Source organism: Dromaius novaehollandiae, chromosome 3 (assembly GCF_036370855.1).
Source record: "Dromaius novaehollandiae isolate bDroNov1 chromosome 3, bDroNov1.hap1, whole genome shotgun sequence".
In the NCBI taxonomy this organism is placed as follows: domain Eukaryota; kingdom Metazoa; phylum Chordata; class Aves; order Casuariiformes; family Dromaiidae; genus Dromaius; species Dromaius novaehollandiae.
Genome location: NC_088100.1, coordinates 42,625,476 through 42,913,833, shown reverse-complemented (window position 1 = coordinate 42,913,833; position 288,358 = coordinate 42,625,476).

Genomic DNA, 288,358 nt, shown 5'->3' with positions numbered 1-288,358 from the left:
AGGGTGGAGAGATCAAAACCCAAGATTCCTTGTGAGTTTCCAGGATTAACAGTCCCTGAAGTACCAGAAATCTAAATGAGCAAATCTAAGTGAGCACAGGGCGAATCCAGATAATTTGGCAGGTTTGAGACAAGCTTGCAGCAGGAAATATTGCAACACAAGAAGAACATTTATGTCCTGCTTTCAAATACGACTGTGAAAAATGTTCATTCTTCTGCAGTGCTTTCTATCCACCTTTATTGAGCAGAGAGCCAGTTGACTCTGCATCGCTGCTGTTGTGTTGCGGCGTCCATAGGAATGCTCCTTGGCAGCATTCCTTTGACCACCACTGACATTTTTGCCATAAAGAATACTCAGTCCCACCCTTCTGTTGCTAAGCTAATTCATGCAGCACGGATAAGGCTGAGATTTATCCTCTGCCTCATTTCCCTCATATCTGACTGCCGAGCTTTCAGCCTGTCTTGTCAGTATCTCAAATTGACTGCATGACTGAGTTGTTACCTTACAATTTCTTCTGTGAGGAAGAAAGTATACATTGATATTACTTTAGAATTTGCATTCAGATGGACAAGTGCTTGTTTAATTTTCAGGTCTTCAGATATGGCTGATTTAGTGCAGAATGTTTAAAAAGGTGATTCACAGAGCCTTTTTTTTTTTTTTAATTTAAACTCTTGAAGGCCTCATGCCTGTAATTAAGCTGTAACATACATATAGAGACAGATCCCAGTCCAATAACTAAAGAAGAAATCCTGGTTACATGTGTGTTTGGAGAGAAGGATCAACACAGTATGTTTGTAGAGCTGAGTTCCGGTTCCCTGCAACTACTGAAGACATTTTAAATACAACCAGTGTGAAAGGAGGAAAAAAAAAATACATGTAGCCTGTCTTGTTTTAGATAATTGCCATATAGGCTGATGCAATGGAAGAACAAATGGCAAGAATTGACTTCATATTTGAAAACAAAATGTTTTAAAGAGGTAACAGAGACAGCATTTTGAAAAGTAGTCCTGCTTTAATAGGCACATATAAGATAGTAGGCACCTTCCTGTATATACAACCACAGTCATATCAGACTCTGCTCAAGTACTTGAAACATGCCTGAATTTAACTGCAGACCAACACGTTGAAAAAAAAAAAAAAAAAAAAAACCACACACACACAAGGTCAAATGCTTCAGTTGAGGAACTTCTAATAAATCAAGGCCAGGATGTTTAAATCTTCAAGTATGCTCTGTTAGTGGTTTGCAATCTTAATCGGTCTTTCTTTTAAAAAACTTTTAAAAATTTTGAACAATGGCATAAAATTAGGGCTGTGGTGAGCAGTTCCCCAGAGTTTTGAGTTTTGTTCAGAAAGTCCTTCAAAACTTGCAATCTAATTAGAGCTCTTATGGAAGGAGCATTCTTCTGTGGATAGAAATTGGAATAGCAGTCACAAAAGCAGGGGTAATATGTTGTAAGCATACCCAAGTCAGCTTTAAACAAAGTCGTGCAGGCATCTCTATAAGATTAACCACAGCAATAAGGACCCTATTATGAGCTTACAATCATGATTTATAGGCAGTTTCGAAGTCTACACTTTGGGTTGATGTAACTTCTAATGCTTTAACCAGCTTTAAATTAGTTAGTGATTATGGATTTGATACTACTGTGGCCAGCACTTCAAACATATTCTTGAAAGTTTTCTTATTTCTATCAGTTGGACTGGAGAAATAATTGCTTTTCTCTGTGCCTCAGTTTTCCCATCTGTAGACTGCAAATAATAATATCTCTTATATATCCTTTAAAGACTATGGATAGAAAATATGATAGAATATTCTCAGAGCCATCCATGGGAAAATACAATTTTGTAACATGTGAAACAAACAAAATTGGTTCTGACCTATGTTCTCTCCATAAATTTCAACCACTGACTAGTTACTATTCCATCTATTCTGCCTTCTTGCTTTAATTAGGCCTTGTTGCAAATAATGTAAAATGCTCTGCAAACGTTAAAAAGATTTTAACTGGTTTAATTTCTCCAGTGTATGGCAGGCTTCTGGTACACAAAGCAATCACATTTAAGCCAAGAGATATTAACTGTGATTAGGAAAAACCTGTATTAGTGAAATGAGTTCTGAATCAGTCTTGTTAAACCGCATGTTAACAAAACATTAGATCATATGTACCCTGCTTTTTGTTTACATATATGTTATGGATTTGAGAAATGAGTCACAAAAGGCAAATACAGAACTTGTCAAGCAAGAATCTTACTAATTTTCATTGGCTTAATATCCAAGATTTCCATTTCTTCTCTCATCTGCCCTCAACCAACACAAACAAAAGGACAGACTTTTATGTTCCTCAGCCCTCTCAAACAGACCAAACAAAACCCCCCAACCACCCCTGTGCAGACATTTTATAGAGCACAGCAGATGTCCGAAACAGCTGACAAGACAGGAAAATGTTAACAGTAACACTGTAACAACAAGTCGAGCACAATTTTGCTGGTCGCAGACTGCTCAGCAAGCAAGTTCAGGGAGTTAACTGCAAAACTGCTGCATATATTTAAACTTTGCGCTATGGGTCATGTAAACATTCCTTTCATGGAAACTGTGCTGGGAATGCAGAATCTCTCTGACCCTGCTGTGTCTTCCCTATAAGGTTTATCATAATGCAGTGACATAACTACATATTGTATCTGTCAAAAAGATGGCACCTCGCTATTTAAGAAAACCAGCTTGTGTTTATCAGTGGAAACTGAAGAAAAGCAACAGAGCAATCTTGTGCCATTGGAAACATTTTCATTTATCCTGACATTTTTTAAAACAAATTTTCATTAGAAAACGAGTGTAAACTACAAGACTGTAACTATTCTTTTCTAATAATAATAAAAAAAATTATCAAACTGAATAGGCATACATGATCATGAGGAGAAAAAAATCTCATTTAGCCTTCTCAGAGGGAATACTAACAGTTCCCCAGATAACCAAGAAAAGAAATGGTAATGTTTAATTGCATGTATCACTTCTTAGCCTTTTTCTTATATTTAGAGGCAGAGAAGTTGGAGATTATAGTTTAGCATTCTAGTCATTTCACTGCAGTCCTAAAGCAATATGTCATTGTCAGGCACTTTATCTGTCACTTGCACTCTTGCCCGTAGACAGCAGTGGCCTTCTGGGAGATTTCATGGTGACTTTTTTTTTTTTTTTTTGCCAAGCTGCAGCAGGTGTGAAGTCACCACAACTCTATTAGCTCCACTGTGGCAATGAAAGCACATTATTATAATAGAATTGGATGTCTACCCATTACTAGGGAAGCGACTTGCTCCAGGACTTGCCCTTTTTCTATGTAAGGCCACACTTTCCTGCCAGTTCTTTTTCAGAAGAGGCCTCAAAAATGAAGACATCAAACACTCAGCTGGAATCCAACTGCATTCCACCCCGCCATCCTTACAGACCAGACCTGAAAAGCCTGTCTTCTCTTATTTCAGTCTTGACAAAAGCAGGACAATGGGTGGCTATTGGTAAAGTCTTTTTTTTGCAGTTAAGAGCCATAAGCATTATCCCAGGAATCTCCATTCACATGAAGATAATGCACAGTCACTCTCTCCTTGTTTAGACTACAGCTCAGCCTATCTCAGACCACCTTTTATTTTCTTTCTCGCTTTTTAATCCATGGCTTTACCTACCGAGCTATCCAACAACTGAACAAACTAAATAGGAAAATAAGTGTGGTAAGTCTAAGTGCATCGAAGCCTTAGACAAAGATGCCGTGCCTTTTCCCCCTCAGCTCCTAAGCTATATTCGTGGGAAGGAACTTCCAAACAGACATATTTAAGACTGCTGAATGAGCTTCTGGAGACTGGAAGGGGTCAATGTATTCTGCGGAGATTCATCTATGCTTCAGGGGTAAATGGAGTCGATCGCAAATCTTCTTAGCACTCAGCTTCTTAATGGGCTTTTTGCACACTAGTCTGCATTTACACATGAGGTTATTACTATAAAAACTCCTTTTGTGTTAAGAATTTCAGCTTCTGTGTGTTTCTTTCTTGCTTGCTTTTTTTTTTAATGAGGATAAAGAATATGTTAAGTGATTCAGAAGTAAACTTTTCCTTGGCTAAGGCTTTCTTTAAAAGGGTGACAGAGGAGGAATAGTTATGTCTAAGGCAAGCTTAGGTGAAGAAAAGATTTCCTCTTTAGCAAAGATATAAACTACCTATAGTGTATATAGGAAAGAATTCTCTTTTAGTCATATTTTCACAACTTCAAATTAAACAAATAGCTAGTAATGTTGTCCTTTACTGATTCTTCTGCTTCTTCCAGTCTCTATCCTGTCACCAGTAACTGCGATAAAAAAGAAATGAAAGACTTGGAAGTTTCATTTCATGTAATAGTTTGGCTCATAATCCAAGGAGTAAACCCTGCAGTGGTTTATTTCCTTTCTCTACTCCATTCCCTAATTTTCTGTTCCTTATACCACTGCTTTGCCTGACTTCTGTTTCCCTGCCACCAGGATCTGACTAAGCTACATCCTCTTATTCACACCTGAAATGATCCGAGAACCTACAAATTTTCCAAGGCATCTACAGGATTCAGTAGTTACGGAAATGATTTACTTTCTAAAAGGTTACCCTACCTCTTCTCTGATCCTAACTCCAAAATGTTGTCAGGCCCATTCAGGGAGTTATTTCTGTATGTCCTTACATCTGGCTATAAGCAGATACATTTACCAGATAGGTTGTGTTCAGAAATAGATCACGTTCTTACTGTTCAGTCTGGATAACTGATTTATTAGAGTTGCTCTATTCTGCTCAGGCTCTTTTGCAGACATGCAGTCATCTGAGCACCTTCCACTAGTGCATTAAGTTAGAAATTCTTTGCTTCACTATCTGTCTCTCAAGGAAGAAACTGCATGGAAATATTTTCCCCATTTATTATTATATTATACTACATATATATAATTATATTATAAGTATACTGTGTTAGGTATTTAGGTTAGGGTAGATGAGGTTGAAAAAGTGGGTTTTCAGTCCTGTGGGAAGTTGGACTAGTAAACACCTTTTGAAGAATAATTACAGAAATTAAAATGATCAGCTTCATTAAAGCTATGTCTCTCTAGGAGAGGAGAGTTTTTTCCTTGGAGATTTTTGTCTGGATGTGAGGATTAGGGTTGCTAGCAGTGACCTGACTCTTGAAGTACACCTGTCCAGGATACAGTCCATTTAGGTATCTTCAAGGTATGAATTGAGTGTGAGATGCAAACCATGATTTAGACCTCTAAGTCACTACTTAGCCTGTTCAGGGAACATATTTTTGCCTCACGAATTGCTCAGGCACTTAAGATTCTGCTATAAATCAGGCTCTGGAGCATTTGCCTCTTATCTGCTTTGAGTGTCCAGGTGCTCATCATCTGCCTAAGCAGACCTGAGAGCTACACAGCCCTGTGCCCAACACACTCTCTGGGCCAGCTGATCGGCGAAACTCAGGTGTGACTAACACACTCCGGCAACGGCAAGTGCTGTAGTCACAAACTCATCAAAAAGAGAAGACCATAGAGGAAGTTTCATGTGAATATATGAGCTCTGTGTAATAGTTCAGTAGCTGGCACGCTCGTCCTGGAAGGAGGACGAGGTTAGTTCCCTTTCTGGCACATGGGGTTACAAATTCTCAACTTCCACTCCCTAGAAACATAAACTAATCCACGGGCTGTAGGATAGCCCAGCTGGAAGCACTATTAGCCTTTGCTATTTAAGCTGAACCACTTTACAGCCAAAACCAAGAAGGGACAAGCAAAAGGGATCTGTAGGTAAACACACTCAGCTGGCTTTAGAAAGCAGGGCTGCAGTCTCGTATCATGTCATCAGGAACAGGGACCAGAATAAACTTAGCGGCATTCCAAGTCCAGATGGTCCAGCCTGCGTGATGTTTGTTGGCTGTTTCACTTAAAGCACCTAACCCAAATGTGCTTGCTCTCAGGGCGCCGTGGGCTGGGGTCTCCCTGGGGCTGGTGCTGGGGTTGGGGTGGGAGGTGCTGCTGGCAGGGCAAGGTTGGTCCTGGCCATCTGAGGCCGTCCCCCTGTCCCAAGGCAGCAGGGCCCCAGGGGCAGCGGGGTGGGGGGGGACCATGGCTAGGCAGGAGCATGACTGTGGTGGGGCTGGAGCCGGCACTGCTGCAGCGTCATGGGGCAGCGACTGGTGGCCCCAGACTGGGCTGAGATGGGGCCAGGGCTGGGGGGGGGGAGGCCTGGGGGGGGGGGCAGGGAAAGGGACAGGGACAGAGAGGTCCTTCGGGGCCCTGACACCTCACAGTATCTACAATACAATGCATGCACAGGCCAGACACGGCTTGTAATCCCAGGTTTCTCTGGTAAGCAGTACTCCTGACAAGCCGGAGAGGTGTCCCCCATCTGAAGCGAGTGTCCTGATTACCAGGATACCTGGCTGACTTCTTTCTCACTGGTCCCATGGCTCTTTCTTCCTCGGCTACTGAGCTATAGTAGGAGGCAGACAAGGTATGTTCAGCTCGGTAGCAAATACTAACTCCTTCTTCTGTGAGGTGGGAACTGTGTGATCACACACTGTCTGGCCAAGCAGTGTGCAGTTTCCTGCTCGCAGAACCAGTTTTCTCTGTAATAATCTATGACACAATAGCTGTTACTCAACCACCTTCTCCTTTCTTTTCCTATCTTATTTTTCTATAAAAAGAAAGTGTTGCTCAACACTGTCCGCTGGCAAGATTTGGTGTCTAAGATGAGATTTATAGTTTCACAAGGGATTTTCAGTTTCACACAGGTGCCTTACTGAAGGCTACAGCTAAGAAAGGGTCCAGCAAAGAGAGAGAGAAGTTTAGATGTGTCCTTATTGTCTCGCCCAGACATTTCTCTCCTTGATGCACCATCCGCTGTAAATTTAATTCCCAGGTATCTGATAGTAATCCTATAAAATATAAGTATCTTGGGTGCCTATCTTATTGCTATGAATTCTAGCCAACCAGGTATCTGTTAGGTGTTGTGACTCTCCGCAATATCCCAATCTATTTTTAATCTGGTTGTCAACATTCAGATCTACCAACAGATGGGATATGTTTTGCTGTTTGCATACCTGTTCTTCCATGTTTTATTAAAATCCTATGCTTACCTTTAACAGAAAATAACAACAGAAAGGGAATAATGCTACTTATTTAGAATAGGCCAAAATAGATTTATATTCCCAGTTAGTTTGGAATTCGTAAAGTCCCCTGAAATTTAACTGAGAAAAAGCAAAAGAATGTCTCTGATATCACATGGATTACAAATAGACTGTACCTATGTCAATAAGGGGGAAGAAAAAGAGAGAGAGAGAGAGAGAGAGAGAGAGAGAGAGAGAGAGAGGAGGGGGGAGGAAACATAATACAGGACTCAAAACTGCTATTCTGACTTCCAAAGTGTCCATGCAATGGTTTATCAGCTTAATCTACCAACTGTACAATACCTCTGGCTTATGTCACTAATCCAGATGTTTATCAGAAGAATATCTTATAGAAGTTTTAGTGCTGTCTTTAGAAAATTAAAACAAAACACCACATAGCTCTGGACAAATTTTGCAAGATATTTTCACAGATGCTTGAATATTTCAAATTACTCCCCTTCATTTTGTACTTTCTCATTTTCAAAATATATTAGATCCAGTAATTAATAAACTTTTCAAGTGAATACTGTAAAAAAATTTCTACAAATCTGTAACCATGTGTATTCAGACCGTAATTCCTAAAACTAGATTTATATCAACCAGTCAGAAACCTGACATGTGACCAATGTAGTGAGCAGAACTGTAAGATACCAATTATTTCCAAGTGAATTAATTCATGCTTGGTAGAGATGGTCAATTTTTTAAGTGTCAGTAATCTGTAAAATAAATTTTAAAATATGAAGGAGAAAACACATAGGAAAATCTTGAAAAAATTCACATGCATTCAATCTCTCTTTTTTCTTCAGATATAGAAAAGATGGGAATTCTTCAAGAGATTTGAAACAGAAAACCAAGTTCGGATTAACTGTAGTTGGTATTAGACCTGAGAGAATAATGGAAATATTTAATGGAATATTTTCTTTAAATTATGAAATTCTGCATATGAAATATCTAACAAGCATATTCGTGAAGGATCTATGATTACGGATAACTTCAGAAGGTTTGTGTTTTGCTTCCTAAACGGTGTTCATTGTACTTCTCTGTCTCAGTAAAGTCATATGGAAATGATTCGAAGATCTTCATCCACCAATATATGCCAGAGACATTGGAAGAAAAGGTGCTGATCCTTTCCACTTCAATTCCTTGATCTGGGGTGATCTGGGGTTTATTTCGTTTGAATGGCATGAACTAGATAGGTACTGAATGTGCAAAACCTACTGCTTCTTACTGCATTCCTAAATAGTGGAAAGGCCTGTTGCTAAATACACTCTTCCACATTCAACATACTCTGGAAATGGTAGAATGCTTTATAGTATCGCATCCCTTTGAATAGGGCAGGCAGTTGCAGTTAAGCAATGCATCTTCAAAAACTAGCAGTAGTTGGAATTAGAGTTGCATGCTACAGTAGTCTCTGGTAGAATATTTCTATAAAATGGAATCTTCAGGAATCTTCCTTTCCTTCTCATGAAATTTTTCATCTTAACTATTACTCATTTATCTACTTTCTTTTTCCTGCTTATGATACTTCAGTGGTATAGCTTTGGTATTAAATATTGGAGCAATAATGGCCAAATAATGGTCAAAATAATTCTGTTCAGTCCCATGTTTTCTTTTTCCTTTTTTTTTTTTTAATTAGTTCTTAGATCATTTTCTCTGGGTTTAGGGCACAACAGGCATTTACAAAAGTCTCCCTGGTTTTCTAAAATTCTGATGTTGAATATTCTTACTTACTCTTATTAAAAGACATAAGAGTTGAAAAAGAGAAAGAAAGATTTCAAAGCAATAAAACAAGCAGTAGAAGTGTTTTACTTCTCCAAAGAAAAGACAACCTGCTGTTTACTAATATAGCCCATCTAATTGGACACCACATCTAAAAATAAGAAAAATTTCATTTTCATGAAATTACATGAAAATTACAAAAAATTGACATGTTAACATCCTCTTAACTTTTAGTACTTTTAATGGCCATTTCATTTCACCTGAGTAATGGCTGACATTTGGATCTCAAAGCCATCAAGCATAATCATGAAGCAAATATATCAGACAAGAAATTAAAGCTTCATTAAAGAACCTGTTTAATTAACCTGCATGTCTACAGAAGTCCTATAGGCATTTTCAGAAGGCTCCAGCAGAGACAGTTTTGTCCTAGGCAAAGAATGGTTCAGTGTTCCAGTAGGTCTGGGCCAACTTTTGCAATTTCCAATTTGCCCTCCTTCAGATCAGTGGCTGCCATGGTACATCTAATTACCTATTTAATTCAGTGAAGTCAAGTAACAATGGCAGGATGACTGAGTTACGTTAATTTGCATGTGTAAAGGAAGAAAATTCTGACTTTTTATATTAAGATTTCCTAATGCCTTTGTGCTTTTAGTAAGTGTTCACATGTCCCCATCATGTTAGTCTGTGAAGACTTACTAAAATGATATGTCTTTTAAAAATCCCATTGTTTGAAAGTGATTATTTCTTTGTAGCTATGGCTATTAAAAATAGGGTTATGTCTATATCTACGGGTCAAATGAAATGCAGTGTAGAATAAAGGATATTTTTGAATTAAAAATCTTGAGGAAAAATGCAATATTACTTGCAAAGTATTCCTTTAGTAACAGAACATTAATAACTGTCGCCTTCTGATGCGACACTCTCCCGTTCGCCTGAGACGGCACGGAGGCTCCCCCAGCCTCCGGGCCAATGAGCACTGACACCAATATGAGGATGCTGCAAATGGCGTTTATTGTACGCATGTATTTGCTTATATACCTACAAGCATACTGCTATCTCTACGTCATATCCTTCCTCTTCCTTCCTCTTTCCGTGCCATCGCGAGATCTTCCGATCGCCGTTCCCTACATCTCCCCCTCCCCATGCTTTGACTATGCTATTTGCTTTAAATTGCCGTGTCGCGGGTTAAGCGTTCATAGTGTGGGTGTGGGTGGGACCACCCCTTTTCTAGCAGTTGTCTTACCAAGCATCTAAACACTAGTCTACATACTAATATACCTAGCACGAGCATCAGTAGCAGGTGCAACTCTTCTATTAGTAATTGCCTGGCCCATGGTCCTAGCCCAAGCCAATTACCACTACTGAACCCAGAAGGTCAAGCTCTTGCGGGTCCCAGGGCAATGACGCATTCAGCGTGTCAATGCTCTCTCAGCTTTGGTAGGTCTACGGTCAAATTCAATGGGACCCCTATTAAGCATGTCTTAAAAGGGCTGCCCCGCACCCACCAACATCAGGCAAAATTGCTTATTTCCTGTCCGTTTTGTCAGGTGAGCCATAGATTGTTACTACCCCATTTCGCTAACATTGGTTCGCCTTTCACCCCTTGGAGTTCCAGTCCCAGCATCGCTACGAGGAGAGCTACTTGGGTTGCTCCCCCTGCCATCTTCTAGGGTTTTCTGGTTATGCGTTCTTCTTGCGGTTTCACGCGCCTTTTCTCATCTGTTCTTCTTCTCCTGTCTGCTGTCTTTGCTGCTAGAAGGGATCATCGGCTTTTCAGGGTGGCCCTCCCCTGCAATAAAACTCAGACATTCATTAATTCACCTGACTCTCTGCTTCCTGTCTTGTCCTTGCCCTGAGGTCTGGGCGTACCCACTTCATAGGGACCCATCTTACCATTTCTCCCTGCCTGACCGCTGCATACCCTCGTCCTTGGGTTACCAGCTGCCACCCCTCTTCCCATTCCCCTTTTTCCGGGATTCGAACCTTTACGTCTGGTCCCTCGTGCATCGCTCGGACCACCCAATGCTTTTCCGCTGGCGTCTTGTTCTCCTCCCCCCTGATGAACTGATTCAGACCGAATAAGGCGCGCATAATTATTTCTGATTGTTTGTGCGCGGGGATTCTTTGTGTATATCCTTCCCCCTCCCCAAGAATCTCGATCCTTTGCTTTAAAGTGCGGTTTGCTCGCTCGACAATGGCTTGACCTGTGCTATTATAGGCAATACCGTGCACTAGCTTAATTCCCCACCGTACGGCCCATTCTCTCGTGCTTTGCGCTGTGAAACACGTGCCGTTGTCTGTTTTAATAGTTTCTGGGGCACCCAGCCAGGCCATTGCCGTGTGCCAATGCAACTGTGCCGCCCGCGCTGTGACTCATTTATGTTGGGTCGCAACGATGATACCGCTGTGTGTGTCTACTGTGACAGCCAGCCAGGGCCGTGGTCGAAGTCGCTGGCACATTGTGAAGTCCGTTTGCCATATTTGGTTTCCTTTCAGCCCCCTGGGGTTGATGCCGGCGCCCCACAGGGGGTTTTTTTGGCAATACGGGCAAGCCGCAACCACTTCACGAGCCGTGGTGAGGGGGATGTTGCAGCTTTTTGCCAGTGCTTTTGCACCAACATGGAGAAGGTCGTGCACCTGCCTTGCTTCTGCGACTGTCCACACACCTTTGGCCGCTTGATCGGCTTTATTGTTGCGTTCTTGGTACACTCCTTGGATTGCCTCATGACTCCTAACATGAATAACAGAGGCAGTGGCCCGCCGTTGTTGTAGGGCTTCTTCTAGCATTAGCGCAATGGGCGATCCGGCCCATCCGGGTAATGACATGTTGTGTAACAATTTAAAGACGAACATGGAGTCTGTCACTACATTCAAATGCTCTTCTGGCCACATTTGTAATGCCTGCGCCACAGCTCGGGCCTCTAGATGCTGTACGCTACTGTCCGGCTCGCTGATCTTCACTCGGTGCCATTGGGCCTTTTGATCTTGCCACACAACAACCGCTGCCCTGGTCACCGATGACGCGTCGGTGAACACTGTGCGCCCTGGTGCAGGTCGCTGTAGCACTCGGGCTTTCAGATGGGGCCGAAGGACGGTGAGGTGTGTATACATCTCCAGCACAGGTGATAATCTGATTGTTCCTGGGAATCCTTCTAAAGCTATTGCTATACTATCTTGTTTCTGGACCACGCTGTCCCATTGACTCCTTTTTACCGGCAGGTAAATGGACTCAGGCTCCTTCGCGAAGTGCCGAACGGTGGCGGTTCGTCCCTTCTGTATCATCTGTGCCAACGCTGTTACGATTGTGACGTATGCCGTACTTATTTGGTTTGACACTATCCACCATACGACTTCCGGACGCTCCGGTGTCCCTTGTCCTAGAACGCCTATGGCTCCTGTTCTTGTAACTGCCACGTACAGATTGATAGGTCTGGCCGGGTCGTATCTCGTTACTCCGCCGTTTGCCATGAGATCTTCTATTTTTCGGAGGGCTTCTAACGCGTTCGGTGTCATCTGCCTCGGTTCCCATGGTTTGTGGCCCTTGAGCAACTCGAACAGTGGCTCCATCCACTCCTTGGGAATACCTATCAGCCCTCGCAGCCATTGGAGAGCTCCAACCAATTGCTGTACATCATGCAACGTCCGTATCTCTCTATTGAGCTTTATCAGCTGTGGGACCACAGCTCTGGGGAGGATGGTGATTCCCAGATAGTCGACAGATTCTCCCCTTTGCGTCTTTGCTTTCTGGACGTACAATCCCGCTTCATTTAGGCAGTTAATTACTGCCTGTTCTGCCTGATCAGTTTCTTGCTGGGTCTCTGCAGCTATTAGGAGGTCGTCCATGTAATGGATGATAAGCGCGCGCGGGAGCTGCGCTCTTACCGGCTGCAATACCTTAGCTACTACCGCCTGACAAATCGTAGGTGAATTTTTTATGCCCTGCGGGAGGACTGTCCATTGATATCGCGCTGCTGGCTCCTGCAGATTCTCTGAGGGCAGTGTGAAGGCAAATCGAGCTTTGTCCTGAGGGGCTAATGGTATAGAGAAAAAGCAATCTTGGATATCCATCACCACCACTGGCCAATTCTTTGGTATTGCTGATGGTAGTGGCAACCCTGGCTGGAGGGCACCCATCGCTTCCATCTGCTGATTTACCGCTCGTAGGTCGTGCAGTAATCGAAATTTAGACTTATCCTTTTTGTGTATCACAAATATAGGAGTGTTCCAGGGACTGTGGCTTTCCTCCAGGTGTCCCTGCTCTAATTCTCTACTTACTATTTGTCGGGCAGCCGCCAATTTGTCCGCTGTCAATGGCCACTGCTCTACCCACACAGGCTCATTGGAGCACCATGTCAACGGGACAGCGAAATGAGCCCCGAGGAGGTAGGCAGTGGCCCTTACCCTAAATTTGTCAGGTGAAAGCCACTTTGCAATAAGGCATCTCGCCCTAACAATGGTTCCCCTATGGCAGTTATGTACGGCCGCACACGGATGATCTGAGCAGGCCTATCCGGGTCCTCCAATTCAATTGTGATATCGGTTTCAGAAATCATAGCCTCCGCCCTGCCTCCCACTCCATCTAACAAGCTTGCCACTTTTGCTGGCCAACTCGATGGCCACAACCACGAGGGCACACATGTAACATCTGCCCCCGTATCTAGCATCATTATTAAGGGGATGCTAGGAGGACCCGCCCCTGGTGGGCCTATCAGATGCGCTTTCACTCGGGGTCTCTTCTCACACCCTAAGACCAGGGCCACGCGGGGTTTCCCTTCGGAGTTTGGTCGCTGGAGCTGTCCATCAGCGGTATGTTGTTGTTGACAGGGGCTACTTGAAGCCGGCTCACCGGGGAGGGGTGGCCCCCTAGTTGCCCTCCCCGCTTCTCGTTTCCCGACCGCCGACAATCTCGTACTCTGTGTCCTGGTTTTCCACAGGCCCAGCATGTAAGGCTCCCCATACCCCTTGTTGGGCGCGCGTAACTTCCCTTATTCGTGCACTGTGCTCTCAAATGGCCCATTCGCCCGCAGCCAAAGCATGGGCCTCCTTTTGGACCTCCTCTAGCTCTAACCTCCGGCATTGCCATAACTGCTGCAGCAATCTGTAAGGCTGTGGTCTTGTCCCGGTGTTCTAATACGTACTTGATCGTCTGCCCTAGACTTGCTCCCTTAGGCACTGTTCTTAGGATTTCTTTTGTCAACTCGTTGCCCTGTTGTTTGATACATTCCAACATCACCGCTCCTTTTGCAGCGTCTGGTAAAGATGCAAGTTCTACTGCTGCCTGTAGCCTGTCACAAAACTTGTCAAACGGCTCTCCCACTCTCTGCTTCACAGTCGTCCATGGCTCTGCCTGCTGCACCAGTGGCCCAATATCATCAAAGGCCTTTCGAGATGCTTCTGTTGCCACCAGTATCTCCCGAGGTCTCAGGCCCGCTGCCTGCTGCTGGGGTGTAGCCATGGCCGCATCATTTCCTCTTAACCGCGGTAGGGTGGATTGGCCCAGTGGGTTCTGCGGGTCTGCCTGTGCGGCCATCAACGCCTGCTGCAAGCGCGAGGTCCACGCTTCTTTCCACATAAGGACCATCGTGGGCGATAAAACCAGTCGCGCGAGGGCGCGACAATCCCACGGTATTAGGCCTCCCGCGTGCGCCGCGTCCAGCAACGTCTGTGTCACCGGGTGTCGCAGGCCCTGTTCTTGCACTGCTTTCAATAGCTGTTGTACCGTCTTTGGATCGAGGGGCATCCATTCCACTGCCCCCCCCCCGGGGCAACTCGTACTGGGAAGGCCCCTATTGGCGCACGAAACTTGAGGCCACTCAGGGCACATTCCGTCGCTATCAGTTTCCAGTCTGTTAGGGGAATTTCTTTTCCCCCTCCCGCTTGGGCAGAACCTGCTGTCTCTGATGGCCCTCTTTGTTTAGCTGTTGCCTCTAATAGCCCTCTTTGTTTAGCTATTGCCTCTGATAGCCCTCTTTGTTTAGCTGTTTCTTGTTCCAGAGCTGTAAGCAGCATAAACATCTGCTCCATATCTCTTGTGACTTTCCTCCCTTTTTTTTTTTTCTTTTTTTTTTCTTTTTTTTTTTTCTTTTTTTTTTTTTTTCTTCGCCTCTGACTGCGGCGGGGGAACTCCGCCCTAGTTGCTGCACCTGAGTCTTCAGTCTCCTCCTTCCGCAATGCTGGTCGACGCCCACTCCTCTCTCGGCCAGCGCCATCTTTTCCCGGGTGCGGCACCCTCGGTTTTTCCCCTGCTTCTGGTCTTTCCCCTGCTTCTTCTCTTCTTTCGTCTTCCCACTGCACCCGAATCATGGCCCCCAGTAGCCAGTCTCGGGGATCATCCACTATAAGCGGTCTTTCCTTTTCTTCTGCCTCCTTCACTTTCACCTTGCTTTCTTTTCCTCTACCCGCCTCTGGCTTTTTCATATCTGGGTCTCCACAAAGGTCTCCTGGTTCTCCTAGTTCTCCCCCTTCCATCGCCCTCATTTCTTTCCACGGATACCGCGGCGGAGGTGGAGAAGAGGGCGTTATTGGGTAAGCCTCTGGAGTTTTTGCCTCCCCCTCTCCCCGCTCTGGATCTTGATTAACCGCCTCCTCCTTTATGTCTGTTTCCACACTCTCCGTTTTCACTTCATCCCCTACTATCGCCTCTCCCTCTATCGCCTCCGTTCGCTCCTCTGTGTTCGCTGCTGTCTGTGTTGCCATTTCCGCGGACATGTGCAGCGCCGCGCGGGCAGCCTGCCAGGTCTCAAGCTCCTCCCTAGTCCTTTCTAAAATGATCGTTATATCTCCCCACGTCTTAAGCTCTGCGGCCTTCTTAGTGGCCATAGCTCTCTGAGCAAGTGCTCGAGTGCACTTCTCCCAGATAGAAGGGGAAAAAATGTCCCCTGTTCTAACTATCGCTCCATCTTTCAGGAGCCGCCCGACGCAGTTCGCAACTGCATTCGCTCTCATAGAGAGCACCCATTCCCGGGCACCCACGCGTACAACCTTAAGTACCGCGTCCATGATCCGGATCCTCTCGACCGCCTGCGGTCCGCCGTCTCAGCTATCACGTCGGGGTCACCACTTGTCGCCTTCTGATGCGACACTCTCCCGTTCGCCTGAGACGGCACGGAGGCTCCCCCAGCCTCCGGGCCAATGAGCACTGACACCAATATGAGGATGCTGCAAATGGCGTTTATTGTACGCATGTATTTGCTTATATACCTACAAGCATACTGCTATCTCTACGTCATATCCTTCCTCTTCCTTCCTCTTTCCGTGCCATCGCGAGATCTTCCGATCGCCGTTCCCTACAAATAACAATCCATTTGAAAAGTTTACTTTGAATTTGTTTGCATTGGATTAGAAATCCATTTCCTCTTAGTCTTTTTTGAATGAAAACCTTGGCTTAATTTAAAAACAGGAAAGAATTATAACAACATTAACACTCAGAGTCCTAAAGTACCCATGAGAAATATATACTTGTTTAAGCAGTTGGAATTAAAATTGTGTGAAAAATCAAAAGTATCCCTTTTTCTGTTCATTCCCACCCCTCTTATAAATGCAAATGCAATATTTCCTTCACCAAAAAATCTGTTTCAGAACCAAATTATTGCCTTTCATTAATGTTTGCATGGGAACGGGCAAAAAGGTAAAAGGAATACCCTGCAAGTCATTTTTGAATGTTGCTCCATGAAGGATATGGTCTACTTCAGCATCGGACATCTTTTGCTAATAATTTCAGTAATACGTTTTAGATGTAGTTTTCCATTGTTTGATTAATTACAAAAATATGTGCTGCAGTTTGCAGAACTTTGCCATTATCATAATTTTTCTTGAAGCTCAGCCATCTTGTGATAGTAAAGCTTTCATGAGGCCAGAGGGGGCCACAATTCACTGTTCCTGGCAATTATTCGTAATACGCAGAACTCAAATGAGTATGTAGAATTATCTGTTATCTATTTATTTATTTGCATTTTAGACTTTAGACATCTGCCTTTGCAGCAACAAAGAGAATGAGGCACACCTGTATTTTTTCCACTAGTATTTGCCTTCTAAATGCTTATCTTAACAAACGAATGTTTGTCTTAACAAACATTTAGTCTTAAAGGCTAAAGAGGTATTTATTTTATTTTATTTTGTTTTGTTTTATTTTAGACAACATGGATCAAATGCTTCCCAGTGCTATTGCAGTGTCTTCCATCATAATTCTGTTGCTAGGAGTAGGATAACCCATCTGAAATTCAGTTTTAAAAGAGAACAAAATTGCCTCAGATATTTAGCAACAGAGCCTTTCAGATTGTGCATGATCATGTAGAGCATCTCCTATCTAAGACACATTTATCTATCTCTTTTAACTTCTTAATTCACTATGATTTAGAAAAAATGCACAAGCACAAAACCTAGCGACATGAGTCTTCCGGACAGGAGCACCTGCCCTTCCCTTATGATTTCCAGTAACACGGGGAAATGATGACTTTGCAAAATCTCAGTAAACCAGCTACCAACAGAAACTCCTTTCCACTCTTTCATCTGCTAGTATCATGAGTCATCTCTGATACTCTTTCCAAATGTTACCAAAAGGTCGTCAAGGTCACTGCCTGAGTCTGGGTTCCTGCTTGTTCTAAATTGACACAATCAGACATTCAGAATTAGTTAATTTCATGAAAATGGTATTTATGTTAATTTTACATGCATGCATACACACATAGATAATACCTAGGCAGCCAGTTTGCTGGTACGCATCACTGCTTATCATGCTGATTATAATCATCTCATTGCTACCTTATTCTTCCTCCATCTGTTTGTTGCATCCATCTGTTGTCTATTGTCTTATAATGAGATCACAAGTTCTTTGTGGCTAGCAGATTTTCCTCGTTACTTGTCTGCATGCAGTTGGGAAGACTGGCTTGATCCCATTCAAGGTGTTACTGTGCTTTAGATGATGGTAATAAGAATGATCTGAATAATATATATATATTTTTTTTTTCTCAAAACAGTTTGCAGGAAAAGTCCATAGAATGCTGCTAACTTATAAAGGTGGTAACATGACTATTGGTGAATTGTTTTTAGGAAAGCTTGTTTTTAAAAAGTTGCATGCTCAAAATAATTTTCTCATCTTCTCAAGTTCATTACATGCACTTTCCAGGAAACAGTAAAATTTGGCATGCAAATATGTAGAACTTTTGAATATTCTTTGACTTCAATTTTATGCAAAAAATGTCCACTCAGATGTTACAAAGAGAATATTTGTTATTTTTCTATAGTGATAGAAAGTGGAGAGGAAAAGGAAAAAAAACATTTATTATGCTGGTTCAACCCAATTTCCCCATTTGGGGTTCTATTTTATTTCATTTTATTCATTTAAGCAGGTCTATGATGGAAAAGTGGGTTTTGACTTAAGGGCATCTTGAGATAAAAAAGTATCTGAGTTCATTGGAAATTTTTATTTCTTCATTTAAATATTCACTTTCATTTTTTTTACATTTTTAACTGAAAATGTGAAAGTTGCTGTAGGGAAGAGAAACTCAGATGAGTTGTACTATTACTCTCTAGCACTCCCAAATTCCCTGCTCTTCTCCTGCTTCAAGCACAGAACACAGTAAGTGAGAATCAAGCTCAGACAGAATCACTATTCCTCTGAACACACCTTTAAAACATGGAGAAGACAGGTAAATTACAAATTCCATGCAGCTGCTTGAGCTGGCCTGGAGGTAATACTTACTTGCTCAGCTGTCAGCCCCAAACTGACATACAAGTTATTTCCCCTTTAACGTTTCTTTCCCTGCTCCAGTTGCTATATGGGGATTAAATAGCAACAGTATGTAAATGCCAGCAAGGCTATGTCTTAATTACTTATTAGAGCACCCAGCAAATTTAAACCTTGTATGTTATCAAGTAACAAGGAAAGAAGGTAACTTTTAAATATCATTATGATCAACCAGTTACAGACTTAACAAACTTTTTGTTTTATTTTAAGAGTAATTATTCACTGGAAAAAGGCCATTCTTCTCATGTTAAAGTTGCTGCCTACTGCTGATACTGATGAATTTTATAAGGAACTTGAAAATCCTGAGTAATTACTTAATGAGAAATTATTAACTGACATTCATATCGCATTAATTAGCCCATGAACTAAAAAGTGGATTTTTACTTCTTATCTATTATTATTTATTTGAGATTTGTTTAAGAGGTGCAGCTCAAAAAATATGAAAGGGAAAATAGCATGAACCAACGTTGTAAGTAAAAATTACAGACTTTATACCTGATTCCTTGTTTTTCAGAAACTGAAATTTGTCTTAAGGGGGTGGATAGATAGATATATAGAGAAATAGGTAGACAGATACGTTTCCAGACTTTTTTGCTGTTACGTAGATCTGAACCTGTCTGTAATATATTGATTGCTGAAAAAACCCACTATGTTAAACGTTATTATCTCACGAAAGAAAATGTGGATAATTGTGAAATGTGTGCAATAGGACATACCCTCCACTGATATAGTACCAATACCGATGAGCAAATTCTCCCCAGAGAATGGACTTTGTTATTGCCTTCCCACTTAGCTGTCATGCTGATCTGGCCTGTACTAAGCTAAGACAAAAACAACTGGTCCAGTCTGTGGTTGACTGGTCCAGTCTGTGGTTGGGGAACCTCTGGAGCCCGAATGGTGAATGCATGTTCGAGTGCAAGTTGCTTTAAGTTAAGGAGAAACTATCATGCATGAAAGTGTAACAGAATTAGAGTAACATGAAAGATTTGAGGGTGCTGCAGGTAGCCTCAGGTGGGTGCTATGGATGGAGCTTTTCCCTCTTCTCAACTCTCCAATTAATTTCTTGGGTTTTTTTTAAAATATTTTTTTCTTATGCTGAAAAAAGACAGAAAGCTTACATGAATATGCTTATTTTTGTTTGTTTTATAAGTGAAGCTTGAGTATATGGTATATTTTAACCCTTATATCCTGCCTTTGACCTGCTAGAGAGGCTACAAAAGTAATTAAATATTCATTAGTCAATGGGATGTATAGTTAAAATATGTGCATGTATGTGTGAAGAGGTACACTGTCTTGGCATCAGTCTCCTTTATAGTTTCTGTCCCTTTTATGTAGGAATGATAGAGAAGATTAAAAAAATATCAGAAAGATATATAACTGCATGCTGTACCTAGGCAAATACATAGATCCAATCAATATTCGATTCTCCTGCTAGCACTGATGACTCCTGGAAGAAGATCCCTCTGCATTCCTGAGAGGAAATGCACCCGTAGTTTCTGCAATTGTCTGTATGTATACAGACACCTCACACTGACATTTGCTGCTAATCCTAAAATGGGACATGTCCTATGGCTAGAGGTACATTATTAGATTTCATAAACCTAGAGTTAATGATGGTCTTGAAATTTGACCACTTGTTGACTCATCAAGCCATAGTTACATTAAAGAACCAAAGTTTATTTTTACTTTCAAATCCAAAACATTGCTTGACCAGAACGAGAAAAGTGTACACAAAAGCTAAGCTTGCATCTCAAATCCAAGCATCATAGAACCTAACTTTTAATGTATGTGTTGGCTAATACTACCAAGTTGGTTGGTTCAAGGCACTAAAAAAAAATGAGCACAGGTTTGTGAGATTTAACAGGGTATCCAGACAGGAGAGCTGAAGCTGGAAATGAAGATTGCTGACAGACACTTAAATGCAGGCAAGTCATTACAGAAACATGTTACAACTCTACCGTTAAGATCCCATAACTGTATATGTAATTTATTGCTGTTGATAAAGGATGACTGGGAATGAAGAGAGAAAACTGTTGCAATTTATCACTACAATGACCAAGGTAGCTGATAAACAAGAACCTAATTTACACTGAAAGGGAATATTTTTAATTTGCAAATTCATAATCATTATTTGCTTGATACTTATGAATATTGTGTTTAATCATACATTTTGCTAAACAGTGAGCATTATTCATGGAAAGTGGAAAACCGTATGAAACAAAAAGTAGGATAAATCGATAGAGTTGTAAAATCTCAACTGAATTTTTCTTGTGCATGTTTTCAATCACTAAGAGCAAAAGTCTTGATGGAAAAAATTGTTGGGCTAATAATATGGAAAGCCTTGACTTTCACTGGCATTTTGATGTGCATTTTCACATGACCTTTTTAAGGTAGAGCTAAAGCCTAAGAAGTTTTACAAACAAGGCAAACTAAAGAGAGATGTGTAGGAGTAAAGGAGAAGTATAAACAAGGGTGCAAATGGGGGGAAGATATTTAAATCTGAATGGTCAGTTAATGATTCAATTAGTTTTTCACTTTGTTAAACTATGATAATCCTTCTTTACTAGCTCTCCATACTGAAACCTGTTGAAAGAGAGAATGCACAGGATCTTAAGAAAACTCTGAAGAAAAAGTAAAGCCTTTTGTAAACCATTGCTGCTTCCCAACAAAAAGCTGCTTATTAACAATATTGTGGATGCAAGGCAGATATTTTACTGAGTCTAAGATTCTGAACAGGCTTGGTCTGAATACAAGCTATCAGTCTGAAGGGATTCCTTAAGTTATTCAGTGTGATTTAAGTGCAAGGCTGGCATTAGGACTGGTGAGAACCTAGCAAGTCATACTTAGCCTGACTTACTTCTTTAACCTTTCCTTTTCTCATTGCGCCACACACTTTAACTTCTTTTTCTCTCTTCCTTTTTTTTTTAATCTCAGTGGAAAGCTTTCTTAATATATGTTAGATGATACCTTCTCCAAAGAGCAGAAATATGGAAATAGAGCTTGCAAAAATATACATAAACACAAATATGTATATATATACACATGTGCATATAGGGGCATACTGTATGCACATGAACACTCTGCAAAGATGGCATTGTATTTCGTGCTTCTAAAAGGTGGCTGTGCAGATATGTGACTGTTTATTATGTTTGGTGCTAGTATGTAAAAGGTACTGATTAAAATATACAACAATGACTGACATCTGGCACTGAGACAGCATAGCACTTGCCATCCTTTAAGTGTTGTGCTGAAATTAAGTAATGGTTACATGGAGTCAAATGACTGTTAAGTAATGGCTTACATTAATGGATTACTTAATCCTGAGAAGTTATCCGATTACTTTACAGGCCAACAAATAATGCTATTTACTTAACTACTTTTCTTGGCAATCCTGTCAGTCCTGGCCAGCGCATGAATGATTATTAATGATATCATGGTAATCATGGTATTCGGTATGGCCTCAGTCTCACTACATAATTTGAATGCCTCATGCAAACAGCATTAGACACTTGTGATCTATTACTTCTATGAGAAAGTAATCATGAGCAGACAATTGATTACCATTTTTGGATCCAGTAATTTATCTTAACTACTTTCAGCAAGATACAAGGTGATATCTACGCATAAACTTTCAGCAAGAGTAGGTGTTTACGCTGTTTTAGAGTAAGGGTCTTGTAGGTTGTTGCGTGGGTTCCTCAAACTACATTGAAATAAACTATTCTTAGAGTAGAATGAGAAGATCTGAATCAGTATTTGCATTGCCTTCTTTGTACTAATGACCTTCAGTGCTATAGAAACCAGAGCTGGAAAAGAAAAGGAGAAAATTTCCTCGTGCAGGGAGTGGGCTGAGCAGGAGAGCAGGAGAAGATATGGGAGCTTTACTCCCTCTTGCCTCCCTTGGCCTGCCTCCATTAGACCTTGCCTGGGCACACAGGCATAGGCTTCCACTTCACATCATTTCATGTGACCCAGTCATGTTAGTTGCCGCGTGGACCAATCTTCCGTCCTTCCTTTCAGGGTTGGCCAGGGCTATAACAACAAAATCTGACTCTTCTTCAGACTGTAGAGTCACTAAGCTGAACAAAGTACCAGGCCATAATGACAGTATTTTCCGTACATTTTTCACTTACTGAGTGAATTTCCCCCTGTGTATAGGTAGGGCTTGGAAAGGGAACCAGAACAAGAACTTTATAAATAAATTAGGATGAAACTAACACTGGAACAAAGCATTATACAATCTCCTTTTTAACACTTAAAACATATTAAAAGATGTGTGTGGGTGTTCTACATCAGCTTGAAGTTCACATTTAAAGAATTCCGAATGTCGGTAAAGTTATAATTATGTTCCAAAACACTTTTTTTGACAGGATGCTTTGTGTGTTTTTAATACAATGTATCAAATATTCTTAATTAAATAACTAATGTGTTATGCAATTGGTGTAATTATGAATTATGATAGGTACGTTCTACTACTTCTCTCAGCAAAAGCACTTCTCTTTAAAACAATAAGCAAAACTCATCATTTCTCTCAACTTCAGAAGTAAATGGGATGCTTTTTTTCTTAGCAGATTAAACTTTCATTTTTAACCACTGAAGGAGACATTAGTATTTAATCTGGCAATTCGATAAATGCAACGCATTTCATTATTGAAACATTACTAACATTTCAAAATAAGATTGATCATACTTTTTGTTTATCTTTACAGTCCAATTCATTACAATATTTTTTTTTAATTGTGAATTTAGTAACTTCTTGCTTCCTTTAAACTAAAGTGAACATCTCTGATGTGAGAATGTTGCAAGGCCTTAACTTGATTCTGAAGAGATGAATACATTCTTTACATTTGCCAGTGAAGGCAGGGACTTGAAGAGCAAGACCTCAGTTCCTCTCCTTCTTGTCTTGATTTGTGTACATATTAGTGTTAGTACAAGTATACAATTAATACAAGTACTAGTACAGAAGATCATAGATGCATATGCACTCATGTGTGCATGTATACATCTGAAAGCTCCATTTCCATATGCCTACTTAAAAGGAAAAGTACCTAGCTGTACATTGAAGAAGAAGATAACAGGAAGAAATACATATTTGTGAGATAAAATGGTTAAAAAAAGGATAAAAAGTCAAGGGAATGCTAAATAGGAAGGACACTGGAAAATACAGCTGTAGCCCCACTTGCCTAAGTTCAGGGGGCCTGACTTTGGAAAGCCACTAGAAATCTGTCACACAAGTAGCCTTTTTCATACACTAATTTCTCCACAAATTTTCTTAATAATTTTTTAATAATCTTAGTGCCTTGATTCTTCAAATATTAATGTACAGTAATATTATTCATGCACATGGACCCAGTGACTTCAAAAGTGAAATAGAAAAAGAATTATCTCATCAGTGACAACATTTTAGCATTTAAAACCTCTGTTCTGTGTTGATAACAAGTTCAGTCAATTGCCTATCACACGTGTGAGCTATTACTCAATATAATAGCAACTACAACAACAAAAGGGAATATAGGAAATCACGAACTAGTCATTTCAGAAGGCTGTCTGTGGTGATGTTTCAGCCTAAATTAAAAATACCCATGTGAGATCACAAGAACCCAAGTATTCTTCTCCATCCTGTTCTTTCTTAATTCTGCATGTCTGATATTTTTCAAAGCAAATTTACATGCAATTTGCAGATTTAAAATGTTAGAGAATAAAACTAAATGCTTCTGACCCATTTTTAAAATGCCTTTTGGTGCAGTGCAGCATAGATAATTTAGAATCAAGCTGTTCTATGTGCATACAATTAGATTTGATTTAGGTCAGTCACCCTACTCTAGGCCAACTAATATTTTCGCTTTAAATCAAAGTGGAATTCTTTTGGTGCTAATACTTTCAGAATGGGTAGAATATAGCCCTTATGCTTATGATGTGTAAAGATCTGGGATGTACCAATTCCCCCAGCACTTGCCAAAATTCAGTATTTACTGCAGAAATGCTCCTATGACTAAGGTTTTTTCTTTCTTTTTTTCTTTCCTTTTCTTATAATCTTCCAGTTATATCCTCAGAATCCTTGTCACTACTAAACTGGATTAAGGTCTTGTTTCCAGATGAGATTAAAAACTAAGAAGCTTGAAAATGTAAAGGTAACCAGCAAAGATATTTTCTTTTTAGATGATGAAGCTTAAGCATGCAGAAAAGTGGGACAAAGAGAATTTGATAACAGTTGCAGACTTGTATTATATGTGAGTGTAAAGGAGTCACAGAGTCCCAATAAAGGAAATAAGTCTTTAAACTAGTGTCTTGGGCCATTTATGTAAAGTCGCTGGATTTTTATCTTTTCCACTTCCACAGGGATAGCGAATTGAATTCATGAGATTCCATGGAACAGGTAATTCAATTTATCCATTGCCATTAGTAGAGGCCAAGGAATGAATAGAGTCCTGACTCACTGGAAAAACAGTCCCTGGTTTAACCCGGAAAGCAATTGAGAAGTGTGGTCCAAGGACAGTATGAGTGAAGCCAAGAGGGCTGATTTGTTTTTAGATCCAAAAAAGATAGTTTCATCTGCTAAGATTTTCAGGTCAGATGTTTTCCCCTTCTTTCTTTTTCAGCAGTCCTCCAAAATGCTCAACAGCTAAGTAAATACAGACACTGTATTAACTATACTAGATGGACAAACTTTGACTTCATTCTTTACCTAAAAATGCTCACAGGTTCACAATGATTTTATACACACACACATATACACACACACACACACACATATATAAATAAATATATATATATATAAATACACACGCACATATACACACACATATATATATATAATATAAAAATAACTTTATCTTATAATGTAATAATGCCCACATGGAAAATAATTGACCAAGAGCTCACGGTGATCACTCATTTTATCTCCTCATGGTTAAACTGCTATTTCCTTTCATCTGGAAAGAGGCAAAACTAAGAACGATATCTTAAAAGCTGCCTTATTACACTACAGACTCACGGTCAGTGAAGGAAAAAGTCAACAAAACCAAAAAAATTCTGGGAAAGATGGTAGGAGAAGAAAACTGTCTTTCTTCCTGGAACCTATCATTGCAAACTTGAGGAAAATTTTTATAGCATGTTGTAAATAAAAAATTATCCATCTATAATACCTGCCCTGAATTTTCACAGTATCTGAATACTTCACAGCTATTAACCTATAGACCCTTGAAACTCCTAATGATATAAGAAGAATTATTTACTTGAAATAAAATGAAAAATACTGGATTTTCACACTAGCATTCAGCCACTGGATTATATTTATTTCTTAATCAAAACCTTTACCTCATTTTCCTGAAAGTATATACTTCAAATTTAGTTTAAAAAATATTTATATCACCATTTAGTGGTGGTGGCCAGAGGGATAACTGCGTCAGGGATAATGTTGGAGGTGAAAGAATACACTGTCTGAAGCACTATGTAGTAGTAAGAAACCTAGAAGTAGCCATTAAGATGACAAACATTATAAAAAAGGTTAAAAATAACAAAAAAAGGTGCTGTGTGCAAGAAAAATGGTATGCATGGGGAAAAAGAAGTGAAAAACACTGAAGTTCTCAAAAAAATAATAAAGCCTTAGGTGTAGAAATACAGTAAAAAAGGAAACATCTATAACTATCTTGTATAAAATTCATTTTGTAATAAATTTTGGGGTTGGCATTATAGATCCACAGTGGTGACAGTTTTATTAGTAAACAAAATAGTGCCAAAATCTGTTGTTGCAGCTCTGAAATCTACTAGCATAGCCTTACCATATTTACATTTTTAGGCTTGAAAAGAGAGTATACACTTGCAAAACTGTCTGCTGCGAATTGTCCTCAGTCCTAATTTTTGAAACATGCCTGGAAACACTTTCAGAGAGCTGGTTTTCCAGGAACAAAAGCATACTAGGGATCACTCCAGAAATGTAACAAGGTAGATGGCAGATATTAGTATGATTCAAGTGCCTGGGAATGTTTCCTGGTATAATTTAATTTACTAACAAGATTTAGCCAGAATGAAACCACTGAGGGATTGATGAACTCAAAATCAGGGTGTATGACTTTTCCTACAGCTTCCTGCTATGTTTTTCTGGCCCCCTCTTTTCCTCTTCTACTATATATGATATCCATTCACCATCTCTGTCAGTGTAATCAGTATAAATCCTCTACTGAATGGGAGATTACATAGGATTAATGTACTACCTATTCAGCAGGCTGTAGCCTCAGTTTCTTTCATTGTGCTTTTATTTTTCCTCAGCGCGCTATTGAAAATAATAATAAAAAGATTGTTCTCTGGCTTACATGTAAGATGTCTGATATGGATTTGATCATAGATAATTTTGATGCTTTATAAAAAGAGGACTCCTCTCACTATATATATTTTAAGAGATGAATTACTGAAGCGAGGAGGTTCCAGCTACTTCTGGAGAATGTCTTTTTTATGTCAGTGAGACAACAGATATTTGGTTTCCTAAGGGTGGGTGCCAACACCTTTTTTTCAGACTTTTTGCAAAACTTCATGACTGGTGAGCAAAGCACTTAATCCCTTTGGCCTCAGTCTTTGGTCATTAAAGTGGGAATTTGTTTGAAAAGCACTAAATATCAAAAACTTATTCCAGGGTTATAGACAAAAAAGTTAAAGTCATATTTTGTTTCAAAGTAAATTACTGCTTTCTATTCTGATGGATAAAAATGTGGGTTTATCACAGGAAGATACTCTGAAAAGATGTGTGAATAAATTGGGCAAGTTTCTGCAAAATGAAATGAAGTGAGAATCCTACTGAACTGTAGCCTGCATCTATAACAAATAAATATTTGACAAAAAAGTAACATAAGATACAATATCTTAAGTTAAACCCAGGTTCAATAAAACTTAAGGCTATGGCTTGAATTCATCACATTGTTGGGCTCATTCTTTGTGCTTAACAACTAAAGGAATTTAAGGAAAGGAACTTAAGCACATTATCAAAACTAAACATGTTCTGTAGTACTTTGTTTTGGGTACTAAGAGCAATGGTCACAACTCCACTTCTAGGAAATGCTTCAAAAGAACAGCTGAGTGCAAAAGCAAAGCTTAACAAAAAGAAAGAAATATCATGTAACAATTCCTTGCTTATATAAACTCAAATACATAATTTTGGATTGTCCTGATTTAGTAATACTTCATAACAGTCCTTATTTTACTAAATTCTCTTGGCATATATTGGAGAAACACAACGGTGTTCAAGCTGCTGAGAATACTTTAATCTGTCCATTTTTGAACTCCATTCATGGTAAGTGCTGCTCCTGTGCTGACGGTTTCAAATGCTATTAAATGGAGGCTTAATATTTTTATTTTTTAAGTCTTAAAACATTGACATCCTACATTTAGGAGACTACATTTCTTAATAGAAAAGGAAAGGGAAAAAGGCCAGTCAAAAGACAGCATATTTCATCCATGTGGAATTCATCTGAATACTCTTTCTCTTACCAAAATGTTTCATTGATAGAGAGGAATATTATTTTTTCCTTAAGTCTTATTTCCTGAGACTTATCCTCTCTTCCCCTCCACCCACAAGAAGTGACTAGCAATTATTTTGCCGCAAGAGTTGCCTTGCTGACTTTCCTAATCTAAAGCAATTATTACCATGCATATGGTGAAAATCCTGCTTCTTTACACACAACGGGAGTGTATTTTTGTTATCACACATACACTATTTTTTCCCCTGAGCAATATCATCCAAATTAATGGAATAGCTAAAAGTCAACTGAAATAATTTCACTTACATATTTCAGTGGACAGTGGCTCAGTCTTAAGTTATGTGCATGTGCCAATGCTGGCAGAACCAGTACAGAATAAACTAATGTAGGTATGAAAATGTTTAGTGTAATTAATAAATAATTTCCATCATCAATATTAGTATTTGTGCAAACTTTTCACCAATGGCCAAAGGCCTAGATCTTGGGAAGAACTGAAATGGTCTGTCTTGTTCTTAACATAAGAAGATACATTCTGAGGGTAAATACTGTTTTTAAATGAATATGTTTCCATAGATTTGCAATATAAGTGTACATAATAATTGACGCTGTTAAAATGTGAATAACATTTCAAGCCAGATATTTCAGGTATAAATTAAATTTCTACCTACTACATAAAATGTTTATGGTAGTGAATGCCTTTGTAACAGGCTGTTTTTTTCTTTTTATTTATTTAGATGCCTAATAATCAGTTTTCAGCAGGAAAATTCTTATATTCCCATTTAGGGAATTTTTATGTAGTTACACAGGGATAAAAGTTTTAATGCATTTAATAACCTCTCTGAAAGATTTTTCTTTAAATAAGGCACTCTACTTATAATATTCAAAACAATAGAGGAAAAAATTACAGTATATATAGCTAGGATAATGATGCAACAACCTCCCAGATTTTCAAATCTAAAGCTGACTTACAGGGAAAGGCTTTTTGATTAATGTATACCTTTCAGCTCATAATTCTTCTAAAGTTTTCTGGGTTTATATCCCTTCATCTTCATCTCACAGCATAGAAAAAAAGAACAAAAGGCATAGGAGAAGGAATGTGAGTCCTCCCTTTCTTTTGTTTTAAAATGTTACAGAACAGAGCACAGAATCCCTTAGATACAAACATCATCAGCAGTACACAAAAGCTATTTATATCTGCTGTAAATCTGGCCCCAAGAGGCATGTCTACCTCACATGGTGGAGTGTTGTGCAAGAACCTTTGTGCTGCCTCTGAGCAAGCTGCTACATCCACCCAGCGAGAGCAGCTCAGGGCTTGCCAGCAGGTGCTGTGTCATCAGGACATTGCTCCGTGCAGACATGCCCTGTGTTTGCTGTGATATTCTCCTTTAGTTCATGCATCTCTGTGCAAACACATCCACCCACCTGCACTTATTTTCAGAACAAAAGGCATCAAGCTGACAGTAAACCCGAATCAAAGGCTCAAGTTCACCTACCCTCAGAGTTTGGGAAGTCGCAATTCAGATCTGGGATTTGCGTCTGACTCAACTCTCTCTCTCTGTGACCAGAGCAAAACCTTGGATCTGGACATATGCAGATGGCACAAATGGATCAGGATCTAGATCTTAATAATTCTGATAGTTAGTGACACCATCCACAGGCTTAGTACAATTCAAAGGCTTGTGAGTTGAACTGATATGGCTAAATCAGATTAAGTGATTGACGCGGTGATTAATGCTTTACCTCCTGAAGTAAAGCTGATCCTCAGTCATAAGCTTTTCCATTAAAAGTGTATACCAGCCATTTCTCTAAAATACTGTTGTATACGTAATATCAAGTTTGGTTTGAATACAGCATTATTTTTGTGTACATTCAGAAAAAATATTGCCTTTGGTATGACAAGAATGATGCTCAGAGTGATCTTACATCTCGTCACTGCTGTTGAACACATGGGTAGATTCAGCGCCTAAAGTAGCTGATTTTGACAACAAAACTTACAGAAGTAGAAGTATCTAATTGTACTGGGAACTGGGGCCCATATTTAATACCCAACTCTGTTATGATGTGAACACATAAGAGTAACCACATAATCAGTAACTGACATTACAGCCTATCGTCAAGCTAAGCGCTACTTTTACACCCATTATAATAAGCTTATCTGCTCACGTGGGCTTTTCCTCTTTTCTTGCTGTATGTTGTAAAACTAGCAGAAGCTGAAATTTTTTGAAACAATTTAATACTGAAGAGTTGGGCTCTAAGTTTATAAATGCTTTGGACTATCTGTTTGGCATGTTTATCCAGCACCTTACACAATCATGGACCCAGCACTGGACCCTCAGGCCAGGTTAAGGCCTCTGGACAACAAAAATAAGAGAGTACTGCAAAGAAACAGCTCCTGTGTTGTCAGGTCCAATTCACTGTTGAAACAGAAATTATATAAATATTCTCTTTCACAGTTGATCAAATTGATCTTTCATCAGTTGATCAAGATGAATCTTGAAGGAATTTAGAGTTAAAGCAAGAGTAAGACACTACGGGCAGGGTTCAATACAAAGCTAAATTTAGACGTACCTATATAGGTTTACATATATATATGATATATGTCTAAATTCTCAGCAGAGGTTTGGTCACTATAATGCGTTTGAGAGATATTTGGACCAGCTGAGCTGGAGGTTGTCTAGTTGCCCACACATGGGCATCTAGTGCCATTCAGGATGCCTACAGCTATATTTCCAGGAGGTCTTTAGTTTCTCACAGGTTTTATGTCATATCTGTCACTTCTGTGCAGATTTGTCTCAGATATCCTGGGACATGTCAAATGGTGCTAGATATCTATGTATGGTCATCATAGACATCTGAATCATGGCCTAAGTGTCTACAGTGAACACCTATCACACCTGTATACATCTACATGGACAAAATTTAGTTCAAGATTAAAATACCAAAATTTAGGTGTTCACACACAGGTACCTCAAATTACCATAAGTATCTATATGTAGACAACTCAGCCAAACCTTAGCTGTTTTTCTGTCTATTATTTCCGTGGGAAAGCCGATCTAGATTCTCAGTGTCCTGAAAGTTAAAATTGGTACTTTAAATTTTCAGCCTAAACTTTCAAGGAATACAAGGATAATAATTTCTGTAAAATGTAATTCAAGATATTTTCTTCCTCTTGTGAAATAACTATTCTCAGTCCCACTCACTTCTTTGTTGAGATGAAATATGACCTGAGTATTCAAGCAGACTTTCCTTTTTCAGAAAGAGTGTGTGAATATATGTGTAGGTGTTTAGGAAGGAGGGGGCAAGCAGAAGAGAGATGAAACACAACTTCATTAAGACAAAATGCTGATGAAATAGCCAGTTCCACTCCAAACCATTCTTAAAACTGAAGATTAAAAAAGAATCCCAATGCTAGAATAAATAGAACAGAAGCCTTCACCTGGCTTTGTGTAAGTAAATAAACCAAATGCATAACTGACAGTCCAAATTCCACAAAGTGTCAGCTGGAAGCTTCTGAGAAACTGGAACTAGTTTTTGGGGTTTGTTTTTTATATTTATTTTTTATCTTTCAAGATTTGGATTTTTGTCTTGTTTAGATAAACAACATATAATACCAGTAAATAAGTCATTGTGCAACTGAAAGCACATGCAGTACAAATGTGCTATGTATTTTGTTGATGCATTTCTGTGATCTCAGTAAATAAAATAATAAACCAAAGAAACAGCTCAATTTGTAACAAGCTTGAACTATACCCTCATAAAGTTAATCAATGGGGACGTTTGAAATGGGCATCAATGAGCTCTGCCAAGCCCTGTGGGATATATGTATTCTTTAATTAGGTGGTTTTACTGTCTTTCTCCATTTTTGGCTGTGCTTCTGTAGAAACCACTCCTTGTGGAAGGTAAGCACAGCAGCCAAAGAACTCAGATGAGGTTCTTAAGGAGCAGATGATGACATGGTGACAAGGTTGTGCCCCTAGCAATTAGAGAAGTCAGTCTGTGACTGCATCGCAGAGGGAATGCTGCAGTGATCCCTGATTCCAGGTTTCTGCCTCCTTTGCACTCCCCGGTGCAAATGGGGATCAGCCCAACGTGAGTATTTTTAGCTTGAGTTTACTCTTGGATCAGCAGATGCCTCCATTTTTTCCCTCCATTTAAACATTTCTGTCTGAATAGGACTTTCAATCCTTTGAATCCCTTTGGATCATTTTCAGGGTTATTATCCACAATTTTTCTATACATGTTCCCTCCTCTTGTATTTTTAATTACATCAAGTCCTATTGCTTGTAAAATTGAAAGAGAACATGTGCAATCTAATCTATACGCTATTTAAAAAATAGTTACCCAGAAGATTTTCTTTTCCAGCTTAAAAAATGAACTTGAACTTTCCTTTCCAGGTTGAAAAATGGAATATAAGGGTCAGAACAGCGGCTTTTTCCAAGCCTTGGTCTGGTGCACTTCTCAGTAGAGCTCAGGGTAATGACCTCCTATAGTCCTAATTAATTGAAAGTGAGTTACTTGGTCTCCACTCCACTGTCAACAGCTGAAGTTCTCTGGGACCAGTGGAGGAACCTGACAGAATATTATTCCTGGTGAAAAAGCTCCAGATGCTAAATATGGTGCCCTCACTTACTGATTCTTCAGAACTCCAGTTTGTTAACTTTTCTAATTCATTATGGAGATCCTTTCTTCTTTACTGTGTATTTTATTTTGAGTCATCTGGCTGAATTTGAAAGGGGACGGAACTGTGAACTTACATTTTGAAGTAATGCAAGATTATAACTCAGTATTGTGGTACAAAGAATTACAGGAATGAGAAGTACTCATCACCATAAATTCTAAGTTGCATTATAGGCAACCCAGATTGCTGAACAGGTATTATTTAAAATAAATCATATCTGGGATTTACTAGTTAGCATCTTCTGCACTGATGGTTTGTGCATTCAAAGGATATCCTTCTCCAAATATTGTTTTTTGCTATGTTAAATGATTTAATATGAGCAGACACTGGGAGCCAGATTTTTAAGCAATATGGTAATCGATGTAAGTTTGCCTTGAAGGAGAATCTGACCTGAAGGTTATTATCACCTCCAGTCAGTGCATTCTTCATGTGTTTCCATAAGGTGGTGCTTGTCAGATGCTTGTCCCTAGTGAAAGTAATCAGAGATTATCTAGAGGAGAGACACATGGACTCTCAGCAGCTGATCTAGGGAGGAAAGAAAACGGAGGAAAGAAAACGGCTGTGTGTGGAGGGGCAGGGCGCATGACCAGGAAAATGGTAGGGCAGCTGCTTGGTTCTGAGCTTTCTTTAACCTTAAAACACCTTCCTGCTTTTTAAAGCTCAGCCCATTTTGAAGGAACAATGCTAATCATTCAGATAATAGGTTAATGTTAAGGATCAGGTGGGAAATATTGAGACAGAGTAACATGGCGAACAGCTTGAACTTTGACTATCTTCTTCCACTTTTGCCCCCTACCCAGACTGCTAATGAAAGACAGTGTTTACTGTCAAAAGCTGCTTTTGATCACAGGTAAGTCATGGAAAGACACATGGAAATTTCTTTTCATTTCTTCTCCCTCCATTCTTTAGATGTCAAAAAATAAATGTCACCGGTTTCAATTTACAGGAGGAAATTTTTCACACAGCTCTCAAACTTCTGTGAACAAGGGTTTTGTTCATTGAATGCTACACATACATATAACATAGATTTTGAAGCCTTAGAGGATTACTGTGGTGGCCAATCTGATATCTGGATTTCAGCATATTTTTTAGAAAGACATAAAATCTCATGTTAAGGACCTCAAGCCATGGTGGATCTGTTCCTTTGCTAGAAAGATGTTCCTGTATTTAAATGCCCTAGTTAAAGGTCTTATTTCATCTTTAACTTTTGTCTAATTTCTATTGCTAGTAATCTAATGCTGTTGTGTCTTCATCAGCTTTATTGTTGAGTATCTAACCAGTGGGCATGATTTTTATCTTACCAAGCCTTAGTGATTCCTGCTGATATCTCTTCACTAACAATATTCTTTGGAAGCCAATCAGTATGAACTACTAACTTCCTGTAATTTCTGTAACACTTTTTTTAAATCACATTTTAAAATCATTTACATTTTTAAATTGAAATGTCATGTAAGAAAAAAATGGGGAAATCAGGTATCCGTCAGCAATGTTGACTTCATCAGTGTGGAGTATAAACTTATTTTCGGTGTTTTGTCTGAATTAAATCTTAATCTTATTTTATCTCTTCATTTCCATACAGCTTTGCACTGCATTTAGAAGAATCAGAATAAAATGGGATTTCTGAAAAATGTCATATATCTCTGTCCGTAAATGGTATTTTATTTTAAAATAAAAATGCCTAGAGTTTAAGAAGAGAGAAGGAAATGGAACTGATTAAAGCACTCCCATTTCTGAGTTACACATTAGCAATTTTTTTGAGGAATGATATCTAATGGGACATCAGAATTCAACAAGTGTGAATTGTGAGCATTAATTTACTTAGGACATGCAATTCACAGGAATCATTAATGCTGAGCTGGAAAGCTTACTCAGGGAGTTCTTTCTGAAATGAAACCACATGTGCACTTTTGCAAGGCAGTGCTGGAAGGTTGCATCCTGAAAATGACAAATAAATCACAATCATTCAGAATTTCCTATGTCTTATCGGTTCTCCAGATGCACTCTGCTCAAGTTCCCCAACAGCAAAGTCTGAATGGCAGTACACATCAGATGCTTCGTATCAGGCATGCCAGTTTCTCTCTGTATCAAACACTTTTTTCTCCTCCAGGTTTTTCTATTTGTTTCTTTGTTTGTTTAAAGCTGGAGAAAATTAACCATATTTTTGTTAGAAGCTCTGAGTTGTGTATGAATAGGACAATTAGCTGACCAACATACAATTGCGTTTAGAAAGGAGACTAAATTTCAGAGGTAACGTGCATCTGAGTATAACTATTATGACAAAGATAATAGGTGCATTCCACTACATAAAATTTGCAAAACGTATATATGGTGTTGACATGCATGGTGCACACTTGAGTGTCCTGTGGAAGATTTCATATATTATGCAGCTTTGATCACCTCGTATGTTTTAGCACCCTACCTTGTCCTTGTTTTATTACTTCTGTGATGGATGATTGCAGCTGCTCGGTGGAGGGGAATGTTAAAAGTCTCAACAAACAAAGAAATGTGGAGCTGCCTGAAATATAGGGCCCAAACACTGCGTTTTAAGTAAATGGTACAAACAGTTGTGACTGGCTAAAAGTTAGATTTTCGTTTGAAAGCTGGGAATCTCTACTACAGTGGAATAAGGCATTTCCTACTAAATGCATATTCTAAAATGTTCTCACCTTTGACATTCAACTTTATTAAAAGGAAGAAATATTTTTGCATTATTCAGAATTTCCTATCTCCATTCAAAAGCTGGCAAACAGTACTCAATAAACTGCAGTAAACTGCTTTTTTTCAGCTGCAGGATATAAAAATATAACATCAACATAAAAAAAAAATTGCCTCTGCAAATGTCAGGAAGGTTTTATAGATACATGTTTCAGATAAGCTGTATTTTAAATATGTTCCCAACAAGTTGGAAAGAGCTCACCAGAATCTTATATTAGGACAATTCAAAATGTGAAAAACTCATATTACAGTGAGAGAAACTGCCTACTTTGCTCATTCAAGGCAAGTCCATAAGGTGATTCAGCATGTTCAATACACACCTATGTGGAGAACAGATTCCCTTTCACACTTATTCTCTATGACTGCTAGTTTTATTGCAGAAGAAAAGTAAAATTCTGTGGTAGGAAACTGGTGATAGAGTTTGGGGTTTTGTTTGGTTGATTTTCTAGACACATCTAGGATGCAGTATTTTTTTATTTTGTAATTAAATAAGCATTTGAAGACCTTATTCAGGGATGTAGAGAATTCTCTATTCCTAACTTAGCTGAAGAGCAGATAATTCTCATGTTTGACATGGGTGAAATCTAGGGCCTGAGTTAAGTGGAAGGTCATACTAAATGACTATAAATCCTTTCTGTCCTTAAAATGTTTATATTTATGAATCCATGAGTGATATGGATTCACCAATAATTTGGTCATATCAAATGTATGATAATAACATAATTTTACCACATCATCCCATCAAATATATGAATTTTACTCTGTGTATATGTAAAAGACATATGCTCTATCATGCACCAATATATGCAAATATATCAGTATGACACATTGTTATTATGCCAAAACTCAGTTCTGAAAATCTCTCTTATAGACCTTAATATGATTATTCAAAGAAGAGCTGTATGACATCCAAATGGTCATCAAGATCCCAGTCTGAAATCAATGGGAAGCTTTCCCACTAACTTCAACAGATACTACTAGTAATCTTAACTTTAAATTTTACATGTGCTCATCAAAGTCAACTAAAAACCATGAGAAAATATTCTTCTGTCATAAATCATTAACATTAAAAATGAATTTTCCAAATGTATATGAATCTTCTACAGTCAGGCTATTAAAGAAAAAAGTTTATTTTCTTCTTACAGATTCAAAGATTATAGAAATTCACAGAAAGAATGGTTTTTATCAAGTGATACTTTTGGTTTCCTGTCAGAAAATATTGTCCTGCTTTATTCTGTACAAGTAAAATAACAATGTTTCACATAAAAAGCTCTCAACTCTGTGGTACAACCTTTGTCTGAGACACTTTCAGTAATTACTTAATATCTGATTAAGAAGAGGAACAGACATCTTGCTGATGCACTTAGACAAAGTCATTTTTGTTATGGCATTAGCCTTACTTAATTCAGAGCAATTGTGAAGTGGTCAGAGTTACTAAATCTATATAAAATTAAAGTAAATGTATAGAAAGGTCTTTTTTGTTGTTTTTAAATTCCAATTCATAGTATTGGATAATTTTATTTTTATTATTAGATATAAAGTATTATGAAGACAGTCATAAAATACATTAAATTATTTTCAGAGGTTTATGTTTGAATATAATTCTGGTCCACCTATGTAGCTTTCATTTGTAAATATATATATATATATATATATATATATATATATATATATATATATACACATATAAAATCATTAGAATTTTAGAGCTGTAGATATCATCATTAAATACTCCAATATATATGCAAATATATACAGTAGAGTTAAGTGCAAGTATATGCACTTAACTGCTCCTATGCTGCTAGACATAGACTATGTCTAAAGCAATGAATAACATAAATATATGGACTATTCTCTGTCCATGAAGGTAACTTTCATGGAACTAATAAAATATTAAGATTAATTCTAAAAATTTCTAACAAATTTTAAGAGTCCAGTTCTCTTAGACTTTAAAAAATAGTGGCTTCATGCCAGCTGCCTACTGGGAGTGCTTCTCAGCTCATACAGACTGCTGAAACTGCTTGGGGATTTTCTGATGGAGATTTAACCTGGGCAAGGCCAAAGTAGGCTAAGGTCTAGTCTAAGTTAATAGAGCAGCTGATAGTGTTCCAGTGGCAAGGAGTATGCAGCACTGCTTAATTTACTAGTTTAAACTTAACAGTAGTGTAAGAACCTGAGCAGAATATGATGTTTACCAAACAGTGGCTTAGATATTTAAGAAACAATTATTTATTTTTGAACTCTTTATAAAATGTGACAGGAGTAAACATTCTGCAAGAATTTTTAAGCTGTGTGTGTGTGTGTGTGTGTGCGCGCGTGTGCGGGTGTGTTACAGAAAGCGAAAAAAGCAAATCAGAGCATTGTAGGACACATGATAGTACTTTGGTGGCACTCATACTGCACTTTTCTTTAACTCTGTGCTTAGAAGCTGCATGTGGAGAGCTACCCAAGACAGCTGTAAAAAGTATATTCAGTATATTGAGGGTATATTGAGTATATTAAGGGTAAATGTATACTCAAAGGCATATGCCTGTTAACAATTTATTGGAAAAAGGTGTGAGAAGACACATAATGAAACTCAGGGGAGACCTTTCCAGCATAATCTCACTGTTAGAACTCTAAATCATCACAAATTCAGGAGGTGATGTGGAGCAGCAGAAGTTTGCTGTAACCAAGTAGGTTGGAAAAGGAAGGAAAGATGTAAGCTGTTACTCTGGAAGTTCTGTCTGAATGGTTTTAATACTCAACCATCTTGACACCAGAGGTTAAAAATTTTGAAGAATATTACCATAATAACAAGAGAGAAAGGTTGGGAATTTTTTTTATTAAGATCATAGGAAAAATCTATATCTTTAGAAAGGCTTTTCTTTTTTTCTTTTTTTCTTTTTTCTTTCTTTTTTTCTTTTCTTTTCTTTTCTTTTCTTTTTCTTTTTTTTTTTTTTTTTTGTGGAAGAGGGAGGGCAAGAGAAAAGCTGATTTATTTATGCTAAAATTATTATCTGGGGTTTTCAACACTCCTATTACATTTCCACTAAGTATTGTGAAATCAGAGACATATATATCCCCATCCCAAAGACTTACAGTCCATGGCCTTATCCTTTACTTGCAGAAAAACCTGCTGGCTGCTAGGGACAAAAGATCAGAACAGATAAGCTAGCATATAAGAAACAGGGGAATAGAAATGTGATTAGATATATGTACTTTTCGTACTATATGGCCATGCACAGTTAAAGTGATAATTGAACTGAGTGATGACTATGTCTTTGTGCTATTGGCTATTTTATTCATGTAGTCTTTAATACATTTATTTCTAAATAAACACCACAGCAAAATAACTATTTCCAGAAAAGCAAAACAAAACAAAGCAACACAAAAGCTCAAGGTAGCTGTTTCACTTGTACTTATGATTATTTTATATGTTGTAAACTCAAAGTTTAAAATCAAACTAATTGTGTTTTAATATCAATTGAAAATACCTTCTTTCTAGCAGCACATGTGGCAATGGAAAACTAAAGTAACAAAGGAATGAGCACATGAAAGGTTATTTCTGTGAATAAAACTGAGTTGTATTTTCTTGTTTTACTTCTCAGAGAAAGTTTTGATGAATACAGTGGCGATCAGCATCCCAGTGAACTGAGTCATACATTTAAGATACCAAAGTCACTAGGATAACAGAACAGTGGAAATCCTGGGGAGCTGTCTTCATTTCTACCTCCTCTCCACCTCTTTCTCAGGAGTGACAAGCATTAGGTCATTATTATGCTTCCTGGAGAATCTTGTCATAAAGGCTATTAATATATTTGGGCAAAATATTCAAAACCAAAAATTTTTCTAATAATAAATCAGGCCAAGTATCCAAATCAAGAAAATATTCAACAACTGACCACACAAAGTAACACCATTTGGTCTATCAAAATGTTGAAAATATTTTATTAAAAAAACAGTTTAATTAGCTTACAGATTGGAAAAAAACCTATTCAAACTGAAATAAATATTATTTTGCTTTGAAATTACTAAGATATATTGGCAATTAAAAAAATTGATAGTAATGAATTTGTCATAACTAACCCTTCTTGAAGACAATTTTGCTTTCAATAGATAGGCATTGTCTGCCAACAAATACTAGACCTTGTGCAAATGTTTTGATTATTTGGATTAAAATTTAAATTTCAGTGGTAAATGATCATGAGAAATATTGTCATTAGTCTGTGTAACTAACAAGCTGTAGAATTAAACTTAATATTTTCTAAATGAAGAGTTCACACACTTAAGCTTCGGCTGTGTGCGATTGGTAGCAGAGCTTAAACAGAAGCAAGATGGAAGGATTGGAAAAGGTTTGTAAGTCCTTATTATGAGTTATTATGAGTAGGACCAAATGCCAATGGCAAGGATTCCTAATGCCAAAAAGCAACCTTAAGCAATTACCTTCTGCAGTTTTATGATGGAACTGAACAAAATCAGAAGCAGATTAAGTACCTGCTTAATATGTCTGATATATATTACTTTTCTTTTAGGACAAAGGAGACCAAAGACCCAGAGCCAGAACTGTGTTGTCTGCACTCAGTAACAGCTAAATTTTCAATATCCAGTTAAAAAGCTTTTAAAACCTAGACCCAATTTTGTCATCACAGATAGCAGCATAGTGGGACACTGCATGGAAAAGGAGTATGTTAAGAAAGGTCATAAATGTAAGTATAGAGACAGGAAATACACCTAGAATTGCTAAATATCACAGTTTGACCTATATGGTTTGTGTTTCAGAACATTTGTCAGATGTTCAGTGTAGAATACATCCCATGAAAAGCTAAGTATGTCTCTCTTATAGTAGCTGTAGCACAGTTCATGTTTAACAGGACTACACTTCCCTGTCAGATGCCAGGTCTGGGGCTCAGTTTGAGACTAACATACCTAGATTTAGGTGTCTACATGTAAATTATACTGGGATCTCATTACATTCAATATAATCAGTGGAGCCTAAAGAACACCTGGCCTCTATGTGCTGCTGCAGGAGGGCATGAGACTCTCATAGATTGTGTGTCGTATTTTCCAGCCTTTTGTAAATATCTCAAACTCTGTGGCATTTTAGTAGCATGTGACACTGACATGTGGGCAACTGAACTGTGTCCATAGCATACCTACAATCACTTAAATTTAGTTATCTAAAGTGGAAGCTGAGTTCAACCCTAAACGTTATACCAAGTCTGCTGGTACATCTAGCTTAACTAGGTGCAGGATAGCTTTTGGTCAGTGGTCTGCTATCACCTTGATCACTGCCAGACTCCTTACAGAGGTATGTAAATATCTGGCAGCAAAGTGGTTGAGCAATCCCTTATGTCTTGATAAATCTAGAATCCATCATCCTTTCTATGGCACATGTTCACGGGCACTCACAGCGCTGAAAGATTGTAGCTGGCTGAAATGCTGACAGCTTAGGTCCAGACTTGGCATAGGTGGGAGATTGCACAGCTATAGCATAAACAAAGACTGAACTAGGCAGCTCTCCTTAAAAAAAGAGGGTCTTGGAAATCCCAGATGATTCAAAGCTCAAAAATTGTAGCGCCTTTTGATCCGGTCACCTCAACCTGCGAGTGTCATGTACTGACAAGGAGGAGGGAAAAGAGATAGTTGAGAAGGACATTTTGTTATGTCCCAGGCTGGTAGGGAAATAGTGGAAAAAGACATAGTGGAAATGTCTGAATTACTGTATGTATAAACATAGAGATGCTTAACTATATGTTCTCTTAAACCAATCCTTTCCCCCTTTCCCCCTTTCCCCCTTTCCCCCTTTCCCTTCTCCCTTTCCCCTTTCCCTTCTCCCTTTTCTTTTCCCTTTCCAGTTGTGCCTTTCCCTTCCCCTTTTTTTCCATTTCTATTTTTGTTTCCCTTTCTCTTTCTCTTTTCCTTTGTTTACTTTTCCTTTTCCTTTTTCTTTCTTTTCCATTTGCAAAAGTAAAAAAAAATGTCCTCAAGGAGAAAATACTGTTATCTGATGTTCCTGGAAAGCTGGAATAACAGATAACTTGCAAGTATTTCAGCTTGACTCCCATTGCTGCTGAAAACAGAAGTGACAAACAAGTAAGCAAAAATAGATAGAAAGAGGGAAGAAAGAGAAAAGGGGAAAGTGATCAGAACACAGATATAGTTCTCAGTTTCCTCATCACTATCTCTATATCACTATATCACTATATCACACATCCTCATCTGTCCCTGAACATGGGTGGCTAACAGAAGGCAAGCAAAACAAACAAACAAAGAAACAACCCCCCCCACCACCACCAAACAAGGTGCATGAAAATAGAAGGGACTGTAATAACTGTCCTCTTGCGTACACTCAATTGCGTGTTTATTGCTAAAGATGGAATAGAGGTGGAACAGGTTTATGATTTTAATAGAGAAAGTGAGAATACAAGTTAATAACACTTAACTGTAGAAAACATAAGCACTAAAATATTCTGGATTTTAACCATTCAAGATTTCCTAGCTTCCATTTGCAAACCACAAGAGGACTTAGGTATTCCTCACTGTTTCAGTAGATTTGGTCCAGATCCTTTAGTGCTGAAATATTAATATTAAATCTGCAGATTGCTGTTTAATTTGATTTCATAGATCAGTTAGGTAACCAAGGGAGCAGATAATTGGATAGCTGCAGCCTGCTCTTCTCTGTAGAGGGTCTTTTACAAATCTGACAGTCCACTTATTTTTTGGATTTAGTGGTTGAGTAATTCACAGGGCTGAAAATGTAGAGAATTATTTTCAGATCTTGTTGTAATAACTTCTCAGAGCTCTTTGAACAGAGCAAGCTGATAACAGAGAAAAGGAGCTATGGTCTAATTTCATTTCTAATGCAATTCTAGGTGTTGATGACCATATAAAAGCTCCAGGTGGCACTGACCAGACTATCTCAGGTGTCATTTATCTCGTCTGATATATGCTATTATAACTGGCTTCAATAATCTGGTTATCTCTCCCTCCAGCTGATTTCTTGGAAGTTGGGCTATTGAAGTAGGATCATAGGATCATTGTCTTTGGGATTCACTCCCTCTTGTGGCAATAAGCCACTGACAGGCTTTGCAAACTTTGCATAATTTTATCTCATCTGTTTTTTTGTTTGTGACCTGAGACAATGGTTAGACAGGTACTTGGGACAGCATTTGTAAAGACAAATGAACCACTGTTCTCACTTTCAGTATTTATTACTATATGTTCACATATAATATATATGCACTGTTAGCGCATATTGCAATAAATAGTCACACTACAAACATCACATCACTAAGTTGGGGTAAAAAATTCCTTTCCTGAAGTATCTCATGATTATTTTTCTCATAAACTTACTTTTGAGGCTTTCTTACCACTGCTAAACTACCTTAGGATTTTAGTGACAGTCTGCTGCAGATTAGGAACATATGGGACTTGATAATACTGGATGTGTTTCCCAAAGGTAGTGCATACATTGCTGAATAATGAGGTAGTTAATATTCTTCAGAATGTCAAGCCTTTTGATTTATGACACCCAGGTTGCTTCACATAGTGGATAAAGTGTTATTCTTAAGTAACCTGAAATTAAAAATAGGATCATACTTTTAAATCACTGTATATTAAAAATGTTTTTGATGGAACTGTGAGAGTATCTGGAACATCCATAGGAATGGCCAGGCGAGTGGCCATGTGCTAATGCAGATGTGAGCACGTGGCTGGGGCAAGCGTATATACAGTTACTGTTTTGTAGGCACAAAGGGAAATGACTTACAAGATTAGATGGGTAGTGGTTAGTGTGCCATTTGGGCCTGAATTAATGTAGCAAAACTAAGCAAAAATAGCTTAGTCTGAGAACTTTAGATTCATGTAGAGAGACCAGACCACAAACTGGGTTCAGAGGCTAAAGGAGACAAGGGAATTTCACCTGTCCTTTCTTCCTACACCATCCCCAGCCCTCTCCATATAGGAATGCAGCACAACTGTGGTCACATTACATAACTTCCAACAGAGGTGCTGAGATCAGAGAAACAGATTATGCATATAAAAGAGAATTTACGGATTATGAACTATATACATGAAATGCAGTACACAGCTAAAAAAGATGAACTATAACAATTTTGAAGAAGGTCCTTAAATCTTCTATGTTCTTCGTACACAGGAAGTGAGACAAAATATAGTTGTTTTCTTTTTCTTTTACAGTGTGCCATCTCTCATGAAAGAAAATTCTGAATTTAAATATTTTAGAGGACCTTCCTGACAATGGCATAAAAATGTGGAGTAAATATGAAATTTTAGGGACTCTGTAAAATGTTATTCATTGCCTTTTTTTTGTCCTCTCCTGTGAGCTTAAACCTTGCAGACAGACTAACAGTTCAAAAGGCTGGACGCCTAAGAATGAAACATACATATCTGAAACATTATATCTGGCAGTGGTGTGAGGGAGAAAAAAAAAGAAAGGTCTACTGCTTCTCTTGAGGTGGAAATTAACCTGCTGCCTTCTTTTTTTTCCCAACTTTATGAAAAGAAGTGGCTAAGAAGAGAGGATTCTGCATGACATCCTTTAAAAGATTATGGTAAATGGTTATTAACAATATTTTTAACATAAAGATTAGAGTCTCTGCCAGAACTGTTTAGTTTAAAAGACCAGCAGCACAAAAACTTCCCCCCCAAAATAACACTGCCCCCAAATAAAAAAAAAAGTGACAGATTTCTTTTCTAGAGACAAATCTGAGCACAAACTAGTGCCATTTAAACAAATGCACTGCAATTGAGCTGCAAACTAGAACCATGAGAATAATTGAATGTTGTGAGATCCATAAGAACACTAAAGACATTTATTAGTAGTTTTACAATGAATGCTGAATAAATTGATAACAATAAAGCCCTCAAATTTTCCTAGTAAATGGTTTCCACATGTTCATTGTTCTCATTACTATAGGAAATCCAAAGATCCATGGACACATATGAGAGAAGATTATTATTCTTGCAGACCTTTCTAAATTAAAACTACTTTATAAATAGTGTAGATGGTAGGGTTTTTCTTTTTTCCCCTTGATATTTTTGTTCATCTAAGGAACACTGTAGGGATATTTAAGAGTCTAAAGACACAATTAGGTGTCGTCATTGGTTTTAAAATATGGCTGAATGTACATTTTTTAAAACTCTCAGGCTACCTGTCTGCACTGCAGATATCTAACACAATTTACAAATCTGGACAAGAGGTATTACTGACTTGTACGCAACACAACCTTTATATACGTGAGAAGTAGGAAGGATCTCAGACCTGTTGGATCTTGTTTGTAGCCAATGTCCTTATGAAATCTTGTTGGATTCATTACTATGAAGCAATGTATTCTTCAAGTGATAGATTTGTATTTAGTAATTGATTAAGTCTGAGATTGCTTTTATGTAAATTTGGCCATCAAAAATGAAATGTCTTGTCTAAGCTTTCTGTGTAGACAATGGAGAGACAGGTTCTTCCAGAGGGTGTTTCTGTCTATCCCAGAACAGATATAAAAGATATCAGTGATAAATTGCCTTTTGGGAATTTGTAATTTGCCTTTAGAGGGCCCTAGCTTCAGTGACTACAAAGTGACCGTAGACTATTAGCTTAGGCTTGACACATAGCTCTAATGATTAACATTATACAAAAGGAGTTCTACCCTTAAAATATTGCAAACATTACAGTGTGAGGGGCCATAATCCATCTACTTGATTCAATATCTGGTCTTTGACAGGAGCTTAAGAGATACTTGAGAGGAAGATGCAAGAATCAAGCAGTGAACAGCTAAGGAACAATTTTTCTGTATGGAACTTTTCAAGATAATTAATCAGACCTTGGTTTATGTCTTCCAGTAACTAGATGAATATGAATCCCTGTCTTTAGATTTTAAACATATTAATTTCCCCTGAAGATAAAGAACATAAACCTTGAGAATAGAATTTCAGCACTTTGTTTAAGTGTAGTTAAAGAACTGTGCCTCTTCTTTGTTAAATAGAGAACTTCTATTGCTCTGACCTCTACCACAGAATAGCTCCTAGTGATGAATGAACCCTGTTGGGGCAGGTAGTTCAGTGTTGCATTCTGCCTTGGAAATGTAATGTGACCACACTGGTCCTAAGGCAAATATTATTCCCTCAGAATACTCTGCTGCAAGTTATAATTTGCACATTCCAACCAGTCATGCAGTGAAAAGCTAAAGGGAACCTTGTACAGGAAATCAAGCATAATGGGTTATGTTTTGTGCTACACTGTTCAGTATTAAGCACTGGAAAATAAGATGTATATGATAAGAAGAGAGATCCCATGTGCATTTGAATACTTCTTACACATGAAAGCTTTTCTGTAGTAAATTAGAATGACATAAAAGTAGGGCTGGACTATTTAAATGTCAGGAATTTTTGCACATTATAAATTACTGTCTAAACATAGGTACAGTGGTTGCACTAAAACTATGATATAATTACATTAGTTTCATAACAGTTATGTACAATGTACATAACCTTGGTCAATGTTAAATAACTAAGAAAGGCTCTAACCTATGTACTGACACATTACGTTCCACTGAAATACAAAAGTATATTAAATACTTGGTCTGTTTGCCATTATTGTTAGGCCTATTATTAATTTAAGGTGGCATTTATAATTAATACTATTAGACGTTATGCCTTGAAATAATGCACGCCACTGTTCAGGTAAACAATCTCTCTATAATGTACTTACAGGAGAAGTAAGGAAGCTGTAAACTGTTTTATAGAATGAATAGAGGGCTAACCTATGCTTTACTTGCAAGAAGTCCTTTGCATTAGATTTCAGATATTCACTTAAGAAGTAGGTGACCATACAATTACTCTAACTTTCTATATTCAGAAGTTCACAAGATGGGCACCCAACAATTTTTTCTCTTCCTTTATTTTGTGTTCTTTCCATTCAGGATTATAAACAATATGCTAGAGTCTCCCAGAGGAATCTTGCACAGAAGTTTCAAATTCATGTCCTTAAGACACTGCATAGCATGAAAAACATGGACTTTCATTGACTTCCTCTAGATATAAGGATACGTGACACTTGTAATAGTCAAGCTGATTTCTATTTAAGTGCCTAAATATAGTATAGTATTCTTATTCTAGACACCAATTTTGAATTTTTCTCCTTTTTCAACAATGCTGTGGTGATCTCTGGAATGTGCTTCTAGCCTCTATTTTTTGAATTAACACTATCACTACAACCACCCAAAGAATCTGTTTCTAAACTTTACCAATCTCACATTGCATTGCAGGAAATGGCTGTTACCCTCGAATGCAACAAGTGGGTGTGGGTAACTGAACTTCAAGTGGAAATTGCCAGGCTTGTTTTCATAGACAAGGCCACATGGCAACTGCAAAGACAGTTTGACATCCCACCTCTCCATGTAGGTCTTTATTCAGACCTGAACTGTTCTGACCACAACTGCTGTTATTACTCATTCCTGGGTATTGGAATGCCTCACTGCTAACACTAAAGATGAGGAAAAGGCAGCAATGAAGTTTAGGTAGCACCTCTTGAAGACATCCAAATGTTGTAATGTGTCTTTCTCACAGCTCCTGCTAAAGCTTTGTGGCTCTGAGCTGCCTGCAGTGCCATACAGTGTCTGCAGTTCACACTCACACAGATCTTTCAAAGGCTAAAATCCAGTTTGAATTGATAGTTCAGTTCCAGGGATTTAATACAATTTTACCTCTTGTTAGCCAGAAAAATGAAATGCACTGATCATATATCTCAAGCTTATCACTTAACATGAAAATTAAGTGTCCTTGAAAGAGCAATTAACAAGGGAAATTTACATTATTCACTTCCAAATATGTTTTATGGTAACACAGGTAGGTTTTTCTTTTCTTTTCTTTTCTTTTCTTTTCTTTTCTTTTCTTTTCTTTTCTTTTCTTTTCTTTTCTTTTCTTTTCTTTTCTTTTCTTTTTTTTTTTTCCAGGTAGAATCGTGATAGTGGTTTATATGCATCTGGAATTAGTTAGGCTCAAAAGACTGTGTCTATATTAACAAATTAAACCAGACTAGTGCATAGAATTAAGCATGGGCAAGTCATCCTGTTTGATTGTTGGCATGTTCCCTGGCCTGAATTTGTCTTAAGTCACCAGCGCTCTCCCAGATAGTGCCCAGGAACTATTTTTGTAATAATATGGCCAGAAAGTGTTCCTGGTAGGCAGTATGAATAAGGCTACACTAATTTTGGAGGATCAAAGTTTTGCCATATGGACTGAATCATGCCTTCTCAGTTATTTTCAGGGACAGAGACTTGGTCTTAGGCCACTTAATTTACTAGCAGTGATATAGTTAAATATTCTACAGTATACTTTCATATATCTGTATTCAAAAAAAAAAAAAAAAAGCAAACACAGAAGGCATCTCTTGAAAAAGTGGATTTTTATCACTAAAAATTTATAGCGAGTTTGAAGTTGGGCCAAGCACCATTTTTAAATTATAGAGGTTGCATTTTGTTAATTGGTGTGCTCACATTAACTATTTAAGATGATAATTAATTATTTTCTATACTCTTAATTGAAATGTTACAACATACTTGTTTATTATTTAATTAGAAAACACATTAATTATATATTGAGGTCTTCATTGTTTATATACTCAAGTCTGCTCTTTGAAGGCAATTTAGTGGTAAACAAACTAAGGCTCAGTAGAACATTCTGGCATAAAGCTGCAACAACATCAGTGTTTCTGTGACTTCTTGTGATTTGCATGGGTTAAGCCCTCAGCATGGATCAGTGAACAACTTTATAGCAATTTAGACTGTCATATTCACATGAGTCACAAGAACAGGCAGCTCTCACAATATTCAGAACATGTTATGTGTACTTGCCCAGACACAGGCAATGTGTAATGATACAGAAGGATGCTGTATTAGTAATTACCATGGAACCTCCTTACTACATAATAAAGCTAAGGAACTCAATTGGAAAACAAACAAATTATCTGTCATTATTTTCTTCTGGTATAATCTATTCCAGCTTCCTGAAAGTTACTAAAATATAATTTTAAATGCATAATAATAGCTTATTCAGACACTTTTAAAATATATTGCCTTTCTAGGAGGTATTAATTTTGGCCAATTGTTCTCCAGCTATAGATTGAATACTTGTGTAAAGCTGGAATTAAGTGTAAGTAGCTTGGAACTGACTACCCAAGAAAATCTCTACGCTAATAATCTGAAAAAAAGGAAAAGAAAAAAAATACAAATGAAACAAACCCAAACTGACAACAACCAAGCCGACAGAAATCTCTTGTCAAGGTGCAATCTTTATGAAGGCTGCAATTTAGAAATACCCTAAGAGAAAGAAATATATAGTTCAAATTGTCAGCCATAAAGGTATCGCAGCAGCAAATTATTTTTCCTGATTATGCCAGGCTCTTATTCAAGAGTGTGTCACATTGCTTTTCATCTTCATATCATGCTTGAGTCAATGGAAGACTATATAAGGGAAAAAAGGATATATCCAAACCCAGTTCTACTTCTGAATCTTTTTTTTTTCAATGCGTTCGAAGTCCTGCTTTGTTTTTCTATTTTCATTCCTATATTTTCTGAACTCTTGTCAAATATAACAAGATATTAATCCTAGACTAAACATATTATGATTCCTTTTCCCTCTGAGATCCCTCTAGTTCTGCTGATATTCTTCTGTGTGTTTGGATCTCAGCATTTTTGTCATCTCTGCCAGGAGATAGGGGAGTGGGTGGAACTGGAAGACGTGTTAACTAGACAAGATCTGACTGAATTCCAGAGCAGTGCCAATTCCCTGCTTCTTCCTAGGGCTGGAAAAGAATGATATATTAACTGATATTACTATGACATATATACATTAACCCTTAAAAGCTTGCCTCAAACACTTGACAGAAGTAGTTCCCCAAATCATCTAAAGACGAACAAAAATAGAAAATCAGGAGGAAAAGGTACCAAACAAACAAACAGAAAAGGAAAGTCTTTTTAAACTTTAATTCACACAATAGGTTCAAAACTGACAATATGTGTGAAATCCAGGCTTCCCTGAAGTCAAGAGTTGTTTCGTTACTGACGTCATTAAGATCAGGATTACTTCTTTCAGTCCTGACTGAAAAGAAATTTTAGAGTCTTAGTTATATTTTCCACTGAAATGGAAGAAATATTCACCTATGTCTGGATAGTTTTCCCTCTGTTGTATTTAACTAATTTGTGCCAGAAATCTGAACACATTTCCAAGTATTTCGATACAGCTTTTATATAAGAAAAAATGTGCTATGTAACTGGTAAATCTGGAACAGAGATTCAAAGACTGTGATATCCAAAAGCACACTGATGCTCCACCACTTTGACTTCTTGCAGCTCTCTCTGCCGGAATGTCTGAAAGTTGGCCTCTGGAGCAGACGTGTACTTTTTGCACTTCCATACCCATATTAATGACTGTATTTGAGAACCTCATATGATAGGGAGGCAGGCAGGCAGGAAGAAGCAGGTAATAATATTTTATGAATAACATAAGATCTTGGGCCATTTCTACTGTGCTGAAATTATATACTATGGGTCGGGTTGACTAAAGTTGCTATCATGATCTAACTGGCTAAATAATGATATGCGCCTTTATACTAAAATTATACCTGGCAATGTAGAGATGCTTCTATTAACTTCAAGGTCTGTCTGTCCACACAGTCTATAGTATGGTAAGTGTGGATTCACTGCATGCTAGCTATTCTGCAATAATATCCCATATACATCCTTTTCACCCCATGGCAAAGGTGAAGTCCAAAGCCCATCAGCACAAGGAGAATAAATTACTGTATGTCACATTTGCTGTGAGAAAATGAACCAGAAAGGTAGTTATTTTGCAGCAGATAGACTGATACAAATTCACAACTTTTCTTACTCACAGTAACTTTCCTTGTACTTATTCCTGTGAGACTGTGATTATTATTATTATTATTTTTAATATCTACTTTACTATAGGGATTTATATTTTGAATTATTATGGTTACATTTCAGAAGATTCCAACAGATTCTATGTCAGCTACATAGGATAACCTGGAGTTAACTGAGTTAAGAGTAAAATTCAATCACCACTGTATATAAAGCAATGAAAATGATAAATATTAAACTACCAGGGAATTACTGTTGTAGTACTATTGTACTAGAGAATATGTCTCAATCTCATTATACAGTGGATTTAAGCTGGCATTAGATACAACATTCTTCACAAATGTTTAGAAATAGGTAAAGTTGATTTCTTTTAGAACTTAAGTGAAATGAACTGTAGACAGAACCTTAAATATATTAATGTGAATTCCAATTACACGAATGTGTCAGGTGCCTTGCTTTTCATTAGGACGTTTCTATAATCACAGATGACTTGTATTCCAGGGAGCAAATATTTTCCTACCTGGAGCTTTGTAGACATGTTAGTGATATGAGTCACTTTGCCTCTTCTTTAGCTGATTTAATAAAAGCCTGTAGCAAATAAAGTTCTGACACTGAAACTGTCCCAAAAGACTCATGGAGACTGGCTGTTTCATGACCAAATCATTTTTTCTTCAAACTCCCAGGTTCAAATATGAATAGATAAACCTGTTTGACTACATGAATCCAAATATTTCCCTATTTTACTATATGGATATATGAATTATGACATAAAAAATCATGTTTCAGAGCAGTAATGCTTACAATGTCAATTTAGTTTAAGTGAAATTAAAAAAAAAAGTTCAAGAGACATACATTTTTGCCTCTAGATAAAATGGAGCAAACTCTACCTTCTTGAAATCAGTGTGAATAAAGAAAACTTATTATCTTTACATGTTGCAATATATATGGTAGTTCTCATGCTCAAAATGCAAACAACATTAGTTTTGTAAGTAAAGGGGATCACTTGAGACTAATCTGAGAAAGTTCACTGTCCAAAATATGCCATGATAATAAGTATCTAATGATGAAAAGAAAAGAAAAGAAAAGAAAAAAGTATATATAATGTGGAACATAGTTTCCAGTGCGCTACTTCAGGGTCACATGTTCATTTTAAAATTGTATTCACAATGTCACTTGATACTATCTACATACTGGTTTTGTACTTCACAATCATCACTGCTGAATCAAAAACACATTATTTTATTCATATCATCTCCCTGTATAGTCTTCAGGAGAGATGGGAAAAGATATAGCCAAAGAACTAGCAAGATGATGACATCTATCGCATTGTGTATTAAGACAGGTATCTCTAAGTAACATAGATTAGAAAACAAATATTCTTTAATCAGGTTTGTCTGAAGCTGATATAAGGCTGTGGGTTGGATGTCAGTTTTGCTGAACTGCTTTGGGCCATCAGTTGGAAATACAGTTCAGTGATAATGGCTGTGCTATTCCCCGAGGTTATGTGATAGCAAGCCCCGCTGCGGATGGGCACAACCCCCGATCACGAGGCCGCCTACATTATCCCACCAAGGTGCACTGCAAGGCCTATTGCATTTGGGCTTCTCGTGCTGCCAGTAACAACCCTGTCACTTCACTGCTACTTTCAGCTGTGAGGCCATAGGGAAGAAAGGGTGCAGAATGGAATTTGTCTGCAAATTGGCTTCCAGGTCACAGGCTGCCAGACTCCTCTGAATCAGATAGTCCAACATTTCTAGTCTTAACATTTACAGCGAGACGTGGTCAGTTTATTTAAGAGATAATATTGTTAATACTCAGTAATTTCAGCAAGAGTGATTACAGTGGACTACATATATATAAACAGGATATAATATTAATCTGAATTTACAAAATAGATGTCTGTATCACATGCATAATCACAGAGGAAACGAAGATAGAGGAATATTTACTGTCTAAGAGAGAGAAAGTTATAAAAAATAAAAGCCAGCTGCCAAATAAACTCTTTAGGGCTGTAAATATATGTCTTTGCCAAATTTACAGCTGTTCATAGAGAAAAAGCATGAAGAGCAAAAATCATCAGCAAACAGAAATTTTAGAGATTACATTAGTAATCCATAGACTCTCTTGATGTATAAACGTAGTTATAAGCAGAAACTAAAGTAAACTTAAGTTTTCCAAGCAAAACCTGATATATGAAATATATATATTTTATACTACATTTTAAATACTTATAATGAGGTCCTTTTTAGCTATCCAGGTCATGCAGAGTATCCCCAGTGGTCGTCAGCTACCTGAAAATGTCTAGGATTGAATTTTAGTGCAGGTAACAGATCAGGATATGTCAAGGACACTAGTAAGACTCTAGACTGTTATTATTTTCCTTACAAAGTTAAGGGAAGCAGAATATAGAGGAACTGTGAAGCTGCTGACATATGTATAGGCAACTGGCTCTTGAAAAGCCTTATAAAGCCCCAAAGATGCTTGAAGGCAACTGTGTTTTCTTTCTTGACACCCTTGATCCAATCAAAAGAACAGTGTCAAAATAAGGCCATTTGTTCCCTGAGTAAAAACGTGTATACAATTTTGTTATCAGTTACTCAGTACATTCACTGTATCTCTGCAATATTGTACAGAAAAGTATCTCCATTTCTCTGGTTCTCAGTACTCAAAGATGTTTCATACAATTTATGATGACAGATTATTAGTTCTATCTTCTACATTTTTTTCTTGACAAAGGGGTTTCTCCCCACATATAAATGAAGCAATTTCAAAGTGTCCTTTTTTGTCCATCCTGCATTCTATGTAGGAAATTTAAAATAAGCTTACTATTGCATTTACTACAAAGTTACACCTCTTTACACTGACAACAGGGCTTATTGTAAATGAGAATCATCTGGGATGGCTGCACAGGATGAATGCAATGTGGGGTAGGCTCTAGAAATAATAATAAGAAACTTAGTTTTAGCTGGAAAAAAAAAAGCATGATTATCTGCTCCACCAAATTACAGTTATGCAAGAATATTTAGTTTATTTCTATTTGCTGACCATTTTGTTACTCTGGATTTAACCCTTTCAATTATTTACAACTGAACTTCTTCAACATTTCTTAAATTGAGTGCCACCATTTTATTGCAGGTCAGTTCGAAGTCCAAATAACTTCTTAAGACTGCTTTGTCAACTGTTATTTATATATCTGTATATATATGTTTGTATTGTTCATTATTGTTTATAGCATCTTCTAAAAAGCTTCAGACCACAATGTTTTTATTTTTGATTTTATGTTTTCTATTTACTGTAGCAAACTGAAATTCCCTCTCTGCTCCCTATTTTTATTATACAGTGGAAACCTCTTAGTGCTTGCAGTGGGAAGATAGCTCTGGAAAAGATATATCTATCAGTCAACTGTTTTAATACACCAATACCCATGAGGAGATCTTTGCAGTTTCAAGAATTTTACACTTAACTATTTTTATGCTGTAAAATTCCAAAACATCATGTATTCATTTAGAAGTATAAATAGTGATGCCTACAGAGACTGAAGCATTGACTTGAAGTTGAGCAGTTATAAGCTTATACAGCTCCTACTTGCAACACAAATATCACAAGCATCTGCTTCATCCTATGGAAAGAAACAACAGAGAACAAAAGAAGAGGAAGTAGCATCAGTGTCTGCCAGAAACATCAGCTCTGTATATCTCCTTAAGCCTCCAGAGTTCACTAACCAAACTGCAGCTGAATGAATATAGTTTATACAGATGCAGAGAGGAAACCTTCACTGATGATAACTAGCAGTGATCCTGGGATATATAAAATGTTGCCTGTATGCTGCATCACAAAGAGAATTTTAAGGAATTACAGAGTGCAAGAACTAGGAGATATCCAATCAAACTGTCAAGTGGCAGGGTTTAAAATATATAAATGTGCAAAGGAACTGTTTGTGCATCTACATGGACTTTTTGAATCACCTGCTGTTCTGTTGTAGGCTGTTCCTGGCCTATCTTTGGTGAGGAACAACAAGGTCTCTCCCCAGGCAAAGGCTGGCAGTGGTCTGGTAGTTAGATTAATTTATTGACCAGTTCACATGCCTTTATGCCCCTTCAAGTCTATCTGTACTCATATCTTTCTTGTCCTATCACAGTACAAAAATGCAGGTATGCTGACAATATTGCTCACTGATATCTTTTTCATAATATGCCAAACATATTTTAAAAACACCTAAATATCGTAACATTTTGCAGGTCCAAAGCTGTACTACGAGGGATATGAGGAGCCTTGGCATTTGACAGCATGTCCCTCCAGCTATTTCAGCTCATACAGGGAAGAATGACCATGTTTCCAAGAAGGTCCCTGGCCAAGTTCAGGATGGCGGGTAGCAGCTTTTTAATCGAAGATTTTCAGCACAGCCCCAAGAATTGCCATATGGAGTAAAATAAAATTCTAAGAGTGACCTACATAAGGTCATGCTGGATATTGGTGGGATCACACAACCTGCATGGAACAAAACAGTGTTCTATGTGTGTCAGAGAGATTAAACAGGATTAGGACAAAGAACTGGGCTTTGCAGGGCAGTCATTCACACTCTGAAATTCATAAATTCTTAAATTCTAGCACAATTTTGGTGTGTGCCCTCTTGTAGTTTCCCAACCGTGCTTAGGAGCTAGCTCAGGCCAAGGACCATTCTCCCAAAGACACATGGACCTGACCACCGTTTTAGGGGGGAATAATAAGTTTAACTGTACAAACACAAGGTTTGCCATGACTGTTGACCAGAGGGCCAGGGAAAGGTTCCTGACTGGTTTAATTTACTGGTAAAGCTTTAGTCTCGTTGCTACCAGTGCTGTGCTGGATTAAGTCTGAAAGAACAACACTTTCGTGGTAGTGTTCATACTGAGAACTGTAAAAAATTTATCCCACTGATGGCCACAGCTGCTTGAAATTGGTAGCAACAGAAAAACATTGTTTCTAGGATAACAGAGGTTTCCAACAAGGTCCTCTTTGGAAACTCAGACTGTGCTGCTAATACTTTAAAGTCTGTAGTGCTTTCAGATTACTGCATCACAGGAGAAGACTAGAATTTTGTTTTAAGGAGACATGCAGGTGATGAGTATTTGTAAGAAAGAAGAGAGCTAGTGTTATAGGATTTCTGGTACTTAGAATACAGAGAAAAATTCCTTTCTGTAGGCCACATTTTTGGCCTAAAACTGTCCCTCTTTAAACACAGTTTATTATATTCTATAATTCAACTTGTAACATTACCCAGCAAAAGCAAACTCTTTATAGATCAGATTGATATGAATTTGTAAAAGATTTTTTCTGTTAAGTAATTTCTCTTAATAAAAATGCCACAAAGTAACAAAATAAAATAAATCCCTGTAACTTTTTCAGCAGTTACATATGGAAATTCATTTGCACTTTTATATGTCAGGAAATAAGTAAATGTTATGTTTTCCATTTAATATTAGTTTCATATATTGATATATACACAAAAAAGAAAAAAAATCCTTTTACTACACATCCTAACCCTTGTTTTCCACACTGACTTAACAGGTCAGAAGCAGAAAAAGACACTGGAAGAATAGGTCACAGTACTACAGATCATCTCCAAACTACCCTGTAGTTTACCTGGGAGTCTGAGATGATCTGGTCCTCTGAAAACACACAAAGAACTGTAACATAAGAAGCAGGAAAAAGAAAATAATAGGGAAGAACATGGAAAAGATCAGATCTATATTTCTTAGGAGTTAAAAGATGGCACTGCTACACATAGCTTAGTCAATAATATTTTCTTAGTACTTATACATTTTTAATCTTGGAAGGAAATGGTCTGCTGTAGCTGAATCTCTACTGTTTATTTCTGATTAAAATCTAGAGACTCTGTTCTCTTTCTTACTCTTAATCAGTCGGTTGTTAAAGCAAAGCTGCTCCCAGAATGTGAGGATTTTTGCTGGGGCTGAGATTTCTGACGGAAAGAATTTGTATGTTCTGCTTACGACGTGCTGTGTTCCAGGTCTGATGGATAAATATAAGTAAAACAAATTTTGTTATGAATGTACTCAGATGTTCTGGTCTAATCTTTGATGGCCAAGTGACCCGTAAGCTCCTGATACCTATGAAAATTCATCAGCATAATTATTCAGTACATCTTGAAGGGTTTGAGATACTAACTGTGAGAAGCAAATTGAATTTAAGCTAAGCAGTTTTGAACTAAGATTTGAAAAATAATAAATACCTTTAAAATACTTTTTTTGTTGTTGTTGGCATGTAATGTGGGCAGGAGGGACAGGCATACCTATCTCACCCAATATAAAATGTACTATTCCTTAATTTGCCCAAATCTTTTAGATTGGTTAGATCAAATATGGTTAAAAGTAGCTTTTCAAGTACATTTGAATCCATGCAGATTTTACCTTTACTATGATGTTTATTTAAAATGAAAGGGAAACATTTTTTTTAATTCTTCCATAGAATTTAATTCTGTAATAAAAAGAGATGGAAAATGATCTTGAGAAAGTCCTCGTTTCTGACATATATAGCAAGACACATATACTTTTCCTATCACTGCAAAGTGAGAGCATAATACTTGTAACATAAAAATGACCAACGGGAGGGCATTACTTTGTGTAATGAGATTTTCCTTGTTTTTCTTTGTCTGATAACTTCAGATGTGGTTTCTAGTATCAATCAAACTCTGTTTCTAAGGTTATAAAATAACTGGCAGACAAGCAATTCAATGGATTTTAAGATTTTTTTGTAAAGATCTGGTCCTATAAAGATCTTTCTGCAAACATGGAAAAGGGGAAGAGGAGCTCATGGTTAATGCATTTTACCAGCTCTCAGGAGCCACCAGGGTTCAGTACTCAACTTTGCTACAGCCATCTGGATGACTTTTGGAAAGTCATATAGGTTTGGACAAATCCACAAATGTATGTTTTGCTTTCATTCTGTTAACAAGGCTTCTCAGATGTGTAAAGGTTAGCATGTACTTAAGTGCTTCACTACTTCATGATTTTCATCCCCCCCTGTGATTCAGATCCTCATCTGCGAAAGAGAGGTAACTACTTCCCATCATGACTTTGAGAATAAGTCCATTAATGTTTGCTCTGTTACTATGGTGACAGAGCACTGGAGAGGACAGGAAGAAATGGTGGCTACTTTTGTTGGGTTTGGTCAGATGCTTGACAGGGATTAAGGTCATGATTATGTATTCCCAAGAGCCTTGTGGTTCCTAATGTGACTGAAGGATTCAGCACATCAAATCCCTTTCCTGTTTCGTAGGTCCACGTTCGCCTTGCTCGAGGCAACAATGTAGTGGAATTCCCTGAATGCAGACATACAGAAGACTGTCTTTAGTTCAGAAAGACACAACACAATTTTAAAGAACAAATTTAATGAAAATGGTGAAGAACTGTGTCTAAAATCAGCAATATTGAGGACACTGCAGTGTTCATTAGGCCTTTTTATTTTCTTTTTTCATTCCAGAGGGCCAAGAGCTCTTAGTACAGCATTTGCTTTGAATTCATATTCAGAGGAGGGCAGTATCTCCACCATCTTGAGTTCAACTTTATTCTCAGTTTAATGTACTGGTGATCCAAAATTAGCTAGGATTTTTGTTTTGTTTTCTTTTTCTTCTTTGAATTGTTTGCCAGCAGCAAGAATGGCTCAGATGCATTACAATTCATATACATCCCAAGCATGTATGCATTATGCACCTGGAAGCTGGTTGCTCTTGTGTGCATGCTCTACACATTTGGGCCAAGACAACTTGAAATTTATTTTATAAAGGAAAGAAATAGCATGTGAAAATCAGATATACCATGTTTTGAGTTTTTATATTTATTTTGTGGTTTGAAGTTCATGTCATTATTCTAGTACACTTATTTCCCATTTATACTATACAGAATTGCTAATACAAAAATCCAAGAACTAACTATAGTTGACTGGGCCCAAAAGACCATTAAATATGTGTATATGATGGACCTGGGAGAAAATTACTTTGGGGAGTTTTTCAATTGTATATTTCTCGCAAAGAAAACACAGCACATTTGTATTTCTTTCTGAGATCTGACAGATACATTTATTTACTGTGAATGATGCTTTTAAAATTGCAAGCTAGATTGCTCAGTATTAAAGGGAATGGCATTGTATAGAGCAATCAAGCATAAAGAAAACAAGTATAATGAAAATAAAAAAGCTAGCCATTGCTGCTTTGCACATCTCCCCTAAAGAGGACAAATAGTTTTTAGAACACTGGAAGACTTTGCAGGGCCCACTAAACACAGTAATCTTGACAATCCAATTCCTTTACTTTTCATAGAGTTAAAACTGGGAGGTCTGTTCCTCTGTAGTCTACTGTGTTCTTATTTACCTATATCGATCCAAAACTTTTTCAATTTTAGTGCTAGAATCCTTTCAGCTGTGACTTAAAATTGACTCACCGCTGCCAATATTAACAGCTGACTAGGCTGCTATATTTCATCTAAGCACACTTTATCACATTTTTCTATTGCCTATATGACAGAAACTCCAAGAGCTTACTGCAGCAATGCTACTATGGTCTGATACTATGAAGTACTAGGCATCCCTTGCAAAGATGCTCAGCATCCACAACAACCGGTGACCTGAAAAAAATTTAATGACATTCAGCATCTATCAGAATCAAGTCCTTTACCCCTAAATTTGTAGCATTTCAGCAAAATGAAGACATATTTTCTGATAGCTACGACTTTGCTTTATAAAGGAAACCTTGGAAAGGTGTTCTTGAAATTTGAAATCATGACAACATTAATGACCTTTACACCATTATTCACTGCACCTGTTTGCACTGAAATGAGGTGTGTAGTCTGTGTTTGGCTTAGCATAACCCTCTATTGCTGCTGATGTACCTTACATAAGAGCACTATGTTTTGATCTCTTCTACTTCAAATTGGAACGAAAGCAATAGAATTCTCATCTAAGGAAGTATGGCAGTACTGATGACCAGGAAAAAAGAAAAAGCGAAAGGAAAATAAATGCTAAAAGCAAATGCATCAAAGTATAAGTTGCCGAAAAATTCGAAGTGGAAGATAATGGAAAACTGATATTCTGTACATAAACTACACTTTGAAGATTCAGAGAAGTGAAGAGAAGAAAGGGTGAGACTCAAGAAGAAATCATATTTCAGTACTATTCACCACAATATCTGCTGATTGTATTTTGGCTTGATCAGAGGGTTGTGATGTTGGCAAGGGTAATATTATAAATTTTAAATGGCAAATTTGCTCTCCTGTGGCAGAAACTCAAATTCCTTATGAGGAATGTGTTCAGTTTCACAGGGTATTTTGCCCACACAAATAATTTCATATCAGGCCTCATGTGAGATTGCCCTCATGCAGCCAACCTTCCCATTCTGGATTCCACCTCAGATGCCGCAGAACTTCTCCAGACTGTGACCAGAAATTTCTTCTAGTCCCAGTAATGCTGTCTGCAAGGAATTCTCAGATCATTTCTCAGACTGTTCATTTGGCTGTTGATACAAAAGGTTCCTGCACAGATCATGAGCTATTCACAGAAAATGAATTTTTAAGGCACTGAAGAAATCCGAATAGCCAGCTGAAATTTGGAGCCCTACATGTTATTGTTGGCAAAATGTGTCTGCAAGTGTCTGGATCCTCAGTTAATACTGCCTTCTCCCTATCTATATAGCACGCAGTAATCTGCTACAGGAAATCATCGTTTAGTGTGGCCAACCTAAATGATCTTGTGATTTTTGGTGTCTAATCTATTTTGACCAAGGTTGGAAAAAAGTCCAAAAACAGCTTATCAACTACTCATGATATCTGCCTTTCTTTTTATTATTATTATCTCTACTAAATTTTAGAACTTAAATTTTGAACAGACATACTTCTGGATCATGGTATGAGGTGACTTCTGTGTGGCAATGGCTATTGCATAAAACCCTACAAACATGGTACGGTATTCCTCAGCCCTATCATATAATTGTGCCTCACACAGGAGGAAGGAGACAGAGAAACTTTTCTGAGCTGAAGCAAATGCAGGTGTCTGGAAGATCACATCGGGTAACTCTTGCTGTGTTTCTGGAGGAGCAATACACAAGGTTTTCTCAATGCATTTGCCACACTTCTACCATAAGTATGACAATTTTTTCAAAGGTTCAGTGTGACAGTACTCCATATGTGAAACTGCCTCCCCTCTTACATTCACATCAAGTTCAATGTTACACTTTTAATCTTCAAAGCTCTGTTAGTACAGCCTCAGGCTACTTCAGTGATTGTCTACCACAGAATGATGTGACTTTTCCAGGCAGCAGTTTAGGAAATATGGAATTTTAAAGCACAAGGATGAATCTCAGGAGGATAGAAACAGAATTCAGAATTCCCTCTATGCACCTGGAACTCTTTTAAAGAAGGAGTGAAAATGACCTCTACAATCTCCAGAACTAAATGCCAAGACTCAGACCTTTACCCTCTCCTTTTCAGTGTTTAGATATTATTTGGGCAGGAGTTGTCTAGAATGTTCCAGCAACAATGTTGCTGTAGGAAATATATTTTTGTTGTGTATTTCTGAATTTTAAGATTTTTAAGACTTATTGTTTCTTTTAAATTCGTATTGTTATCCAAATACATGGGCACCTAGGAATGGAAGTTACGGAATCCAACACTTATAATTAGCAAGAAAGCTGAGATGGATTTCTGGGATGGCTTATATCTACAGATCTAATCCTGACAGAATAATAATAATAATAATAATAAATCAGCTAAGGATTGTGTTAGCATTAAAGAAAGCTGGGCAGATCACACTTCAAATGCATATTATCTTTGTAAAGGCAACAGTATTAAACTGTCATTCATACAAAGCTATTCTGAGCAATCATATTAAATACATTTTTGAATGTTTGAGAGCCTTGCTTAATAATTTACTTTGGGGCTAAAGAAATTAGTAACTATATAAAGATGAGTGGGCTAGAAAATTAAAATTGGCACATATCATACATTTTGTGGCTTTCCAGAAAACATGTAGTATTAACATAGTTTAAAAAGTTTAGAAGAGTACCTGGTATAAAATGAAAATATTCTTTGCAAGACTTTTAAGTTACACTAGGAGAAATAAGTTGAGCATGATGTGGTGCAGTTGATGCAGGGATAGTTTTCATAAAATTTTAGCAAAAGGTGAATATCACCAAATTTTTTGGAGTGATCTATTACAAAATGATCCCCAGTTTTCTTTAATGGCCAGTGGAAGAACTGGAGAGTAGACTCAACCATTGGAAAATATTATTGCTATGTTCCTCTTTCAATAGAGGTTGCACAGACTTTTTGCACTTCTTTGTTGCTTATTGCACTGGGATTAAAGGTAACATACAGCTTTGCTTCAGCAGCTGGGTTCAAATAAAGCTTTGCTGGACATCTAAACTTTGGCTGCTTAGTTAACAAGTCAACAAGTATCAGCTGACAATACTAATACCTCCACGGCTTAAAGAGGTCTCAAACAGGCTTAGGCAGACAGTGAGTTAAGGCATTGAGGACAAGGACTCATTTTGTGGGTGATAAATTATACTCAGTGGGTGCCTGCCGCACAACTCAGCTTTGGGTTTGGAGTAGCCAAATTTAGACCATGAAAGAGGTCAGAACTGCCTCTCCCAGCAAAACACCTCCAAGGGCATACCAATGATCATTTGCAGTCAGACAATTAGCTTTGCTGGTAGTGTTTATGTAGTACAAAAAAGAGCAGTTAGCATAAAAAATTATTTCCTCAGAAATTATTGAAGAGGGAAAATGACTTTAAAATAAATGAATGAATACTGTTGTGTTAATCTATGCTTTTTTTTGTTTTGTTTCTTTTAACTACAAATTGGCAATGTGATTAAAGAAATTAGAGTTAATTAAATGTAAAATGTTTCTCCTGTAAATCATTTCATGCATCTGATAATGTGAGATATGCCACTCAGGGAATGTGTTTCACCCATAAAACCTACATGTTTATAGCCTGTGTATAACATTTGTAATCATCCGTCTAATATGTTTGGATATTATTAAACATAACTCATTGGAAGGGTTACTTTTACTTGAATAACTGTCTCTTGATTTTGTAAACTGCCTGTTTTTAAACTCTGACCCTGGCTGATGAATGCCAGGCCAGTTATTCCTAAAACTAGCACTATTACTACACTAGTCTTCTGTTTGTATCACGGCAAGTTCATCTGATCACTGCAGCACTGAGTCAGATCAAACCGGCTGTTATTCTTTTCCAGCTGGTTAGGTGGTGTTGAATGAGTCTAGGCAAGGTAATAAGGAGACGCAATGAATTTTTTAGAACATATTTAACAACAAAGTAAAAGTCAGTTAATAGAATTTACTTTGCATATATTAAACCAGCATATGAGCCCCTGGGTAAAGTCAGTGTGTGCATCTTTCTGGTATATTTTGTCTTTTACTGCTCCATAGACTTTCTGATACAGAAGGTTAAGAAAACAGAATCACTGTCTTGGGTCAAGTATAATACAAATGTGAAAGGCTCCCCCCAGCCCCGGCCCCTGACAATGGTTTCTGGTTTCACATGGTTCTACTCTCTATTCACGCTTGAGGAAACATATGAACACATATTTGGGAAATTAGAAATCTTTCTCTGTAGTGACCCACATCATCCACAGAAATAAGATAAAAGAAAATAAAAATCCAAAAGAAAACAGTCTGGAAGAAACTGATACAGTCATTTAGCACATCATCCTGTGCCAAAGCAGGATCATCTGTTCCTCTGTGCAGTATATCTCCAGGCACATGGTAGCAATGTCTGGGTTCAAAATTTAGGAATCATGACCATGCTGTTGTCTTAAGTTTCTATCTAGAAATCTGACAAAATTTGGGAGGGGAAAAAAAAAAAGGTGTGTTATTCAATAAAACAATCTTACCTACCTCCAAGCAATATATTAACTGGCTTAATGAAGAAATACCTAGGGAAAAAAAGACAACTGACAACAGAAAAATAAACAGGATAATATTCAATAGCTAACTGTCTTTTCCCAAAATGTAACCACAACTATTAACAATCCTAGTCTCTGATCTGTTGGTAAGAAATCATGCTACCTGGTTGATTTCTGTCTCCTACAGCTAAGTTCTGTTCATATTTTGTGATTGTCAAGTCTTAACCATGTTTTTAACTCTGTCAGCATAGCAAGACCATGGTACAACTGCCCCATTGATGTGTTTCATGGTCGCTCTTGTCCATTCTGACATACAGCTGCTCTGCTAAGAGCTGTTATTTTCGGTTATTGCTGCTCTTCTACAATAAATGCCTTTAATAAAAGATGGGCTTACACAGCAAGCAATTTCTTTTTCTTCAGTTTAAAAATAAATCTGCATATGCTATTCCAAGGCAGTTTCATCAGCGTATATGCTATTAAGTATTAAAATGTTTAATTGTGTGTTATTAAACAGAAGTGAAAATAAAGAATTTAGATATCAAATTGCACCAAATATACGTTAATAGATCGTAAATGCACAAAATACAAGGTTGTCAGGGCACCGCAGGGCCGGGCGGCTCCGAGGGCCGGTGCTTTGTGGGAGCTGCCAGGGAGGCAGGGCTGCTCCTGGAGGCCCAGGCCGGTCCCCCCACCCCGAGGGAGCAGGAAGGGGGCGAGCCCTCAGGGCCTGGCAGCAGCCTCCTGTCCCAGCAAGGTGCCCTCACTTCCCCAGATCTGGTCTCAGGAGAGACTTGCTGCAGAGGGCTTTAATCACTGTGGGTTGTCAGTGGGCTATTTCAGAGGGCGTGGAGCCAGGACAGTGACTGGGAACTGGAAAAGGGATTTGGCACGGAGGACTTGGGGCTGCTTGGGAGGGTTCAAGCTTCCCCTGGGGAGCCTGGAGGCCGGGTGGGCCCAGAGGGAAAGGGGGAATGATGAAGCCACCTTGCGGACCCCTGGAGACTGAGCACCGAAGGGTCTGAGCTGCACCAGGGCTGCCTTCCCCCTGCCAAGCCTGCTTGGCCTCAGGCACCCAGGGCACAGGCGAAGGTATCGTTTACTTTGTAATTGTAGGCTCCTGTTATATCACACTTCATGATATTCTTACAAGTTCTTCTTTTTTAAGTAAATATTCTGTGGATATTCACTTTAGTGTAGAGGAATGATGCGAGTACTGATGCAAAGTGTTGACTGCAGCTAACCTTATCCTGAGCTGAATAAGCAAAAGCCTGTACCACTGGACAAGGAAAGGTATTATACCCCTGTAGTCAGCATTTTGGAGGCCACATCTGGAATACTGTGTCCCTCTTTGGGCTTCCCGGTGCAAGAGAGATATCAACAAACTGAAGGGAGTGCAGGGGAGGGTGGCTAAGATGATTAAGAGGCTGATGCACATGATGTGGAGAGAGGCTGGGGGAACCATATCTGTTTAGCCTGGAAAAGGCAAGGACCAAGGAGACATCACTGTAGTTATCTACTACCTAAAGGGGAAGTTATACAGAAGAAAGACTCTTAGTGAGGCTCAACAAAAGGACACATGGCAATGATTAAAAGCTTCAGCAAAAGAGATTCCAGTTGGCTATGAAGAAAAAAAAAATCACATATACTATTCTTAAATTCTGTAGCAGGTTGCCCAGAGAGTCTGTAGCATTTCCATTCTTGGAGATATTCAAAATCTGACTGGGCACGGCCCTGAGTAACCTGAGCTAACTTTGAAATTTTCACTATTTTGGGCAGGAAATTCAACTAGATGCAGACATCCATTCCAGCTTAAATTGTGCTATATCTTTAAGAGAAGTGCATTCATTCTTTGATTTAGGGTTTGCTTTTGTAAATTCTTGTGATACAGGAGTTCCCAGTTTATTTGGGAACTTCTTCTTTTCAAAGAAATTACTGCTGTTGATCTTACATTTATGAAAGGAAAGGATGCCAGATACATATTTTAGATCTTTACTGGTTCAAGACTAAAAGGCAAGTTAAATAAATTATCATGTTTATAACTAAACTCCGTGGCACTAATTTCTATTTCATCTGGAGCCTGGGAGGGTTCTTTTAATATTTTTATGAAGCAAGCCCTCATCGTGCTATCCACCACATAAATTCGGAAGGTAAATTGTTTCCTACACAGAGTGCTTGAGTCGGGATAGGACCAATGTTCATTACGTTCAAAGTACCATTGTTTCCCCTAGGATGATTTTGCTCCCTACTGAAAAAATTCTGTCTGCATGGATAACTGCCATAAAGACTACAACTATGATATTTTTTCTACTGCAAAAAGAAACATTCAGCTACACCTGATATGTTTAGGATTTTTAGCTATTCATGGTTGTCATGGTTGACTTACATAGAAGGTCAGGTTTGGATTTAAACTGAAAAAACTTAATTGAATAGATTTATATAAAAAGTACAGGCCTGAACTAGATACATTTGGTCTTGTCTCTGGTATTTTGAATGTGACCCAATATATAGCTTTTCTTTTGTGAAACACCAGATTCAATAAAGTGACAATTTAGAAGACATAAGTAATATTCTGTCCCGCCTGCTATGTACACCACAGTTAACCTGATTCATGGGACTTGAGTCATGAAATACATTGTTTGACAAGTACCCTAATTACTTATGTTAAAAGCAAATCTGAAGGCTGCAGTTCAGACAAATCTGTTTGCCATATATTGTAAAGTTTGCTATAGTTTTTTTCACGTAGTTTGCCTATTTTTAGACAATAAAGACTTTCTGTGGAAAAGTCCCCCCCCCCCTTTTGTTTTTTAATCTAATGAAGTAGCTGAATTTGAGATTATATATTTATACATAGCTGTGTCTGGAATGGGAAGCGTAACTTTGGATTTCAGATATGATATTGAGACAGGTGTCTCAGAAAAGAGTCAAGTTATTATTTTTAAAAAGTTATAGTTTCTAATCTTCAGCTATTTACAAAACTGATTGCCACAGACATTGAATTTTCTTTGTAGGTCATCAAAGTCAATACAACACTCATTTTTCAACTGTCATCATAATCATAGACACTGGGTTATTTAAGTTGCAGCTTCTTCCCATACTTTTTTGTTCCCTAATGCTTTCTAGACTAAAGAATTTTGTGGTGCCAGAATGAAAGATAATAAGAAAAATAGCAGAGATACCATAAACTCTTTGTCTTTTTAAAAGGGATTTCATCATCAGGGACATTTTTATTTGAAAGATCCTAACTTCCCTAATGCTGTACAGTTTTAAAACATCTTCTCAATTGGGGGCTGACTGGAGAGAAAGCAGAAGGCTCTGTCATCTGCTAGGTGTTCTGTGATCCATGGGAACAGTTTTGTGGTTTAAGTCCACTTCTGCTTTCACAAATATCTTCATCATCAAAAAAATGATAATAATTGAATTTAGTTCCCAAGAATGGGACTGAATTAGCCCTCAGAATACACTACAGTCAATTATGATTGTTTATTATTTATGTTATAATGCACCCAAAATGTGATAGAAAGGCAATTTGCTGACTTTTAAAGGAAAATAGAGTCAATGTTTCAAAGAAATGACAGACTTTTGAGCAAGAAATAAATCACATTCCCAAAGCTGTTTGGGTGAAAGAGTTGCAATAAAATATGTTCTATGATGATCAGTAGAGAGGTTAGATAAAGGAAATAATTTATTCATAAAAATTAATTATTTTACCATTTTAATCTTTATTATTGTGATCATATATAATTACATAGAAATTATCTAATTATTGAAATTTAACCAATTATAGTACTTATTTTCAGAGCTAGGATTATATATTGATAAATTAAAAATAATTAAAATAAGAAAACTAGAAGACATAATCTATAAGGAAGAAATTGAAGGGTTTAATCTGTATAACAGTCTAAGTAGGAGGAAAAAAAGGAAAAGAAAAAAAGTCTATGAACATTTGTAACATGCAGAAACCAAACCTGAAGAGTAATTGTTTAGAGTAGGATTTAGAGGTTATTATAAAAAATACTGGACTGAAACTAAGGAAAGAAAAAAATGGATTTAATATGAATGAAAACTTTCTAAAAATAAACTCTAGGAAGGTGAACAGTCACTTCCCAGAGGAAAACTGAAGCTTTATTCCCTAGAAGGTTTTGATTTATAGGGACCAACATGTTTAAAGATTGATTGTAAGAAGCAGGAGCCTCAAAGAAACAATGCCAAATTTTCAAAAGCAAATATACCTGTGTTTAAAGATCTAACTAATTCAATGTATACCAACGTTAGTTTTACTAGAAATCTAAGATGAGTATGGCTCTGAGTATCGGAGGCTAAGATAAGACCCTCTGACGAATTCAACATGTTGTTGTCTTGTATGTCTTACTTCCACAGTTCTGTGAAATGTTTTTTGTCTGAAAATGTATCATGGCTATCTCAGAGCCCCTCACAGTTTTTAATGCATTTGTTCTTACAACTACTCTGCAAAGTAAGGAGTTATTATTTTTGTTTTACAGGTAAAGAACTGAGTTTCGGAGAAGCTGGTATGTTGCTCAGGGTAAAGACAAAAACTGCGGAAGAGCTGGAAACTGCAAGCAGATAGCTGAAAACCTGGGTTAGTATTCCACTATCTGCTGGTGTCCCATCTACTCTTTTCTATCTCGTTGTTTAAAAAAAAAAATGTTTTTGTTCAGTTTCATTGGTAACATTCATTCTCTTCTAGTGTTTTTCATGCATCTTACCACAGACTATGGATTTTTAGGAGAGAATGAAGAAAAGTTGCAATAAAACCTCTGTAATTTATGGTCAAAACCACTGTTTAGACTTAATTTTACATGAATACCTTGATTATTCAGGTCTCTGTTCTTTTGAGACCAATAAATATCATTAACTGTGGTCAGCTACAGAAGTAACCACACTGCAGGTGCTTCAGTTGTGGCAAATAGTAGTAACATTTCCCAAAAGACTGAGCTTCCAGTGGAATGAAGGGATGACTCGGATAAACACATTTTCCATCATCCCAAAGTGAACTCAGAAAATCAACATGCTGAATCTACATAATGTTTATACTTACCTATGTGAGAGCCATGGTGAATTGTTCTGGAAAGAGGATTCAAATTGCCCATTCATGTCATGCACACACAGTACAGTTACGGCAAGGAGCCATCAGTGGGTTAATTTGAGGTACCTTAATTTTGAGAAAACTAAGATAGCTACTTCAGACAGATAAGCTAAAAATGAAGGTTTTAAGTTGGATAAAGTAAAACCTAAAAAGGAAAAAATAAACTCTAGATAGTGAGGGTATGCAGTGGGAAGCTAGTCCTCAGGCAACAAAACATTGAATGCTTTCTTTTTCTTGCAGCCTATATCTCTGTCCATTAGTGTTAATCTATCCATTAGTGTTAATCTTTGCATCGGCTTTGATGCATAGTACGTCTGGCAGAGTAATGGCAGAACCAGACATACACCTGCAGGTAATTTACTGACATATATTAGACCTATAGATGACATTCCTGGAGCCCCCTTTTTTCCCTTTTTTTGGAGGTTCATGTTTCCAAGAAGGCAGGGCACATTCTAAACACGTTATAGCACTTCCATTGCCTGTCTTTTTATAAAAGAAGGTTTAAGATTTTTATGCAAAGATTCAGGCTCTATCTCCAAAGCATTTTTGAGGATTTCCTCCTGAAAAAGACCCAAACAAATTTCCTAAACCTCAGCCCAAAACTTGTGATACCAAAAGGTTCCATGGTTAAAATATCCGGTTGATTTTTAAAGTATTTACTTTATTTTTTTACTATTTATTTTTTAAAGTATGCAATTGCATACATTGTCACATACAAATATTTTCTTATATATTAACAGTCAAACAATCAGTTTTGGACCTGTTCTTGAGACTTGGGAAGCTTATCAAATGCATTGTAAGCCCTCAAGGCTATTGTAAGGCATCATGCAAAGCTACAGAGCCAATGCAGCTTGTGCATTGTCATGTGGTCTGAAGTTCCTACCCATTGAATTTATTCATATTAGACTCAGAAGGGAATTAGCAGGTTGTATCCATAAGCAGGTATCCCAAATTCAACTTTTGCTTAACACTGTGATGACACTTTGATGAGATACCTTGAAGTATAAACCAAGGAATCAAGGGGCACACTGAAGAATTTATGCCACTGTTGATGGCTTAGCAGCTTCACAGATATTGAAGTGCTGGATCTTTCTGGAGTAGATATTGCTGATCAGGAGGATTATACTAAAATGAATGCATGTAACTCTTTCATTGGCATAATCATTTCATTTTGGAAAGTGAAATTTGAACCCAAATCAACAAAAACAAAATGTTACAACAAAATTGTGGCCTACCCTTTGCTGTGCATACATCTATGTCATTTACTCATATTCCAGTATTACAGTAAAAGTGATTGCAGAAGACAGACAGAATTTATTCAAGAGTCACCACACAGTGGTACCTTAGAAAATTGTTGTTCTTGCAGTTTCAAGGAGAGAATAAAATTAAGAAGTTATTTGTATTGGCACCTGTCCCGATCCAATATCGGGGGGGGGGGGGGGGTTCGTTACGATCCCAAGGACGAGATTAAGACGCTAAAACCAGTCAAATATCGTACAACCTTTTAACTTTATTTTCCACGGAGTGGGGAGAAGAGGTGGGGAAAGGCGAAGGGGAGGAGAGAGAGAAAAAGAGAGAGAGAGAGAGAGTGAGAGAGAGAGAAAGGGATATCACCACCCGTGGATCCAGCGGCGTCCCGTTGGTCCTCTTCACCCTGGGTGTAAATTTTAGTGAAGCGCGTGCAGTAATTACAACTCGAGCAGGGTCCAACCCTAGGTTCCTGCTGAAAAGTTCGGAGCCAAATCAAGGCAAATTAAATAAATAAATTGTAATGACACGCGTGCAGTAGTTATAGCTCAGGCTGGGTGCCTCCGAAGAGGGACCCCGAACAAAGAAATCCCTGAGCAATTATACTTTCCAATCTTAAGCTCTCCGCCCTTCACGCAGTAGTTTGGACCAGTAGTAATATTTAGGTCTGGGGTCTCCTGCTCCTTACTGGGTCCCTAGGTAGGTTGTTTACTGTTGTGGTTTCTGCTGACAGATGCGTTTTCATTCTTCGGGTCCTGCCCTTATCTCTCAAGGTCCTGACAAATTATTACTTCCCCAGCAGCGACAGTAGGTGTTATTTCCCAAGGTCCAGACAAAGGGAATATGATCTGGACCCCAAGATAGCCCAGACCCCCCAATCGGCATTGTTTCTGCAGCAAGAGGAGGCCCTGCTCCCCAGGGTCCCAGCGCCCAAGCAGGCCTCACTTCAATGCCTTGACATCCTTCCTCCCGGAGCGTTAAGCATGGGAATGCAAACTGCTGGTAACCCCCTTGTCTTTCCTGCCTGCACCAGCTCTGGGGCCCTTTCTCACTGAACTAGGGAGTGCGGCCTAAGGCTTCAGCAAATTTAGCTACTCATGCTAAGCAAGTTTTATAGAAGTTGTGCTAAGCGGCAGTAATTTACAGTCCAGGTCCCAAAGTCTCTGCCTGATTGTGGTCTGGTTCAGCACAGGCTTGGTGTGTCCTGAATGGTTGCAGGAAGACCATTTCGGGGGTCGCAGCAGTTCAGTCCTGTTCCCGCCGGGAACAGATGGCTTGTTCGGGGTTATGGTTTGCTTGCACCTTATGTACCAAGAAATGTCTAAGGCAAAAGTTCACTCATCTGTCCGCCACAGCACCTTCTTCAATTTCAAAACTTTTCCAATTAGCTTAGGTGCATGACTTTCTTAGAACAAGCCATCACAATTTCTGCTAGCCAGTTTTCTTTAATATTGAAATTTAACCAGTAAAAATGTAATTAAAATTTCTTTTTACTCTAGACTTTCCTTTTAAACAATTCTATTTTTACAGTTTTGTTATTTAAGAATATACAAAGCTGGGAATGGTTCCAACTCACAATGAAGAAATTATTGTACTTCCATTGAAAAAAATATTTGAAGCTATGAGCACTGTCACATGGAGAATAAATGAGCCCAATTAATTCTGTTTTATTTTTTCTAAAAATGAAAATACTTTAGAACATGAAAAACATCGATTTAACTAATTGATTTACACTCTGGAGAAACACTATTGGCCACACACACTGATCATGAGGTAATGTGTGAAATGTCACCCATTGCATGTGCATGCAAGAAGCCACTTTTTATTAATAATTATACCATTTTTTGTTAAGGATAAACAAAAGCGCATGAAAATGTACCACTGCCTATAATGAATCAGACCAAAGGCTCATTTATCCAAGTATCCTTCTGCCAGCAGTGGTAAAAAGCTGATGCCAAGAACAAATTACAGCTTATATAAAAACAAAGCAAGTAAATAGTAACAGTTCTTCAGAATATTCTCCCAGCATCCAACAACTGACATTTCAGTTACTTCCTCAAATACTGGCAATATCTTCGAATTAAACAGCCTTTCCTGTCTTCCATGCATTTTTTTCCAGTTGCCCCTTGATTTCCTGGAGACTTTTAGCACTTACACATCTTGGGCTAGCAAGTTCTGCAGCTTAACTACACAGTGTCAAGAAATATTTTCTTTGCTTTGCTTTGCTTTCTTCTGAACTTGCCACCCACTTGCCACCCATTTAATGTTAGCTCTTAATTTGTAAGGATCGATGAGCAACTGATCCCACACCACAGGTCCATACCACTAATTTTTTTCTCTAGCCCACTCTTTTTTCTTTTAAGAACCCTGACAAAATGAGTGTGTGTTCAATGACTTACATTAAGATACGTTTGTCTATGAACATGTAGTTTCCTTTTGGAAATGTAGATAGCAATCTTCTGCAGAGAATAGATCCCATCTCTTTTCTCTTCCAACTATTTTGTGGTCTCCAGGATGTAGAAAATGCAAAGGTCCTCAGAGAATATACCTTAGGGAGGTAAGCTCTTTACTGGCTTTCACCTAGCATGGCCAGTCTCTGTGCTACCCTCTGATCCTTCTGCTATAGAGGGCAGGAGGCATGTTGTCTCTCTGGAGGCCATGAAATAAACCAGAACCTGGTTAAGGTATATTTTCCAACTCTGCTTCTAGGAAAACCGTGGCACCCAGGGTCCATTACCAGCTTTTGCTGGGGAGTTGTTATGATTAGTTACACTTGTAGGAGAACTGACTTTGTTTCTTTGGGGCCTGTGTGTGTGCTCATTTACTACTTTTGCAGCAAAATTGTCAGTTTTAGCATTTTTTTCCCCAATTTCCTATATATGAACAATGATATTTAAATTTTGTACAACTAAAAATGCAATAGAAGGAGTGATAAAATTTAAAATATTTTTTTCTCTAAAACAGAGAAGTAGAGAAAATAAACAGGAAGTTGCCAAATAGCAGGCAAAACAGGACAAACAATAAATCACAACATTTTATTTAAAATAGCTATATTTATGGACTCCTATAAAATCATACACTATGAAAGAAAGAACAGATAAAGAATTTAAGTTCAAATAGTTAAAACAGCCACCTTTAGGTGACTATGGGGATATGACAAGACTCAAGTTTCTTCTGAATGGAGATGGTTAATCTCAGTTAGGATCACCCCTCCTTTCCTTTCCTGGAATGGACCAGGGTCTCACTCCCACAGAGACTGAGCAGTGGAGATACCAGTAATCTTGCTATAAAGAATTCAGGTCTGAGCTCTGAAACAGAACTTGTACACAACATAAAATCTTGCTGGCTAACTTCCAACATTTAAAGAGCCTCAAAAGCCTTTGATAGGAACAGCAAAAAACTGACTTGTAGACAGCTAATGATTTGGTTTCCAGACAAACAAATCCATTTGGGAAATGGCAAACCAACTGTCTTTAAAAGGCTTCCAGCAGTGTAGGTCACTATGCCATATCTAATGGAAAGGTCATCTCTTAGGAAAGGTTAGAAAACAGTGAGAGCTCTCTACTTTTTGACTTCAGCTCATTCCATTGAAATAGACCACAAAATGCATGGAAGGAGGTGGTTCAGCTACATTGCTGCATGTACCGACTCCCTGGCTTGTCAAGAGTGTGGCGCACACAGTTTCACAGATTGGGACAAAGGAGATATAAATACTAATATTGAATGTATATTTTACTGTTGCTGAAAAAAAAGCAGCTGAGGCTGACTGGCTGACTAGTGCTTGCACATGGTCAGCAAAATGTTTTCTTTAAATTAGCTCTATGGGAATTATTTTAAAAAAATCAGTAGGGTTTCTACTAAGGACATTCTAAGCATTCCTGTTTTAACTGGCACCCAGCCCAAACTTTATCCCATACATGTCCCCACCATTTGCCCTCTCCCCCAAAAGTCAGAAAAGCTGTGTCTTTGCCAAGGCTGAAAGATAAAAATTAAAAATAAAAAAAGATGAATACTACATTGTTCCTGTTTACTCTAAAGCAATATTCATCTTCTAGCAGCTATGAAATTAAAATGTAAGTATATATTTCAGGTGCAGAAAACTTTTAAATATATGGCTTCTAGTCAGATGGTAGAACAAAAAAAGGACAATATCCCTGCAAACACCTTCACTTAAAACCCTGCCACTGAACCCTTAAGGATCTCAGCTTGTATTGCTTTGCCAGTGTTCCTATCCTGTACCACAGATCATTTATGTTATGCAAGTCTGGCCTCCAAATAGTAAGGGTCATTTCCAGTTCACAGACAGTCAGTTTCTTCACTTGTAGTGGCATTGCTTGGCTTTGGCTTTTTTTTTAGAGAGAGCATTCTGGAAGTTTTGGCATGCATGGCTCTCATTTTTCCTATGATTCGTAAGTCATGAACTGTTTTTGCTCAGTGTTTCACATTTTTGTCTCTTTATCTGCAAAGTTCCTTTATCTCCGAAGACACTAATCTGGTGCAAGTTTTTTCCTGTTCCAGACTAGAAAAGTAAAAAAGAGGACCTTCTTTTAGTGAGAGTATTAAATTATGCTTTTTCTCATTCTTCACAATGGAGGAGTTTATGTCTGATTTTTAGCTGTGAAAGGCAAGAACAAGCCAAAAGTGCAAATATTGCAATTCACAGGGCTGACATTTTCTTCAATATCTGAAATTCTAATGAGATCTCCAAATGTTTTCTCTCACTTGTTACCCATTTATACTACAGTGTATATTTTGATGAAGAATGACAGAATGAAGAATGATTTTAATGACAATTTTTGAAAAAAAGAAAAAAACAAAAACAGGATTGTTTTAATATCTTACTTTCTGTCAAGTCTTAGTCCTGGAAAGATGATGCATCTTGCACCTAGAAGATTCTTCAGGGATGGTATGGGCTGGTAGTCAACATTACTTTGACTTGTGTCAAAACCAAAAGCATTTTTAAATTCATTACCACAAAATGGCAAGACCGTATTCTTCATTTTTCAGAATACATCACCTGGAGAACTACTGACTGAGAAAACTTTTGACTTAAACATGGTATTTTTCTGCTTTTGTCATTTTATTCTCTAAATTATTATGAATGTTTCAGATAAACTGTAAAAGCTTTTTTTTCATTATATAATATTGTTAGTGGGAAGGGTGTCAACAGAGAAAATATATGGTTAATTTGCATAATTTAATTTTTGTTCTGGCGGTCATTTGTACTGAGTGAATAATTTCCTAGCAATAACTGTTAAAACTTTCTGTTATTTAATCCTTTCATAACACTCAGCAGGTATGAAAGTATTCAAAATTCACATTTTCCAGAAAGAATTTTTGTGGCTGAAAGTTATTTTAATTATGAAAATTACTTTTGAATTTATAATGGCCAGTTCTCATGTAATGTATCTAATGGTATTAGGTAAATAAAGTATGTGTCATTATTTGTATTCCATATAATTATATATATGCAATTTCATTATTGAAGTAACAAGTATACTTTGAATTTCAAATTACATTCTGACTATAACAGTCACAGTTTCTGTTATGCTAGTTATGTTATTTATACATGAGAAGTGTGGATTGCAGTGAGAAATAACAGACTGCAAAATCTCTCCATTGGAAGTACAGGCATACAAAATATACTAATATTTATGAATATTCACACTAGCATACATTAGACACATAAATGTCTAGGGAAACTACACCTGAAAGAGCTCTGTAATTTGCACCTAATTCTCCTAGATTTGTGCCCATTGTTCAAGCAATACTTGTCTCTGCACTCTTCAAGCCAGGGCATTTTCCTGAAGTGGTGTAGAAATACTTCGTATACATTTTCGTCTCTTCAAAGCCAAGCACTTCGAGGAATAAGTAACTGTCTACATTCTTTAGATTCATAGACTTTACTTCCCACCCCTTTGGATTAGGTATAATGCTTTATTTCAGCTGTTAGAGCCAAAGTATAAGATCCATCTCTTTCAGTTTTCTCCTCCTCCAGATCATTTCCCAAGGAGATGCCAATGGTGGTTCTCCAGTGTCTTCCTGGAGAAATCCATCTCCTTTAAGTTGTTATTCAAACCTCTCTTTGCGCTAAGTTTTCTTGAAATATTAATATTATTCATGAGTCGTGCTCTCTCCATGGGTCTATGCAATCCTGTGTTGTATTGGTTTGAACTGTAACTGGCGAAAAAGGGAGGAAAGGGAGAAATACATATCTTTCATGTCAAATATTTGTACTGTTACTTACATATTCCATATTCCTTTTGACATAGTTGAGTATTATTGGCAGTGATAGCAAATGGATTATGAAATAGGTATATCAGCGTAATAAGACTGTATTTACTCATTGCTTCAGCTGTAACTGTGAGCATTAACTGTTGGTTAGTTTAACAGTGTCATTGTTTTAGCAGCTTTTTGCGTTTAGTTGCTTGGCCACTATTGACTTTTTCCCTTCTTGCCAGCGCTATAGATTAAGTCTTTATGCTTCATTATTCTTTAAGGATCAATATGTAACCTTCTCTATGGAACTATTTAAATATTTGGTTTAAGTTTTATGATCTATGCTGTGGACATGGCTTTATGTAATGAAACAATTTGTCTTTTCTTCAGTAGTTTTTAGTATAGATTGTTGCTGTTATGACTATGCCGTGACACTAGAGTACTGAATACCAGAAGCTTACAGTCTTTTGTTATGCCTGAAAGTTTTTACCTCTGTACTTTGAATGAGTTAATGCACACTAAAAAAGAGGCCTTCAGTATTTAATTTTATTTTTGTTTGTTTTTTTCTTTTTTTGATGCCAAGAATATGCCAAACATTTGAGTGGCTTGCCTTTTAAACAAGATAATAAAATGGTATTTTGTGTCTTTGTAAAAAGATGACTGGACATATGAAATAGAATATATAGTATATTGAAAACAAACAGCAAACAGCTTACATAAAAACATAGCCCTCTGCCCTGCCCTGTGTTTGGCTTCCTTACAAAAAAATGGAAAAAAAGCTTCTTATTTTCCTAAAGTATTTTTTTTTCTCTCTCTCGCTCTCTCCCTCTCCCTTTGTCTGTCCTGTACTACAGCAGTAATCTTTCTTTGTCCTGTTTTGGCCTGAGCAGGACCCACTGGTTTTTGACCTGTGCATGTCCTCTTGATGGGTTATGCCATCAGTGGCCTGAGGAGTACGGCAGGAAAGTAGCACCAATCAACACGACACTGGGACACACAGGAGACTAGAAGCTCTCATCTCCTTGACTGGAGCAGTGCTTGTGGTTTAGGCTTTCCCACACTGCTCCTCCACTACTGTACCTCAAAACTGATCGATAGATCAATGGGCTTGAAGCTCAGTTTCATGCCCAGTGGATCCTTATCTGCCTGTAGGTGAGCACTCCTCCTCCATTGCACGGCTGCACAAAACAGGCCGGTTTGTATCCATGCTAACCTTCAGTTTGGCTTAAATTAATCTGCTTTATTCAACATTGCAATGGCTTAGATGTATGCATGGAGTATGGATCAGCTGCTAATTCTCAGCTGAAGGTATAGTCACTTCTGAAACCTCTCTGAAATAATCACAAGCAGCTGCAGAGGCACATCTCAAGATAATTACACCTCCAAACAGCAACAAATAGTCATGTCACACGCAGTAGTGTTACAAGCCTCTCCAGTCCTCTGCAGATGAAAAGCTTCATGTTCTTTCTCTACACTCCAGATAATCCTTCTTATTTCTCTATGAATACTCTATATAAACTATGTGACTCTCCACACCAAGACGTCAAATATAGGAGTACCACCATACTTTCAGAGAACATCTGAACACAAATGAACTACCATTTCAAGGGTGTGAAGTGTTGTTTTTGGAAGACTTCCTTTCAGAGATTGCATAAGAAATTTCACACTCCTGTAAAGTTATTCAGTCAGAAACTACTAAAAGAACTAGAGTTTTAAGATGGGCGTGATATGACGTTAAGTACGAAGAATTAGCGGGATAGACTTTCTAAGATTAAAAAAAGAAACAGAAGTAGTTCAATAGTAGGTACATACACTGTAAAAACTGTACATGCAATTAACAAAACTATGAACTTAACAATGAAAGTAAAGCAAACCATGAGTCTGCAAGTGCAAGAAGTTGTAATTTAATTTTTTGTTCTTCCAGTATGTGAACAGAGTAACATTTTGGAGAACAATAGGAAGACCATGATGTGCTGATTATTAACCAGATCATTTGGTAATATCCCAAATGATGATTAGTAGAACATTTTGCCAGTGTGGAAGTCCAGCAGATAGTGAGAGCAAAAATGTGTCACTTGTGTTTTACAAAGAAGGGAAGCACCATTATCTCAGGTTACAAATGGGGAAAAAGAAGCTCACACAGAAATGGCTAAAGCACAGTCATTCAGCAATGGATGCAAGGCTAGAGGTCAGGTCTTGCAGTTCTGCCTCTATTCTCCTATACACAAGAGCTTACTCTAGCTTGGACAAGCTGCCCACCTGGACCTTATGTAATACAGGTTCAATAACCTCTCCTTCAAAGATCCTCTGGCAAGCTTGGGCAAGTTTCTCAGTCAACAAGGGTAGTTAGAGATTTCATTCATATTTAGACATCCACGTCCCATTATCGATCTTTGAAACTCAGATTCAGAGACTCTCACGGCTCAGTTTCCCATTGAGAAAAGATGCCTTTCCCAACCTCACAAAGGTATTAGAAAAAATTATATTTGAAAATTGATCAGGAACTCAGTAATACTGTAATGATAACGACATTATATATCTGAGATCTTCAGTGGAGCTGATCAAAAATGACATTTTTTTCCTCATGAAATTTCCACTTTTTGGTAAAAATCCAATTATTTTGATTCGGAAATTTAACATGATGTTTATGGTAACTATGAGAGCAAGTCTGGGAGTCTCGTAGTTCTTGTACTCCCAATATCTTCTGCATGTTGTGTTTACTGATGGTACAGTATTTTCTATACGGCACCATAGTTTGTCCCATCAAGGAGGACTATCTATGAATCATAGAAGTCTGATACATGTTTCTACATTGTTACCAATGAAAGCAAATGGGGATGAAAGACCCATGAATAATAGTTCCTATGATGTATTTCTGGGAAATGCCTAAATCAGAATATTTTTATCAGAATGTTCACATCCACCTCTGATTTTTCCTCAGTTATGTGTATGGAATAGATACTTGCTTTTACTCTTTAATGTTTAGAAAATCCTCCTGTGTCTATCTAGCAGATGCAAAAATTATTTAAGTAAATTAAATTTTACCCACTTTTTTAAAAAACATAACTCTTTCTTCCTAAGATTTTTCCATCAGATATATGCCACTGTTTGTGTCAGTGTCTATTGTAGCATAGTTTAAGGCAGTCGTCCTTCTATGGGTTCAACTTAACCACAGACGTAACAAGAGGTTATTCTCAGCTGCTGAATGAGATACTGCTCTTTCTACAGCTTGCACTTTTCTCTCACTAATGCTGAGGAATTCCTTTTTTGATGTATCAGTGACTGCCATTTTATATTTCAGATTAGATTTTCTTTCTGATGTGACTATTAAATTGATATTATATTTTACATTATAAAAGAAAATATTGTTTCTGTAGATCAAAGATTTTTTAAAAAAACATTTTTAATTATCATCTACATATACTACAAAGAGTGGAAGTCCACACTTCTTGTGATGCTTTTATTCTTTTATTGGCATATGAAAAGTTAGGATTAGCATTGCAATATCTGTCCTATTCTGCTTGTAGTGTGTGAACTGTAGGTCAAACTCAGAAATGCAGTTCAGAGAAAGAGAATGGAAGAAAGTCAGGATCTGTTCTAAACATAGAAAAAAATGATTTTTAATTTTAGATCATCCGCAAATCTTTGAAATTTAATTTATGGAATTGCACTTGGACCTCAGTGTGAAACATGTTTTCCTCTTTATTTACCTTTACTTTCCTTAAGGACAAGAAGGCTCCTAAATGAACTGTGCCAGGACTGTAGTAAACTATAGCCACTTTTATTTGGTCTATGCTCCTGGCCCGTGACGAGCTTATGAATTACACTAAAGCCCTAAACTATAGACATATCTATTCCACATTTCCAAGCTAAATTAAGATTCTGGACTGCATTAGAATTGCAACTTAGAACTGCACACAGAGCTGAGAGGTCTCTCAGTACCAAGTCTGCTAAACTGGCCTAAAGTTTATTTCCAAACTGGAACAAGTCCCTTAAGCTTGGAGCAGGCTGTGTAGCACCTTGTATGGACTGGCCCTCAACTTCCCTGAAAAAAATATGAACTTCACACTAGGGCTTTACCTAGCTACCAATTTCTTCCTGTTGAATAAAAAAGAAAAAAGGAAAAAAAAAAAAGAAATTAAAAGAACATATCATCCCCAAAACTCCATATCCATTATGTCAGAACATGAAAAATTACAAAGAAAGGAAAAATCAACACCCTAATAGCATCTCACCTCTTAATCTTCTGTTACTCACATAACTCACAAACTAACGTATCTCCCAAGGCTCCACAGCTCAGGCTTGGAAAATCATCATCACTTTAAGAATCACTTTTTTTACAAGACAAATTATACAATTTGCTGTGAAGTGGTGGGTAGCTGCTGATGTCTTCAGGCCTGGAACAGGTGTTGACATGGTGATACCAGAGTGCTTGATGGTATTGATGGTGCTGATGCCACCCAGGCATTCCCTTGACGGCAAGGGAGAACATCTGCCCTGCTCCTTGCAGTCCTCCTTCCATGGACACAAGCCCAACTTTGATGATCTGGTAAGAGCAACAGATTGCTTTACTGTCCCACTCCTGCTGCCATTTCTCACGTAACTCCCCTCTTAACCATCTATGAGATCCGGCTGCGCTTCACAGCACTATCTGTAAGTTTTGTCAGATTCTTACATTGCTCTCTGTCACCTGCAGCAATTTCTTATGTCGTGTCCAGTAGTTTTCCACATCCTTTTCAGTTCTCTTAACCTCAGGCCAGGTCAACAGCCTCGCCATTTGCCTGCAGCCCTGACATAATTATGTCAAACTTGGAATGAAACCAAGCTTATATATTGAAAAGTGTCCACTGCCTGTGTTTATGTCAGCTTAGCTAAACTGGCTTAGAAACTGATGTAGTTAAACAGGTACAAATTCTGTGTGCAAAGATGCTCTGAGAAAAAGATACATAGTTATTGTCTAAAGAGATTTTCTTTACTGCACCAATACTAATTTCTACACAGCTGTTTCTTAGAATAATCTCTTTATACAACCTTATCCTATATAACCTATCTATGGAACCAATAATTATTAGTAACTATTAATCTATGACATAAATCTAAAAGATATATGCAATATAGCTTAAACTCATATTTTTTATTTTATGCAATAACTTGAAGAGGAAATGTCCAGAGTGTTCTTTTTTCCTTGATCCTCTACATTGAAAAGCCACGTGTAAAAAGCATCTATACTGCTATCAGTAAATACCTTAATAGTTCACGAATTAATTTTATTGAAAGATGAAATGGTGGAAAATATTTTATTCCTACTCTTATCAGTAGCTAATCTTTGCATGTAAGACTGTAAGCCCTTTGCAGGCTTTTGTGGGGAGATGCAGTGTTTAAATAGCTTTAAAACTATACTTGAACTAGCAAACTGTATCTGGTTGGAAGAAGACTGCTGACTGTACATTAAAAAAAAGATAACTCTTTTCGAAGGCTGTGCGTTTGTACCGTACATGCACCTTCTCATGTTCTTGCTAGTACAGTCATCTCCTGAGAATGCTTTTCAATTGTTTTCATAGAGATACAAAGATGCTAAATTAAAACATGGTCCCTCTTCGGAGGCACCCAACTCGAGCTGTAACTACTGCACGCGTGTCATTACAATTTATTTATTTAATTTGCCTTGATTTGGCTCCGAACTTTTCAGCAGGAACCTAGGGTCGGACCCTGCTCGAGTTGTAATTACTGCACGCGCTTCACTAAAATTTACACCCAGGGTGAAGAGGACCAACGGGACGCCGCTGGATCCACGGGTGGTGATATCCCTTTCTCTCTCTCTCACTCTCTTTTTCTCTCTCTCCTCCCCTTCGCCTTTCCCCACCTCTTCTCCCCACTCCGTGGAAAATAAAGTTAAAAGGTTGTACGATATTTGACTGGTTTTAGCGTCTTAATCTCATCCTTGGGATCGTAACGAAAACCCCCCAATATTGGATCGGGACACTGTACATTAAAAAAAGATAACTCTTTTCGAAGGCCATGCATTTGTACCGTACATGCACCTTCTCATGTTCTTGCTGGTACAGTCATCTCCTGAGAATGCTTTTCAATTGTTTTCATAGAGATACAAAGATGCTAAATTAAAACGTGGTAACAAGAGAGCAGAGAGCCTGCTTCCAGCCTTCATTACGTAGATTATGACTTACCTTTTATTTATATAAATTGCTTCATTATAAGAGATCATCTAATTATTTCCAAATTCATGAAAGGGTATTCAAATAGCCCTGAGGGAGATTTAAATTTCAGACTTTACTGGAAAGAGATGGACATCTGAGACAGCTGTCAGGGAGCCTCTTATAGTCAATAACCTGAAAATTTTGACAGATCTGAAATTAAAACTCACTAGATTGACAAAAAGAAACAACAACAACAAAAAAAAAGATGGGAGGGAAGATTCAAGCAAGATATATGTGTAAAACTTTGTGTTAGATAATCATTACGCTTAGAATTGCATTCATCTAACCATCAGGGGTTTGTAACAGAGTTATAAATATTTCATTGGATTTTTAATAATAAAAAAATCCTTAATGGATGTGATATAGGGTGAACACACTACTTCTTGAAAGCTCTGATGTATGGAAACTCCAGCAGCTCTGAGCTGGATCAATAAATCTCATGACTTTGTGTTATGATGCTTTAGTATCTTCTTGTCATCTACCATCCATTTCCAAAAACAGAAAAACTATAATAAAAGCATTAGGCTGCATTTTTGTTCAGAAACTGAAATACTTGAAGAACTCGTGAGTAGGACTGTGTAAATAAATGATTTTTTGATTCACTACAGAGCCAAATAATTTATATAATTTTTGGATCGAATGAAATTACTTCTTTTTTTTTCAGATGTAAAAGGAAAACAAAACAAAAGAAAACAAGCACCATAAGGACTGTGTTCTAAAGAAAATGAAAAAAATATATATGCTTTTAAAACTAGTGGATGAGTATCCTCCCCTCTAACACTGTTATCCAGACAATGGAGCACTAGCATGCTGGAAACTGGAGCACCGCATGGGTAAGATAAAAATTCGTGTTTTTTTTTTTTTTTATGCATAAGGAATTTAAACTCAATCCTTCCACATGGAATCCCTGATCACTGAGTTAAAAAGTACCTGAGACATGTGCCTTCTCTCTCTTTGACTGACACTATTTGTTTTTTGATTCAAAGCAAGGCATGTATACAGTAAGACTGGCACTCAGTCATTCCTTTTCTCCCTCTAAAATAAACTCCCTAGCCGTCAAGCCAGGAACTTATTCTCATTTGCTTGCATGCTCTCTTTAGTGACTATATCAATATTTAAACACAAAGCAGAATATCCCCAAACAAAAATTCTGCAGAAGCTCTGATTAGGAGCAGTGGGTGGCCTGGCCTTTCAACTAAATGGGAGATGAAAATCTCCATCCTGAAATGAGTTGAGTGGGTTTGAACTTTGACAGCCTGTGGAGGGTGTTCTCACCTTGGAATTATTAGACAAAAAGAGAACATCCACTTCACTTCATCCAGCAGTTTCAGCTGATACTACTGGGCAAATTTGAGCTACGTTTGCAGATAATTTCAGAAAAATAAAATGCATCTTCTCAATGACTTTACTATACATTACCTTTATTATCACCCCCTCCTCTCCAACATTTGTCTCCAGTGCTGTCTGGTGATACTGTACCACATCTAAAAATTAATATCTGTACATTTATCCACTTTTCTTTATAAATTATTAAAAAGACATAGTGTTTCCGTTTGAAAAGAACAGAAAAGAAAGAGAAAATATAATCTGAATAAAAGTATCACTGAAGAAGGTAAAAATAACTTGTAATAGTAACTACAGAAAACCTTAGTTCCTTTTGTTTTTGTAACTCTGTTTCTATTTAGCACTTAAACTGCAATTTGTCATTGAACAGAAATTTAAGAAGTATGTTAGAAGGCTTGAAGATCTTGCAGCATCACATATTAGAAATAGGAGAAAGCTGGGTTGGGAAGAGCAACAGTATATAAATTAAGAATTAAGCAATTGAGGGTTGGCCGGATTTTTATATCTAATTACTCAATGCTTTTCTAGTTTCCTGGAATTGACTGGGTCCATTTCTCAGTCTTTAGGAATAGCCTTGATGTACAATATTTTCTTTAAAAGACTCCTTAACTTGGTAAAATATTGCTTTCATTGGTAGGATTCACATTTGTAATTTGGCAAGAGAAACAACTACATTATATACTTGGAGCTTGAAGAAAGTTTTTTTTTCTTTTTTCTTTAAATAAAGACAGACTGTTTCAGGGAATTTGCAGACCCATGGGTGGAATCCCAGTGCAGCTAAAGCTATAGGAATTCTGCAGCTAACATCAATGAAATTATGGTTTAATTTCTGATTTTCAGTTTGGTTCTTTGCAAGCATCTGTGTGTGCTTAATTATGTGTAAAAATACTCAGACTGTATGAGAAAATCAGATTTTTGCATGGGCACATATCCAGTTAATACAAGGTTCTTTATCACTGTCACCTGATATTAATGACAAGTAACTTCAGTGCAATGGATCTTGCCTTACTTTATTGATTTCAGAGTATGTTTCAAGTGATTAAGGGCTGCAGACTGGGCTCAGAAAGCTGATGGTTTCTTCATCTTCTTTGTATATAAAGAGTGTGGACTTTGAATATCACACCTTTGAGGCTGCCAGTTTTTCCAGCAGTTTCTACAACCCAGATCTAAAGATTTTGAGAAACACTGGTCTGTTTACTTTAAATCTAATAAATTTAAGAATAAAGAAAACATAATATTAAAATGGTGCTTTCTAATGCTTTTTCTGCATCATTATATGAAGAAGCTTAAGCCATTTAATAAAGTTTTGTTTACTGCATAACACTACGAAGAGAGATCTTTTTCTGGGTCCAGCTGGGCCTTTAAGATTTCAACACCAATTCCTTATCACTGTGGAGTCTGTGGAAGTTTAGTCTGAGAGGTCTGTGGGAAGTTACCACCCTGACAGTCCCACCACCACACTTCTCAGGTAATTATGACTTAAAATGTTCAGAACAAATCATCTGGGTTACTTAAAACACATTAATTAGTGGTTTGAGCCGCCCTGCTTACTTTTGCTTGACATGGACCACCAAGTCCTCCTTCCATGCCTGAACTTGTGAGAGCAATAACCTCCAGCAGAGGGACTAATAAGAAGCTGTTAGGTGTAGTAACATCTTAGACTGCAGCTGCTGTTCTTAAGTGAACATCTGTCTACAGACTACATATTTTATGTTCAAGGAGCTCTAATCAGTAAATAAGTTTTTTTACTGCTGTTGGGTTTTTCATTTATTCTAGAAAGCTGATCAGTTTGGCTCATGAGTCAGTTTACTGAAATGCCAATGCACCAGACTCAGGCAAAGTTCACAGTTCAAAATTCCACATCCAGCTATTTTCTTCATTCTTTTTTATGTAAACTGATCCTGAACAAGACAATTTTTTTTTCTCCTTAAAAGTTCTTCTTGACTCATACTCTGCTTCTGCTTTTCAGAAGAAAGTCCTGTAGGTAACGACTGAGTTATTAGCACTAGTCCTGCCTCTGCACTTTATCCTATAGAGAAATCCAGTCCAGCATTTATAATCAGAACCCTCGCCCCTCCTGAGTACCAGCAGTACTATCATTCTGCCTCAGCAATCACTACTTGTAAGGATATTACCTCTGTTTTTAAAATTTGTCTGGCTTTTCCACAGCATCTTTTTTTTTTTTTTTTTCATTTTATTTAACATTTCACCTCTCTGTTTTTCACTATCAGTTTCACAGAAGTCAAATAATTCAGTGGTTGATCTTTTTTTTTTCACTGTATGATGGACTTCTTGCAGCATTATTTAATTCCAAGAATACAGGACATAAGTGGAATTTGTCATGTTTTTAAATTGTGACTTCTCAAAGATAATATTCTTTTCAGATTTGTATGTTAAGGGACTATTCCCTCCAGGATAACAGTAAATAGAAAACAGTAAAATAATAAAAACAAAAATAATTAAACTTCAAAAATTAATTTGATGTATTCAATGTATACATACTTAACTGTGTGTGTGAGAGAGAGAGAGAGACAAAAGACTTAACTAGCCCAGTATCCTTTTACTGGAAATGGCTCATACTAGACTCTTAGGGGAAAAAAAATGATATACAGAACAAGCATTTCCCTAGTAGGTCTCCTGGCTTCCAATAATCTGTAGTTTAAGGAAAATGTCTGATAAGAAATACATCTGGACCATCATGTCCAAAAGCTAATGAAGAATTTGTCCTTCATGAACCTGCCCACCTGTGGACATATTTTACCTTCCCAACAGCCTGAGGCACTAAGTCCCACAATTTCATTATGCATATTTTGAAAAACAGTTACATTTTTAATGTAATTGTTTATATGTAAATGGATTATCTTGCTCTAATTTCTATAAAAGTTACAGAAAAGAAGAAATGAACCTAGAACATGGAGAGTATCTAAAATCTGAAACAAAATTGCATAATTCACTGAGCTAAACCAAAAGTCCTGAACTAATTTATCCCCAGCCTCAGGCTTTTCAAAGATGGAAGTAGACTTTGAAGCGGTGGCTGTGGTTACAGATACATTTTTTTGAAGAAAGAAACTGCTGTCAAGCTGAACCTACTTCTTCCATGAAAATGTCACTAATGCCAAATGCTGAATAAACAGAAATTACTTCTGTTGTTGCTTTTGCTATAACAATTTGCAATTTCCCTAGGGAACATTCTTTCTCTGGAAGATCAGGTTATCTTTTCAAGTTCTAGGAAATCACATTAACAGTGAATTGTTTGTTCTTCAGTGTGTGGGAAGGAAAGAGAACAATGAATAGAACCAAGCATCTAATGTCAAGTCATACTCATATCTGTTCTTCACAAATGACATAGAAATGCACAGATTACCTGCAGAAGGCACCACAAAACCTTTGAGGGTCTGAGCCTGTGTTAATTTTAAGCAGTCATGTGTTTTTATTAATTTATTGAAAGCTGAAAATTTCCTGTCTATTTCAAAGTAATGATATAGGCAAAGAAGTGGAGTAGAAGCTGATATCAGCATAGGGAAGCATGCAACATTTGCCCAGTAGATCACTTTAACCTAAAAGAGGGGAAATGTTGGGAGTACCCTATTGAGTATGGCAATTTCTGATATGCAGATCCTATTTGATCAGCTGTGTAAACATACTTAAATTAGACTTTCTTAGAGACTTCTATGTAGAAATTTAACTATCAGCATTCAAACTTCTTGATGATGGAAGTTATAAATTTAGATGGACAGATAGGCAGATTGGATTTAATTCGAACAAGGAACCTTATGAAGACAATGAACACACCAACCAACTGTAAGATATTTGGGACCACTGATGCACAGACAAAATATTTCAATACAAAAGTTTTTTCTTTGCTCACCAAACTTTTGAAACGAGAGACTTACATCAAGCGACTGAAATCCATTTACACTCTTCTGTCCCCAGCTTCTCTTTCACTTCTATGTGCTTATTGCTCCTTATCAGCCAAGATTTATGTAGTTCTTGCTGACTTACCTCCCTCTGTTTTATTCTAATGCAATTGTTGTTTCATCCTCCTAATACACAGACCTTTCAGGTCTCATGTGTTAAATAACAGATTCATAAAACTGGTTCTTGCTTCACACTGTATCACAGGGCTATATTTTGCACATTTATTCACTGCAATTTGAAAACCTCTCTCTATATGTGTATCTCCTGTGACTGCAAGGCAGGCAAGAGAGAGTCAGATACCAGTGGAGAGAGACACTCAGAGTTCATGAGGGGTTAAACAGGATAGGTCTAGTAAAAGACTCATCATCAAGCTGCATGGGATGCCCCAGGAGCTGCGCGGAGGGGTCACCGGGAGGAGGCTGCTGGAGTCATGTGTTGGACACCCAGGTAGGACTCGACTCGTAGTATCCTAAGGGCCCCTTAAATCTATTAGAACTATTTCCTCATCTCAGCTGTGCTAACCCTGAGAAACTACTGTCCGGGAAGCAGCTAGACATTATTGAAAAATCGGAATATGCATGCCTGGCCTGATGGGAATTTGGTCAGTGTGTAGTGTCACATGCTGGGCTGCCACCACGTACTCTGTCAGTCACCGACTCCTCACTAGATCTTCTGCAGGTGTTCCCACTACATCTCCACATAGCAAACACTACCAATTGGAGAATGGTTGAATTCACACAGCAGGGGAAAGCTTCTGTGCCATGCTGTAGCTAAAGGTCTTGACATGCACTATTTGTGCTACAAGACACAAATCCCAGCTGCATATCAGCACGGTTGAACCCTTCCTCAATTTATATCTTCTGCCATACACCAGACTCTGCTATTTCACATACCGGAAAAACATTTAGCTTAAAAGGCCTGGTTCACATAAAGGAATCCACTCAGTCTAAATCACATCTAATTGGAGACTAAGTCCCAGAGAGCAATCCATTCCTTGTATTCCTCAGGTGCTTGTTTGCACTCCTATTTTAGCTTGGAAGTTTTGTGAGTACTTAATCTTTAGACACCTCCTGAAACACACATCATTACTGGTTATGGGACATCCTCTTTTCAGATGAATTCTCACTCTTCCTCAGGCTAAGGAGGCTTCCTGCTCCCTGCGTGACCAATCTAGCCGTTAAACAGGAAAGCTAAGCATTACCATCACCTTTTTCCATTAAGTGACCATATTTTCTTCTACTGGATAGAGATGCCTAGTGATTTCTGTTTCTTCCTTCAATTTTCTAGGGTAGATACCTAACTCACCCTCTGATGCTGCTTGAATTCCCAGTACTTATGGAGAGAAGATGTACCTGTGTTAGGCAGAACAGCATTATTTGCTAAGGGTTTACAGAGCATCTCACCTCTCTCCGTTGCCAGTATGAAAAACTTAGATGGTAGAGCTAGGTAGGTTAGATACTTTCTTTAGGGATAAATGCCTAAAATTTTGTTGAGGTATTGCCAATGCTGGAAAGATATTTTTTTTTTTTGATCTGTACCTAGCACAATGGGATTCAGATACATAGTTTGTTGCTGTTATTGCAATGTAAATGATATTAAATAATATTAGAGATTGTTCAGAGTGAAATGAGTAGTATTTCTTAATATTGATTCTTTTTTCCCTGTTTTAAATGCATTGAAATTCAGTGAAAATATTTACAATATTTACAGTGAGGAACAATGGCATACAGGTTACACCTGTGCTGCTGACTGCTATGTGTTGGTTACACCTATGCTGCTGACTGTGGAGTAAAGATGAATTATGTTTAAATGCACTTACTGGTTCCAGAAGTCATCAAGATAAAGATACATGGAGCTTGGTAAATGTTAATTTACCTCAAATTTGAGCAGAATATATTGGCCTGGACAGATTTCAGTGCTGCTTTGACTAGAGAGCATCTAGTATACTATCAGTGTATTGCTACCTGAAATTGGGTGCTTTCTGAAGTGAACATATTCCTCTCACCTGAGTTATTGTTTTGCTTTCTCGTAAGCTGAGGGAAGTATTGTTGCCTCAGTTATGGTTTCAGGCTTTCTTCAAAGTCATAAAAGGTAGAAATATATTCACTTAAAAAAGAAAAAAAAAAGTTATCCTAGGCAATTTTTAATCCTGTATGCAAATTCTAGCTACTTCGTCCTAGGTTCTTGAAAGCACATTTGGAGCCAACGATGGAAAACAGTGGCCCCACACAACATGATATCCAGTAGATCCTCCAGCTTGGTTACACAAGATTATGAAGTTCTAACTGAGACTAATGGCCAAAATTTTAGGTTGCCTGTGACCATTTTTTTCAGTATTACAGCTTATGCTTACAGTATCTATTTGAAACCACTATGTTTTCCTCATTGAAAAAGTCTGCTTAGACTACCCAAACTAAGAAGAGCCTTTGTGTACTCCCAAAACATTACATTTTCAAATGCAACCAAAAAGTATATTGGATAGATTCATTCCCGCTAGCTTTGGTGGTAGAGTCATTAAAACCATCCGAGCTAAGACTGAAAAGGTGTTTATGTTGAAGTGGAAAAAAAACCTTTGACTAATTATAATTATTTTCTTAGTGGCTCTCACTAACCAAAATGACAACTTGGTTGTACAAAGCTGATTAGCAAGTTGCTGAATTCTAGAGCATCAGGATAGTTTATAAACTGTGGTATGAGTCTGATTAAATATATGAAAATATCAGAGTTGCTAAACATTGCCAGGATGAAAGTCTCGATTAAACCTTTAGCACCATCAATATTTCTGATTTCCCATCTGGATGATTACGCTTATAATGTAGGGTAATATTCATATATTATTAACTAATTAATTAGTTTCTACCATATGTTAAAACCTTTGGCATGAAACATCTCTCTAGCTATTAAAGGTGACTAAAAGTGCAGATAAAGGACAAAGGGTAAGAGTGCTCAAAGTGAGAATCACACTCTCCCTTACCTTTGTCATAATTATAGCTCATATAAAGTTCAATTTTCATGAGTCGTGTGCAACGAGACATCTATATAGTACAATGAGGAGAATTTCCTGCAGGCTTAAATTTACTGTTACCTTTTACATTCACTTTTAAAAGGAGAAGTGAAGCATAAAGTTTACTCACGTATGTCCCTCTGCACCCATAATAGGCACAAGACGAAATTTAGCTCTTGGTTTCCCACATGCAACATCTCTGACTTCAGCAGAATTTCATATGTTAATACGAAATATGTCTCAGAATTTATTCACTTTCTCTGCCTGTGGAGGAGGAAAGAAAGCAGGCATACAGAGCCATTTTTTGCATTTGTGTTACAGAAAAAAAGATTGACACAGCATGAAAAGATGAACAGCAATTGGTCATCTGTATGAAGAAAAACTAAAACAGCAAATATTAAGTTTCAACTCTCCCTCTTTCAAAATTAATATGTGAAGGGAAGTGTATTGATAACTTGTAATACCGTGTGGTATTTTTCAGTAGTACATTAACACTTTTCACCTTATAAAAATATTTCTAAAACCTTTCAAATTCTTTGAAATCCTGGTTTAGGTCACTGGTCCTATTTTAATAGGACAGCTATATCTCAAGAGTAACTGGAATGACAAATATCTATATATCACTGTATGTAAAAATTATATATTGCAAATGACATTGCAAATGTTGCAAATTTGTGAAAAGTATTGAGATAGATTGTAATTGCATGCTTACACAGAGAAATATGGCTGTATATCTATGCTCAAACAATTAGGCAGGATTAGTATCCTCATTACAGACTCCCTGGAGCAGGTGCTCTGTGCAAGGCACTGAGTAAATTGAAGCTTGATTCCTTCCTAACACAAAAAAACCAATATACTGAAGTGATAACTGAGTCATACTATTCTGTGTTGATGCAATTTATTCATGAAGCTGTATTAGAAGCTATATCTGAAACCACAATCTAACATGGAGACTACTAATGTAGAAAAAATGTGGACAAATATGAGTGCTGTAGGTAAAAATGAAGACCAAGCTGAAGTCTTTGAAAATTAAATCTTATTAAGTTTCACTCTTAGTAGGTAAGTCTTAGTAAGAATTGGCAAGTCTTACTTAGTAAGTTTTTCAGGTTTTAAGTAAACTTAAGTTACTCTTACTCTACCAACACATTCTCTCATTGCTCTACTAAAATAAAAATAACTCCTAATCAGTGGTGAGTACAATGTAGACAATTGGAAAACTTCATTTAAAACTTCTGTTTGTCAATAAATGGCTTTTCATCACAAACGAGATACTTCATAAAAAGCTATTGATTTTTTCCAGCATATTTTTTCCTCAAGAAAAAGCTAACAGAAACGCAAAATAACCTTTCTTAAAATATTGATAAATATTAGAGTCATCTTTGGAATGGGGAAGTTCAAAGTCAATTGTGGTAAAGTAAATCCTGAAGATATCAGAAAAAAAATAGAATTCATTCAAGTATGTAATTCACAAAATGAAAAAAGTTGACATTTTGAATTTTTTAATGAAAGAGATTTTCAGTTTGTTCAGACAGCTTTACTATTTTTCCAAAAATCACAAAATACATTGGCATTAAAAATAACTGATCTATATAAACTTTGCTTCTTGATTATTAAAAGAACCACAGACCACATTGGAAAAACCATAGCAAAGCAGGAAAATCTATCACTTCCCATATGTTTTAAAGAGCCTCCAGGGGTTTATTGCCCTTTCTGAAACCAGTATAATCAAGAATAACCTGATAACTAAACTCCTGTTTGGATAACATTATCTTAAAATCTATTAAGTCAGTTTGCAGACCTGGTACCCTGTAGGGCTCAAATTTATAGGACTTTTTCTCTATAAAGTTATAAACATTTACAATATTACATTGCAATATATTTGTCCAAATAATTGTTGAATTAACAGTATAGAAAACAAGAAGCAGGGTGTCATAGATCTGACAGAGAAAGAAAAACCATGTTGATGTTTTTCTTGCTTTAGGTAAGGTATGAAAAACTTACAATGGGAATGTTTTGGTTTTACTGATACTGAATATGTCTGTGAAGCATGTGTAGCATTTTTTTCATATAGAACCAAAATAATGTTTTTTTTGGTACATATGTACGATATGTACATGTGTATGGTTTCAGCACGATAAAACCAATACATTACCTCTACATAGAGTTGAGTGTTGCTAATATGTTCAAACTCAAGTCCTTTAGCCTGAGGTGCTGTGAACTCCTTAAATCCACATAAACAGGGATATTTCAGAGGCATAAATTGAAGTAGATATCTAACTCTCACTAAATCTTGCTGGCAGTTAGATTTCTAGGTGTCATTTGAGGTTTTAAAAAAGGTCCCCTGAGGCTCTTGAATTAAAGCAATCGGATTTTTAACCAGGCTGAGAACTTAGAGCTCTCACTGAAGTAAACCAAAGTCTCATTAAACCATCTGTGCAACACCTTTTTTGCATATTTTCCCTCTATGACACAATCTTCTACATTTATTCCCATTTATATCATGAAAACTGTTTCCACTGAGGAATCAGTGTTCTGAGGTCCCAACATTTAAAAAAACCCTGAAGTTAAATAAGAATTTAGATAGAAAAGGGAAAAAGTACAAAGTCTTCAAAACAGTCGAGGAACAGGCCCTCTATTTAATTATTCAGGTAGTGCTCATATAATACTTAAAGAACCAGATGTTGTCTTTTTCTTCTTCCCTTTTTTTTTTTTTTTTTTTTTTTTTTGAGATAGCTAGGCAAACTTATTAGTCAGAATAACCTTTCTGAAATGTGTTCTTCCTTTTGCCCTTCAGAAATAACAAGAGGAACAGACTCCAGTCGGTTACTCCTCCTCCAGCTCCTGCGTTGGAACTGAGCAAATAATTTCAGGAAAGAAAACTTGAGTCTTCAGGTAAGGACTGCAGGACACCACTAGCTTCTGAAACAAGGAAAAGGAGACTCCTCTGCATGTGAGGTCGTAATGAATTTTTTAAGTGAATGTGTTGTTTACAAAAGGTAAATACCCACTTTTAAACCTAGATTGGCAGTATTGAAATTCTCATCTGGAGGTGTTGTGCATGGCTTATCTATTGCATGGTTTATCCACAGGCTCACAAAAAATTCCACGTGGGTACAAGCATCAAACCCTGCTCATCTCTCCATCTGTCAACAGCATCCAGGCTACTCCTGGGGCACTTTTAAATTAGCTTGCTCTTCAAATTAGTGGCACCAATGAACAGCAGTGAGAGTTCCTTCTCCTTTTCAGTGGTTACAGAGAAAGCAAGGAAGATTTTTATCCTAGCCTTAAATTAAAAATTGAAAGAAGAAAAAAACCCACCCTTCTCATACTGCTCTATGACAATAAATGTCAGACCGCATGTGGACATGCACTTTGCAGACATAAAAACTAAAAATAATTCAATCATCTTTTAAATTAAAATAAATGCACAAACAGTAGGTAAGTTTATAGCCTACACTGGGGATATCAGAAAACAAATGAGATAATAGGTCATATCTACCAAAGAGTAAATATTTAGTTCCACCCATATTTGAAACAATATTCTCTTCTACTCTATTCTCTACTTCTACTTGTTGGGAGCAAAAAGCAAATAACAATTTCTTTTGTATTTGAATTTTGTTTTTTTCCCCTGAGCTGGCATAAAGCTTAATTTATGACTTCCCACAAAAATTCCATACCATAAAATGCAATTAAAACTGTTTTTTTGTACATAAGAAATAACATATCCAGAATAATCTCTTTTCATCTTAGTTCATTTTAAAGCTGTCTGGAGAATGGACTTTAATTTGTGTGGAAAATACCAAAAAGCTAAAAATTCCTCTTCTCCCTCCCCCCCCAACTGAAATTCTACAATTTCATTTTGAAAAAATCAAGCAAGTATTGTTCTGTATAAATAAGGAGGAATCCCTCCCTCAAGCCCATGGATCTCTCTGAGATCCTCAGACCACTGGCTCTGTAAATTGACCTGCAAGATTTGTCTAAATCTTTCCCTGAAGGTTTTCATTTTAAAGACAGTTGTATTTCCTGAATGAAAGAAATTCTAACAGAAAGATTCTGAACAATTTAGTTTTGAAGGCTGACAGACTTCTATTGATTAGTGCAAAAGATGAAGCAAGCACAACATAGGTAATGAATTTCAACGTAGGCAATTAATTCCATTGTAATCCAATTTAGATAAGAAAGAATCACACGTAATGTTGTAATAGCAGTTTATTTTTCATGTGTGCTTGGCAGTGCGGCTGATACTACCCATTCTGGTTAACAATAGAGAGAGAAGGTGGATAGGAGAGGGGGATTCGTGCACAAATCCTGGTTTATTCACTATTCTAAAACCAGATGATTTCTTTTAGACAACTCAATAGTCCTAACACAGCAATAAATCAAAACTGGCTGTCTTTCTCCAATATTTTAATTCTAACAGCTCTTAAGTGCTTGATGTAGAAAATACTGGGTGAAATTCTATGCTTTGTGTCATGTAGGAGGTTTGGTTAAAAATGTAATGGTTATTCTGGCCTGGAAATCTATGAATCTTTAAAAATTGGATTAGATGCAAACCAGTGACCTAGAGCTAAAAGATTCTATTTCCCACTAATAATCTTCAAAAAGAACTGGCCCACTAAATCAATTTTTTCCCTCTATTTTATTTCTCTCTGGTATTAATCATACCAGAAAAATAAACTTTCAAAAGTTCTAACATTCAGTTCAGTCAATACAGACAGCTAAGTGCTCAGACGGTTATCTAAAGTTTTTATGATTCTGAACCCTTTGAGATATATTTTCTTATCACCTCAGTTTTATACAATATTTCATGAAATACTTCAACTTCACTGAGTTTGTTTTTGTCTCATGATTTTCAGTCCCATATTATCATAATTTGTCAAAAAATAAGCAGTTTGGGAGAGTAATGAGAGCTGGCAGACAAAGAACTGAATGCTCCTGACTAAAATTTTAATTCTGCAAAGTGTTTAAACACTTGCTTAACTTAAGTGTGTGCTTGACTCCCTGTGGCAACAGTGAGACTTCAGCACATATTTATGTGATGAGTTGAACAGCAAGATATGTGCTTACCTACACAATGATAGTCTTGTACATATCTAGCAGGACCTCTCAAAAAACAAGAACTAGCTGATAGGATATGATATGAGAAAAGAAAAGAAATATGGAAATGAAACTAATGGAGGCAAAATTCAGGTTTTCCAAGAGGACAGCTGCATGCTGTTGTCACAATGCAAACAATCCTCTTCTGAGACTTTCTGAAGCAAGACTGCACACAGACAACTCTCTTCTGTCTGAGCAGTGGTGGCCCAGAATAACCAGAGTGAGTAATTTTTTATTAAAGATAACAAAACTAACTGGATTTTGGCTTGAGCCAAAGAAACATCCCAGCAGTTTTGTATCCTGAGTATTCATAGCAATCAAGTCTAAGCAGCCTTTCTGGTTGTCCTGGTCTGAGCCTTGGGAAAATCTAGAACAGGGGAAACAAATATACTACTTCCATCCTTACATTATGCCTTCCTGATCATGAAGCTTGGAAAAGAAAAGAGAGGAATGTCATCACTAAAAGCTTCTTTAAAGTACATTAGTGATAATTAAATAAAAGCTCTCAGTAAAATCCTGTTTTGATAATGCACTGTAAAACATTCTCTTTCCTCTACGTCTCTAACTTTTAGGATACGAAATAATGTAGTTAACAATGTATGTGCTAAAAAGCACTACCCCTTCATGAGACAAAGTTATGGTTCTGTCTATGCCTCTATTTCAAGAAGGTAAAAAAATAAATAAATAAAATAAAAAAAATCACAGTATATTGCAAAAGTTCCACAAGGAAGATGTGAAAACCCAGAAAATATAGTATTCATATTTCATTTAAGTTCTGTGGAGTTACAAAATATGTGTATGTGTGTGCATACGTGTGTGTGTACACACACACGCATGCACACGCACACACGTGTGTGTGTATATATATACACATATATATACATGTATAGTGTTTCCACATGAATGAGTAACATGACAAGACCCATAGAAAAGTGAAACAAAATTCACACGACAAACGAAATGGGTTGAAACCTGGAAAACTGACAGCCCTACAAACATAATTGCAAATTATGAAATCATCACGAGCAACCACGTTCCAGTGGAATCCTCCAGAAATTGATTTCTGGCCTGAGACTGCTTGACCATTTTATCAGTGATCAGGAAGAAGACACCTGATGGAGTTTTCAGAAGAACGGCAAACAATATAAAGAATCAGCCAATGACATGGTGTAGTTTGGGCCAATTGGTAAATTGGGGCTTAGGCAAGCAGTACACAAATACAGCCCACTACAACAACAGTTGCAGGAGCAAAGAATGTTGGAAATGTGGCCAGTATGGACCAGTCTATTCAAGGTCTTCTCCCTTAGAAGGGAGTTTAGAAAGAGTTTGATGCTCATAGTGGATTATCCATTGGACACTATGAAGCACAGTGTTGCAGCTATACCTACAGGTGAATTCTTTGTCACTTTTGCAAAGTTTGCATCAAAAAGAAAAGTCTTTCTAAACAGTATAACTATTACTGATCTTGCAGTTGTTATATTGCTAGTATTTACAGCAGAGCTAGCTGTTATTTTTAACCCCCTTCCTCCAACATTATTTATTTTCTTAATTTAACACAGTTTTCTGCTTGAGAATTTCCTAAGATTTTTATTTTTTTTAAATCATAAAAGAGCACAAAATAAAGACACCTAAAAATTATGCTATTTGTTTTTAATAACACTAATTAATATGATATTAAACTATAAAGATTCTATTTTTAATTTTAAAACTCAATTGAGTTACAAAATAAAGAAATACAGATTTATTTGCTACAGGTATACAAAATCTGAACACAAAGAAAGGTTATAAAAAGAACAACAAAAATGTGATGTCATTTTCATGACTTTTTCTCCAGAAATCTCAAAAGTGCTTTCTAACACAAGAAATGCATTTCTTTTGATGTCTTTTGTCCAGCAAATACGATATCATACATTCACCACAAGTTAGATGACTTCCCTTCATTGAAGGCCCATAATCCTGCTAACTCACATTTCTTCATAGCTATAATGGAAAAAGAAAAAGATAATGAAATGCAATTTACAGGCAATCAGTCAGTCAGTGATACTTCACTTTGTTCATACAGAACCAACAGACTCTGGTTCAATTAAACTCAACAGTTCACAGGTGTTCACAGAAGGGCTTTTTTTTCTTTTCTTTTTTTTTTCTTCTTGAGGAGGCTAGCACATTCTTAATGTGATTAGTTCAGTTCAAGGACTTATTTTGGTGGTCTCAGATAAAGGAACAATATCTAATAACATAAGAAGACAACTACATTTTGGGTATATTAGTTTCTGGGTAGGGAAGAGGGGGATGTTGGATTAAATGACCTCTAAAATACCTTCCAAGCCTACCGTATATGATTTATATTTTTCAATAACATTCTGTAACAGTTATATAATCTTCAAAAAGAAACATAGCAACATTTATCTGTGGCAAAACTAACTAAGCCAAAGCTTTCAGAATAAACACATTGTTTATAAGGTAGGAATTTTAACCTGCCTAGTGAGCATAGCCAGTGGTAACAAAATACAATTTAGAGATTCATTTCATTAATCTTTGGGTTTTGCATATTAAATGAAGTCTTGGGGATTCCTTCAAAAATAAAAGAAATATAAAAAGACTGTATTTGTGTATAAGCAGGGGGGGAAAATATCATTATTCTTTGCTTCTTGATGCTTTAAACACATCATTTCCATTTACATTTTGCATTATAGATAAAAAGGCCACATTTTGGCATGTGGAAGCTCATGCGGGGACTGTTTCTTTCGGTCTCTGTAATTTAGATGAGTTTTACTGAGTGAAGATGTTCATCGCAAATCAGGCCTCCTAGTCCCCTGTGGCTGCCCAGACGGAGTTCAGGAGAGGGCTGCTGTGTGTGGGTATTTATACCTCTGTTCACAAAAGAGCTGCCGTTCCTGAGTGATTTGTGACATGAGCATCTAAAAAGAAGTTGTAATTACCCAGGGGATGACTGTGCTGTATTCACACCACAATGGATAGTCCCCTCTGATTGATGAGCATGATAAGGTGTTTTGGCTGCTGATGATAACATGCTTCTTAGGATTTCAACTCTGATATCAGGGAGTTAGAAAAGTCACTGCTAGAGCAGAAATCCTGAGAGTGTATTTACAGTATTGAGTTTTAAGAAAGCACCATGGAAATGGTGGGTCTTTACATTTTCACAGGTATTAATACAGTATATTTGGTATTTTCCATTCTATCAGAAGACTTACAATAAGTCCATCAAGAATCATGTGAGTGAATAGAAACAGCTGATACATTGTATCATCACTGTTTTAACCAGACAGTGATTATTTATGATCTTTTCTTTGCACTTTACTTTTATTTGAAAAATTAATTGCCCTACAGGTGTTTCAGTATGAAGCAACACCCGCAACCTGAAGACTACATGTATGAGTTGAGCAATGTCTTCTTTTCTTTTAGAAGTGTTGACATTGATTTTTTACATAGGTGATGGAAACCACTCATTATTGCCACCATTTATAAGCTACTGCTCAGAAACTGCAGAGGCAGCATTCCATAAAACCCATTATGCAGCTACTGCAATGCCCCACTGATCTGAAGGTTACATTCATCTGCAAAACAGCTAGGATATATCTAGCTTTTCAGATCTTCAGAAGTTTAAAAACAAACCTTCTCTGTAGAGAAAGTCACAGGTAACTGCCGTCTTAAGTTTTAACCTTGGAGAACCTTTTAAATATTATTCTGTTAACAGCTGAAAGTGACATTTCAACATAGTCAGTAGGTAGTTGAGACATACTAAATGCCACTAAATATGAAAGTTTTCGTTCTCCAGTGCATCCATGCTTTGCTTATATGTAAAGTGCAAACAGAGACTTTGCATATTCCACATTACATACTGTCCAGCACAGCAAAAGCTAGAGAACTATGTTACCAACAAGAGATAAGTCTGAGATACCCCTGCATCAGCCTATCCCTGAATTGCTTCCCTCCATTTCCTGTGCCAGAAAAAGGTGAAAACTATAATTAGTTCCTGAGATGGATCTACTGGCTTATGTTAATAGGAAGGGTTATCATCTTCTGTCAGAATACAGTAAGAATTTGTTCCCTTAGTCTTTCCCGGCACACCACAAAAAAATAGCCTTGTATATATAAAACTAGTGCTAATAGGTGTGCCATTCACATGAATAGGAAAGTTCATTAGAGACAAAGGATTAATCTTATTCAGCTTTTGCTAGGTAAATTAGGCATGTTCTCTAAGGTAGTCTTCTAACCTTCTTACCAAGTAGAGAGGTTAGACACCACAGAGATGATTCATCCCACTTGCCGTTGGCATCTGTAACAACGGAAGGGAACTTCCATGATACCTTAGACCTGATGGATAACTGAAGGTGGTTTAGACAAATCCCAGCAAGACATTATAATGATTAAACTGATGTTGTGTTTATGTTTCAGCACAGCAATAAAGTCTCAGACGTGCTGGCACACACATAGATAGGGTGAAAGTCAGCCAGCCTTCTTCAAGGCAGTCGTTGTTATACATTCTTATACATTCTTTGTACATTACAAGCTGTTGAATTCCAGTTACCTGAACACAGAAATGAGAGTTTTTTAGTCAACCTTTTGCTGAAGAAAAGAGACAGAAAGAAATGCATGTAAATGGAGAATGAATTATTCCTATTGCACTTTACCTTAATGGTGACTTCTAAAGACATCTTAAAGAAGGTAAAATCGTTGAGAAAAAAGGTATTTTGGAAGGAATAGTCATTTAATATTTTTCAGGAAAGGATTTAGGTCCCAGCTATACATACCACTGAAGTTAAGATATTTCATATTCTTCAAATTCAAGATTTGATCATGTAAACTGCTAAACCAGGATTGTAAATAGCAAAGCTTTTTAGTGTACTAATATTGTGGCAACACTGAATATTTACAATGCCATGGGGACCTTTTTATGCTGCTGTCACACTGCCACATGTCCTGGAAACGTTGTTCTGGTCTTAAGTGTGTGTTTCCAGTATTTCTGCCAAACTTTTAGGAACTTTGTGAATCCAGTAGGCCAAATTTACAGGTACAAGCTATAAGCTCAACTTTACATTACTCACATTTTATTCTCACTGGAGAAGAAGTTATGCAGATTTTAATACAGAAAACTATTCATTTATTATTTTCTGATATAATTTTAGACTGCTTGATCATCAATGCTGACACAGGGGAGGTGGTAAGAACATATGGCAACACATTCTTAGTTTGGATTAAACTGATCACAAAACCACAACTCGCAGCTGTATTTCCAATCAACACGATGAGGTAATCCAAGCGTTCACCACCACTGAAACGGGGAAGTTCAAGTCCCTATCACTCACAGGTGCATGTTCTCACTGTTAACCCTGTGCCAACTTCAGCTTTTTTCACACCACCCATGAACTAATGCAACTCACTAACCTTGTAGAAAATGAATCAAAACCAAACAAACCCTAGAGAGTTTCCTACTTTAAGCTAGTGAGCTGAAAGATCCTCACATGAGAGTGTGACTGTGCTACTAGAAGCAGCAGCAAGGTTGGGTAGGCAGAGGAGGAAGAAGTAGAGGGAGCACATCTTTTTTTTACAGCAGCAGGTTTAGGTAAGGTGAACTGCTTAAGAAACCACAGCCTGTATACAGGAACTCCTAAATTCATGTGAATGAGTTAGGCTTATTCATGCTTCACTATGAAATTTACTGTAGTATTATCTCTGTCTTCTTCCCTGATCCCCAAGATGCTAGCTGGAAGATTTCTTGCTTGAGGAATGCAAGTAGAAAAATATCCTCTGGTATCCAGTGCTGCCTATATACAGTGGGAAAAAAGAAGGAAATTTTTAAAACAGCTTAAAGAAAGAATAATGATTAACAGTGAAGTAATTCAAAGACAGCCACAGGAGACACTCAGTGGATCTCTCCTAAAGTTTATCTTGAGGAATCTAGGGTTACAGCAGTTTCTATTCTTTCTTTCTTTCTTTCTTATCAGCATTTTCTGATCAAATGTGAAGTATGCTTTAATATAGATGTCTACCTGATGCCTACAACATCCATGTCTGTAGAGGAGAATAATTCCTAATTAGCTCTGGGGCTGCTAGCACATCTCATAAAGCCCTGCATATGCTTGAAGTGGGGAAGGTTTAATCTCATCTAACTTTATCTATTTAAACACTTAGTCTAAGATAGTAATTTTTGCTCCACATGTAGGCAATGAAGGGAGGTGGATATCTTCAGAGAGTGATGTATCCCATTTCTCTTGTACAGGTATTCTAAGATGGAATAAATTCCTCTTAGGAGGTACCTGTGTCTTCATATTCCTATAGACAAAACTTATATTATTTGCTTAGATCATACGCAATTTTTAATATAAAAGAATAAACAAGACGATTCCGGAGGAGGGATTTGTCAGCACTTTGCAGACACTAATCTTTTGCTAGCACACCCAGTAAATGTGATACAAATTAAATTTTTTACACTATGCAAGACACAAATAAGTTATATGAATATACAACTCTCAGAAATATTGCAGAATTCACAACATCCCATTTAATATACATTACTTGAACAACTTCTTGTCAAAAAAAGCAAGCTGAAGCATGACTAAAAAAATAATTTTGTGTCACATTAGTTCCATGTAATATGTTACTTCGAATAAAATGTAGTCCAGCATCACAGTAGGGAATCCTCATGCATGTTTTTTGTGTCTTTTTTGATCACTGCATGGTCTGGGTTTGATAACACTCTGTTTTTGATTTAACATTCCAGTGAAACCTCTTGAATTCTATGTGATGCCCTTCCATAGTTAAGATAATGATCAGGAATTGTTGATTAGAAATTACCTACACAAATCAAAGTACACACTTTAAATATGATGAGGGGTATTAGAAATGCTATATGTAAAAATACTACAAAACATTATCTCTTTTTAGGAGCTAGGAAACATTATATTATAAAGACTCAAGCAGTGCCTTTAGAAAATATCTCCTATGTTAGTGTATTCTGTGAATATAATTACCTCTATAATATTGAACTATGTATCTTCAAACTATATTTTATATTAAAATGCAGATAGACTTTTGCAGTTTTAAATATTAAGCTCTACACCTCACTCGTAAGAAGAGTGTGGCAAATGGACGCTGTTCTTAATGTCTGTTTTCAGTGAGGCTTTCTGGATGGTTGATATCTTACCACATAGTTTCTGTCCCATCATAGCAGTTGCCCTACATTTTATTGATTAAGGTTTATAAAAAATAATAACAAATTCAGTCTCTGGAATTGCAGAAGTTTGGTACTAGTTATCAAATATATTTAAAATCTTTATTTTGAAATACTGGCTTTTACAAATTGGACTTTGGAGGAAAAAATATTTTGTCATTTACTCTCTTACACTTATTTGTCTTTCTTCTGTACTCAGCAGTTTCCAGTAAGCCACTCTCTTTTCAGCCCCCCCACCCCCTCTTTTTCCTCCTGTACCCTGATTTGGCAATTTCATGCTTATGGATGGATGTTTGGAAGCTAGCTGAAAACAATTGAGGACAAAAAATCACAGTTTTTAGCTCTAGCCCCTTAGTTTATGTGTTCTTTTCAGTTAAACACTAATGAGTGCAAATTCACTCTGTGGAGACAACCACATGCATCCTGATAGACCACTTCAAATTAATATGGCCTCAGGCAGGTATAGCAAAAGTTTCAGTTTGAAGATGCAAGCAATTAGATTGTAAGCATTTGAAGTGATGATCATCTCATGTGTACCTTGAAGGTAACCAGGATTGTCTTAGCACTGTAAAGAAATCAGAATATACTACTCAATTTTTCAACACTTTCCTGTATATCTTTCCTCAGCTTTTTCATTTTAAAAAGGTGCTTTGGGGCATTTTCTGAGCAAACAGATAGCATCCAATTGATGACCTTGATTTTCTTGCATCATTCTTCTTCTTAAAAATCCCATGTTTTTATTCTTTATAAGACTTTTGCTCCCTTACAAAAGTAAGAAGTCTTTACTTTTGTACAAAACAAGACAAAAAATTATCATCTGATCTCTAAAAAAACAACAAAGAAATAAATCAGATACTATTAGGTCAAACAAGCATTGCTAAGAAATTATGGAATCCCTAATAAGATATCAGATCAATATTGTGCAGTAGCACATTCCTTTTAAGTTACTGAACATCTTATCAGATTAATGAGTTGGACTAAAAGTGTATGATAAACAAACTCTTAATATATCATGAAATTAATTTGCAAAAATGAAACAGAAAATTACTTCTTCAACAAGGTTGTCAAATTTTATTATCAATTTTTGTTTTTAATAATGTGAAATAAAATTTGGCAGTTTAACAGCATATACTGAAATATGCCTATTCTTTCTCAGAAACATATGATGTGACTACTGGAGCTGTCATTAAGATGATAGAATTATCATATTAGTGATACAGGAATATATTAAAAGTGATCATTAATTTTTTTCCCTCACAATCTGAAAGCTAAAATAAGGCTTGCTATAATATTTTTCATTGAAAGATTATTTTTTTTACAGAATATTGTTTTTCAGTAAATGTTTCTTTCTTTTGGGGGGGGGGGGAGAAAAATCATTCTTTGGCCCAAAACCTCAATATTATGAAATGAAATTTTCCCTCATCTCTTTCCTCTCATCTTTCAGTCAAAACAATATAAATACACTATTTATTTCCTTTTCCCCCCTTTTTTTTTTCAGGGAAAACTATCCCATCCCTTGACCATTGCTAGAGACATACATTTCTTTCTGTTTTCAGATTTCCTAAGATAGTAAAATTCCTGTGGGGTCTAAGCTGATTCTCCCCAGGAGAAACATTCAAAGAAGTTCCAAAGGAACACAGTCAATGAAACAGTACCAATGTGATTCCTCCCATTCCATTTCCAATGAGCTTTAAAAAAAAAAAAATTGTAATGAATCATGGGCACACTTTAGTTATTCACAATTCCACCTCTGGAATGTGCAACACCATGCAGTGTGATTCTATGTGCTTACCAGATATTGTAGCACACCTCCTAAGAAACAGTAGTTATTTGTTACATCCCTTCCCTGCCCAATATATCGCTCTAATCAGAATATCAAGTTAAGTTCAAGGTCTCTGACATAACCTTTAAGGCACTCCACAGGTGGGGCCAAGCTGGTCTAAAAGTAAAGCTAAAATGTTTAGGTGTTGTTGGCGTGTTTAGTCTTCTGGAATAATGGGCCTTGTTTTCTTGTTTTTTTAAAAAAACTTACATGCTGATGTAAGTAGGAGAAAAATATTTTTCTGGAGCATGTCCAGACATTTGGGATGAACTTTCACAACAAATCAGAACAAATGGACAAAAGCTCACTGTAAATAAAAATTATACTTACTGGAAAAAAAAAGAATTTTAAAATTCTTTGTGGTTTGATATGGAAGAAAACCAAAATCTTTTATTTCTTCAGAAAGCCCTGTATTTCAATTGCTCAGAAGGACAGAAAGCTCAGGTAGAACACTCTAGAGTGTATTCTCATACCATATTTGGATGATCTATGCTCCCTACAAACTGAATTAATAATGGCTCAAGATTTTAACATGTATTTGCCTCAGGTGTGGAAACCAAAGGTAGTGGCTGATAGTTGTTAACACTTTTTGAAGGTGATATGAGTGATATAAATGATAATATGATAGCTGACTATGTGGAATGCAAAGAGTAAGTATATTGCTATGCGATCATGTGTAATATCTGAGCAGAATACAGAGATGTCAGATACACTGGGTTGAAATGTCATAGAATGACAAAATTTGTGATTGCTACCTAATTCCTAAAGCTCTCATATATTGCTCAATGCTTTTGTTTGTATGTTTGTTTTCCTTTTCATCCAGAATATCACAGACAATAGAAATGAACTTAAAGGAGACAGTTAACTGGTCTGTTTACCACCACTTTTTATTGGAGTTCTACAAGACACTGTCTGAAAACTAGAGAAATATGGTATGGATTAAAATACCAACAGGCAGATTCACATCAGGTTGAAATCATCAAGCTTAAATAGCAGTTATCAACAATTTTCTGTCAAGAAACTAAGAAGATGCTTGATGTGGGTGGCCCTGAATAGATCTATCACATGTCCAGTGTAATTTAATGGTTCCATTAACAACTTAGATGACTTATCAACCTTGACACCCAACAGTAAGGGCTGCAAGCTCTTCAGAGAACAAGTTGTGAATTTAAAATGATCCTGATAAATTGATAAAATGGTCAGAAAACATTAAGATGAAATTCAACACATTAAAGAACAAAAACTTCATGCATAAAGGAAAAAAAAAAACAAATCAAAATATATAGTGGCAGTAGCAACCAGGCTACACAAAAAAAAAAAGGGGTGGGGGGCAGGCTATGGTGGTGTGGAAGTGACTCCCAATAAGAAACTAGTGCTGTTGAAAAAAACAAATGGCATTTTCTGACATGGTAGGAAGAGGGCTGCAAGCAGAAATTGAAGTGAGAGATAATTATTCGTCTCCAAATAATGCAGCTAGGGAAATGTTTCCATTTTCAGATATAAGAAAGCTGAGGGAAAATCAGGCAGAGTAAAGGTTCAATAGAGCACACAGGACCAGTTAAGAAAGAGTGGAAAAGTTTGGAGAAGTTTGTTTGTTTTATTTAAAAATAGAAGACTGTGTGTGGAGGAAAAGGAGAAATAGGTCCCACAAACTTTATAACGGTCTCCCAAGTTGACATAGTTTCTTGCAAGAAGGATAGTGATTTTTCACCATGTTCAATGTTCTGAATAGCAGAATAAGAAGAGATTAGTTTTATTTTCAGAAAGGATAGTTTAATTTAAATGTTAGGAAAATTTTTAAACTTGTTAGAGGTATATTAGGTGTGTCTGTCTTTTCTGAGAGTAAAGGGTTGGCCCAGATGTGATGTGAAGGCCCTGTTTATTTCTATATTTCTAGGGATGTTTCAGATGAACTTATTTTTCAGTATGTCTATGTATCATTAAAAAAATACTATATAGTCAAAATATACATATCTTTATTTACATATACCATCAGAAGGGTGAGGTATGCATATGCACATATTCTCAGCAGTACTTAATAAATGAGCTGCTAAAATGGATAGAATTTTAAAATTTTTCTAATAAGTCTTATAAAGCTCACCACAGTATCAAGCTGTTCAACACTTTTCATGAGGTTTTACCCCAAGATATATTTCCAGGAGAAAACAGAGAAGGAATGCATTTAAAAATGTCAAGTTAAGTTTGTAATTACCTCTTTTATGCCTATTATTTCAGATTTTAGAATTTTCTAATAGTTGCTTCCATCTTAGCAGTGCATGAAACTGCAGTAAAACGTGTCAAAATAATGATTGTTAAAAGAAATTCATCTCCATAAAAATTTTGTGTCAAAAAGAAAAGGTTTTAAAAAGCTCAAAGGAGGAGAGGTCACAAAAGTTTTTCTTGTATTACAGACTCTAAGCAATTCAAGCACAAAGCAATTCAAAATTGGCATCAGGACAAAAGGAAAAAAAGAAAAAAAGAACGGTGCAGAACTTAGTTAAAAAATAAAAAGATTACAGGCTGAAATAAGGTATTTAGTTCTGCTCAAAGCTTCGCTAGGCTTAAATTAAAACCAACAAGCAAACAGAAGTGATGGAACTGGAAGTACTCAAAATGGTCTATTGCAAGACTTTCGTAGACTATTCTCTGTTTTTTATTGCTCCTTGAACCCAGAGTTTGTTATAAGGCTCAAAGGAAACAATGCCTTAGGCAGAAGTTTCTTTTCAAGGAGCTTGGGATGGCAAGAAGAGTATCATTATGCTAAAATTGGACAGAACAGGTACAATTATGATATCTCAAGGCACTAGTGTATGATTCCTAATTCATTTTTGCTTAAGGGGGAAGACATCTGCAGCTGTGCCTATCTGCCAAAGACATCTGCATATCTCGGCTCCCGGCTCCCTTTCCCTTAGAGTACAGTACCTGCCCGTACTGCCCCCTGACGCCCCTGCTCAGAGCAAGGCTGGTCTTGAAGTTAGAGCAGGTTGCTCAGTAATGTGTCCAGTCAAGTTATGAATATCTTCAAGGATGGAGATTCCCCAGCTTCTCTTGGAAACCTGCTAAGGTGCTTAACAACCCTCTGTGTGATTTTTTTCCCCCTATATCTGATTGGAATTTCCCTTGCTGCAACTTGTTGGCCCTTGTTGTTTGGTTGTGTGACCGTGGGGGATGCTGCGTGAGGAACTTTCCCCAAAGCCTTGCAGCCACACTTGATTCATTTAAGAGCTTTTACTTCAATTTGTACTAACTGTGTGCCTTAGAGCTGAAGTCAAAAGCTTACTTATCTCACTTATCTACCCACCATTCCTTTTTCCATTTTAATAGAGACGCATAGCTGTATCCAGGAACTGGATAGGCCTAAGAAGAGCCAGAGACTTTAGGAGAGATGAACTGATATTTAATTTTTGGTTTTATGTAGAATCTGATGCCACATTTCCCGGCTAAATCACAGCAAGTCATACTTTCCCTGAGGGAAGAATAGGGTTTGGAAGCTGAACTGGGAGTGGGTGACTGCCTGATAGGTGAATGAAAAACTTGGTCCTCCCTCAGGCTTATATGCTAGGTAAATTTACTTGAATGGGCTTGCCAAAAGCCAGTTTTCTTCATGTGCTCTGGTTTTCAAGTCTTTACAGCAAATTTCAGTATGAATTTCTCTTTTATTTGCCAAGTATATTTATAAAATAACACCTTGTTCTCAGTCTCAGAAATGCTTACATACCACTTCACAAGTTGTCAAAAGCCTAATCAAGCACTAAGAAAGCCCAAACTTACATAATTAAGTTAAACTCAGAACAAGCGTTGTCAAACTGCATTTAGATTGAAGTTCACTACCTCTAATTCAGATAAAAAGTACTATTTTTGCAATTATATTGGTTGGTCTAATAATAAAGTATGCATGTGTGTGTGTGTGTGCGCGTGCGCGTGTGTGTATTCCTCTTATGAATCTTGCCTCAACAAAGAAAATTAAGTCTTTGTAGATCTTGAAATTATCCAAAGTGCCAAAAAGCTGAAAATTATCAGCAGAACCTTTTGACATCCAAAAGTAGCAAAAATGAACACTGGCTAAAAGTTTTGCAGGTTGCTGTCCCATTCCTTTTTCCATGATCCACCCTTTTATCCAAGGCCTCTAGTCAACTAACTACATTTCTGTAGTACTTGATATAGCTATAATAATTTACAATGGCTTCATGTTTGGATGTCTCTGTTTAAATGCAGAGGACTCAATCAAAATGCATCTGACACTAGTCCAGTTCAGATAAAATCCCATTCAACTCTTTTTCTAAACTTTTTCCTAAAAATCCCTCAGTATTAGAAGAACCGGGTTTCTGGCTCATATTCATGTGCTGTATGAGTTTGCTATGTCACAGCGACTGGAGCCAAATTTCCAATTTATGGAATAGAGAAGCACGTGTTTCATGTGAGCACAGGATGTCAGCTCCAGTACTTGTTGCATTTCATTGGTGGTTGGAAGCTAAAAGCACCAGAAAACTAGGAAGAATTGTTCTGTTTTTCTTCCCCAGCCTGACAGACATGATAGGGAAATGATTCTCCCCTTCGCTGTTGGATTGTTTTTCAGCCAGCTCTAATTCACCCTGCAAACACACAAATACTTCTACTGCACACCAGAAGAGGCGGACAGGTGCAGAGAGGTCCTGGGGAGGACCAATTGCCAGGACACTGCTGTGGAAGAGTGCTTCAACTAGCTAAATGTCTAAACTACAGACTTATTTGAAATTAGAGGAGCTCTTCTAGTTTTTTACCTGCTGACATTGACTCAGTTTTCTAGAAGTCTTTGGGTTGACTTTTTGCTTTTAGAAATTAAGGATAAATGTAAGTGAAAATATCAAGAGTATTGCCTAAACATGGTTTAATTATTAGTTGGTAAGTAAAAGTAGATCTAGGACTATAACTCATTTCAGTTATATTCCTACCAGAAAGATTACGCTTTTCTAAATATAGAAAATTTCCAACTATGTGAGCAGGAGAACAGAAACTACCTCAGCAGCTGTAGTTCCACAGTACATAACCAATAGATTATCTGCATATTCCAAGTATTGTATCATAAAGCTATGGTGTAAGACTCCAAAAACATTTGGAAATGAACTTGCGCATACTGTGGTGGCCTGAACTTCCTGGCCTGCTTTATGTGGAGCTGAACAGCTCTCAGAAAGTGTACTCTGAAGTCACCAACACTTCTTTGCCAACACTGCCATAAAATTTCATTTCACAGGACAAGCAAGCTGTACATGGTGACATCTCCCAGGTCTTAAAAAGCTCTCTGTAGCAGGCACTAAGTCTCCTAATATTTCTGTTTCTTCATCATGACATCAGTCACTCAGATTTATAGAGTATTATTTGGTTAGTAACAGAAGAGTCTTATAATTAAAAAGTGCCCCATTACTTTCTTGATATTTAATTGATATAGCAGTGATTCTGATGAACTCCTATGCAGCCCATGTTTTTCAGTGTTTTCCACTAATATTTTTCATAACTTAATCCCTATATACATGATAGTTTTGCCCCCATTATTTATAAACTGTTGTTGTGACTCATATCACCGCTTTATGCAGGGATTTGTACCCTCAGTTCTGCAAAAGGAAAGCTATGAAAAGCTGCAAATTTAGGAGAAGTAATTAAAACAAAATAATACTTAAATACAGGAGAAGAAAAAAAAATCAGGGCTTTTTTTTTTTCCATTTTATTAGTTCATAAGCAACCAGCAGTTTTACAGATAAACCTATTAGTACTACTGTTACTACATTTTTTTTTCCATTGTCATCACTTATTGCACCACCAGTTGCTACAGTATTTTCTTTTCTGAGCACTGGAGCCTCAGCTTGCAACGGGACACTTCCCATTACAGCAGGAATATACACCAGGACAAACAGTCGTTTCATTCAGTTTCAAAATGGATGAATTAGCAAATCACTAGTGACATATCAGCCTCTCTTCTAGCTTGGCAACTAAACTACAGAGGTTGTATTTAATACAAAATCCCAAACTCCACAACTGGATATAAAGACTGAGGTAGTTGGAATGTTCGTCATGATCCATGGAATTATTTGTAACAGTTACTATAAGACATACCTATAAACTGTTCTTAAAAAAAATACATGCCTCTTATAATGTTACTTTAGTAGCACTCTGACTAGGTATAATGTTGCACTGCAAAGCTTCTGGGAATGCCAAGAAATTTCACTTTATTAATATGGGGCATATAGGGCTCTCACTATATGGAATTTCTTGACTCTCCGGGGGTGAGGAAGGATCAAGGTAATTCCCAGTTGTAAACCAGAGGTATTAATCATTTATTAAATTTTATGTTACATCATATTAAGATTAGCATTATTTACATATTTTAATGATGTATCATGAATTCTGTACTGGTGATATTCTGTCAATGTTACAAATCCATGAGAACCTAAAAGTAAAACATCCAATATAAAGATATGTTTGAGTAATGGGCACAGACAGCCATTTTATTAAATACAGTGTAGGATGATGGAGTGTGAGAATCCAGAAACAAATCCAGAGATTTGTTTGTGTTGCCTTAATTAATATACCAGTTTTAATGACAGAAAAGTTAAGCAGAAGCTTTTATTGCTATTCAGAGAGGGTTTTATACTCTTATCTATCTAAAAATTATCATCTGCTTAGACTGTAAAATGTTCAGGTCAAGGGCTATCTCTTTGCTTTTTTTCAGTTCCTATTGAAGCATCTTGACCTCCCTAATGATCTCTAGCAACTTTGGAAATATTCTGGTGAGAATTTTTTTTTTTTTTTTGGGCTGCTTCTGCCAGTGGTCTCCAAACTAGATCATGACCCACACTGACAGTTATGAATCAGCCTAAACAAAACACAGCTCCTTGTGTCAGCATTTGGGTTCACGGCTTATCAGAAGCTAGACTCAGCAACCACATCTGGGGTCACAACCTTAAAAATGTTGGTCACCTGCCTACGTGCCCATAACTTAGTGGGATAACTGTTGTCACCATGATAGCACCATGGCCTTTACGTAGCAATGAAGCTATGTTTCTTGTCCCTCTGCTGGTGTGGGCTAATCGATTCTTAGTAGTCTGGGTATAGTGGAAATAATGTGGATACTTTTTTTTTTTTTTCTTTTTTTTCCCCTGAATCACAATGTTTCCAGCAATATCTTTGGAAGAAGCTGGTGTGCTTCCCTATGAAAAAACTGCAGCTAGCACTATGCTGCATTGTCAGTCTCAATAGAAATTAGATGCACATCTCATTTCAATTTTACAGCAGGCTAAATCAGGAGCAGCTTTTCTAAATAAATAAAGCCTTTGACCCATGTCAAACCCAGTGAGCAAGTCCTAGTGTAAATGCCATCAAGCTCTTGCAAAGTTTGATTGGTAAACAGTATGTGAACCACAGCCTACCATCTTTTTTTCTGGGGTTTAAAAGAGAGACAGGCAGTGAAATTGCTGCCTCATTTGCATCGTACCTCCTGCATAGTGCCATAAATTCAAAAGACTTGCTTTTAAAACTTCATTTCTTATGTACAGTTATTATTTCTGTTTCATTTCTTGGTTAAAGTTTCTACCACCTTCCATATATTGCACCAGATGCAGCAAACGTGAAGTTATTGCTAATATTTGACTTGAAAGATATCCCATATCCTCACACGCTATAGGGGTTCTGGTGCTACTGGTATCCTGTAGCCTTCAAAAAAAAAAAAAAAAAAAAAAAAAAACTGCATTACTCATCAGACAGTCTTTCAATGCCAAAAAAGTGCAGATACTGATCTGCACATATTCCAAGGAACACTGCTTAGCAGAAACCCTCCTTGAAATGTAAGTAGCAGCATGAAACAAAGCGTATACACTATTTCATAATAAGTGAAAACAACCAGATCCCAGTGGAAAGATGTCATAATTTTCTGATGGATTTTTAAATGACTTTGATGGTTGCCAATTTTTATGATTTAATTCATTGTTTGAGAAGAGGTCCTGAAAATGAAAACATATTGTGAATATTTCTTGCAATTTAAGTTACTAAATAAACACATTTATTGCAAGAAATATGAATTCTAAATGAAATATTTGCATTGCTTTTATTAAATAAGGTAAATTCCCAGACTTGCTTCATTTTTCACATCTACTTTTTTTTTGTTGAAGAGTGATATAAAGAAAACGTCAATAAATATAATATTCTCCCTTTTAAATCTTTCTTGCCTGCTCTGATTTAAAACATTCCATGACTTCATCAGCTACAACCGTCATATGGAGTACATGACTGCCTGAATACAGTAATTAAGAGGGGTAGGCTACTTTCAAATTAAAAGAAACAAGGACCTCTTTGCGACATGTTCACCAAAACATTTATTAAAGGAGAAAACTGTTTCATTTACACTGATACAAATTATGTAGGCATTCAGTATGGCTATATCTATTGGCTTTTGTAGATCATAAAATCTTCTCTTCCTCATGTTTTTTGTAAGACTTTTTTCTCAGCTCTATAAATTCATGTGAGTTGCTTCACACATTTTGAAAATTCCAATTATTTTTAATTATAACTTTTATTTCTGCAATTCTTTAGACACTCACTCTGGAACCAATGAACTGTCTGTACACAAAACTCCTGAAAACAGACACAGTCTTAAAGGTCTTAAAATAAAAGGTGTCAATCTTGCAAAGACTTATGCACGCTTTTAGCTTTATGTATCATGAATAAAGCCAGGTCTATACTATAATGTTCTGTGAACACAACTATGTCATCTAGGAATGGGAGAAAAAAAAAATCTCACTCGCAGCTAACACTGATGCCAGAATAACTCATGCTGTAGACTCAACCCTCCTGACAGAGCTCAACATATATCATGGGAGAACGTGTCACAGTTATGCATATAGAAAAACTCCTCTGTCAGTTGCTGCTGAATTTCCATTTGAAAATGTTGGCAACATGCTGTTAACAATTTCATTTCACATTTACTTTCAATTAATAAAAATGCAAACAATATAATAAAATTAACATTTTATTGTAAAATGTTTTTTTCTTTTTTTGAGTTTGATTTTACATCTGATGTTCACTGTATGAGAATAAATACACTTAAAAATAACTTGACATTTATGAAAAGTGTATAATTTTAACAATTTGCAGTATATTTGACAATTTTCAATGTAATTTTCACACATTGATCAACATAGTGTGACTATAATCATGAACTAGATATTGCAATTTCACATATGTCTGTGCAATATAAATGTGATTTTTTTCTTTTTTTTTTTAATGGAAACTCATCAATGCCAGGTTTTTTGTTTGTAGATAGTCCCTTTAAAATATTATGAACACCTATCACTGCCTGCAAATATATAGCAATTAAAAATATATATATATTATTTTCTCAGAAGTGGTTTAGAAATACTATGCAGATAAAAATAATACTTGATGAATAGGAAATAACTGCAATAAGACAACCCCCCCCCGACTAAAGTAAATATTGGATTTGTAATGTTACCAGGCAAGAGTGTCTTTTGTGCAAAGAGCTCTTCAGAATTTCCATCTGACCTAACTCCTCCAGGAAAATGGTGTACATCCAGAGGTACATCAGTGTCTTTATTTTCCTGGTTAGTTGATTAGTGGCTGGTCTCTCTGTTAGTATTTGAGTTTATCCTATTTTGTTCTAAATATGTTCCTATTCTCATACAATCATAGATTCTGGGGAACTTACTGGGAATGTTCTCCAGGGGATATATTAGAAAACACCCAAATATTTGTCAGGAATGTTTCTCTCTTCTCTCCCTTCCCCTCTCCTCTCCTCTCCTCCTATGTGAAAGAGACAGGTTTTTATTTATTTATTTCAATATACGTATGCATATATGTTTATTTATTTATTTATCCACAGTCTTATATGAGAAATAATTTATATAACAATGTGCCTTATGTGCATGAAGATTTAGTAGGAAGACTGTTAAAGCCACAAAACCATGTAGAATTTTGCTCCAGTTTTGGAATGCTCTGGAATAAACTGTCTTCCACATAGATATTTCTGATATTTTAGTGCGTGTCTCTTTTTATGGTACTTACAACTTTGTGTTCATGGACAACTGTCACAGAAGTTATAGACAGAATATCTTTATCAATTAAATGCACTCAATAATACTGAACTAGTAAGACACACAAGTGTGTTTTCTTGTGGAACTAGACCATATGGGTTCTGGGAGTTCTTCACAATCCAAATTCTGTCAAAGATGACAACATTAGCAGGAGCTGTCAAGCTCCTGTTTGGCTTAGCAAATCATCAGCTGAGTAAAAGGTTTTTGGTCAAATTTTCTTGGAATACGTATTCAGTTTTCCAGAAATGTCCTAAATGCAGGCATATAGGGGATGATGGATTAGAAAAAATGCAGAGGCAGGAACACAAATTTCTCATAAGGACTTGCCCTAAAAGACATATTTATCTACATATGCATATACTTGCAAGAGCAAGTTCTTGGATTTTTGCTTCAGAATATTTCTTTGTTTTCCTTTCTACTTATTTGCATTGCAGATATCTGTGTATCTATGTATTGATCTATCATTTCATCCTTTCACTAAAAGTTTTTAAATATTTGAATTGCAAACAAAAATGAACAACCCCCCCCCCCCAACTCTCAATATCTCACTAGTACAGGCCAGCCACAATCTGAAGCATTCAAGCTTCTTAAAAACTCCCAGCAAGCAAAAATTGAAGCACTTTTCTGAGATATCTCAACCCCTATCTTGATCTTGCTGCTACCAGTGTATACCCTGAAGAACTTTGTAACACTCGCTTATGTGAGGTGTGCCATAATAGTCTGTTCCCTGCTGTTTTTTGTTTTTTGTTTTTTGGTTTTTTTTTGTAATGGTTTCATGATAGTCCCTGTTTTAAGCAGCTCTACTACAGAGATAGGGTGCCACACTGGAACCCAAGAGAGAGATTTTCATTGTCAATAATTGAAACAAATAATAGCAACCTGCTAAGCATCTGCTCACTCATTGATCTGAGCAGTATAGTAGCTGTCCTGAAATTGTCTTGGCTGGTTGCAGTCCAACAGCATTGCTTGCAATTGCTGTTGTTACTACTGCCATTATTACTATAGGGTGAACTTCACTCTGATGCAGAGGACAACAGAAGGTCAATTTGTCTCAGAAATCCTAGATCAGCTCTTTTTGACAATGTTAAGGGAGACTTAAATTGTGCACTACTTTTGTGCTTTTTGCTTGCATAGAGTTGAATGTAGCCCACATTAAGGATTTTCTAGCGTTTTTAATTTATAAAAATCCCCTATGATTTTTTCTGGAAGAACAAATCAATGAACACAATTTAGCACTCTGTACAATCCTATGTAAAAAGACAAAAGTATATATATACTGTAAGAGAAGTAAATCAGGGTTAAACCTGGCCCTAACTGTACATGAGAGAACAACTAACAGAAGTAAAGCACAGACGCAGGATAACTATGAAAGCAAGACACAATCCAGCAATTCTGAAACAAAATTCAGTCTCAGACCCATTAAAACAATATCTTGATGATTTCACTGATATCACTAAAGAAGGGATAATAGACAAAGCAAATTCCAGATACATTGGTTTAACTACCTTAATGTTACCTAAGAGATCCCAGATCCCAGATTGCAAGATGAGTAGAGAGAAGGAAAAAAGAATTGAGCAGGAAAAACAGACAAAAGATTTTTACTAATAGTGGACGTAAATATGTAACTTCTAGAGAGCAAGTAGAAGGGTAACATTGCTCCAAACCATACTACAGGGAAATACTAACCCAGAATCTTCTTTGCTTTATCTAATCCCCGCATTCTGTCAGGCATGCAGTTGAAAACATTTTTGTTTCCATATTTAGCGAATGTATAATTTATTTTGTGCATCAGCTTTTCCAAGAAGAAATATCCTGCATATGCAGAAAATCTTTATAGGTCAGTGGTACTGGATTTATCCATCTACATTTCAAAATGTGTTTTATGTGTGGTATTGCAGTTGCCATTCATTTTATTTCCTGTGGCATACTTGAAAGTTGTATAGCACTGAATTGATATTGAAAAAAACATTTGGATATCTGCTGTACTTTCCATCATCTACACTGCTTTAATGTTTTTTAGTGTGAAAGACACCAAATTGTATGACTAGCATCAAAGCTAGTTTCTATAAACTTCCCTTCATTGAATATACCTTGTTTCAGTTTAGTGAGTTGACCAATACCCTAATAAAGGATTTTGCATTGTCTGAGCTGCAATTTAGCCTTACTCACTGCTCATGAAAAAATCCATACCATAAGATCCCATAGCTCTTTCAGAAAGTTATTTGCAATTTCTCTTTTTTGAGGGTTTTTGCTGCTCACATTGAGAGCAGAAATTGTCCATTCTACCATATTGACTGACAACTACAGCTAACTTTTGAGAGAAAAGAAATGAAAGATGAAGTCTCAAAGACTTCTGTAATCATTTTGTTAGGCAAACGTTTAGCCAAATTAACAAAACATGACCTGGAGTTTTTAAGTACATTCCTAGGGTAGATATATAGCGTACTTTGAGTTGTCTGCACTTCCTCAGCCTGACTTCAGCACATTTTCTTATTATTGCTCTGTGCTCTATGACTCCTCTGATAATTTTTATAGGTTCATTTTCGTGATTTTTTTTTTCATGTACATGACTTTTGTGAATTCTGATTGTCTGAGTAAAATTAGAGTAGAATCAGCTGCTGGAGATATGTTTCTGAGGTTGCAACCTTACCTTTCACATTTCTGCTCTTTGAATACTTCTTTCTGCTTTCCATTATCACTGGAAAATAGTAAAATATATGTTCATGAAAAGGAAGTATGTTAACTATGCATGGTAGAGAAGAATAAAGACATTTCTCTCTTGTTAAATGTCAGAGAGTACTCCCTATGTTTATATGCAATTTTTATAACAAAAGGAATCAATTCCTATCTGTCTCACCTGTATGACATGCTTTTGGGTTATGATCTCACTGTGACATTTCTGCCCTGCAGCTGTAAGTGAACTGAGTTTGCATAGTCACACCAACTATGATATCTTATCATGCTTGGTTTAGTGAACGCTGAAAAAATCTCACAAACAGATATTTTATATTGGAAAAGATAGAGTGATTACACAAAAAAGTGACATATCTTACAATATACTGTGAGATACTGCTACATTTTTATAAGATAACTAAAACTAAGTTTCCTCTTTTGATGGCTTGGGGTTACTTGAGGGAAGAGGGCTGCTGCTGCTTACCAGTTAATAATTGTTTTCTTTCTCTTAAGAGGAGACAAAAGTAGATTGCATAGGTGGATTTTAGTTACGGGTATAATGTGAGTTACGGGCAAGTGTGAGGTCACTAAAGGATTCAGTGGAGGGAAGTTGTTTAAGAGAAAATTCCTTCTTTAAAAAAGTGCTTACTTTTAGAAATTTAGAAAGTGTACAAAAATTTATTAAAGAAACTTTTATAGATTTTCCTTTATATGTATGCTTCATACATGCATTATTTTAGAGAGGTGATGATCTCATGAATAGTTAGGGAACTAACAAGGGAACACCAAGCAGTCTCTGCCTCGGAGGGTTTGAAGAACAGTTTAAGCAACCATTTGCCAGACTGCCACTTTTTACATGAGTCTTGTTTCAGCTTCATCTCTGAGGAACTAAAAATCCTCAGAGATTTTATAAGAACCATCCAAGTAAATGGCTTTGTGGCTATAAAATGGCTATTTTTTTGTGATCATGTTCACAAATAGACCAGCTTACCAAGTTTCAGAAGTGGTTGATTTTCCATAAGGTCTTTTGACAGTTCCAGTTTTCAGGCACATTGCACTTGAAGCAGGAAATGGAAACTATGTTTTGATGGCATCTCAGTCACTTGGAGCAAGCTGCTTCTCATTCTTCATAAAAAGAAATGGGACAAAAGAGGAGGATCGCTATGTAGGGCACATTTCGGTATTGGCAGGGCTCCTGTCCTCATGACAGGCAACCTTACTACCATACTTATCATGCAAAGATTAGGCTATGGCAAATTGGCCATTTAGCCTGTGGATATGAAGTAGCCATGATACCAGTGTCGAACTTGCATAGAACTTGCAGAGTGAAAAGGGCAAGAATATGAATCTTTTCCCTCACCTTTTTTTTATAGCCAGCAGTTCTGCATGACTCTGTGGTTCCTTTAACGTACATTTCTTAAGCCATCCAGGAAGATCAGGATAGAGATCCCATATTCCACAATCTCTTCACATTTTGCTGAGAGAGAGAATGATAGAAGACACCAGTCTCCAGGAGGAAGAACAGTCAAGTACTTTTCTGATAGCTAATAAGTCTCCAGAGCATGAACAGGGAAAAAAATTGTATAAACTGCTTCTTACTGTCTCCTTAGTGTGCTGAAGTTTCTAGAGTAAGAAACACTGTGTTTCTCAGTGAGTTGGAGACTGTGGCCCAAGGCAAATCACTATCTCTGTCTGATCATCACCATAGCGCTTATTTAGGCTTCAAATGTTGCATCTGCAGGGTATGAATAGCACCATTGGCCTTGATGTATATCTATAGAGTTTTAACTGTGCGTTTAAACTGCTAAATTATGAGCTGCAGAACTTTAAGTAGTGCCATCTTAGCTCCTAATACCATCTCGTATGAGATTGTAAGAGATAGTATGTTTTTCAAGCAATTATGTTTATTTATAATTGGAAAACAATTCTAAATCATTTCCTCAATGTAGTGATGTGAAATGTTTGAGACTATAAATCAGCAGTTTTCATATCACATCCAACAAATTACGGTTTTCAACTGGCAGAGAAACAGTATTCTAATTGGCGATTAAGTATTTCAATAAATAACTACAAGAAGACAAAAAATGTTAACAGGAAGAAATAGATTTTATATAAAAAAGTGTTGCATATTCAAGTAATATATAAGTGCTTCCCTTTAAGTGTCTATTTAGGTAAGAATTAAAGACTTAAAATATGTATTCTAGTTGATTTCTATATTGGCTAAAATGGATCAGTTTGCTAAAAAAATGAATATACTGTGGTAATTTGTGAATTCAGCTAAAAGCATAGGAAAAAACTCAGCCCTGAACCCTGAAGACCTGGGCACTCATGATTCTGATCAATGCATTTACATTTTATATATCCATCTTTCATTCTTTTCCTGATGAGAATTCCACAGATAACATCAAATAGACACACACAAACACATATATATGCATATATATGAGAGAAATAGAGGGAGAAACTTCAGGGGATTTTGTCCAGAAGTTAATTTCTTGGAACAAAATTAAGATTAATGTATACTTTATATATATGTGTGTATATATATCTAAAACTAGTGTTATATATTTGTGCTATATATAATAATGGCTGCAGCACTCATGCAAAAGAAATTTTCCTGCAGATTTCATTGCAAAGCTCCTGCCACCTTCACAGACAGACCCTCCTGTTATTGAGAATGTCCTATCAGAAGGGTCAAAAATCTGTTGACATGACCATACTCTATCCTGACAGACAGTTGGGTACACATAGGTGTATATGCAGTTTCTCCTGTGAACTTTTCCTTGACTCTGCAGTTAAGGAATGCAAACTTACTACACAAAGTGGATATATATTATATGCACTTGTTCCAGCTTTTTGACTAATGCGAGTCTCTACTCATATCCTGGCCAGTCCCTCCACACTTAGCTACTGAGAAATGTTCATTAAGAGTTATGTGGATACTAAGAATGATATTGGTTTATTAAAATGATACTACTACATCCAAAAAGTATTTTAGGGGTAAAAATGGCCTTAGTATTTATCGAAGTGCAATTAGTTACTTCCAAGACATCAGAAAAGCTCACCTGGATATAGAAGATTACTGCAGAGAGTTTTCATGACCTACCTGGCAATTCTCAGTAGACAGGGAAAGCAGTTGAAAGTATTGGAAGAGATTATTTGACACTTACCAAAGGAATACACCTGCTATTTATATTACGTAGACTTGGTCTGTTAAATCCCGGTTGGCTTCTTAATGTGTGAAGTAACTACAGTTGGGGGGGGGGGATGGAGATGGAGGGAGGGAGGGAGGGAAGGAGGGAAGGAGGGAAGGAAGGAAGGAAGGAGGGAGGGAGGAAAGGAAGGAGGGGGAAAAGGGGGGGGGGAAGGGGGAAGTATATATGTGTGGGGGGGAGGTTTGTTTTCTTTTTCTTTTTCTTTTTTTTTTTTTAAATCGGGCAAACTTTTCATTTTATTTGACCCCTCTACAGTGAAAAATTCTTCCCTTTAGGACCAGATTATTATAGTCTCTGCATGAGGCTGCAGCATTAGGTAATTTGGGAGAAAATCTAGTGCTGTATGCAGATGATTGTTATTAGCAATATTTCACAATAAAAGCGCATTGTATTTGTATTATGTAATCTATATGCTTAACCTTTATGTAGGTACTGGTTTAAATCTTTACAGAATTTGGAAGTCAGCGATCTAAGAACTAGCCTCCCCACTCTGCAGCACTGACCCAGTAGCCATAAATGGAGGAGGCTGAGGTGGAATTTCAGGCTGAGTTTATAGGGGAAGCATTAACAGAGAGCAGTTTCCCTGCAGCAGCCCTTATCTATGGAAACACTATGTATCCCTGGTTTGCTACAGAAAGGATCTGTTGATCTTAAGGCCATGCTAAATTTATCTTGTTTGTTTTGAGTAAACCCTGTGCTGAAAGGAAGCCTGAATTGGATTGTTGTGGAATTTTGCTTCAGTTGTTTCTTTGACAAATTTACTAGTTAGGATCCATGCGCTCTATTGTCCTAGTATTTTTGCCCTGGTCAATTTTATCTGTATAAGCAATTTCAAAGACTTGATTTCAGCTGTTTTCATGTGTAATGAAAGTCACAAAGAAGTGACTGTCCTACAGTTCTGGTTAGAAATGAGTCTTTTGAATGTACTAAAATTTAGCTTCTAGGCATAGTATGTCCACATAAGAAATCCTCAGGAAAGCGATTAGTTGCCCTTCTGTTTATTTCAGTAGCAATTGTGTTCTTATCTTTCAAGATAAGATAATAGCAATCATTCCAGGACAGAGAGATTTCAAATATTTACAAATAAATACAAAAACCAAAAAATCCTTTGACCCTTTGTGAACTTGTGATACTTCAAAGCAAAAAGCTTTCTTCCCACAATCCCCTGCCCCATCTTGTGGGAAAAACCTATTAAGAAGGTCAATAAATATCCTCATCATGAAACCAATGTCCTTTTTAACTGAAAAATTGATTCAAATACTGAAGTTCCTTAAGCTCGTTCATTAACTGAAGATTATGTTGAATGGAGTGAGTATCTCACCTGACTGTAGTCAAGCAGCAGAGTGCAAAGAGGGGAGTGGTTTTCAGCACCAAGCCCAGGCCAGAGAACTTAAAAAGCAATTTTGTATTCTCAGTCCACGCATTATCCCAATTATGTGGAGGGATGACACTTAGAGGGACCTCCACTGCTCCTCCTTTTCTCCCTACATCCTAATTCTCATGGAAAGAGAATCAAGCTGAATATTCCCTATGGAAGGCAGCACATGCTACAGAGCTACCTACTCCGGGCAACCAGGTCGCTAAGATGTGCCCCAGTAGGTGAATGTGTGAGTCTATTTCTGCACAGAACATAGTCTCTCCCCGTATCCAGTATGTTACCATCTCACATCCAGACATACTATTGCAATGTAATGAAGTCCCCCAGTCAATACGTATTCCAAGGTTAAAGTACAACTACTAGTTCTGTGATAGGAATTCAAAGCACACCATCAATTCATGTTCGTTTTGTTTAGTGCTCTAATTTTTCCTTAGTGTCTTCTAATGGATGTTTTGAGTCACAGTGAAACTTGGTGTGAACTTACCATGTAACACAAAACTCTATCGAGCTGTCACCATGTGTACGTGTGCATGTGTGTGTGTACCTGTTTTACAGCCTCCAGAGAAGTGCGGCATGTGGGTTAAGTAGATTGTCAAACTGCTACTCCATCAGTGGTTGATTTATTGCAAATAGTTATTAAAATATTTGTGCTAATTAGGAAGCATATAACACTTCATACTCCTACTGTGCTTCTTTGCATTGTTTCTCATAATTCACCTGCAGTTTAATTGCATGCAGAGATGGCTGATGAGAAAATGCAGATGAGGTCATCAAAGCCAGTTGCCACTTTAAAGGACAATCATTTTGGATTTAACACTCTAGCAACATTAAGAACACATGTATATTTGTGTATACATATATATACAAATACAACTTTGTCTCATTCATTGTACTGCAAGTCAGGTGTTTACATGGCTGTATATGTGCACAGATTCAAAGAGAAATCATGGATCGTTCTTGGGATTTTGACTAATTTAACATAAATTATGGGAATTCCTTGCAGAACACTTCTTTGAAAGAATACGTGCCAGGACTTCAAGTAAAATATGTTCATGTTCATGTCAGGTAACATTTTGTACAAATTACTGTACAAAGCATGGAACAAATTTGAATTCTGATGACAGAAAAATGCAGCTCTGATTCAGCAGTGAGCGGATATATCTGTAATTGCCTTTACTCAGCTGAATCCTGTTTTTTCAGAGGGGATAAATGTGGAGTCAAATTCTAAACCAGCCTCACTAGTATAGTTTAACTAGGTCAGAATATATTTAAAGTCAGTGATAAGCCGTTTCTTTCAATATTATGTGAGTCTTAATTGCAAGGCCAGGTATACCATCACAGTGCCCTAGGGCACTTTATAGGGCACATGGTCTAGAGACATGCTGTTAGAGTCACACTGAGATTGCCATAGCCGATCCCAGGAAACTGTCTTACTAGGAAATAACCAGTGACAGAATTACACCATCACATTATAACCATCTATCTCCATTTATTTGCTTTTCCAAGTGCATCCACAACTGAGAAATAAGTCTCTTATGTACATATTTTGAAGGTCACACTGTGTATTTCTTTCCCTTCAAATGGCTACGAATTTGCTGAACGCCCTTCTATGAACTAAAATTCAATAACAAATGGACTCTCTGAAGTAACTAAAGATTGTGCACTCAATTCCTGATTCTGTATCTTGACTTCTAAAATTAATTTAGTTTCTGTGATGGTGATGACATGAGAAAACATCCAGACAGGTTGTGGAATAAAACACCCCCACACACCCACATATAAATGCTCTCTCTCTTCACTGTATTGTGGGTAGGTGTAGATACACTTATATAGAAAAACTACAATTAAAGTCCAATTAGAAATACTTTTTTTTACTTTGCTCACAGTTAGCCAAATTACTGCTCAACAGTAATCTAACTGAGAAATTTAGGGCCCACTGAGAATAAAAAGAAATCCTGTTATGTCTAATGAAGTCACAGAGACCACTTAAAGAAATAGCAGTCACGGAAGTTTGATTTTCCTTCCAGGAAGTTAACAGTGTTACATCACTGTGATACCAAGGTAAGGGAGAATGGAGAAACTAATTTCCATCTGAGATAGTACAAGGTCTTCAGTATCAGTTCTTACATCACTGCTTGAGGCCAATAAACATTATTCTCCCCATCCTAAATAAGGAAAATAGGGACATGGAAAGGTCAATTGGCTCAAGACTATGAATCCAGTTAGCTGCAGAATAGTGAATAAACTCCAAGAGCTCTAGTTTCTAGCTGTCTGTTCTGTTCTCTGGATCTCGAGAATAAAATATCTTGATGTATATTTAGATGTCAATACTCCTGAGCTTCTTGAGTATTATTTATACTTTGTTACTGTAGTCAGTTTGTGGGTTGGAACTTTTTTTTAAAAGTGTTTTTTTATTTCACTAACAATATGAGGAATACTACCATGATCCCTGATATTTCAATCTTCAGTTCAGCAAAGCTGAGCTCTGAAAATCTAAATGATTATGCAAACTAATTAACAATTATGTTAAAATTGAAATTTCTTACACATGGAAAAGTTTTTTTTGTTTTGTTTTCTGTTTTATATATATATATGCCTACCTGTTTCCAGGATCAAAGCCTTAAGACTTAACATGAAAGGGAAAGTCTCTTAGAATCCATTTGATCTTGCAATGAATTGTCAGGCTTTTCAAGTCTTGTTCAGAGGAGGCCTCCTGGAGGGTGTAAGCATATGCTATATCAAGAGCCATCTCCAAATAGCTGCCTTTTTCTTATATTTAGAAGGCTGTAACCACTGCCATTGTTACTGAAGGAACTATACTGTAAAATTAACATTGTGCAATATGCTGAACAATGACCCTATTTTAATTTGTGTATTGTTTGTTGGCAACAATCCCTGACAGCATAAACTTCTAACACCATTACTGACTTTCTCAGACTGGCAGTGATTGATATTTCATGGCAAGCTGATAGGGAATTATTATACAGTCCACACTAATGAGCTCTAGTGTCCTGTTCCCCTGGGTCCATGGGGTTGGTTTAAAGGGGATGGGAGAGGTAGGGGGGGTCTCCTTCAGCACGAGCGATTTGTGCATGTGTGTTGTAGATGGCAAATCTTGGACTAGAGATTGCTGCCCACCCACTATGCCTGTCCTGCTAATTAAATAAATTTTAAACTATGTTTTATGAGTTATAGGGCTTGTTCCTTCTGGCCGCACTACCTAAATTCCCCTGTGACAAGAAATCAGAGAGAAAGGCATACTTTAAAAACTGAATATGAATATGTTTTCAGTTTTAAAAACTGTATGAATATGATGCCATGGACAGAATTCAAATGCTTTGAGGATAAAACTAGCATGAATCAAAGGTGCAAAACTACTATACCAGAAGGTGTTTTCCAGAATTTCATGAGATCCTCTGCCTTCCTATGTTTAGGTGTGAAATCTTCCTCTACAGCACATTATCTCCTTGTTGAATTGTTATTCACAAAAATAGAATTTAGAATCAAATAAACTGGAATACAGTCTCAAATATATATGTTAAATATGTAATCATTAAGTAATTGAAAGATTTCAACATAAATAATAAAATTATATCAAATCACATATGGCTTTATCCATTATGTGTATTTGCTAGGTAGCTGAAAAACATACTTGTCAGTGTTGGATGCTCTTTCTTTTAGCAGCTGATTCCAAGAGCTGCTGTGATTTAAAATTCTTGGACTGTTAGCTTATGAAACAATTTTTTTGGTTACAGTTACCTAGGTAAAATTTTTATCAGATATTAATAGTAGGTGGCTGTTCCAGGGCTTTTAATGCTTCTGCTCTGTCATTCTGATTTATGTTTTTCATATTGTACTTTTGTAATTCTTTGTAGTGTGGGTCTACCACACTGCAGATTTTCTGTGTTGTACCAGTTTCATTCTTTCAGCCTGATCTTGGTATATGTAGAACTGAATATTAAACCTGTTGGAAAACTTAAATGATTGATATTTCATCAGATCTTACATTCTTACTGCAATTCATTTTACTTATATCTCCAAACTATTGCAGAGAAAAACATGTTTTTAAAAACTTAACATTTTTGATGTAACAGTAAAGGAGGTGGAGAAGATATGAACAGGAAGTTATAGTTAGTGGCACAGAAGACAAATCGTATAATCAGAAATCCCTATATTCCATTGCCATATTCATTTATCATTAGGAGACACATTTCGAAAGAAAGGTGAGTAAGCTTGTTCACCTTTTGTATAGAAAAAGGAGTTAAAAAAGGAATTAAAGACCATACCAAAAAAAAGAAAAAAAAACCCTGTTAAAGATTACAGATCTGTTTTCCCTCTGTTTGCTAGTGTACAACTTATCTATGAGATAGAGCTGAAAATGCTTTGAATCGTAGTTTGTACAGGACATGCATAGTTTATTTCTTCAGATGCTGGCTTGTTACAGTATTCAAATAGCAGAAATATGTACTCCTTTCTCTAAAATCCTTATTTAGAGGAATTGATTTGTTACTTAGAATAGAGTGATTTCTTCCCACAGTGTGGGAAAATAACAACTCTGGTGATGGAAAACTGCAAAGGAACTCTTATAGCTGGCTATATGTGTGTGTGTGTGTGTGTATGTGTGTGTGTGTGTATACACATATACACACATATATATACACACACATATATACACACACATATAGAGAGAGTTACATTTATATAAATGTGACAGACATTGCTGAAAAACATCTGATGGTCAGCACTGAATTGCTCTTTATTCTTTTGTTCATCATAGTATGAAGGAAGTGTTTTGAGTGTAACATGCTAATGTTGAAAAATTTTGATTGGCTTATTCTATAATATCTCTTTCCTAGTGAGATTTTCAGTTCTCAGGGTGATTTCATGGAGGAGCAGTTCAGCAAATATATTGAAGATAGATGTATTTATTTATGTGGCAACTCATCTTAAAAACTATGCTGCAGTAAAGAAGAAATAGATTTTCAGTGCAGTTACTTTCACACAGAGCAACTTCTTGACTATAAATGGCAGCAACAGAGAGACTGAACCCTTACAGTATAATACAATGAATCCATTATTGTTGCCTATTTCTTATTTATGATGTGCTAGAGACCTAGACATACATTCAGAATCAGTCCCCAGTTGGGCGTGGATCATATAGACAGATAAGAAGAGAGGATTCTTGGCTCCATAAGCTTTACACATAATTACTTTACAAAACCTCATCTCTTTGACAAGAGCAAGTCTGTTAATTTCTCAAGATAAGATATGAATGTAGAGATCATTTTGCTGAAATCCTGAGCATGAGTTAATCAGTGTATCTGTTACGTTAATACTATAATAAGTTATACGGATTGCAAACAAATAATTTTCAGGATCCCTGACATTCAACCCTTCATTTTAACCTTAACTAAGAAGTTAAAGAGCAAATGGACAGAAGATTGCAGGTAAATCTGAAATCTTTAACAATGAAATCTCAGATATGAATGATGAGTGCCCTACAGCAAGAAATTACTAAATTATCTCTCGCAAATGTGATGTTCAAATTTAAACTTGAGATTTAAATTGTGGCTACATGGATCTAAAAAGAAAGCTCCATTACTGCCTTTAGTGAAGGCGAAGTTTTAAGATTTCATATAGAATTCAGTGAAATTATTGGAAAACTTTTTTTTTCACTGAGGTGTGGATTATGTCCAGCATGATTATGCCCTAGTTCATGTGGCCTGATGCACTATTCAGCTCTGGAAGAATATCAATTTCCATTGTTCTGATGAAGGCTGGATTAACTAACTGCTTATTGAGCAAAGGAATACACTGTGGCTATGAACTGGAGAAAAAGCATTTCATCCTCTTTAATGGGTTCTTATTTGCGTGTGTGCACATTACTTTAAGGCAATTTTTGGATGCTGTTCTTAATGCTGCCCTTGAAATCTCATTTGGAGTGTTTGGACACTACTAATAGCTCAGCCTACAGGAGGTCAATTATTACCTGCAAAACACACAGTGTTTCCATAACATCTCATTGATCTTTTTAGTTAGTATAAAGCAGTGCACATCTTATGAATAGCTAAACATATTTTTGTCACACACAAACCTTTCATTGCTTGTACAATATAACAGCAGTTTGATAATCAGCTTCCTAACTATTTGCTTATCAACAACAAAAAAAGTATTCTTTCTAAACACACAACTTTCATTCAAAGTTTCCAAACACTTTTTCCCACATATGTTCTCTTTGACTGAGTAAAAGTGATATTATCATAGTCAAATTATCCTAGTCCAAACTACATATGCACATAGAAGGCTATCAGTTAATGAAGTAATCAACAAAGGCTATTCCCACTCAGTCAGCACAGAAACTCCAAGTGCAATGCAAAAGACCTATACTTTCTGCTATATTCACTTCTAGTCCAGGAACTATGCTACATAATATTTAAAGGAGAATATGTAGGTCAAAACAAATGTTTAGCTATATGCTTAGAGGTTCCCATTTGCATCTCACAGTAATACATTCTAAGATTAAACACTTGCAGACTAAAAAGGACAAGTAGATAGATAGGCAGCGTGGTCTAGGGAGGTCCGTAAACTATGGACTAAAAAGAAAAGATCATCTTTGCTATTACTAAAGAAGTTTTATGTTAGGATATATGTCCATGCCACCTATAGATGATGGAAATAATTAACAGTCACTTTAGTCAAATGTGTTATTATGAGATGCTGTCTTTTATAGAGATTCAAATAATTCTGTGCCAAAACCAGGCAGGAATTAAGAATAATGCATTCCTTAAGAATCTAGACAATACACTTTTTTCACAGACAAGAACAACTTCATTTGCTATAAAATACCTTAGGAATAAGTAGTAGATATACCACTGTATGCATAAGGGCTTTACAAATTAAGCAGGAAAAAAAAAGGGGGGGGGGGGAGAAAAAAGTGAAAGCCAATACTGTCATTATATGCTCATCTTAAGCAAAATACAAGGAATCCTTGACCCATGTGATTAGTATTCAAAATATTCTATAATCCTACCCTAATATCTGCAGCTGCTCTTTTAGAGTGTATGAGCAGCTGAGAGGTCTGTTAAACCATGAAACAGGAATGGTATACACTGTTAAAACAAATATATAAAAAATGTTCTATAATGTTATAATTTATCACGATGAAAGTAGAAGGATAGCAGGCTGGAAAGCTTAGTCTTTAGACCTTTAGACACCTGTACACATGAAGACTTTTAGACATCAGAGCATTTGCAGCATAGCCAGTTGTTATATTCCTAAGAGTTTGGAAGATTCGGCCTTATAAAGACAAAATAAGAGAGTTGCTTCTTCTGGAAAACATTTCCAGACACTAGAGGTAGTATTTTTAAAAGATCTCCACAGTTAATTAAGTTGTTTGGAATTATATCAATGAGAACAACAAAACTAGACTACTGCTTAAGCATGCTAAACTCAGAGGCTTAAGGTTCAAGTTATTTCCACTTCCTATTTTTTACCTTTTTTTGTGTTTAACCGAAAGTGAATCTGATTAAACTTTTTCACTTTTTTTTTTCAGTCACAGATTCTAGATAATGTGATTTTAAAGACTTGTTCATTGTTAGATTTTCTCCCACTCAGGTTTTCATATAATTTGTTTTATTACTACCTGTTGTATGTGTCATATATATGTATATATATGAGTATATATAAAATTAACTGTTCAAATAGATCATTTACATTTGTACTGGGATTTTTTTTTTTAATATCCTTAATTACTTGGGATTTATAAAGAAGTTGTAAGAGTGGCTAAACAGTGAAAAATCTTACTTCAGCTACATGTTACTCGCAGTACATTCTCCCCTTAAAAGACTCTCCTAAGGGCAAGAGCCATTAGTATTCAAATCTTTTAATGAGCTCAGATAGTTTCTTAATGGTGTGTTTTCCTAAAGAGTAGTTTGTACTGTGCCCTCAAAACCTAGGTGATTATATCTTTTTTTTTAATATGGAGTTCATAGGAAATGTAAGATGGTTCTGACAGCATCTGTGGTCTTTTCTGCTCTTTCTTCATGCACTTTTAAGTTTTGTTTCCATATGCTTTATGTTTGCCATAGTGCTTCCTTACATAGTAGTCATGATGGGTGTGACTGGGAAAGGGATAATGAAGCCATAATACCTGACAGCATGTGAGGTATGCTGTAATAATCCATATTTTGTGTGTTGTTAATGTGTGTGTGTGCCATCAAACTGCAAAGGTTGAGTTAGGGGAATGTAGCTCTCATATTTATGTATGTTATCAGGATTTGAAATGATTTTGTATGATAATAATTCAAATAAAAATGCTGAAATATTTCCAGAGGAATTATTATTCTCAGTAATTATTATGACTATCCTATTTTTCCACTCATTGAAAACCCCAATGAGCCTGATGAGACACCACTGAAAGCAGTGAGCAGTTTACCATCAGTACCTTGGACATAGAATCAGACACATTCGCTTCATTGGGATTTTCATGAAAAAGGACTAGAGCATTTAGTTTTAATTCACTGAAAATAACATAAAATTAAAATAAATATATTTAAAAAACAGAAAAAAGTCTATTTCCCAGTACAAGCTACTTTAATAAATTGTTCAAGACCTACTGCAGGCTTTAGGTGAAATGTCAGCATTGAATACATAATTTCTTTCACTTCCCTCCTGCCTAGCAGCGGTGCTCAACAGTGCTTCAGAGGCAGCTTGTCTTCTGCAGTTCTAATACTTCTAATTTACTTTCTGCAGTGAAGGTAAAACTTGAAGGAAAATTGTGAAGGATTTGTTGCCTGTAGTGAACGAAATGGAGGAGGAACACACTCCATTCTTCTTTGAAGCAAGTTGTATATGAAGCATGGATGATTGTGGGGAGCCAGATTTCAAAAGTAGACAGTCCTGTTTCTGCCCCATCTGGATGTTTTATGTTATAGCACTTTCAAGCCAGCAGGGATGCTTTCAAGTTAAGTTTTGGCATATAAAAAGCTAAATTAAGATTACAGACTAACTCCGAGTTGACTTTTTAAGTACAAGTGTTACTTGAAAGTAGCCTGTATTCTTTGCACCAAGCCACAAACACAGCTGGCAGTTTTGGGGGCCTTCAGTTTTTCTCCCTTAGCTATTAGTTTAATATGAAAACTTATTTATTTATTTAATAGGATCATCCATTGCACAACATGTAAAACTTGAATTAATGTCTTTCTCTTATGCTAACTGCAGTTCTTTACGTTTTTCTTGACAACTTTCCTTTTCTTTGCACTTCCTGTTAGAAACATAAGATGTCCTCAAGATTGTCCTACAGCAAAATAAACCCAGAAATGTGATGGCTCTGAAAACCTGGTAAATTATGTACAGACATTTCTCTATATGTTCTTAGGAGTTCTCTGTACACAGAACATACTAATGCAGATATTAGAAATCTCTACTAAGAAGTAAAACAAAATTCTCAAACTTTCAAAACTATTTTAAACTGGAATATGCATTACTTAAAGAATATTTTGTTAGAAGACTGAGAAGTGATTATCTGAATCTGCTCTGTCTGAAGTCTTTCCATTGATTGCAATGGGAGTTCAGCTAAGCCCTTAATACACAACATTTTCTTTCATAGAAGGGCATCTGCAGTTGGATCATTTAATCTATTCTCACACTAATTTAGGATTATTTCCCTATGGTAAATGTACTGGCTAGTTTAGTTTGAAATATCACGAAAAGTTGTCACCTGTTCTGAAATTCTCCTTGGGACTGTTTCCAAGCTTAATACATTGCACTGAACCAGTTTTATCATCTTATTGAGTTATTTTGTCCAAAAAAAAAAAAAAAAAATTTCCTTGAGGTTTGACTCATACTCTTTATAAACCCGTTTTGCTTGCAATTCTGCTATCCTCAAGATAGTTATAATTTCTTTATGCGTGTTCCATTATTTAATGAAATAGAAATGGGATTTAACAGATCCTAACTACCTGTCTGTCTTTCTTTTTTCACAAGATCAATATCAGATTGGCTTCTCATAGGTGTTCCTCTTTTTGTAATTTTCCAAAAATAGCCACCACCACTGTTTACTTAGTGATTGAGCTGTGATTCCTCAAACACATGTGGAGGTGCAATTGGCTTGCCTGTTTCCTAGTGTGAAAGAATGTGCTCCTAACTGACGGGTAATGTCAGAATTATCTCCTAGAAACAGGATTTATCATTAATGAATTAAAAATAAACAATATACTTGTATATTTCTGATCATTTTAATCCACATAAAAAATCAAAACTAACTCTGGAAACAAAGGCAAATATCTCCACTGAAATACTTCCAGGAAACAGCACAGTTTATCTGAATGTGGATTTTTAAGAGACCAAGATCTTGGTCATCACATCATTTAGGAGCACATATCCGAAACATACTTCCTGAGTCATCAAATCATCCATAATTACATGGTATTGCATCCTATAATCTCTTACAATTCAAGCTTTATCTTAAAGATGCCATTTTTTTCCCACTGTTATTTCTGATTTCATAGTAAAAGTCTATTTTCTTAACGTTTTTTTTCTATCTGCACCTTCAGGGTCTCTTTAGCAGATTCCTTAGATAAAAATACATACTCCAAACTTACTGCTTTCTTGTTTCTTGTAGCCTGCAACATTTTAATACCATACTCTGTCACTGAAATCAGTGGGAGTTTCAGCGCTGATTTCAAAGGTGCAAAATCAAGCCCTCAAATATACTCAGTCCTCATTAGGCAGGACATCATTTTTAGACAGTAAAATCATGGTCAGATGTTCAAGGGAATTTACAAGCTTTATCTGGAATGAAGCATGTCACTCAGTCCACTTCAGGGTTTGGAATGTAATCTGTATTAAGTAGGAACATGCATTAAAGAAACTTTTTTTTTTTCTTCCTAAAGCAAGCAATACTACCTTTCCAATATGTGAAGGAATATAATAACACAGGCCATGAGAAGCACCTTTATTTCAAGGTGGAGGGGGAGTGGTTTGTAATACTGCCAAACACATTTTAGACTTTGAAAGCCTGAATCAGTTACACTTTGGCTGCAGGCAGCCTGGGAGGACAACACAGTAGGGTGGTCTGAAGGCCCTTTTGGCGCACTTTCAGGATGTATGAATTCCATGTACACTGTGACATTGTGTGCATATAAGTAAGCAGAGATGAATCTCACAAAAACTTTACCTATTTAAAAGTTAGACATCAAGTTAAATCTATTTATCTATGTTTCCCCCAGGTAGTCAAAAGATAGAGATAGACACCTCTAGAGTGTGGTCTATCCCAGCTTAGATTAATTGCATGTGTCTGTCTCTCTCTGTTGAGAATACATGGTGTCTTGATGACAAAGCCAGATGATTATTTTTCAGATGACTAATATTAGATTAAATGAACCCTACCTCAAGCTCAATACTCCCTAGGCGGCCTGCTCAGCCTTCAGTCCTACATATGAAAATTGCACATATCTGAGGAGGGGGCCTTCATCTGATGTCTTCAGATGAAGAGGGCCTTTAATCTGGCATCTGGAATGAGCTAAGGGACCTTCATGGCCCAAAAGGTTGGTTCAAAGCACCTGATTCTAGGAAGAGCATACAGATTGCATTTAAAGATTCAGACAAGTTTAAGCTGTACTCTAGTACTGTAGAGTGTAGATAGCTGGAACTAGCTGATTTTATAAAATTTGCGTAGTTTAAGTGCTCCTCTGGTCATTTTATTTTCTTCTTTTAAATTTGGTTTGAATTAAATTCACTTGTTCTGAATATTTAATTGCTTAAATTAGATTGTAATCTCAGTGAGGACTGTAAATTAGACTATAATCTCAGTGAGGACTGTATGGTAATTCAATTTATTGTCACAAATGGGAACAGGGAAGTTCTGACCGTATATAAGAGCAAAATTTTCACTATGAGAATAGGCGAGCATTAGAACGAGTTGCCAAGAAAGGCTGTTGAACCTCTGGTCTTGGAGCCTTTCAACACCTGATTGGACAAAGCCCTGAGCAACCTCGTCTGAATTCAATGTTGTTCATGCTATGAGCAGGAACTTGAACTAGGTGAATTCCTAAGCCCCTACTGACCTGAATGATTCTGTGATATTATAATTTTCCCTCTGGCTGCAAAGGTTGTTGACATCCTGAGGTAGCTTCATAAACTCTTGGGAGGAGCTGGGGCAGATCTGGTATTTGTAGAAAATGTAATTGTAAATGTCGTATGGTGCAGTTCTGGAGGGAACAGTAGGCTGTGAACTCTAGCCGGGGGTGAGGACTTCATTGTAGAATTGTCTGGTTATGTGCTACATATAATGCGAGACAGAGACAGTATCTCACCAGGTGTTTGAGCAATTTATGTAAGAAAGACAAAGTTAGATTTATTAATAGGAAACAGCTTTTTTTTTTTTTTGGATTAGAATTAAGCCAGGAAATAATAAAAACAGTGGAATAAGAAAATAAATGATGTCTATGGTGAGCAGGTCACTTACAAATGGGGAGCTGGACTAAAATCAAATGTAAATAAAATTTAGCTATACCAAAACATAACACAGAATTTCAGTAGCTTGAAATACTATACCTAAAGAAGAATATTTTAAAATTAGGGCTATATGTGATTATCTGCATGGCCAGGATGCTGAAAACAGTTATGAATGGTAAGAGAGAAAAGCAGAAAGCGTAGTCATAGTCATAATGGGGGACTGCAATTGCTTACGTATAGACTGGGTGAATATTATGCTATAGAACTTTCCTTTTTTTTAACTTAAATGCTTTTTTTTAGAGTAATTTGCCTCCAACAAATCACATAAATGAAATTATCTTTTGATTTATTCTTGAGAAAGGCACAATACCTGATACAAGAATTATTGTTATGGTGACAACAGTGATTTCATACTTTTAGGAAGTTAAAAAAAAAAATAATAATTTACTAGAATAACATTTATTTTTCTTTTCCAGGAGAAATGTCATAAAAGTGAGGAAAATAGTTAAAAGTTTACCTAAAGATCCGCTAAGAGGATAAAAAAATTCAGGAGACATGAGGATTGTCTAAAAAGTTTATTAAGGCTTTAGAATAAAAATAAAAATAATAATGGAGACTCAAACATGATTATCCCCCAAGCATGGCTAAAAAAAAAAAAAGTAAAGTTAGCTGTTAGTGATAAAAACATTTTCTTCTTAAAGCAAAAGTCTTCTCCAAATGGAAAAAATAGGAAAGAGCATGAACTCTAACAGATAAAAATAAAACTACAATAAGCCAAGTCAAAAAAAAAAAAAAAAAAAAAAAAGAAGAAGAAAAAGAAGAAGAAGAAGAAGAAGAGACTTGTTAAATCTGTTTCAACAAAATGTTTCCTAAGGGCCCTGGAATTCAGAAGACAATCAGAGAGATGATAGAGCCCAAAATTATCAAGGTATACAGAGAACATTCAATGATATTAAAGCCAGAAGAGATATTATTAGTGAGGGGAATCTGAGGAACTATTTTTAACTGAACTGAAATTTGTGAAAATGAACAAAAAAAAAATATGCCAGGAACATACAGCATTCACTCAAGAGTTCTAAAGGAATTTGAATTTGACAGTGATAAATTACTAGTTTGATTTATAAACTAGTAATCCAAACAGCCCAAAGAATGGAAGGTGAAAAAGTTGTATTAATTTTAAATATTAACAGAAATTATATTAAGAATGAAATTAGTAGATACATGAGTAAACAAGAAATACAAGAAATAGCAATAACTATTTCAGAGCGAAATCATGTATCATAAGTCTATTAAAATTATTTAAGAAAATCAGGGAGCACTTTGATAAGGATGATCTGAATGATGGAGTGTATGTAGATTTCCAAAAAAAGGGTTTGTTGGATACCTTGTCTAACAGTTCTTAAAGAAACAGTTATGGGATAGGCAAGAAAACCGTCTAGTGGATCTGGTTAATATCTGGTTAAAATGTAAGGGAAAAATGAAATAGGAATTATCATTTTCACTACAAAAGTGGGCTACCAGTGGGATCCCACAAGTACTTTCTGCTGTTCAGTATATTTGCAAGTGGTCTGCTAAAAATAATGGATACTAAGGTGACAAGAGTTTTCTGATTATTAATTCTAATTATTGTTAATTTTGAAAAGAATAAGATAAATGTGCCTAGGATGAAAAGCTGAAAGAGCTTGTCATACTAAGGATGGAATTAGATGAATATAACTTTATCTGTCTAAAAGTTAGTTATCCAGCCTAAACTCAACATTTAGGCTAGAAACAGATATGTGCTTCAGGAAAATGGTCCATTTGTCTTATCTCACAGACAGATGAATCAATTTTTTCACTGATTATATGGAAATCTTAGATAATTATCTTAAGTTTGATACTTAATTTCTGATGGCTGTGAGAGGAAAACCATCCAAGTGATCTGGGCAATAAAATGGCAGATAAAATTCAATGAAAATAAATGCTAAGTAATGCATGTAAGAAATAAAATAACACTAACTCTATATACATATATAGCAATGACTGTATGTGTATATATTAGATAATGCATAATAATTTATTCAGGAAAGGTTTTAAATTTACACAATTTACCTGGATAGTTCTTTAAAATTAGTAGTTAAGTGACCAGGACTAGTCAAAAATGTAATGGAAAGTAGGAACTATCTGAAAAGAAATTCAGAAAGAAAGCTAGAAAATATTATCACAGCCCTGAGTAAATCAGAATAATATTTATCTCCAGCAGATACACCATATTAACCAGGGAAAGAAAAAAAGGCTGGGGGTGGGCGTGGGGATCAGATCCTGAGACTGCATAAACAGATGGACAACTGCCAACCTCCATGGAGCTGAAAAGTTTGAAGAGCCATCTCTTGATGTTTTCAGAAACACTTGTCAATTTGCTGCTCATTAGTCTGATAGCTCTTACACATGTGTAATTCCATTTTACATGCATTGTAGGAATTCCATAAAGTCACATAGCTGCTGATATTGCTTCTACACAGCTCACTAAGAACATAAGTTGTATTTTTTGTGCTCTGAAATATAGGGATATTTCATTAGACATTGTCATATGCCTCTTCATATGAAATATAGGGATATTTCATTAGACATTGTCATATGCCTCTTCATAAACTGGCTGACAGGGTAAATGACCTTGTTTGTCCTTGTTTCCTATTAAGACAATCTTGTAAAAAATAATTTTTGGGCTGCTGGACTTTTATTTTTGTTTTAATCTATGTTCTTAATCTGTGCTTCTTGTCCATTCTGACTAACCTGGAGACCTTTTCTTAAGTCTGTATTTTTCACTTCAAAGAGTACTGTCCTGCTTACAAGAGCGGCAGTCACTTTAAAATGAAATCTTGTGTTCAATTCTTAATGATACGTGCTTTTTAAAAAATGTACCACCTAATGACATTGCCATGAGTTTGCTTTTTCTTTGTGATTAGTACTTTGGATCAAATTAAATGCCTGATATGAAGCATGCTGAAGTCAAGCCCTAAGTCTTCTAGTAGACAGAGCATAATTGCTGAAAAAATTTTATTGAAAAATTCTTAGTATGAAGCAGGCCAAGTGCAGAGGAAGTTTGGAAGTTGGCTACAGATGAAAAGCCTGCTTCAATAGCTTGCCTTCAAAGAACCAGTGCTCTGCTTTACACTTACATTTTTCTCTTATTGTAGTTGAAGGTTGTCTTGTACAGCATCTTTGGCAATTGTTAAAAGAGTGCAGCTACGGTGTATTCCTCACAAGAAATGACTGTTCTTACCTGTGATACTAGGAATTATTGGTTAGCTGTTGCAAAAAGCTTTTGATTACTAAGGTATATGCTTAGGCTGATACTTCTAGAATTAAGTGGCCTCGAGGGTTTTGATTGAAAATGTCAGTTGAGGTATGACAGATAGCTTGCAAAAACATTAGCAGTGTTTCATGTTCTACCACTTCGTTATATTAAAACTAAAACTCTCCATATATATTGCCTGACACTGCATAGATTATTTAAAGGTGATTCCTGAAATGTTAGAGAGGAAATAATGAGTCCTCTGGGCAGGTGCATATGCTTTGGGATTTGCCATGCTACTGAGATGCAAAAGAGTAAACACAGTTACAAAGCTGGAAACAAAATAACTTTTCTGAAAGTTGTCAGCCATTACACAGTTATTTTCTATGGCCCAAACACATGATTTGTCATTGCCTACTTGTATGTAAAGAATAAAAAGATGTTACTGAGGCTTTAGAAAAAGAAAGACTGCTTTGTTATATATTCTAGAAGCTTAAAAGTGGGGAAAAAAATCAACCAAGCAAACAAACAAACAAAAAATCAGTAAAAGACAAATCCCAAGCACAAACTATTCTAAATACAGCCTTCGGAAGTATTATAAGAAAGACTGGTATCATTTTTTGTATCTGTGTGATGTCGGAATAGGAGAAAACTATACATACCCACAATAATAAAAATAATATTAATAAAGTCCATAGCCTACACATCTGAACAATTTTCCATTGGAGTGCTTTATGTTACATATGATGTAAACTAAACACACAATTGCAACACTGCCAGAACTAGTGGAAAGCACAGTCAAGTTTTATAGCATGCTTTTGTGACTAAAATAAATACCAACTGAAAGAAAAAGAGAAAGAACCACATCAAAAGTAAAAGAAAAAGAAAAAAAATTGAAAGTAAGGCATACTATTTTTACGGAACAGAACTCAAAATGCTGACTAATTCCACTCCTACTTACAGCTTACTTCTCATGCAACAGCAAGACAAAGTATGTCCCATACAGTCTGTATGTTCTTATTCACATGTGACTTAATGTTTGCGTAGAACAATGTAATTAGCTCAGATAGTTTATGTCTTGGTGTTCATCGACTTTGTCATCTATACCATTGTCCATCAACCATTCCTCTGAAAGATAAAATCACTTTGGACTGACATTACTGGGGATAAATAACAGATAGAAATAGTAGCTGTTCGGATACTTTATTTCTTCCTGGTGGGTAAATGACTGTTGCCATGCTGCTTGCCAGATTGATAGAGAAAAGAAGCAGAGGATTCTGCATCCCTCTGATCTATTCTTAAAGATGGGAAGATCTCAAATTGACTTCAGAATATTTTGCTAATATATTTCATCCTTTATGTTTTGAGTTGTTGAAAATCTTGGTGAAACCAAGCTCCATTTGAAAGGAAACCAAAACTGAATCTTGGAATTAGATGCAGGATTGACCTGAAGCAAGCAGTTCAAAACTCAGTGATGTTTTAACTAACTTTTAATTTCCAGTTTCAGCAATGAGACAAAGATATATATACATAAATATATATATACATATGCATATATATGCACACACATATGTTTGCCATTTGTAATCATAATAACTCTTATTTTTTCCCTTTTTTTAAGCAAAATTTTTTAAGAGCTTTAATCACCATATCTGCTCAAGACTTACATGCCTCTCATTTTACTAGTATCTAATGCCAATAAATAAGTAAATAAATAAATAAAAGAGAGACAGAGGGAGCAAAAGAGTGAAAAAAAGAAAGAGACTTGGAGAAACAGAGACAAAAATAGATAAAGAAAAAAGAACAGAAGAAAAAAGGAAGGAAGGAATAGAGAAAGCAAAGAAGAGAAAGTGAGATGGCAAAAGAGAAAGAGAAGGAGGAGGAAAAGAGAAGGAAAAGGAAAAAAGAAAGAAAAGGAAAAGGAAAAGCAAGAAAGGGAAATAAATAAACAAATACCTACTTACTGTAAGTACTCACTTGAAGTAGTGAGTTATGATGACCATTTTAAGGTTGACATACAGACCTACAGTTTGTATTGCTGCTTACCTAGTATCTGTTACATGCACTAGATTTAGTGCATTGGAAGGATTAGAGTCCATCCAGGTTTCCTGAACTCTGGTCAAACTTTCTAAAAATATTTAATATTATATATTTAATATTAATGATTGTCGAAATACTTCTATCATCCTTAATAAACATCATTTTGCTTTGTTACAACACTCATTAAAAACCAACAGATTTTTTTACAGAGTAAGACTCAAATACCTTCAACCTCATTTTTGTGTCTTTAGTGAAGTAATCAAGATGAGAACCTAGAATTTAGGTAAATTGGATTGCTGAATTCCTGCTGTTCATACCTCTGATCGTTACTGAGGAAGCCTACACCAGCTAGGATCTTAATTATACCTAGGAATTCTGCTGCTTTGAATAGTGGACTACTGTTTTTAGCACTAAACTCTGGATTTCTGAATTCCCTGTGTTCTGGGTTGCTCAGCATCCAGGAATTTTGGGCAAATGGGCACAGGTCTGAGTCTGGCATGTCCTGGAAGTATTAGACACAATGCATATACAAAGTGGAGGTGATTTGCACATGTATTTAATGAAAATTGAAGTTGGGTACATGTAGAACAGGGTTTTTTTTGAACCAAATACAATAGCTTTACTGAATTTTAGACAGAGTTTGAGACATTCTGGGCTCCTTGTGTATGTGATAAAGAGATGTTGTGTATATCTGTTAGACAGAAATGGCCAGGAGCCATCAGAAGTATTTCAAATGCATGTGTACAAACTACCACTTTTGTATTGCAGATAATTTCTTCGGTGATGAAATTAAAGTTAGACGGAATCAGTGTGAATCCAAATTGCTACTCAAGAAAGCATATCTGCCCATAAAAAAGAAAGCAATTTATGGTTCATGCATTATAGTATCAGAAGGGACAGTTAAAATTTTCTAGCTGGATGTGATAGACATTTGGATAGGATTTGGATGAACTAATTCCTATAAAAATGATTCTTAGTTTCTGGAAAAAACAAAATAAAACAACTTTGATCTAAAAATATCTGTTCATGAAAAATCCAGTAAAATTCTTTCATAAATTATTCTAATAAATTACTGTTCTTGGTACATTTTTAATGTTAATTTCATCCAGATTCATGTTCCAGTTTTACAGTCTTGTTTACTAGACTCAAGAACTCTATATTATCAAATTTCTGTTTCAATATCTTCTTTCAAACTTTAATCTCAAAATTGACCAAATATTCATAGAGTGAGTCCTTCACTGCCAAAACTAGGATAATATAAACTCCATATTCCTACATAGTCTACCTTATCTACCTTAAGAGTGTCTATCTAAGGATCACATTAGCTGCTTTAATTACAACAAGACACTGAGGTCATTTTCATCTGATCATCTCCCATTGTTAAATACTATATGAAATCATATGATATTATACAAGATGATATTATATAAGCTGGGATATGACCTATTCTGAGTAAGAGTATCAGAATTTTATGTCCAAATATGATTAAAAATAAGAACAAATTGACCTCATATATTCTTGCTCACTTTCCTACAGAATGAAATTTGAATTCTTAAGGGCAGTATCTGGCAATCAGAACATGAGGACATAGAGCCAATTTAGTATTCATGTTTTACATTGCCCTTACAAAACACATTTCTTTCTACATCCAGATAAAGCCTTATGAATCGCAGAGACTCTGTTTTGGCTGAAAAATCAAAGTCCTCAAGGAACAGTTGACAAGAAGCAAAACCAACAAATAACAAATGAATAAAGCTAGAAAGATTAAAATAATTTGTTTACGAATAACAAAGCAGAACAGCTTGAAATGCTATCAAAAAAACCTCTTTTATGTAAAAGGGCAGAGCATAATTCAAGTGTATAACATTTGCTACAGCTGTGTGAAATGGCTCATAAACAATTCAAACCTCACATCTTTTGTTTCAGTCCCTTTTCCACCTTTAGCTGAGCAAAGATCATACGGATATGTGATGTGCCAAATCTGAGGAAAAAAAATATGGAACAAAAATTAAAAAGAGAGTTTGAAACAAAAGAAAGCTGTAGTTTATTTTCTTCATCTTTCTTTTCTGCCATTTATATTGCTGCCATTTTATACCCCAGATCTGGGAAGTAAGATAAGTAAGTAAATCAACAGTCAGGAAGGTATTTTTCTGAGGTATTTATTGCACCTGTAATCAGGGATTCTGTCTTGCATTGTCTTCAAGTTCCTCCTCCCTATAATAAAAATATATTCACATACATCTGAAATCCCCCTGAAAAAGTTAGCTCTATTTGACAAGACCAAAAGCGGTATGCTATAAATAATCTGCAGTGTAAAATTATAGCTTTTTAATGTAAATGAACATATCTTGAAGCATGCCTCATATTTGTTCTTGATCAACATCTTTACCATCATCACCATTCTTGATCACCATCCACTGTTACCTTATCTACGTATCTAGCACTCTCAACATAGACGCTTTTGCAAAGCATTCTCATGAAACTATTCTCTATTTAATGTTAGCTTTCAGGTTCTCAGATTTTTTTAAAATAAAAACAAATCAAAGAAAGTGCTTAACTGATAAAAATAAAAATCAGTCTAGATGCCTGCCTTATTAATGCACAGACTTTCACATGTTTAGCTCTTGTATCAATACCTGCTTAAAAGAAAAAGAAAAAGAAGAAGAAAAAGAAGAAAAAGAAGAAGCAGAAGAAAAAGAAAAAGAAAAAGAAAAAGAAAAAGAAAAAGAAAAAGAAAAAGAAAAAGAAAAAAGGCTTGATCATTCTTCACACAATTTTTACTGGACTGGTTTGAGTTCAGTCTTTGATCCAAAGAAAACCACTCCACCTGCACAAAATCAAATATTCAAGCTGGATGCTTTTTGAGAAGATTTTATCTATCCCATTGACCCAGGATAACAGGGTGAGAACTATATAAATTTCCCCCTTTTCAGGTGGCCTCTTTTTCCAAATGTGTTTTCATTATTCCATCTGCTCAGAATTCCTTCCTACAGTACAATACTTTGGTTTCTTTCTAATTACACACATAGGATTGACACAAGACCCCCACTGCTATGCCAGGTGATTCCTAGATTGTCTTTATTGGGAGCTAAAATTATGTAGAAAATGTAAATCAATTCTTTATAGCATGGATGCATGTCACCCATAGAGTTCCTGAGGCAAAACATCTACTATTCAACCAAAATTGCTGGTCAAAGGTTTTCCTCTTCACTTCTGTTCACAGTACAAAGTCTATTTGATTGCTTCTATGTATAGGCATAGGTGAATTTCATCCAATTACAATATCTATTCAAATGATGTTTGATGTGATCCCAGAATAATTGTGTGTGCAAGTATACAAAAAGAATTTCAATGACCATTGTCATTGGAGTAACAGTCCCCAGTTTTCATAAAACTTGGTCCAGTATATAATAGACCATTATGATAATGTTTTTTTTTTTTTTACTAACTTGGCTCAAATCACAAAGCTAAGTCTCTGCGTAATTTTTTTTTCCCCACTCCTGGATTGCTTATAGTATACTCAATTCTTTTGCCTGAGGCAGTTACATATTCCAAAAACACTGTTGTGCTCTTACCTTCTTTGTTGGTCAGTCATTTGTGACAAAAATGCTGACAAACTAGCTGTGTTCAAAAGCCAGGTCCATTGGCCTATTGCTCTAAAACAGGAAACAAATAACACAACTCTGTAGCTCTGGAGTGTGTTGATATTTAAGGTAAAGGACTTCATTTGAAATATGTAGTTCTATTCACAGTTTAATGCTGCTCTTACCCATGAGGATGCAGACATATATTGAAAACAAGAAGAAATTATTATGTGTGGTTTTGTTGCTGTTGACATTGTTTTGCAACACTGTCATACCATGCACGAAAGGAGCTACCAACCTCAGACCACTTCTAAAAGGAGCTCCTCATTGGGGATCCTGGAGGAAGGGGGAATTTGTATGACAAACTGCATGGGAGCTAAACATCATCATGAGATTAAAACAGAAGGATGACCCAGTTGTGTGCCTGTTGTGGCTGGTGAAGTCAATGGCAACAACAGCTCACCTTCATTACATCAATTTCAACTAACTACAGATAAATCCATTTTTCATTTCTCTGAGGCTAAACTTGATGTTTCCTAGTTGTCTCTATTCTCTCTTCTGGATGAATACGTAGTATGCAGATATACAATTTTAAATAACATTCTTGGTTTGCTGGATAAGGTTTCTGTGTAAATGCACAAAGCTTAGGCATTGTGCTTGATCCCTGTTTTAAATATCTACACAGTTTGAGAAGATTCTCTTTGGGCTTCCTACCTTTGCATTAGGAAATCTTCCAGATGTCATGTCAACTTGTGTTATGCCCATTTCCATCAGTTTGCACAGTGACTCAAATAAGCTTACCTTAACAGCATTAAATCCTTCTTAAAAGACTAGTAACATTATAAACATTCTAGAACACCTTTCAAGTATCTGTTTAAAATAGATTTTAAATGACTTCATTTATTCAGATAGCTTTTAAATGTTTGTATTTGTTTTAAATTGTTTCGGAATAGGAAAAAACAGGGGATTCAGCAGTTCATGACAAGATCCACAGAGATGTTCATGTACTGTGATGTTGAACACTACCCTGTCCAATACGCCCCTGCTCCAGCTATCTAAATCTCACTCATGTTGTCCAAAGTGGAGTCCAGGTTCCCCACAAAATACAGAAGGAAATTCACTCTTAAGAGAGAAAGAAAGACTGCAAGAGCCATGGAACTTTTGGAACCAGTCATTTTTTTCTTCCCCTAGCCATGGCTTCATCAGTAGAATATTTTGTGAACAGATGGATCTGAAACATACTTTTAGATACTGATACTGAGCTTCAAAAACTAATACAGAGCTCTGCCTACGTGCTGAAGTACTGAAGCCTTTGACTGAAGCTGATCTAAGCTTGAGAAGAAATATGAAAATGAACATAGCAAAGTGCATGTCAGAATTCTGCCCTTTGCTTATAGAGTTGGAAAAGGATTGAAGATTTCCTAGAAATTTAAAAATAATTTGTGGGTAGAATTTGGTAGGAAACTGCCTATCCTAGCATAGGTTCATGGAAAATGTGTGATGGGTAAACTCATACCATTTCATCTTTTATCTGACACTTAGGATTAAAATCTATTAAAACCTATTAAAATCACAATTTCTATGAGACAGCCAATCATACTGCACACAGAGACAGTTGACAGGTTAATTTTGCAGGGTTTGAATATTTGAATCACATTTTCTTAGGTCAAGATTCAACTATTTTCTCTTTATGTAATTATGTTGGCAATTGATGGATTTAAAAAAAAATCAGAGAAAATATCATGGAAAGTTTTCATAGAGAAACAAATAATTGAAGATACATACTTTTTTTTCCCCCCAAATACATGAAGTATATTATTTGAATACATCCTAAACTTTGCATTTTTTTAATATGATTGACTGAAATAATAACAGAAGCTTAGTTCAAATGGAAATGGAAGAAAAGAAAATCTCCAGAAAAGATGTTTTTCAAAACAGTGATTTTTCTCATCCTAACAGTGAGATGTACACACAGCAATTGTATAACATTCCCTTTATGAAATAGAAGTGGGGTTATAGAGTTGCCTGTCTTTTGAAATATGTGCAACAAATGCTACCAAAATGACCATGACCTCATTCCAATAAGGTGTGGAAGTATCATTTCTATTTTAAGCCTAGAAAAGCTGAGACAAATGTAGCTGGAATTTGTTTTACCCAAGATTATAGCAGAAGTGTATGTGAAAGGTAAATATGGAAAGCAAATCTCTTGATTCACGGAAATTACCCAGGAATCTCTTTTTTTTTCATTTTTTTAACTGCCTTCCTGTGATGTTCTATTGACACGTATACTAAGTAAAGTTATCTGAGTGCAGAAATTATGAATATAGATTTGCCATACAGTGAGTTGTTATTTTCTGTTGGTCTTGGAAATAACACCTAGAATTTTGCCTCTGGTCTTGCTGTAGTCCTTCCAAATACTTTCCAACTACTTTTAGGACTCAATAAGGATCATCCTTATTGACACACAAAGGGTCATTCACTGTATCATCAAGAGGAAGTAAAGTAAAATGTATGTCTATACTGGGCAAACATTATCATTTTGTAAATTTAGATGTAAGGTTTCAGTAGGCTTTTAACTTTTTTTTTTTTTTTTTTTTTTTTTTGACATTGGTAAATAGAGTCTTTTTATCTCTCTGGCCTGAAACCTTAGGAGACTGACACAGACACTGACTGTTTTATGAGGCCATTTCATTGGCCATGGATAACTGTGGGGAGTGAAAATGTAGTATGGTGTTAATTATGGCCTTAAGATCAAGCAGTGCAGTCAGCGCAGGTCCTTTCTGTTCAAGCATTCCAGATTCTGAAGTCTTAGTGACAGCCTGGATGTTAGTTTTTCTATTAGTGTAATCAGAACTATCTTTTCTTTTGGGTTTCAAATTTATCCTGTTTTTCTTCAGGAAGAAGAAGTAAGGTTGATAGTTACATCAACTTTATAGGCTGTATGAATGCCTAGTATAAATACATGTATGAGTCTGTGTACTGTGCTTACAACATTTTATAGACTGGAGGGTAATAAAAATGAATTAGAGAAACAGTGAATTAGAGATGTGGACATTTGTTGTGAATTGGCCTTCATATTTGCTGAGCTTGCAAAAAAATAACAGTTACAACTTCTTATTTGTAAGCTATTTAGACGACTGCTTTCACAGGCTTAGACTGAGAGGATGAAAACTGGCTCTGTGGAGATACATGAAGTTTTGCAATTGGTTTGGTTTTAATGCTCTCAAGCTTGGATCTACTATATGGTATGCATATATCCCAAGTCTTTCTCAGACTTACTTATTTCCACATATCAGCAATAGTCTTTCCACATAGTCTTTCCACATATCAGCAAATAACCTACATTCTCTGTGTTCATATGTACGTCTTTGCAACTAACCATACAACCTTTCTAGACATTTTTTGCTTTTCCTCATCTTGTCTGAATGAGCTAACACTTTGCAAATGCTACATACCATTCATTGTCTGCTAGGTCGTGGTAGGGTGGTAGCAACAGGAACCTAGATGGAAAAATAGTTTCCATTGTAAATCCTTGTATTCAAATGACCACTTGCTAGCAAAATATCCTCTTCTTAAACTGGCTTTACAATTTTTGATGCTTACTGGCAAATTTTTTTTCCCTTGAAAAGGCAAACAAGAAAATGAGCTCCAAAGACTGATTTAGATGTTTTTGATATTGTTAAAGATGACAATCAGTTAAACCAGTTTCCTTAGACATAGGATGAAAGCATTATTGTTGATGTCTCCCTTAGCAAACAATGAGTTGCCATAGGACATAGCTGTAAAGTGAAATCCGTACCTGACGCATTTCAGCAGGTTATACTTTGTACTAGTTTTAGTCTGGTCCTATGGACTGCAGACCCAGCAATGTTAGAATGTGCTAGATATACTCCTTGAGTGCATCTTGTGGTTTAGTGTCATCCAAATGAAATTAAGTTCTTGTGCTCTAAGGCTACACTACGATGGCAATGAGAACATGGTAAGTGGTGATAATCGAGAGGTTCCAAACTGAGATGTGAATGTAGGTGCACTCTTCCTTTCCCTATATAAATTAACTGCACTTTCTCTCTGGTATATCTGCTGCAACTATACACTGTCGTAAAAGAAGTCATATAGCATCAAAAATTAATAAAAAGATTGTGGTGCTAAAATAATCATTTTGGGAAGGAGAAGGCTAGCTGTAGTTTGACCCGTCGGTTTTGTGTTGTGAAGTACTTTCTGTATGGCAGGAGGTGAGGTGTGGATTTACTAGGTGTAAATTGGCTTTTTCCTGCATTGGCTTCTGTTTTATTCTTCTGTTTTAGCTTCTGATTATGGTGCCATACTTGTTCTTAGCACTTTAGCATGTGTTTTTCTCCACTCCTGGACAGAAGCATCAGTGAGATGGGAATATAAGCATGGTTGCTGTTGCAGAATGGGAGTGAGAAACAAAGCTAAGGAAAGGAGTGACATCTATTCCCCAGGAAGTTACTGAATCTGGTTTCCACCCAAATGAAACTGACAATTAGGGGAAAGGGAGAAGCAAATTTCTGCCCTTCCCTGTTCTCCTAGTGGCAGCATCCATGCCAACACCACAAGCCCATATGAAGAACTTTAGTATGTCAGGTAACATCCTGGAAAAGCTTTTTAACTGTCATAAAATAATAATAGTAATAATAATAACAATAATTGAACTACTGCTTGTAAAGCACTCTAAAAAATGAAGAGTGTAATTGGTTACTGGCATACAGTGTGGAATGATATCTTTGCCTTTTCTGGGAGAGCAGAGCCAGACGGGGCAACGAGAGCATTAAGTCAATTAATAGACAGTAGTCTGGTAGTGGTAAATGAAAAAGAAGGCAGAAATACCTGGTTTTGTTGCAGTCCAGTTACTGACAGCAGGAAAAACCTTTATTTCTTAAATTAGTAAGCTCCATTTACCTGCATTGTGCCATGGCAACACATTGTCTTAGTCTATGGCCTTGGAAGGGCAGACAGTGGGAGGAATATCTGAAAGGTTAAAAAACAGATCTCCTGAGCCAGTAGACACATGAGAATAATTTGCCAATGAGCGCCTTTATGTGAAGTTTCACTTGATACTAGAACTGCTCAGGTGTCATTTAACAAACACTGCCTTGATATATGTTTTTAGGACACATAAAAAGGGCTTGCATTGTTTCTGTGCTGGGAAAGTCTGCCATGTGAAATCAACCTGCAGTTCACGCCTTTGACCTTAATAGTATATTACATAATTCTTCAGTTACCATGTGCCACATATAGTTCTAAATAACCCTCTTAATGCAGCAAACCCTGTACTTTGTGCTCCAATAAGCCAGCTTAGTGGTACACTTACCCTGTATGTTTTACTCTAATTATATCATGTCATAATATTTGTATCAATTATTCCTATATATTTGATGATAGAATCTTCTCCTCCAGTACTGAATCTTATAAATAGTCTTTTTCTCCTGGTGGTTTTGGATGTTCCATTTTATCACAATACTCTTTGTGTACTCTTCAAAATGAAATAATAATCTGATATAGTCTGGAGGCTATGTGTACCATATACATGTAATAATATAAATGTATATGATTTAAACAAATGGGAGGTTCTCTGCATTGCATTTCATGCTCAGACATGACCCATGGCCATACACAGCTTCAGATGGTATAGAAAATCTAGAATTAAGAAAAAGTTTCAGTAAGCTTTGGAGAGCAGCAGAGGAGAAAGCTTGGGTCCATGAAGCTTTTGGGGAAAGTTCTTGAACTTGTGTTATTTGTGATGTTCAGCACGGGGCACCACTACCTAGCCCTTTTACAGTGCAGTGCTATGATATGCCTGATATCAGATAGATGATAAATAAACAATCCCTGCTCTCATCACACATGACATGTGATGAGATCTGTAAGTAGTTTGAGCTTGTCCTGTCCTTAATACATAAGGAGAAACATTGCAGACAGCATGGAGGAAGAGTGAATGTAATGGTTGTGTCTATATCAGCACACAGAGCAGTACAAAAGGAGCAGCTATGCTGAACTAAATAGTTGGTGATGAAGAACTGATGTGCACAATATCCACATCTGGGTGAATTTAGTTTGTTTTGCTCTAGGCTGGTTCCAGAAGTTGATGCCTTTTAGCAGATAGACAACTTTTCAGTGTACTTCTGGAGCACATCTGGTTTAATTTCATTGGAAAGGAACTCAGGCTGTGAGCTCTGAGCCCATACTACATCAGATGTGAAATAAAAAGCAGTAAGTGGGATCATCATGAGATCTGCTTCAAAACGACAGTTCTGATTCAAACTACAATGCTAATGTAGATGCAGCCGACAATACAGCACTGAGCAAGAGTACATACTGCTTTTAAAATCAGCTACCTTACATACAACACAGATTTAGCCCTAATGTGTTAGCAATGAGAAAACAACTTTTATCTGCTACTCTCAATATTGTTAGGGAGGCCATGCATAGCCAGTTCTCACTATCCCCCATGTATGAGCCAACGCGTCTACACTATAATCAGAAAGGATTAGGAAAGTCACACTGCACATTTAAGAGACATTTTCCCTTTTTTAATCACTGACTCCAAAATGAGAGTGTAGTGCTACAGTAGTTAACACAGTCCAGGGATTTTTGCCATTTATTTTAACCTCTCTTTCCTTCTAGCCCACTGACTGTGCCTTAAAAAATGTTGATTTTAAAATGTGAAATGTGTCTATGATTTGGATTTTTTTCTTCTCAAGAAATTAATTTGCTGCCTCCTCCTCTGACAGCCTGAATGCAGAAAACCAACCAACCAAACAAACCAAAAAAGTTCCCAGACTTTTAGTGTCCATAATATTCTCTTCTGGAGATTATTGTGCACACATTTACCAAAGAGCAGCACACTGAAGTACCAGCTAGCCTCCCTTATGAAAGAAGTGCATTGTGAATTCTTTTGTTCACAACTGCAGGTGCTTTCTGGCTTTGAAAAGATCCTGTGATCTGATAGCTGTTTTTCACGTTTTGTGATCATGGGCAGCTTGCATAATATAACAAAGGTGGAAGACTGTTGCCTTCCCCAGGGTTGCTTAAAGTTACAGTCCTGATCTTTTGACCTTTAATTTCAGCAAGTTTGATTGCTGAAGGAACCCTGGTGTGCATACTTGGAGCTGGTATAGTATTTTGCTGTTCAGTTTATTGTAAATGTTTTAACACTGACGTAGTTTAGGAGAGGAATAGTTTCTGAGACTCTCCTGCGTTTCATGGTGTTAAGGAATAAAGAGTAACTGCCAGGACAAAATAGCCCCCAGACTCACAGTATACCATGGCTTACAAAATATTCCGTTATGGATATTATAAGTGTTGAGGTGTCATAGAACAATGGTGTAAATGTCAGAGGCAGTTTGTGCTATGCTCCCCCAGTAGAGTGCTGGGGAATGATAAGACCCTAGCAAAGGGCAGTAGAGCTCAGATAAGAGAACCAAGGGTAGAGGTTAAGAATAAATTATAAAAATAATTACTTTTCAAAACTTATTTTAGCTTAGCAGATTAATAAGAGAACATTAATAGCAACAAACAAAGTGGATCAAAACTAAAATTTTCCTCACCCCATTTTTTTTACAAGTAAAATAAGTGAAAACCTCCCAGTTTAAGGTTCAATAAAACATACTGTTCAATCCAAAATATTATTGTCTGACTTGTGAAGAAGCAGTAGAAAAAGACTTTGAGAACAATCCAGTTTAGATCAACATATGGGTGGTTAGTATGTTCTCCTGTAAGTGGATTTGAGTGCCTTGGGAGAAAAAAAGGGAGCTAAGCTCAGATATACAAGGAACAGAATTTGGATGAATGCACTGATCAGTGGCCTCTTGAGTAACAGGGGAAAAGAGCTTATCCCACCTTTCCCTGAATCTAGATCTTCACTTTTACCAAGCAACTGGATTGTAAAATGTTTTGAAAATGTCAGAATAATTTAATTTAATATTTTCAAAACATTTTTCATTTCCAATTTTGGTATATTGTAATTGCAGTTTTTACCTAAGGAATGATTCACCAAAAGAAAATTTGTCCAATCCTCAGGGCTCATCTGAGACCAAAATTTCTCAGTGTCTGCACAGTACAAGGTGTGGTGACCTATCAAAAGAGTAGCAGGAACTGCCCAGTGGCTTACCACATAAGAGGGATAAATTAACTGTTGTGAACAGCACTGCTGAACTCAGAAAGTTTTGCTTATGTTGGACTACTGGCAACAGTGGACTAAAAGCCTGAGTTAACTCTTAATTAATGACTGTGAAACACTTGTATGCTACGGTGTGGCAAAACTCAGCAGAGCTATAGTGGGAAATACAATGGGACAAAGAGTATGGTGTAAATAAGTTTAAAAAACAAAACAAAAAAACAACAAAATAACCCAGCTACAATAGTTTACATTTTTAAAAGTGATTTGAACCAAAGAATAGTAAGTGGGGACAATCAGAAGATTCATGTCAAAAGAACAGTCTTAATTCAGGCTAAAGCACTTATGCAGACACAACCACAAAGGCATTTAGATTAATGCTGTTCAGCTGCCCCATTAAGCATCCCTGAATTAAGTGGTCTTCCGTGTACAAACCTTGAGAACCACTGAACTCTGCATTACAATGCCAAATGTCTAAATCATCCAGGCTTCCTTCTGAAGAGCTAATTAGTCCAGAGAGAGCTTGTGTTTCTGCATGCCATCTTGCATTGTACCGGATAGCATAATTTGGACACTTTCTTCATAGGTAACACGATTTAAAGCATACGGCTATTAAAATAGTGAGCTTTATATTAATTGACTAAAAGCAAACAATGGAAATCTTGGTGTGGCTGCACTATGCGTCCTCATCCACTCTCTGTTCCTGGCAGATTTCCAGATGTAAAGTCTCGCACGCATTCCAGCAGAGTAATAAGGTTGCACTTGTGTGTAATTTCTTTCACAGGTCTTGTGCATTATGTTCTTCTTTTTGTTTCTGCTTTTCCCTCTCTCCTCCCTCCATTTTTAATTTTATTTATTTATTTATTTATTTGAAGTCCAGGTTGTGGAGTCAATAGATTAGGTGTTAATCTAAGCCTTTCTGCAAAAGTTAAGGTTCTAGTCATCAAGATTATAAGGAAAAACTTGAAAACATGACTCTAACAACTCAAAAACTGGTGTAAAGGGGAAAAAACACAGCTTTTATTATTATTTGGGGAAAAAATCTAATTAGGTTATCTGTCTCATTTATATCTCAGTGAGGCAACACGTCAAAGAACTATCTACAAAGACATAACACAGAACACACATTCACATGTGCAGGTGTTTACTCAATCCCTTGTGTTTCTCAAGCAGATTCATGTCTGTGAAATAAAGCAGAACTCAACATATTTCTGGATTTCAATTTAATCAAAATATTCAGGCAGTTTTGTGTTTCACATCACAGACAATGAAAACTTGTTCGTGTTTGTGACTGAAGAAATGCAGTTTCTAAGGAGTTAAAAAATGATAATGGTAAGAACTATGGGGTTGGCTTTGTGCTATAGTCAGTTGATTTTCTATTTATTTTGTTTTTCCAGTGGTCACCAGAGCCAGACACAAAAAAAGAAGAAGAAAAAAAAAAAGATTTGCCCCATAGTGGTAAATCAGCCCCTATCTACTATTGTTCTAATTTTATTATTCTTTTAATGCAGAACTAACACTTTAAATCTTATCCACAACCCAGCTGCCAGCACACTGGGATGCAAGCAGAACAAAGTGGAAGAAATATCAAGCTTTCTCATACAATCAAGAGTTCCCTGCTGGATCCATATGTCACATATATAAACACATTTAAAATGCTGCAGTGCTATTAGTCTTCCTAAAGTGAATTAGTTATATCCGATTGCTGAAGATATCAGTTGTCCTCATTAATTTTTCAGTGGAATTGTGATACTTTTAATTGCCCAGTGATCTTAATTCTGTGCTTCTAGTGCACACTATAACTCCCATTAAAATGCTGATGTCAGAAGAAAGTTTTAGTAAGCACGGTGTGGAAAGTGGCCTAAATGCCAGCAGTACCTATTTCCACAACATTTATTTGCTCTAATCAACGATGAAAGGGTTTTCATCTTTTGCTGTGTTTTTCTCCTCTCATTTTCCAACTAATTAAAAATTGAAATTTGAAAAGTAAATTGCACTGGTGTCATTATTTTCCCATGACTCTGTATAACTCTTCACCCAGTTCCATCAGTGAAGACAAGCTGAGTGAGGAGAGTCTGATTATGCTTGTTACAGCTAAGTAAGTTACCTGTGTTTTTTAATAAAGGGAAAACCAATGAAAGATTAGTTTAAAAAAAAAAGTTAAAATACAGTGTTTATTCTCATAACGACTTTTAAGTACTGAGTTAAAGAAAAGTGATCTGTGCTAAGAAACGTGGTGTCAACAAATTTATATTTTTATTGTAGCACCTGAATAACAGCTAAGAACACATCCAAATCTTATCACTGCATCAATATAGATATTTGGCAGTTTTTACTCCAGAGAATTCTACTTTTAACTCAACATAGACTTATTGTTTGATGATTGGTAAATTGCTTAACTTGCCCTGACTCCATCTCTTCCAAAAAATGTCCATAATAATATCTCAGAAAAATATGTATTACAGGACTGATTTATAATCTTTATAAATTGTCTTGGAGAGTTCCAGTTCTATGCTAATTTTATTAACTAATGTATATTAAGAGAAAGTGTGTGTGTGTGTGTGTGTGTGTGTGTATAGAAATATAGATATATAGACATATATGAAGGAACACATGAACACTGCCCTCTGAAAGTGGAAGTGGTGGACTTGTAAGGTGCATCTCAAGTAATCATTGTAGATTTAGAGAGAGGTAACTGAAGATACTAAGTGACATGTTCTATGGAATATTTTTTAATGAAGTTCAAATGAAATATGTGTGACAAATTGTGAGAAAAGTTGCTAAAGTACTTCTGTTTATTGTCTGGAAAGAATACTATAAAATGATTTTAAAAATCTAAATGTCAGCTTTTCATTTTGTCTTAAAAACCAATGGAAAGCAGGTTATCCAAAATAAAATATTTCATTTTATTTCAAAATAAGAAAATAGGCTAAAATTTCAAAATCAAACATGATTTTGAAATGTGACTCAAATAATCTTTTTGTCCAAAATTATTCTTCATTTTTAAGACAAATAATTTTCAAGCAGTTTTTTTATATACCTGAACCTTATTTAGACATATTATTTGATTACAAAATGTGTAATCAAATAGTTCCCAGAGCTCTACTAAGCATTTATTTCATTCACAATAACTTGTCTCAGTTGAAATATGGTATTGAATTTCACTGCAAAACCAGCACTTTCCAATATGAAATTGAGCATCACAGTATGATTTCTACTTATTAAGAAATCTGAAAATTTAAGTGCCTATGATTGATCCATGACCCTTAATTTTCGTAAGAGTCTAATGTCTTTTGTCAATTTATACATGCAACTACAAATCACTCTGTGGAAAATTTATTTGATTTATCTGTAGAATTTACTTACCTTTACTGTTAAACACTGACATTGGTGAAGCCTTCATGTCCAGAAAATGACCCAGAGGCTATATATCTGATTAATATATAGCATTACAGATTCAATCACACAATTGTGAGGCATTCTCATTTTGTCTCAATAAATTTCTCACCTAAACATCTCCCGATTCCTCATGTTCTTTTCCTGGACAGGGAGGGGCCAAAGAAAGAGGATTGTTTTTATGCGTCCCAGTGGAAATCATAACCTGTGTAATTTCAGTGATCTCTGACTAGATTGTAGAGAAGTAAGAGTAAGTTTTGATTCTAGATATTACAACTGAAAAAAAGCCGTGTAGTTTGTGTCCTGCATTCTCCTGTCACATCTACTTCTGTCCAGTATGAAGTTAAATATATCAAGTAATGTGGATTTTCCATATGCCTGGGGAAAAAAATTACAGCAGTTAATGGGTCCCATTGTTTAGAAGATTTTCAGTATTTAAATCTTACCATTCCTAACTATGAATGCTTTCATTCTACTCAAGCATCCACCTTTACGTGATATTTTTGCAGACCATTAATGTAGACTGTAAGCATATATTTTTACTGTTCTGACAATTTGTTAGTAAACTGCATACCAAAACTTCATTTTGTCTCTCTTCAACCGTATGGACTGATCTTCTTTAAACACTCATTTAATTTCCAACTCACTAGTGCTGAGATATTTTAAAAGCATTTGTATTTTCATCTGTTGCCTTTCAAATTTTGTTATCATGTCAAATAATGATAGCCAAATGTTTCTTCTAAAATGATTATCACAGAAACAGTAAAAGTGCTGAAATCTGAACTGCTCCACTTCAGTTTGGACATCCTGTAAAGATTACTGGAACAGTTCACATCAGTTCCTTTTTTTCTTTTCTTTTCTTTTTTTTTTTTTTTGTTTTTTTTTTCTTGTTTTCATTTATTCTTCTAGATCACATCTCTTGCATTTCTCCTGAAGATTCTTACTATGGCACTGTGGCACTATGGTGGAGCTTTCAAACCCTGAACTAAGCAGTATCTTGTTTGACATGCAGTACCCCATTAATTTTAAAAGTCTGGCATTTTAATGTATGATAGTGGTACTCGTGACATTACCTGCTGTGAAGAAGTAGCATCAAGGCCTGTGGCAGAGGACAAAATAGCTAGACACTTCACACATCTTTCCCCTTGAGGCTCTCTGTAGGTGGTCAGCCATTCTGAATTACTTTTGTTGCCTGATTTTTCTTGTTTATGCCTTGCTTTAGAGTACAATGTTTCAAACCAAGTGTTCAGTCTTCCAGTGCCCAGTCTAGTATCAGCAGCATAGGGATGTTAAACATAGATCTTAATGTCAGAAGGGATCATTTTGGCCATTTAGTCTGTTCTGCCACAACAATGAGGTGGTAAGATTTTCAGGACAATCACTTTTGCTGATGCTATACATTGTGGTTTAGAAAGACTCTTGAAAGCAACTGCTGTTTAAACAAAAATATAATGTGATGTTGAAATAAGTATGCAGAAAATCATGATAACTTCTGGTAATATGAACTGTTGGCCCTTTTTTTTTCGTATTGCCCTCCTCTTGTGGTTATTTCAGCATTCTGTTTCCACCTCTGCTTCATGGAATTTTTAGCCAAGGCCATGGTTCTACTTAAATAAAAATCATTTTATATTTACTTTGACATTTTTGAAATTAGAATTCAGACTCTAAAATGAAGGTCCTGTCTCATACCCTTTTTCTTGATTCCTAGCTTGTCCTTTACTTAGCTTCAGGCTAGTACATGCATAGAATTGTTTCACAGAGAAATTAGGGTTAGTGGGGGCCTGGCAAAACCTGACCACAGCTAGTTTTCCATTTTACAGCTCTACCTTTCAAGTGTAATTCCACATATCACTTGTCTGACTCAGAGTTTCTATAAATGATGTATAGACTCAATGAACAAACAGATTTGATACTCCAACATAAAGCTTACTATATATTTGACTTACAGGGCTATGCTAAAGTATTATTTTAACTTTGTACATCTTTCAGGATCTTCATTTCCCTGGAGAGACATAAATACAATGCATGCTAGGTTCAGTTCAAGGGAGCTAGCTGTGTTTGTCATCAAACTCTTTCTCTGAATTGTCCTGCAAACAGCAGTAACAACAGAAGACACAATCAGTAGATGACAGTCCACCACTGAGAGCTATCAGATTTTTCCAAGCAGTGAGCTGATAAGTAAAAATAGCCAAGAGCATAGAAGGGGATGCAGCATTCAGAGTGCTGAGTCCTAAACTTTAAAAACTAACAGTTATAGGCTCCTCTTACCTTTGCCTAATGTTTCTTGCTTCTTTTCAAAGTCACACACATTAAATTTTGCCTGTAAATATTACTTAAAGCCTGTTACTGACTAAAGTCCTGTATAGATTGAACAGGCTCTTCCTGAGAAGGGCTTTAAAGGACAAAGCAAGAATTACACTATAACACTAATTTCAGTTCTATCTCATTTATTAATGTGGAGGAAATACTCAATAGCTCATCTGCTATTATAGTAGACATTTAAACTATAATTAACCTTAATTTTGTCACTGCATTCCATCTGAAAACAATGCAGGCTGTAGCTATCCCCCCGAATAAAACAAGATTGTCTTCTGGACCTGAGGCCGCATCCACATTATTGGCACTTAGGCCTAGCCTCCCTGTGGCCCTACTACAGAGACATTATTTTGTGTCTGTGAATTTTTTTCAGACCAAAGTCTCTAGTGATTTAAGAACTGTGCTGCAGTCCATAAGAGTCATATTTTTGTAAAACCAAGGTATATTTTGCATATTTCACAATTTGGTATAAAAACATGGAAAGATTTTAAGTCTTCAAAGCCTCCTGCACTAACATAGGAGGGCTGTGTAGGATGCAGGGAGTAGTTTTGTCTACCATCTAGAAAGAAAGTGTTGCTCATATACTGAGAGTGCTAGTTGCTGATGTCCACCTGTAGAGAACCGGTACTAAATGCAGTTTTGTCTTGACATTGCTGCTGCTGCTGCAGAGCCGCCGCCGCCAAGGTGTGTTGGACAATGCTGCGCCGGCACCCCTGGGAGCTGTCTGCGAGGTAAACAGCCTCGTGCACCTGCACGGGGGAAAAAGGACGCGAAAAGGGCAGAAGGCTTCTAGGGGAACAGCACGTCTGGCACGAACCGCACGTACACATTTGCCATCTGCACATGAGCAGGAGACCCCCAGATGCCCCCAGCCCGTTTCTGGAAGGTTCCGAGAGGGCGGACTGCACACGACAGCTAATCTGCATGGGAAGTGAGGAAGCACCTCCCCCCCCAGAGGCGGGGCAGGAACCTATAAAAACTGCAGACGGGGGGGGGGGGGGGGGGGGGAATGGGGGGGGCTTGTTTGAGACGACTGAAGGTCTCGAGCGGAGTCAGCGGAACATCATCGGACTCGGAGTGGCGGTAGCCAGTTTCTTTTCTCCTTTTCCAACTTTCTCTATCTTTTCCCCTTACCCCTGTTCCCTTCTCCCCTTCGCCTTTCCCCACCTTTTCTCCCCACTCCGCTGAAAATAAAGTTAAAAGGTTGTATGATATTTGACCGTTTTAGGGTCTTAATGTCGTCCTTGGGATCGTAACGAAACCTTCCCGATATTGGATCGGGACACCACCCATGCCAGAAAGCATACTAACAGTTAAGCAATATGGACTTGCTGTGGTCCAGGTCTTGAGCTTGGTGCTTTGCATTTTCTTGTTAGTAGCAGAGACATGACCACAGTGGTGGTACTATGCTATGGAGCAACACTGGACCAGACTCTGGAGGTGATAGTGATGCATCAGCATGCTGGGAATCCATCTGGGTGAAGTAGCCCTTTGACACCTCTGGCTGATCCTAGCTCTGGGATTCTCTTATTCTGAGCTAGCTCACAAGACTCATTGCAGCTCTGCATTGTACAGTGCTCTCATCTCCTTAAAAATGATGCCTCTGGTGATCACATGGCTAGGTTTATTCAGGGGCATTCTGAGTTGTACTCACATTTAGAGTTCTGCCAGCAAGAGCAATTTAGTGTACATACTCAAGACGTACAAAGTTAGCCATCACAAAATCTTAACTTAAAAGATAGAGAAATAAGAGTGATGAGAAATCATGGGAATGTTATTTGTAAAGGTTTTCTAGAGCTATGGGTGTTTTCCAGCAAAATACTAGTTCTTCAATGCTTTAATTTGATATATATGTGCTCATTCTTGGATTAATAAAAGAAAAAAAATAAGAGGCAATAAATTGCTGAAGTTGCCTCAGAAAAACTAAGAGCCCAAGTAAATAGAATTCACAATTATATTATGTAAGACTGATTTAGAAGTCCCCAGCTTACCAGAAGTGACAGTGGAACCTTATTCCTATTCTCATGTCCAAGCTAATCACTGAGGTCTCTTAGAGTGCATTGAACAGTTTTGTTCTTGTATTGATTTACATGGAAAACTTCAGAAGTTCCTGGATTTGTGCCAATGCAGAAAAAATATTTGTGATTTGAAACTTTATATGGGTGCCAATCTCTACCAGAAAAGCTCTGTTTGCTCATTTAACCTGTATTTGACTGTTTAGTTCAACTCTATTCATATTCCCTCTGTTTTGTTATTCTGATTGAGGGATTATATTTTTAACATTTTTGTATGACTATCCAGAGAGTGCATTATTTTAAGAAGGTGTATAAGTATAGCACTTACACTTGGCTATGTAAGCAGTATCATTGTAGTCAGATAACAGTACTTTTACTGCTTAAGTATTCAAAATTAGGAAATAATCAAATATTTTTCTGAAACTCACAAAGTTTTTTTCGTTTTCATTTTGGCAGGTAGTAATTCGTCATATGATATTGTATGGGAAAGTGCGGAAGAATGTCGAGGAGATAGACGATGGAAGCTAGCCAGACCGTTCCGTGGGAAAAGGAGCATCAACAGGGCATGCTGACCCATAGTCATGTAGTTGAGCCTGTGCCAGGGTGGCGCTGCACCTGGGCTTTGAATCAGGAATAACAATGAGCTCAACATGCTTACTGCGTATGTGTATGGTACATAAAAACTTCATCTAGTCCCCCCCCGGTGTTCCTCACCCTGGACCGACACTCAGCGGTGCCAGGGATCCCCCGCTCCATTATTGCCTCGACCGGGAAAACACCGGGGAACCCCCGTTCAGATGCAGAGGTAATAAATGCTCCATATCGACCATCATATGCCTTGTGTTTGTGTATCCATCCCTGCTGGGAGGCCAGGTGGTGCCCCTGCCTCACCCTTACAGATATATTCTGTGTATTGAGCCAAACTTCTCATTCTAGTATAGTTCATTGAGGGCTATTATTGGACTTGTAAATTTATATTTTAACTCAGTTTCATATACTGTTTGTTTGTTCATTTGTTTTTGAATAAAGCTTTTCCAAATTTTTTTCTTTCATGAAAAACCTGTGAATAGGGCAATCTAGGAACAGAGCTATGCTTAGCACAATTAATGAAGAGGGAAAAACAACCAGCCAACCTGATATGTTCTTTTGATGGCTTGCAGAATGTATAATAAAAATAGATATGAACAATTTTTCCTCATCCCATAGGCTTACCCAGGCTATGTTGGAAAAATGTATGAAGTAATTAAAAAATCTGCTGCAATCATAAGCAATTGCTAAATGATTAACAGAAAAAAAGGAGAGGCTAAATTAATGAGCTGTTTGTAATTTTGCAATTTTTGCAAACTATCCACTTCTAAATTTCTATTTACTCATTTTTTTCTATTGAATGTTAATTTCTCCTCTTTAGAAAATAAATATTCTTATATGGGATGTGGTTGGTTCCCTTTAATGGGTAAATATGTTTCAGTCACTGATTCAGGACCTAAAGAATGCTACACTTCTCAGCCTTTACTCTGAGCAAGCTTTCCATCTCCATTCTGGTGGCTGGTTCACAACTGTTGGATATTTCTGCTGTCACTATCTATCATAATCCTGAAATCTGAGGCATTTCTGTCACACATGCAGGTTATAATTGTTAATCAAAATTTATCACTCTTTTTTTTTTTCTAATTCTACCTTTTAGTTTCCTAGTTTTTCTTTCACCTCTTTCTGAAATATAACCCTCTGTGACATATAACCTAGTGTAGATGCTGTAATGATTCAGGACCGTTGACCAGTGACTGTTCAGCCCTGTGTGGTGAATGCAGTGACTGGCATAATCAGTTGTTCATCAGAGTGTAATAGACTTGTCATGCTGACTGATGCAACAAAATTTGTGATCGTATTTTTAAGGTCAGGAAATGCTCAGCTGTGATTAGCATGACAATTCTGCTCTACCAGAATCAGTCACAGCCAGTTGAGAACTCTGTGCTAAAATTTGTCTGCTGTTACCAGATGTATTGGTTGATATTCTTTATGGAAGTAAGTTCCTTTATTTTAAGACAACTTACTGACACTGCCATTCATACTTATTTTAAATAATGTCTAAAAGTGACTATTAGAGTGTCAGAATATTTCTCTGGTTTTGAGTACTATACTGAAGTAAGTAATATATATCTATGACACTTAAAAACTGTCCACATAGTTGGAGTTCTGCAGGTCTGGAGTCAGCAGTTAAAAGAACCATGTGTTCTATAGGTGTGAGTGAAAGAAATCCACAGAAACCCCATGTAAAAGTTTTGACCTTCCTATATTCCTTTACTTCATTAAGGTATGCCAATATATCTTCCTCAGTCTAGATGCTAAAAACCATTTGGTTCCTAAGGCGGCAGCTAGCAAACAAAGGAGATTCTTCCTACACTTGGAGGAGAAGATTCATGGGAAATAAAAACAGAAAAAAAAAAATTAAAGAAAGTATTGTCACCAGAAAAAAAAAATGGGGGGGGGGGGGGTCGAACAGGACAAATGTAATTCCACAAGTGTCTTACTTTCTCGGATACATAGATGAAAGCTGGTTGGTGTAAAACGCACATAAGATATTGTAACTCTTCTAATTGACACGTCAATACTTTCCCTATTAAGAAGTCTGTAGAATGTTATACTTGCTGAAGCTTAGCTCCAAAGAAACATGAAGAAAAAGTGCCTAGGAGTATATATCAAAGTCCGGAGCCTTCCAGGAAGTTACATGGGTAAGTGAAGGGGAAGATAAGAAAATGTAGTATCTTTTTATTATTATTATTTTTATTATTTTTATTATGCAATTGGGGTTCTGCTCTCATAATCAGTTTCTTCATTTTAATATAACTTGACTATCATAACACATACTAAAAGCATCTGGGATTCTTTGTGCTTATTTCAGTGGGATTTGGATTTGTCCCACACAGCTAGGTTAAGTAAAATACCTGCTTAGCTCCTGCAGCTAATCAATCTCAACATCTACCAACGTTCTCTCATCACCGAGACCATTATATCAGAATCAAAGGGAAAATAAAGAGAAAAGAATGTTAACCATTTTTCTCACATAAACAAAAACATATTTTTCAATATTCAGATCCTAATCGTGTATTTCCTCCAAGTGCTTGAGAATCTGGGATCAATCCTAATGTGCAAATTCCCAATAACTTCTCCATTTGGACTCCTCCACTTTCCAAAAAGAGACATAAATCTCAGATATGAGACCCATACAGCAGAGGACCTAATAGACTTGATAACATTCAAACTTAAAGTAAAAAATCTGTCCTAAAAAATCCACACTGGACCTGTACAACATCTGTATTCCTCAGTAGTGAAAGTGATGAAGAAAACCCTAGGTGCAAAAATTTGTCTGAGCAATGCTGTATAAAGTTCAGTCACAAAAGATGGTAAATAGCACAGAAATGTCTGAACCCAAACACCTGTGGCCTGGAGGAGGGCTGACTGTGTCCGCTGTTGTTACCACCTTTGAGCAAGATGTGATATGGCCTGGCTGCAGGTAGGTGTGTTCCATCGCTTCGTATTTGCTCCACTGTCTTGGTGAAAGAATGAGGCATTTTCTCAGTACTTTTGATCTTTAAAGATTGCTTAAGGGAATCACAAATCCTGCTTTGTCATATTTTCTGTTTATTTTTCCATACATTCTTTTCAGGATCACTCTTTTAAGTCTCGGGTTTTAAGCTAACTTGTCTCTCTTAAGGCAGAATTCTTTTTTGTTTCTTCTGCTTTTATCTAAGATCACACGATGTTTATCCTCTACTGAGCACCTGTTTTGTTTCCCTACAGGAACGATGGCTTCATATCCATGAACTGAGCTTCTTAAAGCATAATATGACTTAGAAAAAGAAATATATAAAAGAAAAAGTACATCTGAAAAGTAAACAGTCTCTTTTAAGGCTTCTTTTTCCGTCAGGCATGCCATCCTCGAGAATGAGGGAATGCCCAGCATGCTCAAATACTTTTCAGAAGGTTATGGCACCCTTAATGCTCTCCAAATTACAGTCAAGAGAAGACTTACTCCTGTTTTCTGTTTGTCCTAGGAACTTTCCAAAAGCTTCATATTAAGCAAATGTAACAAAATCTTCATGTAACAAAATCTTCCACAATCATGCCTGTTGTTCTGACAGTGTCACTGGCTGGCTGGCTACAGTATCGCTTTGGTATCAGGTGCTTAATGACACCTGTTGATATTTACTGATGACAGCCAGCATGATGAGTAAGAGGATAATGTGTAATTCAGAGCTATTTGTAAAAGCCAGTAAGATGTTTTCTGTGGTAGCTGATGCTTGTGGGAACCCAGGGTTTGTTCAAATACATGTTACATGAAAATGGTGCCTGTCAGACATTGAGTTTAAAAAGATAACTCAATGTCATGCAGGGCATCAGCAGTCTAGCTCAACTGCCACAGAATCAAGACAACTAAGAGAATCAAGACAACTAAGTCCAGGAACTAATATTGCACTTGACCCGAAACCTGGCATCCATATACAAGCTTATATAAAGCAACCCAGTGCCCTTCCTTAGAGCCCATGTAAGGAGAGAAAAAAAAAATTCCTCTTCTTTTGGAATAGCTTTCTTTAAATGATGATTCTAATCATACGTGACAATAAGAGCAGGTAAAATAAACAAAGAAACAAACTAGAACTTTTTGCGATGAAAAGTAGATCAGAATTTGCTGACGGAAAGCATCTTGAGTCAGACCAGAATATTTGTGTTGTCCTTCAGAAGATCAAAGGTTGGCTTTGGTAATGTGCTTCCTTGTTAAAGACATTACTTTTATGGTACTGTCACTTGTCCTTTCAGGGACCTTCTGCTGTGCTGAGATAACTTCTCTCTGTATTCATTCTCATATTCACTGACCAAACAAACAAAAAACTAAAATACACTTTTGCAAGTATTGGGAGACAGGAGAAGAAGGACTATAGGTTATGAGATGATCTGGTTAGATATTGCCAAATCCTGAAGGCAGAGCTCTGTACTGACTGCTGGGAGATACCTCCTCAGTTGGGTTCTGTTTCAGTAATGTAGAAAAGCTCTGAAAGCATAGAGATATGAGATCCAACAGAAGCTAGATACCAAAACTTATTCTTTATTGTTATCATGGTCCAGAACAAGGAAACTTAAAGTTTAGGCAGATTTTTACATAATGGACTGCTTATCCCAGTTCACTATCACTGCTCACATGGCTGAAACCTTTGGAACATCTCTTTTTTTGAAAATACATATGAAACTAGATGCTAAGGCATCCATTCTTGAAAAGAGAAAAATAAGGCCTTTGTCATGAAATAGAGGGATTTTTGTTTGCATATTCAAGATAATGAATGTCCTTTAAAATGGAAAAAAAATGTTCTTGATAAATAAGAATGTGAGAAAGGGGAAAATAGCAGTAAAACAGAGATGGAGTTTTTGTTTATGTATAGTGGTAGAACTGGATTAGGACAAATGCTGTGACAGACTATGAGAAAGTGAAAAATAATCTAGTCAAATTAATGTAAAAAAATGTAATTGGAGAAGATGAGAAAGATATCACTGTACACATCCTCACACTTTTTCTTGGTAAGTAAAAAGTCAAAAAAATACAGCTGAACATATAATGATCAGTAGACCAATTTCTGGAAATATATGAGCTCTTATGAGATGGCAGCACCCATTTTAGTAACCAGATTACTTCTGCTGTACAGCAAAGGCTCATAGGCTGGTATCCATACTTTTCTGTAAATTAACTATTTGTGCTGCCAATCTCTTTTGCTATGTTGATATGAATACTCTTGCATTCATATAAAATAAAATATCAATAATTATTGGGGCAAAAAAAAGAGGAAAGTTTTAATGTTGGTAGTGTTGGTAAAGAGCTAGAAATTGAAAAACTAAGTCCAGCTGTGTAATCTCCTCACACTGTAGGAAGTGTAAGATTCATATAAGCCAGTTCAAAACAGAGAAAAGGAACGGGCCATAAAACACACCAGAAGAGGAAGTAGGATAGACTGAAGCAATTAATTAGATGAAGAAGCAAACTAAAATGAGAAGGAAATGGCAAACCTAGAAAATGTCAGTTCTACTACAACCTCTTTATTTATTCTGTCTATTCTCTTTATTTATTCTGTCTAATCTCTTAGTAAGGGATGACTCCATGTATTCTGCTCACTCTTCACTGCTTCTTTCATTCTGCCACTGTTTACTACATTCCAACAACTTCCAGTCACCCTTTTACTTCTTTACTTCTTTAAGCATATTCCACTTCCCCAAAAAGTGAGGGAGACTAAAATTCTGGCCTTCACAAGGGAATACAATACTGCTGAGGGAAGGAATCCCATGGGGTGTCCATGCCCAGACTGCATTATTAGTTTGGGGGAACTGGTGAAATGGATAACTTGCAAGTAAGGGGTTCAAAACCTGGCCTTTTGCTATATGTGGATTTCTGAAAGTTTTGGTTTAAGGATTAGCTTGCCCAAGAGACACAATTATTGCCATCACCAGCCTTTCATTCCTCCTCTAAGAAGAGCCCCAAAAGTTGTAAGCAGCACAGTAAAATTACAACTTTCTAAAATTCAGTGTTAGTTTTGCCACTGATTTTGGAGACAACAGGACTGCATTTTTGATAGAGAGATTACTGTCTGAAGATAGCCATGGATGTATATGTTTATGAATGTGACTGAGGAGGATTAAATTACATTCTCTAGATTAGTAATTCATTGGTAGCCATTAATCTTTTGTTTTTCCTCACTTATTTTTTAGGATCATTCATAATGGACAGGTTAATGAAATACAACATCTCCTTTGTCCCAGGAGATGGACAACTATCCATACAAATGTACATCCTTATTTGTGCAGTGACATTGCAGTCAGAAACACTTTATATGGAAATGCAAACTACAAAGTCTACACATCACTGTTTGTTAACACAATGCCAGCTACATCCTAGTTATTGCAAAATTTACTTCTAAAATTTACAATGTTCTGTCTATATGAAAGCTCAGCATTTGAAAAACCTTCATGATTGAGGTTCACACAGCAGGCCAACAAGCTGAGTTCATCCAAATGCAAACCAGATACCTCCCTGGTTGTTCCAAGGACATGGATATGAAATGGACTTAGATAAATGGACTTAGCTGTAAGAGCATTTTAATTCTATTGGCATACAAGCGAGCACAAAAGCATTCTAATTCTCCCAATTTCATTGCAAGTAGCTAAGTTGTCAGTCCCACTCCGGTGAATACTTCAGTATTTTATACAAATTGAAACTGTTAAAAAAGGCAGAATGAAAGGGGGGGGGGGGGGAAATGTAGAATCCCTTAAAGCATAGTGATAGGAAGGAAATCTATGGTCAAAGCCTTTCTGTAAATCAGCCAGAGAAATCCAGTTTGCCTGTAATCCAGCTGAGTTATTCAAACCAGTAGGATTTAATGCTGAGCAAGTGAGGAATGGCCAAGGCTGTTTCCAGCCTATGTGCCAGAAACCTGCATCAGAGAACTCATCAAAAATCTTTTCTTTAATCTGTCTCAGGAACAGCTCAAAAACTGAGCTGAACAATCTGAGGTTACTGTGATATTAAACGAGGTCAGTGGCAAAAATGTAGCACCGATGAAACTCTACCAACAGACATCATGTCCAAAAAGATGGCTACCTGCTAGGCTAATAAGAAGGTAAGAAAGGGATTTTAGTTGATTAAATGTTGAATACACTGTATTCCGTAAGGGGGATGGTGTTTGTCCTCAAGTCCTGTCTTACATGTGTGAATTAACCTATAAATATGCATATGTGTGAGCAAAACACTATAATTTTTATTTTAAAATTCTTTTAATTTCATTAAGAACTGATCTTAAAATAACAATACAAGTTTAAGAGTTTTAATCTATATAATATCCATGCCTTATTTAATGCCATTTAACTGTCATGTCTTCTCATAAAGAACATCTTAATTGGTGTATACAGTATAAGAAACAGTTGTGCATACACCAGACTGGACTAAGTGCAGTATGTTACATTGCCCTGCCTGTCAAAAAATCATGTTTTACACTTACAACATTCAAACAAAATAAAATAATAATGGAGGAATATAAAGCTAAAACATAATACTGAACAAATATTAGTTCTCACCAAAACTCACTTACATTTTTATCCAGTGCGGTATACATGAGCACATGCTTGGCATGCATGCAGTGGTATACAAGCTCAATATTTATTTTTCATCCTTCAGAAATTTCTTGGTTTTGAGGGACAATCCACTTAAGCTGAGAATGAATCAGCTGTGAGAAGAGAGAAAGAGCTAAAGGAGATCAGGAGGAAGAAAATCATAGAATATTCAACAGGAAGGAATAACAGGAGATCAATTTTTTCATCCCATTGTAAAATCCTAACAAATGTTTGAGTGGCCTATTCCTAAAAACCTTCCAGAGACAGAAATTCTACAGCTTTACTTTGGAATCTTTTTCAAGGATTAAATAGTTATATAGTAAGGAGCAATTTTTCAAGCATCTGACCTAATTGATTGTTATCATTATATAAGGCCAATAGTAGCCTCACTTCTGACCCAGTGTAAGACTGGGGAATCATATATTCTAGTCTATTTCTCAGCATTATTTTTCATATGTGGTGTGTATCATAGACGTAGCAAATGTTAGCACCCTTAGGTTAAATTAATTATCACATTTGTGAAGATTTTGGAGGAAAGCCCCACAGGCGAGCAGACATTCAGAAAGACTGTAAGCAATACTGTGGTTAAAAGTAAAAAAGATGGAATGCAGGAGAGGGAGGCAGAGTGGATAAAGCTGCACATCATTACAGTATTGGGGTTTTGCTTAGTAGAATTTGCCTAAATTTAAATGTGCCAGTATCAGGATTGAGAGACTACATCCTTTAGGCCATCAACTTCTCTTGCAGCTACCCGTTGGTCAGCTAAAGGCATTAATATCATCCTTCCCATCAACTGGACAGTTAAAACATAAAAGCAGACAGTGCTGACTAGATACCTGCTGCCAGTCTGGTGTTCGAGCTGGCTAGTCTGCAGCTGAAGCCCTGCTAGAGCCAGGGAGAAGACAGCTGGAAGTCTCTTGGCACTTCACTGCCCACTAATTTCAATTTCTCCTCCAGATACTGCAGGAAGCAAGCTAGTGCAAGGATACAGTAATACTTAGAAAGGGAGAGTTTATCGAAATCTATAGCCACAAAACAGAATAGGCTTTTATTTTTTATTTAACTCTTTGCGAAGTTATTGTTCCTTGAAAGGAAAAAAATGTCAGTCACAAACCAAAGGTTTCTCTTTAACCCATTAACAGGCATAGCATGACAGCAATGTGAGCTTCCCAGCTCTACTCCACAAATATACTCCAACTGTGACCTAGATAAAATGTTTCTAGAAATGTAAAGGACTTAAATTTTCCTGATTGGTTCCAACGTTTTATGTACAAAGTCTTGGCGATTTAAGTCAGCACCTCGTGATCATTCTCTGGTCTCACTTTTGCTGAAAACCAGGTTTGAAAAGAGCATTTTAGGTTATCGTGTCCATTTCCCTGCTATCACAGCCACTATATCATATAATCCTTTCCTTAAGTTTATAATCCCAAAAAGCAGGTTGGTTTATTTATCCCTACTGATCTCATCAGATGTCTGACCCAAATATACACTTCATGGAGATTCAGGAACCTTCTCATTCCCAGCCCATCACTGCCTAGCATATATCATTTTGTTCTTAAGCCAACCTTGCCTATCCATTGTCATCTTTTGTGTAATTTATACAAGACAATCAGGATACCCTTCCACCCTTCATTTTGCTAGACTAAATAAATCAAATTTTCAGTTTCCTCTTATAAAATAAAGCTTTCATGACCATCTTCTAGCTCCTTTTGTTCTAGGTTGAATTTATCTCATCCATGGCTTCAGAGAGCTTGCTAGCAATGGCAACTCTTGTCATGCTTTCTTGTTGTTATTATGTCAATATCTGTTCTTCAAGGGGGGAAAAAAAAAAAAGAACTCTGTCCCATTTGAACAGTGTGAAGAAGGCCATAAGTCCAAAGAGATATTGCTAGGCATGAAGAGACTGGCAAAAGCCCTACACATCATTATTGAGAGGACTATGAATTTGGATCAAGAATTGGTCAGTAGGATGATTTTTTGTCTATGATGTTTGAAGAAGCTGGTGTTTGGACATCTTTCATAATGACTTGGAATAGATCTTCCCTAAAGACATCTAAAGTTTAATAGGTTTCACAAATCCTGAGGAAAAAATAACCAAACAATAAAAATGATTACCAAAAATAAGAAGGATTATTAAGTCTTCCTGATTCTTTTTTTTTTTTTTTTTTTTTTTTTTTTTTTTTTAATAAAACCATCCTGAGCATTTTGGTATTGCCTTTTCCCAATGAGTCACTTGACAGCAAGAAAATGTTTTATAGCAAGGATTGTCTACTAAACAACCTAATCAAAATATTATTAAACAATTACACTGCAGTAGGCTGTTTAATGAAGTGTTTTCTGTGTGGTTTGAATGTTAATAGCAACAGTGTTAAGCTGCTTTGTGCTCTGTGTATCAAACAGCCCAGGGTAATGTGAGCTGACTAACAGCCAAATAAAATCTTGAAGCACCTTTGACAGACAATATACTTGTGCCAGTGTAAATCTTGTCATGCATTATTATTGAGCATGGAAATGACAAAAAGGAATGTCAACAACTTCTACATAGTGTATATCATAGTTAAGTCCATGATAACAGGGGGCCTCCTGCATTCTTCCTTATGGCTGTCCTGTGCTCTTACAGGGGGTTGCATCTGAGCAGGAATATGAAGCTGCGTATTTGATAGCTGTGTGGAAAGTTTAGATTTCTATTCAGATTTGGAAACACTTCTGGGCTGTTGCTAAGGGTGCTGCATCAGCATGTAATTTACAGATAGCCACTGGATCCTAAAGGTTCATTTGGTTTTAAAAGGAGGGAGGAATACTCAAGCAAATGTGGAAACGGATTGTCTCAATCTTTGCTGACTGAAACTTTTCTAAAGCTCAGCATCTACGAGATTTTGCTTGTTTTAGAAAGGTGCCAACAACAGGAAATCCAGCCAATATTGAACTGAGAGGCTTAGTATATCAAGAGTTTGCCCCCAAAGCAATAATCTAAACTTCATTAAGAACATCCACATTGTTACTGAGTCTCAGTGAAGAGGGGAATTGATGGAGTGTAAAAATACAGACCCAAATCTAGATTTAAATCTGCACTTCCTAGGGAGGATTATATTACAATTAATATAAGTGAAAAGAAAAGGTGGATAACAAGAAAATTTATAATATTCTCATATCTTTCATTGTTATCCCAGCTATGGAACTTAGAGACGTGGCTGAATCTTCTTTAAAAGTTCTTTAAGTCACTGTCATTTCCATCTGTCTGCCACTCCAGAGTAGAGCTCTCCCAAAAGATAAAATATCTGTAGCTTAGCTCTCTTCAGTACAAAGTCTACATCTGATGAAGCTGTCAATAGAAGTGGCTTTAGGCCAAGGTGCTGCACTTTGTGCCAAAGCATCTGAGATGGGGGCATGCTTACTCTTCCAGTAACTCTACTGTGGGTGGTGGGGGGAGAAGCACAACATTTCACAGGCTGGCAGAGTAGGTAGCTTCCCAAAAGTCCCACCATAAAGTGGCTGAGACATTGCCTTCAAATGGGCCTGCATCTGTATGGATGCCTAGGTGAAGTCAGCACCTTGAGTAGTTCACAGTGGCATAGTCCAGGAGCCTTGCAGTAGTAGTAAGCAACTCCCACCATCTGCCTGCCCTGATGTTTAAGAGCAGGCTGATCTTCAGGGTCTTTTTCTTTTAGTTAGATCCTGCCCTGCCCTATGCCAGCGTGTCTGTACATGCCTTTTGCCCTAAGTGCATGTGGGCTTTCATAATTTTATCACACTGTCACAGCAAGACTGTAACTGTTGGTGTTAGGATCTGGGTAACAAGTATAAAGCCGTGCCACAACAGTAAATGTTGCGTAGTGCAGTAAACCTACTGCTCCCAGAGAGGGTCAGTTTCTGTTATAGTTCTGGAAGGGTGAGACTGTAGGAAAAGTTGATGAGCTCTAAATCAGCTCCATAGCTTACACTGGGAACTTACCCTTCAGTAGCTTGTTCAGTTTCTTATGATGCCTAAAGAATTTTTAGCCTTCTATAAGAAACTTTAATCTGAATTTTGCTGAAAAAGTTGGAAAAACTGCTAGGCTAAAACATTTATTTTTACCAACTACTGAAGCCAAGAAAGTTGGAACAATGTTTTGTCTTTCTTTTCCAACTCAGCAACACAACACATTGATTACAGTAATTTTCTCTTCTAAACAGCATCTTCTTTCACTTCCAAAAATATCTTTTTCCACCCATCATCAAAGTGTGTCCTAATAGCAAAGAGAGAGCCCTAAGGGGTGGTTGCCATGAGATAATTGTATAACATACTCACGAGATCTGAGGTGTCGGAGGCAAGGCTTGGCTGTGCTTTGCCTCACAACACCCCAGAGATGTGATATAGGCAATTGAAGTTTCTGTTTCCACTTATGCCTCATTGCCTCAGCGTGCCAGATCACTCTCATGGAAACCTTGATGGTACGTCTGTGTCTAATGTAATCTACGCTTATGGGTTCTGCAACACAACAATCTCAACAGCAGTAGCTATAGCATGGTACAGCAATACTAGATCTGGCCAAAAATTTCCAAAAACATGGGTTTTCATTAGCAGATGCTGATTTGTGAGAAACAAAGCTTTTTGTGGGAATGTAGTATGCATGAAGGACATTATCAAGCTATTTATTTGCTGCTCTGATCATTTCCGTTGGAGTTATTCCACTGCTGTATAAATATTTAAATACTGACTGGAGCTGGGAAAAAGTCTGACTGCATGACCACTGGATTGGGGAATGCCAGGTTCAAATTCCTGCTTCACTCCCTGGAGCTCTTTCTCACCCTCTCTGAGTGTCTCTTCCTCTGTAACTAGATAACTGTGAAAGGAGTATCCATACCCAAATCCAGTTCAAGATCAGATTGGACCTTTAGGCCTGTCCACGCTTGCACTTATGAAGCAAAGGGAAAATCATGATTACTGTAGACATTTGCCAGCTCTGCCAGCCAAAGGCATCCTCACAGTGCTAGCAGGTTGTTCGTCATGGCAAAAAATGCCCAGAGCCTTTGCACAAATCACAGGATAGGCTTGTGACAATACTGTCTCATCACAAACTGTGCAATAGGCAAGCAGTATAATGAAGGTAGTGTCCCTGAGTCGCCCTGTCTAACACCAATTAAGCCTGAAACACAAAGACTTTCATGAAAAGAGATGAAAAGAGAATTTTTCATTAGGGCAGAGAAATATCTGGACCCAGAAAGCCCCAACATTTTATGAAAAAAGTTATTGAAGAGGGGAAAAAAGGAGATCCAGATTTTCCGTTCTTTTTGTCTATAAGACACTCAGGGGAGCTAAAAAAAAAAAAAAAAGAAAAAAGAAAAGAAAGAAAGAAAGCACTCTCCTGTTTCTCTTACTTCAGTTTTTCAGACCTCTAGAGACTGAATTATTGTTGTCCCCCCTAAAAAAAAAGAATTTATATATTTATTGCAGAAGAATCTGCAAAGATATTATAAGAATATTCATTTTTTATATTTCCCCAATTACTTTGTATAATGATCTGTAATAGGAAAGTTGCTAATTGATTGCATTTTTCATAGCCTTTTTTTTTTCCTCTCTTTTTTCTTTACAGCTGAACTGCTCAATGTTTTTTTTTGTTTTCCTTACTGAAGTTGTGATTATAGCCTGAGCACTGCCTTTCAGAATGCCACTGGCAATGTCTTTAAGTTACTAGGCATGGAAGTGCAGAGCCCCTTAAAAAGTCTGAAATCTGAGACCACTCAAACTAATTGATTTATCATCTTCAGATAGTGGTATGACTGAAGCTGGATGGTCCACAGTATGACACAGTTTATCCTAGGTACCTGCACTTTGGTAGCATTGCACTACATAAAAAGAGTTTTTCTTCTTTTGTTGATTGTGTTGATTCCTTAGTACATTCTATATCAGAAATGAGCAAGTGTGTGTATACTCAAGTCTGTCCACTCAATACCTACTGCATGGCATCCATCATACATATCTGTGGAATCCCCATCCAGTGTAACTGTGGAATAGGCTCTGCCATATAACAGCTTATAGTAATAGCCATCTAACTACAGATGATGCTCTGTTCCAGGATCAATTACAGCCCCAATCTGGATAAACTGTACATTTATTCACTTGATGCTTCTATCCATTTGGGTGGTTGCCAGGTAACAAAAACAATATTCCTAGGTTTGCATGTTACATATTAACTGCTGTCACACTTTATTATCTCCTAATGTTTTGTACATGAGTAAAGGGTCAGGGCCCAAATATGATACTTTCCTTCAGACAGGGAGTGTATGTTTTGAAGACAACATCATACCTCAGCAAGAAATCAAGTTGTCACTTATTTTACTGACACAAATATCATACCAGGAATTCTACAACCTAATTCTTATCACATTTAATGTGCCATAATGCTATCTTTATGCTCTTGAAGTGAAATCTTCACTTTTGAACAGTTTATGTTGCATTTTCTAATAGTCAATATATTTTCAAGACTAGGTGCATAGCATCCTCAGACTCTTCCATCAAAATCATCTGGAAATTATGCAGACATGGACATGGTTCAATGATTGGTCAAGAACAGAAGCTGATTTCCATTTTGTGGACCTGAAATAACAAATCTCTGAATAATTGTGCTAGTGCCTATTTGTATAGCGCCCAGCAATCCAGTTCTAGGATGAACCATCAAAAATAAATATTTCCAGCCTCAGAAGAGAGATTGTTGCACTGACCAGAATGACTTAATTGGCAAAGCCAGGACTGGAAGAACATCATATGTTCTGATTTGTGCTCTGGGTTAATTGGGGATGTTAAAATTCTCCTAGAGCCCCAGGAAATTTCAAACCTGCTACAGCTAAGTCTTCCTCCAAGCCAAACCTGAAAGCAGATTGTTGTAACCACAATATTCTAAAAATCTCACACAGACTTCCATAATTCTGTGCATTTTCTTTCGCTTCCCTGTTCTGGTAAATTCTGATTCAGAAATGCACTTGTATCCTACAATGTGTCTAAGCAGGTACTTAAACAACATTCCATCATGAGGCTTAAAGCATATCTTAAACTGCTTTTCTAAATTAAGACTAGGTTCATCATATTATTACTGCTTTATTTGTTGATAGAACCTAAAAGTTGCTTTATAAACCAAAATATAGTCTGGCTATGTTGGGGTTATGTATACAGTGCATTCAGTTTATGAGAAGGGATGAAGTAAGTGTGGTATTGCAAAGCTTTACATTCTTTCTGAAGAATGAACATGTCACCAACCTTGTGTGTCTTCCGTCTTTTTTATCTGCATATTACTTTTGCAACCTTCACAATAGTTTCAATTTATAGACTTCCACAAGCTACCACAGGTTCCCTAATGAATTTATGGATTTTCTTTCTCGGTTGGCTCTAGAATCCCTGAGACTATTAATCTTGTGTGATTTCAATGTCCATATTGACAATGTAGAAGATATGTTTGCTTTCCCACTCATCCTTTGCCTTATAGGCAAAATCATGTGTTTATTGGGTTTGCCTATTATCCTTCTAATAACTCATGACTGCAAGGCTCACTTGTCTTCTATCCATACTTTTCACTGGGTTGAATGACAGTTCTTCACTTTCTCCAGTGATATGGTAGCATTCTCTATAATTCTTCTAAGGTTAATGTTATCATTTATGAAACTCTTTTAGCTTTTTCTATTTATTTTCTGCCGTCTTCTTTTATATCAGTTTGTGCTCAGTAAATGTAACAAATAGCCTTGGCCATGTCAAAACATAAAATATTTCTTGCTTTTAAAATCAGGTTTTAGATACATTTATTAACTTTTTATTTTCTATTTTATCAACTTATTTTCTTAGGGATTCTTATATTATTTATCAACTAATGCTATTACACTGGCATCCTTTGCATCCATATCTTACATCATTACTATTGCTTGTGTTTGGGTTGCTTTTGGACTCCATGCCCCAGTATGTTTTAATTTACGAAATTATTTTCTTCATATCTAAATATTCACATTTCCAGTTCATTTATCCACACATTTATTTCTTTTAAATATCCTGGGTTAATTTCCTTTAAATTAACATTCTTCCTATGTCTCTTCTGATCTTCCAAAATGACCAGTTTCTTATAGTGCTGTGCTTGTGTTATCCTGGACTTCTATTGACACTATTAGCCTCGACTAATATTGCTTTGATTTACTATAGACTTGGGGGTGGGAGGGATTACTTCCAGTTACCAGTAAAATGAACAGGACTCAAAGTGGAAACTTCAAAATCTGGTATAAAATTAATGTGCAGACTCAGACTTGTTCTTCAAAATATGAACTATGTGGCTAATGTCAGTTGTTCAAGCTCACCAACGGATACTAAAGTAAAAAAAAAGTATCCAATAAATGCTTCTTAGAAAAACACTATTCCACATATTTTGAGCTGTAAGCATGAGACTTGAGAGCTACAGTTGCATTTTATGAAAGTTACCCAAACAACAAATGATGTCAGAAATGTTCACCAGTTCACATTTCATACAGGTGACAAGGAATATCTAGGGCTCTCTTTCTTTCTTTAGTGTTACACGGTGGCAACCAACAGAGGCAGGACGCTGCCTGATAAGGGTTTTCGCGCTACGGCTTGTTGAAGATTCTTTGGTAAGATCCTCTCGGTGTGACTATCAGGTGATAATCTTCTCCTACCCCGTCTCTCTTCTCCTATTTATTTGGAAAGAAGCATCTCTCTCCTTTTCTTACAAGCTTCCAAGTTTTCTGTTGTTGCTTTACTTTCTTGATAAGGCTTTAATTCTTTTTCTGATGATGTTCCTGCATTGGTACACACGTTTTATCTTTTCTAAAGGAAGATTTTTCCATTCCTCAGGAAGCTATCATATTCAAAACTACTTTTGAAAAATTGCCCATGGTCCTTGCAGAAAATGTTATTGCTTTTATTTATTTATGTGATTGACAGCCATTGTTAATAACATTAATTCACACACAAAACGCTTTTCCTCCAGTCCCTCTTTCTGACTGCCAGAAGTAAATAATTTTCAGAAACAACAAAGAAAAAAAAATCTCAACGACTATCTATTTCAATTAACTATTGCCAAACTAGGCCCTTGTACTCAATTTTCTGTTTTTCTGTTTTGTTTTACTTTGATTTATTTTGTTTTCATTTTGCATTTTTGTGGGGGTTTGGTTTTTTGCTTTTTGTTTTTTTTTTCCCCCTAGAACAGCCCTTACTGAGTTTAGGAGAATCAGGCTAAGTAGTGCCCCAAACAGTCTCCAAGTTCAGTGTAGGCACAGTCCAGGCAGACCATCTGAATAACAGTATGGTGCACAATTCTTTTCTATGTATGTAATTTATAGGTGTCTATAGTTGGTTTAAAAAGCCTAATAATGACTCACTGCAAAATAGTCTTAAACCTCTCCCAGTCTCAGCCTAGCTATAAATCTCATTCTCACAAAGTTTTAGCACTCCAGAATTAACTAATATCCATAACAGACTTTCCAGACTTTGCAGCTATTGCTGCCATTTTTTGCAAGAGCGAGACAGGCAGTTCTGGAAATAAAGTGCAAGAAGCAAGACATTAAGTAGTCTGAAATCCGCCTTTACACAGCTCAAATGCTAGTGAGGGCTGGTGGTTTTTTTCCACTCTAGCATTCCCATAGTTACTGACATGATTGAAGGTGAAGCAGCGTTAACAACAGTGAGAAATTTCATAACGTTCATAAAAGCCTTGGAGCACACTCCTAGAAACAGCTGAGGCTCTGACCCAAAACGAAGACCCTGTGGGGACTTACGTGAAATTTAGATGCCTTTGTATAAGACGGCAGTTCTCAAAATGTACCTGATAGCTGATACATATCTTTGGAAGAACCAAAACTCTACAAATTTCTCAAATGATTTTTTTCTCCCCTAAAGAAATTAAGCTTATATAATCCTGCTGTCTACTTCTGTCTGTCTATCAAATTTCCTCATTAAACTTTTAATCCAATGGCTAAAGGGTTGAGGTCCATGACAGCCCTGCACAGTATACACAAATGCAGCCTAGCACATCAAGACTTGCATAGTCTCAAAAGGACATTTCTCAGTTCGTCAGCAGCTGAAGGACAGTATAGGTCCATTGAGCTCATCAGCAATTAAGGTACAGTGTCCAGTAAAGCCAGACAACAAGCATATGGCTTTGTACCAGCCAACACTGATGTTCTCTTTGTTTACTGCAAATCCTATAGTTATGTAGATGGGAGATAGGAAAGTTGTGAAAATTGACAAAAGAGATGGGAGGGGATGGAGGAATTGCACTGAGAAGAGCCTGCAGAAGATATGACATGAATTCACATGAGTTCACACTGAACTTTTATTCAGCTAAGAAGTCAATCAATCACTAACCCCCTGGAAATTAGTTTTTATTATTATTATTATTTTGTTATATTCACAGATTTGCTACATTGAAGGATTCCCATGTGTCTAACTTTCTGCAACTGCCCAAACAGCTCTATGATCAGTTTATGTTAAAACCCTGCCCAAAATGTAAATGACCCATTGACTTGCTTGCAGATGATCCAGTCTTGAGGATATTTCATGAGCTTATTTAATAAAATGTTTTTATCATAACAATTTGGAAACTGACAGTTGCCTTTAAAACATAACAAAAAGACCTGCTTAGCTATATTAAAAACCTCCATATTTAGAGCTCTCCAAAGAGATGAAGGACTTAGAGTTTGTTCTTTCCTTTGCAAACATACGCTTTCAGCCCTCTGGAGTGTGTTTCTTGTTCTGGGAAAGGATTATAGAGGCATATTCAACTCATCTTTTGAAGCAGCTCAAATTTGCTTTAGAATAATTGCGATATTCTTAAGAAGGGAACATGGGTTGAGGAGAGTGTATGTTCTATCTTCTACTCTAAAAATGTTTATCTATTTAGCCAGTGACTGTTGCTGAATCCATGCTGACTACTCCCAGTCACCTCTTCATTCATGCATACTGTTAGCATACTTTGGTTATCATCTACATTTTTTTTTTTTAGTCGACACATTTATTTTTCAATCAGAGTGAACCCTGAGCTTTGAAAAGGCTGTTTTTGGAAGCTGTTGTTTGACTAGCCTGAGATTTCTATCATTCTTCCTGACTTCGTTTGCATGGTTGTATTATATTAACCCTGTCACAACCAGTCCATGGAAGTCCAAAAGTTTAATGCCTTATATTTTTGTTCATTGTACGGGCAAGCATCTTGAAAAAGCAAGTTTAGAAAGGCATAACTAATCTGAGAATAAGTGAATACTCTGATGATTTTGATTTTTAGGACTTGAAAAAGGCTCAAACTAAAGTATTTCCTGTAGTCTGGCTTGTCAAACAGAAATAACTGAGATTATCATCTCATATTCACAGGGACATTGCTAAGTTATGAATAGTTAATTGGTAATTATTAAACATCAGTGGACTATGACATATAGTAGTTATAACCTTATGAAAATGTCCTATACAGTTATATTGACAGATATATTCTGTTTATAATAATATTAGCAATAACAATAATAATAATGAACAATTCTGTGGAAAGGTTTTAATTTATTATTCACTTCCATAAGGAAGTATAAAAATTCTCATTTACACAACAGGTGTATTGTATTAAATTTTGTAGATTTTAAGAGTCATTTATCTATGCAGAAACCCCTTCAGTTTATCCCTATTCAATTCTGTAGGACATTTTACACTCTCTGGATGTACTGTGCATTCTGCAATAAATTCTTAAGAATATCTTTTAAATGTTCAATTTGTATACATTTAGTATGCAACTGACACAATAAGAATAAATGTATGCGTTACATTAATTAACTGTGTTGAATCTAAAGCATTGGTCTCAGGAGGTCAAAACTAGGTTAGGATTAAGAAAGATGTTTTAAAAGTTCATTACGTATGTTCACAATAGGTAAAATAGTCTTCTGAGCTCTACAGTATTTGCTGCTTCTCTTCTTCCCTAGTTTGTCAGTAGTGATCATTGGCAGAGCCACATCTTGATTTAATATTGATTAACAAAAAGTGATGCTCATCTGCCATTTCACTGTCCTGCTGATAATCTCTGAGATGTTTTCTTTCACCAGTCCAACTATTTGTCATACGCTTGGTTGTATAGCTTCCATCACTTTTTTAATTGTTGTGCTTAGTGCAATTCTAAGAATATCATTAATAATTTAAACAGAAAGATTAATAAATAAGTAGCATGGGATACAAGTTAGCTAAGCTGGAGATTTCATCAGCTGTGAGTCAACATTCACTGCTATCAGAAAATATTCACGACTTTAATGGAAAAAGACCAGCAACTTAATTTGGTCCCATAGGATAGGTATATCAGTAGAGAGAGAAAGTATAAGAAAAAGAAATTTAAGGCTTCCTGAACACATGCAGTTTCTACTAAAAATAAACAATTATCCCTTATGTTCCCATGCTTTAAAACAGGAAAATAGTGTCTTATATACTCATTCCTCAAGATTACACTGGAACATCTAAGATGTCACTCAATTCAGAATCAACATAAAAAATGACTTCTTTCACTTATCAACTTGATATTTTTCTGCTGCAGTTACTTTGTGGGTGAAACAACTTTCTGTTAATAAAACATGCTGCACGTATTGCACAGGCCTAGCCCAGTGGGTAAAATAAAGGGGATCTAGCCTATCCTGATCCTTAACTGAAGACTTTTTCTTGTTTTTTGCTCAGCAAACAGTTCATTCTTCACTGTTGAGCAGATGATAAATCATCTTCAATTTCCACTAAGGACATTTATCAGTATGAACCACATGAATGACATGTAAAGAGCCTTTTGATCATAACTATTTAAATTATTACAAAACGCATCATAAGCAGGTGTCTCTGAGGGACTGAGGATTAAAGTCATGCAAATACACTTCTGTTTCACAGGTGAATTGGCAAACATTTCCTTAAATTTAATTTACTGAGTTAACTGTAAATTGAATGAATTGCAACTCATTTGAAAGCCTGAACTTCACAGAGACTCAGTTTTCCAGGGCAAAGAATGAGCCTGTTTGTTACTATGTTTACATCTCATCTAACATAACCAAGACCCATTTCTGGTGTTGGTCACAGGTACTATTGGCAATCATGATCATTCCACATGGAAGCATATATGGCAAGGTATGGCAACACACTATCCTGAGCCATAAAGGCTGAAGATCTTTCAACTAAGTTAAATAAATTAAATCATCTGGATTTGCAGGAACATCACTACCTTGCTAATTTCAAGAGAGTTTAGGTTTCATCTTTCAAGGACAAGCAACAAATTTTTTATCAAAACTGACTTATTGCGTAGTACCACCCATGGAGTTTCACCAAGCTGCGACAATATCAAGTTCAACGACTTGTCATTGAAATAGAACAATCTTGAATCAAAGTCTTCAGTGATAGAGCATTTGTCATATTCCTTTCAAAGCTGCTACAACCCTAAATGGCAAAAATATGAGCTGCTTTTACATTTTAATTTATCTAGATTCTCTTTCAGCCATTGAAAATTCTTATTCCTTTTCTGGATTAGAGAATTCGGTCTCCTCACTGTCTATGTGTTACGTAAAAATCACTATTGTATTTGGGTCATCTCACAATCTTTTCCTTGCTTATATAAGTAGGTGGAGCTTCTTTTAGTTTCTCTGATAAGATGTGTCTTCCAAGGACAATGATAACTCTTGCAGCTCTCATGTAATATCACCGTAGAGAGAAACAGCTTTACTGCGACGGTCTCACTTATGCTAAATGATGATACCACCTTCCAAGCAGAGATAATCAAAAATATTTTGAACTCACAGGAAAAACACAGTTTAGTTGTTTCAGAACAATTCATCTACTCTGTTTGAATAGGTCAAATATTGTAAGCAAAATAATAATCATCCTTTTTAGGTATTAGATTCATAATACATCAGGATGTATCATCCTGGTTTTAGCTATGTACTAGGAATAAAAATCCTTAGCTGGTCTCTGCAACACTTCTGCCTGAGAATATGCAACCACAACTCCCACTTATCAGAAGCTGAGAGAAACACAGCCTGAATGTGTAAGAGATGTCCTAAAATTTTGTCTATTGAAACAGTTCCACAATTTATTAATATTTAAACATTCATTGGAGTAGTGTGGAAATGCAGATAGCCTCTCTCTCAATGCAGTGCCTAACAGCCTAGGAAGTGTCCTCAATCATTTGTGCTCTGTCTCAGTAATCATTTAATTCCAATAACAAAGATTCAAAGAGACGTATTTTAGAATAGCATGGTTAGAAAACTCATTTGAGATGTGAGAGACCCATTTTCTAATCTACTTTCTCACCGATTTCGAGTTAGCTCTTTCATGCAATGCGGCCTAAGAACTGCATTTACTATTTTCACTGCCACATTATACAGAGAGATTTGACTTCACCTTTTCATCTTCAAGTATCCCTAAGTCTGTTATAAACCAACCTCTTTCCAAACTACGCTATTGTTCATACAATAAGTGACCTACATCCTTTGTTCCTAAAGACATAAATTGACATTTGATTGCTTTAAGGCGTGTGTAGGTTGATCATAACTAGCAATATTTATGCTACTTTACCACTATTATACAGACAATTTTTAATTAGGAACAAATGCATACTTTTTTTTCTGGTCATTGGATAAAATTCTGTATAGTCCTCAGGCTCAGAATTGAAATTTGTAAATATCCCATTAACACGGTGCTGTGCTATAATGATTCATCATCAAAGTGTACTTTGAGCTGTTTAGAGTGACAGCTTTTTAAAATGCAGTAGATGTCTTATGTATTAATTGTAAGAATTTTAATCAAAATATTGTTAGGAGTTGCTGAACCTCATAGCCCGACAGAGGTGAAGGTGCCACAGCTCCACACCTGCAGGTCCAGCCAGTGCTTAGGCTGAACATGTATTCCCCACAGGCACACCTCCGTCTGTATGGTATTCTGGAGAGCTTCTCCCATTGACTTGTCCTGATGGGCATCACGCCAGGACCATGGAGTTGGTTACCCTCCTGTGGTGCCCCGGGAGGCACTAGGTCAGCAGGCTCCATTTCTTTGAGAAGGTTATTGAGGTTCTGCTCGCCTAGCATTGTTCCTCTCTATGCCTTTGTTCTTATGGACATTAGCTGTTAATCACATAATTTAACAAATATCACACAGTATTTACTCACAAGAAGACTCAGAGAAGTCCAAGGGAATGGCTATACCATCCCAGTGGATCAAGACTGGTTTGCCCACACTGTGGGTGGGATTCAGTATGAGATTCAGCTTGCACAAAGATAGATAATACCTGTAGTACTTATTAGCTCACAGCTTGCAGCACATTTATCTCTTATTTATTATTTATTTGACGCAGGCATAACACAGAAGAACTAAGGCTGTTTTACAATCATAGGTGAAGACAGCACCAGTGTTGCCTTAGTATGTCCAAGGGAATCCACTTAACTTCTTTTTATTGTTATTACTAAAAAGGACTCAGCTCTTATTGCCTGAACTTATTATCTATTCAAGGAATAAGATGTCAACAGTTTTCACCGCTGTTTATCACCTAAAATGGCAAAACCATGTTGACTATCAATAAAGAATAAATCAAGCCTGATTAAAAATGTAAACATAACTGTTTCCTATTATGCACTTTCTTTTAAGTGTATTTTATCAAACCTTATATTTCCCATTTCAAAAGACTGATTTTGTCAGAATACAGAGAAAGCCAAGAAGGAGCAGTTTATTTTGGACTGGCCAGAGTTTAAAATCCTGTTTTGACTTGGCAGCACGACACATTGTTCAGCTTATTTCACTATCAATTTTTTTAAGAACTTCAAATGCTGCCATGTTGGATGAGTGGATTTAATTCCAAGAGTGTGGTGTCTTTATCACGAAAAATATAGACTACTCAGAGGATACAGTCCATACAGAAAGACAGAATAACGTGGAACCACAGCTGTATTACCTATGAAATGCTGCAATACAAGGCTGCATTCAAATGTTAGTTTTGACCAGAACATTTTAGTTGAATTTAAATTAAATATTTTGGCATTTCCCATTTATTATCCCAATGTGAGATACCATAGTGTTGAAATATTAACAATTCACACTGTATTTCAGATCAGAAGTGCACTTTTGAAGCAAATCCCACTATCCACATTTTGATTGATGTTATGGAGCACATAAGCTGGATTCCCATCAGAGGAAACTGAACTATAGGTCCCGGTCTAGTCTACGGGACCAGACTAGACATAGTCTGCAGTAAGTCTACTTGAAATGCATATAGCAGGCACACCAGGTCTTCAGCAACAACTGTCTGCTCTTTCAATATTAGGCTGTATTTCTTGTTCATTTAGACACAGCCTTAATCACTAATATAACTAGGAGCTCTAGCCATGCGCTTGAACTAGCAATAGAATGTAGCAGTTCAGCAGCATTAGGCAGAATATAAACACAGAACAAAATAAAAATATTTTACAGATGTGTGTTATAGATAAATGTGTCAGCACACCCGCTTCATCAGAACACATGCTTCTTTTTTTTTTTTAAGGTTTCAAGGAGAAAGAAATTTCTGAGTAAGGTTTTTATTCCAGCAGAGTTCATCTCTGTGATGATTTTCACCACTTAGGTTTCTGTTACTAGTAGCAGTCATCTAGAGCTCTGTGGGGACATTGCAAGAACTGCAAATAGAGCATTTAAAGTGGAGATTCTCCCTGTACATCAGCAATGCCTCTGCTCCTATGGCAGAGAACTGAGAATGACTACAGAGCTTCTGGCTATGCTGAATCAACCACAGGATGGTCCCTTTCTGGTTGCGGGCATATTGCAATCGGAGTGGGGCTCAGAAGTGAATCAGCCTGCCCTCAACACTTAGACACCAAACAAACTGGTTGGCATGGACTAGAGCAGGACCGAAGTACTCATGAATATGTGAGTAGACTGAACACCTGACATGAGTCAAGCACGAAGTCAATATACACCTAAATAGCAGTGTAGGTGCACTACTTCCAGTCATCTACTTTGGCTCTGGTACCAAGCCCCACCAACAGGGTAATACAGCCTACAATACATCCACTGATTTCAAGTTCTTCCACACTATAAGACCTCATTTTGAGGAAAAAAGGAACACAGCAATAAAGCAAAAAAAACCCTTCTTTCTTTGGAATTACATTTTACAAAGAGATGTCAGAAAGCACAATGAACCATTATAACTTACCTTCATTGAAGCATTTTTCTAGCTGCAGCTGTTTCAACATTTCATTGTTAAAGAATGACATTTTGAAGTAGTACCTTGCATCTCACCATAGATATATGGCCTAGTTCCCTAACAATACGTTTGATGGTATGCGCTCTACTCGGTGCATTTTATTCTCTTTCTTTTTCCACATTAAGGCAATGAAGATTACAGTGCACAATAATCGCTTGTTCAATATATTTCAATAAAATGAATATATCTGTATTTTAAATAGCAGTGTGAACTTCGGTGGAAGTTCGTAAGCAGGATGAAAATTCATTCTTGGTTTCTGTGATGGCATCTTTAACATTCAATGCTCTGGACTGCATAACATATTCCTCATGTCTGGGGTTTTACTTCAGACTAGGTAGACTAGGTCTAGCCTGGTCCCATGGACTGTATTTCCATTAGTTTCTTTCCATGTTGATTGATTAGGACAGCATTCATTATTACCATTTAGCTTTATCTTCTGTCAGTATTTTTAGCAAAGACCTACATTGTTACTTGTTGCTTTTAAAATCTATGTGAACCTTCCATATAAATCAAAGATATTTTTTTCTAGAATCTGTTTGTGTCAACAGTTTTTTCAATTTCCAATACTTATATTAGTATTGAATGCCAAAAATGCAGGAAGTTGGCATATATATGATTTGAATTATAGGGAGATATTTTGAATTATTTCTTTCTACATAGGTTTATCTCTACTGTAACAGTGCTACTATTCTATGATTCTTAAGCAAAACAAAATTTTTAAAAAGATTATTTGATATACTTATTTTGGTGGGAAATATTTAGATAGCCTGGGCACTCAGGCAATCTTAGTGTAATTTGATATTTCTTGAATGCCTTCTTTTTTTTTTTATTTGATTCAGTGATATGCATATTATTCCAACCATATTCTCTTTCTTGCTTCTATTTCTACTAATTTAAGGTACTGCAATTAAAGATAAAGATAAAAACATAACTTCCACCAGGATTATATATTGATTATACTTTTAGAGAATAAGAGTCTGACAATTTTGGTCACAAATAAACCAAACTTCATAACTCATAGGTAGTTATATGTAAAAGTTTCATGGTATAAATTCATATTACAGGGAAGAGGTTTTTTTTTTTTTTTTCCAGAAAAATGGAAACCAGGATTTTTGGGGTGAACTTTTAGTCTTCTCTGGAGTTTTGGATCTTTGCACTCACTGTGAATTTGTTTCTGAATTAAGATAATTGATTATGTTGTCTCTCTATAAATTATCTGTATTAACATTGATTAATTTGTCACAGGTCAGTACTCTGCCAATGTTGTCAAACATGTTGTTAAGCATGCATTTTTTTTCCTCTCTTTTTTTCAGAAGATGTAGGATGTAATATAACTTCTAATATTCTCAAGCTTTACACATGGAATTTCTTTCATTAGCTTAATTTCAGTCATTGCACTGGTAAAATGGTGACTCTGGTGGTAGGTAGGAGAAAGATATGCTGCCTCCCTATGACACCATAATTTTTTTTTTTTTTTTTGCCTACCCACCAATACATAATTCTGCATTTAGGGCAATGTATTTTTTGCTTACAGGATACTCTCGACACTATGCATGCAATTAGTCATCTTTCACAGTGACAGGTATATCTCCTGCGAAAAGAAAGATTCCCTCGAACTTGTTCAAATACTGAATGGGTTTAGATTGCTTGCCAGGGTGTGATTCGTTTCCGTTTTTCTAGGATCTGACTTCTTTTCTTTCAAATCTCTTAATACACATTTTTTAGTATATAAGAATAATAATGCTCTTTTCTTTGAGACTCAGTGGTGCCCAAATTGACAATAGACTTAATATAAATTTTATCCTATAGCTCATTTGCTAATAGTCTTCAATTAATTTTTTTCTGAATGCAGTGAGCTCAGTTGTGAAGCAAGAAATTTAGCACTCTGCATAGATAATCCCTTTGGTATCAGTCTAGAATTTTAACAATTTTGTACTGATTCTTTTTCTGCGATATTTACTTTACATTACTCTGATGCTTCAAAATGGCCTCTTCCATTAATACTATATATTAAATAAAATGGGCCCATCTTTAGAGAAAACGGAGCAGCTTGCTCCAGGACTGTGGAAAAGTCTACATATTATAATAACTGTTTGATCATATTATTTAAGTGTCTTTTAGCTAATAAAGGGACTGTTACAAGCTAGCTCCAGTGAATCTATTTTTATTATTTTAAGGTAATACTAACTAGCAATGAGTTTAGGACATGAATATAGTATGTGAAAATGAAACATATACATGTTTGTTTTCACAAAGCCCTTTACATGAGGACTTGCCAAACTTTAATCTAAGTTTTTATTAATTCATAGTGCATATGTTTTAGGTAGACATAAAGTGATCTACAGTACACTGGGAGGTGGAGGGGTAAGAAACATTCTACTAGCTAAAAGTGTGATCTGTTATCATCCAGTTGTTTTGATTTACCAGGGTAAAAAAGAGGACACTTACAACCATGAAGCTAGACAGATTTCAAAACAATGCAAAGTGGTTCTTCATTCTCAATGCAGACTTGAGTATGTGTCACCAGCACAGAGATGGTGACAGGGAGCCCTGTAGAAAAAGATTAATGATACTAGAATTTACCAGCTTGGTGCTTACACCGCACTTTCAGCATGCAGGGACAAACTGTTTGTTTTCCCTTTTAGATTGCTTACCACTGCTTGATTTACTGGGCAGCAGAGTGAAGACAAGGTTTTAAATAACTGTGGCATGGCTACCATTCTTCTCAACAAGCGACTGAACTTCTTGTAGAGACTGAAAAAGATTACTTGTTCCTGCAAAATAAAGGAATACTTTTTGCTACCGGGATTTTTTGTCATGAAACATGACCTTAGAGGATACTTCAGTTGTAACTTACTTCTGATTTTGTGTATTTTTGAAGTCTTTCAGTAATGAGAAAAAAAATTGGTGAATAATGGAAGGATCTACAAATGAATTCCTGAACAATTATGTACACAGTAACAGCTTTCCTCTGTACAAGAATATACAAGCAAAAATGAAATTGTTTAACATTGTTTCTCAGTGAGTTTAGCAAGTTACAAAGAGCTCACAATTTTCTGTTAGGATTGTACAAGATGCAATTGGATGAAATTCTGCACTTGTTTACTCCATTGAAACCTCACTGTTTTCAATTCAGGTACAATTTGGGAAACTTATGCAACTGGTATAAGGGAAAGCAAAAATGCTTTCTTCACATAATGTTATTACAGGTGTAACTCCACTGATATTGAAGGAGTTACACCAAAATGAATGTCATCCACTATGTTCCAATTACAGCATGTAATTCTCTTCAAAACATTTCAGCTCCTGGATGCGCTCAAGCTTAGCAACCTCAGTCCCATTTAGTCTCATATTTGCACTTGTAATGGATTTTGTGAAGGAAATGTCATTCCATCCAGATAAATTGAGTGCCTTGACAAAACACTGCAAACTTGTCACTGGAGAAAAGGTTTTAAAACTGACATGATTTCAGACATCTTAACAAGCAGAGGGCTGCCTGAGACACACTTCGTAATAAAAATTAATCTTCCTGATTAGTCAGAAATTTTATTTACTTGATATCAACTCTTTGTTTCAAGTGCGCTAGAGGACAATGTGAAGTCTGCACAGCCCTGTGTATAATCCAAATCTTGTTTCACAAAGGCTTTTTCCAGCTGGACAAAGGTGGGCGGTTGCCTGGGGGAGGAGGAGAGCTCAGGGCCTTACGGTGACCCCGACTCATGAATCACTCAGAGAAGGTAAAACTTGGCATAAATGGAGGTTATCTGAGGTTCAAATTCAATGTCATTTGCATAACATCGAAAACTGGAATCTTACTTTTCAAATGCTTTCACTAAGACATTACCCAGGGGGAGAGCAAAGCTAAAATGAAGCAGCAGCAACTGCCCCAGGCAAGCAAAAGAGGTGCCATCAGCCCCTAGAGGACAGGCAAGAGGGTCATTTTAAAATGCCCCTATGGTTACTGAGCTCAGCTACGCAGAATGATAATCATGATGAAGAGAAATATAGTATATAAAGAATGCAGCATGGCTTCCCTTAAACTTCTACAACTTATTTACACAGTTGTAGGCCAGTTCCATTAGTCATGAGTGGTGGAATGAAATGAAGCTGTACTGTATATAGATAAAAGCATCCTGGCCAAATCAGTGCAAACAAATCTAATGTTTCAAAGGTCATCAGTGTATTCTGAAATGATGTCACAGTTCATTATGAGGAAATTCTGCATTGTCACATGATTTCCATTTTGATCTTTTGTCTCAGAAACAGGATATCACACTACTGGCAAGGGCCATAGTTTTATCCTGCTTTTATGTCAAATATAAGATCTCTTATAGAGGTAGCTTGATCAGAGCACGGTGTTTGCATTGCAACTGTCTATCTCAGACTTTCACACAATCTAACAACATATTATCTGAGTAACCAGGACCTGCTTATCGGCATGTCACTGCATCAGGCATGATCAGCTCTCCATCAGCAAAACAGTTAGGTATCAGGGAGGAGCAAGTTGGTAGCCTTCCCATCTAAACAATGTCTTCCAACCGGTGGCCCAAACTGAGAAGTCTAGGGCCAAGGCTGGCAAGATACACAACTTCCATTAGGATAAATATGTCAATACCTCATTGTCAAAATAAAGCATATAGGGCTCAGATCATTTCAGTTGTACCAAGATTATTCAGCTTCCCTGGAAAGTGCACTTCTGTGCTGGGATCTCTGTTATAGATGGTGGATGTTTTTTACCAGCTCCTCATCTTATACAGGCATATCATTTTAAACAGTGGTCCATATATAGCTTCAGAAAAACCTTAAACTGATATTGATGATTACTGAATGCTGAAATAAACAAGTTTGTACAGTCTTCTGCACTAATTTAACTAACATTTCTTTAAAAAAGCGAGCCTTTAAATAAACTGGCTAAACGTCCTCATATAGACAAGGTCTTGAGATGTGTTCTACTATGTTCATCATACCCTTGGTTCTGTCAAAATTATTTACTGAGCGACATGCAAACAAAACAAATTCTAAAATTGCTAAAGCTAAGCTGGATGTGAGAAGCAACTACCTCTGTAGTTAAGCTTTCAGATGGTAGCAACCTTCAGCAGGCAGTGTACGTATGGGAAGATAATGAGGAGCTGGTGGTAGGCTGTGGTCACCTCTTAACCTAGACCAGCTCCAGCTGGAACAACACATCCAGCTATACCTATAATCTCTTATTTTATTTAGCAACTTTTTAAAATTTAGCACAGAAGCTAAAATGTTTTCTACGTAAATTAGAAGATATTGCAATTACATTTCCTCATGTTAGCGATTTCATTTACTATTAATTATGGTTCAAATATAGCCATGGGCTAGGTCTGACGTGCTGTCATAGAGTTCAGTGCTGCTCTACGTGTATATGAGAGATCCCTTCCTTCTCTCATTTTCCCATTTTGATTCTCTGAAATGACTTTGTATGTCTTCCTATATTGCAAAAACCCAAGTGCAAGGTAAATCAATAGCACTGAGATATGAAGCATGTAAAAACAAGATTAGCTGCAGCAACACTCAGCACCAAAAATTGACAGAACATTTATTTCTTAATTAAAAATGACAATGCAAATAAATATATTTCCACTTCTGAAATTTTATATTCAGACTGCCTTTTACTTTTTTAAAAAACAGTTATATTTTTCTAGCTCTTGGAAGGCCAAAGAAGAAGAGAGTCTAATTTTACTGGATAAAAAAGAAGGAAAAGATTATACTTATCCCTATGAAATAAATGACCGAAAAAAACTGCAACATGAGAATACACAGCACTACAAGAGAACAAGGAGAGAGAATGAGAGCAACATTGAAAGTGTTGTGTATTAATACAGCTTAGTCATGTGCTTTTCAAAAGCTACTAAAATCAGCAGAAACATTCCCACTGGATCAAAACCCATTAATACAATCTGTTTGCTCCAAAAAGATACCCTGCCTTATTGTTCCATAGTTTTTCAAGTAAATTTATATTCCTTAGAATATTTTTAATTTTTACCAAAAAATCCAAAAAAGTTCCAAAAAACTTAAAAATGTTTTGAGGAATAAAATGCTTTTAGGAGAAATGAAGCTTAATCATAGAAGAATTATGGAGTTTGCAAGTTGAGTCAGAATCTGCTCCAGGGGCAAACTACGTGAGAAATCCTGGAAGTAAACTGAAGATAAAATTTCATGGACTTGGCTTCTGTCACCAAAAGGACCGATTCTGAAGAAAAATTGAGAGATGTGTCTGTCACCATATATCTTATGAATGGGTTTCCTGCAACAGAGGACACTGCTGGGGTTTGCTGCTTGGGGTTTGAGACAGTGAGTGGGTATAATATTTCAAAAATAGTACAGTTATCTTTATGAATATATTCCTCCAGAAATTATTACCTTGGCTCCAAATAAATTTACCGTAGAATATATAGTCACCTACTTGACTCCATTTATCATTTATTCTAACATAGCAATTAGTCAGAGGTTAAAGATAGGAGACCTCTTTTGTTTTACACTTCTAGAACTGTCATTACTTAGAGGAAAATCTCTAAAATGAACATATCTCTCATGCTACCTTCCCACTCACTTCCTTTTTTTTTTTCCAAAGAACTTATTCATTAAAACAAAACATTTTATTTGTAACTTGCTTACTTTCAGTAATTTCATTTTTAAAAAAGCATTCTTCCTACAGAAAATATATGTATTTTTAGTGTAGGTGTTTCTAATCCATGCTCCCATGATCAGGATGATCTTTTAGCTAAAGCAGAAACTTGAATGAGGAAACCTGTGTTTTACTTATGAACTTGAAGTCCTACTTCAGTCTGTCATTGGTTTACTGTGAGACTTTGGACACATTCTTTTCCCCTCTGTGTCTTAAATTTCCATATATAGAGAAGTTGACAATATTATTCATTAAGGTTTTCAGATTCTTTGTGAATCCCGAAAAATGCTCAGTATTATGATTAATTATCATTGTCAATAAATGTATTATTAAGTAATAAACACTGACAACATTCAAATAACAAAGCTGTCTGTGGCCTTTGTACACTATTCAAATATGAAGAAAAGAGAAAGAATTACTTCAAATTTTAATTAATTAGTATATGAAATTCCGGGGGGGGGGGGGGGGGGGGGGAAGAAGAAGAAGAAGAAGAGAGAAGAAAAAAAAAAGTGTGTAGATAATAGCTGCTTTAAAAAGACAATCCAACCAACCAAAAAATGGTTGCTAAACTTACAGGCAGTTTACTAAATATAGATTGCTAGGAAAGTGATAGTCACACTCTGAAAGTGTATATTACCAAAGATAGGTTATGCTTTTTAGCTTTTTTAAAAATAGTATGATTTTATGATTTAAATATCTATTGTAATGTATTCAAAATTAAAAAAGACTCTATTGTTCTAGATTTGTTTATAGAGTTTAATATTAATGTGGCATAAATGTCATATTAACTAATAACTTAATTTTTTCTCATGTCTTATGTACTTTGCCTATTAAAGAGTCTCCAGAATTGGATCTCTTTATACAGAGGATTGAAGCAGTTAAAAAGCCCACTTTTGCCACCAAAACCACCTTAATGATAGTCCATTGTTAGTTCAAATAAGAAGTTGGGATGTTGTCATCATTTTTTTCTATCTATTTTCAAGAGTTGTTTTGTCATAGCAACATTTATTAATGCTGACTGGAAAATGAAGGAATTTTGCTTATAAATTTTTCTACCCCAAATGTAAAATGAAATGCAAATAGAAATGCAATTCAACTGCAAGTCTACAAATATATGACCAGTTCTTTATCATATTTGTTCTATAATTGGAGGAAATTATTCAAGTTGCAAGATAACTTTATTAATGGCTAGGTTGTGACCTTGTCTCATTCATTAATGGAGGGGAGGTAAGATTCCCATCAGTCCCACTATACAGCCTATGCAGGTCTGAGTCTGGCAGGGAATGCAGGCTGTGTTTTCAAGAGACACCTCACAGTGAGCAACAACCCAGAGGGAGAAGCTTTTACCTTGGGTCGATCTTAGATGCTCTGCCTAACAGCTTGCTAAGCAACAAAGCAGTAATGGTCTTCAGTCCTTATGCAGATTGGTATTAAAATGGTTTCCCACTCCCCAAAAGCTGCAGTAAGAAAAGTGCAAAATAAGTATTGTCTCACAAGATTAACAGCCTCAGGAAAATATGCATTGTATAAAACTGGTTATGCGTAAGACAGAAAAGATAAACATTGGGCCATATGTTTCAATGGCATATGCACTAAAATTGTAAGTACCTAATGCTAAAATTGCCTCAAAATGTTGTATGCAAGCTAAAATTACCTTTTCTATTAAAAGTGGACAATAAGATTGTGCTGAACTCAAAAGAACCACTATAAGGAAAAAATGAATATGTTGGAGATACATTCCAACTTATATATTCCAAAAATTTCAATATATCAGGGTAAAATCAACTATCATTTCAAGTGTATTGGAAAGACTATACAACCTACTAGAGGGAAAATATTCCATAATTACTGCTCCATGCAGACATAAATTTAATATGCTGAGTCATCAGGCCTTCATTATGGATCCTACTATAAAAAGAAAAATGTCTGTGTGTGTGTGTGTGTGTGTGAGAGAGAGAGAGAGAGAGAGCGCGAGAGAGAGAGCGCATGTGTGTCTCACCTAACAAAGGGCTTGGTAAAGTTTGCATTTCAGTTTAGAAGTCTATTCTCTGAGGATGAATTTGTCAGTATTATCTACAATTAAATAATATTAAAGAAGATTAAAACAGTATTTAAACAGTATATTAAATGAAAACTGTTAAATAACTAAATGAACATAAATCCAAACAATTGGTTGGCTGTAGTTCCTAAGATTAAATTATAATTTGTTAAATTCCACAATTTTAATATGAAGCTTATTCAAGGATGTGAGTGAGGTTCATACCCTAACATCTTGTATGAACTTTGAGCTTAGTCATAATGTAGCCTAAAGTTGCAGTAAAGGGTGGAAATTCAATGAAGCGAATATCACCTTCTATCTTGTAAATGCTCGTTAGAAGGAATTCCATTTTTTTCACTTTTCGTAAGATTTGGCATTATATATAATAGAGTTTAGAGAACCTAGAAAATGATTCAATAGCTATTAGAAGTGCAATTCAGTTACCTGAATAAAGGTGTTTAATGTCATAGGAAACATTCTAGAGCATCCAACATATCCCTATGATGCTGGCAGATTTGACAAGATCCACAAGTAACCCACATGTGTTTCTAGAAAGGTCGGTAGAGGACAGGCAAGTAACCAAGAACTTTTAAAAATAATACTAGAAATCTGTGTCTGTATGCTTCTGCTCTCTAAATACCATTGGCTCTGCGGATTTGATTTCCATTGGGAGCTTCTACTCATATACGGTCACTACACTCTAAATGGTGTGTGACACCTGAATCTGGATCTGAATTTCACCTTGTATTGCCTATGAGACAACAGGTTAATAACACCAACAGATTTGGATGAAGTCAGGTCAGTGTCCAGAAAGCTTGGAAACTTGTTTGAATTTCCATGACCTAAATAACATGGTTGAAATATCAGGGAAATACTGAGGTCAAGTGCTTTGAAATAGAAATTTAGGACCATGAACATGGAGTCAAGATTATCCAGTACTTTTGCAAGATACACAAAAATATTGGGGAGAAATATATATATTTTTTTATTTCAGGATGGGCTTTGGGCAGGAAGGGAATAAAGGAGATGTCAATTTAGATCCATTTGAAAATCTAGACATTTTTAGATTAATTATTAAATGTCTGAAGACTGGATGCATTACAAAAGGGCTGGTGAGCTGGTTTCAACCAGAGTAGAAAACTAAGTGTTAAATATAGAAAAGACTTAACTGCCACCTACTTGGATAATTGCCAAAAAAAATTCAAGCTTCTCTCCTCAAAAAATTACAAATTAATTAAATATGCAGAATTTCTGAAGTTCCAAAAATGCACGGTTAACATTTCTTTTAAAATATTAAGTGTTCCTGATAGTAAATGTTCTGTCTGGTTTGGACTGGGGTAAACAGTATACCCTGAAAAAATATTAAAGAGTTTATACATTTGAGAACTATCCAAAACCAGAAATTACCAAAAATCCAAGTACAATAAGGAATTTAATTGAGAGCTATTGATTACAATTGTCGGTATTATGTGCTCAGTATCTCGGATATTTTGTAGCCACTTAATTCCTAGAGGGCAGATAATTGGCCGGGCAGTTTAGGAGGAATAATCTTGTGAATCGTGTTTTTCTGAAGTGCATTCACCTTGCCTTGTAGTTAAAAGATACTGTTTATTTGTTGCCAGATTGTGTCATTCTTATTGAATATTATGTCTAACTCCACCAAAGAAATCACTTGGAACCAAGGAGACCTACACAAAAAAAGTTGTTGAACAATACCAGAAGATTTACAGAATATGGATCAGGCACAAAAATAAAAGCAGCAGCTTTTCTCAGCCTGCTGAATTAGCTAGGTCTTATTTCAGGGCAGGCTGGTTTACATGACAATGCACATAACGGCGAGTTGTATTTATAGGTGAATCAGGCCTAACAAATAGTCCAGTGCATAAATACTTACTTATTTCCAGAGAAACAGCCTAGCTCTTGTACATGTGAAGAAATATGAGCATGTTGCTTCTAACATTTCCTCGTTTATATTTTATTTCTCTGTGGGGGCACCTTTGAGCCACAGTGTTTTCAATCTACCAGATGAGTTTACTGCAGGTTCCAAGTCGGGTTGCTTTTATTGCTCTTCTGTCAATATAATAACAGAGAAATTAGAATTAAACTCATGTTTCAAAAATGTAATTGCCTCCAAGACCACTGGGGGTAATACTGGGGACTTGGAAGACCAACGGGGGGGTTCTCAGATGGTATATTTGTTTGACAGTTAAAAGAGTTACAAGAAAGTATTTCATATTTGTCAGCAGCAGAAAAAGTTACTAGCTTCAAGCTTTTTGCTAAATATTTATATTGAGCAGCAGACACAGCATTTCTCAGGGACTGCTTTTTGGAGAGCTTTTTTTTTTTCTTTTTTTTTTAATTCAACAGTGCCTATCAGATTTTAAAATGATATAGGAAATTTGAAATAATTTTGGTCTGGAAATTCTTTCACTTCTTTTAAATCCTACTTTTCTCTTTTTTTTCCTTTCTTTCTTTCTTTCTTTTTTTTTTTTTTTTTAAGTTCACATGAGCCAGTTTAGCCAGAGAATAAAATGTATTGACAGTTGAATAAATATCTGCAAAACCATTTTGGATGTGTTGAAAAAAACAGTTCAGAAGAAAGATATGGGCTTCATCTTGCACATATAAAACTCACATCTGACTTGACCTCATATGTGGCAAAAGAAAGGTTAAGGATTCAGATATGTGTTATGATGTTATTATACTCAAGATTCATTGGGTAGATTTCACCTTTGTTTATTAAAAAAAAAAAAAAAAAAAAGAATAAGTGAGAGATAGAGAGCAGCAAGAAAATTTAGTCTATTAAATTTAAGTTTCCAGTTTGGTTTCGTAGACTCCAGAGGAGGCAGAATCAGAAGGTGAGGTCTGATATTTTATCCCTTTAGGAATCCTTGCTAATGAGGAAATGTCTAAGGTAGATAAGTAAAGTATATTCTCATTCCAGTGTATGTTCCTCCCTCCACCAAAGTCATTTAAAAACTTCTGAAAACTTTCAATCACTGGTTTGGGAATGGTCGTAATAATACAGCATTTTTGCACAATCTCAAACTCACAGGAGTGGCTAGCTCAAAACTCTGAACTGTGGACAGAAGTTGTGAGGCCACAGTCCTCTACTCTTTAGCTTAATTGTGGACACAGGGATATTTTTATAATTGCTGATTGTACCTCATCTTTTGAAAGAACTTTTCCATTATTATCAATACTACAAAGAGGAACTGGGGAATAATGGAAAAGAGGTGAGATAGCACAGATCAGAGATGGAAAAGGTCCATAGTATGAATGGTAGGAAACTGGGATGTAGCTAGCAAATTGGTATATCTTTTCCTGCTGCAGCAGGCGCTTCATCTGGAGAATTACATAAAGAGGGCCATTTTGAAAACATGCAATCAACTTCCTTTTTTCCTAGATGACACCCATTTCCTTAATACGTTTTGTTCTACTCAGCAGAAACTCATCTCTTTGGTAATGTAATATGACCTTTTCACAAGTTCTTACTAGTTTGAGCTACCTTTTTCAAGTTAATACATGAGGAAAACAAAACACAGACACAGAGTCTCCCTGCACTAAGATTTATAGGCCCATAAAAGGAATCATGCTAAAAGAGATATAGTACTGGATACTAGAGTAACTGCTGGAAGTGTTGTTAGTGTCTACATCAAGTTCCCAAGAGAAGTGACATATTTGCTCAGCTTCCAGGGGTGACCTGTGGAAAAGTGCCTCATGTTTACTAGCAAACATTATAAAACATCACATAACTTTTAGAGCAATCGAATAGCTAATATATTATTACTTCTGTTATACCATATTTGCAAGAAAAAATAAGTTGAGTAATTGCCCTTTTGTTATTCCAGTGTGGATTATTTTGAAGAATCAAGACTGTTAACACATTGGACAAAGGTATCTTTTCTGTCCAGAAGCATTTCAATAGGTATAGACTCTAAGACAGAGTAGGAGATTAGATAACTGAGAAACGTGATTTTAAATAACAGAAAATCTGACATAACATTTATTTTGTGATACTAGATGAATCATGCTTTTTAATTTGTTTATTCTAAATTCTCAAAGAGGTATTAAATTCAGTAGGCCTTGTTAAGGACGCTCATTTTTAAATAGTACTTGAAATAAAAGAAGATGGATATTATTTCCTCTGTACAAAAAAGGGCCATGGAAGAAGACTCCAGACATTTTTAGGTTGATTTTATTGTTGTTGGTGGTGTTGCTCTTTTTCTGGATTTTCTGATTTTAGTTAGTGCATTTTTCTGCTTTTTTTGTCATTTCATAACTCAATGTCATGTTTTGAGTTGTTAGATAATTATTTCATAACCCTCTCAGAAAACATTCTTGCAGTTTTGACAATAGTAAAATCATGTCTAGATACATAATATTCTGTGGTAGTGCAGACAGATTTTTTTCTTGCAGCTATCTAAACAGAGTTTGGAAGGGGAAAGTGCATGTAAATATATCAGTCTTGTAGTGACAAGGACAGTTTTGCAAAACACATTTTAAATCAGTGAAATATACATTTAACCACTACGGAAATATACACTTCTCATTCCTGAGGTAGACAGACAACTTTTGAGATCCTAACACAAGCATTAGAAGTCTTAAGAAGAGTTATAGCAACATATTTAAGGGCCTGATTCTGTTTCCAGTTTAAACAGACGGACTTTTTGTCAATTATCTCGAAAGGATAGGAGTTGAGACCTAACCTTTCTCATAAAATCATTCCTCTTATACATCTCTAAATCTAAGTAATCTACTATTAGTGTCTGCATACTGATCTTTTTGCTCATATCAATTGTAATGTGCCATTTAACTTCTTCCTGTAAAATTCTTCCTTTAAGAAATGGAATTTGCATGTAACGGCTCAGGATCAGGCATAGAGAGAAGCAGATTTTGTTACACACATTGTAGCAGATAGAAAAATGCCAGTGTAAAATATATGGAGACTGAGAGGGTACAGCATGCAGCTGGGAGAGGGGCTTAATATACTTTAGGTTGTAGACTGGTTAATGATTTAGACCCAACTAGTGTTCAGAGGAGTACTAAAAATCACCTACATCAAAGGTTCATGCATTTATCTCTTTTGTAAAAAGTACTGGTGTATAAATCCCACTGATTACTTTAGGCTTTACCTAATTCGTCCTTAAAGAATACTCATGCAATGTGCTGGAAGACCAAATACGTGTAGATATGGTTTTAACATGATATTTGGATGATGGCTTTTCTTGTCTAAACAATACTTTTTAAAAAAATGAAAATAAACAAAATCTGATAAAAATTTTATAGCTATTCTAGGTTTGGTGTGATCCAAACTCTGTTATGCAGTCATTGTATGTAAATCAAATGCAGTAATCATTAGCGAGAGTGTAAGAGACTATACGTTGAATTATTTTTACTAAATTTAAGGACTTTATTTATATATTACAATTGGAAATACTATCAAAATATGCTCCCAGTTTACAAATATAAAGCTTTTTCTTTCCCTCTCCCCCACTTGTTTTTCAGCCAAATCCTAGAAAATGAAATAAATCTATCTTTACTAAAAATCTAAGCTTCATCTGAAGGTCAAAAACATGCAAGATTCAATGGAGTATGCTTCTTTTTAAACTGTTATATTTTTGCCCTGCTGGTAATGCCTCAGCACTCTCTCAAAATCAAGCAGGCTGGATTTTCAAAGGAGGTACAATTCCCAGAGATGTTTTAAAGTCTTTCTATGGGGTATGGGCACACAGTCTGTCATGATGGGAGTATGATAGTCTAAGAGTGACAGTCTGTTAGCTGATTGCCACATCACTGGTCATCTGTGCATTGTTAGCCTGACCCAGGTGAAATAAGATTCAAGCTAACATGTTGTACTTTTCCATAGGGGACATGGCAGGTAATTTTTAAAATGCTGTAACTTGGTGATGCTGTTTTCATATCAATGCTTCATAGTTCATAGTAAATAACTTACATGGTTCTGGGAAACTATCTGGAATAATCTCATCATAGAATTGTAAAATTATAAACATATTGGTTGGAAGGGGCCTCTGGGGATGATCTAGCTCTACTTCCCATTTGAAGGGGGCTTATCATCAAAATCAAATCTTATTGTATGCTGGAGTCTCAGTCTGCTATCATTCAACATGCTGAATGACTGTAACATGTATCTGCAGCCTGATGCAAAGCCTGAGTACAAAGAATGAGTATGGTTTTTATCTGGCTTTAAGAACATATTATCCCACCTAATCTCAACATTTCTGCACTATGTTTTTGTTAGGTCTTTCAGTGTGTGCATGTGTGTGTGTGTGTGTGAACAAAATCCCATCTATTTGCACACAGCTTTCTTCATACCCAGAATGTTGTCCAGGAACCAATGTATACAAGAGCGCAACTAGTCTTCTAATTCCTAAGCACTGTCTTGGTGTCTTGGAAATGCATCCTTAAGCCTCTTACAAAAAGCTTTACTAAACTGTGATCTGAGTTCTCTGAGGTGAAGGCTGAAGCTGACCTTTATTTCCTTTAAAAAAAGGAAAAGAAATAATAAAAAAAAAAAGGCAGAAAAAGGTCAGAAAAAGGAAAAGAATCCCCCAAGATGTACTGGTCGTTTCTAGAAATCTAAACAGAAATGAACTTGTATCTACCAAAATACATCAGTTCTTTCCCTAATGTTTCTGCGATCTGTTTTTAAGGATAAGAAATAGTTTAGCGTCACACAATTCCCTCTCAACTGACTGGTTTAAAGATGATGTCGGTATCTGCTATGTAATCTAAGGCAAGTAAGGTGGGTTACATTTTGCAGAGACCTGAAGGATTATTTCCTAGTTAGATAACACCCAGAGGAATGCATTTTAGCAAAGTTTTCCTCTGAAGTCATTGCTAAATTGATAAATTGTTCATGTCAGATTTACAATGCTGTTAATGTCAGATTTCAGAGCCTTTGATGCTGTGGAATTCTCTCCTGCCTTTTCACTGTCTAAATGAATTCCAGCCCCAACTCTTCTGTACAGAAAGAGTAAGATTCACAGGCATATTAAAGAGCAACAGAATAGTCATCTGATTAAGGTTTTCTGTATTTATTCAAACAGTCCATAGTGACATACTGTAACTGTCAAAAGAGGAACCCACTGTGTTAAAAAAAATCTCAGGTAATGTCTCTATGGTATATCCTTTCGCTTGAGAATATCATTGTTACCTATCAACCGTAGTGAAGTCCTGAAGCTTTATTTCAGATGATGCCTTGACATTGCATTTCTCACTGTTTGTTCTGGTTGTCAGCACTTTATGTCATTAATGGACAGGTGCTCAGGTCCAAAATCCTTTTTTTCTTTTTTTAATGGAGATATTTTCACCTTCAATCATCTACTTGTATAGCCCATAATACAACTGCAGGTATGCAGCAAAATCAAGGTAATGAGCTCTGTTGGGTTTGATCTGAATGAATACCATTGTATTAGCAACCTGAAGCTACCATGGTTAGATTTTAGTCCATCGATACCTGATTTTACAGTCCCCAAAAGTTATTATCTGAAATTCTACTGAAGAAGCAATGACTATTAATTCTCTTTATGCAGAGTAACAGATTGTATGGCAAAATTTATTGGAATTTGTGTGAAACAGTACCATTATTTTTAATTAATTTAAGCTTGGACTAAAGCTGTCATGCAGGCGCAGTCAGGGCACAGGCTCAAGTTGAACTTCTGTAAAGAAGTAGAGAGAACCCAGTAAAGTTTGCATGAAAATGCTCTTATTGCCAACGTACAGGAAGATAACAAATGAAGCTTGTATAGGAAAGCACAAGAAAACAAACAAAAAAATCATACGTATTTGACTATGTGGATTAGCTCAGGTGGGATTAGGGCAGGTCAAAGGGAGGACCTGCGCTAAGGGATCAATTGTACAATAAGGAAGATCCTCTACAGACTACCAAATAAGACTGGGGTTGGGATGTCAAGAGCTGCTCCTGACATTTGCTCTTTGGGCCATGTACCAGGAGAGAGATAAGTCATCATGCTATAACAAGGTCCTTTTTGAGCAGGAATCTGGAATTATCCCCAGCCCAATTTAAGACCGCTTAATACGGCCTCACAGGCTATCGTTAGAAAATCCCCCAACTAAGGAATGAAATCATTCCTGCTTTATTGAATTTATAATAATCTCTAAGTATGGAGTGACCAGAATTGAAAAATAGCTCAGCACGATCTGGCTATAGTTTCAAGCACACAAGTTCATGCTTTCCACAGTTTATGCAGCAATTCCAGTCACAAAGGGCTAGAGGAACTTCTAAACATAAAATATTCCTAAGGATAGTGGGTGAAACCTTGGCTCATGTGAAATCAGTGGCTCTATGGACACTGGAGCCACAATTTTATTCAGTGTCTTTTGAGTGCTCGCCTTGATGGTATATGATTAAACAAGTCTGAAACATGTTCCTAATGGAACTGTTTGGCAAAGAGGAAGAGATAAGAAATTAAAGTAATATATCAGTTTAAAAAGTTGTTGTGTCCTTTTCTACATTAAAAAAGGGGAAGATGAAGAACTGTGAGTGGGAGGGATTAGTGGTATGACAAAACACAGCAACACACTATTACAAACAAAGAACATGGAAGAGAAAAGGAGCATAAAGGAAAGAGGATTTATTAAGTGAAAAAATAAGAATATATAAATTCTTTCATTTCTGCAAGAATGCTTGAAACAAACCCAGGAGCATCCCTTTCTGGAAATAGAAGGGGTTATTTATTAATTTATTTTTATTCATTTATTCTTTCTCTTATATCTTTCAGGTCTGTCTAGCCAACAACACAGAACTAATATTCCTACTTCCACAGAGAGAAAGAAACAAGTATATAAAACAAACAAACAAACAAACAAAAAAACTGGAGAAGTAGCAGTGTTTTGCTCGTGCACTGTCTAATTTGGCAGTCATAAAAATTGCCAGAGAATTCATTTGTTTCTAAACTGTGTTCTACAAGCTCAGCTTTTATTTTAAGTCATTTCACTGTTTCATAGGAACAAAAAGTTATTTGCTCTCCTGGCAGAAGTAACTTCACACTTGTGAATTTTAATGTAACTTGGTGCTGGTCTGAGTCTGCAGAGAGCCTGAAATAATATCTCCAAGAGATATGTACATCCTCTACCACCTGCCTCAGGGTTCTGTGGATGGTATAATTGTGCAGCTGCTTAATTTGACTTTCTCCTCCCTCCCAGGTTTCTATAAGAATTCAGTGGTTTTGCGTTGTAATTCACTATTTTGCTGCATTAAGCATCAGAATTTTGTTTTAGGTGTGCTGACTATGCAAAGCCATTACTTTTTCCTTCCTTTTTCTCCCGTAAGAGAATTCATCTTTCACAGCCAAGCAAGCTTACTTCAGAGGCCACCTAGGAACCTATGTGGGGCCCCTCTTTCTATTCAGTGTGCAGAATAGCTAGTCTGGCTGAAAAAAAAAACCAACAAAACAACCAAAAAAACCCCCCACCAACTTGGACAATGTCAGCTAAGATGAACTGCTTGAAACTGAATACAAGTGCTCCCCTGGTAAATACTATGTAGAGAAGGATAATTCTGACCTGTCCCATCTAGGAACATATGAAAAGAATCACCATCAGATCTAATTACTGGCGGAAATCATAACTGATCAGCCTGCATGAATGTCTGCAACTACAGGTAAACTTGACTGCATTTCATGGGAAAAGAAAATGAAGCAAAACAAGGCTGGATCAGTAGTTGTACCAAAAATGGATATCACTAGAAAGTGAAGGAACTTGTCATGCAAAAATGTGCTACTGCTGGCTGCACAACTTGAGTTTGTTCTACCACATTGTAGCCAAGGCACCAGGCACCACTATCTCGAGAACGCTGGGCGTACAATGGACTGTATCTGCAATCAGCTTCTCTCATTACATAAAGCAGTCTGCCTATTAGGCATACCATTGATCTACCGAGCCACTGGCAGAGAGACTGCAGTAAGACGCAGGTTGACATCTGTTTTCCCCTGAGGGCAGTAAGGAAAAGGTCTCCTGGGAGAATTTACATTATGTCAGAAGACCCAGTTTCATAATCTGAGCATCAGTAGCTTGCTTTAAAGATTGAACAGGCAATAAAAATGGGAAGTTTCAAAGGAATCCAGGGGAAAGAGATAATTCAAAGAGACTTTACTTCCATTTCAAAAATAGCTATGGAATATTAGAGGGATAGCAGGTATTCTGGAGAAAACACACACATTATTTTTAAGAATGAAAGCTATTTAGTGATTGTCCTAAACAGTAACAGTCTGAGAAGAAAGCTCATCTATGTGCTGTAAAATGGACTTTGAAGGAAGAGTTTCCTGGAATTGAGTCAGAATTGGAGAACAGTTTCAGCCACAGTTAAATAAATAAATAAATGCTCAAATATCTATAATATTTCAAACTTGGAGGAGTTAATCTGAGCACAAATAATAGAGGCACTTTTTTCTGATACATTTTAAGTTTGAATACGAGATTCATGGAATTACTCATATGATTGTATCCACGTTATATTTATTTATTTTTTCTGATTGACTAAGTCTAATGACATACGTTTATGATGTCTGAAAATCTAAATAAACCTAATATTCTTGCTATATTTCTATTTTGTAAGATGCAGCTCTTCAAAGAACTTATAGTGGATTGTCGTAGCAAACATTATTTTATTACTCTTTTATTATCCTTTGTTTTAATATTAATTGTCATTTAATATTGCATCATTCACACAATTTGGAATCTGATTTACTGTATACATTTATTCATAAAAATTACATTTCTGAATGAAAATACACTTTGTTTATTTGAGAAGTGGGAGAGTCAGATCTCTCTGTATAATTTGTATCGCTCCATCTGGAAATGTGAGCTTTCATTTCAGCTGTGATGCAGGATACACAGAAAGAAGGAGTGCTAGTCTGAACTAATTTTGCCACTGAAAGATGCTTTATACAAATTCATTATCTATTTTTAATGCCCCTGCTAAAGACTTGATCACTGAAGTACTAGGTGTATAAAAGAAGACTAACTATTCAATAAATAAAAGTGTAAATATTGAAATAAGTGTTGAAATGTTTACTAATGATGTTTGTTTATTCATTTAAGGAGCTTTACTGGATAAGAGCATCCAAACCCTCTTAACCATCTTTGTCTCTTTTTATTGACATCATTTAGCATTCATGCCTAAAATACTGTCAGTGCCTTTGTACTGAAGATCTGAGGTACAACAACCAGCAGTTAACAAGCTGCATATAGCTAACAAAGCATCTCAGGATTATATTTCTATTTGTTATTAAATTACTGCATGTATAAATTTGGCCCTTTCTGTTAGATTACTGTTTTGAAAACTAGATTGGCTTTGTTGTGTTTCTATCAGAGGACTGAAGTATCTTTTATAAGAAAATTATGTATAAGGATGGCTGTTTGCATGTAAGTTGGCCATACACAACATATATCCACTTAGGACAATCCTAACAAGTTGGTATAAGCTACAACTCAGGCCAGCACAAAAAAGCTTCAATTTAGATAACAGATATGCAGGAGAAAATTAAATTTCAGAATACTTTTTATGAACTATCTGCCTATGACAGCTACCAAAGGAGTTTGGGAATAAAAGGCACTTCCAATCAGAAAGAGGTAAAAATCAGAACCTTTGGGAGCTTACAGACAGTTGTAGCTTAAACTCATCACATACCAGCAGTTGTTGGAACTTTCCTGAGATATGAGGAAATCCCTTGAACATCCTTTTTGCAAACCGCACTGTCACATATGGAAAAAAATGCAGCATGAATCCGAAGTCATTACCATTGTCATATTACTAGAATTTTCTTCTCTTGACAAAAAAAAAAAAAAAAAAAAAAAAAAAAGAGGAAATTTTGCCAATTTCATAGCCTTTTTGGCTACATGCTTAGGAAAAGAAGAAAAAAAATAAGATATACAAGCATTCTGAAGAAAGGCTCACTTAACAAAGACTTTACATGTCAATAAGAGTACTAATACCTTACTATTCAAAAATTTGCCATATTTAATAACCCCTTCTTCAAAAAGTGTTACTATTTAAACAATGAGGAAAAGAAGACCAAGAGAAAGCATTAGTGAAGCTTAGCTTTACCTTCTTTAGGGAGACGACTGAAATTCTTAACATTAAGATTCATCCTTGTTCTTCTAGGATTCTACATCTTTTCATCGAAGTGTGTCCTGGAAAATTGCTTGGTCACTTGAAAAAATTAAGAATATTTCTGCTTTCTTTGAGAAGGAAAGTTGTATGGCCTGCCAGCCAACCTGACAGTGTAAACCAGGCTTCTGCATTGCTCTTTTGTGGGTCTAATCCCACTTTTAGATAACATCAAAATGAAATTTCTATTGAATTAATGTTATATCCTTTTTAATATCAAATGAGGTTAGTTAAGTAATTCAGCAATCCTGCATCAGCCCAAAGGATTATTAAGGTGTCATAATTTATTCTGAAGTGCTGCCAAATTTCACGTCCTCCACCTTTTTTGTGTCTGACTGATTATACTAGTAACAACACAAGAGCTTGAGTCTAATCTCTAAAATCCTGAACTTTACAAAGCAAACAATTTGGTGATCCATCAGCATTCGTTAATCACACTAATTACTCTGCAGCCAAATATCACAATTACAATGTGTGGTGCTTTACACCACAGAGGCAGAGAATTGATTTGTGTAACCCTTCAGAGAAAAAAGAGGCTCTTTTGGAGGCATCTAGGTGGAAATAAAAAGCAGTTTCTAAAATAGTCCAAATCTCATACTAGAGAGGCATAAAATCGCTATATTCTAGAAGCCTACAAATTTGCGTGAATTTCTCCTCTCTTGTAGCACAGTGAGTATGTAATAATTACCCAGATGTTTTAACCTCATCACAGTGATCCCCTGAGAAAAATGAAATAAAATAAATCTATTACAGAAAGCATTTTAGGTTAGAAAGGAATGGGAAGAATAGGAGATTCATATATCTAATTTGCAGTGCATTTTCCCTTTGTCTACTTACCTGTTTTTCATAAACCTGTAGAATTCAATCAATAATTTAATTTTCACTTGCATAAAAATGTAAACAACCAGCTATGAAAATGTTATGAGCTATAATATGACTATTAGTTGAAGACCTGCCCAATTTGAAGAGGTATTTCTGGATCCTGCCTTTATGAAACATTCGTCTTCATAAGCTAGACTTCAATGTCACCAGGCTTAAGTCAGCAGGAAATAGGATTCCCCCGGTGCCAAACTCAGAAAAGTTTCGGGTTCCCACAATCAAATGGACACAGTTTTGATCATGATTTATGAGATGAATATTTTAAGCTTCAACAGACTATGGAACAGGAAAAGAGAAATGCGCATATTCATTGAGGACACAGTTTTTTATCTGCTTAGAAAAGGTCCTCTAAGATTCTATTTTAAAAAGGAGACTTTTGCAAGTCTTCCCCATCATTAGAACAGGTCGAAACATAGAAGTTGATTAAGTTTTTATTCAGCAATATGCTTAAGCAGAAACTTAGCTTTATGTGCACATTGCAAAAGATGGTGTCTGACAAAGTGGGCCCGAGGTAGAGTAAGTGAATTTCCAGATATCACAAAACTGACTAATAGTAGAAATGAAAAGAGAAAATAATTCTCATATTTTGCCCTAATCATGCCACTCTACTGTCTTTGAGAATGTTAGAAATATGTGAGGTATAAATGCAAATAATATTACTAAGACACATATTGTAATGCTGTAACGTTAATATTTTTTCTGACTATATAAAAGAAAATGTTAATGAAGAGCAACAGAGAAGCAAGTAAACCATTTGATAAAGATGCCTTGCAAATTTGAAATAATATCTTCAGAAATGCGATATTCACCTAATAGAACGGGAAACGAAGTATAATAAAATAGAGCTCAAAATTTAAATGTAAAACATAACTGTTCCCGAAATTCACTGTTCTAATATTCTAAAGATAGAAGGTAGTACCAATGCATTACCACTGCAGTTACAGTCTACCTGATCTTGCAAGGCAGTAATTATTAATTTTGCCACTATTTCAATGAATCCAATTTTTTGCTTTTTAATGGTGACTTACATTTCAAATGTGTTACCCCAATTTTCTCTTGGAGTCTATAAACAATTCATTTATATTTCTGCTTGTGAAGAGCCCTCCTGAGATCTCTACATGGATTACATATCTCCTCATTTTGTACTGTGTTTGTTCCCTGTTTTTTGCTAGGTGCTGACAATTCATTGCTTTCTGATCAAACAGCCTTGCTAATGAAGACTAGAGCCTTTATGGGCAGTTCACCTCCTGCAGTTCTGAAACATGCCTTCTACTTCTCGCTGAACAGTTTGACTAAGTGAGAAGACAATAGCCTTGATTTACCTTTGGATACTGAGGACCAGGACTCCCTTACAAGAAGTTTTGGGAGGAGCTTTCCTGCAGTTTCAGAAATTCTTATTTTTTCTAATAATGACAAACTCATTTAATTAAATGAGATAATTGGGTTATAATTGCATTAACATGTATTTAATTGTTACTCTGCTTATACTGTAGTTACTTGAACATTTAACACAGGCTCCTAATTAAAATTTATGCAGGCAGTAATAAACATGAAGTATGGATGTTAGTTATTCAGCTTGTTAGTATAACTCTTGTAATAATGTTGCATTTGAGAATGAAAATACAATCTGTTTATAACATGTGCAGGAGTACATCAGACTCCCGACTGGTATTGTTTAATAAAGGACTTTGAAACCCTGCTCTTCCAGCACATATACAGAAATCATTCCAAGTAATGTGTAATGGAAGGTTACTTGACAGCATAGAGTCAAATTGGTATTGAACTTATAATAACCAGAATTTTCTTACAAAATTGTATTTTATATAGGCACAGAAACAATTTTGTTCCTATCTACTTCTTGTGTTTAAAATAATGATGTTGTAATGGGGCTATGTTTAATAAAAAGAGTGATAAACACTTATGACTGAATTTCTGACAGCATTATGCCAGTCTCTGGAAATGCTTATGGAAGTGTGAAAAATAAGCATTTTATCATTTTTTTACTGTATACTCAGAATATATTGGTAGACTTACAAAAATGCAAAATTCAAATGTGACCAGTATCTAAACTATCCACTGGTTAGATATGAAAGGACAGATTAAAGGTGATCACTTTTAAAACATAGAGATTGAGATATTTAATTAAGTTCTTGTCTGCAGCGAGAACTTCAAAAGAAAGCAAGAAAAAGAATAAGAGCAAAGTGCCCATGAAGCATTGCATAATATGTTAAACATTGAGAAAAATCTCCACCAGCACTCTCTGAAACAAAACCTTTTTCTCTTTCCTGAGTTCTGGCATCTGTCCTATCTACTCCTACCAAATCCAGTACAAACCAGGAACCTTTTCTTGCTTACATCCTTAAGTATTCTCTTCAGAAGCGGTTGAAAAATAGTGTGTCTTTTATGCTGCAATTATTCATAATTTGAGGATTCAAAACATTTTGACCAGTTCTGCGTATAATTTCATTCTATTCATTGCCTAGAATAATTTTCTTCTGTGCTTTATGGTCTCTATAGCACTTTACCTGTTCATCAATAAGCAGAAAAAAACACTGCTGCTGTTGTTAAATGCTCTTTGTTGTCATTCTGAACAAATGTCCTTCAGTTTTTGTCCCTTCATTTCCTCTTCCCCAAGTATGCACTACCACACTGCAGCCAAATGTTGAAAATTTCAAGCTGTAGATATCTGCCTTTGCTCTTTTGTCTTTTGTCCAAGCTCGCATCACTCTTGGTATCTCTGGTGTCTTCCTGGGGACATTTCATTGCTTCCTCAAAATGAATATTAAAATTTAACTTGGAATATTTCTTCATCAGCCCAACAATTACTCTGAGCCCATGAATAAACTTAATCTTTGTTTTCATTGTCTCTTAGCTCTCCTAGCAGTTTTGTTTGTTGTTTCTTCCCCATTTACAGGGAAAAAAAAAGGATTCCCAGATCCTCCCTTACCTTTCCACAGATATGCAATGTGAAAAAAAATCAGTTCTTGTTTTAATTTATGCTCACCAGCTGATGCAGTTCATAATAGCACCCATTTAATGTAAAGTGTTGGGGGCGGGGGTAAATAATGGACTCTGGACTTCTTCCTGAGTGCTTTAGCATCTAGATAAAGTGCAGATAATTTCTTTCTTTCTTTCTTTTTCTTTCTTTTTTTAATATATATGAGTTCAGATGACCTGAACACAGATATCTGTATTTAAACTAGTCACCCTAAATAGCTTTATAGTCAAGAGAGAGAAATAGGTACTTGTGGTGTGCAATTTATCTCATTGTAATGTATATGTCTAAAACAGAGCAGATGAACCATGCCCTAAAAATGCTTATTTATGAAATAAAGTCTGCTCTCCTTGTCTGCACTCTTTCCCTCCTTATTTCCCCACCACCATGAGGCTAACCTATGATGCTTTCTTCTTACTTGCTCTAACCCAATGTACACTGACTGTTTGCAAAACCGATAACATGTAGATCCACCTCGCTAGATAATCTCTAGCCTGATCTACAGCCGATAGGCTGAAAATTAGGACATTAATTACTAGACACTGAGAAAAATATTTGTAATACATTGGGCTGAGGAGAGAAATAACCATAATCTCCCATGTCCTTGGTAAGTACTAGGCACTTGTATAAAACCTGGATGAGTGGGATCCCACATTTCTCAGAGCTTTCAAGAGTTAGGCATTTATAGGTGCTCACAGAAGCTCGGTTTACACGTGTGAAGGACTTCTGTGTTGAAATCAGAAGTCCTATAGACTTCCCTTTTAGTAAAGAACTTTTGAACACTCCTGCAGATACAGAAATTATTCCAAGAAATGTCAAGTTAATGGTTATTTGACAGTATAGGCATAAACTGGTATAGAACTAATAAGAACAAGTCACATGGCATCTGTAGCCGATTTTTCAGGCTACAGTTAGAATTGTGGCATCAGCTATTAAGACCTCCTTTTGGTGTATTTTCAATCTGATCATGAAGTCTGCTCATGCATCTAAGTTTCACATGTGAAATGAAATCTTATCATAAATGTGTGATCAAATCACAGAAGTTTCCATTAAGGATTTTGACACTTTCAGGACAGTGGCAATAGGAAGTCTGCAAGTACTGTAGATATCTGTAGATAAATATATAAAAACACACAATTCAATCTGTTATGAAATTCAACCACCATGTTACATCTGGAAATTTGATGAAAAATATATTTTTCTTTCACTCCCTCTAGTAGTTTCATGATTGAGTTTGAATAAAGATAGCTGAATATACAGTTGCTCTAAGGTCAAGAGAGTACCGGGATGATAGTTCACATAAATTACATGGATTATGCTACTGCATTGCAAGGATCAGTGCATTCTTAGAAAATACTCATGGCTTAACTTTTGCACTATCACTGCAGATATTGCATTGACACAGACATATAGGACTTCTATAGGGCTTTTCTCACTTCATATGATCATACTGATAACTTCTATTTCATTTTGATAGCTATTATATAATAAAAGGCTAGTGAACCTGATCTTCATTATTGCTTCTCTCATTTTTGTTTGTGCTCCTCTTTAAACTCAGAGGGCTGATCATTCCATTCATTTCAAGGCATCAAATTATAAAAAGTGTATATAGCTTCACACAGAAAACAGTAAACTGCATCAAACATGCAGTCCTAGAATGTTCATGGCAAATGCATTTTTCTGCATTCGAGGTGCATGAAACTGGTGAACAAATAGAAAGCTTCATGAACTTCTGGAAAATTGATTTGTGATTAGCAAGAAATAGGTAATGCCTTCAGATGTTTCCTGTTTTGTTCTAAAATGAAACATGACTTAAGAACAGTAAGTTGAAAAACATCTTCTTTCTTTTGTAGCAAACAGGATAAGACCAAGTGAGCATTTATTCTGTTTAAATCTTTGAATGATGGGTAAGATAAAGGTGTCAAGCACCCTGGTGAGCAATATAGCCTGATACTACGTGCCTTTAACACACCGAAATGCCTGTGAGTTTAATGGGATTTCTGTGAAAAAAGGGTGTGTGAGAGTGCATGTGTGTGAGTGTGTGTGTGAGTGTGTGTGTATGTGTAGGGGGGGCGAGTTTGGAGCCTTTTTTACATCTTTAAAATATAAATATGTGAAAGTGGCATGTACAGAAGTAACACACATTGATACTGGTAATAAACAGATATTTAGAACTTACACTTGATTAGTGACCTGATGACTCAAAGGTCTTGATTGCTTTTCTTTTTACCCCTTCTTTTTTATTTTTTCCCGTTTGCCTTGTTTAGGCAAATAATAGAGAAGAATGACTATGCAAAGGCAAATATGTTCAAAAAACCTGGAAAAAAGATGTGATTCTGTGGATCACGTGCTTAAGTTACATGACTGCTAATGCATTTGATATATACAGTGCAGAGAAATGAGCCTTTCTTTGAGATACTGCCTTCTGAAAAGTGCCACACAGCACTGACATACTGATATGCAATATCATCCATCCTAAAACATTAACTTGAGAAAGCTTAGCATTGCACGTTAAAAATGAAGAACAAAAAACTGCTTTAGAGAACTTTTAGACATTTTACTTCTATCACTGAATAAAAAACAAACAAAGTAAACCAAAAAAAAAACTATGTTAACTTTCTTAAACATTTTCAGTACAATACAAAGGCATTTCTCAGGGCCATTTAAATCGCTGAAAATAACAGTTGTGATTCTTCAGCTCTACCAACTGGATATATTTTTTTTAATGTTTATCCTTCATTTATGCTATAGCTTTACACAGTGGCAGAAAGATGAGATACTAACAGTAAGAGAACAATTTATATAACAGAGAATAAAGTTTCAAGGTCAATCAATTTTCACAGTTGAAAGGAAAATCCTTTGACCAGTTAACATTATGACCGAATAACAGTCTGTATTTTGTAGCCCTGAATGGCTAGATGGGTAGGGTAGATTTTAGGTTACACTATCTTGAAAAGAGTATATACTTGGGTCCTGTTGAACACCAGCTTCTACACTGGACTGTGATTACAAAGTCATATACTTAATACATTTTGAGGGGAAAAATACTAATTATATTGAAGCCAGCCAGTGAAGTCAATATACTATTCCTGTAATGTATTTCTATGTAAAATAATTGTGAATATGACTATTACAATATGTTAGTACATTTGTGAATTGAATTAACTCATGTTAATGTGATCCAATTTTCATAGCAAAGAATAATATAATTCGTAATTTGTATTGTCTCTGGAATCCCATGTTAAAATATTTTCTTAAATGTTGTTATTTTAATTTAATTTTCAAAAAATGGCAAGAATATCATATAAGTCATTTATGTGCATTTAAAATATCATTAAGAATTACAGTTGTTTTAGCTGTAGGAAAAAATAATTAAAAGTGACATCTCATACACTAAAATAACTAAACTTTGTTGGACATATTTTCTTATATCTTTTCTACTTATGGAAGCCAGGGCTGAATTCATATTTAAGGAGTCAGGAGAGAATCACAGAATGGTGCACGTTGAGGTTGGAAGAGACCTCTGGAGATCATCTAGTCTAGACATCTTTTTTGGACCCCAGGTCTCCACACAACAGACCATAGATAGATCATGTCAGTTGTATTCAAATTATTTTTCACACTTTGGCAAGAATAAGGACCTGTCCATGCCAAGATGCACAGTAATTATATGTGTCCCCATGTCCCACTAAAGCAGAGTTCTCTAATATTATTGCTGCCTGTGCCTTGTCTGCATTTCCTGCACCCTATGGCCCTTTCATGCGCTTTATCAGGCCTCCATCTCTTTTGACTCTCAAGTGTTTATACCATCCTTATACACATCCCAGCAAGTTGTGTGGACTGCTGAATCACATTTAAGTGGCAGAGTATGGTGTAACGTATGCCTTAGTGAACACACTGAACCTTATGACCAAAGGCACGTGGACAGCATGGATGAGAACTGAAGTAAGGAGAGGCATGTCCGGCTCAGGCCATCCATTCTGTACGGGCTGAGACTCAGTCCATGGAGGTGTGGAGGGCCCACAACAGCCTGAGTCTGCTTTTACTCCATGCTACCATGGGCTGACATGCACATCCTAGCTGGACTGTTGCCTGTTGCTTCACACAGACCATTTGACCTTATCCTCTCTATGCTGCACAAAATGGCAGTGCTGGAAGAAGACAGTCTCACCTTACTGCTGCAAATAAAATATCCTTGAAGCACCTGTCTAAACCGTTAATGGGACAGTGGGGTATACAGAAGACCTGTTTCCAATCTTGCAAAGTGGTTTATACTGATTTTACAAAGCCAGAACTGTTTCATTTAAGACCAAGGATAAACAATGAATTTGTAGAGGCAGGTGGCAGGGATGTATCTTATGTGGATGATGTTTTAGGAGTGCATATGCCTAAGACTAGTGTTGATGAAATGACTATGCTTATGCCTCCACTGTGTTTCTGCCATGAACACAGAACAGAACAATGACCAGGCATGCTCTGTTCAGGCAGCGAGGGCCCCGGCACAGCCAATTTCTGTCACAGAACATATATAGGTTAGTTGTGCCACCTTAATACAAAGTAAATCACTTAACAGAAAAGTAGGTTTGCAGGGTCCTCAGTCATCAGATCAATTTCATCTCTGTTATTTGTTACAGATCTTTCTAAACAAACCATGATGGTGACCTCACCACCTCCTGACATAATTCATTTTGCTGTGCCACTATCTTTACCTTCGTGAAGACTTTCGTACTGGTCTGAACCTTGCTGCAACTGCACTCTGTTTTTGTTGTTGTTGTTGTTTGTTGTTGTTGTTGTTGGTTTTGCCTTTAAATTTTCCCTAATGAATTTCATCCTATTTTTCTCTTCATCCTGTCATTTTTAATTCTAATCTGGTCCTCCAGCCTGCCTGCTATCCTTCTCATCATGATGTTTGAAAATTTAAGAGCTACATTTTCTCCTGCAACATACAAATTAATAAAGAAAACATGCACTATTGAACGCTAAATACCTTTTGCAGATATGGTTTGAATGAACAATGTCTAGAGGTCTATAGGAAGAGGGTGTGTCGGGAAGCCCAGTGCATGAGGCCAGATGAGGGAAGAGAAACTGACTCAGGAGAAATGTGCATTTCTGGTCTTTCCTTTCTAGACATGGGGGCCTTTCGTCATCTATTGCTTGACCAAACTATGGATGTGTTCCCTAGCTCATGTGTACTCCTTCTCATACAGCCCGCATATACATCTGCATTGTATATACTGTCCAGATGAACTGTCACAGACATATGAGAATAAATAAAAGCATACTGGAGGAGAAGTGGAGGGACCTAGGATATGGCAGAATAGCTTCCAGAAGTCAACTGCAGTCTTAGTTTACTGACTTGGTAATGGCCTCAGACTCAGAGGTGTCTCATCTGTGCCTCGTATGTGCCTCAGAAACAGATGTCTGAATTTCTAACTCCTTCTACAGTAATGATTTGTCCAGTTCAAAAGGGGTCAGGATTTATCTGGGAACTGGTTGCCAGTTCACTCCCATAGATCTCGTTTCACTCACTGTAGAATGGGCGAGTATGCTGTGATATCCAGGAAAGTGAAATTAGATCCTAAGTCTGCACTGCTGTAGACTTTTATTTATTAAAATTCATGTATACAATTGCCTTGTTATGCTGCATGGGTCATGTCCAAGACTATGGCTTCACATTGCTGTTTAGAAATTTTGCCAGAACCAAAGCCTTGTGCTGAAGCGTATTCTCTCCAAACATTCATGAGAATTTCTTTAGCTCCTCATATAGGTTTCTCCTGGAATCCATGTATATTGCATGAAGAGATATCTCAGAAAGGTTTTGCCTCTCCCTGCCGGTGGATTTATCTAATGAGACAGAGGGCTCAGTGCACCATGGTGCAGGTTGAAATGCATGGGTGAAGATACAATATCTAATGAAATAACTTTGCAAGACTGTGGGTCACTTTGATCCTGCCTGTAGGAGTAGAGTAAACTCCCAATTTCCTAAACCAGAGCTCTCATACTTGGGGAGCCAGTGAACATTTCCCAAAGTTATGCATGATTATATGCAGACTTTTTGAAAATGAAGCTAACTGAGAAGTCAGGACTTGAATTCAATCTTCATAGCAAGTTAACATGGAGATACTACGTATGTAAAATAATTGTTAATTCCTAGTTCCAGTAGCACATACTGAAATAGGAAATGGCATTGTCCTTCCAAGAAAATGTTCCAACATATAGAAATAGTTTCTACTATTAATGACTCACTAGTTTTTAAAAAAATGTATACTAGATTAGAAGTCTTTTCAATCCTTCCTTTTACTTGTTTAGGTAGTGCATCTTTCCTTCACAGTGAGTTGCAACATAGACTGTCTCTTCAAAATAAATCTTGTTATTTGGAGTTGTGCATAAAATATGGTTGATTTTTAGTATGATAGTGGTAAGGATTTTCCTTTTCCTTTTTTTTTTCTCTCTCTTTTTTTTTTCCTCCCAAAGTTTAGCTTTTACCAAAAGGAAAGGCAGAACACACTACTATCGTTAAATTAAATGGCTGACATATCTTTGAGAGAGAAAAAAAAAAAATCAAACAACTAATTTTGGAATGCTTTATTATGAATTCCTTACCCTTCCAGAACATTTAAAGTATTTTCAATTTAGAGGTTCACTGGTGACAGATGACTTCATTAATGATACTTTTTCTTCTGCTTTTTATTTTTAAAAAATGTTTCTGCTATGAATGGCATTGAAAAACAAAGTGATATATTGTCATCCTTGGAATTCTTGAAGATTATCACTGTTTACAGAAGACAAAATCAATATGCTTTTTAATCATACTGTGCTTGAACTGGCATTTTACACAGCTTTTCAAATGCTGAACAGCAAAGTCTTAAGATATGAGAAGACACTCACTCATTCTAATGGTGTCTGCCTCTGTACAGTATATTATGCCTCTGAGAAACAGCTAAGCTAGTGTTATGACATGTTTCTGAATATTGTACAATTTCTTCACATTATAAAAATATTGAGACACACGCTTTCATTGGGTGGAAAGAACAGATTAGGTACATAAGAACAGATAAGATGAACATTGGGCTCACCTTTTGCAAAGAAGCTTTATGTGATTGAATATCTGCTATGGAGTCAAAATTATAGTGTTTGGCATCCTAGGTGGAAGGGACAGCCAACATTCTCCTTAGTGGTGTTGCTGCCAAAAGATGCTTCCATTAAATTGCAATGGTAGGGATAAAAAAAAAAAGGATAGGGTATTTTCAAAACTGGTCATTAAACTCTGTTGCTTGAACGTCGGATGTTCTTCCTTAGACAACAAGGAGAGTATTCAGAAACAGAAATTCACAAAACTGAGAATAAGCTTTTCTAAATATGAGCTGTGGAAAAAAATCATGTCACACAAGCCAAAATTAGCAAGGAAAGCATTAGGGTGAAAAGGTTATCTGGGGGAAGTATGTCAAAGCAGAGAACATTAAGGAACTGATCTAAAAGACTGGTAAAGTCAGTGTGATTATTATTATTTACTTTAGAGATGGTTAGACCAAGTTCTCAGCCTTTGTTCTGGGAAGTGAAAAAGAAGGAGGTAGCAAAGAGGGAGAAGTGAATGAAAGACTGAAATATGAGATAAAAGAGTTTTGTTGCAAGATATATCTATAGATTAAGAGCTTGAACCTAAGATCATTTCTTTTTCGATCCATGCTTCAGTACCTAAAACATGAAGTGCTGTAGAAAAGCATTTATTACCTTCTGAGTAATTTGTTTCCTAATTTCAGGATATTTTAGCATCATTAAGCATTAAAATGTACATATATAATGTCTATAACCTTTTGACATTCTCCTGTCCCCTCTGGGGAAATACTGTAAATATCCTTGACAACTGTAATAACTGGACATTGTTAGAGTAATGCTAACAGAGGGGGTTAACAGCTTGTGCGTGTACAAAATACTTGAAGTCAGACAGAAAGCCATTATCATGACCTTGTGCTGACCACATTCTATGAAGTGTTACATGATCAGGGACAGGGAAGTTGCTTAATGGAAGTTATATAGTAGCTAGATGTATCCTTGTCACACTTCATCTAAACTGATACATTGCAATGGTCCGCACTGCTCAGACCTGGCAATTACTGTCCAATTCCAATCTATTCCACACTGCCACTATAATGAAAAATAATTAGGAGCCTGAAAATGAGTTTTCACATGAAATGGTTTCAGTGCTTGGACACAATCGCCTTTGGCAGATGGCTTTGGGTTTGCTTTAATATAATAAAGACAGTTAATCATCTCTAAAGAGTGCACAGAATGAATAAACTTTTAACACTACTTTCTTCTCTGAAACTCTCATATTGATCAAATGTTTAATACTCAAGAGTTAGTGTTTCTATGGGTGAAAATTTTTAAATAGCTAATACCCATGAATCCATGTATATACAGATACACTAGAGAAGGACCAAAACTAACCCAGAGACCAATTTCTTGATCCTAGAGTTTAGAAACTAATATGAAGGGGTGGGGACAAAAAACAGCCACACAAAACCTCTGCTAAATATTGTAAAAGTGCAGATCTTTGGAATGTTTTCATAAACTCTCACTAAGAAATTATGGCTTACTCGAGTTGCATGAAATAAGGTAGCAAAATAGAAGTAAGTTTATTGACAAATTAATATTCAGAAAACATTTGTGGCTATTGTAGTCAAAGTGGAAATTGATAACATTTCATCTGACTCCAATCACATACAGTGCAGTTGTTAGTCACATTAGGCTCCCTTTGTAGTCAAAGTGGAGAAATAGGCACATTTAGGGTGCAATTGGTATGACCTATGTTAGATGTCTACTTTTGGTTGAGATGAATTATGCCCCAGAAGGTATTTCAATTTCTCTTCTCTGACGGTTAAGGTAGCCCAGAGCGATTAACTCAGATGTAGATGTCAATAGTATTTAAAGTTAAATTCAATAAATCTCTCTTGAATAACTGTGTTTGGTTTTCATTAAACTATTTGCTAAATTTTGTACCAGTTTTGTGTATGTGTATGTATGAGTATGCGGGATACATGTTAAGAAACATTGAATAATTGCTCATGTATGAGGTACAAATCATATGACATAACAATCCAAATATTGAACGATGGATAAAAATCTTTCCGTTGCATTCAGTGAACTCTGAATTATATTCCTTAGTAGTAATACTAGTAAAAATACTGATATTGTGCTTCTGGGCAAGCCAAGAAAATGGGTAGCCCATTCTTTTCCTGAGGAACTTAAATAAACAAGACAAAAACACGGTGAAAGTTATATGACATGTTAGCAGATGATGATAATAAAGACTATGCAGCTCAGTAGTTCCTGATTATTTTTGGTGGAGGAGGGATTAGCTAAATGGAAAGCTCTGTGGAAAGAGATGTAGACAGGACCAGTGAGGGGAAAAAGAATATAAAATTGGACAGTGTTAGTATTTGTGAATAATGTGGCTGTTGAAATAAAGAACAGATCAAGTGGCAAGAAAATCTTAAGTAGAAAAGCCCATGTAAACTATGGAAAGTATTCTGAATGTGCCAGAGTCCCAGTTTTTTTGTCTGGTTCTACTGAATTACCTTTCTTTTCTTTTCTTTTTTGTTCCCAGGCTGTAGGGCAGAGGAAATAAGGAACACGCTATCTCTAGTCAACATGTCTATCAGAGAGAATAATCTTCCCTTGGAAACATCTGGTTACGGGGTCTCTAGCAAGGCCTCTCTTTTTCTGTTTTCCTTCTATGCTTAAGTCCTTGTCTATGATTGCAGAGCTGTACCAGCTCAGTTATTCAAAAAAAAAAAAAAAAAAAGAAAGAAAGAAAGAAAGAAAAGAGAGAGAGACTAATGAACACAGCTCTTACCAATAAATAAATAAATAAATAAAAATGCAGGAGTCTGGACTATAGTTTATACTTTTCATTTCAGTATTGATTAGCAGTAGAATAAAAATAAATAAATCACTCCCCCCCCATCCCACTGGCAAACTTGTGCAATATGCATCTTCATTATTCTCCCTTCCATAATAAGGTATAATATGTTACTGCATTCATTAACAATATAATTAATTTTTAAAATACAATTTATGGAGTACATTTAGTAAATTATTCAACCAGTGCTTGGAAGTAACATTTATCTGTTTGTTTGTTTGTTTTTTTGCTTGTTTATTTGTTTCTAGTTAGGTTAAAAGGCATTATTTTATAACTATGTATGTCACTAGGGAAATAATGATGAAAACCAGCAACATTTAATATACATTTTTAGATAGGGAAATTAAGGGGTTTTTACTCAGTTAAAATATTGGGGAAACTATCTTTTTTTCACCTAATGATTAAGGGAAGCTCTGAATTGACTGTTACAGAATTAGTGCTCTAGATTTTTTAGACATTACTGCTTTGTTTAGTCAGTCCAAAAACATTTTATTTTAATCCTATTTCTAGCTACTTCACCTATATCCTCTGACATCTGCTTCCCTCCTCACTAGTTCTGGTGAATGTAATTTTTCTCAGAAACTAAATTAGGGTTTTGAACTTGTCTTATTCTAGCAAATTTTATTATAATTTTAGATTAAAATTGCAAAGGAAGATAGCTATTAAAAGCAGATAGAGAAGTTGTGCAATGTGCAGCTGGCATACGGTTTTACCTCTATATACAGTCTTACATGGCTAGTGGTAGTTGCAAGTTATTCTCAGAGTTGGTTTATTTCCACACAGTTTATAGTTAATTTTTACTTTCTGTAATTGTATATAAAAATAGTTTAGAGGACCTGTGGGAAGAGCCATTAAAAATTTTACAGGTCTCACCGTAAATATACTTGAGAAATCAATTCCCTGAGCCACAGTGCCAACTTGTGACACCACGTCCAGCTGGGATAGTGCATCAAAAGTGCAACTCAGACAGCAGGAAACATGAATGCGAGATCCATTCCTGGTGTACATCAGAACAGCCATAGGTCTTTTTGCCATCAAGTATGATTCAGATTCTAATGATTTTACTTACCTTTCCTCCAAGAAATCAATGACTGAAATTAGATAGATAGGTATTCTTGGAGCATTACATTTATTTTCAAAAGGACAAGCGTTTGTAAGGTGCTAAGAGAATTAAAAGGGTAGTTACCTTTGCATCTCTCTTTTTTCCATCTTTTTGGACTAATCTGCAGAGCACATTGTCTCACCATAAACCTTAGCCACTGCATACAAAATAATCTCACAGTGTGAGACAACGGGAAAGGGAATGGATAAAAGGGACCTGCCCAATAGTGGAGAAGAATCTCTACAGTTTACACGCTAGAAATTTCACCTATTAATAACATATCAGAGGATAAATATATATTTACAGAAGGAGACTGTCAGATAGAAGTGTTTTCACTCTGTGTTCAGCTGAAAAATGCACAAGCTTTAGAGAGAAGCAAACTTCAGTGAATTTCACAGTGCTATTGTTTAGAGGATTCAAATAACTTTAGATAGCATGTTGTGTGATAGCCTGCATGAAGGTGTATTACACTGCAGTTTGAAGACAGTTCTTAAGCCAGACACATGTCTGAAACGTCTCCCTTGCTACATTGTGTGAGTTCCTTATATATGGGTAAGATTGGCCCTATATTTAGAAACAGAAACAGAAACAGTTATACACTCACACTGATGTCATCAGTGTAAAGGCACCTGTGAAAGGTAACTGTGATGGTTGCAGTAATTATACGGGAGACACCAGTAGTGCTATGTCCCTATAAAGTCAATCATATGATGAAGACCAATGTGCCTGGCACAACACGCTGACATCAGTGACAGTCTTCCACTGCAGGATGAATCTGGTGCTTAAACATCACCCTCTGTCTCCGTGACCAATTGCCCTGTGAACCTGTGTCCTCTCAGAAGGACACAAGTGTTGTATGTTATAACCATAGCATATTAAGCATATATTTGCTCACTAAGTATATAGGACAATAATTTTATATTGACTGCTGCAAAAAATGTTGTGAAAATAACAGGTTAATAGACACTAGCAGCTTTATAAGGAAATGCATTAAACTTTAAGACATGTCAGATTTCTGTAACTAAGACATATAACTGCTAATTTAAATATATATAAAGAGAAAGTATAAGGTCCACCTTTTTCCATCATATGTATAAATCCCCTTAAATTTGACTGGGGTTGCATGCAAAACCACCAAGAAAATAATTTATTATTCTTTTTATTTTTTAGAAAATTTTCAGAAGCTATAAATTGACTGACTTTATTCTTAAACATCCATGTCAAGTTTAAACATTTTGTAATCAATACATATATGCCTACTTAAGTTTAAATATGACATGATGCATTTTGTGTTAGAAAAAGAAGCTCTATTAGTCTGTCATGGTAATACTTCAGCTACTTCACTATACAGTTAAGGCAAACATAACAAAGTAAATGCTCTGTTTTCCATGTCAAATTTCAATAAGTTCACACAGAACACATGATGTTGGTTAATTTTCCAGCAAAGCTGCAGCCTTTCTCTTCAATCGCAATCATCACTGCCAAACGCTATGCATACATTTTTGTTTTATTAATAAATTTCCTCTTTGAACAAAATGAAAGAAAGGACGACGGACAACTTTTTGGATTGAATTGGGCCACAATGTCCCTTCATTTCCTAAAACTTTGCCCTGCTATTTATGAATTCAATAATATATTCAGTAATGCTTATTGTGCAACTTTATACTTGCTACGTACATTTCTGAATAATGACCAAGGATATTAAAAGTAGCCCAGCCATGTTACTGCGTCTTCAAGGACAATTTAAATTAAAATGACAAATCTTTGGATTTTTCCCTCCATCACCATGTCTAGAATTGTAAATTATAGTTACGTTTGAAGAAATCAGACGTTAACTTACATGTGTTATCACCGTGTATATAGTTTGCCTATATAACACCACACGGCAAAAAGTCTTCTGCTGGCATATGCAGGAATGTGATATAATTGCTAAAATGTCAAATTCTGTGCTTACAATCAATTTCACAATCAGATTTTGAGTAGGCATAATTTGTAGAGCTACAAATCATTTATGTTGCCTATTTAAGACTGGTGTCTAATTTCAGACTACAGAAGAAAATATTGAGTATTTGTAATATTGATTTTGGAAAAAAAAATAATGAATTGTTCTGACTAACTAGATAATTGCATGTTGGAAATGTACTTTTCTGTAGGTGTGTTGTTTTCAACATCTTAGTGACCAGAGGCTATTTATTTCAATTGTTTGTTCAACCCTACCAGAGTGTTTTCTTTCTTCTGGTTTGCTGAAGTATAGTATACTTTTCAAAAAGTAATAATTGCATTTTAATTGTATTTACTTTAATTTGAGTGTTTTGTGGTGGAATAGGTAATGTTTCAAATACTTAACCTAGAGAGAATTGCTATAGTGTATACTTCTTTCTAGCTATAATGTTACTTGTGATCAATTTTACAATGCATCTTTTTATTGGTAAGAATTAGTAGTATGAAATAAACATTTAGCATGGGATTCATGTTATCTAATCTTAGAAGTCTGCATTGCTTACATCTGAAGTAGTCATTCAGACTATTTTGTAATCAATGTTATGAAATTAAGTAGTTTTAGGGTGCTTTTCCTAAAATACATGTCTAGGTCTGATGGTGGATAACATAAACTCTCTCCCTCTATTAATTATGAAGTGTCTAAGAAACTAGCTCACATTTAGATTTCTACATGATAGATTTTATGGTTGGTCAGGTAAGTCTCACCCAAAGTCTAATGCTGAATTAATTTTATGAACAGGGGAAAGAGCATGATAGATATAACATACACATGCAGACAATATAACACAAAATGTACCTTCATATATATATACGTGTGTGTGTTTGTGTGTACATGTGTGTATATATATAAATGTGTGTGTACATGTACAAGAATGAAAGTTTGTTGTGTGTATGTGTCTGTAAAATCTTACTTTGCTTCTTGTCTATTATTTTGCACTTGGTCCAGTTTTTAACTACATGAAAATGCACACTATTTTTGCACAGGAACCTTCTTCGTTCAAGGCACAGGTGGTATGTGTATATTGCTCACTTAATGGAAAGCATTCAATATTTTGTTTTGTTCTTTGATGCTGAATATTCAGGCCCAAACTTGATTCACTGCATATTTACTACAAAACCTGTTTTGAAGAGAGAATTACTCATTTCTCAGCCTATGGCAGTCCTCACGACAATATCTATATTATCATAAGCACTAAGGAGTGCAGACCTGCCCCCCCCACACACTGTCAGACTCATCCAGTTGTTCCTATCTTTCAACCCCTATAGCTAGCACTAACATCCCTCCAGTATTTGCAAGGCAATGTGCTGACTTTTCTCCCCTTTCCTCTCCACAAATGCCTGATCTCCATTCTGCCATTCAGCCCTGAGGACAACAGAATAAGAGAGATGTTGTGTCACTACCTGGCATGTTGGTCGGGTAGGGTCTTCCTGGAGCAGTCTCGTGCTTACTTCGGAGAAGCCTTGTAGATAGTATACTCATGAAATATCACTGCCAATGATTTGACATTATCTGTCCCCATCTCATGCTCCCGGGTGCCAGAAGCATCTCCTGCCCTGTGAAAAACTTTGGAAGTGCCTTGCGCATTACAGACAAAGAAACTTAATGGTTGGATACATTTTCACAATACTCTTCTGGAGAAGGTCATTTTATTATTTCTATTTTTAGGCTCTATGAATTGAGGCAAAGAGAAGAAGAAGAGGAACAGTGTGTCCAATAATTTAGTAAACCAGATGAGATGCCTATGGCTTAATTATTCAGAATATTCTGAGTATTTCAAAACATTATACAGTTCTTCAGTGTTCAAAATGCAGCTCCTACATGCTTATAAAAATCATCGATATGAGATGAGGACCAGATAACTAGTAATCATCTGTGAAAAGTTCAGCTTAAACAAATTGCTTATAACTGTGGAAGAACAATGTAGCAAAGTCAGAGTGTATATATCCTGGGCTGGTTTTGGAGCTTCACAGTTTTTTGAGGGGGTGGGAGAAGAGGAGGACTTATGTTTACAATTTCCATTTACAAAAAGTCAACCTGAAAAAGCAGAAAGCCTGTCACACGACATTATTTGACAACTTGGCTGCAGTCAGTGGAGGGACTGCACGGACCTCTGACACTCCATCGAATGGAGTAAGTGATAGCAGCAGGTGGGAACAGTCCCCTATGTGGATGCCAGCACCGCGGGAGTCTGCGACTCTTTGCCAAATGGATTTCATAGAAGTTTGCTGAAAACAAGGCAATGCTAAGATTTTCTATTGAGGGCACTATTCCAGAATCTTGATGAGCATGCACTTCTGTGAGAATATATTATCTTGCCATGTCTCTGGAAGATTAACACTTTCTATTCCCTCTCTACCAGTCTGTCAGTGTCCCAGTTCCATTTCTTCTCCACACTAGCTCCAGATTAAGTAGCATCTCTTCTACATAGTTCCAGACTACAACTTTTGGAGTTTACAGTTGTTCATGTTTTACTTTTACTCTTCTTGCCACAACTTAAATTTCCTCTCTATAGTGCCAGCCTCAGCTCTCTTATTCAGCCTTTCTCATTTTCACTTTGGATTTTAAGCCTTGTTCCTGACTTTTCCCTCAGCCAGCTGCCATTCTTCACTCACAGTCAAACTCTTCATCCCTTTCAGCTCTTTACTCATTTTCCATTTACCCTTTATCTATTGCCACTGTGAGTGCACCTGCTTATTGCCAGTCTTCCCACTGGTATCCCTGTTTCTTCACACAACCTGTCTGTGCAGCCCTGAATTCCTTCCACTGTTTCCAGTCTCAGGCTTTTTGCCTAGTGAGCTAGGGTGGGATTCATCAGCCGGGAGGGATTCAGCTGTCTCAGTATACACAGTGTGAGTCCTATTTGAGACACCTTGCTATAATGAAGACCCACAGACATAACACAAAACCTGTTAGAGACTCTAAATGACAGGATATCATAGGGACTCCTAAGCACATCTAAATATCTGTGTGCAGGCAACTGAACTGAGCCCCAGGATGAACCTTGGGATGAACAGTTTTGCTCTCTGTTCTCACTGACTTCATTGACTAAATCTTCATTGACTACAGTAGCAGTTCAGACACCAATCTGACAGGTGGATGGTCTGTGTGGACATCCTGACGATGGGAGGGTAATGAGCCCTATGGATTTCTGCCAATCCAGAAAGCCACTGGTCTATCATATAAATCTTACGGCTTGTCTGACAACCTCGTGTTGGCATTCACCAAGAGTATGTGAGACAGTTCTAGATGCCATTGAGACTGCTGAGTTTTACTGCTAAATTTAGGAGCCAATTTCTACCTTTCCTGCCTCTCCCCACCGTAGAACTAGCCCTTGTTCATTGCAAACAATTACACTTTAATGAAGCTGCAGGTTATTGAAAACAAGATATTGCATATATTATACTATGGAGTGCTGGATAATTAGTAAAAGCTAATGTTATCATTCTCCTCGGTAATGTGAGTGCATGTTAGAATTTGTTCCTATCTTTTAGTTCAAACCATCACCTAGTTTGTGAGCTTGGTGTCCATTAGGTTATTGATGTCCATTCATTATCTGAGGTAGGTACTTCTTTGTTATAAAAAGCTTTTTCACCTTAGTACAGTGTGAAGAAACAAAAGCGGGCATTTTCCTTGCTTACAGTTGTCAAACTTGATATTGCCATGGTTCTGCTCTGCACTAAGCTCTGTCCTTCTACTCCTGACTAGGTCAAAACTGCTTTTTTTAACTGTCTGCTGGCTTTATCACCTGTCTTTTTTCCTTTAACGCATGAATAGCATGCCAAAAATTTCCATGCATTTATAACCATATAGCACGCAAAAGAATTCCTTGCATTTACAACCAATTCTAGAGAAACCTCACAAAACACCTAGCTTACATCTGAAATGTATTTTCTTCAGTTTTCTTATTCTTTAAAGAGCCATTTATTTTCTTTTTCCATTTAGCTGAAAGACAATTCAAAAACCTATTGGTCTTACCAACTCTGCGACTTCCTACAAAAGAAGTATTCTGGCAGTATCCAGTAACACCTTTCATCTGACACACATACTCCAAGACAAAAATCTATAAAGTATCAAGCCATAGAGTGTCTTTACTTAATGTAGGATTTAAGTAAATTACACTGGAGTGTTGAAGAAATTCTTATCTTATGCTTGAATCCTTTCCTAACAGTTTGAGTCTTACTACACTGATATTAGGGTATCTGGGCTCCGGCCTCCAAAGAGCTGAGATATTTGGCCCAAACCAGGAAAACAGAAAAGTGCTACTATTTTCTAATGAAAATCTGGAGAATAGTCACATATTCAAAGTGCAATTGACTAGAAGAATTTATTTTATTATATGTGAAAGACTTCCACAAAAAGTCATTCCAAACTGTGCCAAATATATAAAGTAAGTCAAATTTAAGATGAAAATTCTAGCTTTTTCTCAGAAATCTGCTCTTCAGTTGGCAGCCGAAGGCTGAGATAGAAGGCATTTGACTTTCCAGGTACTTGACAGATAGGTATGCTAATTAAAAATTCCTCTTTTTTCCTTTTGAAAACTTCAAGGCCAATGACGTATTACTTCCAATGTATTGCTTCTATCCAATTTATTTTACAATAAATGAAAACCAGAAAAAATCAGCATTTTTTACTGGAAAATGTATGGGAGATCTACTTCAAAATTATACATCCGTTTAACGTGCTTTGTTGAACTGGTCCAGAATGTTCAGCACCTTTTAAAATCAAGGAATGAATCATGTCCACCTTTAACATACTTTTAGGCTACGAACACAAAATGGGTTGTTTCTTTGACACATCTCAGACAGGACTTGACTCCAGCTGAATAGTATCAAGATCTGTTTTAGACTATGTTTTAATCTCAGTGGATATCCATCAAATGGGCATGTTGGTCTATATGTCAATGGCTATCTGCTCTGATGATAAGGCTATTGGATTCTTCTTCTCATAGCAATAGCTTATTCTGTTGGAATTGCTCTACTTGGTATAATAACATATTAAATGCTCACTGGAACCGCACATTGAGTCTGGATCATTTGGATTATAGCTGAGAGCCTAAGTTACTATGTTAGTGTCATTCTCACTCTTTTATATTTAATGAATATCTAACTACATATTTGCAGAGCAACAGCATAACCTAGCGGTTATGTTTCTGGGGGAAGAGAAGGACCCATGTTCAATGGAATGACCTGAACCAGATAGAGGAGGAAAATAAGATTGTGCCATGTAACTTGGAGATAAAAAACTCTTACCAAAAAAAGTTTTATCGTCATCAAAAAGCATTTTTTTGATTCATCTGTGTTTCTGACAAAATAAATAATTTCTGAGCAGATTTCTGGTTGAAACAATGTAACTTACACTGTCTACTGACAACCTTTTTACTTTTTTCTTTTATATATGCTCTTTAAGGACTCCTTAAAAGAGCATATTAAGAACAGAGATTTAATCCAAAAGTAAAACAAATGGAGGCTGACAGGGCTTATGCGTTAAATGTTTCTACTTGTTAAAAAGAAGTTGGCCCGTTTCTTTTCCTGAGTGCCCCCTTTTGTCTGCACAGACCATAAACTTTTTCTTAGCTTTTGAGCAAACTGTTCAGCCAAGCCACATAATGATAGATATATGGGTCTTGTGGTTAGATCTGTGATTCTACCCTACATCACAAATTCCTGAAATTCCTTAAAAATAAGTTATAGGTTGCTATCGCTGACAATGTGCTCTAGAACAGTAATTATCAATGGCAGTACGTCAAAGATATGTGAAGATATTATGGATGTTTTACAAAATAGTTCTGGCTATTCAAATAAAGCATCGATTGTCATAAAGTATATTTGGCTCTGGGAAGTCCAGTGAAATTCAAATGTATGTAGTGTCAGGAAAGGACTCTTGCCTATTTTGTGTATACCTGTAATTGTATTGGGCTTTCTTTAGCACTTCATGCACAACTTCCCCCCTGAAATGACAAATATGGCAGATTAGCAAGTATATTTAAATGAAAGGTTTAAATTAGGTTGCTCATTTCAACACATGGTGTGTCTAAAAATAATTTTGTGCACAAAAATTCTGGCCATGGCCATTACTTTTAAGTATTTTGGTTCAATTGCAGCTGCTAACAAAAAGACAAAACCTGTTTTTTCCTTCCCTTCTCAAAAAATCCATTTTACTGAAACTGGTTTGTGGAAATGTTTCAATTTTGATAGAAAACATCTAACACTCTACACTGAAAACTTCAGACAAAACTAATGGATCAGTCCTATTACAAGTGAGTGCTCTCACCACTGATTTGCTTGATATCCTGAGGCCTTCTTTGTTCTTATTTTTGTGTGCTTTTTTTAATGAAAAATCATTCCACAGCATAGTGAAAGAAAATATCAAAATGCATTTTTTAATTTTTTTTTACAGAATTTAAATACTGTTTTCTGGCCAGCCTATCAGCAGTTTTCACCGACAGTTAAATCTGAGACTAAGGCACACATATGACCAATTCCCATTATCAAACACTTCTGTATACCTTCAGATGTTTAGGCCCCACATCAAATGAATGTTCTGCATATCACTCACATTTACAAAGTTACAGAGATAGTTTAATTTCTTCAGTTCTGTTGAACATTCAGTTAGGCACTCCACAGTCTGTAAACCCTTTTTTGTTTTCAACTAGAGCTGACCCGTCATGACAAATGTCCCAGTAAAGGGGTCTAATCTCAAAATTATCTAATTGCTTTGATTCTAGCTGTTGTGATATAAGCATTAGCCTTTATATTTAATTCCTACAAGGCTTAATTTAAGTCCCAAGAAGGTTTTTCTTTTCTTTTTTCTTTTTTCTTTTTTTAATCTGCTCCATCACCCTGCTCTGAGCTTATAGTAAATGACTTCCTAAGGGATTCGTTGCAGGGAACCATGTGTCCTATAAACACAACTAACCTGTGTCACTCCAGAATAATTTTTAGTGCTGAATAAAATACACTCTCAACATTATTGCCAAGTTGAAGAATTTTTACACTTTTTGGCTGTAAATTGCAGTTGTATGTATGTGCACATAAAGCCATACTTGAGACACTTTATTAATAGCAAACAAAAAAACCTCAAAAGAGTACATGGTAACTTTACACAAATACGTGAAAAAAAGATATTGGTGAGTCTCCTATTTCTTCTGCCAACTCATTACTTTGAGCTGACAAATATAATTTACACCAAAGATATCAGCTCATTGGGGTGTGAAAGCTTGTCCTTTTTTGTGTCTATGTCATGTTTATAGAGAATGTGTAAGCCCATTTGTACAAAAGGAGAACATCTTACAAGATCATTGTTGAAACCCATCTTTAATCTACCTGAAGTTACTTCATACCACTGAAAAGGCTTTACATAGAGCACCAGGGAATGTGATATCAGCTCTAATGAAGTCTATCAGTAAATTCATAGCTTTCATTTTATGACTTCTTGTATGACTTCATGGGAAATCAACAAATTGATTCCAATGTGTCAAAGACTCCAGAACTTCAGATTAGTTTGCTCATATGTGAAGGATAGAATATGGAAACCAAAAACACAACAATAGGAACAGCCATTTCAAAGTAAAACTAGAAAAAGCTGGGCATCTTTAAACTGAGTATTTGAAGTAACACATATGCTGCCTTCCTGGTATACTGTTAAAAAGCTATATACCCAACACAGTGGTGTGAGTTGCAAAAATTTCAGATGAGCAACGCAAAACAAGATACTATCAATTCTGTCTTTTTGTTTGTTTGGTTGGTTTTATTTTTTGTTGCTTTCCTAGTAACACAAACTTAGGCCTCATAGCTATTCTTGAGTTAATTATGCTGGCATACAAGAAAGCCTATTAATTTTAGTATCACTTCACAGATTATAACACCCCCAGATATCATGAAATTTCAGGAGGCAGATCTCCGTGAGGTTTAATCTTCCCAAATCACTGAAATAGGAAACTGTCATAGAAAATTCTCAGTCAAGAGGGCTGAAACATAAGGATGAAAAGAGACATAACTGTTTCAGCTATTGCTGTAAATCTTACTCTAACAATCTTTTTATGTTCTACAACATCAAACTACCCTCACAGAGAGGGATACGATTGCTGGTCTTTCTTACGTCCTGGTCTTGCTGGACAGTCTCCTAAATGTTCTAGGGTAGCACTTCTAAGTCTAAAAATTCTTGCCCTGTTTACTGTCACCATGTCTTCAGCGGGATTTTTTGTCTTTCCTTTATGTTATCTGGTAAAATATCAAGCATTATTACTGAGATAATGTGAAATAAGAAATAAATTCTGGATGAAAGTTTGCAATGTTTGATCCCAACCCTAGACAGAAATCAACTCCAACACTCAAAAAATCCTGACCTTGTAATCATTGCCAATACAATCTTTGTCTTGCTGGACACAGTGTAACACCACTGAACTACTCACAATATACATTTAGGCTTGGATACTCAGTAGGAATTCGGTACCTGCCTTTGAGTATTTAACCAATAGCTATCTGTGTCATTTTGGGGGAATGAAAAGAGAACTATTTCTCTCATGAGAGTTTAACCACTGGACCTTTGGAAAAGAATGTTTACTTAGACAGATGAGATTAACGTATTAAAATGATGTCCTTAAAAATGGTTGGACATCTTCAAACTTGAAATGCTAAACCAAAGAGTTTCTTGTTTTAAGTAAGTGAAATCTCACTCAAAAAATCCCAATTGGCCTACCCATAAAATGGTGGTGGACCCTTAGGATATGAAATTTAACTTGTTATGTTAAATCAAATGTCTAAATTTAAAAAAAAATCCTCCATATTCTCAAAAACTATAACTCTTTCTTTACTTTTGTGTTTGACTTTGTGCTTTTTATTTTTAGAATAAAAAAGAATACACCACAACTATCTGTTGTCTGCTCTGCTACAGATTTATCAAAAGGAGGATGTGTATCAATAGGATGATTTATGAATAGCAGCTGTGTGACAAAAGCAGAGAAGGAAAAAAAAATCCATTGTGGGTATTTGCATTGAACCTCAGGATACACAGAAGCAAGCAGTAAGGTAGTAAGAGAAAGCATTTCAGTGTTGGCTGTGAGGTAAAGCTGTTGGATGTCTTTCAAATTATTATGCCTGTCCAGATATTTTTTGCATAATGAGAACATCTTTCATGTGTCAGAACAGGTTTTGATTATAACTAAATAAGTGAAAGCAAGAATATGTTGATAAAGTCACCTTTAATGTAAAGTTTGGTCTGAGCTGTCTAAAGTATTTTACAGAATAAGGAAGCCTGCTGATGAAGTGAGGCATTCAGAGAAAGAAGCATTGTAGGACACCATATCTAGGAGGAAAAATTAAATATTCTATTTTTAAAAAATCTGCATTTAGAAAAGAGAAAAACAGTTATTGTAAATAACAAAACATTAATAATAATGGGAGAAACGGCAACCATTTTATTACTTACCATTATAAATTATTTCTTCAGGCCCATGATATTAAATTAATTGCATTTATTGGATGATGTTTACTATGGTAGAAGTGATAATCTTGTTCTAAATCTGTTTAAATAGTCTCTGCTGGTTGTAGCTGGATCTTCATGAAAGGTATCATTTGATGGGTCCAGAACAGAGAAAAGGGAGCACTAGTTTAAATAGTATGTTATTATCCAGGGAACTCACTGTCAGAGAATGTTGTAGGGACATAAGCTTTACTTACATGTTATTATTATATATTAAGTAAGTATATTATTTATATATTTTCTAACCCAGTAAGACTATTATTATGTTCCTTTTAAATATTTCTGAATCACTTAATACCAAGATATTTTGATGAAGACAAATTTAAGAGAAATGAACTATTTTAATCAGGTCTGATTGAAAGACTAAGAGGATATATCAATATCTATGCAGAAGCTTTATGGACTAATTTTCCAGATTTTTTTTTTTTTAAGAGCTTCTGGATCTGGCCATTGGATGTGGACTTGGATACAGCCTATATTGTATATATTTTTAGATCTTTCCCTCTTTCCACAAGGTGAAAACATGCTTTTTGGAGAATAATGTGGAGGTGTCCAAAAGCTTGTCTTTTCTTTTTCCTGATAATGTTGTTTGCTCAAAAAATTGTTGCCTTTAGTTGCAGATGTTGTAGTCTGTCCTGACTACAATAATACCACACCAGCTGAATTTTCAGCAGTTTTGTTGAAATTGGAGAAATGTGAAGGGTGCTGATCTCATATGCAAGTTCACATACAAGGAGTTCTCACAAAGAAGGGACTGCCATTTTACTCTGTGTGTACAGTATCTAAATGTCAGATCACTCAGTATGTGCATTACAATGCCTATTTTTATTAATATGACAACACAACAATGTTTTTATTAATATAACAACAACAGCAATGACCACATGCTCCTAGGCCTCACTGACAAATGTTGAACAAGTGCTATAAATTTGTCTGTTTATGATCATGAGAAACATTGAAAATAAATTAACAAATATACTGAAGGTCAAAACTGAGTTGTAATGGCAGAGCAGTGTAAAAAAGCCTCTTTCAGACAACTTCTATTCAGCTCGCAGAAATAACAACACTAGGAAAACCTATAATAGTGCAGCACTAATGTTTTACCACAGTCCCGAATAGAAAGTCTATTTCTATGTGTTCTCTTAGAAACAGAGAAGTTGTCTGAGGAGGTTGACTGAGGAAGTCTATATAATAGTCAACATATTAAATTCCAGAGGAAAAGGTCCTAGACTGGATAGTTATGGAATAATGTATCCCTATGAAAATCCCTTTTGAAACCTCTCCCCATTAAGACGCTGTGATTTATATCCTGTCACATGGCAGCATATATTCAAGTGTTGCCTATTCTGTCACATATAAATGCACGTGACATATATACATATATGATATGATGAATGCAAAAATTGCATGGCCCCACTAGCATGGTTTTACATTAGTAAATCCTGGTCATAGGAAGGCTATATTTTGCTGGGCTTAAGACCATGCAAATACAGTCAGACAGTCATTTGTGGAGCTGTCTTCTTCCTCTGAAGAGTGTCTGTGTGTTTCTGGGACATAAAAAGTATCACTCATTTACTTTACTACAAAAATCAGGTAAATCTCATCTTTTAGTGCACTTCCAAGATCACAGTTGACTTCCAGCATTCTTTCTTTTCTTTTTTAAGGTTGTATTATTGGAGGCAAGAGCCTGAAAATATATTCCAGGATTGCACTAGCAAGGCTAACAGAAATTTGTAACATAATAATCAATTAAATAATCAATAATCAATTAAATAATCGAACCACAATCTTAAATAAACAAATATTAATGCCATAGTTTTGGAAGGTAGAGGCAAATAAAAAAACTCATCTTATTGTATTATTAAAATGCATCATCCTTAAGCACCTCTTGTAACTCAGGATCCTGATTCAAAAGTGTGGAATGCGTAGTGCTAGCAATACTAAAGATCTTGTTCAACTTTTTTTTTTGTTTGTTTGTTTTGCTTTAATCTTTTTTACTGCAGTGCTGCATAGTCTAATTATCTAGATACATTACAAAGCCCAACTGAATAAAGAATGCATTAGTGTACAGCAGGTCTCTAGAACACGACTTCATTATGGTTTTCCTAACGGTTCACTTTTCATGATCTACAGCACCCACTTAACCAACACGTCTTGCTGGCCCTGGAAAAATATGAGGCAAGAGGGAGTGTTGCACATACAGTAATTTTTGTTTCTGCAAATATTAAGGAAAAAATATTTTATTTCACAAAACCTCCTTTATCTAAACTTAGCTTCCTTCCTCCCCTCATCTCCAGGACACGTGTGTATATACGGATGGGCATATATATACATATACCTATGCCTTTATGTAAAATATATGTATATGGCTGATATTATCATAGCTAAAAATTGAATCTTCTGAGAGACTTAATTCTTCCTTTAATCATCTACTTACAGTTCTGTTGAAGGCCGTGTTTGGCAAAACATGAATTGTTCTGCTTGCTTTCCTTTTTTGTTTGAATGAAAGTAATTATGTTTGCAACAAATTAAGCATTATATTTTTCTTTCTGGAGTGTGGCAAAGCATGTTTCTTCTTAAACTACTAGTCAAATCTTTGAACAGATCTGGTTTTCATTCTAGAAAGCAAAAGAATATAATGTGGTGGTTTTTTTGTTTTTTTTGTTTTTTTTTTTTTTTTAGATTCCTAACTGTGGATGAATAATATGAATAACAGGACCAAATAAAATTCAGCAGCTCAGAGAAATTATCTTAAAAAATAGAAAGGAAAAAAATAGCAGAAATACAAAAGAAACTTCACCAGAACACAGTGAATAACACAGAGCTACAGTTCTACTATTTCTGTTAACACTATGTCTTGATACCAGTGTCAGGGATTAATGGTGTATATTAATTAAAAATTATTATGTCTAATAGTCTTGTGAATACAGATGAGAGAAATGTGGAGGTAAAATCCTCTGCAGCAATCTCAAGTCTTTCAGGCTACTTTTTGAATGTTCTAGTTACTACATTTTCAACACGAATGCTGAAACATTTAAAGGTTCTCACCATTTATGTTAAATATCAACAATGCTTATGTTTCTTATTTGTACTGTGTACAGGCAATCCACTACTAATCATAACCGATTGCAAAGCATGCGTCCCCAGGAAAGGCAGTCACAGGGAAAAACTAGTCAGTTCACGTAATTTAAACCAAAATCAGGATCGAAGCAATTTATTAATTTATTAATGACATGCAATTAACCCACAGTGAACTATACATTCAGGATCAATATTGGTAATGTAACAGATAAATCATGATACTAGACACATACAGAGTGTCAATAAACAGCTAGACATTTCCCAGCGCCCCTCCGTAACTACCCCGCAGAAGCCCAAAGCACCCGCGACGCGCCCCCCTGCATGCAGCTATATGCACCCCTCTGCCCCCCAGCCGTGTGGGGCCAAGCCCCCTTCCCCGGCACTCTTAACAGCTGGGGTCATTCAGGCTGCTTGGCAAGGGTGGGTCACACAAACACCTTCGCAAAGACCTTTGTGCTAGGGCTGTGGGTGGCAAAAATATTACTTTGCTGCAAAATCTAGAAAAAAATACATACAGGAATAAAAATCAAGCTATTATTTAAAAAAATGTGTCATTCATTTCATTTCACCATGTAAGGAATGTTCTTGATTCTGGAAAGTCTCATGGGTGAAGAGAAGATAGGGAGAGGTTTAAGAGGGACAGAGGGGGGCAGCAGACAGCTCAGGCCATCTTAAGAGGTTTTTGCTTAAATACAAGAAAGCTATCCTGGAATTCCCAAAAGGCAAAGAGAGAGACATTCACCTCCAAAGGTCCAGTGACTTAATCTCTTTTAGACAGTTTGCTTAGGACAGGAAGGATCCCCTGCTGTAAGTGACTGTTTCTGTCCAACGGATTTGAAAGGAACTTAAACCGATTAGTGTGGTCTTACAAAACACACACTAAAATTACATGAGGTCTAAAAAATACCCAGGCAGTCTTTACTGCCTATGAGTAGACATAAAAGTTTAAGTCCCTGAAATGCCTGTATCACTGCACAGGTTTCCATTGAATGCTGGAAATTATTTCCAGCAAAATATGGCGTACAATTCTATCTCTATATGTACCTGGTTCAATGAAAAGATATAGAAAATGATAGCTTTTGACTACCATCAAATTTCACTACTTCCTTTTATCTGCATCATCCCAGTTGTGGTATCCAGTAAATACAGTTAAAAAGAAGAAAAAAGTAATTGTGTTTATGAACCATCTTTGTGTTGCAGTTTGTACAGTGTCTGGCCGAATAGAATCCCTGGTTCATGAGTGAGTAACCTGCTACCACGATACAAACTATATATTATTATTATTCAGGCCTATTAATATAATACATAGGTGTCAGTTAGGAAGAAAATCACCTGGAGAGTGGAAGGACTGGTGATGGGAAAGCAACCCTCATTTTATTTCAGTTCTCAACCCCACAGTGTAACTGTGAGGCAGATCACAGCATCTTACCAGCACCAAACTGAAGGAAATGAGGTCCATATAGCACTGGGACCACTGGCAATGAGAATTACCAGTCAAATTATTATAAAGAGACTGAGGAAACTGATGGTTCCAGCCTCAGTTATATGCTGCATTTGATTCTGTCTTTTCACTTCGTATCCATTTTAGTCCTACACAAAAATGCACATGTGCAAGTTCTGATAAGCACCACTCGCTTTTAAATGATAATGAACGGTTACATCCCGTTGGTCTCAATTGGTTTGTATAGGCAGAAGTTTACATTATCAGTTTTATAAAATCACTGTATATCTAAAGCAAAGTGAGCAATTGATACTGAGAGAGAGACACTGTCTTCAACAGATGACCCAAAATAACTCTGTTATTGGGACAGATTCCCTGCTGGAGTAAGTTGTCCTCTCCTGGAGCAGAATCAGCTACATTTGTCATTCCTGACTGATGCTCGCCAAACTTGTTCTTAGGAAACTCTTAATAACGGGTATTCCATAACCATCCCAGGCAATCCATTCCAGGGCTTATTTTAGATATATTTTTGCAATGTTTAAACTAAATAACTTTAGCCACAATTTATTTAATTTATTTCTAGCCTTATTTCCAACTGAGATCAGGAGAACAGATTTTTCCATTGTTCTTTTTTGTCTTTGCAGCACTATTTTGCACGTTTGAAGACTGTTGTCACATTCTCTCTCAGTAAACTCTTCTTCAGACTAAGCAATCATAGCTCTTGCTGTCTTTCCTCATAGTCATGAGTTTTAGACTTTTGATCTCACTTGTTGCTTACTCTGGACGTCCTGCAGCTGGGCGACAGCTTTCTTGAAAAGTGGTGCCCTGAAAAAATGATGACTTCTCCAGGTGAAGGTATTGCCTACATACCTGTAGCCGGGCTTTCAACTGCCTTCAGCTGCTTTTTTAGTACAGAACATTTGAGCTGGTTTTAGAAAGAAAGAAGCGAGACTGGCTTTTTTTTCTTTTTTTGTTCTTTCTCTGACAAGGATTCTCATGATCTAGTAGCTGCAAAGTCAGAAATCATTAGGAGTGATGTTACATATCCTTTAAAAAACACATCAGCTGTGCTCATACACCCTGACTGCATGATTCTGAAAATGACTAAGGCCACTACAGCCCCACTTTTTTCAAAGATTCATGCTCATTTCAGTGACAGCTGATGCCAAGAGAAAGTTATTCATTAAGAACTTTATTTAATGAGGAATAGACCACTGTGAATGATTCTCATTTACCTCAGCGACCTGGCACTGCAGTCACTAGGATCAGGTACTTGGTCAATGCCAGCTGTCTAACTTAATTTCCTACAGACCATGGTTCTTCAGATTTATATATCTGTAAACTTTCCAGCAGCTTCTTTGTGCCAACAGAGAGCAGAACACTTGTTCTGCTTCACTGGTATTTTCAGATATTCTTCTTGCTGTACGTATGCTGCTATCTGCACCTCTTTCCTGCAACTCAGGTCAGAATATAACATACCCGGACTTGAAAGCTGGCTGGGGATAAGTTAGATCCAAAATATCTGAGATGACTTTTAAGCTGAGGATTAATGTTATTTAAATGACTTGTTCTAATAACCTTGGATTCTTTTAACATTTATTATGCTAAATATAGAATTGCCTCAGGATGTGATAGCTACATATTTTAGGTTTTAGAGTCTATTTGAATAGGTTGGAATACAGCTTTATATTGGTGACTATTTCATTTACTATTTGGAAATAGTATTTATTATTATGATACCTGAAAGATGATTTGACAAGTGACAATATAAAATTTGCTGTATTCCTAATGAACTGTCATACTTGTCAGTTTCTACAGTTTCAACAAAACTTCTGTAGCACAGCCATCTCTCTTTCTGATAGCTGAAACTAGAGCAGAGCAAATGATAAAAAAAAGTCATGAATCCTGTTCAAAATTATAAGTAAAATTCTCTTCTTCAGTCATAACTTTCTGTATTACCTTCTCTGAATATTTTCATAAAATGGCTTACTAGCATATTGTTCACTCAGAGAGTTCATTTAAATGAAGTATATTCATAGACATTTGTAAACACATTATTTGAACCAAAACATAAAAGTTATGTTGATTTAGTTTTCTAACAAAGTATACTACATGCCTTATGTATTCAATCGGAGATAACATTCAAATTTCAGATGTTGATTATTCTCAATGACTTCTTCCTACACAATTTAAAAACAAGAGGTCTGTGAGATTATTTGGTGAAAGAGGTCTGTGAGATTATTTGATGAATAGCAATTCAGCTAGCAAACAAATATGAGAAAATTGTAAAGGGCAAGTAATACAGAAGATGGACATAAAAAAGAAGAAATTATGGGAAAAGGTTATGAAATAGGAAATGCAGAAAATGTCACTTAAAATCAGGAATAGATTTAGAAGCTGGGAAAAGAATGGATAGAACTGATTTATGGAACATGGAAATGTGTAGATTTATCTAGAATGTGGTATCAGTTACCTTATTTAGGTTTACTGTGTTTATTACTTTAACCCATCATGCTCTGCCTCAGTGCTCGGAGTGCCAAGATATTACATAAATGTTCTCATTCTGTTGTTTCACTTAGAGAATTGTTATACTGCAAATACTGATGCCAATATATATATATATATATATATATATATATATATTTGCACATAAATATGGTGCCTATGATGCTGTGTGGAAGCAAAAACTGCCTACAGTGTACAGGTATATTAGCTTTGTAGTCTGAGTAACAGTTTTCTCTAGGAAAACAACTATTTGGCTACAATCAGTTAGCCCTGTGTTACATCTGTGCATTTGAGCAAGGCTTGTTATTTTTTTTTTCTCTCTTCAGTCTTTTTATTTTTTTGTCATTGCATTTTTTGTTATCATCTGTGCTTGCATAACATCTCACAAAGTCAATACTTTAAAACAATGAAGCCATCTTATCCTTCTGAAGCATTATTAGAAGACCATAGGTAATTCTGGTGGGAGTCTGCCACTCTGCCGTCAGCTATCCTTATAGAGCCCTTTACTTGTCCTGATGTGAATTATAATTCCACTCTTTAATCAGAACTGAAGGTCTTCGATGTTGCTGCTGCTGCTAGTGATTTACAAGGCCAAGCATTATGTTCTCCTCTAATAAAGCTTTCTTTGCTATTGTTAAGAGATGATAATTTATAGCAAAGCATAAGCTAAGCATACCAACAATTAGAAACTGAGAGCAGAAATTTATTTTATGCACCATATTTTAAGAATTCTTCTTGTGCCATCTGGCCTTCCTCTTGTAGATTAAGAACCTCATCTTAGGAGCAGAATAATTAAGAGACATTTTTAGCAGTTTCAGATAATGATGGCCACTTCAGAGGCAGTATTAAGATACCATAAGATTCCCAAATATCTAGATCTAAATTCTTTAGGGCTAAATTTTGAGTTTAGCTATAAAGGAAGAACATGTATAGCAGTGTCCATTCCTATTTTTGCACACAGGTCTTGCTCACAAGATTAAATGTTTTTTCTTGTGTCCTCTGCTCCTTGAGTGAAGTGATTGCATGCATCATGGCTTTCAGATAAAGAAAAAAAGTTCTTATTTCTCTGATTGCAACATAAAGTTTGACATTTGGTGGGAGTCTCCTGTAAAGAAATTAAAAGGTGAAAAAAGCTTCAGAATGTGTAGAAGTTTTGATTTTTTTTTTTAATCTCACGATTTCTAAGTCAACTTCATGATTTTTTGAAGCTTGATTTTTTTAATAGTTGGGTTATAACATTCTTTGATACTTTTACTGACAGCATGAAAACAGTGAATAGACAAAACTAGCAAAGACCTTCCAGTCTACCAAAAGAATTCATCATGCTGATTTGCTTATGAAGCATAATTTGACTGTTTTCTTTTGCTTCTCTGTATGATTTTTTGATTATTGTTATCAGCCATCCTTACAGTGATTTCTTTTATCTCATTCTTAGCTGGATGTAAACATTGCTGAAATATAAACATTGCATTTGAGGATCACATATAAATCTTGTCTGCTTGTTTTGAAAATGCCACTCATTATAATATGTGTCTTTTGATCTTTAAACCTCAGATACAACCATTTCACTGTGATCTGCTGGAGCAGAATGGTGTTTTATCTGGTCAACAACTTTCTCTGGCATAGACATCAAAATTAACTAATAAGACTCCTATTCTTGCCCACTTTTTTCTGTTTGCAGTCTTTATGACAATTTTACTATTAATAACCAATAAAGATAGTAATGTAAAAATGAATCAAAAAAAACAAGCATAGCAGGCATTTTTTTGCTTTGGTCACTAATTTGCCAAAAACACCTAAGCAACCAGAGAGTCTGTCAAGGAGACAGAAATTATCTGTATTTGTCTAACATTTAGAACTGTTACTCTACTGATGTAAGATACTGTGGTTTGACTGTAGATTGACTTTACAACTAACCTTCTGGCATAAATCAAGGAAGTCAAGGGATTGACTGTGGTCAGGAGCAATTCAGTGTCTCTAATTTTCCTCTTTCTAGCATCAGTTTTATGGCAACATAATTCTGTCTTACTGAAGAGTCTCCTTCTTGATACCATTGTTACTGCGGGGAGACAGGCTACTGCCTTTAACTGATGTACACAGTTAGACTCATATGACATTGCCACCTGTATCACCCAGGTACAAAGTTTTAGCAAGTTTGCTTTGCTGTTTCTTAACTACACTTAATTTATACATGAGGAATAATATAATTCTACAGCAATTTTATTCTGACTGAAAAATCTCTGGGGATCTTTAGAGGCAGTCTCAGATCTGCAAACGAGAAAGAAAAATCAGTTAGCAGCTTTCTGGACTTGAGCAGTCCATCTTGTGTCCTGTAATCTTATTCTAAAGTGAATACTCATTTGGACGAACTATGTGAGTGTTAGAGATACAAAAGCATGTAGCGAAAGCCCAGCAAATCTTCACAGTCCTGGGCACACTGCAGTAGTTGCGATAGTACTGAGCACAGTTCCAGAAGACTGTGTAATGAAGCTGGGATGCCATTTCTATTTCCAAAAAAAGAACATTTGTTCTAGTGTGACAATCATGAAAGAGGCAAGGCACCTCTTCTGCTCTTCTCTAGGAGAGAAGTTAAGTATGCTTTAACACAGAGATCCATCTACAGGACTGAGGTACCATGTTTAAGGGAAAAGTTAGCATGAGGGGGCATGTGGTGCTTCTCCTCTAGGGAAGATCAGAAAGATGGATGATGCTACCTGAAACTGTAGTAACTCTTCACCCTTCACTTTCACAAGTGTGTAAATTCACCTTAAGCATACCCCAGAAAGAACCATAAACACCATGCAAGTGGGAACTATAAGGATATGAGCAGGGAAGATTCAGGCCCAATATAAAGTGACAGAGGTTCCTCAAGATTTCAAGTTCTAACAAAGGGTAAGAAAAAATATTTCAAGTGTGAGGAAAAACAATACTAAACTGCCTGACAGAACAGTTCAGGTGAGAGGGTACTTCAGGGCTTCTCTCTCCCTGACACTCTTTTAAGGCTGATTTCTTTGTGTGTCTCCCAGACAAAGGTATGTCCATTATACATTTTGTCATAGCTTTTTGCAAATTTTTGCCATGCTATTTGTATTTGCAGGTCTAACTGTGATTATGGATTCTCAGAAAATGGGCTATGCTCACATTTCTTTCCCCTTGAGTGATGTTGTCTTGATTTACTTTTACTTTTACTTTTTTTCTGCGACCACATTTTTTCTGTTCTTTTAATGCAATTAACATGATTCTTGGCTTACCTTTTCAACTCATACCATATCTGTTGTAATTTCCTCAGAGAATGTTAAAATGTGCCAAATACATAAACAAGGAATATGGACTAAATTATATTTTCATTTTTCTCGACTTAATTTAGTCTCCTATAATCCCTCCATCAAAAGTCCTACAAAATATCTTTTTTACCCATCTTAATAACATTTAAGTCATGATCTTGTTTGACCTTGAAGGGTGAGCAGGTTAGGAAGAGGGACAAATGCCAAAATAGTTTAGTTTAGAATGGAGACCTTAAAAAGAATATTTTACATCTTATATTCTAGTCATTCAGTTCATATTTTCCTCAAATTGTCTGGGATCTGAAAGACTGATCTCAGTCTTTATGTTCCAATTAGAACTGCTTGAATCAATTCTGAGAATAATGATATTGAATAATAGTAATTTTGAATCTTTCATCAAACATTCATACATGAAAAAAAGTTTGCATTACTCTGATGAATCTATGGATGGTCAAACAGTACTACCTCAGACTTGTTTTCATTAGTGCAATAGCTGTTGTTTCACCACTTGATAATTTTTGCTGTCTCTTTTTCTATCATCAACTTTTACAGTCTCAGCATTTATATTAATAATTGATGAACATCACATGCAATCTTTGAAGCTGAAAATATTTGCTCCTTTCTGTGTCTTACTGTGTCCCCAATAATCTTGTGTATGCTATAGTCATCTTAAAAGGATGACACTGTTGATGGTCTACATATTTATCTTCCATATTTTTGTAGCAGTTTGACTTAGATACACTGGGGATGACTTGAAAGCAGATGTAAAAATAAAAATGCAAATTTATTCCTAATCTTACATAAATAAGATAAAACACAGTCCTGTTAAGAACTGTAGTGAGCATCAAAGGGGAAGACACAGTCTTCACATTTTAGGAGAAACACAGAAATTTTAGGACTGGTCTATATTTCTGTGAAATCTTCCATTTTTTAGCACTGTCCTCTGACTGCACTGGACTTGACTATATTAGGTTTCTAAATTAAGAGTAGAAATACTTTAATGATGTTATAAAGAAGGCAACATTTTCTTTTCAAGGAAAGTACCTCTTGAAACTCTGATAATGCAGGTCATTGAGGATGTCTAGAAAAGTGAGCCAATGCCCACTGTCATAGGTCCGGTCAAGACTGAGTTCATGACTTTCTCATCTGGATCAGAAGTAGTGATGAGGCCATATCTGGAGTATTGTGTCCAGTCCTGGGCTCCCCACTGCAAGAAAGACATGGACATACTGGAGTGAGGCCAGAGAGTGGTCACAAAGTTGTAGAAGGGACTGGAGCATCTCTCATATCAGGAGAGGCTGAGAGAGCCGGACCTGTTTAGCCTAGAGAAGAGAAGGTTCAGGGGGATCTGATCAATGTGTATGAATGGGAGGGTGTAAAGAGGACAAGGTCAGACTCTTCTCAGTGGTGCACAGTGACAGAACAAGAGACAACAGGCACAAGCTGAAACACAGGAAATTCCACTTGAATATAAGAAAACCCTTTTTTACTGAGGATGGTTGAACACTGGAGCAGGCTGCCCAGAAAAGTTGTGGAGGATCCAACTTGGGAGATATTCCATACTCAACTAGACATGGTCCTGACCAACCTGTTCTAGCTGACCCTGTCTGACCAGATCATCTCTGGAGGTCCCTTCCAACTCCAGCAGTTCTGTGATTCTGTGAAAAAAGGCTGTATTCAGGTGAACTGCAGATTTTGAAGATTTCCTCTGACCCTCCCTTCTTAAATGATTAAATCCCAATCAGCACTTCGAAGGGTGACAATGGTGACTGTCCTGGAAACAGGCATCACAACTATCTTTCCATGTTAAATCCTATTCCTTAAAATGAAGTATTAGCATTAGAAGAAATTTGGATGAAATAGTAGAGTAATTGTTTAACAAATATGGGATTTTGGAAGGTGCCTTCATTAAATTAAGATAAATCATGTATTTTTTGTGTGGATATATACCTTTGAAATACACTTCCTGAAAAATTCCAATAGCAGTTAGAGGAATTTTACAGATATTATGAAGCAAGGGTGAAAACTTATTGTCAACTAAATGAGCAGTAAAATTTACAATGTTTTTGAGGGAATCAAAATTTCAAGACTTATAGCAGATACGAATTACACAAATTAGATTCTGCCTAGACTCATTGAAAGGTTTGATAATGACTAGGAACTTAAGTTTATGAAAATGAAAAGTGTGCTTCAGCTGAATTATTTGTCATGAAAATCATGGAAACTTTTCAGTCTGATAAAAAACCTGTTGTTTCTAAGGACTTTTTTTATAATCTGTCCATGTTTAAAGCAAATTCTAAGAGCTAAAATCAGAAATAAGGCAGGACTTGCACTCTGAATGTAAGGATATTGTTCCACTGGAATGAAAAACACCAAATATTGCACTTTCTGGTGAACTTAGAGATGTTTAGAAGTAGATAGAAGACCCAGTAAACTTTTTTTACTACAAACATAAAAAAGTAGAAAAGCCTCAGAGCAAAGAAAATGACACATTCAACTACAGAATGAAGACACAAAATAGAACTGATGATTAGTGATAAATTAGAACTTCAAATAAAAAAATCAAAAGTACTATGAGTGTTAACTCTTTAAGAGAACATGCTTATAGCAGCTTCAGAAAAAAATGAACAAAATGGGAGAGGCTGTTGTGACAGTCTGCTATCTAAACTTATTACAGAACTCAAAACTTTGGATATCTAAAAATCTAAACCCAAATAAAAGCAGAAAGAAAGAAATAGTATTAACGATGAATAGTAGTTGCAGCAATATGCAATTCTATATTGAGTAATAATAAAAGAAAATAGAGCACTAAACTAAATGTTTGAAGGGAAGACTAGTAGCTCCCATGGGCTTCTTGCATAAAGATTCTTGTATTTTTTTCTATAGTGTCCCTGTAGAGTGGATAACCCTTTCTCCTTTGCTATTGACAGTGCTTTTGTTAATATCTTCTAAGTGTTTCCACCTTCACATAAGCCAGCCCTGTGACCCATTGAAATGAGTATAGCATGAGGCAAATCAGGGCCTGTTAGACATCAACAGTAATGGAAAGCTGATGAAGTAGCAGTGTTGTGAGTTTCACCCTGTGCTAGAAAAATGACCTTGGTAGAGTATGTGGGAGGTAATTTTTCTTCCGTGGTAGTGTCCTACTTTGAAACATCAACTATTCCAAAATTTCTTAAAAGAAATATGTTTGGGTTTTTTTTGTGGTAAACCAAGAGTAATTTCTGTCAGGCATTCTAAAATTATCTAGGTATTGAAGTTGAATAATTTTCTGCAGAAAGCATGCATATTAGTCCTATTCCTCCCTGTTTTTCATAATGTGGTTGACAGAAATGACTCATGAATACTTCTACACTGTCCAGACATATTACAAAAATATTCCCATGGCAACACAAGATGGGTCTGCTCCTTATTATCCTTATTTCCCAAACAGTATGTGCTGGGTTTCCCTTAGAAGAATCTTTTGTGAATTAGGAGTCATCTGCTGCAGAGAAGCCCCTTGGCTCATTCCCAGTTTAGTTTTTGAGGTTTCTCCAGTTGTCCAGAAGACTTGCATGTACTTTCCATTATACTCCTGGGAAACCTGCAAGTGTACAGTAAATAACAAAATAAAATAGAAGACAAATGAATAGCATGATACAATGCTACTGGAAGTATAAAGACACCGATATCTGAAAACGAGTGAGGTCAAAGACCTACTGAAGCCCAGCTCCATTAAGGAGGAAGATGGTAAAGCACTTATTGATTATATTGTGCTATTTGGTTGCTGTTCAAAATAGGTGTTCTCTGGAAGGAAGTCTAGTAAGAGATTAGATCTCAAATCTCTTGTAGGTTGAGGCTGTGGGGTTTAACAATGGTGGTGTCTGGCACTTCAACTCACATGTAAAATGTGGTAGGCCTGAGATCTCAATGAAATGAATTAGAAGTTTTTTCATGCTTATGTAAAACAAAATTATAATTTTTTAAAACAGATCCATCAAATACAACCGTAGGAATAATCCTGTTTTGTGCTGGGTTTTGGATGTCTTAAGAAGATCTGTGACTGTTTTCATAATATTGTGATAAATAAAAGTCCCACAGGAATATTAAGTATTTTTATTTAGCTGTTTTATAAAATAATTATCTATAAGGATAGTGTGGCATTCATTCTGTTTTGAACCATTCTGCTGTCATGCCACATGGCTGCATCTGAAAGGCAAAATTAAGTGGCAAGATATCTTGGTAATATTAAGTAAGATAGATGAACAATCAAAATGATTGTTCTGTTATCTATCTGAAGAAACTGTAGTTCATACAGGGAGGCACTGTCAGGAAAAACCCTAGGAATATCATAAGGTATAAAGGTATCATAAAGGTATTTAAACAGAATTTTGTACAAGGTTTAGAGCTCCCCTATTTCCAGGCCCACGATCTCCAAATGAAATATGAGAGCATATACCATGCAGTACATGCAGAGTGAATCTAATGCATCTGGAACACATTACTTCTGCTCAGTATGTTCCAGTGAGCTGTGTAGCACATGTGCAGGTAAACCCTGCATGGAAAACAGTCATTCATCTGGAAATTCTGGGTGGGGAGAAGACTGAATCCCTCTTTTGAAGCCTGAAGGAAATTATAGGCATGTCCAGAGAAACCAGGACATATGGCCACCATGGTTTTCTTGTTGTCCTTGAAAATATGATCACGGTTTCTTTTTCTATAACAGAGGTAGTAGGTATAACTCACTCACAGAATGGTATCTGTTTTAGGTGTAATGAGGCTACAATTCAAAGGTTTTGTGCCGTTTTGATAGCATACGCTTTCAAGTATAAAGAATCAAAGCTCAATCATTTGATGGAGATATTTTCTCACTTTTCTCATTTCCTTTGTTCCTGGTTTGAACTTCTCTCAATTGTTCATCTTTTGTAGAATTTGGGACACTGTGGTGGTGTTGAAATGAGCCACTAGAGAGTTACAAACTTTTGGAACTTTGCTAGTTCTGACATTAATGAATAATAAATGGGGTACAAAGTACCATTTTTCAGCAGCACTCCTGAATGTTGTGTTTATCTTTTCCCAAGCTTATTTTCACCTCACACATGATTAAGCTTTACAGTTGTATTTTAGAGGGGTACTATTAAGAGCATCTAATCAGGAGTAGTGCAGCACAAGATGCAGGAATTCTGATATCTCTTTGCATTACAGAACCCTATCTGTGTTCCTCAAACTGTTGTGTTAACTTCATCTAAGTTGTTTTCGTAGTACATGAAGTTCTCAGGCATTTTTATTTGTGCTCACTAATGACTTTATCTGTAGATGATATTGCTGAAGTCAGTTGGGATTGCTCAGAGAACAAATATGACAAAATCTGATTCTAAAGTTCTTACTACTAAATATACCACACTATTGAACTCTTTTACACCCTCCTCCTTCCCGAGAGATTGACAAAGGCCAACAGTATCTCATGCTGTCTTAGTAACTGTTTTAGTTACTAATTGACTGGTTTAGGGAAGTAATCCTTCCCCTCTACTTGAAACTTGTGAGATTTTATCTGGACCACTGTATCCAGTTCTGGGCTCTCCAGTAAAAGAAAGATATCAACATACTGGAGCAAGTCCAGTGCTTGGTCACCAAGCTGGTCAGGGAACTGGTGCAAAGGATGTAAGAGGAGGGGCTGAGAGGGCCGAGTTTATTCCACCTTGAGAAGGGAAGGCTGAGGGGAGATCCAGTTACTATTCACAGCTGACTGATGGAGCCAGGCTCTTCTTGAAGGTGCAGGGCCAGAGGCAGCAGACACAAGCTGGAACATGGGAAATCTGATTAAATATAAGGAAAAAAACTTTTTTATCGTGGGGGTCATCAAACACAGGAACAGTCTGCCTGGAGATGTTGTAGAATTGCTATTCTTGGAGGTGTTCAAGACTCAAGTGGATATGGCCTTGAACAACCTGCTCTGATTAGACCTGCTTTGAGTAGGGGGTTGGACCACATGACCTCTGGAGGTCCCTTCCAGCCTAAATTATTCTGCGGTTATGTGATTCTATGATCTGCAAAATGAACTGATTTAGGAACTGTTATGGAATTGAAGATGATCCCAGCACTGAGAAAACAGCAAATTTAGGGGAGAAGAGTGCAATCATCTAAATACTTTACCTCTTTCCATTGAATAAAAGTAGTTTTTCAGAGAGAAAGGTATATAAACTTCCCACTGACAAGTTCAAGTGACTGAAAACATTTGTAACAGGAGATTTAGATAGTATCAGGAAACTCTAAACTGGAGAATTGTAAACTGCAGGAAAAAATCAATCCAAAGAGTTATGGAAAAAAGATGTCATTCATACTGTTTTCCAGAAACCAGGACAGTGTAAAAGAGTTTAAGTAAGTGTAGTATATTTAGTAGGTTCTGTTGCTTTTATTCTCTGAGTATTTCTACTGACTTCAGTGATAGTGTCTAAAGATGAAGTCATTACTGAGCACAAATGAATATTTACAATCTGGTCTTCAAACACCAGTTTTCTAGAAAGAACAATATTTTTATCAAACGAAAGAAAAAAGGAAATTTAAACTGAAAGGGTTACAATATTAGGGCAAGAATCACTTTAAACTTATTTTCTCAGGAGAGATTCTAAAAATCATAGTACAAGAAAATATGTAAAATATATTTGATGTACAGCTGCATCAAGCCAATATTTTTAGAGATTTTATTTTTGAAAAATAGTTTCAAATTGGTCAAAATTCTGGGAATTTATGCCAAATCTGGTTTTTTTTCCACCAACAAGAAAGGTAGATGCTAAACCTTTTGTTTTTTGTACTTTCAAACAAAATATGATTTCATTTACAAACAACTTTCATTTAAAAAGCTATTTAAATCCAGTTATGAAAATACACAGGGAGACACATTCCTTGCAAAATAAAATAAAACATTCTAGGAAGTGATAAGAGAATTTTAAAAAGCCCACTTACTGATTTCAGTAAGGCATTGATAACATATCTTATAAGCATATTTACCCTGCAAGTTCAGAGCAAGCAGAAAGACTTCTCCCAGGCCAGTGATAGAGTCCAGAGTGCAGAGGGTCTGCAGGATCAAGCAGGCATTCCTCGGCAGGAGTCAGCTCGCAGCCAAACAGAAAAACAGAACAGTTTGCTCAGCACCCAGCTCAATAATCCCTCTGACTTACAGGCTCAGGCTCGCATCCACCAGTATGCAGATACATTATTGTTTAACCAAATCTGATACTGTTGCATGGCCCATCTGTATGAGACTATACCAGCTTGAGTTTCTACTATTTCTGGTACCACAATATCAACTCACTGTTGTGCTGGGTAGACTTTCCAGAATGGATCACCGCTCTTTTTCTGTTTGTGTGTCAGTATAACTTGTACACTCATTGCATAATGTTTATATTAAAACACCAAGTACAGTCATAGTAAAGTTTATGCAAGCAAATAGTCAGTATTTCTGAATGTCATAATTGCAACTTAAACTATGTTGCTATTTTTTTCTTTATTATAGCTTCTGAAGAAAAGTAAGATTATAATAAGACTATATGACCTTGTTTCTAAATGCACCGATAAGTGGAATTCACCCAACATGCCATAGGTATCTGCAAGTTGACTAGTTACATCCAAGCCAGTCACTCAAGCATCCCTTTAGAATCAATAAAGAGAAATACGCCCCTGTGGTGGGTGATTCACTTCATTGTAAGATAGGTGCCTACAAGAAGTGAGATGAATCAGCCTTTGGATGTGCTTATTACTTTGCCCATCTCAGTTAACATCATCTCCCCTCCCTATGCTGGATGTAGAGATATTGAGAAATATACAACAAATAAGCTCTCAACAACAAACACCAAATTATTAAGTATGTTTATACTGTAGGAGATGGAAACATTTCCCAGTCTGGATTTTGATGTGCATCACCCTGGCTCCATGTTTACATGAGGTCTAACACTGCACCTTTTTCTCTGGTTTCTGTGCAAAGGAAACTGGGACACACAAACCAGCTATGGCTCACTTGGACTTTCAGGTGCACTGAAAAGCTTAAATATTCTGTAGAAAAGCTTTTTATATACAAGCTGCAAATACTGGCTGAAAAAGTCCCTTGGTTACTAATTACCAGAAAACTAAGAAAGAGTCTTGGGCAAAGAAAAGTTGGAGGATAGTTCTGCACACCCTTGCTTCTTACGTTCTTCTCCTTATTGCACATTCCTGGTCTTATCTGCTGGCAAAATATGTGACAAAACTAACCTTTGGACTGACCCAATAAGGCCATTCTTATATTCAATTAATTTATTACCTCAGAGATTCAAAATAAATTATGAAATGAAGACTGATTTTCCTATTGTTCATGCAAATGTGGGGCAAAATATCATCAAAAAGAACTCAGAATGTATCTTAAAGTTTACACATAGTTTCATGAAGCATTGTAGAAAAGGCAAATAATAAGCATATCTCCACATCTAAAGCATTATATTTTGTCGAAGTGGCATGAAATGAGGATATTCCGTCTGGAGACAATTACAAAGAGTATTGAAGTAATTACATTCATCTTTTCTTTCCACTTTTTTCTGCTTTTCATTATATCATTTGTATATATAAACATAATTATCCTAGTGGCTGACAAAGAAAAAATAAATAAATAGGGATGCGCTCTGTGGTTTATACATAACTTGTCAAGCTGGAACATCTGAAACATATTTCTTCTCTTATTCAAAGGAAAGCAGCTTATACAGAATACATTTCTTTATTTTCATGTGGCAGTATACTTATCCTTAACTGTGGGTGGTGAGTTGCACTGTGGTGTAGATCTGTCTCATACAGGAAATAAATATGTGAGATAGTTGTGATAAGAAGGAAAAATTATTAGGGGAGGAAGTGAAAAAGAAAAAAAGTTTCCCTAACATCTGCTCTTCACTTTACAAAGGATCAAATTCAATTATAAGCCAGACCCCTAAAATCGTGAAATGTTCATAAAAATTGTGAAACAAAAAAAAAAAAAATCTCTTCTTATGATTTCTTAATCTCTGGTTCTTTTAAACTTGAAGGATGAGCTCAGCTTATATTTTTAGGTACTTCTTTTCAGTTTGGAAACATATTTCCCCCCAAAAATAGCTCTGAGATTTTAAAATAGATGGTTTTAAGAGCTGACATTTTTGGAAACACAGTGAACATCAAATGGCTTTATAATACTTCTAATGCATCTGTAGGAACTGACAGAACCAGAAATTCATCCATGAACAGGATATTTGTGTTTATTCTTAACAGTTTTTTTAGCAAATAGGTATATTGACAGAAATGCTCATAGAACTGACAAGTAGAAGGGTCAAGAAATATATACAATGCATAAAAGTTGCCCCTGCCATGAAATATAGAATAATGACCCTTTGATGTTTAATTACACTTGACATTAAAACACTTTTTAACAAACTCCAGAAAAAACAAACTCCAGAAAAGAGTCTAAAGTAAATAATGAAAAAAAACGATACAGAAATTTCAATCTTAGGCTCTTAGAACTTGAATTCAGTTTGGGAGCACAGCATTTCAGCTGGGTCTTTTTGTTTGCTTGCTTGCTTGCTTGCTTTTTTTTTTTTTTTTTTAAAGTAAGAACTGTAGCCACCATACTTCAAAGACTAATATCTTAATATTTAGTTTAAAGAGTATTTCTAATACCTTTTCTGTATGCTAAACAGAAATCTCCCATCTTGCTCCATGAATAAAGCACCTGAAGAAGGAACTTCAAAGTACTGTGGGAGAAGGAACATACCTTTTTATTGACAAATACATCCCACTACATATATATCGCACAGTCATATAAATTATTTCCTTGTATAAGCCAGATTCATGCTTCACTATGAATCAGAATAGAAGTTAGTGTTTACTATTTGTCATTCTTGCTGCAGTAGCATTTAGAGATTACAAACAACTGAAGGTACTAAATGGGATAGAGTCTTTAAAGTATATAGAAAATGACAACACACAAACCAAAGAGATCGCATTTCCCAGACGATGATGAACCATTGTTCAGATTTTGTCATCAGCATTAGTGTGTTTTAATAACTATGCTAAAGCTTTTCAATAATATAATTCTTCCACAGGCTTACAAGGCAGCTTTCAGAACTGTTGCAAATTCAAGTTCGTTTAACTATAAGCAAAAGCAGCCAGCCTGACACTTACCCTGCTTTATTTACAGTGTGGAAAGGGTTAATATACCACCTTTAAAGACAGTGGCAGATAGTCGCTGTGTCTGTATTCTTTAAGGTAAGAGAAAAAATCATCAGTGAAGCATAAAACATTGAAAAAACGCATTAAGTGCTTTATCCTTTAATTTTGCTGATGGAACAGTTCTCATACATAATCCCCATGATGGTAACCAGTGCTATTAGAAAATCTAATTAGCTATTAACGTCTGCATTTACAAAGAAATGATTTAATCGAGTACAAATATTTGTAAACACTTAATGTGAATTATCAATTTCTTCCATGAAAACTTATGATTTTTGAGGTGATTATACATAATAACAAAGGTGGATAATGGGGGATAAAACATAATGCATCAAAGGATACCTTAATGGAGGAATACCCATCTTTCTGTAGAAAATCACTAGTTTCATTTATTAGAAAGAATGAATCTTTTACAGTCACAGCAGTATAAGATGGATGAGCAAAGTGCATTCATGGAGAACATCACTGTTGTAACAGCTACTGCTGCTGCTGTTACTTGTCTCCTGCTTTGTACTTCAAGGAATGTCTTTTCTTCATCACCTCCAGCTGCTGTTGCAGGGAAGCCTAAACTTGGAATCTTTTACTTCTCAGCCTAACAAGGTCCACTTGCATCTAAAGATACTCATAGCAAATAAGTGTGAATCCTGGGGGAAAGAAAAAAATAACAAAAAACAACAACAACAAAACCCAAACCTCAACAAAGCAACTTATTTTTCAATCAAAATGTGAATTTCTAAATACCAAAGAAGCACACAAAATTCAGAAGTGGTAAAATCTCATTTTCTCATTTTCTAAGGGGCACTGCAGGATATTACATTTTATGGTTAAATACTAAAGATATTTTTGAAAGCAGAAAAAACAAAAACAACGGTAATAACAATCCTCACTATATCTGCATGTGAATGATTTTTTGAACCCAAACAATAACGACACTTCTGTGTCCAAATCCACAATGTGGAGTCTTAATTTCACTATTAAATAAAAAGGAACACAGATGAGATCTTTTTCCAAGCTGAGTAAAATGTATAGAAAAATACATTAATAAAATAAAAGATGAAAAAGCAAATGACATTTAAAAATATTTTATATTTATTAATCTGCAAGTGTAATAAAATATTTATTTAATAGATTTTTATGCCAGTGTTGCTCTTCCATATTATTTGCAAATTTGTCTGACATTAGTGTTGGGAAAAAGTAGCCATCTTCTTAATCATCTGTTAAGTCTATGCTATGATTTCTCTACTTACCTGATGATGTTTTCCAGCCTTCCTAAATAGAAAAAAGCAGGGGAATATGCATGAGGGATATGAAAAAGCTGTGAGATAAAAAACCTTATACTAATGACACTGTGTGCTAGAATTATTATAATCTGCATTTTACGACCTGAACACCCTTATCCAAAACAGTGCTTAAGAACCCTTTGGCTCAAAGGCACATCTCTAAGTTAACATTCCTCCTTTGAGTCTTTTGCATTCTCAGAGGAAATGCCCAACTGTTGCTATACGTCAATAAAAAATAACAACCTTTCTTGAGTCTGGCCAATGACCAGTAGGAGTGGAAATTTCCACCCCACTCGCCCTTCGTACCCACTTGCACCCTTCCCTCCTCTGCTCATTCCTATAGAAGTATACAGGGTAACCAAGAAGCCCAGGCAAAGCTGCACTGCTGCTGCTGATGTGGCAGCTCTGTGTTTTTTCCACAGGTATGTGTATAGTTCAAGTTGAAACATATCCCTAGATATAAATCTACTCTGAAAATTGATTAGGAACAAAATTTCTATTTGGATTTGACAGGTCTGGTTGTACATGGCTGTTTGCTTAAATTGCTCTCTATTAATTTGCATGGATTTTTTTTTTCTTCTCTCTCATTTGTGCCTCACAAAATCAAGACAAGTATGAAAAGGGAACATCACCTTGTTTGTACATTGTCAAAAGAGCTCTTAATTTCTAATTACCTTGCCACATGCTGTCCTGTACTAACACTAAAATTACCTGGATGCCACCAAAGCTACAACCTGATCTGCAGAAAATTGTCTTTCTTGGTGAGGATGCACAAGTCATAAAGAAATTTAGATAAACATCCTGTCACTTAGAGATGTAATCCACTGTGTTTTATCTGGAGTTGCAGAGACAACAATAGAGAACCTACAATGACATTTTTAAAGATAAACATTTGCATTACTCAACTGGTTCATCTGTTGAACTCTTTCATTTCCAAATATTTGTGTTTCTGGTCACTTAGGCATTGTTTAAAGTAAATCAGATAAATTAAAAGCCTGAATATCTTTATAAAAATCTCCTCTCATTTTAAAAAATGTCTTTGTTCCCTATAAATGGCACTTCTTTCCAACTGCTCTGTCAGGCAAGAGTAAAATACTTAAAATTCAAAGGGCAGTAACAGTAACATTTAAACAAGAAAAAAAAAAAAAAGATTTCATTGCAATGAAGGGAAAACATCAGAAACTCTGGGATTCACAATAGCTTTCCCCATCTACTCCAAGGTTTGCATGGAGAATGCTCAGAAATAATGTAGATTGGCACAAATATAGAATCCTATAGTAATACAGTAAAAGAGATCAAATTTGCGTGACTATTGACCATTTCTAGATTTAGATAAGTAACTGGGAACAGTTTCTGGTGGGTAACTGCCTGACCTCCTACATGCTTTATTGTCCTTGATTTAAAATAAAACAAAATATAATAAAATAGTGTGACTATCCATTAAAATTAGTAATGTTTATGCTGTTATAGACCAGCTGCTCTACAGATCATTTCTTCAGTGCTGCTAGTTCAGTAACTTACAATATTCTGTCGTCTGCTACAACTTACACTTTCACGATTAAAGTCCTGCTTTCAAAAATCCATAATAAGTGCAACACAGGCAAATGAGAGATTTAGCATTGTGACAAAGCTGTATAAATGGTAAGAGATTGTATTATATAAAACCTCTATGATTTGGATTATTTTGTAGCATATGGTATAAAACAAAATATTTTAGCCTGAATTTATGGTAGAGAAAATATTAGGGAGATTGTTCATGATTTATAAAATGAATGTTTTTATTACCTCCAATGTTATTTCAGATTATTGTCAATTTCTCTGATACATGTTTGAATTAATCTCACTAACCTATAATATATTTTCAAAATGCTGGATATTATGAAGCATCTGAGCCTCTTGATGTTTTTATAAACTCATGTAGGAAAACCTGTTATATTTTGTTCATCAGTGACACATGGAGCAAATTAAAATGAAACATTTTTATATCATTTTACTTAGTGCAAATTGAAAAGCTAGATCATATCTCAATGAAAATGTTTTTGCTCTCCTAGAACTGCCTGCCCTATTCACTGCATGCAGATATTTACAGCCTCACCATTTCTTTAAACTTTTAATCAGTCCTGACTATGAAAGAGATTTCATAAAATATAATGCTCATGAAACTAGAAGTGGCCACTGGCAAATAGGGAATCACTAGCTGTTGTGTGTCTCCTCACATTAAAGTCATAACATAATGGCACATTTGGGCATGCTGATATGATTTACATTTCATCTAGAAGTTACTCCAGGTCCATTGCGCACACAGAGGGAGGAAGAGAGAGCAACAGCTAGTCAGAAAGGAAGAAAATGTTGCAACATAGCTCCTCTTTACCAAGGGCAAAGCAATTGGGATATGAATACATGTTTATAAACCAAAATTATCTTTCTGAGACTTTTTGTATGGTATTTGAGCAGATGAACCACTCCTTTGAGCCTAGCCTATGGCTAGGGAAAAAGACTTCATCTCACCCACAGGGCTCTGTGTTTAGATCTTGCTGTGCACAGAGGTTTTGGATCGATATTTTTGCCAGACATGGTCTGTGTTTAACCTTTGCAAATGTCTATATATGGTCTGTAAGCATTTTTGCAACTACTGTGTCTCAATCTGGCAGCCTAATCCAGAACAGGTGTCCTATGAATGTCTTTGCAAGAGTAACAGAGAGAGCACGGCCTTATAGACTATTTTAGTAACTGTGATCAGAATTAAGAAGCAAATCCCCCTCCATATTCATGGTGTGAAAGGATCCCATTTCAGCACATGTGTGGTTCCCTCACACAAGAAAGAGGGTGGGATATGGGGTCAGGCTGAAGTCTCAAGGCTAAGCTGGGGATGGAAGGATCAGTATGCTGCAGCACAGGAGGAGGAGGTAGCAGTCAGCAGCAAAAAGCACACAACGATCTCCGGCTTCATAAATTCTCCATTTAACATACCTCAGTAAAGCTCCATGGGGAGCACAGAGGCCAAATGCCAATAATCAAGAAATGTCATAGCCGTTGCATAGACTCTAAATGAGTTGTTTCCATTTCCTGCCCCTGACAGATTTTTTCTTCCTAGAAAGTAACATTAGAATAATCTCATAATGTAAAATAAGAATAAACAATCACAGAATCAAGAAAGTTCTTAAAAGTCTTTTTTTATCTGTGTAATTGTAGACAAATACTTCAATCATTTTTCTTGATTTAAAAATCTTCCAGGTTATAATCAGAAAGAAATCAGTTTTCAAATATCTGATATGATTATCAAGAAAATAATAAGAAGAATAGTTACTAAAATATTACTAATGCAATTAAAATGAATGATAACAATAATTTTTCAAGCACATTTTTATTATGAATATTTTAGTTTGCATAAAAAAAATTTTCTTTCAAAAGGTTTTTTGATGAATTTATTCAGTAGTTTCAGGCAACAAATACCATTTTCTGCTCACATGTATTCCCTGGAGACGTAACCTAAATGTTTAATATGCTTAAACTTCATTTTGCAGAAGACAAACGTTTCTCAAACACTCATCTCAGATTGTGGCTACAACCTGTTCTCATGGGAACTAAATACTGCCATAAACCCCACAGTCTTCTCTCCCAGTGCCAGCTGCAGTTCTTTAACTTTCCCTTTTCCAACATAAATGCATGATAGCATATAAATGAGTATCTGTTAAACAATAGTGTCACATACATCATTGCAAATGAAAAACCTATACTAATGGAGTAGTCTTTTCTAAGGCTTGTCACATTAAACCCCAACATTTCCAGACAATGTCACATATCCCTGAACACTCAGTGTTACATTCAGAACTCTAATTTAGCTGAAAAATGTAAAACTTCCTGTAGTCAGGCATCTGTCTCCCTACTAGGTACACTTACGAGGAGGTTGAAGAGCGTAGTTAATTCTATCAAGGTCAATTTTACCTTACGCATTATAATTTGGTAGAAGGCTAGTACTTTCATCTCTTGCAAATGGCAAAGTATGGCTAAGTAATGTTTTTGAGAACTGCCAATTCTTCCTCTGAATTAACTAGAAAGCCCTTTGAAGTTTTGTTGTGATGGACTTATACATAGGCAAGACTGAAATGGTGAAGATGTGCCCCAAACTGCTAGACATTAGACAAAACTTATCCATCAGTTACCCAAACGAATGTCAGTGCTGGAGGGATGGTCTTTCTGTTACAATTACTAATGAGAAAAGAGGAAGCAAAGGAGAAGGTGATTACTGAGACAAACGAAGAACATCTCTCTTTCCAGTGCTGCCTCATTACTCATGTTTTAGGGAATCTTATTATCTATATCTTGGGTAGCATGGGGTAGTTAGAAACAGAACTTTCTGCATGAATATGGCTTGAAATGCATTTAAAGTTCAGATACAGCTGATGTGATAGTCAGTATACTTGGATACCATGGAAACCCCATGGATGTGGCACTTACCTATAATGCTAAAATATATTTAAAACTACCAATGACAAAAAAAAATCTTTACAGAAGCTTATTTCACGGTTTATTTATCATCAGCATAGGTATGATCAAACATTATTTTGACTTGATTATTTCAAGTAACTTTCTTTTATTGGAATGGGAAGTATTTAATAAAATTTTTAATTATGCTGAGGATCTTTTTTTTCAGATATTCATTTACAGTTTTTATCTCTTCAGAGCAGAATATAGAAAGCACAAAAGAAAAAATGAAATCATCATAGTGAACAAAACATTACTGAGGGAGAGAAAAGCTCCTTCAAAACAACTCTAATTTTCCCTGCCGTATTTGAATGTGACATTTTGATATACCCTTACATGTTTTGATAATGCTTTCTCCACTTTATCGTGTAGTAAACCGACAACTGCAACTTCCAGTGTCAGTCCCATCAGGGACTATTAAACACAAAGGCTAGGGAGGTTTTGAATCACAGACCACTGGAGCCTGGAAGGTGTGCAGAGGAAGCTTGCCTTGCTGTCATACTGCTCTGTAGGCACCTACTTTTGGCAACGACTCTTGCCTTTTCCCCTTAACAGATGGGCTGATATCTACGGCCTGGAAATAGAAACCCCTCTCCCCACAGAAGTTTCTCATTTTAGTTCAAGAACATTGTGTGAACTAATCCATGCCCATCAGCCCATGAATAATTCTCCAGTTTGTGTCTTCAGTTGGTTGTTAGCTCAGAGTATGAGCCAGCCTATGGGACTTCCTTGTCTTCTTCTGACTGCAACAAGTCCCACTGTTTTGCATTAGGAGGAATGATAACATGGAACAAATTTAACATGAGTTTATTTCCAGACATGTTTCTGAAATGGAGATGGACCAGTAAGATGTTTTAAAGCCAGCTGAAGAGGTGTGCAGGATTTGGCTGGAGATGACAGTGGCCTGAAAAGAGATATGTAGATAAGCAGTGATTGATTTTTTTTTCTTTCCAGATAGATTAGGGTTACCATTCCACTGAACATGTCTGGGGCTATAGATACCTGAAATGAAGCTTGTCAGCAGGGTCTGTGCAAGTTCCTTGCAGGAGCATGGGAGAGCATTCTCCTGCTACCCAGCAAACTGGTCGCCTCAGAGGCTCACCCCAGAGTTCCCGGTAAGTAACAATGCGGCTATCAGATGTTTCACTGGGGTGCTTGGGATCATTGCTGATGCAGTTGGAGCAGTGCTGTCACTCATTCCAGCAATACTGAAGGGCAAAGCCATCCCTTTTCAAGCTGATGAGAGAAGTAGAGGAAGTTCTGGTCTTGCTGACGCAAAGATTTGTTCCAGTCCTTTAGATGTTTGGAAGAAGGCTTCAGTGAACCAGAAGAAGAAGTCATGAACCCCCTTATTTGCAAGGGGATCCGCCTCCCGCCACTGGAGGTTCCTATGAAACAATAGGCTCTTTAAGTGCAAAGAGTTAATCAAGGTGGAAGAAAGTTATGCTTATCTGATATTTCTTCCTTATTTGAGTAATGAAGTAAAGTCAGGATGTTGTATGGAGCAGATGTTTAGTTATTATAATTTAATCGGGATGTATATATGTGCGTCAGAAAGAGAAAATGACTGCTTAATTAAATGCCTTAATTTATTTGACTTTTAAAAAGTCTTTCATAAAACTCTTTGTGACAAGTTCATGCTAGAAGCTATGGTGAGCTGTAGAAGGATATGACAGTAGTTCATACTTCTCAGTTATCTGTATTTTACTTTTGATTCTCTGGAACCATAAATGGGTCTGATTGTTTTCAATAATGCATGGGATTTAGAAGACTCTGTGTTGTTATATATTCCATATTTTAAAGCAAAATTAATATTTAGATAATGACACTATTTGGCAAAATAGTGAGAGATCTTATCAACTTGTATAACTTACCTGATGGGCTTGAGTAAAGAACACAGAGCCAGACTCCTCAGCGGTGAGCAGTGACAGAATGAGAGGCAATGGAAACAAATTGAAATACAGAAAATTCTACTTGAACATAAGAAAAGGCTTTATTACTGTGAGGGTGGTCAGACACTAGACAGACTCCCCAGATGTTGCAGTTTGGGGCCCAAAGACAGCGCTGAAACTAGCATTCCATATGCTAACATTATTGTTAGCTAGGCCTAATTTATGATAGCTGCTACACCAGAGAGGTTGTGGAGTCTCCATCCTTGGAGATATTTCAAAACCACCTGGACCCTGCAGCCCTGGGCAACCTGCTCTAGCTGACCCTAGTCTGAGCAAAGGGATTGGACTAGATGATCTCCAGAGGTCTCTTCCAACTTCAGCTGTTCTGTGATTCTGTAAAAGTTTTCATATATATTAGAGAAAAGAAAAAAATAACATGTAAAGAAGTCTCATCATCTGTCTTATGAGAAATGTAGAGTCACTTAAGGTTGCTGATACAGAGTGGATTGAAAATATGATTGTCTGACAGCCTTATTTGCTACTTTCTCTGTTGGTCATTCAGTTTATACAGATATATACAAGAATAATACTGTAATCATTTTGTTTGCGGGACCAATATAAAAATGAGATGTGTATCTCAAGCTAATTCCTCAGAGGGAACTTGTTTGGTAATGGCTCAGGATGCATTGATTTTTGGTGTATTGATATCAATCTTGGGTAATCAATAGTACAGCTGGTTTCAGGAAATGAATGACTAATATCCAGACCTAAAATAATTTCAGCCTAATAAGGACAAGCTATATCCACAGTGTCTGGGGCACTGTTATGCTCTTTATCAAAGAGAAATTATAAAGTTGGGTAGGGAAATCAGAATCATTATAACAGAGAAAAAAAAAAGGTCTCTATATAGCAGAAAACCATCTTCAGAAGCACAGCTGAGTACGGCATAAGTGTGCATGTCTACATTGCCTTCTGAGGACAATCTTGCAGCAGGTGCTGATTCTGTGTGTGCCCAGAGTATGTTCTCAGGAGCACATGCAATAATAACCAGGAGGACTGGTCTACTGCCAAGTCAACACTATCAGTTGCTTAGAAGCAATCTTCAGGCTGTCCAGAAGGCAAGCAATGTGGTGGATAGGCAGGAGGAGAATAGGGAGGGGAAAGTGAAATGTTTCATGCTTTTGTTTCTCCATACCAATTTTCCAGGGTGGCAGAGGAAGGCTGTTAATGGAATGGTACTCTTGTTTCTCGTAGCCATATTTTAAAATGTTTATAACAAACTGAAAAGAGTAAACAAAGACCGCTGAGAATGATTTGGAAAGTGAAAAAATTACATTATAATGAGATATTAATGAAGTTCAGTATATTTTGTTTGTTCAGACAGATGTTATGGAGATGAAGCATAGCTTCTCTGATTTTTTTTTTTTTTTATAGTTGATAGTTCTTAAATCTCATAACAAAGGCACAGTAATAACAAGGAGTTTGAAAACGCACCTCAAAAAGTCAGAAGAAAACCATTTTTAATGTGAATGTAATGAGCATATAGCAGTAGAAACAGTGGAATAATTGATCTGAAAATTTGATGAATTCTGTGTCACTTGGGCATCTAATTATACATCTAGTCCAAGTAAGCAGTGTAGGCTCTTTAGCGAATGGAGGAGAAATAGCCATTTCCAGAGAGTAATTTATCTCATTCTAAGATATATATCAGAGCAAATGGTGAGGAGGAGAGAATACTTCCATAGGTTACAGCTTAACCTTAAGCTTATATGGTTAAATTTGGGAGAGTTAAATTGGACCTTATTATCTTGAAGGTTATATATTCAGCATGATATCGAGGGACTGACTCAGAAATTTCTAGATAAATTCTATGACCTGCATTAAACAGGAAGCTGCACTTGATCATCCCTATAATGAGTGTCTGGCCTGCTAAAATCTTTAAAGAAACTGTGTGTGCTCCTGACCCTTCCCTAAAGTTGGTTTTCAAGTTAATACTAAAGATAATTTTAGGAAGGTAGGACAAACACTTTGAATGATTTTCCTCTTCCTCAAAAAAAAATGCCATTCATGTAAGTAGCATTCAACTATGTCATTCATATATTTCACCTATAAATATTCCAACAATTTTTTCCAAAAATAGGAAAAAATATAAAAATGGTTAAAACAAAATTATTAAAAATACTACTAGCTGTCCACTTGCTTCAGAAGCAGAAGAATTAATCCGCCTTTGTCATAAGTATGTCAGCGTATTCCTTCAAGATGAAGAAGTGGTATGGACAGCAATTCTTATTGCCTCTCTGCCATGCGAAGAAATTATACTTCTCTTGAAGACTTCTTGGATGTGAGGCACTATGTCTGTACGGGCTTCTCACTTGCCTTTGGGGAAGCATTATCACCGTCTGTTAACAAGTTAAAAGTGGTGGGAGAAAAATTTCATGCTCATTACACAAAGCAAGAAAGATTAACAGCTGGGATTTCATCACCAGTTTTCCTATGGGGGGATGCATGCAATAGTATTCACAAGTCTGGAAAATGACAACTTTTGACAAATGACGATCTTAATTCATTACTTCAGTAGATATATTAGTGACACTCCTGATCATGTATTATTATTATTATTACTATTACTATTACTATTACTATTACTATTATTATACTTTATACTTTTGGGGGAGGAACATCAGCCTAAGACACTGGGCTCAAATGAAAATTAGACTTTAGTATCTGCTTCATGAGAATCTTCAAAATCCCTTTTGGTGTTTTTACCCATGATCATGGGCTACAAAAAGGCAGTCGTATGGGCCAGCCTGGTTTATGGCTCCTTCCTTTGGGTGTGTGACAGGGGCCTGGGATCTCTGCAGAGGCTCTGTCCTGGGCCTGTTCTCTATGATGGGAAGGAGAAGAAATCTTCAGAGGACAGGCCTAAAGAAGGCCACCACAGGCAAAACCAGAAATGTTATGCTTCCTTCGCACTGACTATTTTAACCCAGCATAGACATGTTGGAGCGAGAGTCAGGATCCTAAACTGGAGCTCCTGCTTGACAGGTAAGCCTTTATGTCCAAGGGCAAGAAAATTCATGTACACTGAATGTACTAGCATGGGAAAGAACATTTACATGAAGAAATTAAAGTTTGCATGCTTTTCAGGCATACAGGATAGTGCCAGGTAAAAGAAAAATGTTAGGTGACATTTTAGGCAGCCAGTATCATAAAGCATCCTTCTAACACTGGGCTCAGCCTTTGCTCCCCATTCCCTCTAGTCTGTGCTACAGATCGTGGGGATGATTTTCAGCTTGAGATACGCTGCATCAAATGGTTTACCCCTTCACCTTCAGCTCCTTCTTCCATTGTAATGTATACATTTTGCTTTCCCAACCTAAAAAATCAATTCTAACTGCTCAAAAATGCTTTCAATGTAAGGCAGAACTCCCCAAAGTGCATCAAATGAAATTATTTTTTCTCTATACTCTCATTAAAATCAGTATAATGCCAAAGCTCCTGTTTAATTTTACATATATATATGTAACTTTGCCTACAGCTCCACCTCCAGCTTTACAATCCCACCCTGGAAAGTAAAACAGAATTAAAATGCATTTTCAGGCCATAAAACTAAGCATATCCATAAAGGAAAAAGAAAACCATTATACTATCTATGAAACTGTCTGAATGCCTATCATAACCCCACTTAAAAGTCCGTTATTATGTCCTACTAAAAGATGACAAATAGCCTGTGATAATAAGTAATGGACATACTACCATTAAATTAAACTGTACAAATAAAAAGGGCTAGTTTATTCAAATAATGGGAAGTCAGAGCACAGAATATGAATTTCAGCATGAGTGTGGTACAAAGCAGAAAATATGAACTACATTGGTAAATGCAGACCTGACCTATATTGTCTTTAAAAGAATGCTCTAGAGAATCATTTCAATTAGGTGTTAGTAATGAAAAGCCCTTTTTTATACATTAATGAAATTTTTGGCTTTGTAATAGGAAATTCAGAGATGCAGTCTTTCGAATTTTTCTGTTCTTTTTGAAGGCATGCACCTGGCCTAAATATGAGGGAGAGAGAGTAGGATAGTGAGGAAGTGCCACAGAATGTAATTGTATAAAGGTGGAAAAAGGAAGACAGTGGACAGCATGTAGGTATTTCAGCATATCCCCCACCAGCCTGTGATCCACTTTTCCCTGCGAAATGACTGACATTTAAGAACACTTGAAGGTTCTTAAATGGAAATAGCTGTTTAAATCACCTATTTTCTGCTACTGTCATTTCTTTTTGAAAAAGTAGATATACTTACCTATGTATTAAACAAACCTTATACTTAAATCTATAATATTCATATTAATCAATGTGGCCTACCACTGGAGCTATGTCAAAGTCTCATGGCCAAATTCAATATTCAAACTGGTGTTCTACAAGGAGAAATTTTATTTCCTTTTTTGCATACAGCTACATATGATAGTGAGGAAAAATTCTGGTTCCCTTTAATGAGTTTCAGTCTCTAGGTCTCTCAGTATTATCAGTTTCATTGGTGAAAACTCTATTACTGCTTGGTTAAAGTTCTGTCTTTTATTATTATTATTATTATTTTTGCAGCCTTCAGAGCCACTGTATCAGATGCTACACATTTAATATGTGCTCTGTACGTTGGCTGGACTCAGGCTAGGATTTTACTCAGAGACAATTATAAAGAATGATCATGAAAATTTTTTAAAATATTTTCAGGGAAATATATTTTCTTTAATTCTGACAGGAATTTAATGAACAAAAAATCTTGGAAAAATATATTATGGATTGCAATCCACATGTAGAAGAAGTTATGTTGTATTTACCTATTCTAAAATATTAGATTGCTTTTTAACTAGGACATATTTATTTATTTAATTAAGGTATAAAAATACCTTTTTTCTTTGGAGGGTAAAGAAAGCTTGCCTTTTCAATAGTGCTTAATTAAAGATAAAGCTATTGTATAGAGTGAATGTAATATAATGAGTAAGGTTCCTCTTTATAGATCCCTTTATAGATTTTGCTGCATTAAGCATTTTCATGTAACTTCCACAGATTTTAAGAATAAGTGATGCATGAAACCAGAGCAAATTGGGCCCTAAGTGTGGGGGTGGGTGAAATGGAGGATTTAGAGGAATTAACACTTATTGGAGTACCTCATATAAAAGACTTTGACTGAGTAATAATGCAAATCAAGGAAAAAGAACAGGTGCAGAGGCACATTAGAAATGGGATATGTGGTTTTGATATTAAAAAAAGTTAGATGCTCAGCCATAAACTTAAAACCTTAAAATCTGTCTGTAAATTACATAGCATTGACTTGTTTTTCCTGATGGCATTTAAATACTATATTCAAAGTTGTTTAGAGTTAATCCATGCAGCTGAACTGGACATGCAGAGATTTATCCCAAATTCCTGCATTATTTAGCATATATTAAAATAATAACTATATAATGACAAAAGGTGTCTTGTTACACAGACCAAAGAGCTCTTTCCCCATGATGCTTGCCTGGAGCTGTACTAACTAGCAGGAATTTGCAGGATCCATTCCTCAATACATCAGCCATTGAAAGGTGTGAAAAAAGCAGAGGTAATCCAGAGACCAGCAGCAGGCTAGAAGAGCTCCTGTTTCCGACAGCTCACTCCAAGGGATGGCGTGGAATTGCAGGGCTCTAGGAAATGCACCATGTCCATCCAGCCATATAGAAGAAGCCCTCTTGAACTCCTAGTACACAGGAGAAATGTAGACACAGCATACTACTTTATAAGGAAAAGCTGGCACAATTTAATTTTACTGCTGAATTCGGTGGGATAAAGTTATGCTTGTTACATACAATCTGCTTCTAGGCAGGCCTACTTTACAGATACCAGGACAATACAGAGTGGAGTGGATAATTTCTATTAGGAAACTATGTATGTTACTAGAGAACCTAGTATCTCTATTTTGTAAGCTTCTTTTCATAGCGTCACACTGATAAGGATTCTGGTCCCTAATACCTGAGATGTGAGGCAATGTTAATAAGAAAAGATTAACCAAAATAAATATACACATACTTTTTCTCTCTGTCTTTTTAGTGTAGCCTTAAATGTACTTTAGGACAGATTTATAATACTTTTATCTAGGCACAAGAGAAAAACAAGAGGACGATAGTCATAATGGTGGTCTGGAAGCATTTATAATAATAGTTATACGGGGTGTCTTCCATCTAAAAATATCTAAGTAATTAACAATAATTAAATTAATTCTTAGTAAAAGTAGGAAAAGAAACAGTGCTGGAATGTTGTCATTTAAAAAGAAAAACAGAAAGGGACACCAAGGCTAGTCAAAACGATGAATAAAATTAATAAGTCAAACTGAGTACTCTCTTTCGAAAAGAAGTAAATACTGAAAGGGGCAAATGCACCAGATGATTTAAAGGCATTTTTAATATAATATATAATATGTTAATACTCTTCAAGAAATAGAGGAAATCTTGTTCTCCCGATTATTACGACTTTTTATTGCATATTCATGGCATTTGCTTTTTAATCAGCCTAAGCAATTCCTCTTACACAGGAAAGACTAGTTAAAAGAGTAACAAAACTATGTGTACCATCATTTTTAACCTCAATCAAAATTATTGGTTGCATTATAGAAGTCTCTGGAAATGTCAGAATTTGTCTTGGAAGTTTAACACATGTGAAGTGACAGTCAGATCACTAGACCTGGATTAAACAAGAGAACTACAGAGCCAGAAATGAAATGGAGGTGCAGAAAGTTGAAAAAGTTGCCTAAGTTCACACAGCAACAGATATAGATTCCTGGTTTGGTAGCATACACACAACTCATACGGGGAGTCCTAGGCTGTCTAATTTTTTTGTCTGGTTCTTGGTCTTTACTGCTAAAGGCAAAGTTACGTACATGCACAAATGTTTTCAGGATAAATACCTAAATTGGATGCATAACTACATACAAATATTTGAAAGGTAGTCCTGTTTATTGCTTTAAGTTTGCATATGTACTACAATGCAATACAAAAAGGTCATAAGTGACATGGTAAGATGAACTTTTAAAAGGAAAATTTAAGCTTAGTACCATGAAAATCTTCTTGGCAGTGAGACATATTGTCTATTGGATAGTTTCTCAAGAAAAGCAGTTGAAGTGAAAGTGATTGAATTTTTTAGTCATCACTGATTACTTTTCAGCAACTTAAAATTTCATGCAAATGGAATATTGGAAGAAAAGGTATTTAAAATTATGATGAATGAGCTGACCAAAAATGCGTGATTTGAGGGGAGACAAAAAGCCATTCAATTAGCTCTTGCCTATTTTTAGCGTCCTCTATAGATCTCATTAAAGACATGAACTGTATACTTATAGTGAAAGATATAGCAGAAATACTAAAACGAAGCCAAATAAAATATTGCACCAGGAAGCAGATACCTAACAAATGTCACACCAGTCTTGCAAAACAAAACAAATCCTCCCAAGGCTTTTTTTAATTAGAGCTTCAGTGAACCTTTTCACCATTGTTACGAACACTGATAAACAATCCTTTCACAACTTTTACATTTTAGATACCATTTTGAGACTCTTTGCTGCAAACTTGAATGCATTCCCTTATGCCCACAGTGAGGACTGAACCTAAAGCTTTCTGACAATTGCACCAAGCCGGTAGGAAATTTATTCTGCACTTGGATGTTCAAACCAATTGAGCCTCTGAACTGACTGGCAACATTCAAAGCAAGGGTTTTGTGTTAAGAGCTCATTCTATACGTACTTTTTATATGGTTTTGGTGTTTGCAAAGCAGGCCAGAGGTCGGACTTCACTGTGCTGATGAAACAAGAGAAAGAAAATCGGAAGGGTAAGTGTGACTATGAAATAATAAGGAAGGCTGCAAAATGAGATGTATACAAGGCATTGTAATGTCTTGGAGTGAGAAAAAAAGAACACTCCAACCTAATGTTAAAAAGCTTGCTATCTGGCTCTGTGTCCAAATATGTGAGTCAATTGCAATGCAAAAGATAAAGAATACCTTGTTTAAATTTCCAAGCATATTTTAAACCCAACAGACTACTTAAAAGTTAATATTTTAAAGCTTAAATGAAACTATGGGTGAGCAGGCAAAGGAAGAGAAAGGAAAAAACAACAAGGGAAGGCTGGAAGAAGAAAAATATTAAACAATAAAGATTTAAATGGCTTCCTTTTTATCCAGGTTTAATAAAAGCTAAAATATCAGGATGAAGTTATTTATTATGAGAATAGCCTTAGTTGCAATGTTCATTTACTTTTAATTTCGTTTAGTAAAGGTTCAGTAACAGATTGAGGTCCATGTGTTTGGCTGCTTGTTTATTTTGATATCCCCACCCCTTTCAATTATTTCTGAACTTTTTGAAATTCCTGTTCTCCAAAGTATTTTGCAAATACTCACAAAGCAAGATTTGACATTTTAATAGTCATATGCTTGTGGACAGAACTTTCCCTCCTATTTTCACACAGAGATACTTGGTTTATATTTAAGAGGAAACTGAAATGAAGTATTCAAATTTTCTTTTTTATGTTTGATATATTAGGAGAGATTCTGAAGTCTGAAAATAGCTAGAGGAGTAACAATAAATAAGCACTGAGAAGGAGGAATAAAGCTCTTTTTTTTCTTGAGATCTGATAGATTCTGCCTTCATCTGAGGATTTTCATATACAGATATGCTCTTGAAAGGATATTTTTGCTAAAGAAGAAAGATATTTGTAGAAGCTGAAATTCAGTATTTTATTATTTAGGAAACAAAAGGCACAAGGATACATTTGGGTTGTACTGGGATATCATACTACATTTGCTATACGTGTCACTTTTTTATCACTTCTAGCTTTTGTTGGAGTTGCGCATCTTTCTGCTTTGCTTTCCACTTTATACCGAATCAAATTCCTTAAGAATGTCTACTTGGATCTTCTCTTTATTATTGCCTTCCTCCTTCCTCTGCCTTCTCTCTGTTAAAATTAGTCAACCAGTGTCTTCAGCTGGTATTTATGCATACTTTCATCAGGAATTTATCATTAGTCTACTTTTCCACTCTGTCTATAAAAGAGCAATGTAGTTGCCCACTACTGCTGAATCTCCTTCGTGCTTCTCTACACACGGATTTTGAAAAACATGGGTCTACACTGGAAAACACATTTACTTTCTCCCTTCTGCTCACAAATTTCTAATGCATAGGAATACTAGAGTCATGTGGCAGACATGGTATTTGTACTCCTTCCTTGCCACCTGTGTACTCAAAAGTGAGACAATAAATGTGTGAATTTTTGCCCTATACTTCTTTGTCATGACACCTAGTGATTTGGATAAGTTTAAGATGTTGTATTTATGACTTCACTGGGTTGCATACAAGTTACAGGACTTAAGTGAAAGTTAATTAAAATAAGAGCTTATTTCCCATTTTTTAAATTCTTTGCAGTTCTAAAAAACAACACACAATACTTCAGCCAATCCTGGCTGATTAAAATGATTTTAAGTTTGTATAGGATGAAAAAAGTACGGATTTTATTTCTTAAATGTAAAAATATGCTTCATCTACATCTATAGATGTATATATGTATATTTGTAGGCATGAATATATTTCAGGCCCACATTATCCCATTTTCACAATTAATCTCAGACTTGATTTAAGAATTTAATTGGATTAGCTTCTTTTTTATGTTTTGTCCTCATTCAGCTATTCTTTCAGTGCTGGCTGCTCCTTTTTCTCTAGACAAAAGAAGTACCTGAATTTTGTGGCAAAAAGTTTGGTGGGTATAGATAGTTAATAAAGTATAATAGATTCTGGCAATGTTCACATAAAAGGCAGTTCCTTCAATATACTTGCTAGTCAAAGCAGCATTAGAGTAGCCTTGGGACTGGGTCCCTGATCCATCATCTCAGCCCATCACATAGTCTGTCAGAAAGCTTTCGTTCTGGGTTCTTTGAATAGTGTGCCTTACACATTCTTTGCAACAATATTATATTGTTACTGTTCATTGCATATAGAAAACAAAAAGCTGTCAATACTAACTTTATATGGGGTTGCATGGGATACCAGTGTATTTTATGTGTAAGATGACTCTTCTTTGCCATGCTTAATCAAATTATTTTATGCACTGCAATAGTAATTTCTTTTGGCAGAAACTGCCTTTTTTTTTTTTTTTTTTTTCCGACTTACAGAAAGAACGATTCTAACTGGAAAATGTCAAACCACATTATTTCCATAGTTTAGATTTAACTGGAAGGCAAAATGTACCTGAGCTGTATGTGGGAAAAAAGAATATAAATTTAAAAAACATGAATGTAAATGCACACAGAAACATTCACACATACACGCATACACGCTGTTGTTTATGCAGTTAAGAATTCTGAAAAGAACTTGGGCAGATTCTGACTATTAAAAGTGATCATTAAGGAGAAAATTAGTGGCAATTTGCAGGTGTACTTCCAGCAATGGAATTTGTATCATTACATTGCCTCAGGCAAGTTGCTAAAGTTCTCCTTGCCTCAGCAAATCCATCTGTGAAATGGGTGCAGTACCCATTCCATCAGTGAATAGTATTTGGACAAAAGAATCTTGATAGCTTGCACACATGGACAAATACTGAGTGTGAATCACTGCCTGTGCTTGAAATTATGCATGTATTTTCACAGCTGTGGACATAGCATGTCATATCTGTGAGTACTGGGAACATTTATGCTTTATCACAAAATGTATGTGAAGGTTGAGGTTGTATATGTTCAGCAATTTAGAAGCCACCTGTTGTGGGGAAGAAATGTAACTACCACGTTAGCCTGAGGTCAAAGATAAGGTATAGCTTGAAATGTGGCAGGCAAAAATAGGCCATCTCTGTTGAGGGTAAATTACCACTAAGGTAAACCAGCTATGAGGCATCGGTAAATTACCACTAAGGTAAACCAGCTATGAGGCATCCAGCTGGGAAGTGACTAACAGAAGGTTCAAGGTGAAACAGCTTCCCCCATTCTTACTGAACTGCTATTTATATTGTTTCAGGCATCCAAAAACTTCCAGCAGGATTTATAAGGGACAGAGCTTCATGAGAAATTCATATGGAGGACAAAACAGTGGTTTTCTATTTAAAGAATAATTTCTAAATGATTTAATCGCTTACTTTGATGCAGTATTTTGAGATTGATTTAATTAGGATGTTAAGCAGAAAATACATATAGCTTTATGAAAATGCCTTTGAAATATTAAGTGATATTACATCTTATTTGAATTGTTTATGTGTAATTATTATTTTATTCCTGATAATATATTAAACACATGATAATATATAAAATACACTATAACACATTCCTGTTAATGAACACAAAGTCTTAAAGTTCACAGGCATATGTTTCTTCTGAGAGGGTTCTTAGCAAATACTTTTCTCTTTCTGGCTTGGTTCTCTTTCTGGCATGGGTTCTGTTAGTACTTGCCTCAAGATATGTCTGTGTCTCAAAGGACAGAAATTTGAATTTACCACTAAAATGTTTTAACCTACATATTCAGGCATTATCAGGTATTTCTTCCATTTTTTTCATGTTTGAATGAAGACTATTTGAGAATGAAAGCTTCCCAAAAGAGAAATGTAATTCATTCTTCTTTGATGTGATGGGTTTGCAGAAGGCTTGCTCACCTCACATTCATGCTGCTCATGTTGTTTTAATTGTTACTTCAAATAACAGCACCCAGAATAACAGATGAAGGCATTTTTATGTTGTTATAAATCACAATAAAAAGTGTTTGGTCCCTTGCACAAATGCTGCATTTATAGTCATTACCAACCCCATGTAAAAATAAAACTGTACTGAAGAGCCCATTCTCTTTGTAGGTGCACATTCTATACATGACTCTCTGACAGATTACTTCTTATCTAATGTGTCTAATTTTGAAAGATATTCATCTAAGCTCTACGTTAAACAGGATATAGGGCAGAAGGGTTTTATTTTTGTACAGACACTTTTAATCTTGCTTATTCATAAAACTTTTTAAAGTACGTACATTGCAAGTAGATTTAAAGTATCTGAAGTGTAATTACTGTCATTAGTGCTGTACCATCTGCATCTTTCAGGAACCAGCAGATTGAACTAATCACCAATAATTGTTTTCAAGATGTTTAGCGCATCTTAAATTTAAACATCAAAACAAAAGTTTATATTTGGCACTGATTTCTGCCAAAGTCTTCTGTTTCCAACATCCTATGTCTCCACTGGTCTGATGTGCTAGATTAAGCTCTACATGAGCTTCTTAGCTGAAGACTGATACATAGTTTTTGGAAAAGTGTTTGATAGTTTCTGATTTGTATTTTCCCCTCAGTAGCCCATATTACAGAGCCATCGTACATCATTCAAGCAGTTCAGAACCCATGCTGGGACCATAGCATGGAAAATGAATTACTTTCCAATACAAACACAGTGATTCCTTCGTAAATCAGCTCTTGTAGTCACTGAAGAAATGACTGGGGAAAGTTTTATCTGTGTCAATCTATCACACCTGACATAAAAAGGAACGGATCATTTCAGATTTAATAGAAGCTAACTCACTGATCTGACTAACATAAAAACATTTTTAGCTAATGTATAGGTACATACTTTCAATAGTTTTACTCCTTACTTTTTCTAAGATCCTCCTTAATTTTTAAGGTTCCTGAAAGTATTTGATAATCCTCATGTGAGAATGATCATAACATTGTACTTTTTTTCAAATACAGGACAGATTCTTGGACATATCTGCCTTTTCTACTTTGTTAATAGCATCTTTATTTATTAGGTAATTAATAATTTAAGTAATTTCATTTAATTAATTCATGTAACAAATGGTATTGTTTACAGTAGTATGCCTAGTCCATTACAAAAATTTCTTTTGTTCTTGATATACAAAGTATCTGTGGAAAACGATAGCCTTCTGTTTCATGTTTCCAATATACATTCAAAGACTACCCTTGGCTTCAAAAAATATTTTCCTATTTCCTATTTGGTACTGTTTTATTCCTGAAGCACTGCATAGTTAACACAAAGTGAACTGCATTCTATTTTTTCATGCCTTCATGAGCATATCACACCTGTGCAGTATAGGGATAGAAAATGAAGTTCCATGATATTTCAAACTGAAGACAGTCCATTTGCCCAGGTATAACTGATGCTTTTTATTTGTTATGGGACCATATACAAGAAGACCAAGTAACAATCACTATATTACTAAGAATTTTGAATACTTCTTGGAGGACCAAGGAAGAATCATGTTACTTTCTTTCAACAAGAGAAGGAAATCAAAGAAGTATTTCAAAAGGCAGATGGCAATAGGCTATACAATACAGATGGCAATAACCTACACACAGGTTAAAATGATCACTAGATTGCTATTGCTCATGATACTCTTTAGTAGCAAACAGAGGGAGTATCCAGATTTTTGCTGGAAATTGTTGAGGGATGCTACAAGGGTGGCTGCTTCCAGATCTGAGCACCCCTTCTGCCTGGCCACCGGCATCCAGCAGCTGCTCTCCTGTTTGCAGGTTCAGCCAGTAGCAGTGCTGAGTGCATGTCCCAGACACACAAACACACACGTACACACGGAGCACCAAGTCAGGTCCAGCCTCTGCAGCTGCTGCCTGGGGAAATGGGCAGGACAACCCACATGGCTGACGCGGAGGTCCTCTCCCTCTCATCCCAGCCCCAGCAGCCGCCGCCGAGACCCTCACCATATTTATGACTCCCTTGAACTGACCGAAAAGGTCCTTGATCTGATTCCACATACCTTAATGGAAACAATTATAATTCCCACTTGGAAGAATTAAAATCCTCCTCTTCATTAAAAAAAAAAAGAGCTACACTTAAATCATATATTCCAAACTTACATTAAAGACCACTGAAAAGAAAATCTTTTAATATAGATAATTTTTTTAATAATGTTGAACAGACGAAAATTAATATCATTCTCTCCAGGCTTCTCGGTGTTTTCTGCCTTTCCTTTTCAACTACTAAACTTTGATCCTGCAGGCTGCTCTCTGAATCTGATGCCTGTTCATACACAGAGCTCCTTGCAGGAAAGGGACTTCGGACAGTAAGCTCCTTAGGGCCAATGTGTTATGCTACCAGTTTTATTTCCTGGTCTCAACACAATGAGCTGATTAGTCAGCCCTCAGGGTCCTCGGGTATTGTACGGTATCGTGCAATTTTGCCCCAAATTCTGGTGATAGAAGGTAGGTATGGAAAGCTTCTGTCCCCTTCAGCTCCTCAGTCAATCCTCCACAGTTTTATAGGGTTGGTATGACACAGAATAGTCTGAATTATTAAATATCAAATATAACTTCATGATAAGCAAGGGAATTACCTGAAAGAGTTATAAAATGTCCTGCTAAAGCAAAACCTAAACTGCTCAGACTTGCTCATTCATGCCCTCCTACGCACACACACCAACTCTACCTATACTGAATCTCATACGTATTGTATGGTTTAGCCACAGCTCCCCAATCGAGTGAACAACAAGGTCAGAGTCTCCATTTGGTTTTAACAAAGAAATGGTCCCAACTCAGTATCCGGCCTATAGTATTGAAAACAGTATCCAAACAAAGTGTTAGTCAGAAGATGCTACCCAGCTAACAGCTCTCCACAGTCCGAGTCACCACTAGCGTTTATAAGGAATGTGCTTTTGAAGCAAATCACTTTATTGTTTCCACTTGATGCTCATTGATTTGCATCACAGAATGTTTTTGGAGAGCATGAAATAAATTTATTTTAGAAAAAGTGAAACTGAGGGATGATGCACTTCTACAACTGTTAACAGGAATTCCGTCTGTGGAATTAATCTAGAACAAGGCCAAAAGAAACCCCCTGACACATATGAAGTTTGATTTTTTTTTTTAAGCTGATGCAGACCCTCAGTTCTGCAGGGTAAAAGGGATAAACTTTTTCAAAAGTTCAAAAGTTCCTGCAGCAACTATTGCATCAGACTAAATCAGTTATAAAGACTTATATCAGTTTGTATGTATTTGAATACTGATATATTGGTTTAATTTTAATATTAACTTAACAGAATCTGTCCAGTTTCTTGGAGACACAAGGTCAGTTAATTAAAATGAACTTGTCTTGAGTGGTGTTTTTAATGGTTTGTTTTTCAACCATGCAAATGCAGCACTGGATATTTATTTATTCTTTAATTCATTTGATTTTAAAGCTTTTATCATGTTTGTCATGTTTGCCAGGAACTCATATTTTTTCCAACAGAACTCTCATATGATTTGCTTGCAAGGGACACAACTGTTACCCCCAAGAGCAGAGCATGAAAAGAGTCAAAATCACAGGCTGCTGTCTTTCAGAGTGACCTTCGTTCCTTGGCTCCTAAAACACATAATTATATGTACGGAGTGGAGTTTTTAAACATATATAGTAATGTATATCTATAATATTTTATATATATATTCACACACAAGACAGTTCATGAATGGTGGAAAAATACACAATACCTAACCAGAGATAAGCCTAAGATCTTTCCAGTTTTTGATTGGTAATGCAAAACTGGAATCCTAGAAGTAGAAAGAGTCTAGACTGTGTTTGTGTACTGTAAAGCTGCCACATACATAGCCCCAAACTTTACCTCTGAAAGCTGTATTCTTAAATTTACAGTTCTGAGAAAAGTAGTAAATGTTTGTCTTTAGCAGACAGAGAGATATATACATCAGTCAAGGCATTTTACTTACAATATGTGTTTTGAGATAGCTGTTCAAGTTTTTAGATCAATAAACAGAATTAGGATATCATTTGATTGCAAAATTTTAATAAATTAATTAAAAATAAATGATGATAATTTAATTATTTAAAAATAATAATAAAATTTAATAAAATGTATGTAGAATGATGAATGTAGTTGGATAAGAATTTTTATGCTTGTGCATGTTATACACTCTGTATTGCCTCTCACCCTTCTATAACTATGTTTTGTGAAGATATAAATTTTATTTTATTTCACTTAGAAACACTAGAGACTGGTTTCTATAGCACACTGGGGACCTCAGTAAGGAAAATAAGTTTATTTTATACATACGGATTCCCTGTAGCAGTTACAGGTAAAGCCTGGTAAAGGGATACTTTATTACAAAGAAAAACTATTTTTTTTCAATGATCATCTAAATGGAAAGATGAAATTTCTACATAAAATTTTCAAACAAGGGAATGCTACTATAGTAAAGGCATCCCTACCCTGAAGCGCTAATGTAGCATAAAATTTAGAAGTAAAAGTTAGTTTGCAACTGTTATAGGCAAATGTTATTTGGAATCTAAGTGGAAATATATGTCGTCTGTCCTCCCATAGTATGCCTCTTCAGTTCCTGAATGATTTACAAGCTTTCTTTTACTTTAGAACAAAGAACATATGAAATTTTTGGAAGTTTTTTTCAAGGTCTTCAGTGTGGCAAATAATTATTATGTGGCAAATCTTTGGTATATTCAGTGTTACTAGATTTTGTAGTTGGGCAAGTCATAGTAAATTACTGACTTAAGATCAGCAGTCAGACTGATTTTCTAGGCTAATTCTCCAAGACAGCATGCTATTAGGGAAAACTCAGAAGGGATACTAATGGTACCTTGCTGCTTACAGGTATTGCCAAAGGATTTAAAGACAAAAACTTTAAGTGCAGGCTGATTCATAGAGGGACTCTGTTACACCTGAAAAGCTTTAGGAGGAGAAATAATATAATTCAATACTAAGGCTTTTCAATTCCAAATTAACTGCATATTACATGAATGCTTTCAAATCTGTGATCTCTGAATTTTAGAGAGAAAGCTTCAGAATTTCAGAGCTTATGTATTTGTTCCGATATGGAAGATAGCTTAACATATCCACAAATGCACCCTGGACACAGTGATTACAAATACAATTAAGCTATATAACTAGAGAAAATCACACAGCTAAACAATTCCTCCAGGCTAATATTTCAAATGGTATAGTGCGTTACTCCCAACTTAAACAAACTGTGACTGCAACTAATCTCTAGTACTTGGATTGCAAAATAAACCTTGATTAGCTACATAGGTATGATCTCTACAGCAGTCTTTTCCATTTTAGAAGAAAGTAAGACTGACTTAGAAAAAGTATGCATCTCAAATCCATTCAAAATAATGGAAACACAGCTGTCAACAATGAAATATATGAAATAAGCACTGAGTACACAGGTTGCTCCGATTATTGTAAAAGGCCATCAAAAGAGTAGATAAAGATGGTATTTCTTTTAACAAGGATGACAGTCTTTAAAATATATACAATTAAGTTCATTGCAAATTTATACATTCATTACAGAAAATATTTCTGAAAGAAAAAAGTATTATCAATGCTCATGCAAATTCAGCCACGCAAGAGGATTTAGGTAATCATTTTGACGGCTTGAATTTGGCAGTCATCTAATGAACAAGCAGCAATAGTACTATATGATTTTGGTGATTAGGCACAACACAGATATTTAACTGAGAACAGTAGAATCCCAAAACGTTAGATAAAGGAGATGGTCGTGGAATATCTTTGCATATCACCTTTATCAACTGTCTTTAGATAACAAACAATGTGAAAAGAATCAGTGATTTTCTGAATCAATTTTATGCCTAAAAATCTACACCAAATTTTCTTAGCTCTTTAACCAGCTTCATTACACACTTGTGGATGAAAAAGAGTTAGAAATTAGTCCAAAAATCCCCCTTTTCTCTGTTTCTATGAAAGTAGCTCAAACACTTTTGGATTCCATTCAGGTTCTATATTTTCCCTTGTATGTTCATAAGACTTCCATAAAAGCTTCTAAACATCTGGAACTGTAAGAAAATCTGGATGGATGAATATAAACTCCTAATTGAAGCGAAGTCAAACTAACTTTTAGAATTATAAATTGTAAAACACTAACCCTCCATGGTTTGCTATATTGTCCTCCTCCTACAGATGAGCATTATGATTGATATAATTCTTTTGTATTCTGTGCTGTCTCAACAGAATACATTCAGAAGAGAATTGTCTTTTCTCAGGTCATTCCTGTAGTTAATATGGTGACTAGAGGATCTGGAGATGGCATTAGGCTTTATAACTTATTGGCATCCTGTGCTTGTTTTGCACTGATAGATCAGATCAGAAGCTGAAAAAAGGGGGGGTTGCCATCATTTGCTGCTGCAGAATCCAATGCCCCTGGCAAAGTCATTGTTCGAGCTGTTTGCTGGTAGTTATCAGGTATCATCTTGTCCTAAGAAAAAAATAAAAAATCACATTTAATGATAACTATACTACAAGATCCATTTTATGTATAGGCTAGTTAGTGGCAGATGAAGATCTTTTCAGTCGTTAGCATCAGGATAAAGCATGGGGTGTTTCAATAAATAGATATTCTGCACCAGAGAAAATTACTACTTACTACTAGTTAGTTACATACTAGATTAGTTAGATATTCCTAGTTTTAAATAAATAAACCTAGCATGTGTATATTACAGTAACAAAAATGATCTGACTCCTATCCGTAAAAGATTGTGAATCCTAAATAAAAGGATTCAATTTTTGCTCTCTTTCTTCGTTAAAAAATGTACTCAGCCCCTTGAAGTATCAATTTATTTTCTTTTAATAAAGTCATTTGCTTGGCCTCAGACCAGGGTGAAGTGACAGACGGTTCAGCACTGGAAGCTTAAGCAGCATATTAAGAGCAGGGATTCACATCTGAAGTTCCTTCATTTTGTGCTCTAAAAACATCTACAAAACTTTTATTACTTATTAAACTTTTATTATTTATAAACATTTTATTTAGCACCATTTTATGTCTTTCTTCTATATTCAGCTTGTATTTTCTTTTACAAATTTCTGTAAAAAGAAACAGGCAATAGAAGCTCACAAAAACACAATTTTTGAAATTCATAGTTAGTTGGCATGATAGGCCATAATGGAGCTGTTACTGTTCTTCATGTCAACGCCTACTTAGAAGGTAATCCATGGATTACAAACACAATGGACCATGGCAGATCCTGCTCTATGAATGGGTGCTGATATGCATAAAAACCTGTCATTCTTCAGATAATTATTTTGTCTAAATTTAGGAGGTGAACTACTGACACTACCAAAGGTATTTTTGGTTGGGTATCAGAGTAGAAGGATGTTAGAGAGTTTAGCATGTGTTAGCATTAATTGACTATTATGTCTGTCAAGCAAATAAAACCCCACAAAATCAAATTAAACATAGAATTGGAGTGGGAACTGACTTGAATATAACCGTAAAAAAATGTATCAGGAATGTGGGTATTTATTAAAGGATCCTTGTATAAACTGTATTCGTGAAGAACTTTTGTATCAGATAGTACTTTGCTGTACATATTTTTAATATAAATTCTGTATTCTTTGTGTGTAGTAATCTTATGTAAAAGAGCTTATGAAAAGACAGTATTGCTTTTTTTCCCCCTAAAAATGTTCTAAAATGACTCTATATTGCTATTTTATTACGGAAGGGTTTTTTAACAATGTCGACCTGAATTGCTAGAGATATGTTTCTCTGTATGTAAAAAGGTCATTACAGTTGCTATAGTTTATTTGTTTATTTATGTATTTATAGGACTACCTAAACTTAGGCAATTACAAAAAAAAAGAAAAAAAGATTGTCAACATCTCTTATGCCAGCTAGATATTTTGAGGGTGAGAATATTTTTTATATATTGAAAAAAAAAAGATAAAAAGTAAATGAAATGGAATGAACCTTATAACTGCACTGCTGTGGTGTAGAAACCTAATTACTGACTTTAGTGTCAGTTTCAGCAATAAAACTTTTGTCAATTGGGCCAGCAGAGAAAGTTTCAGAGACTATCTGACTTCCTACTCTAAAACTCAGCATGTAACACTAAATTCCAATAATAGTGATTGCTATTGCTCACTGAAAAGGCAGAAAAATATGCTGTGTGAAGGGGACCTTGAGGAGTGAGGACACTGGTGGGTTAGCAAATGAAAACTTGTGAAGGAAATCATCAGAAAGATCAAAATAGGTAGTTCTCACTCAGTACAGTGTCAGAGGACCTCTACCACTTCCACAGGCAAGCATTTCCTATTTCATCCTTCTTATAATAAAACATGGGGCTATGAAACTAATTGAGAATAAATTCCTTTTTAGATAACTCATAGTCCTTAAAATGATTAGCTGAAGAGTATTAAAGAAAAACAGTGAGCTTATTGAAATGAATACGGCAGTGAACATGCTATAACATGCTCATTTAATTACACTTCGTTCATTTAGAAAAGGCTTTATATTTGGATCCAATTATTACCAAAAAAAAAAAAAATCATAATTTTTCTACTCATACAGGGTAGAAAGTTAGAGATGGAAATATTTATGGCCATTGTATAGATTTTGTGCGAATAAAGCTTCTAACACTGTTAACGGTGATATGCATTTAATAGCTATGGTATTCAGCTCTTGAGAAAGCAAAATAAACCAAAAACAAACAAACAAACAAACAAAACCAAACAAAACCAAACAAAAAAAATTCCCCCAACACTTATTAGCTAGGCTACAAAACCTGAAGATATTTTACCTAGGGTCGAAATCATCCTTAAGTTGAAAATGCCTGGAGGAACAGAAATATTTGCCTGGAGAAACGGAGTGAAGTTTTTGAGGAATCTGTCTATCACTGCTCATTTACAGAAGCAGTGGATTTGAAACACTATGTTTAAGGAACCTGAGAATCAAGCAGTTATGAGAGCTTTTCATTACCTGCATAATGGCTCAACTTTGAGCAGGCCGCTGAAACAAGTAAGTAAGTCTTGCTGAACATGTTCAGACCTGCACGGTGACATTAACAGAGCCATTCTGGACTACCAAGAGCATTACTCCACCTCATTAATGCCATGCCTAACTGCCCTTTCTGTCTTTGCAAGGCTACCTTAGGAGTACTTGTCGATCTTACCCCATAATTGGATTCTGAAAATATGCCACCAGCTGGGTTACAATATTGACTGCAACAGAGTTACATGTTTCATTAAACTCTGTTCATTTCCACATTTGTCATGGAGCACATGGGTTTTTACAAATGCTGGAGATGCAGTATTCACCTTTGTTTAATGCTTCCTGCTGTTAATTATGCACGTACAAACAAGTATAAAGCGTAGTATATTTGATAAAGCAAAGTATATTTGATTACATAGACTTACCATAGTCGTATTCATAACGATGCTTGGGCCTTTATTTCTCAGAGGCTGACTGGAGAAGCTGAAAAGCAATGGAGTAGCATTACCACAAGTAATTTAATGTAGTTAAATTCCTAAGTAACCTGAACATTTTGAAGAAACAAGATATATTTCTGTTCATCAAGGTGAATTTTCAGAATCAATCTGAAAAGCCTTTTTCTTCTACGAGTTTTCATTGGTTTTATCAGGATCTGTTTTCCCATAAACTTTCAATAAAAAATCTACATTGTGTGCTATAACAACAGATGTAGTAATTTACATCTTAACAAAAACATATGCAGTATAATAGCATCAAAATTTTGGAACCTGGGGTCCCTATGCTCTGATAGAAGTGTATTGAAATGAATATCTGAAATAAGTAAAAGTTCTGTAAATAAGTATTTAACATCTGCTTAAGTCTCAGAGAGACATATTAAAGATTTTAATAGGACGTCTGAAATAGTAGCATGTTAGACATGAGCAGAAGGATGTAGCCAAAGTTAACAGTTTTGTGGGGGACATTTTAATATATATTAAGAAGAGAGTTATCAATTAATATTTGAATTGGATCCAGCAGTACAAAAGAGGTTCTTTCCCCTCCCACCCCCCAAGAAGCCTTTTGCTCTCGATGATCAATGCTGATATACTAATTGCAGCAGAAACAAAGTTTGATACATTATCTGTGGACAGAAATATATGCCCAATTGATAAACTGACATTAAGGTACTAAGGCGAGAAAGAAAAACTGCATTATTTATTTTTCTTGAATTCCATGAATGCTGCAAGCCATAGTACTTCACCAGCTTAAACCCTTCTCAAACTTGTGTTTCAGGAAAACATAACTTAGCATTAACAAGGCTTAGCTTTCAGAAAGGCTAGACGATTCAGATTCACCATGTTCTGGGATATGAGCCTATGTTTGTGGATTGCATTGTTTGTTCCTAGATTTGCAGGTGGCTAGTTGATTAGCCTTAGGTTAGCAGAATACATTTCCAAGTAAAAATCATAAATTCAAATGACCTGAAAAAAACTACTCAGTGATAAATTGATATAATATAGCAAGGAGCTCCCATGAGGGAAATATACTGTGAATGTGACAGAACTCGAGTCCAAGGAAGTTAGTGTTCATAGGATCTTTTAATGTGATTTCTTGTTTAAATGAAAAAGGCTTCCTCATAGCCAGGATTCAGAAAAAGTCACAACATTAGTTCACAAATAAACAATTATTGAATGTGCCTTTCTGAAATTATTAATTTTTGTCATAATAAAAAGATTCCCTACATAATGACACAGCAAAGCACAGTGTTTGGTTTAAATAACATGTTAGAGTGTCTCAGTGAAGGCGTCCTACAGAAGAAAAGGATAGCTACTCTGAATAATTGAAATTTGATCTGGGACAAGTCTTGAATGAATGAAAAAAAAAATGATGCAAATATTATTACTGTAATTTTATGCTTTAAAGACACAATAGTCATGAATGTTTAGCTATCTTAAAGTTGGGGTTCTTGATAGTCATCAACACTAAATAGTCCCTGCTGCAAAGATATTGCAATCTAAACAGATAAGGCTTGTAAATTGTGCTACTTTGATATCATTTGTCTAGTATATTGGAAACATCAGCTTCCCTCTCTAGTACATTGGAGAATTATCTTTTGTTCATGCTGAAAGTATGAAAATGTTTTATTACAGCACAAACAGAAGATATTTTGATCCAGAAAAGCTGTTTAAATGTTCCTAAAAAATAAAAAGTAATCTGAGAAAAAAATAAGTAAAATTTTATATCAATAAGTAACAGAGCCTATCAAATATATATAAATATAAAAAAATCCTCAGCATACTCTTTTAAATGAAAAATGTTTTACTCAATAATGTCCAGACACCTGTAGAATGACCTTCTTAGCTTTTCCCTCCCAATTTAGAATTAAAATGTGATAGTTATCTGTAGAGGTACAAAGGGACTAAGGAAGTAAGAGAGTTTCAGGCAAAACAATTGACATGACTTGAACTAGGGGCATAAAAAAGAGTTATATACTATGAATCAGAGCTGTACAAGCTTGGAATAAAATCATAGCAAAGCTCACACCTACATGGGAAAGTACATTCCAGAATGCTATGAAATTGCAAGCAGAATAATAATAATAAAAAAGCAAGCTAAAACTTATACTCACAGCTCACAGCTATGTGGATCAGTGGTCAAGTGGTCAATTATCTGTCAGCAAAGTGCTTTTGGAAATTTCTCATCTAGCAGCACAGACCATCAGCAAAAAATTCTGAGTTGCCAATAAGGAAAAATAAGACACAATATAATATTATTTTTAAAGTATTATGAAAGAGATCGCATGGAATGAATTTTAATTCCAGTTTAGCATGTGCTTTGATCCCAGGTTTTTCAAATCATCATTTTCGTGAAAAGGTAGTGTCAATAAAAAATGAGTATTCAATATTTTAAAAGATAAAAACACTTTAGTACGGTTGATATTGTGTTTAGAGAAGATTAAATGAACTCTCCTGTAAGCCACGCTGTAGCAGTGCACATTTATTGTAAAAATTATGTAGGATCAGCAGGAAATATCCATTCTAGTAAGTCCAAAACAGAAACAAAACAAAACAACACAAAACAACTCCTCTCAATCCACACCAGCTTATATATGAAGAGAAACTTATATTCTGATGTGTCAGCTAACAAATAATGCAGAATCATGACACTGAATACATTTAGAGAGGTCTCAATTTTATCACAAAATAGAGATGACTGAAGTTATTTAATATCTTGAATGAAACTTCTTTCTTATCTTAAAACTGAATTCTTTCAACTCAATGTTTCATCCTTGCTGAGGAAGCTAAGACAGGATGGGCAAAACTGCCCACTGTTCTTCTCCAATCTTGCGTACACTCTCCAGTGGGAATCAGATCGCCCCTTGTTCCCTTTATTGCAAATCCCTCTGCAAGTGCATTTGACCTACTTTCTCTTCCTATGAAAAGAAAGGGCTTTGTTAAAATTTTCTGTGTGGTAATGATCAAGAGTGAAGAAAAACGAATCATTATTGTTACAACATAAGAAACATTATTGGACAATATTCATATTGTCTAAATTCAGGCTGCTGTAATACAAAGTTGCTCTCGCTGGACTCCTTTTTAATTTATTTCTCTATATTCAATGGAGAAAGTGAATGTACTCCAGAAAGCAATTTAGAGCCACTGTGCACTAGTGAAAAAGACCACCTCTAATTGAAAGAAAACAATTTTACAGAAAAATATTGTCCTACTGAGCTGATGGTTTACAGAATGACTGCTAATCAGGGATGATAAGAAATGAAAGCTTGCTGATTGAGGCATGGAGTTCCTATGAAGAAATAATACTGACCACTTTGCACAATGCATCACAGCAGCAGGAAACAAAGAAAAACAAGAGAAAACATATATTATAGAGAAATGACTATCCCCATGCAGATCACTAGCTATACTAATATAATCATATAGACATGAGCCAAGGTCATTATAATCTTCTTTTATGCTCGACCTGCATAAATTGTAAGTTGCCTACTGACAGATCCTGGCTCTTTAGTTCAAACTGAGGAGACCCGAATGCGGAGTTTTCCATTCAGTACTCATGATTGGTCAGGATGATGTACACAGTGGAGAATGGTGCTGAGGGTACAATTTCTATATACATTTCTGTATTCCTAATTAGCACTCCAAGCCCCATATGCTCTTTCACACAGTGACAGCAAGGAAAAGAAAACCATCAGGCCATTCTGTTTCCCTTAGATTCCTACTAGGTAAGATGTCAGTGACAGAAGGGCTTCTCCTGAAGGTGCCATTTTTAACAGCTGTGGATTCAAGTAGTTTATGGATTAAGTTTGAGCCCATAAACTGAAAAAAGAACATTTACTTCTGAGCTTGTCTTTTTATGACACACTTAGAATTCCCTTCTTCCTTTAGTTGGTTAGATATTTTCCCTTTTTCTTACTACTAGTGAACATTCAAGGGCAAGCAGCCTGAAATATGAAAGAAATTCCAAATTGACAGACATACTACAAATCTGCAACTCAGCTGGTGAAAATAGAGAATATGAACTGAAACTCACCCTGGGAAGAAAATCTCAACCCAACACTGTGAGAAAAAGAGCAAGCCAAGCAATTTCAAAATTAAGGGATCAAGGTGAACTTGATCATTTGATCATTTTCCTTGAAGCAATGCCAAATATTTGAAGGTAAATTGGATTTGCAGCAAGGAACTTCAACACATCATGTAGAATATGAGCCTCACTTAAAGAAAAAAAATCTATGAAGAGATGGAAAAATATCAGATGAGATCCTCACCCTTGATAACATTTCTTTGAACAGTTCAGGTTCCTCAGAGGAACTGCTAAATTATTCTGACTAAGCATCTGAATACCTCTTCAGCATGGCAGAGCTGAAGCAGCTGCTTTGTGGCATGGATACATTAGCTGACTTAAGAGACTGTACAATGCACACACAGGGTTTATTGAGTGGTAGGTATGGGACATCAGTAGTGTTCCCCACTGGTGTTTTGATTCTATCACCTACAGTAATTAAAATAATATTTGGTCAGCTCTGCGGTCTTTTAAGCCTTAGAAGAGAGAGAAGAACGTTATATTCTGCCCACAAGCATCTTGACTAGGCAATTCTTGTGAAAGAAAAAGTACCTGTTATCTAAACTATATCTCAGGACTGCACAGCTAACATTTTCACTTTACTTATTTATTTATATACTTACTTATTTTTAAGCTTCATCCTTAGAAAGTACATACATTATAACTGGGATTTTATGTGAAAGAACATACGGCAACACTCTTCTTTCGAAGTCTACATGACAGTATTCAAATGTACCTAAATTTAATTGTTCACTAGCTAAGGTCCCAATAAATAAGGAGAATTTATATGAAACCTTTAGAATGGGAATCACAACTACGTGATAAAATATAGCTAGTTTCCTAACTACACCCACAAAGAATCAGTCATTCAGTTCACCTGGATGGCATCAAGCTATCTGCGTGACTAACAAAGGATTCTAGCAAATTTCAATTTCCAATGCATTTTACACCTTGCTTCTCTCAGCAAAATCACATGTTATCATCATGTCTGTTTTAGGCTAAGACAGCCAGAAATTTAAAGGGATTTAGTTTTCTGCAATGAAAATAGCAACATGATGCACTTAGAAATCCTACTGCCTAATGTAATTTTTAGTTTTGAAGGAACTTTGCACAGCTTAGGCTCCCTGTAATGAGCATGACCATTTTGAGTATCTAAGAAAGATATATGGAAAATCTAGAAAGTCATCTAAATTGTTACAGAAAGAGGCAGGATGTCGCGTGCTGCAAACAGGAAGCAATAAAGGATAGCTCCCTCACAGTCCCACCAGCTCAGGCCACAGTATCTGCTGGAGGCACATCTACTTGCTCTTTGCCCTCCGCCTGCCCCTGAAATTAATTCACCTTCTTTCTATGTGGACTTTTACAATGTAATACTAAGAAATCCTAGGTGGTTAGCAGAGGAGAGTTAGGCATTTCTGGGTAGTTGCCGTAAACTGCCTCATGCTTCTGGAATAATGCACTTAGGTTAATGGGTGTCAGACTATTAGGTCTCTTGCCTTTTTCTGGAGCACTTCTGCCCCCTTTCTCAATATTTCTTGCTTGATACCTCTGCCAGGCTTTCAATGCATTTCCCTCAACACGTGGATTTTGTATGTGTTGTGCAGCTCCTCTCACTCATTAGTACCTATGAGACAGAAGAGAACTTAATGGAGAATTGCCAGGGCTCATTTCCTTCTTGGTGTGGTTTTAAGGAAGTAATGATGGGGCAGTAGTTCTGTGAACACCCCTGCTTTTCTCCCATTGCCTACCATCCTAGTGTGCTTGCTACTTAGAGAAGTAGAAATCCTTATGAAGTAGGACTAAGTGAAGGAGGAGCTGTTATGAAGGAGAGCCTCATCTGGCACTTTTTGACTGGCCTGGTTTCCAGAAATAGCTCCTGTTCTCAGGAGAGTGCCTGGGCACCACCAGCTCCTGCCTTGCTAGAAATTCTTGCAGCTCTTCAGCTGTTCAAGCACCATTTCTCTGACTTCTGCGCAGGGCATATCAGCCTCATATTACGGTTCCCTCTTTTCCATGCTCCTAGTCAAATGACTCTGCTGGCCAGCAGCCCCACCGTGTTACTCTATACAATTGCTGGTTTATCACTTTTCCCTTGAATGTCTGCTTTTCAAATTCATGATTTTCCAATGCTCTCTTTTCCCTTCTAAAGTAAAAATGGGAGAACCCAAATTTGGCATTGTACTTTGTGCACCACGCAAGGGATGGGAGGAATTTTGCCACATTGCTGTGGAATTTTGTGGATGGGAGGAATTTGTGGATGGGAGGAATTTTGCCACATTGCTGTCACATAATCTTAGAAATACAACATACTAATAAAGGAAACTATTTTTTTCTAAAAAAGAAGAAGAAATAATAGAAGAATCTGTTTTTAAAGGCTTTTTAGATTATTTAGTATGTATCACTGAAACGAGGAACAAGGGACCAAGTACAGGTACCGTGAACACTATCATTACTGTAGAACTCAGCAAAAGGATAATCTCGATGTGAATAATGCTTATGTTATACTATTGAAAAGCTGGAAAACGTATCTCTCTTCAAGAAGGAATTCATGTAATAAGAAAACAGGAAATACTATTGAGCAAAATGGAGAAAGACCTCATCCAAAAAATGAAAGTTAAAGTCAATGAAAATAATCAATTTAGTTTGAATTAACTAAAAGAAAAAAGAAAAGCTTCCATAACCTAAAAGAGAGAGAGATGACACTTGCAGGTCATGATTCCTCCCATTTATTTCCTAACCTTTATGATGGACTGTCATTTGCAAACCTCTGTGACAAAATTCAGTTAGGTCTCTACTCTTAGGCATCTGAAGTTAGTTGAAATAAATCTCACCTCAAACTGAAGGGATGCCTGCATGATTCCTGGGAATGGGATCTAACCTGCACAGACTGTTCGACTTAATTATACCAAGCACTATTCTTTAGGACAGTTTAAATATATATTTTTAAATCCCCTGTAAAAGAGACGCTGGCAATGCAAACCTTAGTACAAACAGTTGCAAATTTACCCAGCTGCACCAGAACTAAATTTCTCCATGTGTGTGTTTCTCTTGGTGACAATGACACATGGATGTTATAGCATACGTTTGATGATACTTATTTGGACCTCCTAGCTGGCCTATCTCAAATGATTGGTCAGTAATTTAGTAGCAAATCTTTTGTTAAAATCAGAAATCCAAGACAAGTTTTCATCTCTTGAGAATATATATAACACAAAGAATGTAGGGATTGGAGAGCATAAATTCATTCCTGTCTGCTGACTTCCCCTTTGAAAACCATCTAAAGGAAGATAAAATAACTAAAGACATCTCTCTGACACCATGAAATCACTTCTGGAATATC